This window comes from Stenella coeruleoalba, assembly GCF_951394435.1.
Source record: "Stenella coeruleoalba genome assembly, chromosome: 4".
Classification (NCBI taxonomy): Eukaryota; Metazoa; Chordata; class Mammalia; order Artiodactyla; family Delphinidae; genus Stenella; species Stenella coeruleoalba.
Window position 1 is genome coordinate 13,827,500 of NC_137149.1, and position 288,358 is coordinate 14,115,857.

Below are 288,358 nucleotides of genomic sequence, written 5' to 3' on the forward strand. Positions count from 1 at the left end.
ACAGCTTTTTAACCCATCACATTTCATGTCAACAACCAAGAGGAAGTAGTGCTCTGTAATAGACTTTGAAGGGGAACAGATTTTGCCACCCCAAAATATGCCTCTTTGGCATATTTTAAGCTGGTTATTTTTATAAAACAGCAGACATGAGAGAAGCTCTAAAAACTGAGTAGAAGTTAGCCTTTTGTAAGAAACATTTACATTTATAATGAAAATTTCTATTTCCAGTGGTGTCTCCCTCTCTATAGCTGGAAGAGGAAGATGACCAAATCTTTAGGAACTCATCACTGGCAAGGACTTAAATCTGCATAACTACCTTACCCTTGTTTACTGTACTTTTCCTGATAACCTCTCATAACTGACTCTCCACCCCCAACATTTTATTTTGTCTTTAGCTAAAGACGGTGTTTAAGGTGAGGGTTTCTGACATTTTGACGAGTTACTCAGTTTTCCTGGGTATCCCCCATGGATATGTGTATACATGGAGGTATACATATTATTATATTTTTGTTTGTTTTTCTCTTGTTAATCTGTTTTATATTAATTTATTAGAACATGCAAAGAACCTAGAAGAGAAGGGAAATTTTTTTCTGCCCTTACAACTGCTTTAGTCCATCTATCTCATACAGACAAGTGTGAGGACCCTGTGGGAAAAGTGGAAGCCTGTGGGAGATAAAACTCATAGGCATCTGGGAAAATCGTTTATTCTGTCTCCTGAACCTGAAAGGAAATATACTATTGCTTACTCATTTATGAGATTGTCTTTGGCTGGTGAAATAGCAAGGGCTAGTCACAACAGGCCTTTTTAAAAAGACAAAACAAGTGAAAACAACAAAAGCCCTCCCTTATAAGCAATTGCCAGGACTCTGGCAGCAAGTCGTTCTGGGGCCCTCTTGACAAGACTCACACGCAATCCACAGAAGGTAGGGAGAAATCTCCTCATCTCTGCATGTTAATTAAGAAAGACAGATGGCCCTGTGATTATTCAACCATATGTAGGTCAAGACTAAATGAATTAATAAGCAACTTAATTCTCAGCCGCCTCCAAGAGCTTCTGGGGCATCTATGAGCAAACAGTTACCACAGTATCCTGGGAAACAGCAGATGGGAGCAGGGAGAGAGATTAAATTTCCCTCACTGCACAATAAGTTCCATGGCCTGGGAAGGGACATCTCAGCCCCTTCACCACACATCGTCTTCTATATTGTATTTGGGATGTCAAAATGAGTCGTAAGTTATAAATCTTAGTTTCCCACATGTAAACCATATAATTGTAGTCCATAGGGTCTCTCTCTCTCTCTTTTTTTTTTTTCTTGAAGTTAAGCTTTCCTTAACTGATCACTTTAGGACTGCAAATCACAGGTACTAGAGCCTCGAGCCATAAGGAGAAATGTAACAAGACAGGCAACGTGTGCTGAGGGCCAAAGTGGGGGTCAGAGGACAGGCCTGAATGGGCTCAGTGGAGCGAGGGCTGCTAGAGGCAGAGCTTGATCAGGGTCTGCAAAGGCAAAAGGGTACCAGCAGAGTGGGGAGAGGGGCCAGGGAACCTGCGTGAAAAAGGCGAGAAGCTGTGCCAGGTATGCCAGGGGTGCTGATCAAACCAGTATGAAAGATGATGCAGGGGGATTAGGAGAGATCCGTCGGTACCAGTGATCAGCAGCAAATAGAGCCCCGGATGCCAGCAATGCTGGGTGCTTATAGGAGGAACCCATCTTTCCTCTTCACAGCATCCCTGCCAGATTCCCCAGAACAGAAACTAAAAACCCTCCAGGAGTTTCTACTGGGAACAGTCATTTCCGCCCTCCTCTCAGCTCTCGCTCTTCCCGTGCGAGTGACTGGTGAGACAGGCAAAGGAACTGAGTTGCCCTACTCAGCTCTTTTCTCCCTTCCTCTTACCAGGGTGAACTCTCTGTAGAACTGAGCAGTTTTCCCTCTTCATCTCCTCTTCCTCTTCTAACTGGTGAGCCTCTTGCCTCTGAGGAGAGGCGTGCATTTGTCCAGTTGTCTCTGGATGGGCAAGTTTAATTTTCTGAGCAAAGGGGTGAGCATTAAACCCAGCTGTCAAATCCAGCATTAGTGGTAAGTAATAGATATTTTGCTCCCCTTCTGTCTGACTCCTGGGTATATCTGACTTGGCTTGGAGCACTGAAGGGGAAAAAAGGAGCATAATTTATTATCTCCTGTTTAAAATCCCAAAAGGACATGTTAAGATGAGTCATAGTAACAAATCTTAGTTTCTTAGCCTTGTGAAGCTTAGGAACTTAAAAAAAAAAATTAGCTTTTAAAAAATGTACGTATAACAAACAGCTCATACAACTCAATATTAAAAAAACAAACAACCCAATCAAAAACTGGGCAGAAGACCTAAAAAGACATTTGTCCAAAGAAGACATACAGATGGCCAAAAGGCACAGGAAAAGATGCTCAACATTGCTAATTATTAGAGAAATGAAAATCAAAACTACAGTGAGATATCACCTCACACCAGTCAGACTGGCCATCATCAAAAAGTCTACAAATAGGACTTCCCTGGCGGTCCCATGGTTAAGACTCCACACTCCCAATACAGGGGTCGTGGGTTCGATCCCTGGTTGGGGAACTAAGATCCCACATACCACGTGGTGTGGCCAAAAAAAGAAAACAAGAAAGAAAGAAAGGAAGAAATTAAGTATCTTATTTTTTTTTAAAAGTCTACAAATAATAAATGCTGGAGAGGGTATAGAGAAAAAGGAACCTTCCTACACTGTTGGTGTGAATATAAATTGGTACAGCCACTATGGAGAACAGTATGGAGGTTCCTTAAAAAACTAAAAATAAAGTTACCATATGATCCAGCAATCCCACTCCTGGGCATATATCCAAAGAAAATCTTAATTCAAAAAGATACATGCACCCCAATGTTCATTGCAGCACTACTTACAATAGCCAAGACATGGAAGCAACCTAAATGTCCATCAACAAGTGAATGGATGAAGAAGATGTGGTATATATACAATGGAATAGTACTCAGCCATAAAAAAAGAATGAAATAATGCCATTTAGATGGACCTAGAGATTATCATACTAAATGAAGTCAGACAAGGAAAGACAAATATCATATGATATGGCTTACATGTGGAATCTAAACGAAAAAAAAAATACAAATGAACTTATCTCCAAAACAGAAAGAGACTCACAGACATAGAAAACAAACTTATGGTTAACAAAGAGGAAAGGGGGCTGGGGGAAGAGATAAATTAGGAGGCTGGGATTCACATATGTACACTACTGTGTATAAAATAGATAACCAACAAGGGCCAACTGTATAGTACTGGGAACTATGCTCAATATCATGTGATAACCTATAAGGGAAAAGAATCTGAAAGAAAAAGAAAAAATATATAATATATATATATAAAACTGAATCGCTGTGCTGTACACCTGAAACTTACATGATATTGTAAATCAACTATACCTCAATAAAAAAATATTTTTTAATGTACATATAGCACAACATTCAAAAGAAATAGGGTAAAAAGTCTCCCTCCCACCTAACCCTCCAGTTACCCCATTCACTTCCTCATAGGCAACCATTATTATTACTTTCTTATTTATCCTTCTAGGGCTATTCTATTTGTATACAAGCAGATATGTGAGTGTTTTTTAACCAAAAGGTGGAATTTAACACACAATGCTGTATGCCTTGCTTTTTTCATTTAACATATCTTGGAGATTATTCCTTATCCTATTAATCCTTAAAGAATATCCCATTATTCCCTATCAACTGTTGAGCTCTCATACTTCATGGAATCCCATTATATGGCCACACTGTAACAATGATTCAGTCTCTTACTGATGGATACTCGTGTTGTTTCTAATCTTATGCTATTAAAATAATGCTTTTATGATTATACTAGTATGTACATCTTTGCACATGTGTGCAAAGATTGTATTTGTAGGGTAAATTCCAGGAAGTGGAATTGCTAGGTCAAAGGAGAAATGTGCTTAAAATTTTGAAAGCTATTGTTAAATTTTCAATCATAGAGTTTTTGTACCAATTTATACTCCCACCAACACTGGCTAACATTTTTCGAAATATGGTTCTCTTGTGACTTTCTCTGATCCCTTCCCTAAAGGCAAGAACTCTAGTGGTAAGTCCAAATTTTAATAGAAACGTCAGCTGACACCAGGTGCCACATTTGCCCTGTTACGAGGCATGAACTTTGCAATTCCACAGCCTTCCCCAGCTTCTCTTCCAGCCATGGCCACTAGCATTCATCTGCTGAGTCAATAGCTACACACTGTAATCAGAGGTATTAGGTAAAGAAATTGCCATACTTAATGTCTTGAATTCTCTCAGAGATGTAAAAGATTTATAAAAGAAACAAACACAGGTGGCAGTTGACCTAGTTAACTCTCTGGCATCACTTTGGAGCTACTTAAAATAGAAGTCACGTGGAACACAAGGGAGGAGATTCATAAAGCACATGCTATTTATGGTACATATAAAATAATCACACCAACTTAAAGGCAAGCTTTTGAGTAACTTTAAAATGTAAGAGCTATTTTAATTGCACGGTAGACTAGAACCAACAATGTAAGTTAAAGCAAATGTATGCTTCCTTCTCATTTTTCTCTTACAAACAGCCTTGCCATCTTTCTTAGTACCCTCGCAAATAAGGTCCCTTCCACTGCCATTTTGCCATGTAACAGAGCTTCTTCCCTTGGTTCGTGCTCTAAAATTATCCCTTCTCTCACAAATAAAAATCTTTCCACTCTGTATCTAATTTTTAAATTCACTCTCACATATGAGGGATTTGATAAATTATTTTCACTTGAGTGGCTAATATACATATATATTATATATATATATATATATATTCTTTTTCAGATTATTTTCCATTATAGGTTATTACATGATATTGAATATAGTTGCTTGTGCTATAAAGTAGGTCCTTGTTGTTTACCTATTTTATATATAGTAGTGTGTATATGTTAATCCCAAACTCCTAATTTATCCCAACCTCCCCATTAAGATTCTTAATAGCAGGAGCAGGTTAGTGCCAGATAGTGAGTAATTTACACATATTTTCATTTAAATATTGGAGGAGAATAAGGGAAGATGGGTTAACCTAATTTTTCCAGTGATCCAGCAGAATCAGAATTTGGATGCAGAGCTATTTAACTCCAAAGTCTGCATTTCCCATCAGTCTTAAAACATTTTTCCTTGAAAACGTCCTAAAATAATTTTCATAAACGTATGTATCCCTCACACATTTTAAGTTGACGTCTAAAATTTTTCATTTTAATAGTTGCAAAGGTCATAACTTCCAGCACATTATAAATACTGACATAAAGTTATAAATGTAACTTTTTAAGTGAAGTCAATGAAACCTAAATATAACATTTAAATGCATTTTTTTAAGTATATGAGCAAGCTCTTCTTTAACATTTAGAAAACTTACACCTTTCTCTTTTCTCCTTGAACTTGTATTTCCATTCCAGTTTCTCCAGATTTTTATCCTAATACATTTTAATGCTTGAATGTCTTATTGAACATCAGATACGTATCTACAACAAAAATAAGTACACAATTAAATTTTTTATTTTCTTCTGACCATAAGTGGCTCTAATTGATAAAAAACTTTTTTCTTCTGGATTGGAGTCATTATTACAAATATTAATACATAATGATCGAGACAACATATTGGTAATTATTATACATAGGTAGTAAACTTTTCATTATCAGTTAAGATTAATACTAACTACTGTAACTCCAAGTTCTTGACATCTTAATACAACAAAAGACTATTTCTTGATAATAGAGAGTCTCAAAAGGGACTAGGTGGTGATTCAGGGACACAGGTCCCTCCATGTCAGGGCTCTGCTGTCTTCAACACATGGCTTCCACAGTCAAAAAAGGAAAGAATGAGCATGGAGATGGCACATGGGTAGGTCTAGAAGTGGGGCCCCTTACCTCCCCTGCCTTCCAGTATCCAGAACCAGTTATACTGGCAAGCCTAAAACAGCAGGAGGATGAGGATGCAGTATAGTAATGTGACCAGGGGAAGGAGAAATGGACTGGATAAATAGCTCAGTAATCTTCACCACAAGTTTTATGGTAAATGCTTATTTTGAGAAGAATCATAATCCAACTTTTTAAAGAAATCTAATGCAAGAGAAGGTTTTCGTCTGCTAAAAACAAATCTATCTGGCAGCTATTTTTAAAATACTGTATCTTGGGAATTCCCTGGCAGTCCAGTGGTTAGGACTTGGCGCTTTCACTGCCAGGGCCTGGGTTCAATCCTTGGTCGGGGAACTAAGATGCCATAAGCTGCTCTGCGTGGCCAAAAAAAAAAAAAAAAGTATCATAAATAGGAAATGGAAAATTTTAAACATTTTATCAGGTGAATTAAAATGAGGACTGACAGTAATTGTAGTATATATTTTGTATGGTTTGATAAAAACATGTCCTAACTCTCATTGAATAACACACCAACCAAAAATACACACAAAACCTTACCCTTAACAGAAGTATTTGTAAAGCAGAGAAATTCAATAAGTCTTATGAGTTTATGAGAGCTCAATGAATCATTAAAGGTTTCACCACTGTGTGGCCCCTGATGGCTTTCTCATCTAGGGCAATATTTGGGATGGGTAAGGGCAATGGCTTTCTTTTATAACGTGGGAAAAAACTATTAGGAACACGAGCATATTAATGGATAAATCAGTTTTAGGAAAAAGTACTTATGGAAGTTGAGAATCTGGAAATTGATTCCTTTAAAATTATCTGTGCCTATGTAAACTCCTCTGAAAGGATTTATGTACTCTTGGGCATATCCCCAACTTGAGCACCACTACATTATACCATAGTTCCTTGACAACCCAAAAGAGTTTTCAAAAGTTTGTTTTTAACAGACTTGCAAGATATTTTGATGCCTCCCTTGGTTCTTACACGGTATACTCTGGTTCATGCAAAAGAAAGTAAGTGGCAATGAGTGGCAGTGGGGAAGTCACTGGAGTGGCACTGAGCCTGGGAGAGGCCATGAGTCATGGAAAGGCAGATTCTCATATCCTGCCCAGGGACTGGATATTTATAATGAGGCAAAAGTAATAGATTGTGGCGATGTTTGGAAAACATAATGAGCAAAATTGTTAACTGAATAAAAAAGACGAAATAACTAAAAGTGAGACATTACCATAATCAGATTCATGATCTGGTGACTGCTTCATGGAATTCATACCCTTGTCAGTTGTTCAGAGTCAGCAGAAATAACAGCATCTAAGAACCCTACTTCTTTTCTCGTGGAGGTGAGAAGGGCAGAAAAGTGTTCATAACGTTATTATCCTAGGACAATGAAACAATTACAAGGAATCTGACTTTACTAATTAAAATGTTTTAAGTAGATTAATTTCACATGAAGATTTAAAATTACATTCAAAGCCTATTGGAGAAAATATGTTTACATACCTGAAGATAACTGGTCCAGTTCTTAATCCTAATAATAGCTAATGTTTACTGAGTGCTTACTGCACGTCAGATAACTGTGTTAAATGCGTCACATTTAATCTTTATAACACTATAAGGCAAATGCAATTTTGTAGATGAAGGACTGTAACTTAGTGAGGGGGGCCAGGATTCAATTCATGTTTCTGACAAATAAGCTAAGTTATTTCTAGAGCAGTGGTTATTAAACATATTTGGGATCATAAATCCTGGTAGAAATCTGATAAAAAGCTATGGATTATCTCCGCCAAAGAACTTGTAAGTATGTAAAATTCTACATATTAAATTTTGGGGTCTCACAGACCTTCCCTCTCAAAGCCCTTCTACTGACGCATTAAAGGTCAGTCTCACCTTAGATTATACTTAAGGGTATTCAACTAGAAACCAGAAAATTTTAACATTAAAAACATTACAGTACTATGATTGTGTTCATGTTGTGATGAAGGTCTAACATAGCTTAAAATACCTGAGAGAAAAGTATTCAATTTTGTAGACTTAAGATGCTACCCGGAAGAAACAAAATCAAAACAACAAACAGCACATTCTGCTTTTTTATCTGAAGCAAATATGTGTAATATATTGGTAGAAACCATTCTGTTAACCAAATCATGTCTTTAATTGGACAAGTTAAAAACAGGCTTACTGTAAAGAATTCAGAAAATTGATAAAAAAGTATAAAGCCAGAGGTGCTTCCTGTTAATTAACCCATGTGGCATATTTCCTTCAAGCTTTTTAAAGACTGGAACACCATTATTTCTGAATAGAATAGTATCTAGTATCTTCAGTTGACAATAGTAACTCTAACGTAATGCAAAATTTCTAGTTGTATTCTGAATAAAATGTTTAGTTTTTATTTTACTGTAGCTAATTCTAGGAAAATATTTAAACACGAGTGATATTGTCACTAATCATGATTTCCCCCCGTAAAGAGGATTTACCATATAGCAGTTAATATATTTAAATATTCCACTAGACCACTCGTTACGGCAGAAGATGCCCAAGATAAAACAACTTTACAGTCTTAACCACAAGAATATAATCTTGATTTCATAATCGTTAAGAATCACAGCATTTTGAGTTCTGGAGTCAGTGTTCATACGTTCCAATATTTCAAGCTATTAAAGAACAGTCTGGCTAAGATGACTAGCTTGAGGTCTGGAGCTAGACTATTTGAGTACGAATTCTTGCTCTGCCATTCAACTAACTATGTGATAACGTTTTGTTCTAGTCATAAGAGTACCATCTAGTTTTAAGTTTCTCATATTTCAGGCAGGATTTAACTACACAGGTTAGCTAGACAAACAGACGCATCTTAAAATTTTCTTGCCTTGTTTACAGCTCAAGAGTTAATCACAAATAATGCCAATGAAGTACTTCAAATTTTTAAGTGAAATGACAAAAAAAGAAACCAAAGCAACAGCATTTTTATCTTTAACCATATACAAAACTTAATGCTGCTACTGTATTTATTTACTAATAACTAAGCACAATTTGGCATTGCTGTAACAAGGTAATCACGAATTGTTGAGAACATGTGGCTATTAGGAATGCAAGAGTAATTGATATAATTACATATCACCACAAGATGGAGTGAGAGTTCAACACACACACACACACACACACACACACACACACACACACACACACGCCTCTCAAAAGACTTACTGATCTTATTCCATTCTGCCATCTAGTGGCAATATAATTAGGTATTACTCTCTTGGCTCAGTCTCCTATATAATAAAATAAAAATAAGCAGTTTCATAAGAGTTAAGAAATTAGGTGAAAGATAAGATTAAGCACAGAAAGAGGTAATATCATTCAGTATAATGGCAAGGAGAAGCATGAGAGAATGTCAGAGTGAAGTCCCAAACAGGCAAAACAAGTTTAAAAAATAAAATCTATTTAAAAACTAAAACAATATCTATTTTAAAATATAACTTTCTTCTTTAATTCCTTTTAGTATAAAGAACTCCAAAGATGGCTTCAACTATCCCTTTAAAAGGACAAGTAGTTTAAACATTTTAATATTGTCTTTTTTATTTAATAAAATTGAAAACTATAAAATCACAAGGAAGGAAGTTCTCTAGGAGCTTACACATATTTTGGGTAGGACTATTTAGATTTATAGTCTATAATATTTTTCTTTTCATTGAATAACAATGCTTTTATTTGCTTAAGTTTTGCATTTGGAATTTAAGGGGTATAATTTTAAAATTTTTTACCAAAAAAATGTACATACTATGTCAAACATACATAATCAAAATTAGAAAGCAAAGGGTTAATAGTCTTGATAATTAAAAAAGCTCTATAAATCAGAAAAAGACAATCACTCCAAAAGGAAAACATGAAAGATATGACCAAGCCATCTACAAATAATGTAGTTAATAAACAATAAAAATATCACTCATTAGTAACCTGATTAAAATGATCTTAATAATGACATTAAAATAATATTTTTTGCTTCTCAGTCTATCAAAGAGAAAGATTTATAATAACCAGTTTTGGTGAGGACATAGAAAAGCAGATGCTGTTGGTAAAACTGTAAACTGTGCAACCATTCTAGAGTACGTTGAATGGGAATACATTTTTACTTAGATTTTCAACTTCTAGAAATTTATGCTAGGCAATAACTCCAAGTTTATACACAAAGATTTATCTGTAGGGATATCATTAATTAAATTGTTGTTTGTAACAGCCCAAACCTGGCCATATGTAAAATTTCAACCATAGGCAATTCAGCTAAGTAAACTATGGCACATCCATATGCTAGAATACTACATAACTTGTAAAAGTCATGGTGTAGAAAGATTAATGACATCAGAAAATGCTCACCTCTATGTGAAAAAGCAGGTTATAATGCTATATGTATAGCACGATACCAATTTTTTTTCTTTTTTAAAAAAGTACTTTATTTTCCTCTTTGTGCTTTTCTAAATTTCCTAATTTACATGTATTGTTTTTATAATCAAAATAATATGATAAAATTACTAATTTATTACACATCACAAAACTCTTGATTACTGTATTTTCATATAAAATATAAAATTTTCCAATCAAATTTACATTTGCATATTTAGGTGAGTGGAAGTAATCTTAGGTTAAATACAGGTTTCAGATGTATGTGTTCAACACAAAAAGGATACTGAGAAAGATTCTTAGATAATTTTAGGTAATTTCAAGAGACCACTTAAAGCTAATAAGCATGGTTTGGAAATTCCTCACAGAAAAGCCAGAACTACATCTGCACTTAAGACAACATTTTAAAATTTATTATTCTAAATCTATTAGTTGTTTTGCATTCTCTTTCCAAGATCTAAGTATATTTTCTGAATATTCAAATTTGACTCTTTCTTAAAATGAAAATATCAAAGTGACCTCCCCAATATTAAATATCATAAAATTGCAGATTATCATTTATTCATGGAAATAACCTAATGAAGGTCTCTTATTTACTAAAGAACAGTCCACTTATCCAAAGAAGATATTTATTTCAATACTGTCATTCTATAAGAACAAGATACCAAAAAGAAAATAATAAATTTAGTGTATTAAACTAGCTGCTTCTTGCCAGTACAAGAAAACATATAAGCTAAATAAAAATGGATGTAAGTTTAACACTGAAACTTCATTCACAACATATTGGGTGGGCCAAAAAGTGCATTCGGTTTTTTAAGTAAAAATAAAAGACACATTTTTCATTTTCACCAAGAACTTTATTGAACAACGTGTTCACCTTTTTGTTCCACAACCTTCTGCCATTTTTCAGGCAACTTTGTAATTCCATCTTCCCAAAACTTTTCATCTTTTTGAGCAAAGAACTGTTCCAGATGCCTTTTGCAGTCTTCCAGGGAATTGAAATTTTTTCCATTAAGAGAATTTTATAAAGACTGAAATAAATGGAAATCCGAAGGTGCAATGTCTGGTGAATATGGCGGTTGAATCAGAACTTCCCACCCAAGTTGTAACGATATTTGCCTGGTCATCAAAGAGACATGCAGCCTTGCGTTATCCTGATGGAAGATTATGTATTTCCTGTTGACTAATTCTGGACACTTTTCATCGAGTGCCGCTTTCAGTTGGTCTAATTGGGAGCAGTACTTGTTGGAATTAATCGTTTTGTTTTCCAGAAGGAGCTCATAATAGAGGACTCCCTTCCAATCCCACCATATACACAACATCACCTTCTTTGGATGAAGACCGGCCTTTGGTGTGGTTGGTGGTGGTGCATTTCGCTTGCCCGAAGATCTTTTCCATCCCACATTGTTGTACAGTATCCACTTTTCATCGCCCGTCACAATTTAAAAACGGAACATTTTCATTACGTTTCAGTAGAGACTCACATGAGGAAATATGATCAAGACGGTTTTTTTCACTTAACCTATGTGGAACCCAAACATCAAAGCGATTCACATAACCAAGCTGGTGCAGATGATTTTCAACACTTGATTTGGATATTTTGAGTACGTCAGCTATCTTCCGCGTGGTATAATGTTGATCTCAATTATTTTTTCGGTTTGATCCCTATCAACTTAAACTGGTCTTCCCAACCGTGGAGCATTATCCAGCAAGAAATCTCCAGCACGAAACTTCACAAACCACTTTTGACATGTTTGATCAGTCACAGCTCGTCCTTCACACACTGCACAAATGTTTTTGTGCGTTTCAGTTGCATTTTTACCTTTCTTGAAATAATAAAGCATAATATGCTTAAAATATTGTTTTTTCTTCCATCTTCAATATTTAAATGGCTACACAAAAATTCACCAATTTTGGTAAGTCTTTTTTTAATGCACGTTGATCTGACAGCTGTCACATACAATCTAACAAAATTGTTTCAAATAAAGTTAAAGACAACTAAGTGCTACTAGATCCATCTTATAGAAAAAACTGAACGAAACTTTTGGCCCACCCACTACAGTGGTCTTCTACTAGCAGAATTTGAAAATTACATCTTTTCAGCTGTATTCTAAACAAAAGTAATTAAAAATCAGTTCAAATAATTTAGAATAAGTGCTTTATTTTAATTCCCACAAAAACTGAAACTATCATTTACGTCAGTTGCAACAGCAATAAAAATTAGAAGTTAATTCGTTTCTTGAAAACACTTTTTATAAGCATAAAACAAAAGTAAATGACACAAAAAGGTACTCCTTTTAAACTGAAGATAATCTGATTACTTGTGACATACACACCTGCAGATGTACAAACAGCAAATGCATTCAAAACAGTGCAAGATTTAACTAATTTAGGACAGTATTCCAACCAATCCCAACTCAGTTTTCAATTACTTGTGCAGGCTTATATAGTCACAAAAAGTAAATCTCTTCTAATATGTAACTGGCTGATGCCAATTCAGAACATTCCATACCAACACAACAATAACTATGGAAATCATGAGGTATGACTAACGGGGAAAAAGGCAAAACCCAACATCCAAAGTACATATACTTCAATATAACTGCAATATATTTCTACTTCTGTAAAAAAAAAAAAAAAGTTTTCTTTAAACTATAAATCTAAAAGAAAAGCAAATGTATCATTTCACATTCTTTTTCTGAATTTAAAAAACATATACATAATTGTCCTTTGTTTTTGATAAGTTCAAATATGAATTGACAGTGGGGTTATTGGATTCTTTAAGAAAGCTCTATAGAATAGATGACTATAACATACTATATCTTCTTTAAGAAGTATGAGCTGAAATGTTAGGCATTCCTTGTGTTGTTTTTGTATATATTTAAGGAATGCTGTTCTTATAAACAATGGCTTTGAAAACGAAATATATTATTTCAAATATATATTTGAGACCAAAATATATTACTAGAGGATCTCTATAAAAGGTTACCAAAATTAAACTTATTTGTGAAATCAGGGAAAACGTTTTTAGAATTTATCTTTCTAGAAAATAATGCTGCCATTTTTCTTCCTTTTTCTTTTTTCTGATTATCACAATTAAACATCAGAGGATTTCCCCCAATAAATACTGATGTAAATGTTGATTTCAAGGGCAAACAACTTTCATAAGAGTCTATTTCTCAGGCAGTTCACCATGTGTTGAGACTGAGGCAGCACTGTTCTGGTGTGAATTGTCATTGGACTGCTGTGAAGTATTCCTTCTGGGAGAGTTTGTTGGGACCCGAAGCTGATTGTCAGGTGTAGGTTTAGCAGCACTCGGTGACTTTGTAGAGGAATTAGATGGAAGTCTGTGACGATTACTCGCATCACCAGAAGTAGATGAATGTCTTTTTCTTCCAAATTCCTCACCTATAGGGGGCTGCAAATTATGAAAGACAACATAGTGATGATTTTACTATTTTTTCCTCCCTTCAAAATCTAAGGCCAGACTTTTCTAACAGAGGGAAACTATGCCGGCACTTCAGTAGATTTTATTAGTATAATGAAAACTTAACAGCAATTTAAGGTATTAAACTTAAATTTCCTCCTTATCAGTCTATTCTTTCATTTAACATGTTTATTAAGCTACTCCTATGTTTTAGGGCTTGAACTAAATAGTAGGGCATAAGGATAAGGCTGGGTTCGTTGTCTCTGGGAAAATGTTTCAGAGAGGACATTTTCCTTCTTTATGAAACTTCTGTCAGTTGCAAAGCATTTATAACTCTAACCCCTTTCTTCTCCAAACTTCCACAGTATTTAAAATGCAAATAGTCATACTTAACAGCACTGATACAGGAAAACATGACACAAATTTAAAAGCAGAGGTCTGAATTCTTGGCTTCTGTTCAGATAGGGCAAAAATCACTAGTATTATAAAGCAGGGACATCTTGTGACAGAACTGGCTGGACCACTCTAGAAATATAGCTTTTTTTTTTTTTTTTTTTTTTTAATTTTTGGCCATGCTGCAAGGCATGAGGGATCTTGGTTCCCTGAGCAGGGATCGAATGTGTGCCCCTTGCATTGGAAAGTGTGGAGTCTTAACCACTGGACCACCAGGGAAGTCTGAAACACAGCTCTTTAATTCCAGAGATGGAGGCATTTCTATTAACTCCATCCCTGGGCTATCAAATCTATTTACACAAAACTACAAAAGACAAACTAATTATAATACTAAGCAGAGATGAACCTAGCCTTCCTTTCACCTCTCTCTTTTCTGCTCTTTTTGATTCTTCTTTCCTTATTTCTCTCTTCTCTTCTTTCTCCTTTTCCTTTATCTTATTATGCTCATCCACTTCTTTTCTTAAAATGTTTTCCTTTTCCTCTTGAAATCAAATTGTCTAAACCCTATTCTCCTGTCTCTACACATGCACATAACATTCTTGCCCTAATTTTATTATGTGAGGAACCATAAATCCATGTTACATGAGCACGTGTTATGGAAACTATAGGATACAAGTACATAAAAAGTGAAAAATTTAAAAACTGCTAGTGAGGGGACTTCCCTGGTGGTCCACTGGTAAAGAATCTACCTTAAATGCAGGGGACGTGGGTTCAATTTCTGGTCAGGGAACTAAGATCCCACATGCTGTGGGGCAACTAAGCCCACATGCCACAACTCCTGAGCTCACGTGCCTCAACTAGAGAGCCTGCGTGCTGCAGACTACAGAGCCCACATGCTCTGGAACCTGCACACCACAACTAAAGAAGAGAAAACCCACACGCCACAACTAGAGAGAAGCCCGTGTGCCACAACGAATATCCCGTGTGCCGTGACTAAGACCCGACACAGCCAAAAATAAATAAAATAAAATAAAGAAATAATAAAGAAATCTTTAAAAAAATAAAAATAAATAAAAACTGCTAGTGAGAAATGAGTAACATATCCATATAAAAGTTACTAAATCCATAAAATGTTTATCATGCATATCAAAATTAAAGTGAACTGACCATTGCTCCATGGTCATGTAAGATATTAACATTTAGGGACTCTGGGTAAACAGAATATATGGGAATTCGCTATACTATTTTTGCACCTCTTTTAAAGTTTGATTTCAAAACTGGAAAGTTAAGTTTTCAAAATTAAATTTAAAAAATAAAAATCATACTGGGCTTCCCTGGTGGCGCAGTGGTTGAGAGTCCGCCTGCCGATGCAAGGGACACGGGTTTGTGCCCCGGTCCGGGAAGATCCCACATGCCGCAGAGCGGCTGGGCCCGTGAGCCATGGCCGCTGAGCCTGCGCGTCCGGAGTCTGTGCTCCGCAACGGGAGAGGCCACAGCAGTGAGAGGCCCGCGTACCGCAAATAAATAAATAAATAAATAAATAAATAAATAAATAAATAAATATTATAAAATTAAACTTAAGAAAGTCACTGATAGCTCAAACATAAGAGTAATAAAAATAATACAGGGGAAAGGACTTAAAACTTACGTCAACACGGAAGTCTTCCAACTTCTTAAAGCTACAGAGGTACTCCTGAAGTTTGGGGTCAATAGACTGTGTCTTAGATTGAGAATATTTTAGGTAAGCCCAAAACTTTTCTAATCCATACAGCTGACCTAATAACAAAGAAGAATATACATGATAAAATATATAGAATCTTTAAAAAATGATTCATATTGGATATGATCCTACCAGCATTAAACCATGTCTTCTATGTACACTTTATCTAGATCTTGAAGATAAGACATTGTAATGAATAATGGCAGCTAACATTTACTGAGCATTTGCCATGTAACACGTATTATTTAAGTGGTTTATTGTATATTAAACTAATTTGAACTATATACAACCCTGTAATATAGGTGCTCTTGGGTATACTAGTGATGAGTAAACTGGGCTAACAAGGTTTTGGGGTTTTTTTTGTTTGTTTTTCCTACAAGGTTAAGTAACTTACCCATGGCCACAGAGCTACAAAGTAGGGGAAATGGGATTCAGACTTACGGATCTAGCCCAGAGTCTGCACTGTTACTCACTGTGCTATTCCACCTTTCCAAACACACTTGCTCATGTTGCATAGAATTTTCATGTAATGGAACATCAGTGAGTAGTCATGTGTGTCAAATGAATAAAGACAAAATACAAATAAGGAAACACTTCGGAGTGGCTATTTTCCAACATCTCACAAGTAAGACCTTCGTACTATATGGTGCTCTATCCTTCATCACAAACCATAATAGTGGCCTGAAAGTCTTAAATAGTCTGCCCTAAAAAAAAGTTACAAACTCCCTATTTATTGACAGACTCAGATTTACAATTTCCAAATAGAATAAGTTTATTGTTTTATTTTACCAGATTCGCAGTCTTTTTTGGTTTCTTCTTGGAAATCCTTAAAAATTTCTTGTCTGAATTTTTTTTCCAGTCCATAACTATAAAACCTGAACAGACATTCTAATCCATACCTGTGGGAAGAAAATAAAAAGTTTATAATAAAATTTTTCCTATGACAATGCAAATAGTCATATTTAACAGTATTGATACAGGAAAACATGACACAAATAATCTCAAACAAAAGTGTTCAAATGTATGTAATTTTTAGTACACAGATTTTTAGCTGAAGTGGTAATTAGTAATCTACAGCTGGCTTTGCTATTTTTGTTGACTCAGGCATAGCATCTCATGGAGGTATACTGGGAATATGCAAAATAAGAGGCAGCCCTTGGACAACTACACTATGGCTTCTTTGAACAGACACAGGATCTCTCCCTGGTATTTCTGAAGAACTCCCTGGCATTTTTCCCCGGTATTTCAAAAGATTTAGTGACAAACTGGCAATGTTTTAGATTTTTTCCCAAACCAAGGCTTATAATGGTGTGTTAGTACATGGTATTAAATACTCGAACATAATCTCTAGGAAGATAAAGACCATACTCTTGGGCCACAGACTCTAGGTGTGGTTGACCCATTCAACTATAAAGGGACAAACCTAATTAAATGTCTCCTAAGAGAGCCTTCCTGCTTATAAAGTATATTAAATAAAAGATATTTGCCAAAAGAATTGTATCACTGCATAAATCAGAAAAATTTGTTTCTTCTTACAGCTACCTAAAGAACCTGAGACAAGTTTTGGACAGTGGATCAAGAAACTACATGGGCTCAACCTTCAACTAATGGTGATGAGCAGAACCCATGAGAGTGGACATGGACAAGGTCAATGGGCAGCAGTAAAGGGACCATCCAGCTCATTCAAAGAAAGCATGTCGCAATTTAGAAAATCCCTCATGTAGAATCCTTAAGTCATTCTGGGTGCCTCAGTGGAGGGGAGGCTATATTTCTTCATTCCTGGTATCATAATACTGCTGAACCATTATTCACAGGAAGAAGGGGGTGTGTGTGTGTGTGTGTGTGTGTGTGTGTGTGTGTGTGTGTATCCATGCATATGTCCTTTGTAACCAGCTTATTTACAAGATAGAGAGTGACGGTCTCTCTGGAAGAATAAACAGGTTTCTTGGTAAGATGGCAAGAGGAATGCAGGACTACCAACCATACACTAACCTGAGCCCTTTCCTTTGGTAGCCATAAATGACACTATTCCTTGAGCTTGTATGACTGAGGCTAAGGGGACTGAGTACTAAAGGAACAACAGTTCAGAATGACAAACCTGTCTTAATACTCCTCTTATGGGATCATATTATATTGATACCAGTGGTTCTCAACCTTGACTACCTATGTGAACCATCTAGGAAGCTTTAAAAAAATGCTGACGCCCAGGCTCCACTCCAAACCAATGAAATCATAATCTCTGGGGCTGAAGCCTAGGCTTCTTTCTTTCTTTCTGGAAAGCAGGATTGAGAAATTTTAGGTTTTATCAAGTAAATGACATTTTAGAGGAATGTTAGGATTCTTAGATTTTGGGTAAAGGCCAACTGACTACTACAATATCTGGATTTCTAGTCTTACTTTTTAGGAAACTAATTCCAAAGATCAAAAATATGACACTAATAATACAATCCAAATATGCATCATAAATGCTGGAGTAAAGAGCAGGGGCAAATGACCAGTCTCTCAGTTGTCATTTACTCACTGACCAATCACTGTGAGACAGCTTAGATGAGTAGAAAACAAAAAGGCTGAGAACCGGAAAGAACTACATTTGAATTCTAGGCTTATAATCATCTCTCTAAAAATGGGGATAATAATATCCTACTTTTCAATAATAGATAATATTTGTAAAGCACTTAGACCAGAGCTGGCACATTGCAGATGTGTATGTAATTAATGTTACTTCTCTCCTTTCTTCTTGAAACCATCCTACTGCTAATGTTAGTCAATGGATATATTCAGTACTGATCTTCTTCCTAATAAAAGTAACCATTTATTGAGCACTTACTATGTATCAGGTAGTATGTTAAGCTATTATAAACATACACAGAATACCATAGGAACAAAGAAGAGGAACTCCCAATCTAGACTTGGGTATAAATGGGATCAGAAAAGTTATAGAAAGTCCTGAGGAACAAACAGAAATTATTTGCATAAATAGCAAAATATGCTGAGATTAATTATAACAAATGCTTTCAAACTTTTCTAAGTCCAATAGTAAGAAAAATATTTTACCTTGTGACCAAGTCAACACTCACATATATACGTGTGTACATAAAAACATACGTTTTGTAAATAATTAAATTTGTATTTATGTATGAATTGTAAAACATATTAACCTTACTATGTTCAGTGCAGTCTGATATTTTCTATTTTTTTAAGTAAGTCAGAACCACTAAACTGATTTCACAACCCACTAACGGGTAGCAAAACACAGTTTGAATGAGAAAATCTAGATTAGCCACTATGAAGAACAGTTTGGAGGTTCCTTAGAAAAATAAACATAGAACTACCATATGATCCAGCAATCCCACTCCTGAGCATGTATCTGGAGAAAATTACAATTTGAAAATATACATGCACCCCAACGTTCATAGCAGCACTATTTACACTAACCAAGACATGGAAGCAACCTAAATGTCCATCGACAGATGAATGAATAAAGAAGATGTGGTACATATAGACAATGGAATGCTACTCAACCATAAAAAAAGAATGAAATAATGCCATTTGCAGCAACATGGATGGACCTAGAGATTGTCATACGAAGTCAGACAAAGACAAGTATCATATAGATATCACTTGTATGTGGAATCTAAAAAGATGATACAAATGAACTTATTTACAAAACAGAAACAGGCTCACAGACTTTGAAAACAAACTTATGGTTTGTTTTCCAAAGGGAAACGATGAGGGGAGGGATAAATTAGGAGGTTGGGATTAACACATACACACTATTGTAGATAAAACAGATAATTAACAAGGACCTACTAGCACCGGGAACTCTACTCAACCTCTATGGGAAAAGAATCTGAAAAAGAATGGATTATATGTATATGTATAACTGAGTCACTTTGCTGTACACCTGAAACTAACACAACATTGTAAATCAACTATATCCCAACATAAAATAAAAAATTTTGAAAGAAAGAAATGGCAAATATTGCCTTCAGTGCCAACTCTGATAAACTTGCAGTAGCTATCAAAGCTGTGATAAGAAAGACTACAAATCTGAATTCAAGAATAATATTAAACAATGCTGGGATTGATTTAGAGATGTCAGTAATGAACAGAGAAGAGGGAAAAAGAGGTACACATGCCATTTATTTATCATTCCTGATCAAGATCAAGATTCTAGATGAAAACTAAATGGGCTTTATTTTTACACAAGTCAGTGCAAATGTATATTTTTTTTCAAAGAAATGTATTTGCATATCTTGTATTCCTCTTGATCACAATATTGATTAACAATAGATTCTTATTTGAGCTTTACAAGAGGAATCCATTTTTAGAACCTGAAGAAGGGTAAATTTAGGTAAATATTGAGTGGAAAATTATCTTTTTTCTTCTTCCATCTCATCTTCCTTCCTCCCTTTTCCCAAGAATGAATAGCTTAGCTTGCATGAATCCATTTCATGTTCCTTCTCATCCTCTTGGTCTGTTCTCAATTCAGCCCTATTGGCACAAATTACCCTGAACATTCCTCATGGAAGCAAGATCTAACCTAGACAAAAAGAAGGGTTAGCAAAGCAGAGGGAGGATGAAGAGAAGAATAAGCAGAGGTAAGAATATGTACAGATGTCTAAAGGCTAGAGAGCTCGGTTCATCTGGAGAACACGTAGTTCAGTACCACGGTTGCCTAGAGAACTACAGTTGACCCTTGAACAACATGCACGTTAGGAGCGCCAACCCTCCCACAGTTAAAAATCTGAGTATTAACTTAAAAGTTGGCCCTCTGTATACACGTTTCCTCCATATCCACAGTTCCTCATCCACAGATTCAAGCAACCATGGATTATGTAGTACTGAAGTATTTACTATGGAAAAAATTCTGCATATAAGTGGACCCATTCAGTTCAAACTGGTATTGTTGAACAGTCAACTGTAGTAGGAAAAAATGAGACTGAACAGGTGTGTCAGGATGTATCATGAGAGACCTTATTTTTTCTTGTCTCAAGGAATCTTAACTGGTTTGGCTCTAAGCACGTAACAATTTGGGGATGTATATGCACATCCAAGGGAAATCTGTAATGGTAGGGACAAGAGAGAGAAAAATCTGTCTTTCAAATTACATTTGGCCTTTGTACCAGCCCCTAACATGGTTCCAAACATGATACCCACAAACCTGTGTAGTCCCCTCCTACATTATACCAGGGTTGGTTTGTGTGAACACTATAATATGGCAGAAGTGATGTCACTTTCAAGTGCAGGTTAAGTAAGACACCGAAGCGTTCATCTTGGAAGTTCTCCCCCTTTCTTAGATCATTCACTCTGGGTGAAGTCACATCGTGAAATGCCCTATGGGGAGACCTATGTGCCAAGGTACTGAAGCCTCCTGCCAATATCCAAGTGAATGAGCTTGAAGAAGATCCTCTAGCCTGAGTCAAGTCTTCAGAGACTGCAGCCCTGTCCAATACCTTGACTGCAATCCTATGAGAGAACTGAACCAGAGCCACCCAGCTAAGCTGTTTCTGGAGTCTTGACCCTTAGAAACTATGAACTAATAAATGTTTGTTGTTTTAAGCTTCTGTGTTCTGGGGTAATTTGCTATGCAGCAATAGAAAACTAACACAGTCCTTCTCCCAGTTATCACGTGGTACTTTCACAGTTCAAAATCAGGCTACTTCTGTACTAGTTTTTAGTATTTTTAAAAAATTCCCTCCAAGTGTAAAAATATGAGAAAATATTTGACCTGTAATTTTCTTTTGCATCTTCCCAAGCAAGTTGTCTAAATTCCTCATACATTGTTTTATTGAAGTGATCTCTGAGGAAAAAGGACCAGAAACGAAAGAGGGTATTCATTTCTTGAGACTGGCCAATTCCCAAGTGTTTTCTCTCTGGAAAAAGTCAAAACAGCAGATGTTTTACATAGCGTAAAATAAAGAAAGCTGAAACATATTAATCCCCAATTGGGTTTCTTTTAAACAAAGAACAAATAATCCATTTTCTGACTCACTGCTCAAATTTAAGCATTTGTCAATAGTAACAAGAATATAGTAAGCTTTATTTCCTAATGTGTCTAAGCTACAAAATACATGAATAAAGAATATATACGAACACATTTACTTAAGGCAATTTTAACAAAGGACTATTTTAACCTGATATTAAATGTCACAACTTGAATTTTTTAGAATTATGTTTTAATTTTAAAGATAGCTATATAAAGGAAGGCTCTTACCACTTAGGCATCTTCTACGATACTTGTGGTACACTTGTTGGGTAAAGCCATTTTCCTTCAAAAGTTCGTGAGAAGGATGCTGGAACTTTGGGAATGAATGAGGAGTACATCCATAACTTCCTACTAGTGGTGCACCTCCTGAAGGCGAAGCATTTGAACTGCTGTTTGAGGAGGGGGAAAAAAGCCTTCAAACTGAAATATCAAGAACCAAGTGTTTAAACCAATTTGTACTATTTGTTTACTGAGAATCTGAGCAGTGGAAAAGGCATTAGTCCCTAAAACTCTCCTAAACTAATGATACACGGATCTACATATGAATTGCTATCTATGTTCAACACATGGGTAAATTCAGAAGTTGATAAAGGACATGGTCATAAATTCTCAAACTAAAACAATAAGTAGAAGCAGATAACTGACTAGCTAGCTTACTCTTCTCTTCCAGATACATTATTAATTTAGTTATATTTGTTTTTTTTTCTTATAGTACTGGGGAAATTTTCAATTTTCATGAGTAATTAGGTTAATGATATAAATTGAGTAAGTGGATAAAATCTGGCACAAAGGCAATATTTTCATTATCCTAAGGACATACCTGTAATTCTGTAAATCAATTTCACTTCTGAAATTTCGCCTATATCTATCTTTTCCTTTTCATCTTCACTCTGCTATTCAAATTGAGGCTTTCCTCCTCTTTCACTTGAACTAATTGGTCTCCTTGTTTTTTCAATCTCCCTCCTCTATACTGCCACCAAAATGATCTTCCTAAGACTGCTCTAAATCAGTGGTTCTCAATGTGTGGTCTGTAGATGCTTGGAGGGGTTCCCAAGAACCTTTCAGAAAGTCTGCAAGGTCAAAACTATTTTCACAACAATACTTAGACATTATTTGCTCTCTTCACTGTGTTTACATCTGTACTGATAGTACTAAACAATGGTGTATAAAACTGCTGATGCAAACTGAGTCAGTGGCACCAAACTTTACTTACTAGTGGTTATATTATTCACTGCTATGTACTTGAAAAAAAATGTTTAATGCCAGTTTCACCTTAAGAGTTCCTTGATGAAGCAAAAAAAAAAAAGTAACTTTATGAAATCTCAACACTTGAGTACATCTCATTGTGTGTGACAAAATGGGACAGAAGCTTTAGTTTTGCAAAATGAGAACATTCTGGAGATATTTCACAACAACGTGAATATACTTAACACTACTGAACTGTACTCCTAAAAATGGTTAAGGTGATGAATATTTCATGAGTTTTGAATATGAAATGAGTATTTCATTGTGTTTTTTATAACAATTAGGGGGAGAAAAGCACTTTTGTAGCATATCAAAATATGATGGCTGTTGTTATGAACTAAATGTTTGTTGAATTCCTAACCCCCAATGTGACGGTACTAGGATGTAAAATAAGTCATGACACTAGAGCTCTCATGAGTGGGATAAGTGCCCTTATGAGAGGAGACACAAGAGAGCTTCCTTCTTCTCTCTCTGCTCTCTGCCATGTGAGGATACAACAAGATGGCCATCTGCAAACTAGGAAGCAGGCCCTCACCAGATATGGGATCTGTTGGCACCTTAATCTTGGATCTGTGAGAAATAAATATTTGTTGTTTAAGCTCCCCAGCCTATGGCATATTTGTTACAGCAGTACTAACTACAACAGTTGTCTTAAAGCACTCATGCGATAAAATTATGAGCCAAACTGTTTTTTTCATGGAATACCATTTTTAATTAGAAGAATAGCCAACAAATTATGGTTATTCAGACTTTGTTTTGTGTCAGACATTTCCTTGAAAATGAACAAAATGAGTCTGTAGCGTTCAGGAAAAATTCGAGCTTTCATGCAAAAATAAGAATTTTGGAAACTTTGTATTTGTCACTATGAGCCTAGTAATTCCCACTCATACCTAAACACTTACCTAATGAAATCAATGCTGGGTTATTTTTTAGGAGTTTGTGTGTGTTGTAAAATATATATGATATTTGTAATTTTAGCCATTCTTAAGTGTACTACTCATCAGCATTAAATATTCACAATGTTATATAACTATTACCACTACCTCTACCAAAACCTTCTTTATCATTCCCAACAAAAACTCTATCCATTAAATAATGAATAACCCCTTTCCCTCTCCCTGCAGTCCCCAGTAACCTCTATTTTACTTTGTCTTTGACTATTCCAGGTACCTCATATAAGTGGAAACATACTATATTCATCCTTCTCAGTCTGCCTTATATCACTAAGCATGTTCTCAAGGTCCATCCATGTTAAAGCTGAAATCAAAATTTCATTTTTTATATGGTGGAATCATATTCCATTGTATGTATATACCTACTATGTTTATCTAGTCATCTGCTGATGGACTCTAGTGTTGTTTCCACCTTCTGGCTATTATGAATAATGCTGCTATAAACATGGCATAAAAATATCTGTTCAACTCCCTCTTTTCAATTCTTTTGGATATATACCTAGGAGTCAAATAGCTGGGTCATGTGTTAGTTCTGTGTTTTACCATTTTGAGAAAATGCCAAACTGCTTTCTACAATGGCTGCAGCATTTTATATTTCCAAGAGCAATGCACAGGGTTCTAATTTCTCCACATCCACACAAACATTTGCTTTCAGTTTTTTTGATTATACATATCTGTATTAGTCAGCTCAGCTGCCATAACAAGATACCACAGACTGGATGGCTTACACAATAGAAATTTATGTTCTCACAGTTCTGGAGGCTAGAAGTCCAAGATCATAGTGCCAGCAGTGTTGGTTTCTGGGGAGGCCTCTCTTCCTGGCTTACAGAGAACCACCTTCTCATTGTGTCCTCACATGGCCTTTCCTCTGTCTACATGCAGAAAGAGAGAGATCTCTGGTGTCTCTTCCTCTTCTTATAAGGTCAGATTAGGGCCCCATCGTATGGTTTCATTTAACCTTAATTATCTCCTTAAAGGCCCTATCTCAAATACAGTCAAGCAGGGGGGTTAGGGTTTCAGCATATAATTTCAGAGAGACAATTCAGTCCATAACACCATCCTAATGGGTATGAAGAGATATCTCATTGTGGTTTTTGATTTGCATTTCTCTAATGATTAATGATATTGCACACATTTTCACTGGTTTATTGGCCATTTGCATATCTTCTCTGGAGAAATGTCTATTCAAATCCTTTCCCAATTTTTGAATTGGGTTTTTTGGGAGACTTCTATATATTTGGAATATTAACCCGTTATCAGATACATAATTTGCAAATATTTTCTCCTATTCAGTAGGTTGTCTCTTCACTCTGATAGTTTCCTTTGATACACAAAAGTTCATAATTATGATGAAGTAAAATTTATCAATTTTTCTCTTTTATTGTCTGTGTTTTTGGTGTCATGCTCAAGAAACCACTGTCAAATCTAGGGTCATAAAGATGTTCCCCTACATTTTCTTCTAAGAGTTTTACAGTTTTAGCTGTTAAGTTTACATCTTTGATCCATTTTAATTTTTTGGTATCTGGTATAAAGTATGGATCCCATCCTTTCACACGTTGGATATCCAGTTTTCCCAGCAACATTTGTTAAAAAGATGACCCTCTCCTTCACTGAACAGTCTCAGCACCCTTGTAGAAAATAAACTGACCATATATGACAGATTTTATTTCTAGACTCTCTATTCCATTGGTCTATACATCTGTCCTTATGCCAAGACCATACTGTTTTAATTATTGTAGCCTTGTAGTAACTTTCAAAGTTGGGAAGTGTTGGTCCTCCAATTTTATTTTTCTTTTTAAGGTCATTTGGGCTTTTCAGGGCTCCTTGCAATTCCATATAAATTTGAGGATCAGCTTTTCCATTTTTGTGAAAAAGGGTATTGGAATTTTTGTAGGGATTGTGTTAAATCTATAGATCACTTTCGATTGTAATAATGTCATAACAATGTTAAGTCTTCCTATCCATGAAAATGGATTGTCTTTCCATTTATTTAGGTCTCCTATAATTTTTTCAGCAATGTGTTTTGTAGTTTTCAGTGTATAAGTCTTTCACCTCCTTGGTTAGATTTATTCCTAAGTATTTAATTTTTAGACGCTAATGTAAATAGAATTGCTTTCTTAATTTCCTTTTCAAATCATTCAATGCTGCATATAGAAACACAAGCTGATTTATGTGTATTTTGTACAGTGCAACTTTGCCAAATTTGTTTATTAGCTTCAGTTTCTTTCTTGTTGATTCTTTGTAATTTTCTATTTATGGAATCATATTATTTGTGACTAGAGATAGATTTACCTCTTCCTTTCATATTTGATGTCTTTTCTTTCATTTTCTTCTCTATTAGTTCTGGCTAGGACTTCCAGCACAACAGTGAATACCAATGGCAAAAGCGTGTATCCCTGTCTTGTTCCTGATCTTAGGGGGACAGCTTTCAGTCTTTCACCATTGAGTATAATGCCAGCCATGGGTTTCTCATAAATGCTTTTTTCCTGTGAGGAATTTTCCCCCTAATCCTAGTTTTCTAAGAGGTTTTAATCATAAAAGTTGGATTTTGTCCTTTCCTATGTCAATTGATATGATTATGTAGTTTTTCCCTTAGTTCTATTAATATGATGTATAATGTTGATTTTCTTGTATTGAACCACTCTTGTACTACTGGGATAAATCCTGCTTGCCATGGTGAATAATCATTTTATTATGCTATTGGATTTCATTTGTTAATATTTTGTTGAGGACATATGCATCTATATTCATAGGAATACTGGCATATAATTTTATTTTCTTGTGGTATCTTTATCTAGTTTTGGTATTAGGGTAATGCAGGCCTCAGAGAATACATATTCCCTTCTCTTCAATTTTTTGAAGGAGTCTGAAGAGAGTTAGTGTTAATTCTTCTTCAACTATTTGGTAGAACTTACTAGTGAAGCAATTTGGTCCAGAACTTTCTTTGTTAGGGATTTTTGATTCCTGATTTGATCTCTTTACTTCTTATAGGTGGGTCGAATCTTCTATTTCTTATTGAATCAGTTTAAGTAATTTATATGTTTCAAGGAATTTATGCATTCCTTCTAGGTTACCTAATTTGTTGATGTATAGTAATTTGTTCATAGTATTCTCTTAGGATCCCTTCTATCTCTATAAGGTCAGTAGTAATGTCTCCATTTTCATTTCTGATTTTAGTTACTTATATCTTTTTTTCCCTTGGCAGTCTAGCTAAAGAAAGGCTTGTCAGTTTGTTGATCTTCTTAAAGAACCAACTTTTGATTTCACTGATTTTCTCTACTGTTCTACTCTTCTCTATATTGTTTATTTTTACTCTAATCTTTAATATTTCTTTCCTTCTGCTATCTTTCTATCTTTGTTTTTAGTTTGCTCTTCCTTTTTGAATTCCTTAAGGTAAAATGTTAGGCTACTGACTTGTGATTTCTCTTCTTTTTAAATGTGATTTCTCTTCTTTTCTCTTCTTTTTAGTTATAATTTTCCTGCACCCCATAAGATGTGGTATGCTGTGTTTCCACTTTCATTCATCTCTAAGTACAGTCATCCCTCAGTATTCATGGAGGATTGGTTACAGAACCCTTCATGGATGCGAAACCCATGGATATGGAGGGCCAACTGTAATTTCCATTGCAATTTCTTCTTTGACCCATGGGGTACTTAAGAATGTGTTGTTTAATTTCCACATATTTGTGAATTTTCGTTTTTCTTCTGTTAGGGATTTCTAACATCATCCTACTGTGGTCAGAGAAGATATGTTGTGTGACATTTCTTTTAAAATCTATTGAAACTTCTGTTACAGCCTAACATATGGTCTATTGTGGAGAATGTCCCACATGTACTTATGAATTTGTATTCTTCTATTGCTGGGTGAAATATTCTATAAATGTCTGTTAGGTCTAATTGGCTTATTATGTTGCTCAAGTCCTCTATTTTGTTAATCATCTTATGTTGAGATGATCTATGCATTACTGAAATCAGGGTATTGAAATCTCCAACTATTCTTGTAGAACTATTTATTTCTCCTCTCAATTCTGTCAGTTTTCGCTTCATATAACTCCCGAGGGGCTGTTATTAGTTACATAAATGTTTATAATGAAACTTCTATTAATATATAATATCCTTAGCTCTTATAATCTTTTTGGATTTAAAGTGTATTTTGTTTGATATTAAAATAGCCACCCCAGCTCTCTTAAATTTGCATCTTTTCACTTTCAATCTATTTGTGTCTTTGAATCTAACATGAGTCTCTTGTAGACAGTATATAGTTGGATCATGTTTTTAATCCATTCTGCCAATCTCTGCCTTCTGATTGGAAAATGCAATCTATTCATATTTAAAGTAATTACTGGTAAGGAAGGACCTGCCATTTTGTTATTACTTTTCTATATGCCTTATAGATTTGCTGTCCCTCCTTTCCTCTCTTATTGCCTAACTTTTGTGTTATTTCTTTTCCTTTTGAATAAAATATTTTGATCCCTTCTCATTTCCTTTTATATATATTCTATAGATATTTTCTTTGTGGTTATCATGAGGATTACACTTAACAAAAACTCTGCTCTTATACACTTCTGTTCCCCACTTTCTGTTACTGATGTCATAAATTACATCTTTATACACTATATACCCAACAACATAGATTAGTAATTTTTTAATGCATTTGTCTTTTAAATAACATATAAAGTAAAAAACGGAGTTACAAATTAAATTACAACAAAACTCTTACTAAAGTTCTTTCTTTCTTCAGATGGCTTCATGTTACTGTCTAGTGTCCATTCATTTCAAACTGAGGACTATCTTTAGCATTTCTTGCTGGGCAGATCTAGTGGTAATGAACTCTTTCAGATTTTTTTTTCTTTTTTTTTTTTTTTGGTATAAAGACTTTATCTTTCAGAGGAGTACTAGGGTTACAGCAAATTGCGTGAAAGGTATAGAGAGCTCCCTCATACCACCTGCATGCCTTGCTCCCCACACAATAGCTCCCCCCACTATCAACATCCAGCACAACTCCCAACAGAGTGGTACATTTGTTACAATTGACAAACCCACACTGACACGTCATAATCACCCAAAGTCCATAGCTACATTAGTGTTCTCTCTTGGTGTTGGACAGTCTACGGGTTTGGACAAATGTAAAATGAGATGTAGCCATCATTAGAGTATCATACACAGTATTTTCACCTCCCGAAAAATCCTGTGTTCCGCCTGTTCATCTCTTCCTCCCCCCAACCCCTAGAAACAACAACAGGTCTTTTTATCACCTCCATAGTTTTCCTTTTCCAGAATGTCGAATAGTTGAAATTTGTAGCCTTTTCAGATTGGATCCCTTCACTTAGTAATGTGCATTTAAGGTTCCTCCATGTCTCTTCATGGTTTGATAGCTCATTTCTTTTTTCCACTGAATAATATTCCATTTTCTGAATATACCACATTTTATCCATTTGCCTACTGAAGGATGTTCTGGCTGCTGCCAAGTTTTTGCAATTATGAATAAAGCTGTTCTAAACATCCATGAGCAGGTTTTTGTGTGGACATAAGTTTTCAGCTCCTTTGGGTAAGTACCAAGGAGGGTGACTGCTAGATTGTATGGTAAGAGTATGTTTAGTTTTGTTAGAAACTTCCAAACTGTCTTCCAAGGTGGCTGTACCAATTTGCATTCCTACCATCAATGAATGAGAGCTCCTGTTACTTCACATTCTCACCAGCATTTATTAGTGCTGTCAGTGTTCTGGAATTCGGCCACTCTAATAGGTATGTAGTAGAATCTCACCATTGTCTTACTTTGCAATTCCCTGCTGATAATATGATGTGGACTATCTTCATGTGCTTATTTGCCATTTATACATCTTCTTTGGTGAAGTGTCTGTTTGTCTTTGGCCCATTTTCTAACCAGGTTTGTTGCTGTTGTTGAGTTTTAAAAGTTCTTTGTATATTTTGCATAATAGTCCTTTATCAGATGTGTCTTTTGTAAATACTTTCTGCCAATCTGGGGCTTGTCTTTCCATCCACTTGACAGTGTCGCTCACAGAGCAAAAGTTTTTCATTTTAATGCAGTCCAGCTTATTGATTTCTTCCTTCTCAAATTCTGCTTTTGGTGTTGTATCTAAAAAGTCACCACCCAATCCAAGATCAGGTAGATTTTCTCCTGTTATTTTTATAGATTTATAAAGGAGTTTTATAGTTTTGTGTTTTACGTTTAGGTCTGTGATGCATTTTGAGTTATCTTTTGTGAAGGGTGTAAGATCTATGTCTAGACTTAATTTTTCAATGTGAATGTCCAATTGTGCCAGAACCATTAGTTAAAAAGATTATCTTTGCTCCTTTATCAAAGACCATTTGACTACATTTATGTGGATCTATTTCTATGTGGATTTTTTTATTGAAATTGTATGGAATATGTAGATCAAGTTGGGATGAACAACTGATATCTTGACAGGTTTTTTTTTACATCTTTATTGGAGTATAATTGCTTCACAATGGTGTGCTAGTTTCTGCTTTATAACAAAGTGAATCAGTTATACATATACATATGTTCCCATATCTCTTCCCTCTTGCATCTCCCTCCCTCCTACCCTCCTTATCCCACCCCTCTAGGTGGTCAAAAAGCACCGAGCTGATCTCCCTGTGTTATGGGGCTGCTTCCCACTAGCTATCTATTTTACGTTTGGTAGTGTGTATATGTCCATGCCACTCTCTCACTTTATCACAGCTTACCATTCCCCCTCCCCATATCCTCAAGTCCATTTTCTAGTAGGTCTGTGTCTTTATTCCTGTCTTACCCCTAGGTTCTTCATGACATTTTTTTTCTAGTTAAATTCCATATATATGTGTTAGCATACGGTATTTGTCTTTCTCTTTCTGACTTACTTCACTCTGTATGACAGACTCTAGGTCCATCCACCTCATTACAAATAGCTCAGTTTTGTTTCTTTATATGGCTGAGTAATATTCCATTGTATATATGTGCCACATCTTCTTTATCCATTCATCTGATGATGGACACTTAGGTTGTTTCCAACTCCGGGCTACTGTACATAGAGCTGCAATGAACATTTTTGGTACATGATTCTTTTTGAATTATGGTTTTCTCAGGGTATAAGCCCAGTAGTGGGATTGCTGGGTCATATGGTAGTTCTACTTGTAGTTTTTTAAGGAACATCCATACTGTTCTCCATAGTGGCTGTACCAATTCACATTCCCACCAGCAGTGCAAGAGTGCTCCCTTTTCTCCACACCCTCTCCAGCATTTATTGTTTCTAGATTTTTTGATGATGGCCATTCTGACTGGTGTGAGATGATATCTCATTGTAGTTTTGATTTGCATTTCTCTAATGATTAAAAATGTCAAGAATTCTTTCATGTGTTTGTTGGCAGTCTGTATATCTTTGTTGGAGAAATGTCTGTTTAGGTCTTCCGCCAATTTTTGGATTGGGTTGTTTGTTTTTTTGTTATTGAGCTGCATGAGCTGCTTGTAAATTTTGGAGATTAAACCTTTGTCAGTTGCTTCATTTGCAAATATTTCCTCCCATTGTGAGGGTTGTCCTTTGGTCTTGTTTATGTTTTTCTTTGCTGTGCAAAAGCTTTTAAGTTTTGTTAGGTGCCATTTGTTTATTTTTGTTTTTATTTCCATTTCCTGGGAGGTGGGTGAAAAAGGATCTTGCTGTAATTTATGTCATAGAGTGTTCTGCCTATGTTTTCCTCTAAGAGTTTGATAGTTTCTGGCCTTACATTTAGGTCTTTAATCCATTTTGAGCTTATTTTTGTGCATGGTGTTAGGGAGTGATCCAATCTCATACTTTTACATGTAGCTGTCCAGTTTTCCCAGCACCACTTACTGAAGAGGCTGTCCTTTCTCCACTGTACATTCCTGCCTAATTTATCACAGATAAAGTGGCCATATGTGCGTGGGTTTATCTCTGAGCTTTCTATTCTGTTCTATTGATATATATTTCTGTTTTTGTGCCAGTACCATACTGTCTTGATTACTGTAGCTTTGTAGTATAGTCTGAAGACAGGGAGCCTGATTCCTCCAGCTCCGTTTTTCATTCTCAAGGTTGCTTTGGCTATTCGGGGTCTTTTGGGTTTCCATACAAATTGTGAAATTTTTTGTTCTAGTTCTGTGAAAAATGCCAGTGGTAGTTTGACAGGGATTGCATTGAATCTGTAGATTGCTTTGGGTAGTAGAGTCATTTTCACAATGTTGATTCTTCCAATCCAAGAACATGGTATATCTCTTCATCTATTTGTATCATCCTTAATTTCTTTCATCAGTGTCTTATAATTTTCTGCACATAGGTCTTTTGTCTCCTTAGGTAGGTTTATTCCTAGATATTTTATTCTTTTTGTTGCAATGGTAAATGGGAGTGTTTTCTTGATTTCACTTTCAGATTTTTCATCATTAGTGTATAGGAATGCCAGAGATTTCTGTGCATTAATTTTGTATCCTGCTACTTTACCAAATTCATTGATTAGCTCTAGTAGTTTTCTGGTAGCATCTTTAGGATTCTCTATGTATAGTATCATGTCACCTGCAAACAGTGACAGCTTTCCTTCTTCTTTTCCAATTTGGATTCCTTTTATTTCCTTTTCTTCTCTGATTGCTCCGGCTAAAACTTCCAAAACTATGTTGAATAAGAGTGGTGAGAGTAGGCAACCTTGTCTTGTTCCTGATCTTAGTGGAAATGCTTTCAGTGTTTCACCATTGAGGATGATGTTGGCTGTGGGTTTGTCATACATGGCCTTTTTATGTTGAGGAAAGTTCCCTCTATGCCTGCTTTCTACAGGGTTTTTACCATAAATGGGTGTTGAATTTTGTCAAAAGCTTTCTCTTCATCTATTGAGATGATCATATGGTTTTTCTCCTTCAATTTGTTAATATGGTGTATCACGTTGATTGATTTGCGTATATTGAAGAATCCTTGCATTCCTGGAATAAACCCCACTTGATTATGGTGTATGATCCTTTTAATGTTCTGTTGGATTCTGTTTGCTAGAATTTTGTTGAGGATTTTTGCATCTATGTTCATCAGTGATATTGGCCTGTAGTTTTCTTTCTTTGTGACATCCTTGTCTGGTTTTGGTATCAAGGTGATGGTGGCCTCGTAGAAGGAGTTTGGGAGTGTTCCTCCCTCTGCTATATTTTGGAAGAGTTTGAGAAGCATAGGTGTTAGCTCTTCTCTAAAAGTTTGATAGAATTTGCCTGTGAAGCCATCTGGTCCCAGGCTTTTGTTTGTTGGAAAATTTTTAATCACAGTTTCAATTTCAGTGCTTGTGATTGGTCTGTTCATATTTTCTATTTCTTCCTGATTCAGTCTTGGCAGGTTGTGCTTTTCTAAAAATTTTTCCATTTCTTCCAGGTTGTCCATTTTCTTGGCATAGAGTTGCTTGTAGTAATCTCTCATGATCTTCTGTATTTCTGCAATGTCAGTTTTTACTTCTCCTTTTACATTTCTAATTCTATTGATTTGAGTCTTCACCCTTTTTTTCTTGATGAGTCTGGCTAATGTTTTATCAATTTTGTTTACCTTCTCAAAGAACCAGCTTTTAGTTTTATTGATCTTTGCTATTGTTTCCTTCATTTCTTTTTTACTTACTTCTGGTCTGATCTTTATGATTTCTTTCCTTCTGCTAACTTCGGTGGTTTTTTGTTCTTGTTTCTCTAATTGCTTTAGGTGCAAGGTTAGGTTGTTTATTCGAGATGTATCCTGTTTCTTAAGGTAGGACTGTATTGCTATAAACTTCCCTCTTAGAACTGCTTTTGCTGCATCCCATAGGTTTTGGGTCATCGTGTCTCCATTGTCATTTGATTCTAGGTATTTTTTGATTTCCTCTTTGATTTCTTCAGTGATCACTTCGTTATTAAATAGTGTATAGTTTAGCCTCTATGTGTTTGTATTTTTTACAGATCTTTTCCTGTAATTGATGTCTAGTCTCGTAGCATTGTGGTCGGAAAAAATACTTGATCCAATATCAATTTTCTTAAATTTACCAAGGCTTGATTTGTGACCCAAGATATGATCTATCCTGCAGAATGTTCCATGAGCACTTGAGAAAAATGTGTATTCTGTTGTTTTTGGATGGAATGTCCTGTAAATATCAATTAAGTCCATCTTGTTCAATGTATCACTTAAAGCTTGTATTTCCTTATTTATTTTCTGTCTGGATGATATGTCCATTGGTATAAGTGGGGTGTTAAAGTTCCCCACTATTATTGTTTGTCTGTCGATTTCCCCTTTTATGGCTATTAGCATTTGCCTTATGTATTAAGGTGCTCCTATGTTGGGTGCATAAATATTTACAATTGTTATATCTTATTCTTGGATCGATCCCTTGATCATTAGGTAGTGTCCTTCTTTGTCTCTTCTAATAGTCTTTATTTTAAAGTCTATTTTGTCTGATATGAGAATTGCTACTCTAGCTTTCTTTTGGTTTCCATTTGCATGGAATATCTTTTTTTTTTTTTTTTTTTTTGCTTAGGCCTCTCTCTGCTGTGGCCTCTCCCATTGTGGAGCACAGGCTCCGGACGCGCAGGCTCAGTGACCATGGCTCACGGGCCCAGTCGCTCGGCGGCATGTGGGATCTTCGTGGACCGGGGCACGAACCCGCGTCCCCTGCATCGGCAAGCTGATTCCCAACCACTGCGCCACCAGGGAAGTCCTGCATGGAATATCTTTTTCCACCCCCTCACTTTCAGTCTGTATGTGTCTCTACGTCTGAAGTGGCTCTCTTGTAGACAGCATATATATGCGTCTTGTTTTTGTATCCATTCAGACAGTCTGTGTCTTTTGGTGGGAGCATTTAGTCCATTTACATCTAAGGTAATTATCGATATGTATGTTCCTATTCCCATTTTCTTAATTGTTTTGGGTTTGGTATTGTAGGTCTTTTCCTTCTCTTGTGTTTCTTGCCTAGAGAAGGTCCTTTAGCAGTTGTTGTAAAGCTGGTTTGGTGGTGCTGAACTCTCTCAGCTTTTGCTTGTCTGTAAAGGTTTTAATTTCTCCATCAAATCTGAATGAGATCCTTACTGGGTAGAGTAATCTTGGTTGTAGGTTTTTCTCCTTCATCACTTTAAATATGTCCTGCCAGTCCCTTCTGGCTTGTAGAGTTTCTGCTGAAAGATCAGCTGTTAACCTTATGGGGATTCCCTTGTGTGTTATTTGCTGTTTCTCCCTTGCTGCTTTTAATATGTTTTCTTTGTATTTAATTTTTGACAGTTTGATTAATATGTCTTGGAATGTTTCTCCTTGGATTTATCCTGTGTGGGACTCTCTGTGGTTCCTGGACTTAACTATTTCCTTTCCCATACTAGGGAAGTTTTCAACTATAATCTCTTCAAATATTTTCTCAGTCCCTTTCTTTTTCTCTTCTTATCCTGGAACCCCTATAATTCGAATGTTGGTGTGTTTAATGGTGTCCCAGAGGTCTCTGAGACTGTCCTCAGTTCTTTTCATTCTTTTTTCTTTACTCTGCTCTGCAGTAGTTATTTCCACTATTTTATCTTCCAGGTCACTTATCCGTTTTTCTGCCTCAGTTATTCTGCTATTGATCCCATCTACAGTATTTTTAATTTCATTTATTGTGTTGTTCATCGTTGCTTGTTTCATCTTTAGTTATTCTAGGTCCCTGTTAAATGTTTCTTGCATTTTCTCTATTTCCAAGATTTTGGATCATCTTTACTATCATTATTCTGAATTCTTTTTCAGGTAGACTGCCTATTTCCTCTTCATTTGTTAGGTCTGGTGGGTTTTATCTTGCTCCTTCATCTGCTGTGTGTTTTTCTGCCTTCTCATTTTGCTTATCTTACTGTGTTTGGGGTCTCCTTTTTGCAGGCTGCAGGTTCGTATTTCCCGTTGTTTTTGGTGTTTGTCCCCAGTGGCTAAGGTTGGTTCAGTGGGTTGTGAAGGCTTCCTGGTGGAGGGGACTAGGGCCTGTGTTCTGGTGGATGAGGCTGGATCTTGTCTTTCTGGTGGGCAGGTCCACGTCTGGAGGTGTTTTTGGGGGTGTCTGTGGACTTATTATGATTTTAGGCAGCCTCTCTGCTAATGGGTGGGGTTGTGTTCCTGTCTTGCTAGTTGTTTGGCATAGGGTGTCCAGCACTGTAGCTTGCTGGTCGTTGAGTGAAGCTGGGTGCTGGTGTTAAGATGGAGATCTCTGGAAGATTTTCACTGTTTGATATTATGTGGAGCTGGGAGGTCTCTTGTGGACCAGTGTCCTGAAGTTGGCTCTCCCAACTCAGAGGCACAGCACTGACTCCTGGCTGCAGCAACAAGAGCCTTTCATCCACATGGCTCAGAATAAAAGGGAGAAAAAGTAGAAAGAAAGAAGAAAGAAAGAAAGAAAGAAAGAAAGAAAGAAAGAAAGAAAGAAAGAAAGGAAGGAAGGAAGGAAGGAACGAAGGAAGGAAGAAAGGAGGGAGGGAGGGAGGGAAGGAAGGATGGAAGGAAGGAGGGAGGGAGGGAGGGAAGGAAGAAAGAAAGAAAAGAAAGAAAGAAAGAGGGCAAGATAAAATAAAATAAAGTTATTAAAAGAAAAATTATTAAGAAAAATTTTTTTAAAGAAAAAAAAAAGACAGATAGAACCCTAGGACAAACTGTTGACAGCAAAGTTATACAGACAAAATCTCACACAGAAGCATACACATATACACTCACAAAAAGAGCAAAAGGGGAAAAAATAATAAATCTTGCTCTCAAAGTTCACCTCCTCAATTTGGGATGATTCGTAGTCTATTCATGTATTCCATAGATGTAGGGTACATCAAGTTGATTATGGAGCTTTAATCCGCAGCTTCTGAGACTGCTGGGAATGATTTCCCTTTCTCTTCTTTGTTCGCACAGCTCCCGGGGCTCAGCTTTGGATTTGGCCCCGCCTCTGCGTGTAGGTTGCCGGAGGCTGTCTGTTCTTCGCTCACACAGGACGGGGCTAAAGGAGCAGCTGCTTCGGGGACTCTGGCTCAATCAGGGCGGCGGGAGGGAGGGGTGCAGATGCGGGGTGAGCCTGCGGTGGCAGAGGCCAGCAGGACGTTGCACCAGCCTGAGGCGTGCCGTGCATCCTCCCGGGTAAGTTGTCCCTGGATCCCGGGACCCTGGCAGTGGCGGGCTGCACAGGCTCCCCGGAAGGGAGGTGTGGATAGTGACCTGTGCTCACACACCGGCTTCTTGGTGGCGGCAGCAGCAGCCTTAGCGTCTCATGTCCATCTCTGGGGTCCACGCTGTTAGCTGCGGCTCGCGCCCGATCTTGAGAGTATTGAGACTTCTACCCATAAACATGGAGTTTATCTCCATTTATTTAGTTTTTTTATTCCTTTCATCAGAGTTTTGCAGTTTTCCTCATAAAGATCTTGTACATATTTTGTTAGATTTATACCTGTTTCTTTTGGGGGGGTGATAATGTAAATAGTATTTTGTTCTTTTAAAACATTTTATTTATTTACTTATTTTTGGCTGCATTGGGTCTTCATTGCTGTGTGTGGGCTTTCTCTAGTTGCGGCAAGCAGGTGCTACTCTGTTGCGGTGCGTGGGCTTCTTATTGCAGTGGCTTCTCTTTGTTGCAGAGCATGGCTCTAGGGGCGCAGGCTTCAGTAGTTGTGGCACATGGGCTCAGTAGTTGTGGCATGCAGGCTCAGTAGTTATGGCTCATGGGCTGTAGAGCACAGGCTCAGTAGTTGTGGCACACAGGCTTAGTTGTTCCATGGCATGTGCGATCTTCCCAGACCAGGGCTTGAACCTGTGTCCCCTGCAATGGCAGGCAGATTCTTAACCACTATGCCACCAGGGAAGTCCAACAGTAGTTTGATTAATTAATTTCAAATTCTACTAGTTCATTGTTGTTATATAGGGACGTGATTGACTTTTGTATATTAACCATATATCCTGAAACCTTGATGTAATTGCTTATTAGTTCCAGGAGATTTGTTAATTATTTATGACTTTTTACATATACAATCTTGTCATCTGTGAACAAAGACAGTTTTATTTCTTCTTTCTAGTTCAATATATCTTTTGTTTCCTTTTCTTTTCCCTCAGACTTTATCTCTGAATGTCTCCCTCAATTTTGAAGGGCAGTTTTGTCAGATAAGGAATTCTCAGTGGATGGGGATTTTTCCCCCCAGCACTTTGAATATATCAGTCTACTGGCTTCTGGCCTCTGAGAAACTGCCTGATACATTTACTAAGGACTTCTTGTATGTGATGAGTCTCTTCTCTCCTGCTGCTTTCAGGATTCTCTCTTTGTCTTTGGTTTTCAACAGTTTAATTAGTGTCTTAATGTGAGTCTCTTTGGGTTTATCCTACTTCAAGTTCATTAAGCTTATTAGATTTGTAGATTCATGTATTTCATCAAATTGGGAGCCAGTATTCTTTCAAATATTCTTTCTGCCCCCTTTTTCCTCTTTTCCTTCTGAGATTCCCACAATGTGTGTATTGGGCTAGTTCATGTGTCCTACAGATCCCTTAGACACTACTAGTTTTTTCTTCTTTCTTTCTGTTCCTCAGACTTGATAATTCAAATTGTTCCATCTTTAAGTCTACTGATTCTTTCCTCTTTCTTCCGTTTGATGAAATCTGCTTTTGAACCTTCTGGTGTATTTTTCATTTTAGTTATTGTATTTTCAGCTCCAGAATTCCTTTCTGATTCCTTTGTATAATTTCTATCTCTATTGATAATCTTGTTTTCTTCATACATTGTTTTGCTATCTTTGTCTACATCTTCCTTTATTTAGCTCTTTGAGTATCCTTAAAACAGCTGTTTTAAAGACTTCATTTTGAAAGAATGGAACCCAGGCTTCATCAGGTGCATTTTCTGTCAATTAATTTTGTTCCTTCAAATGGCCCATACTTTCTTATTTCTTTGTAAGCCTTGTGATTTTTTTGTTGAACAATGAAGATTTGAATCTTATAAAGTGGTAACTCTGGAAATCAAATTCTCCCTCTTCCCCAGGGTTTGCTGTTTTTTTCCAGCTATTGTAGGCTGCTTCTGTGATGGGATAAGCCTGAGGTAAAAGCTTAAAGTCCCCTTAGGTTTTTTTCCACATTTTTCCTTGGGCATGGGTGGTAATTTTCTAAATTTCCCTCATTAGTGGTTGTTTTGGGGAAAAAAAAAAAAGACATTCAGACAGTGGGGATGAAACAAAGGCTACCAGACTCTGTGTCTGAACCTTATTGACCAGAGGCAGTTAGCAGTCAACACAGAACTCCAATATTTGGAGGACAAGGTCCTTATTGCCTACATTGGATCCAGCAAGCCACACCAGAGGTGTGGGTTGCCATCTTCCCAAATGCCTGTCACAGGGCTGGGGCAGTGGGAGATGGCCACTACTACACCAAAGGCTGACATCAACGAATATTAACAATTTACCAGACACGCTTTCCCCTGGAAGCTTTAAGTGTTCAGATAGACTGTAGAGTTCCAAAATAGTCAATGCAGACAGTTTCTGCTGATACAGTTGTTGTCCAAGTGGTGAGACAGATTCCTGTTCCTTCCCATTCTGCCATCTTCCTGACATTACTCTCCTTAGTGGTTATTTTTTTAATGTAATTTTTTTATTGTATTCTGACGTGTCATCATTTAAAAGTCCGCATAACTCAGTTAATCAGTTTTTCCAAATGACCAATTCATGTTACAAATGCATGCATAGACAAAAAGAGCCATTCAAATTGGAAGAAGTCCAATGGCTTTTAATGTAACAGAGTATGAAAAATTCACTGAGTAGAAGGTGGTCACTTATATATGGTTTAGATTCTACACTGCAACTAACTTTTAAAAAATTACCACTTGTTCAGCTTTGGTATAATATCAAAGAAGAATACCTAAAATTATCTGAAAAGGCTATTAAAATATTCCTCCCTTTCTTGGATTTTATTCCTCTACAACAACAATAAAATAACAAATTATAAGATTGAATATAGAAACATATGAGAATCCAGTTATCTCATATAAAGCAAAAACATTAAACAAATATGCAAAACTTTAAAACAATGCCACTCTATTCAGGAATTTTTTTGTTTTGAGAAATGTAATTATATTTCATAAAAATATGTCATTTATGTTAATATGTAATATGTTTATTATTATTTTAAATGAATAAATATTTAATTGTTTTCAGTTTTACTTTTAAACTCAATTCAGTTTAATTTTTTATTTTTAAATTATATAACTCCCATGAACAAAAGCTCTATGAGGTCCTCAATAACTAAAAGGATAAAGAGGTCCTTAGACAAAAAAGTTTGAAAATTATTTCACTAAACCGTATCACTTTTGATGCTTAAAATTCATTACAAACAGAATGAGCCGTGGATCTGAATTCATACCTAGATCCATCATAGAATTCTATGCTCATTGAAAATATCTTTCAAAATGAAAAAAAAGAAACCTTTTCCTGAGAAACAAAAGCTAACAGAATTCATTGCCAACAGACCCACGCAAGAAATGAAGAGCATTGTAAATGGTAAAAATGAGAATACATTTAAAATTCCTTTTTTTCATGTTAATTGTTTTAAAAGATAATTGTCTAAAGAAAAATAATAATAAAATATAGCAGAAAGGACAGTAGGAAAAGGAACTTTACTGCAGTACCGTTCTTATCCTATATGTGTAATGATACATTACTTGAAAATAGATTATATTTTAAAACGTATATTATAAACCCTAGAAGACCAGTAAAAAATAAGAGATACAACAAGAAGACAATAGTAGAGATAAAATAGAATCATTACAAAAACTAAGCTGATCCAAAAGAAAGTAGGAGAAAAGAACAAAGAACAGATGAGAGAAACAGACTTTAAGACACTACCAGCACTGACATTAATGTAGATGGTCAAAGATATGACTGCTTACAGTGGGGGAGGCAGGGTATGCAGAGGGTACAGGGAGCTCTGTGTACCTCCCACTCAAGTCTGCTGTGTAGCTGCAACTCCTCTAAAAGACAAGCTGGCGAACAAAATCCACCCCTCATTATTGTAACTACATACTTGCCTGTCATCTCTGAATTAAGCTCCAGAAAGGCAGGGACTGTACCTGCCTTGTTCCCTGCTACATATCAGTGCAACATTTTTCACCATTATCTACTGATCTCTAAATATACTGCTCTGATAAAAATAAATAAATAAAAGAAAAAAACTCTCAAAATGACTTAGAATACAAAATAACTATTCGTATACAATAGGTGTGCAAGAAGAACATATACACAGTTTATCTTTTAAGGAAAATATATCTAATGAGAACAAAATGTAAAAGAAACAAATTAACATCCCTGCAAAGACATACTTGGAGATTTTCAGATCATGATACACTCTCTAGCTTTTCTTTGAATGAAACTAACTAATCCTTACCTTAACCAGTCAAAAAATACTTTTTCCTAAAGTTCATTTTCCAATTAGAAAGCTGATCAGATAATTATTCTGAAAATATTTATACAAACACAAGATAGGTTAGGTTTTCACTGAGGTAAATAATACTCTTTCTTTTTTAAATTAAAAACTAAAAGACAAACCACTTACTGCTAATAACTAGCTAATCTAAATTATTTCCCTCCAAAGGAAAAATTCCAAAATATTAATGTGTTTTATTTCCATATCCTTTATGTAGTTTTGAGTAGATTGTTTAGCACATTAACTCACTAAGAACCTACTATGCTATGAAAAATCTGGAATCTTTCCAAAGATAATAACTTTAATAGATCTGAATTTTTTTTTTTTTTTTTTTTTTGGTGGTACGCGGGCCTGTCACTGTTGTGGCCTCTCCTGTTGCGGAGCACACGCTCCAGATGCACAGGCTCAGCGGCCATGGCTCACGGGCCCAGCCGCTCCGCAGCATGTGGGATCTTCCCGGACCGGGGCACGAACCCGTGTCCCCTGCATCGGCAGGCGGACTCCCAACCACTGCGCCACCAGGGAAGCCCGACCTAAATATTTTTAATCGAAGAGTATACATTTGTGAAAATTACTTTAAAAGTAAAAAAAAAAAGCCTGTCCTACTGAATTATTCCTTAATATACTTATTGTAAAACTGTCCCATTTATTTCCCCTTCTTTGGCTTCTTTTTACTATTTTGTTGTTCTATTAATTTGCTAACATATTAATTCTTAAATGTTCCCAAATATCTAACTAGTAACTGTTTTCAACAAATTTAAAATCAAGAACAAAGCAATATTTGACAAATACGGTACCTGACAGAGGATGTTCTTGGCCCATGATCTCTGGAATCCATTACCCAACCAACATGACACTCTAGAGGGGGATTTGTACTATGTCTTGTTTTTCTCTTTCTTGGACTCTAAGGAAAAAGAAGTCAAACGTTCCAATTACCTTCAGTAGTGTGAACCTCACAAGTAAATTAAAAAAACCCTCTGACTGTAAACCAACTCAAACATTTTCATATGGTGGGTGACACATTATGAAATCATATGAAGTCACAAAACTCAAATATGTCACATACAAGTTACAAAACTTCACAAGACCCTTTGCTAGGTTTCAACACAAGGATTAAAAGAAATACAACTTAGAATGATTCCTCATTACACCTTCTGATTGTCTTTAATTAACACTATCCATTGTAAAGAAGTTATTCCTTAACCTGAGAAGACATTGCTATGGTAAAATACCATTTTTTAATGAATTCTTGCAGTCTAAAATATACATTACTTTTATTGTTACAGAAACTAAACTAAACTATAGAAACTATTTTTATTGTTATAGAAACTAAAAAAGAAACTAAAAAACATCATTTTGTAATGTTGAAGTATACAAACGGCAGGCTTTATATTCCTGGTGTTTTGTGTACCTTTACATCAATGGCTTTGGGTTCTTTAACAACAGGATAAAATCTTGGTGTTTTGTTTGGATCTTGTAATCTAGGTGTTCGAGGTGTTTTGGGTGTCCTTGCAGGATAAATTCTAGGAGATTCTGGAACTACTGTGGGTAATGAACGGGCCATTGTTGCCGAAGACATTTCTGAAACATCAAACAACTTCTGAGCTAATTCATCAGTCAAATCTGCAAAATAAAAAGCTGTTAAAAGGATTTAGGTGCTAGAAAAATATTTTACTTTGGGAACAAGGATAATTCTGAAATTCTCTACTCTCAGAGGATTTTTTTTCATCAGAAAGATTTCAAATATATAAGAAAGAATTTTTTAAAACCACTTGTCTACACATCACCTACCCTATTAAATTTTAATTTTGCTTTATTTCTGACTTTTTTTTTAAAGAAAAATATGCTAAAGACCACTGTGTAACCTTTCCTAATCCCATTTTGCTTTTCCTCCTCAGAGATAACCAGGCTCTTAAATTTGGTATTTTTATCTATTATTGTATATATATAATATTATTATTTTGCATAATTAACTTTATATAAGTGGCATCCCACTATATTATTATTTTGCAGGCTTTTTCAGTCAGTATTTTGTTTGTGACAATTATTCAGGTCTATTCATATGGCTTTGGCTTATTCATTTTCACTGCAGAATATCATACTGTTATACACATATCAAAATTTATTCATTCTCCTGAAGACATCTGTGTTACTTTCAAAGTTTTGGTATAATCAATAATGATGCAGTGAACATTGTTGAACATGTATCTTTATATAGGGGTGAGCATTTCTCTAGGGTTTATAACTGAAATGGAAATGCTGAGTCAAATGGCATGTGCATCTTCTGACTTACTAAATACTGATTGTCAACCTGCTTTCTACAGTGGTTTCACCAATTTATACTTCCAGCAGCAGCTTGTAAATATCCCAACACTTTAACATCCTGCTCAAGGCTGGGTTTTGTGTAAACTTTTAAATATTTTTCCACCTCATGGGATTTAAAAGGTATTTGCATTTCTTTGGTTATTAGAGAAGTTGAGCATATTTTCATATAGTCATCACTCAGTTTTCCCTTTCAGAGCTTGCCATTTATATCCTTTTGACTATTTTTCTATTGGGTTGTTTTACTTAGTTTGTGAAAATCTTAAGATAAAATACTAAGTAAGCAAGCAGATGAATCAAGTAGTACTGTCAAAAATGCAGGCTCTATTTCTATGTGGTTTTTCTTCAGACTTATCAACTTCTTTTGATTCATACAATAACCTTTTGTTCACCTGACAGATATTATTGAGTACCTACTACTATATGCCAAGTACTATTCTAGAGGCAAGTTTGTAAACTCAAAAAGTGAACTTACCACTCTAAGACCTAGTCTCTCTGTCTTGACATTTTCCCTCCTAATCCATTTTCTTTACTGTTGCCAGAATGATTATTCTGAGGAGCAAATTAGGTCATTTCACATTTCTACTTAAAAATTTTCAGCATTTCCCTGTTGCCTATAGGAGAAGTATAGGCTCTTTATCATGGCATATAATACTTTCCTGATTTTGCCTCATCTATTGTCATTCTCCACTTCAATCTTGGTGCCCCAAATAGCAACCTACTTGTTGTTCCTGTTTTCTGGCTTCATATCTTTTCATACGCTTCTTCCTCTATCTAAAAGTCCCTTTCCTTCATCTTTTTACACCCAGTTAGACTCATATCCTTCCTTTAATACCCAGCATGTTACTTTCCCTGGGAATGCATAGCATTCCTTAAACATCTGCCAACAGAATTAATCAGTTCTTCTTTTGTACCACCTCTGCATTTTATCCATTTATTTTTAGATTTATTAAATTAAAATTTATTTTCTTACATATCATTCCATTAAATGCTAACAGTAAGTCTCAGTGCTTCCCTGAAAGCAAGGGCCAAAATCTAACATGTATACCAGGCTGTACAACTGTGACTAGAAAAAAGTATATCCCCACCCAATGACTGATAAACTTAACTGAATTGTGTTAATGCTGTTTTTCTGTATAGCAAAAAGATATACAATCTCGGGAGTTAAAAGTAGGAGCATACAATGAAAATTATGGTAAATCCAGTGCCCTTGTAAAAGAAATATGCAAAGATCTAGGAGCAGTAACAACCCAGTAAGTAAGCTTCCTAGCATCTAGATTATGGTCTCTAAATTCCATTTCCCACTGATCCAGTCTCCTTAAAAAAAACAAAAACAAACAAACAAACAAACAAAAAAAGTCTGAAGCACAAAGTATTATACGAGCCTAGGAAATTTTGAGCCAGAAAGCAATGAAGTTAAAAATGAAAATATAAGCATAGTTCATGAAAACATAGCAGCAAACTTTAGGGGACATCACCAGTGAAAACAATGACTGAACTGGATTAAGCACATCAAATAAATAAACCCCATGAGAGTTCATAATGATACTTTAAAACTTAATCATATCTCTGGGTTGCTAGGGCACCAACTCATTATTCTGAAAATAATAAATTGAATACAAAGAAATAAACAAGAATTTATCCTTCCTTTCTTGTAAAAATTGAATTCCAGAGTAAACAAAGAATTTATAAAAAAAAAATTCTTCCTTATAGAATTCTAGGTTAAGAAATACAGAAGAAATAATAGAATTGGAAGGTGAATATTTTGCAACTCTAATGAAATAGAGGACCAGGGGAATATTCATCAGTAGCTGCTAAAAGCATTTGGTAAAACGTTGAGGAGAGATTTCACGAGCCATGAAAGAAATAACTGATATACTGACTTAATTAAAATGAAAACCTTACGCTTTGCGAACAACACTGTCAAGAGAACGAAAAGACAAGCCACAGAATGGCAGAAAGCATTTGCAAAAGACACATCTGATAAAGGACTATTATCCAAGATATACAAAGAACTTTTAAAACTCATCAATTAAAAAAACAAAACAAAACAAAACCTGATTAGAAAATGGGCCAAAGACCTAACAGACACTTCACCAAAGAAGAAATACAAATGGCAAATAACACATGAAGATACTCCACATTAGATATCATCAGGGAATTGCAATGTAAGACGACAATGAGATTCTACTACACACCTATCAGATTGGCCAAAATCCAGAACACTGACAACACTAATACATGCTGGTGAGAATGTGGAGTAACAGGAACTCTCATGCATTGGTGGTAGGAATGTAAAATGGTACAGCCACCTTGGAAGACAGTTTGGAAGTTTCTTACAAAACTAAACATACTCTTATCATACAATCTAGCAGTTGCCCTCCTTGGTATTTACCCAAAGGAGCTGAAAACTTATGTCCACACAAAAACCTGCTCATGGATGTTTAAAGCAGCTTTATTCATAACTGCCAAAACTTGGAAGCTACCGGGATAGCCTTCAGTAGCTGAATGGATAAATAAACTGTCACATACCCAGATGATGGAACATTATTCAGTGGTAAAAAGAAACGAGCTATCAAACCATGAAAAGACATGAAGGAACCTTAAAAGCCTATTACTAAGTGAAGGGATCCAATCTGAAAAGGCTACACACTGGGTGATTCCAACTATTCAATGTTCTGGAAAAGGAAAACTATGGAGATGATAAAAAGACCAGTTGTTTCTAGGGGTTGAGGGGAGGGAGAGATGAACAGGTGGAACACAGAGGATTTTTAGGGCTGTGAAAATACTATGTTTGATACTATAATGATGGCTACATCTCATTATACATTTATACAAACCTGTAGAATGTACGCCAGGAGTAAACGCTAATGGAACTATGGACTTTTGGTGACTACAATGTGTCAGTGTAGGCTCATCAATTGTAACAAATGTACCACTCTGATGTGGGATGTTGCTATAAAGAGGCAACATCTTTCACCAGAGGGGTGATAGCTATGCAAATTGGGATCAGGGAGTAAATGGGAAATCTCTGTATCTTTTAATTTTGCTATGAGCCTAAAACTGCTCTAGAAAAAAAGCCTTTAAAAAAAAAGGTAAAGGGAAACTTTATGATGAATGGATCAGACTGATAGCATCTAAACCCAATGACCAGTCATAACATCACTAAAAGTGAGCCTGAAAGACATCATATGATGCAATGGGAAGTAAACAACTCCTCCTAAGAAATAGTCTTGCTATCAGAAATATAAAAATCCTGAATATACTAACTGTTCTATATCTAAATACCAGTTCACAGGAAATAGAGGAGATAAAGGGACATATGATGTGAAGATACAATCAGATAAATCTAGCTAATAAGAAATTGCATGACAAAGTAATCACTTTCTTCAACAAATCACTGGCATGGAAAAACAAGAGAAGAGGAATGATTATAGATTAAAAGTGACTTAATGGTCTTATCAATCAAATGCAACGTGTGCATCTTGATTGGTCCTGATTCAAACAACAAATTAGAAAAAGATATATTTCAGACAATCAGGAACAACAAACATAAACTGGGTAGTAGATGATATTAAGGAATTATTTCTAATTTTATGTGAAATAATGGTACCATGAAAATTTATATATATATATAAATTTGCAATATACAATGAAATATTTACAGAATAAATAATATGGTGTTTGAGATTCGATATGCAATACCAGAAACAGATGAGGAACAAGGTACAGATGAAAAAAGAATGTCAAACTATTAACAATTGTTGAAATTAGGTGAGATGGGTACATGGGGGTCCATTAGACAGTTTTCTCTGCTTTTATTTTTATCTGAACATTTCCATATTAAAAAGTTACATTTGGGGCTTCCCTGGTGGCGCAGTGGTTGGGAGTCTGCCTGCCAATGCAGGGGACACGGGTTCGTGCCCCGGTCTGGGAGGATCCCACGTGCCGCGGAGCGGCTGGGCCCGTGAGCCATGGCTGCTGGGCCTGCGCGTCCGGAGCCTGTGCTCCGCGGCGGGAGAGGCCGCGGCGGTGAGAGGCCCGCGTACCGCTAAAAAAAAAAAAAAAAAGTTACATTTTATTCAGTTTTATATTTATTTTATTCCAGGTTTAATTCAGTGTGAATTTTACCCACCAAGAAGAGTCCAGATATACCAATTTTGTGATGATTAAGATCTATAGAGTACTTTTGTTATCTCAAAAGAAACATTTTACAAAATTTGCATAGGTACCATATACCAATTTATATTTTGACAGGGACTTCCCTGGTGGTCCAGTGGGTAAGACTCTGCACTCCCAAAGGAGGGGGCTCTTGTTCAGTTCCTGGTCAGGGAACTAGATCCCGCATGCATGCCACAACTAAGAAGCCTGCCTGCCACAACTAAGACCTGGCACAGCCAAAATAACTAACTAAATAAATAAATATTAAAAAATGATAATATTTTGACAAAAAAATATCAAAAATAGTTAACACAATTTCAAGTACATAAAATATAGTAGATATAAAAATTAAATTACTAGAAAAATAGGTAGTTAGGAAATAAGAATACATTAAAAAAATTTTTTTTTGGTTGCATTGGGTCTTAGTTGCGGCAGGTGGGCTCCTTAGTTGCGGCTCAAGGGCTCCTTAGTTGTGGCATGTGAACACTTAGTTGTGGCATGTGAACTCTTAGTTGCAGCATGAATGTGTGATCTAGTTACCAGATCAGGGATGGAGACTGGGCTCCCTGCATTGGGAGCACAAAGTCTTAACCACTGCGCCACCAGGGAAGTCCCTGAAGTTGTTTTTTATCAAATATAAGCCTGGGATGATACATGAATATCATTTAGATATTATAACTTCTTTTTTATCAAAATCATGGGCCATCTCTTGTACATGAATGTTCAAAATAGCATTTTTCATAATAGCCAAAACCAAAACCAAAAAATCCAAATATCCATCAACTTCCAAATGGATAAACCAAATGAAGTATGTCCATGCTATAGAACACTACCTCACAAAACGGAGTGAAGTACAAATATAAGCAACAACATAGATTAATCTCAAAAATATTATATTAATTGAAAGAAGCCAGACACATTGACTACATATCATATGATCCCATTTACATGAAATTTCTAGGAAGTGCAAAAACATACAGACAGAAAGCAGGTCACTGGTTACCTCAGACTGAAACTGAGTGCTGAAATTGACTGCAAATGATCGTGGGGGAACTTTTATTGTGATGGAATTTAAAAACTGAATTGTGGAACTGGTGTACAACTATACAAATTTACTGAAATTAATCAAACTATACACTTAAAGTGAGTTAATTTTATGTAAATTATACCTCAAAAAAGCTTTAAAACACAAAAGACCAGGCCATCTGCTCTTCAGGGAACCTCAATTGTGATTGACTACCATACAGTTTCTGCTAAAAGTTTATCAGAGAAGACTGATATTTCAGAGGATTAGGCTAAAGCACTGATTTTCAAAGTGTAGTCCCAACCAGTGGTACAGGATAATCAGAATAATCTGGGAACTTGTTAAAAATGCATATTCTCAGGTTTTACCTCAACTTACTAAATCAAGAAACTCTGGGTACAGAGTTCCTTGATTTAACAAGCTTTCCAGGTGAATCTGATACTTGCCAAAGTTTAAGAACCACTGGACTGAGGGAGGTGTGCTAACTATTTTGCTACTTAAGATTTTCCAAATGTTATTCCACCAAATCATTGCACACCTGCATACCTGGACCATATGAACCTTATCCACGGTCCCCATTGTCTTTATAGACAGGAATTGCCTTTATAAAAACAGAACTTGGGCTTCCCTGGTGGTGCAGTGATTGAGAATCTGCCTGCCAATGCAGGGGACACAGGTTCGAGCCCTGGTCTGGGAAGATCCCACATGCCGCAGAGCAACTAGGCCCGTGAGCCACAACTACTGAGCCTGCGCGTCTGGAGCCCGTGCTCCACAGCAAGAGAGGCCGCGATAGTGAGAGGCCCGCGCACCGCGATGAAGAGTGGCCCCCGCTTGCCACAACTGGAGAAAGCCCTCGCACAGAAACGAAGACGCAACACAGCCATAAATAAATAAATAAATAAATAAATAAGAATTTCCTTTTTTAAAAAAAAAACAAAACAGAACTTAATATTATGCTGTTGGTGTTCACTGAAGGCTGATAATAACAAATGCTATACGAGGACTGACATTCTATTTTTTTATGTAAATAAAATGTCACTGAAGCAGGACTCAGCAAATATTTTTCTGTAAATGCCAGATAGTAATTTTTTTTCACTTTTCAGGTCATAAAGTCTCTGTTAAAACTACTCAACCCTGCCATTGTAGTACAGGTATAGACTATATGTAAATGAAAGGTATGGCCAAATTAGACCATGGCAGGCCAGTTTGGGCCTATGGGTTAATAAATTTGCCAACCACTGAAACTGGATTTACACTTTGCCTGCAAAAAGTCATTATAACTATATTTCATGTATTGGATAAGGTAGAGGAAAGTATGAACTCATCAAAAAGAGATACAGACAATAAAAAAAAGAATCCAATCCAACTTCTAGAGAAGAAAAATACAACAGCTGAGATTTTTCAAAAATACACCAGATGGGTTTAAAAATAGATTAGACACTGCAGAATAAAAGACTAATTAACCTGAAAGCATAGGAGTAGAAATTGCCCAAAACACAGAGGAAAAAAAAGACTGAAAAAAGACTGAAAAAAAAGAAGGCATTAGTGAGCTATGTGACTTCAAGTAGATTAATATACATGTAACTGGAATCTTAAAGGAAAGACTTAAAAGTACATTAAAAATTATTAATTTTTAAAAATTTAAACTGTTAATTTAAAATATGGCTAAAAATTTTTCCAAAGTTGATTAAAAATATGTAAACACGTAGATTAAAAAAAAACCTCAATAAGCCTGGAAGAAAATCACATCAAGACAATCACAATTAAACTTCTTCCAACAGGTGATAAGGAGAAGTAGTAAAAGCATCCAGAATCAATAACATTTATCCAATCTGAACGACAGAGCAAAAAAACAATTGGAAAAAAACTAATCAAGCCTCAGGAATCTGTGGAACAACAATACGTCCTTGAGAGGAGAGAAAATGCAGAACCAAAAAAATTTTTGAAGAAATAATAGTTTAAAACTTTCCTAGTTTGGCTAAAGGCATGAACCTACACATTCAAGAAACAGAAGCCCATCAAGGATTAATCCAGAGAAATCCATGGTCAGGCACATCACACTCTAATTGCTAAAAACTTAAGACAAATAAAAATTCTTGAAAGTAGCTAGAGAAAAAGAACTCAATACAAGTAAGGGAACAATCTGAATTACTACAAAATTTTTAAATCAGAAACTATGGAGGACAGAAAGAAGTGGCCTGACAGTTTTAAGTGCTGAAAGAAAAGAACTGTCATTCCAGAATTCTGTATCTAAGGAAACATCCTTTGGGAATGAAGGTGAAATAAACACACCATCATCAGATGAAGGAAAACTAAGGTAAATAAACCATAGTCAGCAGAATTTCTCTCAAAGAATTGCTAAAGAAAGTACCTCAAACAGAAGAAAAGGATATCAGAAAGAAACTTGGAACATCATAAATACAGGAAGAGCAAGAGAATGGTAAAAGTATAATATAGATAATAGACTATTATCCTTTTAAGTTCTTTAAAACATACTTGATAGTTAAAAGTAAAAAATATAACACTGATAGGATTTTCAATTTATTTTCAAGACTATACCACAAAGAAACTTATATGTAAGTAAAATTTCTATGTTCCTATTGAAGTAGTAAAATATTGATTCTAAATAAAATGAAAAGTTAAGTGTATCTAGAGCAACCTAATCCCTAGAGGAACTACTAAAAAAATAATTACACAGAAAAGGCATATATGGCCAAACTCACCCTAGGTAAATTAAAATGTAATTAAAAAAATTACACAGACGGTTTTCCCTTGAACAACATGGGGTTAAATTTTGCAGGTCAGCTTATAAGCAGATTTTTTTTTCAATAAATATAGGACATGTATTTTCATTTTAAAGATCTTTAAATTAACTAAGTGTGGGAAAAGTTTGTGTTCAATTAGAGATCACAGTATGTAGAATCAAAAGAACTAGGGTTTGAGTTCTGATTCTATTCAAACTGTTTCAGCTTCTTATCCTTGGGTGAGTCATTTATCAATTCCTTGTTTTTGAGGGAGAGATAATAGTATTTTTGACTATGTGTGGGGGGGTCAGCACCCATAACCCCCTAGATGTTTAAGGGTCAACTGTAACCTAAACAGGGCAGAGAAAGGGAAACAAAGGAACAAAATCTGAATCCAAACATAGCAATAATTACATTAAATGTAAACAATCTAAACATACCAATTAAAAGACAGATTTTCAGACTGAATTTAACAAAAAGACCAGTCTATATGCTGTCTATAACAAGCTCACTTCAAATATAATGAAATAAGTAGCTTAAAAGTAAAGGGATGAAAAAAGACACACCACATACCATACAAAGAGTAATCAAGAAAAAGCTGGAATGGCTATATCAAAATTAGATAAACGAGATTTCAGAGCAAATAAAATGAACAGGAATAAAGAAGGCAGTATAAACTGATATAAAGGTCAAATCCTAAGAAGACACAATAAACCTAAGGGTGTAGTACACCTAGTAAAAAGAGCTTCAAAATAAATGAAGAAAAAACTGACAGAAATTAAAGGAAAAACAGAAATCTGCAATTACAGTTGGAGACTTAAACACTTTTCTCTCACTAATAGAGCTAGTAGCCAAAAGAAAATTAGCAAGGGAACAGAACTTACAAACACAATCAACTAACTGACCCTAATAAGAATTTGTAGATACTCCACTCAAAAACAGCAGAATAGAGCTTCCCTGGTGGCAAAGTGGTTGAGAGTCCGCCTGCCGATGCAGAGGACACGGGTTCGTGCCCCGGTCCGGGAAGATCCCACATGCCGCAGAGCGGCTGCACCCGTGAGCCATGGCTGCTGGGCCTGCACGTCCGGAGCCTGTGCTCCGCGACGGGAGGGGCCACAGCAGTGAGAGGCCAGCGTACCGCAAAACAAAAAACAATAAAACCACAGCAGAATAAATATTCTTGTCAAAGCACATGGAACATTCACTAAGACAGACAATACTGTGTGTCATAAATTAGACCTTGACAAATTTAAAAGAACTGAATCATGCAAAGTATGTTCTCTGACCATAATGGAATGACACTATATATCAATAAGAACAATAACAAAAATATAATAGGAAAATTTCCAATCACTTGAAAATTAAACAACATGTTCAAAATGTTCATGGATCAAAGAGGAAGTTTCAAGAGGAATTAGAGAATATTTTGAAAAAATGAAAATTAAAACACAACACACCAAAATCTGTGAAATGAAGTTAAAATAGTGCTTAAAGGAAAGCATATAGGATTAAATGCTTATATTAGAAAAGTCTCAAATGACTAATGTAAACTTCCCTCTTAAAAAATAAGATATCAGGGGGACTTCCCTGGTGGTCCAGTGGGTACGACACTGCGCTCCCAGTGCAGGGGGTCCAGGTTCGATCCCTGGCCAGGGAACTATAACCTGCATGCATGCCACAGCTAAACAGTTCGCATGCCAAACTCAGAAATCCACATGCCCCAACTAAGAATTCACATGCCGCAACTAAGAAGCCCACAGGCCACAACGAAGATCCGGAGTGCCACAACTAGGATCCAGTGTACCCTAAATAAATAAATATTTTTTTAAAAAATAACATATCAGGCAAATACCCAAATATTTAGAAATTAAACAAAATGACTTCCAAATAACTGATGGGTCAAAGAAAAATACAAAGAAATTAGAAAATATTTAGAACTGAATAAAAATGAAAAAAACAATACATTGAAATTTGTGAGATGCACCTAAAATAGTGCTTAAAAGGAAATTTGTAGCAATAAATTCTTATAATAGAAAAGAAGAAATTTCTCAAATAAATTATCTAAGCTTCTACCTTATGAAACCAGAAAAGGAGGAGCAAAATAAACCCAAACCAGGAGAACAAAAAAGGAAAAATAAAAATTAGAGCAGAAAATACTACTACTGGGAGAAATAATAAGGTAGATCAATGAAAACAAATCTTCTTTAGAAAATGTATCAGTGAACTTCCCTGGTGGCTCAGTGGTTAAGAATCTGCCTGCCAATGCAGGGGACACGGGTTCGAGCCCTGGTCTGGGACTATCCCACATGCTGTGGAGCAACTAAGCCCATGCACCACAACTACTAAGCCTGCGCTCTAGCGCCCGTGAGCTACAACTATGAAGCCCGTGTGCCTAGACCCCATGCACAGAAGCCACCATAATGAGAAGCCCATGCACCGCAACGAAGAGTAGCCCCTGCTCGCCGCAACTACAGCAAGCCCGCATGCAGCAACGAAGACCCAACACAGCCAAAGATAAAAATAAATAAAATTTTAAAAAGAGAAAATTTATCAAATCGATCAATTGATATAGCTCCAGCCAGACTGATCAGGGAAAAAAAGAAAGGTAGCACAAATTACAAATACCAGGAGTGAAAGAAGAGTTACTGAGATACCTTGTTTTATTGTGCTTTGCTTTATTGCAATTCGAAGACATTGCGTTTTTGTTTTTGTTTTTACAAAGAGAAAGGTGTTTTGTTGTTGTTGTTGTTTTTTGGCCATGTGGCATGTGAGATCTTAGTTCCCTGACCAGGGATCAAAACTGTGCTCCCTGCAATGGAAGCATGGAATCCTAACCACTAGATCGCCAGGGAATTCCCTACAGATTAAGGGTTTATGGCAACTTTACATCCAGCAAATCTACTGGTGCCACTTTCCAACAGCATTTGCTCATTCATGTCTCTGTGTCACATTTTGGTAATTATCACAATATTTCAAACTTCTCCATTATTATATTTGTTACAGTAATCTGTGACCAGTTATCTTTGATGCTACTATTGTAATTATTTGGGGGGTACCATGAACAAAACCCATATAAGACAGTAAACAATTGAAAATGGGTATATTCTGACTGCTCCATCAACCAACTGTTCCCTCATCTCTTTCCCTCTCCCTGGGGCTCCCTATTCCCAGAGACACAAAAATATTGAAATTAGGCCAATTAATAATCCACAAAGGCTTCTAAGTGTTCAAGTGAAAGGAAGAGTCATGTGTCTCTCACTTTAAATCAAAAGCTAGAAATGATTAAGCTTAGTGAGCAAGGCACATATATACAATGGAATATTACTCAGCCATAAAAAGAAACAAAATTGAGCTATTTGTAATGAGGTGGATGGACCTAGAGTCTGTCATACAGAGTGAAGTAAGTCAGAAAGAGAAAGACAAATACCATATGCTAACACATATATATGGAATTTAAGAAAAAAAATGTCATGAAGAACCTAGGGGTAAGACAGGAATAAAGACACAGACCTACTAGAGAATGGACTTGAGGATATAGGGAGGGGGAAGGGTAAGCTGTGATAAAGTGAGAGAGTGGCATGGACATATATACACTACCAAACGTAAAATAGGTAGCTAGTGGGAAGCAGCCGCATAGCACAGGGAGATCAGCTCAGTGCTTTGTGACCACCTAGAGGGGTGGGATAGGGAGGGTAGGAGGGAGGGAGACAGAAGAGGGAAGAGATATGGGAACATATGTATATGTATAACTGATTCACTTTGTTATAAAGCAGAAACTAACACACCATTGTAAAGCAATTATACTCCAATAAAGATATTAGAAAAAAACAAAACCAAAAAAACATGGACATAATAAGGCAAAAAAAAAAAAGGCAAGTAAACTAGAATAGACATTTTTTTAAAAAAGAAAAAAGGTGGAGGACATATACTGATTTTAAGATTATAGTTATCAAGTTGTGTTAGTGGCAAAGGGATAAACATAGAGACAAGATGAACAGAATATAGAGTCCAAAATCTATACACATATAGTTAATTGGTTTTTGTCAAAGATCAAAAGGCAGTTCAATGGAGAAAGAATAAACTTTCCAACAAATGGTGCTGAAATCACTGGATATCCATATCCATACTTATATCATATACCAAAAAGAAAAAAAAGAAAAAAAAAACAATTAACTCAAAATTGAATAGAAACCTGAATTATGTAAAAGCTAAAACTATAAAGCCTCTAACAGAAAATCTTTGTGGCCAATAGCTCCTGTTACATATACGTAAATGCCACATAAGAAGTTAAAACCTACTTGTATAAAATTAGACAACCAGGGGACTTCCCTGGTGATCCAGGGGTTAAGAATCCATTTTGCAATGCAGGGGACCCAGGTTTGATCCCTGGTTGGGCAGCTAAGATCCCACATGCTGTGGGACAACTAAGCCTATGTGCCGCAACTACTGAGCCCACATACCACAACTAGGGAGCCCACGTGCTACAACTACAGAGCCCATATGCTCTGGATCCTGCGCACCACAACTAGAGAGCCAGAGCACTGGAACTAATGAGCGTGTGCACTCTGTAGCCCACGCGCCATAACAAGAGAGAAAGCTGGCACACCGCAACAAGAAGCCCGCGCACTGCAATGAAAGATCCCACGTGCCGCAACTAAGACCCAACACATCTGATAAACAAATAAACAAACAAGCAAACAAATAAATAAAATTAGACAACTGGCTACCTGGCTACAAGTCTCCCTCTAAATGTCAGGTCCAGACTGGTTTTCAGGCTTATGCTCCTGAATTCCTCAGGGAATGAGATCTATTTTATCTATTAAAGTTTGGGCTGTCACTCATCCTACTTCTAATTGGGTCTGTTGCACGAAAATGGAAGACCAGGGGATTGAGATCTTAATCAGACAAGACTCAGATCCAGGACTTGGAATAGCGGAATATTTCCAACTCGGTGTCCATTCCCCAAATCAAGGCAGACTACACCCCATTTCAGGAGGAAGTAGCTAGAGTGGTTGTCACCTCATTCCCTGAAAGATTTGAGGAAGGTTGAAACAGAAGTGGGGATTGAAATCGAGTCCCCTAAAACCAAGTTCCTCTGCCAAGTTTATGATTAAGCTCTCTGTCCAAAATGTTATTCCCTTTCTTGTCCAACACTCTTTCTCAAGATTGAAGAGTAGCAAACAAAAGGGGGGACTGAAATTGGGCAGAACCCTATGGGGCCCTCCCAGGTACAAATTCTTTGTGTCCCCCATTTCTTGCATATAGGAAATAGGCTTCATTCAGCCTCCTAGACCCTCCCACAGTTCCAAAGGGCAGATTCAAGCAGCTGCTAATCAAGTGAGGGAATGCAGAAACAAAGGAGGAGCATCAAGAAACAATAGTGCAGAATGGGGCAAGGTCCTGGTTTCTCCTTAAAGAATATACATAACAATATATCAGGACTTTCCTGGTGGTGCAGTGGTTAAGAATCCGCCTGCTAATGCAGGGGACATGGGTCCAAGCCCTGGTCTGGGAAGATCCCGTGTGCTGCGGAGCAACTAAGCCCCTGAGCCACAACAACTGAGCCTGCACTCTAGAGCCTGCGAGCCACAACTACTGAGCCCACGTGCCTAGAACCCGTGCTCCACAACAGGAGAAGCCACCAAAATGAGAAGCCTGCGCACCGCAAAGAAGAGTAGCCCCCGCTCGCCACAACTAGAGGAAGCCCACATGCAGCAATGAAGACCCAGCACAGCCAAAAATAAAAACTAAATAAATAAATAAAGTGTGTATTTCAGTGTAAGCACACTTTAAAAAACAAAACAATATATTGTTGAGTTCTTCTACAGGAACTAAGGTCCCACCCAGGTGGAAGACGGTAACTTCAGGCTCAGCACAAGAGTCCTAGAACACTGCCCTGTTACCTCACCACCAACCAGTCAGAAGAAAGTCCCAAACCCAGCAGCCCTCACCCCAAATTCTGCCTATAAAAACTTTTCCCTGAAAACCATAAGGAAGTTTGGGCTTTTGAGCACAAGCCACTGTTCTCCTTGCATGGCCCTGCAATAAACCTTTCTCTGCTCAAAAAAAAAAAAAGAAAAAGAAAATCTTTGGATTTTGGATTAAGCAGAGATTTCTTACCTAGACACTAGACACCAAAAGCATAATCCACAAAAAAAATTTTAAATTGCACATCATTAAAAATAAGAAGTTCACATCAGTATCCCACAAGCCGTGCAGCATGGAAAAAAAAAAAAGTTCTACTCTTCAAAAGGCACTCTTTTTTTTATTTTTGGCCATGCCACGTGGCTTGCAGGATCTCAGTTTCCCAACCAGGGACTGAACCCAGGCAATGGCAGTGAAAGCACGGTATCCTAACTACTAGACCACCAGGGAACTCCCAAAAGGTCCTCTTAAGAAAATGAAAAGATAATCTCTAGATTGGGAGAAGATATGTGCAAATTACATATGTAATAAAGACTTGAACCAGAATAAATAGCTCTCAAAGGTCAGTAAGAAAACTCAAAAAAAGTCAAAATATTTGAGCAGTCACCTCACCAAAGATATACTGATGGCAAATAACCACATGAAAAGATGCTCAGCATGTTTAGTCACAATGAGATACTAATACATACCTATTAGAATGGCAAATTTTTTAAAAAACTTACGATACTAAGTGCTCGTGAGGACGTGGAGCTACTGGAATCCTCATACATTGCTGACGGGAATGCAAAATGACACAGCCACTTTGGAAAACCATTAGAAAGTTTCTTATAAAGTTAAACATACACTTACCACATGACCCAGCAATCCCACTAAGTATTTACCCAAGTGAAATGAAGACTTATAGTCTCATCTAAACCTATAAGCAAATATTTATAGCATCTTTATTCATAATCACCAAAACTAAAAACAGCCTACACGTTCTTCAACTAATGCTTACATCCATGTAACAGAATATTACTTACCAGTAAAAAGGAACAAATAACACACAAAAGTATGGATGAATCTCAAATGCATTATACTAAGTGAAAGAAGTCAGACTCAAAGGGCTACACTCTATACAATCCCATTCATATGATATTCTGGTAAAGGCAAAACTATAGGAGTAGAAAATAGAAAAGAGGCTGCCAAAGGCTAGGCATGAGGTTGACTACAAACAAGCATGGGAGAATTTGTGGGGAGTAATGGAACTGTGCTATAATTTGAGTAGGTGGTAGTTACATGAGTGCATCTGTCAAAATTCCCAAAACTGTATATCCAACAAGTGTGAAATTTACTGAATATAAATTATACTTTATTTTTTTTAAAGAAAATAAAGAAAGAAGATAACTCTGGATCCTTGTAAGGTGGAATGAAAGGAAAGAGACAGATTAGGAGTTATTATAATTAACCAGTGGTAAAATGATGGTGGCTTTTGCCAGGGTGATAGAAGTAGAGAAGGTAAGAAGTAGTTAGGTTCTGAATATATTTTAAAGGGCAATTGATATAAAGGAATAAAAAGGAATAAGAAATAGAAGTTGAAAAAGAAAGGGATCAAAGACAACATCAAGATTTTTTTTTACCCATACAACTAGAAAGATGCAGTTAACATTCATAGAGATGTAGAAGTCTGGGAGGAGAAGTCCTTGGAAAGGTGTGGTAATTCAGACTTTGGATTTTGAACATACAAAGTTTGACATGTTTATAAAATATCCAAGTGAAACTGTTGACTACACAGTTGGTTATTTATATGGAATATAGGATGGAGTCTGTACACATAAATTTGACACTCATTGGTATAAGGATTCTATTTAAAACCATGAAATTAAATACTATTACCTGAGGAGTTATTTAGGATCAGAAAGAGAAGAGACTTGAAGACTAGGTGCTAAAGCATCCAAAGCTTGGGGAAATGGGGAAGAACCAGCAAATAAGACTCCCTGAAGTACAATGAGAACTAAGTAAATAGTGTATAGGAAGAATGTGTTTCAAGACAGAGAATGATTGATCCAATGCTGTTGGGGAAGATGATGATTGATATGACCCCTCTTAAACACAGAGATCTCTAGAGGCACTATCAAAAGCTGATTTGGGGTGTGAGGGGCAAAAGCCTGTTTGAATCGGGTATAGGGGATAAACAGGAAGATAGATATTAAAGACAGTGAAAACAAACACTTTTTTTTTTGCTTTAAATTCTATTTTGTAATAGCAATAGCAGTTCTTTTTATTACCATCGCTGTTTTATAGCACTTTGCCTCCTTTTGCCTTTCAATCTTTCTGTATACTTATGACATACCAACAGCACAGAGCGGAATATTCTTTAAATCTAATCTATAATTGTCTTTATAACTGAAAGTTAATCTATTCAACAGTTCTTATCATAGCAATATACTGATTTCTATTCTTAATTTTTGCTTATTCTTTCTGTTCATATTTTTTAAAATTGGAGATTATAGCACATGAAGATTAATAAATGTACACATAGATTTAAAACTACAGTTGATTTAGAAATGAAAATGAGAAAAAGAAATTAAGTATGGAAAAAAATTAAGCTTTCTAAAAACACTGTATTAAAAAAAATCTTTTGGTAAATATCTGAGACTTTACTTAAAGAGCTTAATCACTTATAATCCAGGAAGACAATATTTAAAAGAAACACAGAGTTGGTACTCACAAATCCACCAACTACGCTAATACATAAATTACAGATTCAGGCAAACCCATTTGCAGACTTTCCAAATGGGATTCCTCCCTTTTCTCAGGAATTAAACACTACATTAATTTTTATTTTTCCCTCCCCTTGCTCTTCATGGTTTCTACAGGCTATGCATGTATCCATGAATTTTATAAGATGGCATTAAATTGATACATCCTCTACTTTTATGATTAACCCATTTTGTCACATGTAGCTTTAGTTCTTTCATTTTCCACTGCTGCATATTTTTCCTTTCTATGAATATGCCACATATTATATTCTACTATAAATGGGTATTTTTTTAGTTTTCTTTTTTTTAATATTATGAACAATGTTGCTATAAATGTTCTTTTTGGTAAACATTTGCAACAGTATCTCTTGAAGTGAAACTGCTGGGTTATAATATGTCACCATGGTTTTAACTGGCAAATCGCAGCAAAGTAGAGTATAATATCTTTTCATATTTACCAGCCATACAGTTTTCCTCTATGTGAAGCTCCAGTTTATGTTTTGTCAACTACTTTTTCTACTGATCTCTTTTCATATTGACTTTTTAAAATAGAAGTATAGTTGATTTACAATATTATATTCATTTCAGACATACAACACAATTCAATACTTTTATGGATTATGCTCCATTTAAAGTTATTACAAAACAATGGCTATATTCCCATGTACTATGCAATATATCCTTGTCGCTTATGTATTTTATACATAGTAGTTTGTATCTCTCCCCTCGCCCCTTCCCTCTAATTTTTTAAAATATTTATTTATTTTTGGCTGCATTGGGTCTTCGGTGTTGCGCGAGGGCTTTCTCTAGTTGCGGCGAGTGGGGGATACTCTTCATTGCGGTGTGCAGCCTTCTCGTTGCAGTGGCTTCTCTTGTTGAGGAGCAAGGGCTCTAGGTGCACAGGCTTTAGTAGTTGTGGCTCATGGGCTCTACAGCGCAGGCTCAGTAGTTGTGGAGCACGGGCTTAGTTGCTCTGCAGCATGTGGGATCTTTCTGGACCAGGGATCGAACCCGTGTCCCCTGCATTGGCAGGTAGATTCTTAACTACTGCACCAGCAGGGAAGTCCCTCTTCCCTCTAATTCTCTGTTACTTCTATGCATTGTAAAATTTATCTCTTTGGGACTTAACAACTTGGGAACATGCTCATGGGATGATATTAAGTAAAATGAGTAAAACGAAGAGTGGTAGATATGATGCAATCCGAACTGTGCATACGGGAGAATATTTACTTATTGGCAATGGAAGGTGCTGATGGTTGACCAGATCACTGTCTTTAAGAAGGCTCCATTTTCAAATGAATTATATGTATTTTTGTAGCTGTGAACCATATCCTCCATGCTTCTTTCCTTTTGAAAATGGGATACTATCTTTTTTCCTTTTGCACAGAGCAGTATATCTGCCCAGTTAACAATAAAAATTATTGAGATTATCAGGGGACGAGAGTGTAATCTGTACTTTATTCCAAAACTTTGCATATCTCTTTTTTTTTTTTTGGTACGCGGGCGTCTCACTGTGGTGGCCTCTCCCGTTGCAGAGCACAGGCTCCGGACGCGCAGGCTCCGCGGCCATGGCTCACGGGTCCAGCCGCTCCACGGCATGTGGGATCTTCCCGGATCAGGGCACGAACCCACGTCCCCTGCATCGGCAGGCGGACTCTCAACCACTGCGCCACCAGGGAAGCCCTGCATCTCTCTTTAATAGTTCTCATAGGGTATAGTCCAAGGTGCCAAACTGAACAAAGATGCTAACATGAAATCTTCGTTTATTTAAAATGTGGTCACTTCTTTTATCATGAAAAAACTACACACACTAACTCTGACTTCAATAATAACTTTAAATCACTTTGAGTCACTGAATTTTAAAACTGTATTGTATGGCAGAATTTATTAAAAAGTTAAAAGTAGGGCTTCCCTGGTGGCGCAGTGGTTGAGAGTCTGCCTGCCGATGCAGGGAACACGGGTTCGTGCCCCGGTCCGGGAGGATCCCACATGCCGCGGAGTGGCTAGACTCATGAGCCATGGCTGCTGAGCCTGCGCGTCCGGAGCCTGTGCTCCGCAACGGGAGAGGCCACAACAGTGAGAGGCCCACATACCGCAAAAAAAAAAAAAAAAAAGAAAGAAAGTTAAAAGTAGATCCCGGGAATTTAAGTAAATTAATTAATTAAATAAAATACATCTCTTGGGACTTTAATTCTATGATGTGGTGAGGAGCATAAATTATCAATTTTAATTTACTCAAATTAAACAACACAAAAAATCTTGTAATTAGACTAAACATCCTTAGTGGAATATCCTAAGAATGTTAAAAAAAAAGAAGTTTAAAAGTATAAAGTTTTTAAAATTTCAAAGCTTAAAAATTTAAAGAATTTTTTTAAAAGTAAGCTTCTTTTAGTATTTATAGTAGTATTATTTAATATTATTGTTATTCTGAAGCTACTATATCATAGGATAAACAATTCTGTTACTGTGCTTAGGAATGATATTTTTTTCACATAAGTAAAACGTCGTACAAATATAAAATCTAACAAATTAAAATTAAAATCTGTAATCCTAAATTTGAACAAAAACTATCAATATAAATTTGTAACATAATTTTCCTTAAAAAAATTTCCAAGCTCTTTCAATAGAAAAGGCCTAGAAACAATGACCAACTCAGTAGCAACTAAAGTACTGACAAAGCTCAACCACCTGGCAAACAAGACAGTTAAGAGTCCAACTCCAGGGACTTCCCTGGTGGTCCAGTGGTAAAGCATCTGCTTTCCAATGCAGGGGACTGGAACTGCAGCTTCAATCCCTGGTCTGGGAAGATTCCACATGCCACGGAGCAACTAAGCCCGCACGCCACAACCACTGAGCCTGCTCACCTCGACTAGAGAGCCCATGTGCTGCAAACTACAGAGCCCATGAGCTCTGGAGCCTGCGCGCCACAACTACAGAGCCCATGCACTCTGGAGCCTGTGCGCCACAACTAGAGAGAGAAAACCCACATGGCACAACTAGAGAGAAGCCCGCACACCTCAATGAAGAGCCCATGCGCCGCAACGAAAGATCCCGTGTGCTGCAACTAAGACCCGATGCAGCCAAAAATAATAAACAAATGAAAAAATAGTATTTTAAAAAAAGAGTCCAACTCTATTATCACAGAACAAAGCAATGAAAGGTGGATTTGGAGCTAAAAGTCAATAAACTGATAATTGGCCCAAGTATCAATAAGACAGTAGAGTAAAACCCATCTAATGTATTTATGAGATCAGAGTGATAATTTTCTCTTTTTCCAATTGAAGTATAGTTGATGTACAATAGTATATAAGTTGTAGGTGTACAATATAGTGATTCACAATTTTTAAATGTTATACTCCATTTATAGTTATTGTAAAATATTGGCTATATTCCCCATGTTGTACAATATACCCTTGTAGCTTATTTTACACATAATAGTTTGTACCTCTTAATCCCCTAACCTCATAATCCCTCTCCCACCTTCCCTCCCCCACTGGTAACCACTAGTTTGTTCGTTATATCTGTGAGTCTGTTTCTTTCCTGCTATATTCACTAGTTTGTATTTTTTAGATTCCACATATAAGTGAGATCATAGGGTATCTGTCTTTCTCTGATTTATTTCACTTAGTATAATGTCCTTCAAGTCCATCCATGTTGCTGAAAATGGCAAAATTTTGTTCCTTTTTTATGGCTGAGTAGTATTCCATTGTATATCTATATATACCACATCTTCTTTATCCATTCATCTGTTGATACACACTTAGGTTGTTTCCATACTTTGGCAATTGTAAATAATGCTGCTATGAACATTGGGGTACATGTGTCTTTATTTTAAATTAGTGTTTTGTTTTTTTAGATATATACCCAGGACTGGAATTGCCAGGTCATATGGTGGTTCTACTTTTAGTTTTTTGAGAAACCTCCATACTGCTTTCCACAGTGGCTCCACCAATTTACAGTCCCACCGACAATGTAGGAGGGTTCCCTTTCTCCACACCCTTGCCAACATCTGTTATTTGTGTTCTTTTGGATGACAGCCACCCTGACAGGTGTGAGGTGGTATTTCATTGTGGTTTTTTTTTTTTTTTGGTGGTACACGGGCCTCTCACTGCTGTGGCCTCTTCCATAGCGGAGCACAGGATCCGGACATGCAGGCTCAGCAGCCATGGCTCACGGGCCCAGCCGCTCTGCAGCATGTGGGATCTTCCCGGACCAGGGCACGAACCCGTGTCCCCTGCATCGGCAGGTGGACTCTCTACCACTGAGCCACCAGGGAAGCCCTCATTGTGGTTTTGATTTACATTTCCTTGATTAGCAATGCTGAGCATCTTTTCATGTGCCTGTTGGCCACCTGCATGTCCTCTTAGGAAAAATGTCTATTCAGTTTTTCAGCCCTTTTTTAAATCAGGTTGTTCGCTTTTTTGATGGTCCATTGTATGAGCTGCTTATATATGTTGGATATTAACCCTTTATTGGTCATATCATTTGCAAACAATTTCTCCCATTCAGTAGGTTGTCATTTCCTTTTGTCGATGGTTTCCTTTGCCATGCAAAATCTTTTATGTTTAATTAGGTCCCGTTTGTTTATTTTTGCTTTTATTTCCTTTGCTTTAGGAGAAAGATGCAAAAAAAATTCCTGTGATTTATGTCACAGAGTGTTATGCCCAAGTCTTCCTCTAGGAGTTTTATGGCTTCTGGTCTTACATTTAGGTTTTTAATCCATTTTGAGTTTATTTTGTATATGATGTAGAGAATGTTCTAATTTCATTATTGCACATGTAGCTGTCCAGCTTTCCAAGCACCACTTATTAAAGAGACTGTCTTTTTTCCATTGTACATTCTTGCCTCCTTTGTTGTAGACTAATTGACCAGATGTGCGTGGGTTTATTTCTGGGCTTTCTATCCTGTTCTATTGATCTGTATGTATGCTTTTGTGCCATTACCATACTGCTTTGATTACTGTAGCTTTGTAGTATCATCTTAAGTCTGGGATCCTGACTCCTCCAGCTCTGTTTTTCTTTCTCAAGATTGCTTTGGCTATTCCGGGTCTTTTGTGTTTCCATGCAAATTTTAAAATTATTTGTTCTAGTTCTGTGACAAATGCCATTGATATTCTGATAGATATTGCATTGAATCTGTTGATTGCCTTGGGTAGTATGGTCATTTTAACAATATTAATTCTTCCAATCCAAGAAAATGGTATATATCTCCATCTGTTTGTGTTGTCTTCAATTTCTTTCATCAGTGACTTATAGTTTTCCAAGTACAGGTCTTTCACCTCCTTAGGTAGGTTTATTCCTAGGTATTTTATTCTTTTTGATGGGGTTGTAATTGGGATTGTTTCCTTAATTTCTCTTTCTGATAGTTCATTGCTACTGTATGGAAATGCAACCGATTTCTGTATATTAATTTCATATCCTGCAACTTTACCAAATTTTTTGATGAGCTCTAATAGTTTTGATCATAGTGATAATTTTAAAATAAAACAAAAAACCCCAAAAAACCTCCTCATTGGTCAGCAAAGAAAGATGTAGAGAACCAGCTCATTACTTTGAAAACTAGTAAACAAAGTGAAAGAATAAAGCATTTATTCCCTTTCTATCTCAGGAAAAACAAATAGTCAATTAAGGGAAATCCTCCTTATGGAAGTAATCTACTAAATTAAGAAGGAATTATGAAAATAGAATTATCACTATTTTGAAGCCCCTTGTGAAATAAACCTTCAAGCGATGATTATCACAGAGAGACACCAAAGAGAGACAATCGAGCATTATGTGCCTCCTGGTATAAGTATTCAACACAACATATGACATATTCTTGCACAAATATGAGCCTCAATCTGATCAAGCCTCTGTATCAAAATCACAGTTAAAGAAAATTCAGGACCAGAAAATGGTTGGATGAAACCATGGGATGCAATCAGCAAAGTCCAGAATGTAAGAAATTCTACAAACAATCTAGTTTCTACAACAATAAAGTTCAAGGGAAAAAAAACACAACAGTATGAACCTATACACTAAAAGAGACATATCAACCTACTGCAACGTTTGGAGTTTATATGGATTCTGATTTTTTTTTTAAGTGATGAATGAGAAAATTTGAACACCAATTAGATATTTTATATTAAGGAATTACTGTTAATTTTAGATGTGATAATGGTACTGGCTTATTTATGTGTAAAATAGGTAGTCCTTATCTTATCAAAGATACATACAGAAATATTTAGGAATGAAAAAATATGAATAATATGATTGGGAGTTTGTTTCAAAATAATCCAAGTGGGAGGTAAAGAGAATGAGTGGAGTCAAGATGAAATAAAATCGGCTATGAGATGATAAAGCAGCTAATGGGTAGGTAATGGGTACATGGGGTTTTATTATACAATTTGCTTTATTTTTGCATATGTCTGAAGTTTTCCAAATTAAAAGTTTTTCTTTAACCTGCCTTCAGGAAAAACTATAATAAAATCAGTTACACTTGCCTGAAAATGTCAGATTCAATTTTACAAATCTCCCAAATGTACTTACACTTTCACACAAAGATAAGGCCTTAAAGCAAAAGAATGATGCTAGTGGTATATTTTAAGGAATCAGCAAGTGAGTGAAAATTTTTCCTTATTTTGCAAAGAGAAGCATTCCCAGCAATCTCAAAGTCAAAAGAGACACATAAAGAAACAAACCAATTCACCCTACTTTTAAGTAAGTGTTTGGGTTTGAGCATGAGGTGGTGTTATAATAGACAACTCCTGGATCACCTTTGTGATTATCTGCCTATCCACCAAGAGTAAGGTGGACTTCCAACTATGATCATTTACTACATGGCTGTCTTACCAAATTTACAATCTGTATTTTTAAGTCTCTAAAATGTTTTGAAGTTCATCAAAGAATAAATAAAAGTTGAGTTTTAAAATTCTAGTCTTTTACCAGATATCTAAATGTTTTCCACAAATAAAAAGCAAACTTTAAAAACAATTTAGAACTGTTTGAATATTTTTCAGACACTTACACAAAAGCAGATTTACATACCTTGCCTGGACTGTGAAGGTGCTACAGGAACTTCTTGGTTTGGCTCAAAAGGAAGTTCAGGTGTTAGGTTTTCAAACTGCTCTTTACTAATGAGATTTAGCTTCTTAAAGTTCTCAACTTCTTGCTGAAGTAGAATGGAGGAATCTAATTATTAAACTGGCTAATAGAGTAACCAACAGACAATAATTGATACTAATCTCAAAAAATGAGTTTTAAAAACAGGAATTGATTGCAACCGAATAGAAAAGATGTTCTAATAAAGAATCTAGCATTATACTTAATAATTAATATTCAGAGTTTAAAAGAGGCATCAAGAACCCTAAAATATTATGACTATTTTATAATTAAAATACATTATAAGAACATACATTCTTATCATTAACTATGTGTTGAGCATTTACACACAAGACCAGTAGAGTATTATAGAGGTTACAAAGTAATCCAAATTCATGTTCCCTATGCTTAAGGAATTTACAAGTTAGATGGAAAGAAAGAAATGCACACATAAAAATAATATTAGACAGTGTATGAAAAGTGGATAGTATTTGGTATAAGAATTGAGATCATAAGGGAGGCATCACAGAAGAGATGGGACAAAGCAGCTCCTTAGAATGAGAATTTAGAGAAAGGGAAAAGCATCCTAAATTAGGTACTATGAGCAAAGATGAGAAGCTTGGAATAAGCAATCATTTATTAGAAGATAATTCAGTAAATGACAAAATTTGTTTAGAACCAGTGGTCTGGTAAGGAAGCTGGAGAAAGCTAATAGATCTTTAGCACTAGTCCAAGAAGTTTCTGCCTCTTTTTCTAATAGTGGGAAACATGTGATGAAACATAAACCTAGATGGCTCTGAAGGTTCATTTCCAAACCCCTTTTATAAGCTTAGTAGCAAGGATACTGCGTAGGTCTAAGCTGTTGGCTCAAAGGAAAAATGGGCCCATCCCTGCCCCTAGGGCCCCTTTCTAATTTTTGTTACATAATCACATAGATGTTCCCTGCCCTGACCTACATATATGTAAAACATTACAGAGGTGGAGGCCATTCTCTACTGGAAGGTCATCGGGCCATAATGCATGAAGACTATCGAAGCCTGGCTGAAGCTGTGGGAAAAAAAAAAAAAAGAGTTTGAGGGACTACTTGCATTCTATTACTTCTGGTAAGTTTTCCCCAATAAACTCTGTATCACATCTACACTACTCCTCAGTGCTAATTGGTCCATGACCCTTTACAGAGTTAACATCTAAAAAGAGTGTAAGGAGGTAAAAGACATGACAAAAGTATCTGTCTGATGAGCCAAATTAAACATCATCATTACAAAATAGTTGTGGCATCTTGCTCTTAACAGCTATCCAAACAATCTTTTCCTTCTGTCTTCAAACATGAATGTTACTTGACAGCTCACACCATTTATTAGATCCAGTTAGCCTTTTAAACTAGGATCTATCTTCTTTTCATGAAAATGCCTTAAATGATTACTTCCCCTATACCAAAATTGCTTTCCCAAAAGTCTTCAATAAGCTCTTCAAGCTAATTGAGTCATTACTCTTCACTGTCCCTTATCTTGCTACAGAGCTTGCTATTAGCAACTCCCACTTCAATGAACATTTATTGTATGTTTATCATATACCAAAAATGAATAAACACAGTTCTATTCTGATGGGAACACAAATACGTTTCTGTTTTGTTTTTAACTTTTAAAACTAAGTATGGTATAACACACCGCCGCTTACATATATATGTATACACACACACTAGAGAAGGGCATAAATCATAGGTATATATCTCAATAAGTCCAAAGTGAACAGACCTGTGGAACCACCATTCGAGTAAAGATGATATAACTAGCACACTAGAAGTACCCTTCATGCTCCTTCCTATCACTGCCCTGTCTTTCTTCCTAAAGACAGCCAATACTCAGACTTTAATTCTTTAGATTCATTTTTCATGTTTTTGAATTTTATAAAAAAGTAATCATAATGTATGGTTTCCTTAACACAAAATTATCTTTATGAGATTCATCTATAGTTTGTGGCTCTACAGCAGAGGTCAACAAACTACAGCACCTAAAGGCCAAAGTTTGTCTTTGTAAATAGTTTCATTGGAACACAACCGCATCCATTTGTTTACATATTGCACACGGCTGCTCCAATGCTACAACTGCAGGGTTGAGTAGTTGCCATAGTCAACGTATGACATACAAAGCCTAAAATATTTACTACATAGCTCTTTACAGAAAAAGTTTGTCCATCCCTGCTCTACGGTACTCTATTGTATGATCAAACCACAATTTTAAAAAATCCATTCTAGGGACTTCCCTGGTGGCACAGTGGTTAAGAATCTGCCTGCCAATGCAGGGGACACAGGTTTGAGCCCTGGTCCGGGAAGATCCCACATGCCACGGAGCAACTAAGCCCGTGCACCACAACTACTGAGCCTGCGCTCTAGAGCCCACGAACCACAACTACTGAGCCCACGTGCCACAGCTACTGAAGCCTGCATGCCTAGAGCCCGTGTTCCGCAACAAGAGAAGCCACCGCAATGAGAAGCCTGCACACCACAATGAAGACAACCCCCGCTCACCGCAACTAGAGAAAGCACACGTGCAGCAACGAAGACCCAACGCAGTCAAAAATATTAATTAATTTTTTTAAAAAAAGATAAATACAAAAATCCATTCTACTGTTGATGAGCATCAGGTCCTTTCCAGACTATAGCTGCTATCAATAATGTTGCTATAAATATGTTTTTACAGAACACTTATTTGGTGAACATATGTTTTTTTACCTTTTTGTAAACTGTAGTTGATATACAATATTATATGTCACAGGTATACAATACAGTAATGCACAATTTTTAAAGTTTATACTCCATTTATAGTTACTATAAAATATTGGCTATATTCCCTGGATATGTACAACATATCCTTGTAGCTTATCCTATACCTAATAGTTTGTACTTCTTACTACCCCACCCCTATATTGCCCGTCCCCGCTTCCCTCTCCCTGCTGGTAACCACTAGTTTGTTCTCTATATCTGTGAGTCTGTTTCTTTTTTGTTATATTCACTACTTTGTTGTATTTTTTAGATTCCACATATAAATGAGATCATACAGTATTTTGTCTTTCTCTGACTTACTCACTTAGCATAATGCCCTCCAAGTCCATCCACTTTACTGCAAACGGCAAAATTTTGTTCTTTTTTTATGGCTTAGTGTTCCATTGTGTGTGTGTGTGTGTGTGTGTACCACATCTTCTTTATCCATTCATCTTTTGATGCACACTTAGGTTGCTTCCATATTTTGGCAATTGTACATAATGCTGCTATGAACATTGGGTGCAAGTGTCTTTTTAAATTAGTGTTTTTTGTTTTTTTCAGGTATATATCCAGGACTGGAAATTCCAGGTCACATGGTAGCTCTACTTTTAGTTTTTTGAGAAACCTCCATACTATTTACCACAGTGGCTCCACCAATTTACATTCCCACCAACAGTGTAGGAGGGTTCCCTTTTCTCCAAACCCTTGCCAACATTTGTTATTGTGTTCTTTTAGATGAGAGCCATCCTGACAGGTGTGAGGTGATATTTCATTGTGGTTTTCATTTACATTTCCCTGATGATTAGTGATGCTGAGCATCTTTTCATGTGCCTGTTAACCACCTGCATATCCTCTTAGGAAAAATGCTTATTCAGTTCTTTGGCCCATTTTTTAATCGGGTTTCTTTCTTTCTTTTTTTTTTTTTGATGTTAAGTTGTATGAGTTGCTTATATATGTTGGATATTAACCCCTTATTGGTCATACCATTTGCAAATAATTTCTCCCATTCAGTAGGTTGTCATCTCCTTTTGTCGATGGTTTCCTTTGCCATGAAAAATCTTTTAAGTTTAATTAGGTCCCACTTATTTATTCTTGTTTTTATTTCCCTTACTTTAGGAGATGAATCCCAAAAATATTCCTGTGATTTATGACAACATATATTTTTATTGAGTATTTACTGAGTGGAATTGCTGAATCAGGTGGTGCACTTCAACTTTAGTAGAAAATGCAAATATGTTTTCATAGTAGTTGTACCTATTTACATTCCCATTAGCAGTATATCAAAGTTCCTATTGCTCTACATCCTCATCAACACTTGGTATTGTCAGTTTTTAAAAATTTAGTCTTTCTGAAAAGGACCAAACTATGGATATAAACTACATTTTGGATGGACCTCAAGGGCATTATGATTTTAAAAAAATATTAATCTCAAACGGTAACATGCTGTATGATTCCATTTATATAACATTCTCAAAATGACAACATTATAGAGATGGAGAACAGATTAATGGCTACCAGGGATTAGGAATAGCAGAGGGGAGGGAGATGGGTGTAAGTTTAATAGCACAAGGGAGATCTTTGTGGTGATAAAATAATTCAGTGCCTTGACTTTTATAGTAGTTATGTGAATCTACATGTGATAAAATGATAGAGAAGTATACACACACATTTGTGATAATAAACATCAATTTCCTGGTTTTAATATTGTGGTTTAATTATCTAAGCTATCAGATTTAATTAGATTTAATTATCTAAGATAACCTTTCAAGGTTATCTGGGTGAAGCATACACTGGACCTCTCTGCACTATTTTTCCAGCTTCCTATGAATCTATAATTATCTCAAAAATTTGAAAAATTTAAATATGTAGCCACTCTGGTAGATGTGTTATCTCATTGTGGTTTTAATTTGTATTTCTCTGATTATTAATAATGATGAAAACCTTTAGTATATTTTATTTGGATAATTTTTTTGTGTGATATGACTACCCAATTCTATTGCTCATTTTCCTATACAGTTGTCTTTCTCATTGATTTGTGTATGAGTTCTTTACAAAATGTTGTAAATGTCTTTTTTCTACTCTGTACCTTACCTTTTCACTCTTTTATGGTATCTTCTGTTGAAAAGTTCTTTTTAATGTAGTACATTTTATCAATCATTTGCTTCATTGTGTTATTTCCTGTTTAGTAAATCTTTCTGTACTAAAAGATCATGGAAATAGTATATTAATCTTTTTATGAGTTTTATTATTTTGACTTTCACATTTAAAACTACAATATATCTAGAATTGATTTTTCTGTGTATGGTATAAGGGTTAATGTGCACTTGAAAAGAATGTGAATTCTGCAGATGTCAGGTGCAGTATTTCACTTCTGTCAATTAAGCTAAGTTTCTTAACTGTGTTGTTCACATTTCCCACATGCTTACTGATTTTTTCATCTGCTTGCTATACCTTGCATCTTTCTTGATAAGGTGTATTAAAATCTTCCACTATGATTATAAATTTGTCTATGTACACCTATCAATTTTTCTCTTACATATTTTGAGGCTGCTATTACATGCATACAAGTTTAGAACTAATATATTTTCTGGTGCAACTAAACCTTTTATGATTATGAAATGTCCCATTTAATCCTGAATAATTCTTTTTGCCTTAAAAATCCACTTTACCCATAGAGTTATACCAACTTTGTTGTGGTTAGTGTCAATATTTATTTAAATCTACACATGTATTTACCATTTCCATTGCTCTTTATTCCTTTCTGTACCTTCACCTTCTTCCTGGAATCATTTTCCTTTGCCTAAAATACTTCTTTGTACTTTCTTTAAAGCGTAGCTGCTGAAAATAAATTTTCTCAGTTTTCATATGTCTGTTGGTTATTTCACCTTCATTTTAAACAGCTGCATTGAGATACAATTTACATACCATAAAATTCACCTATATTAAGTGTACCCTTCAACTATTTGTCTACCTTTATTTCTGAACACTAGTTCCCTTCCAGTACTGTGATTACACCACCCCATTGTCTCCCGACTTCCATTATTTCTGCTGAAAAGTTAGCTGTAAGTCTTACTATTGATGCTTTTAAAGAAGTTTGTCCTTTTTCTCTGGCTTTTGTTATTTATTTTCAGCAGTTTTAAATTATAACCTTGATGTGGTTTTCTTTATATTTATATTCTTTGGAGTTCATAGGACCTCTTGAATTTATCTCTTGTTATATCTTTCATCGGTTTTGGTAAAACGTCAGCCATAATTTCTTCAAATAATATTTCTGCCTTATCCTCTCACTCCTCTCTTCTGAGAATCCAATCAAATGTATGTTTGAGCTTGGGACTGTATCTCCTATGTCTCTGACAACAGTTTCTTTATTTTCCACTTTTTTTGCTCCATGCTTCACTCTTGATTTTTTCTTAACCCATCTTAGTAATTCTGTATTCAGCGTGTACTTATCTACTGTTAAGCCAGTTCATTGCACTCATTTTATATTTTTCATTTCCAGAATTTCAATTAGATTCCTTTTTAAAATTTCTACTTCTCTGATTAAATTCTCCATTTTACCTTTTTAAAAATCATGTTAATAATAACTAAAGTCTGATAACTCTATTACCTGGATCTCTATGGATCTGTCTCTATTTTCTGTTGTTCCTTTTGTTTTTTCTATAATATCATCTTGTCTTCTTGTATGCCTGATTATTTTTTGGGGGGGGGGCAGACATTATTTTTGAAAACTTGAGGCTTAGGATGATATTTTACTCCAGAAAGGATTTGTGTTTTCCTTCAACTAAGTGGCTACAGGCATCAGCATGCTGATCCAATGAGGGATTAAAATGAACAGATGCTAACTCTACCGAGAGCATATCTTTTTAAGTTACCCTGATTTTCTAGGATGTAGGCCTTTAGAGTTCCCAAAGCCTAGAAGGCTTACTAGAGGTCCCCAACTGGTTTCTGAACACCAATTTTTATTACCCTAGTTCCATGAGTTTTTCAAAAAATCTCTTTTCAGCTTTTCAGTTGCTTCTTCTCTAACTAGCTGATGCCTCTGAGGGAAATGCAGACTGTTATGCCAGTCTTCTTCAGATTTCCTTCTTCCAGATTTTAGCCACACAATTCTTTATTGTATTGTTAGCTCTACTGTGTTTTCATGCAGATTTTTTTACCTACTTTTCCAGTTGTTCTCGGCAGGAGGGCTGATATGAATTACACAGTCTACCCCAATTGAATCTATAGTCAGTCTAATTTTTGTTTTTTAAATAAACTTAGACTTTGCCTTGGTCAAAAGGGGACCAAAAAGACTTAATAATCAGTGGATAAGACTTGTAAACAAATTAATTACATTTCACTATAAGAGTTAAAAATTGGCACATATCGGAGCGGCTGGGCCCGTGAGCCATGGCCGCTGAGCCTGCGCGTCCGGAGCCTGTGCTCCGCAATGGGAGAGGCCACAACAGTGAGAGGCCTGTGTACCGCAAAAAAAAAAAAAAAAAAAAAAAAAAAAAAAAATTGGCACATATGAGGTAAAAAGCTAGAATTAACACGTGATTTTTCTGGGGTGGATGACAATAAAAACTATCAAAGAGGTATTTCCTGGGAAGAGTAAAATCTGAACTGGGTTTTGCAGTCTAAAGGATGAAAAGGAGTTTGGCAAGTAAACAATGTAAAAAAATAGTGCAGACAGAAGAAATAACACATGCATCTTGATATTTATTATGAATTTTAAAACTGAAAGCAGTGGCACAATGAAGACAGAGAGATATGTAAGAGCCAAATCATGAATTCTTGTTTTCCAAGCAATTTGAAGTTTATGTTGAGGGAGGTAAAAAAGCACTGAAGAGCATTAAGAAAAATAGGAAAATAGTAGGATTAATATTTTAGAAATTTGAAGGATTTGCATTCTTTTCCTTGGGATCACTTATTTTGAAAATTAAGTAAGCCTGAAACTATTTGCAGCCATCTTTGCCATCTGACAGAGAAAGCCTGACTGAAAATGAAGCTAACACAGAGGAAAGAAGACCAAAGATAGGAGTAGAGAAATGTGAAATCATTCTTTGAAGTCCTAGACAAAGACTTGTCTGGAAGCAAGTACTACTCCTTGGACTTCTGGTAGTAAATTCCCTTACTTGCTAGGAAAAAAAGGAGGAAAGGAGAAAGGAAGGAGGAAGACTACTCTCTGACAAGAGGAAAGCTAGAAAGAGAATGAACTAGAGCCAAGAACCTAGTATACAAACCCCATAGAGAGATGGTGCAGACCAGAACTGTTGCATGGCAGTAGTGATGGTTAGGGAAGGATGGATAGGACCTAGTGACACACTGCATGTTGGAAGTTAGAAGTTGATGAGGATTCCTAAGGCATCCAACCAAAATTTAGAAAAACATAGAAAAGAGGTTTAGGGTAGGTTTCCTTTAATTTTTTAAATGGAGACAGAATATAAATGAGATACCTATGGAACACGAGACACACAGCTGGAAAATCTAATAGCTACTGGTTACAGTTCTAGAGGCCCACAAAGACACTAGGATGTCATTAGCATACAGTTAATGATTAAAAACCTGGGAATAAATTCTCTCATTTATGGACAAGATAACAAAGTTCTAAGAGAAGCAGGTCAAGGGTAGGACCAGGGAAGACCACATTTAAAAAGCAGGCGGAAATTGTACACTCAAAAATGGTTAAAACTGTAAATTTTCTGTATACATATTTTACCATAAAAAAAAGACACCCCCCAGTAAAGGCAAGCATGCCATTTTGTCATGTCATAAGGTATGAAAAGTGCTAAGCAATGGGGACCTAACATTGGTATACATTAGCCATCTTGAGAAAGTTCTAACCTGACCAAATGTGAAACATTTGAACATCAAAATGAATAACTGGAATGGAATGGTATCCATTCAAGAGTCCATACTGACATTAAAAAGAGAGAGAGACAGAAACACACAGAGAGAAGAGAAAGTTAAAATACAAAATAAAAAACGAATGGAAAGTTCTCTTTTACAGAAGAATGCTAACTGACATAGAGGGAGTAACAAATAAAAAATTACCATCTTATAATCACCATAGTAAAACTGATTCAAGCAAAAGTCATCAATGGAAGCTAAAACACTAAGTGAAGACTGCTGGGGAACATGGCTTTAAAATATTACTCCAGAGATCACTTATTAATTACAAAGGGAAGCAGGTACCTTCTTCATCTGTTTGCAGAAGACATATGAAGGAAAGTGACAACATGAAAACCAAATGACATCATTATGTCTCCTGAGGTGATATACTAAAGACGGCGCATAACCTATGTAATATTCCTGCCAAAAATATTTAACCTAAAGCTAGTCATATGGAAATACCAGGCAAACCTAAACTGAGGGATATTTTCCAAAACTATTGACCTGGATTCTTCAAAAATGTCAATGTCTGCACCCCTATGTTCATAGTAGCACTATTTACAATAGCCAAGACACAGAAACAACTTACATGTCCATCAACAGATGAATGGATAAGAAGGTGTGGTGTGTATGTATGTGTGTGTATATATATATATATACAAAATAAAATATTACTCATCCATAACAAAGAATGAAATAATGCCATTTGCAGCAACTTGGATGGACCTAGAGATTATCATACTAAGTGAAGTTAAGTCAGAAAGACAAATACCTACCACATGATATCACTTACACATGGAATCTAAAATATGACACAAATGAACTTATCTACAAAACAGAAACAGACTCAGACATAGAGAACAGACTTGTGGTTGCCAAGGGGAAGCGGGGACAGGGGAGGACTGGATTGGGCATTTGGGACTAGCAGATGCAAACAATTACACATAAAATGGATAAACAACAAGATCTTATTGTATAGCACAGTGAACTATGTTCAGTATCCTGTAATAAACCATAATGGAAAAGACAAAGAAAAAAAAAGCCAATGGCATGAAAAGCAAAAAAAAAAAAGGCTGAGGAATTATTCTAAATTAAAGAAAATTAAAATTATGTAATTCTAAATGCAATGTGTGATTCTTGGAGTTGGTATCAAAAAATAAATAAAAAGTTATAAAGGACAGTATTAAGACAATTAGAGAAATCTAAATATAGGCTATATATTAGATATAACATTCTATCAAGACTAAACTTTCTACGTTTGACAGCTATTGTTATGTAGGAGAATGTACTGGTTTTTAAGAGATACAGGCTTTATATTTATGGATAAAGTGGCATAGTGCCTATAACTAACTCACAGGTGGTTCAAAAAATTCACATACATATTATACATATCCCTTTGGTTCAGCATTTCATTTCACCCCTGGATTATTATAAATAAGTTTTAACTCAACTTCTGCCCTCCCCTACTCTGACCTAGGCTAATGCCTCTGTTAGATTAAACCTTACTAAACCATATTTTGATCATACCACTTTTCTTTGTAAGAACTGCAATCGCTCCTTTTCTAAATTCCTACATAGACTTCAAGACACTTCACAACCTGCTCCCATCCCACCTACCCAAACAATCTTCAATTTTAGTACATCACAATAGTAGTAACATTTTTAAAGAAATTTGATTATACTTGTTCAGCAATTACAGTAACTTTTTAAGTTATTTTTTAATGCAACTGCCATTCTACTCAATGAACATATGCAGTGAAGTAATTAAGCCCTAAAATGTTAATTCACATAAAGAAAAACCCAACAAAAGGATGCATACATTTTAATAATGTCCTGACCATTAAAAGGTAAAGTATCTAGGGAATTTCCTGGCAGTCCAGTGGTTAGGACTCCGCACTTCCACTGCCGGGGGCCTGGGTTTGATCCCTGGTCGGGGAAATCCTGCAAGCCATGCAGTGCGGACAAAAAAGAAAAAAGAAAAAAAAAAAGAGAGAGATTAAAATGTAAAGTATCTAAACAAGTATAGTTTCACCATATCCTCAAGGACCTAATTTTATAATTAAAGCCTTTCATGAATTAAAAAAGTTGAGAAACACTGACTAAATTTGAATTATTTTAAAAATCAGCCTCTTAGGAAAAAGATGACCATGAACAGGAAGAGCCAACAAGTTAGAATCTTCATAAATTTGCTCAAGTGCTTCAAACAGTGAAACACTCGAATATTTTATAAATACGATCCTGCTACATTACTATATATATGATAAATTTACATATGCATATTATGATGTGGGGCTATGTTTAAAACCACATACGTATTTTACAAGTCGTTTAAAGGACTTTTGAGAGTATTTTGGCCATACTCAGTTTTCAACTTAAAAGGACTCTAGAACCAATTCCCAAATAATATTTAATTCCAGTGCATTAGAGAAGACACATAAGTTAGGTCTTAGACCTATCAGTGTTGAGCAACTTTTCTTTACTCAAGAAACAGTAATTTAAAAATTGCAAACTGTATTTTTCATAAATTATCTTTATCAGGATATTAAAAAATACATCTGTGTTACACATCACTGCAATTCCATCAAAGAAGGAACAGGCCAGATTTTATAAACTACATAATTTATATTGTAATAGCTAACTTAAACACTATCTTTGAAGGAGATACTTTAGAGTCTGATTTTTCATTTACTGACATACATTGTTGTAGTATTGAATTCTTAGTCACTCTTCAATCCACTTTCTTTGAGACACAACATTTTCATCATCACTGTTCTTCGCAACAAGCACAAGGCTTTAACATTTATTTAAGAGACAGTCCACCTACTTACAGCACCAGAGGCTACTTTCTGTCCTCAGCTCTCTTTTCTCCATTTTCCCCCTTCAAATCAAGCCAACTGGTTACCTTCACTAGCTGGACTATCTATTCTGTTTTGATTTTGTACATTTCCAGATAGTGCCTAAAAACCAAGGAAAAGCTCTTGCGTGCATCAAGGGATGGAAATTCTGATAAAAGTTATAAGGGGGCAAATTTTACAACCACTGTTTTAGCAGTGGGAAAAAAATTTTCTCTGCCACAGAAACCTGAAAAATAAATCAAGCAGAGTTCCAGGAAAAGGCAAGAAATGAGCCAGTTGTTTAGGGCTGACTAGTCTACACCTTAAATCAAACATACAAAGGAGGTTCCTAGTCTAAGCTCAACAAACAGGGGAAACATAAAGGACCTTGGGCCTGTAAACTCCATGACATCAGGGACTTGCTGTTTATTTTCCTCAACACTGTACACAAGTGCCTATCACTAAGCTTGACACCTCACAGGTACTCCGATATCTGTAATGAATGAACAAAAAATGGATGACTGAATGAAAAACAAGAGAGAAACTGAAGTCAAGAAGAATGCGTTCCAAAGGAAGATATTTTCTTGTGGGTTTTTTTTTTTTTTTTTGGTCAGGAGTATTGAACAAAACAGTGGGTCCTAGATTAAGTGTTTTGTTAATTATAATATAGAATATTCATTACTAGGGCCAAGTCTAAGCCTAATCCTTCTCTATAATGCCTCCCTTGATTATGCCAACCCAAAACTCTCAAAATTCTTTCATCCAGGTCTTTTAAAATAATTCTGCCTTAGTGTAAACTATATGTGTACAGTATAAAAATTAATAGCTGTGAATACCACCTGTTACCACCATCTAGGTTAACAGAACACTGACAATACCTTAAAGCTCCTTGTTTGCTTCTGCCCAATCACATTCTCTTCCTTTTCTCCAGAGGTACTGCTATATGGATTTTAGTGAAGGTCATTTCCTAACTGTTCTTTTATTAACCACCTTTGAAAGTTCCCCTAAGCAATATATTTCACTTCCCCTGTGTTTGAACTTTATGTAAATAAAATCATATTTTAATATGATAATATACTGCATATATTCCATGAATAACACTCACCAAATCTTTTTTAGTTTAATTTTTATTTGGGAATTTCTCTAACATATGCAAAAATAGAACAGTATACTGAAGCCTTATATATCCATTACCTAGTTTCAATTATCATCCTTTTACCATTCTCTTATTTGATGTACACCAGCATTACTTTAAAAATCATCCCCCTTTCTTTGTTTCTAAGCGGCTCCAGTCATGGTGCTGGTGTTACCCTTGCCTGGTTGTAGGTGGCTGTCTCTCCTGTCTGTAGAATTCTGGCCTGAAAATACCAGCTGGTACACCAAACTAAGCAGCTTCAACAGGGACATTATTTCCTCCTAATATCAGTTCAGTAACTAGATTTGGTTTTTTACTATTGTACACTTCTGGCAAAGATGGAAAATAATAGTTCCTCGGTCTTCCTTTGTTTTTGCATTAGATTTTGATATTTCAGACTGTAAAGGGCTCTGGGGGATGATATTGATATTACCTGTGATCGCAGTAATTTTACTGAAGCAACTGCATTGAAATTCACTTGGGTTTTCTCTCATTATCAGATTCTATTCCAAACAAGTATTCTGTAAATCCAAATGGATTACCAGTGTGCTATAGATTTATTATACAACAACATTCTATGTTTGGTCTACATTGAAAATAGTTTAAGTTAGTCTTATCATCTAAAATATTTTAAAATGTTCTTTACATGAAATTTTATTTTATATTTTTAAAACTTTAGGGACTTTATTTTTCTAAGTCAGTTAACTACTTTAAAAAAATATTTTGTATCTACTTTTGTAACTTCACCAGAATAAAACATATTGAAAGGAAAAAAATCATCCCCATTTCTGTATCTATGATTAATTTATTTCACTGCTAAATACCAAACCATTATACACAAAGACACAATTCATCTATCCATTATACTATTTTGGACATGATATGAAATTGATGCTTATTAGATATCTGTGTGTATACATATACATTTAGAAATGGAATAGATGTTTCCTAGGATGCATAAATAGTCAACTTTAGTAAGTAATATTAAACTGTTTACAAAGGTGGCTGTAACATGCAACAACATAGACGGGCCTAGTGTGTATTATGCCTAGTGAAATAAGTCAAAGAAGATAGATACTGTATGTTATTACTTACAAGTGGACTCTAAAAAATAAAATAAATGAATGAATATAACAAAACAGAAACAGACTCACAGATATAGAGAACAACTAATGGTGACCAGTCAGGGGAGGGAGTGAGAAGGGGCAAGACAGGAGTAGGGGATTAAGAGGTACAAACTACTATGTATAAAATAAATAAACTTCAAGTATATATTGTATAGCACAGGGAATATAGCCAATATTTTATAATAACTTTAAATGGAAGATAATCTATAAAAATTCTGAAACACCAGGATGTACACCTGAAATTAATATAATATTGTAAATCAACAATACTTCAACTTTTTTAAAAAGATGGTTCTAACAATTTAATCTAGCACCAACTGTGGTATGTGAGTTCCTATTGTGCCATTCTTTACAAAGACTTAACACTGTCAGACTTTAATTTTATGATATAAGAGTTATGATCTTCTGCCTCTGCATATGATAGAGTAACTGATACAAGCCTACTTCTGCCAACGAAAATAACCATAAACTGATATAAAGTAACTATTTTGGCACTGGATAACTAGCAATGCAAGATCCTGATCTCTGAAAGAAGAGAAATTCACAAGGTGGACTCCACAATCACCCCAACTCTCTTTTCGCAGTACAATTGCCCAACCACAGCACAGCAAGCTTCAGCCCAAGCAAAGCATGGCTGTCCTGCTGAGCTGAGAAGGTAGTGATTAGCATTCAGGGAAGCAGAAGCAATGTAATCTATAGAGCAGAGCACTGAGGAAGAGGGAGATAATTAGTGTTGGAGGGGGCAATACCCCTTGTGAGTAGGGGGTCAGACCCCTGTGAGTCCTTGGCTGAAGGCTGAGCTACATACATAGAGGATAAGACTCCCTGACACATATCCAAAAACAGCTGCAATGGGACTGAGCTGAACAGTTACATTAAAGGTCCAATAGCATTGGGAGATAATGACATATAGACCCAGTTGAGAATGGAGACCCCTTGTTAACCACTCATCAACACCCAGGGCATCCAGGTAAGATGCACTTTAAAAATTAGGCCAGGCTACAGAGTAAGGCCCACCTCCTACAGTAAGACCTACTCTAGATTCCCTAGCAAAGCCTAACACAAAACCTGATAAGATGTTGAGGAAACATAGGGTTTAGAGGCTAAGCTCTACCAAGTTAGAGAGGTTTTCCACAGATCTAACCTAACAAAGAATAAAACCAAGCCCACAAAATTCCAAGCTGTCAGGCCAAAAAAACAAAAAAATCAACATTCCTCAGAGGAAGATGACATAATCTATAATCTCTACAGTATAATACCTAAAATGTCTAGTAAAAACACATTTCACATTTAGTATCTAAAATGTGAAAAGAAACAGGAAGATGTAACACACAGTCAAGAAAACAACAACAGTCAACAGAAACTGTCTTCCTGATGTCTCAAATGTTAGATTTTACAATAGGGACTTTAAAGCAACTATTACAGAGTTAAGTTTGATGAACTAAAGGAAAAGATGGTCTGAATGAGTGAACAGATAGGAAATCCCAGCCAAAAACGTAGACTACAAAAAAAATAAGTTATAGAACTGAAAACTTTGTACTTGGATGAGCTTAAGAATAGAATGGAGATGGCAGACAAAAGCTAGTGAAAATAAAGAGAGATTTGTAGACACAATTTAATGTACAAAACAGAGGGAAAATAGCCTGCGAGCCACAACTACTGAGCCCACGTCACAACTACTGAAGCCTATGTGCCCTAGAGCCCGTGTGCCGCAACTGCTGAGCCACATGCTGCAACTAATGAAGCCCACACACCTACAGCCCGTGCTACTCAACAAGAGAAGCCACCGTGATGAGAAGCCTGTGCACCACAACAAACAGTAGCCCCTGCTCGCCGCAACTAGAGAAAGCTCACGCACAGCAACAAAGACCCAATGCAGCAAAAATATAAAATTTAATAAATAAATAAATAAAAGACTATGTTTTTCTTTTCACAATTTCCTTAAAAGACAACTGTTAGTTTAAAGCAAAATAATAACATTTTAAGATGGGCTTAGAATACATGTAAAAGAATACGACAACACTAGCACAAAGGTAGTGGAACTATATTTTTCTAATTATAAATTATATTTGTAAGCCAAGAAATATTAACTGTCAGATGAGAAAACTGTGAAATGATATAATAATCTATAAAGATTTAGAAAAGTTAAGGAGGCATATTATTAGCACTAGAGTAATCACTAAAAAATAAAGTTTAAAGAAGCATAACTAAGAAGCCAAAAGGGAAACTAAAATGTAATATTATAAAACGTTTGATTAACTTAGAGGTCACAAAAGAAATTAAAAAGGAAATAAAAATATTATAACTAGTAAGACCCAATTATATGATGTCTACAAGAAACCCTCCTATAAAATAAAGGCACTAACTGGGGAATTCCCTGGCAGTCCAGTGGCTAGGACTTGGAGTTTTCACTGCCAGGGCCTTGGTTTGATCCCTGATCGGGCAACTAAGATCCTGCCAGCCACACAGCACAGCAAATAAATAAATAAAAATAAAAATAAAATAAGTAAATATAAATAAAATAAAGGCACTAATAGGCTGAAAGTAAAAAGATTAAAGAAAGGTGGCAACTTTGGCTTCAACATCAGACATGGCATTACAAGAAATAATGATGAGGGACTTCCTTGGGGGTGCAGTGGTTAAGAATCCGCCAGTCAATGCAGGGGACACGGGTTCGATCCCTGGTCCAGAAAGATCCCACATGCCACAGAGCACCTAAGCCTGGGCGCCACAACTACTGAGCCTGCGCTCTAGAGCCCATGAGCCACAACTACTGAAGCCCAGGTGCCTAGAGCCCGTGCTCCACAACAGGAGAAGCCATTGCAATGAAAAGCCCACCCACTGCAACGAAGAATAGCCCCCGCTTGCCACAACTAAAGAAAGCCTGCATGCAACGAAGACCCAACGCAGCCAAAATTTAAAAAAAGAAAAAATTAAAATAAATAATGATGAGTCAATATGGATCACTGTGCATATTTCACAATGATGAATCAATTCATCAAGAATACATAACTACATATGTATACTGCATCTCATAACAGATGCATATATATGCATCACATATACATGCATTTAACAATAGAGCTACAAAATTTATATAGCAAAAACTGACAGCTCTAAAGGAAGAAATAAACGAATTTCAACCACAGTTGAAGATTTTAACAGCCCTCTCTCAGTAATTTATATGAGGAAAAAAAAGTCTAAGGATATATAAGATTTGAACAATGCTATCAGGTAACAGTCTGGCCTAATTGACATTTACAGAATATTGCGCCTAAAACCTACAGATTATAAATTATTTCCAAGTATACATAAAATCCTCCACCAAGACAGTGGAACTATCTTGCTTGCTTAGTCATTTTTTTCTCTGAGCACCAACCCCATTCTAAACTTACTTCCCTTAGAAAATACTTATGGGAATATTTTGAGGCTTAGAATGACATCAGTCTACCATCAGTGGGCCAAATCTGGCCCGTGGTCTGTTCTATTGTACAGCCCTCTAGCTAAAAACAGCTTTTACAATAAAGGGCTACATTAAAATAAAATAAAAAATACAAAAAACAACCACCATAAAACCAACCATGAAACAAAGAACATGCTACAGAGACCCTAAGCAGCCTGCAAAGCAGAAAATATTTACTATCCAGTCCTGTACAGAAGAGTTTGCCAAACTCTGAAATAAGTTCCTCCAAAGAGGATATACATTTGCATATGCCAGGCGCCTGTGATTTTAATAGTCCAGAACTACTTTATATTCTTAGTTCTAGCTTTTTTCAGACTGAAGTATATTATGAATTTGAGCTGCAAATCCATAAATGTTTGACCATTGAGTGGTTACTTCCCACCTGCCTCCATTCAGAACCAAGACCAAGAAATGTCCTCTGAGTAAATGTCCGCTTCTGAGCTCAGTTTCTTTTCTCTGGGATTGCATATTCAGTCAATCTATGGTACAAGCATAACTTTTTTTTTTGTAATTTTTTCAATAATTTAATCTAGAATTTTTAGTTATTTTCCATAGGAGGGTTATCTGGGAACCTAGCCATTCATATACTCACAGAGAGAACACTTGAATCAAGCTCCTTCACTAGTATTCTGCTACTACAGAGGTTTACGTAACTGTGGAGAGAGCAGGAAATGTAGAACATGAAAGGATGCTCAAAGAAGATGATGTCTAACCAAGTTTGAATCATGAATAGGAGTTTGTGTAGCAAAGATGATGGGGCAAGGGGCTTCCCTGGTGGCGCAGTGGTTGAGAGTCCGCCTGCCGATGCAGGAGACAAAGGTTTGTGCCCCGGTCCGGGAAGATCCCACATGCCGCGGAGCGGCTAGGCCCATGAGCCATGGCCGCTGAGCCTGCGTGTCCGGAGCCTGTGTTCTGCAACGGGAGAGGCCACAACAGTGAGAGGCCCGCATACCACAAAAAAAAAAAAAAAAAAAAAAAAGATGATGGGGCAAGAGGATTTCAAGGCTTTGGTGGAACATGCACAAAAGCTTAAAGATGAGAAGAGTATCTTTGGGAAACTCCAAGTACTTCAGTGTACAGAGAAAAAGAGCAGTGACATGAGGCTGGAAAAGTAGAAACATGGAGATATAGAAGAATTCATGAAATATGAGAGTAACACAAACAAGACTTACTGACTAACTTGAGGCAAGAGGGATATACCCATGCCAATGTTCAGGGATCACAGACGCAATCACCAAGATAGGAATCATAAACCAACTGGGGAGTTCTGTTTACTGTGAGGAGGAAAAGGAGCTAAAGAAGGGGGTTTTGAATGGAGAAATAATAAATTCAGTTTGGGGTATGTTGATTTTTAAAGAACTCTAGGACAAATATGATGAAATGTCCCAGGAGGCAGCTAGACACACTGCATCTGAAATTCAGGGTCAAAATCTAGTCTAGATATAAAAGAGTTGGGATTAAAACAACATACAGTGGTGAATAAAGTCCTGAGTAGAAAGAGTGCTTAGAGAGAGCAGTTAGAGTAAGAATATAGAGTCTTAAGTCATAAGCCTAGGAATCTCTGACAATTAAGGAACAAACAGACGATAAACGTAAATCTAACTGAAAAAGAATGGGTACAGAAGTAGAAGGGGGATGCCCCTGGTGGTCCAGTGGCTAAGACTCTGTGCTCCCATTGCAGGGGGCCCTGGTTCTATCCCTGGTTACAGAACTAAATCCCACATGCTGCAACTAAAAAGATCACACGTGCTGCAAGTAAAAGATCCCACATGCCGCAACTAAGACCCATTGAAGCCAAATAAATAAATACTAAAAAAAAAAAAAAAGAAGACAAAGTAGAAGGAAAAGTGAGAGAATGTGGTGTAATGGAAAAGCCAAAAAGTTTCAATAAGTTAACAGCTTTAAATACTCATGACCTAGTAAGATCTAGATAGGATCTTTTCCATCATTCCATATTTAGAAATAAATCAAGAATAATCTTGGTACTGTCCTCCATTTTCCTGCCTAATCTCTTTGGTCTAAAGCCTCCCTAGTAAAATTTCTACAGAAGAAATAGCCTGTAGTCTCCCACTGCTCACCAGGAATCTCTGATTTTTCTAAGAACCATTTTCTTCCATTCTACAAAAATGACTTAACTTTGTCACTCTCGACCCTTTCACCAGCCCCATAACCCTGACTCATTTCACTGAGAAAGGTAAAATCATGAGGAGGAAATTACTCCTATTTCTACCACGAAATCTACAAACTCATCTAAACTCATGTTCTATTTCTTCCCTCCAGGTAAAGAACCAAAGCCTCTCTTTGAAAGGCCAATACCTCTCTCTGTATCAACTGCTCTCAACTAGGGGTGATTTTGCCCACATAACTCTCTTCAAGGTATATTTTTTAAAATTGTCATGGGGGTGGGGTGCTTCTGACATCTAGTGGATAGAGGCCAGGGATGATGCTAACCATCCTTTGTTGCACAAGACAGCTTCCACGAAAAGAATTAGTATCTGGTTCAAGATGTCAATAGGGCCAAGGCTGACAAACCCTGATCCACAATACTCTGAATCCTATCCAGTCTCACAGTCTCAAGAATTTAGCTCCATTTTCTACTCCCTTCTATATCTTCAACTTTCCCATAACCATGTAAAATGTTCCAGTACTTTCTAATCTTTAAAAATATATTAATAAACAAATACACACACACACACACAAACTTTGACTCATATCCTTTCAGGTACTGCCACTTCTCCAATATATTATACCAAGCTTCAATATTCATATTATATTATTCAACATAATATTCAATATTCATATATATTTGAATGCATTACATTCATATTTCCACTTGTCATTTCTTCAAACTTTTACCCCAACTTCCTCTGTGATAACTCAGCAAGTTTATTCTTTCCTATTTATGAAGCAGCTCATAACTAAATTCAATGGTCAATTATGGTAGTTATCTATTTATCTAGATTTTTTGGATTAATTATCTCCATCCACACACCCTACTCTCATCAACATCACCATTATGAATTACTTGGAGATTGCATTTTCAATAGTCAGTCATGTCCACTACCACATTCCCAGCTCCCAGCACAGTGTGGCACAGGCCAGGCACTCAAGCAGATGTTAATGGATGAATTCCTGGGAAAGAGTTAACTTACTATAAAGCTACCATAATTGAAGTATGTGTACTAAAATAAGGAACTGACTTGTACAAGGAGCTTTGGCTAGAATTTAAATAGTGAGGCAAAACCTGAAATTAGGTCTCCTAATTCACTTGTCTCTTCAGGAGGGAGAAGTCAAATCAAAATCATATCTAAAGGGAGAATGATGGTGCCTCATGCTGCCTGTGAGAGGAAAGCAATCTGAGGAAGTCTTTCAGAGTAAGGTATTAGGAGGAAGAATTAAAAGAGTTTTGCATTTTAAAATACACAACACAAAAGGACTAATTATGAAAATATCTGACACTGTGGCACCTGGGGAAGAAATCCACAGACTGTACTTTGATGTCACAATTTCTATGCAAAGCCTGAAGCTTCTGCATTGTCTTTAAATTCCTGGTCTCACCTCTATCTGCATCATTATTCCTGATCCCACATAACCATACGGCCTTTGTTCCTTCTCACACATGCCCAGTCTTTTACAGTTTTCAAAGGTCTTTAAAACTCAGTGAGGTAGAGAAGACAAGAATGATCCCCATCTGAGGTTTAGAGAAGTTAGTTTTTGGTCCAGAATTGCACTCAGTGGAACTTGCACACAAGTTGACTCCTGGTCAGGAACAGTCCCCAGCTTTGCCAGAGAGGTTCTCAAGTTGGTGTTCTTCTCTGTGAGAAGAGGAACAGCTCAAGTGGTGGTGGTGACTCTCAGCTTGCCAAGTCAGTATGGTGTCATGTCTCTGTCTGCCAGGTGAGGATGTGGCATCTCCTGGTGAATTTGTACACCATTTCCAGCTACATACCAAAGACTTCACCACAACTGAAGTTCCTCTCACCATCTGCAACAAACACAAAGGCCTGCCTGCATTTGTAAGGGAAATGCAGCAGGAGACATCAAAGAAGTCAGCAAAGTCAGAGTGAATAACAGCCATCAGGTCTCCCAAGGCTTGAGGACTCCACAAATTCAGAATAGGTCAAGGCAGAAGAGAGCCCACCTCCAGTCTACCCTCTCAACAATGAGCCTGCTGATGGTCTCAATCATCCAGCAGCTGGGTATGTTCTGTCATACAATATAAAGCCAGAAAAGCCAAGGAGAACTCAGGGAATCGACATTTAGACCACCAGTGATAACTTCACATAATACTCTAAGAAGTACTAGACAAAGCTGATATACTGCAAAATAGCAAATGCGACGAGCCTAAAGATGAGATTAACTGACTGACCAGTGTGATTCAAAAGCTTCCAATTTGAAGGTTCTTCCTGAAATGCTAGAAACAAAGGCATGAGTATATTTAGGTTTCCACACAATCAACTCGGACAGAGGGTACAATGAGTGAAGAACTGGTTGTGATGTTTTTACTCCTTTGTTCTGCAGGTTCAAACTAAAGATTTCTCATTAGGGAGAGGCATCATGACAGACAGTAGACTGGACAATTCTTGAGCCTCACAAGCCCAGAAGCGAGCCAGCAATGAGTGACAAGATGCTGAGGCCCAGCAGCACATCTCTTGGATGGAAGTCCTATCTGTATGTCCCCTGTTAATAAAGCCTTCAACAATGTACAGCTTTGCAACACCACCCCAAGCAGACCACTGGACAAGAAGACAAATAGCTGTATACAAAAAACAAAAACAGGTTCAACCTTACACCTGAAAATAACACAATACTGTGAATCAACTATACTTCAATAAAAAAACATTTTTAAGTATTTAAAAAAAAAAAAAAGTTCACCCTAACCTTTATTTTAGCCCAAAAACAGCCCTGCTGCTCCAAGAAGTAACTCATCTTTGGCTTACCTCTTCTTGTCTCACACATTCCCATTCATGCTAGCCTGTTCTTAGTACTGTCATGAAATATGCCACATAGGAAAACGTATTAAACATACCTGTGCAACTTGTTTAGAAAACTAATATGTAAAATAAATTTAAATGAAAATTTAAAAAAAAGAAAATATGTAAAAACTACTAGAAAAACAACACTGTTAGTATATTGAAACCCTGTGTATTCTACTCCCTTCCCACAAAAACAATCCAAATCCTGACTTACGTGATAATTATTCCTGCCTTTTTCTTTACAGTATTACCTTCTATGTATGTTTGTACACATTTCAAAAATACATAGATCCTTTCATGGTTGTTTTATACTATTAGAAAATGAAATCTCATTCATATTTTCATGAATTTCTCATTCATGTTCTCTTCAGGTATTAGTATCAAGGTTATGCTCTTCTCATAAAATGAGTCAAGTATTCCCTTTTTTACCTCAGTCAATTCAACAAATATTTGAATACTTATTAGCTCTATTCACTGCAAACTTTTTCATGGCTGGAATTATTCCAATTTTAGAAGAACTTGCTAATAAAATTAAGTTAAATCTTGGAGTCTGAAGATTATTTAAAATGATCTATAGCAACTTACTTTCTTTTCCAGTCAGTTTTGGTAACATATTTTTCTAGAAATTTTTCCTTATCTAAATGTTCAAATCATTGGTCTGAAATACCTATTAAAAGTTCTCCATAATCAGTAATTACATCCTTATATTCACTGCAGCTAAAATATTTAGATTTCCCTCTATTTTGTCTTCCTAAGTATAATCTTGGCCTTTTCAAAGAATTAAGTGCTGGTATGATTAATCCTCTGTTAGATCTAATTAATTAAATTATTTCTTTCCATATACTTTTTTTTTTTTTTTTTTTTTTTTGGCGGTACGCGGGCCTCTCACTGTTGTGGCCACTCCCGTTGCGGAGAACAGGCTCTGGACGCGCAGGCTCAGCAGCCATGGCTCACGGGCCCAGCTGCTCTGCAGCATGTGGGATCTTCCCGGACCGGGGCACGAACCCGTGTCCCCTGCATCAGCAGGCGGACTCTCAACCACTGCGCCACCAGGGAGCCCTCTTTCCATATACTTTTATGAAAATTTATTTTGCTAATTCTTCTTCTAACTTCTTGAGAACTTTCTAACTTCTAGCTTCATAAAAGCTACAGTAGATTCTATTATTGCTCAGAGCCCAGATTTCCTAAATTAAAGGATTACATACATCTACCCATTGTAATTACCTTTCATCTCCTTGGAGCATAAACAACTCTGGCCCATATACAACACTTACCCATGTGATTTGCTTTAGCCAATGGAATGTGAGCAAATATACATGAAACACACCTAAGCAGCAATTTTGAAAACAGTTATACACTTTAGCTCATCCTCTTGTTCACCCCATATGCTATATGAATGAATAAGCAAGTACTGTACACAGGCTGCTTTTTCAGTATGAATACCGACCAAACAGAACCAAACACACACACACACACACACACACACACACACACACAGTTGAAGCAGCCAACCCAATCACTGCCAAGCAGTGTGAGAAATTTTTTACTTTAAGCCTTTGAGACTGGGGGCGGGGGGAGGATTTTTATACAGCAAAGATAATAGTGGTGATTGGTTTATTAATTTCAAGAATTTTACCTACTATTTGCATTTAAGCCTATCTCTCTAGGTGCACCTTTAAAATTCAACTAACATTCCACTTAGATTTTCTAATTTCCACTATGATTTTTTCTTTGGTGAGTTATTTAAAATATATCTTTGTTCCAAAACACACAGGGTATTATTTCCATTGTTAAACACTAAATTAATTCCACTATTAGTGTGTTTTATGTATTATCAATGCTTAAAAATTTGCTTTATAAAATAGGTCAAAGTAGTATACATATCTTCAAAAAGAACATGTACTCTGCAGTTGCTAGGTACAGAGTTGTTTCTCAAATTATTCTCATTTTTTAAATTATTTGATCACTCCTTATTTAGTTGGGGGTAAATTACATCACTATGACTGGATTTGTTCTATCAACTTTTACTTCACATATTCGAATATTTTGTATTAAATACATCAAATATTAAATTATACTTTCTGATGAATTTCTTCACTTTTAATCATTACAAAAGGACACTCTTTAGCACTAGTAATGCTTTTTGTCTTCAAGTCTACTTTGTAAGCCTATTCTGTCTGATATAAATATATGTACTACAGCTTTTTTCCTTTACTTTTTACTTATTTGGTAAATGGCTGGGTTTCTTTTATAATTTTTACTTTTAATTGGGATAAAAAAGCAAATAACAAATCACCATCTTAACCATCTTTAAGTGTATAGTTCTGTAGTGTTAAGTATACTCACATTGTTGTGCAACAGATACCCAAGTTTTTTTATTAAACAAAACTGAAACTCTATCCAATTAAAACAACTCCCCATTTCCCCCCACCCCATAAACACCACTCTGTTTCCATGAATTTTAAAACTTTCGTACTTCATATAAATGGAATCATACACTGTGTCTTTGGGACTTATTTCATTTAGTATGTCCTGAAAGACTATCATTGATGTATGTAGCATGTGACAGATTCCCATTCTTCTGAAAGCTGAATAATATTCCATCGCCCATAAACACCACCATTTTGTTTATCCATTCATCTGATAATGGACATTTGTGTTGTTTTCACTTTTTAGCTATTGTGAATACTGCTGCTATAAACATGCAAATATCTCTTTAGTTTTCTAACTGCCATACTGTTTCCCATAGCAGCTATACTATTTTATGTTTCCAACACCAATGTAAGGTTTCAATTTCTCCACATCCTCTCCAACAAATGTTATTTTCTGTGTTTTGCTTTTTATTTTGAAAGTAGCCCTCCTAATGAGTTGATAACTCATTTGATTTTGATTTGCATTTCTCCAATGACTAATGATGTTGAGCATAATTTCATGTGCTTATTGGCCATTGTATATCATCTTTGGAAAAATGTCTATTCGAGTCCTTTGTCCATTTTCTAAATTGAGTTATTTTGTTGAGTTGTTGGGTTTCTTTATATATTCAAGAATATTAACACCTTATCAGTTATGATAAGCAAATATTTTGTCCTATTTTGCAGGCTGTCTGTTCACCCTGTTTTGTGTCTGTTAATACACGTAAGCTTTTGATTTTCATGAATTCCAACTTGTCTATTTTTTTTAACACGTGCTTTTGGTGTTATATCCAAGAAATCACTGCCGAATCAAATGTCATGAGGCTTCACTTCTATGTTTTCTTCTAAGGGTTTTGGGTTTTAGGTTGAAGTCTTTAATCTGTTGTTAAAATTTTTATGCATACGGTGTTAAAGTAAGGGTCCATCTCCATTTTTTCGCATGTGAATACGCAGTTTCCCCAACACCATTTGTTGAAGAAGTTGTCCTTTCCCCACTGAGTGGTCTTGGCATTCAAGTTCTGGGCTCTATAGTTCCATTTGTCTATGTCTGTCTTTATGCCAGCAACACAGTTTTAATTACAGTAGTTTTGCAATATGTTTTGAAATCAGCAGCGTGAGATTTCCAAATTTATTTCTTCTTTTTAAAGATTGTTTTTGGTTCTTCAGGGTCCCATGAGATTCCATATAAATTTCATTATCCGTTATCCTATTTCTGCAAAAAATGCCATTGGGACTTTGATAGGGATTGCACTGAATCTGTAGATCACTTTGGGTAGTACTGACTTCCAATCCATGTACACAGGATGTCTTTCCTTTTACTTGTTTAAAAATCATTTTATTAAGATATAATTCACTTGTGGTACAATCTACCCCAGTGTACAATTATTTTTAGTTTACACATGCAATCATCATCACAATCAATATTACAACATTTTCATCACTCCAAAAAGAAGCCCAGTACCCACTAGCAGTCACTATTCTCTCCACCTATCCCAAACCCCACCTTAGATAGCCACCAATCTAATTTCTCTCTGTTCTGGACATTTCAGATAAACAGAATCGTATAATATGTGGTACTTTGTGACTGGCTTCTTTTACTTAGCATGATGTTTTCATATAGCATGTATCAGTAAATTCACTTTTTTCTATTGCCAAATAATATTCCATTGTATGGCTATACCACCTTTTATTTATCCATTCACCAACTGACAAACATTTTAGTTCTTTCCACTTTCATAATGCTGCAAGGAAGACTTGTGTACAAGTTTTTGCGTGGACATATGTTGTCATTTCTCTCATGTATATAACTAGCAGTGGCATTCCTGGGTCATATAATAACTCTGTTTAACATTTTGAGAACTGCCAAATTGCTTACCAGTAGTCCATGAGGATTCATATTTCCCCCATCATCACCAGCAATTGTGAGTATATGTATTTTATTGTGGTCATCCTAGTAGGTATGGGTGGCATCTCATTGTGATCATGATTTTTCACTTCACTTCCCTGATGGCTAATGATGTCAACCAAGTTTCCATGGGCTTATTGGCCATTTGTATATCTTCTTTGGAGAAATATCTATTCATTTTCTTTGCTCATTTTATAACTGGGTTATTTGTCCTTTTTATTATTGAGCTGTAAGAGTTTTTTTACATATTAAAAATGCAACTCCTTTATTAAATATGATTTGCAAATATTTTCTCCTAACCTGTTTTTTTCAGTACACTATGTTTTAGAACAGTTTTACCTTCACAGCAAAATTACATGGAACTAGAGTTCTCATATACCCTATAACCTCCCCCCAACACAGCCTGCCCACTATCAACAACCTGTACCAAGCGTTACATTTGTTACAATCAGTGAACCTACAATGACACATCACCAAAAGTCCATAATTTACATAGGTTTCACTCAGTGTTGTACTTCCCATGGGTTTTGATGTATGGATGGATATAAATGATGGATAATGACATATCCATCATTATAATATTATCATACCAAAAAAATCTCACTGCCCTAAAAATCGTCTGTTCTGCCTATTCATCCCTCCCTCCCCCCAACCCCTAGAAACCACTAGTTTTATAATCTCCATCATTTTCCTTTTCCAGAACACTGACTAGTTGGAATCACCCAGTATGTAGCCTTTTCAGATTGGACCTTTTCACTTAGTAACATGCATTTAAGGTTCCTGCATGTCTTTTCATGGTCTGATAACTCGTTTCTTTTTACCACTAAATAATATTTCATTGTCAGGATATACCACAGTTTATTTATCCATCTGCCTACTGGAGGATGTCCTGGTTGCTTCCAAGTTTTGGCAATTATGAATAAAGCTGCTTTAAACATCCACGTGCAGGTTTTTGTGTGGACAAAAGATTGTCCACACAATCTAGATTGTATGGTAAGAGTATGTTTAGTTTTGTAAGAAACTTCCAAACTGTCTTCCAAAGTAGCTGTACCATTTTGCATTCCTACCTCCAATGAATGAGGGTTACTCCACATTCTCAGAAGCATTTATTAGTGTTGTCAGTGTTCTAGATGTTGGCCATTCTAATAGGTGTGTAGTAGAATCTCACTGTTGTCTTACTCTGCAATTCCCTGATGATATATGGACGTGGAGTATCTTTTCGTATTCTTATTTGCCATTTGTATATCTTCTTTGGTGAGATGTCTGTTCAGATCTTTGGTCCATTTTTTATTCAGGTTGTTTTCATATTGTTGATTTTAAGAGTTCTTTGTATATCCTGGATTATAGTCCTTTATCAGATGTGTGTTTTACTAATATTTTCTACCATTCCATAGCTTGGCTTCTCATTCTTGACAGTGCCATTCACATAGCAAAAGTTTTTCATTTTAATGAAATCCAACTTATTAAAAGTCATTGCTCAACCCAAGATCATCTAGATTTTATTTTATATTACTTTCTAGGAGTTTTATAGTTTTGTGTTTCACATTTCAGCCTGTGATCCATTTTGAGTTAATTTTTGTGAAGGGAGTAAGGTCTGTGCCTAGATTCATTTTTTTCATGTGGATGTCCAGTTGTTCCATCACAATTTGTTGAAAAGACTATATGTTCTCCATTTTATTGCCTTTGCTCCTCTGCCAAAGATCAGTTTATTTTTAGAGGTCATTTCTGGGTTCTCTATTCTGTTCCATTGATCTATTTGTCTGTTATTTCACCAATATCACACTGTCTTGATCATCATAGCATTATAGTAACTCTTGATGTTGGATATTATTAGTCCTCTGACTTATCTTCTCCTTCAATATTGTATGGGCTATTCTGGGTCTTTTTTTTTGTTTTTGGTACGCAGGCCTCTCACCGCTGCGGCCTCTCCCGTTGTGGGGCATAGGCTCCGGACACGCAGGCCCAGCGGCCATGGCTCACGGGCCCAGCCGCTCCGCGGCACGTGGGATCCTCCCAGACCAGGGCACAAACCCGCGCCCCCTGCATCGGCAGGCAGCTTCCCAACCACTGCACCACCAGGGAAGCCCCTATTCTGGGTCTTTTGCCTCTCCATAAAATTTTAGAATCAGTTGGTCAATATCCACAAAATAAATTCCTAGAATCTTGATTGGGATTGCACTGGATCAATTTAGGAAAACTGACAATATTGAGTCTCTCTTCCTGTGTATGAATACAGAATCTCTCTCATTTATTTAGTTCTTTGATTTCTTTCATCAAAGTTATGGTATTCCTCACATAGACCTTGTACATATTTTCTTAGATTTATACTTCAGTTATTTCATTTTGGGGGATGCTAATGTAAGTGGTTTTTTGGGGGGGAGGTCCATCTTCTGGTGTCCTTTGAAGTACAAAATTTTAAATTTTTTGATAATATCAAAATTTTTTTTTCCTCCTGTTGCTTGTGCTATTGGTGTCATATAAGAAACCACTCTCAAATACAAAGTAAAAGATTTTCTTCTATGTTTTCCTCCAAGAGTTTTGCAGTTTTTGCTCTTATATTCATGTGTTTATTTTGAATTAATTTTTGTGCACAGTGAGTTAGGGTGGTGTCTAATTTATTCTTCTGTATGTGGATATCTACTTGTCCCAAGACCATTTGTTGAAAAGACTATTCTTTCCCTATTGAATGGCTTTTTAGGCACCTTTGCTGGAAGCTGGTTGACCACAGACACATAGGTGTATTTCCCAACTCTCAATTATCTTCCATTGATCTGTATGTCTATCCTTATACTAGTATCAACATTGCCTTAACGTAAGGACTGTGTATGAATCCTTCAACTTTGTTCTCTTTCAAGATTGTTTTGACTATTCTGGGTCCCTTGAATTTACATATGAATTTCAGATCAGCTTGTCAATTTCTGCAAAGAAGCCAGTTAGGATACTGATAGGGACTACACTTTGTAGATTGATTTTGGATTATTACTATTTTACGTTATGTATTTTTTCAGTCTTTTAATTTCAATCTTTTGGCTTTCTTATCTTTTTGATGTGTCACATGTAAATAACATAACTGGTTGTATTTGCATACATTCTGATAATATTCATTTTTGCTACTTAAATATTTGGGTTTCAATTTACTACCTCATTTTTGTGCTGGAAGATTCCTTCCCCTTTATTCTTGTCTTAGTCCACATTTTCCCTTTCTCCTAGTTTCAAGATTATTCCTTCTAATCTTATTTTTATTTATTTTTATTTTTTATTTTATTTTTTTTGCATACGCGGGCCTCTCACTGTTGTGGCCTCTCCCATTGTGAAGCACAGGCTCAGCGGCCATGGCTAATGGGCCCAGCCCCTCCACGGCATGTGGGATCTTCCTGGACCGGGGCACGCACCCGTGTCCCTTGCATCGGCAGGCGGACTCTCAACCACTGTGCCACCAGGGAAGCCCCTAATCTTATTTTTAAATGGGTGTCGTTCAAACGGCAAAATGAAAACTTTTAAAACTAATCAATTATCTTCTTTCCAAACACAAAAGTACCTTTAAATACGATTCATTCATTGCTCTCTCCCAGTCTGTGTTAATGTTATATTAGATCTGTGAGACACAGTTATTGTTTTATACAGTTAATATTTATTCAGATTTATTCACATATTTATCACTTGCTTTGCTCTATACTCCTTTCTGTAGTTCTGGCACCTGGAATCACTTTTATTCCAATTTTGGAAATTCCTTTGACGAACTGCAATTCCTCTCATTATATGTCACTCTCTTACGTGAAAGGTACTTTTTGCAAGGCACACAATTATAGGTTGGTAGTTATTTTCCTGTGTTATATTAACACCATTGTTCCATTGTCTGTTGCATTCAAATGTTACTGGTGAGATGTCAGCTATCAGCTGTCCAGTCACTCTTCTTTCTTTGAAAGTAACCGCCTTTCTTCCCTGGCTGCTCTACTCTGGTACCTCTCTGCAGTTCAGAAAAAGTCCTAGGTATTACCTATTAAAATACTGACTCTGTCCCATTTTCTCTCTTTTCCTTCTGGAACTCTGAATAAATATATATCTTAGACCATGTTTATCACTCTATATTCCACTTGCTTTTTACTTCTCTCAAAAATAAAAAGATTTATAATAAAATCCACTAGATGTTAAATTATACAACTTGATTTGAAATACACCAAAAAATATCAAAGACTGTCTACAATACCATTCTATACCTTCTTTCATATATTCTATCTCTTTATCTCTCTATGCTGATTTTTGAATAGCTTCTTGTAAACTGTCTTCCAATTCACTGATTCTTTAATTGTATCTAATCTGCTGTTAATCCCTTCAATTAACTGAGTTCTTAATTTCAGCCTTAACTGTTTTTATTCCAGAAGTTCTAGAAAGGTTATTCTTTAGAATTTATTTTTCCCTGCAGATATTTTTCTTTAAACACAGTAAGCAAAGTTACTCTACACTATGTTTAATAATCCTATGTAAAATTTTTCAGGGTATGGTCTTACTGTCTGTTACTTTTGCTCATTCTCACATACAGTACCTTATTTCCTTGTTTGCTTATTAACTTTGTGAGCTGCTCACTTTTTTTTTTAATTAATTAATTTATTTATTTACTTTTGGCTGCATTGGGTCTTTGTTGCTGTGCTTGTGCTTTCTCTAGCTGCAGCGAGCAGGGGCTACTCTTCGTTGCAGTGTGTGGGCTTCTTATTGTGGTGGCTTCTCTTGTTGTGGAGCACAGGCTCTAGGCACACAGGCGTCAGTAGTTGTGGCACATGGGCTCAGTTGCTGTGGCTCGCAGGCTCTAGAGCGCAGGCTCAGTAGTTGTGGTTCACGGGCTTAGTTGCTCCGTGGCATGTGGGATCTTCCCGGACCAGGGCTCAAACCCGTGTCCCCTGCACTGGCAGGCGGTTTCTTAACCAGGGAAGCCCAAGCTGCTCACTTTCATTACAAAATAATTTGAGTAAATTCTTTGAGGTCTAGGATAAAGGTGAATGTCGTCACAAAAAAGTCAGATTTGCTTCTGCTAATTTCTGGGAAATAAACAGGCCACAATCACCTTAAATTTATGACTAGTAGTTACTCTAGTCACCCATATAGTGTGAATTTGGGTTGCATGATTATAACTTCTAAGCCAATTTTTTTCTCCTTATTCTGCTTAGCACAACTAAGGAAATACGCTTTGTGGTCCCATAGAGGCGAAGATGAGAAAGCAGTTAAGTTCTCTTTCCCTAGGGTATTCTCCCTAGGTACCAATTCAATGGGAAAAGGACTCCTGTTGGAATCCCTGACTTTGACTGGGCCATGGGTTTGTCTTTTACCCCTATATTTTGAGTGGCTTTTGCAAAGCTGAACTTCTCAAACTACCCAAATTCCAAAATCGTCTCCCAGGCAAAACTGGTTTCAACACTCTACTTCTCTATGGTTTTATTCTGATAATAACTTACCTTGTAGTTCTTCAAGGATTTTAAGTAGATATTTTCTCATTTATTAAAAGGCCATTTTAGTTGTCTTCAGTAATAAGGACATGTCAGAAACAGAAGGCCTACACCTACTCTTTGGTACAGTTCAACACAGCTTCTGGATTCAGCAAAACTTCCTTTACAAAGTCAGAAATGATCAACAAACAACCCTACCAATTTGGCATTCTTTTCATTTATACCTACACTCAATCTGTCCGGCTTCTGACACATCTGATTATTCTTTCCTCTTGAAGACAGTGTTTGGCTTCCACACCAGTTTCCTACACAACTCCTAAATGATCACTCCTCAGGGCTCAGACCTGGGTCTTATAAATTCTACATTTCCTCTGCTACCAATTTATCTTAAATTACCAACATACATCTCCTGGACTACTTTAATAGCCTCCTAACTGGATTTCTTCTGCCACTCTTGTCCCCATCTAATACGTTCTCTGCCATAGTAACTAGTGATATTTTAAAAATAAAAATTAGATCACATCCTGTTGGCCTGTATAAAATTCTTCAAGGTACTGCTTCTGAACTTTAGGTAAGTTCCAAACTATTTAACATGGCCCACATGTTACCTTCTAAGATCAGATGCATGTCTATATATCTATAACTGTTCTCTTACATAAATACTATCAACAGACCTTTTTTCAGTTCCTCAAATATACCAAATTCTTTCCCATCTCAGATCCTTACACCTGCTAGTCCCTTTTCCTAAAATATGGTTTATCTGTTATTTGCATGGTTCATTCTTACTCATAGTTCCTATCTCACTATAACTGTGACTTTCTCACAGGCATTCCCTTATAGCCTAATCCAATAGCATCTTGTTCTTTTCACACTTATCATAATTTGTGATCAAGTACTTATTGCAGCTTATTTTAATGTCTATCACCCCAATTATTTGTAAGTACCAGGCATGTAGAGATCCTACTGTTATCTTCCCCTTCCACGCCCAGGACCTAACACAGTGTCACACACACAGTAGGAGTTTAATATATATTAAATAATTGATTCCTCTCCCTCTAAACAGACTCTCAGAAAAAGTACAATTCTAATGAGAAATTATATGTTGAGCACAGAATTAGAAAGGAAATAAGTAACAGGAGTGTACATAGGGATCAGATAAGACATAATTACGAGCAGACCCATAATGCTTAAGACCCATATAGCCAAGATTATTTTCCCCGGACTAATATTTAATGGCCAAGGCAATAGATGAATGAATTAAATTTAATTATTGTTGTCTATACTTTAAAGCAAATAATCATCTATCAACAGGATATGTTTCTCAAGGTGACCTGAAAGTTCGTTATTTGGCACTCTGAAAATATTTTGCCACAGAAACAATATTATACACAGAGGTTAGGTACCCCTGGTTAGTTCATAATGTTTAATCTGTAATTCATTTATCCATTTTAACAAATATGATTGAGCACTACTTTGTGCCAGGAACTGTTGTAGCTGGAGATACAGCAGTGTACAAAGTAAGACAAAAATCCCTATCCTCATAGATCTTACATTCATGAGATGGAAACAGAAAAGAAGTAAGTGCAATATACAGAATGGTAGATGGTGAAGAACAAAGCAGGGCAGAGGGATAGGGAATGGAGGTAGTACAATTTTAACCTATTATTAGTTTATTTTCTATCTCTTTTTGTTCCCGAAAGGATTTAAGTTAGATGTTACTTATAGAACTTAAGTATCACAAATAAAGTAACAACCCTTACACAAGGAAAGACTTTCAAGCAAGAAACTTTATAAAAACACACTTCCTTTCCCATAGCAGTAGGACAGACAGAACTGCTCAGGCTCTAAGTCACTGACAAGCTACCATATCCTGAGGCAGGATCTCCAGAAAGGCAGGGGCTAGAGAGGAGGGCAAAAGCAGTGATGGAGAAATTCCAGGAAGAAAAGAACTGAAGACTCAAGAAGGAAAGCACACACTTATTGATGCTATGGAGCTCCACAGACAGCCAGCCCCTTCTTTCCAACCACGAGTTGGCTGGCTTTCCTTTCTAGAACTGTATTTCTGACCAAGATCTCTTTCCTATTTGGCATATTATACTTATATAACTCTTCCCTCATTATTCTATCCCTAAAACAAATATTTAATTTGGGGGGGGGGGTTCTGATCAATTTAATGGCAGAAAAAGATCCTTTTTAATTCCTATCTATACCATTAAAAGTCATATAAAAGGAATGCAGATAGCCAGTAGACTACTCTGGCACTCTCTTACTGTACCTTAATAACTGGGATAGGTACCAGGAGGTGGGGTGAAACGCAAGAAGATAAAAAATTGGAACAAGGTTTCAAACACCACTCCCAGCAACAAAGTTATGATTGGACAAGGAGAGACAATCAGCCAGTTTAATCTTCTATACTTGTCAACAACCAGTTCTACAACCACAGAACATGCACTACAGACTAAGGTGAGAAGGACACAAGGGGCAAGAAAAGTAACTCCTTTGTGAAGCCCTGCTCACATAGCTAGGGTGATTAGCCAGGAAAGGAAAAAGCATATAAACTAAGCCTGACCATAACTTTAGATTTTATTCCTTCTTATGAGAAAAGGCCTTCTTATTATTTTCACCTGAAAAAAGGGTTTTTAATCAGTGAGTGTTAATATTTATTTTTGTAATTAAAGTACTTATCTCACTGTCATTTTAATAAAATAATTTTTCAGGTTGTGAATATCAGATATATTTCCAGGAATTTTTCAAATTAAATATAATTTATTTATATTCAAAATTTCATAAAATAAACCCTCAAGTTTAGGAAAACATAAGCAGCAATGTGCCATCAAAACATAGTATCAATAGAAAGATGTTGATCAGAAACAATTACCTTTACGGCTGTGTGTTTGTTTTCATCTTCTTCCATCCACAAATCCTGCTCATAATAATATAAGCCATCATTGATAACTTTAGCAAGTTCAGATGTAATTTTTGCCCGAGATATGTGGTTGCCTGTTCGATCTCCTCCAGGATGTTTTCTCATGTAAGGTGGTGTCTGAGTTACAATCAAAATCTTGTTTAAATCCTGGTCATCAATTTCATAATCTGAATCATTATCAGACCAATCAGTAAATGTGTTTTTTCGCCCTTCTATTTGTTCCATCTCTTCATCAAATAAAAAATCAAGTTCTTCTTGTTCTTGTTCATCTGGAAGATATGGTTGATTTGATGCCTCTTCAGGTAGAGGCGGTGATTCCTGAAGGAAGAAATTGGTATTTTAAAAATAAAAACATTGTTATCACTTTTACAATAAATGTCACATAACAACGTTAATGTAAGTAATATCAAAACTGTATGCTCGGGCTTCCCTGGTGGCGCAGTGGTTGAGAGTCTGCCTGCCAATGCAGGGGACACGGGTTTGTGTCCCGGTTCAGGAAGATCCCACATGCCGCGGAGCGGCTGGGCCCGTGAGCCATGGCCGCTGAGCCTGCGTGTCCGGAGCCTGTGCTCCACAATGGGAGAGGCCACAACAGTGAGACGCCCGCGTACCGCAAAAAAAAAAAAAAAAAAAAAAAAAAAAAATCTGTATGCTCAATAACTAGATTAGCAGTCAAACTGTAAAAGAAAATCATACCAGTATTATTCCAGGCCAATAAATATAAAGTAACTGCTAAACAATCAGTTTAAGATTAAAAAAACCCACAAAGCTGAAAAAAGAAGGATTATATTAAAGACTCCTTTAGAGTTAGAATGGTCCTTAGTACCAACTTGTTTTACAGATGAGGGAAAAAAAAAGGCCTAGAGATGTGACACTGTTTGTCCACAATTGCAGAATTAGTCCGGACTAGAACAACCAAGGACTTTTTTTTTTTTTTTGGCCGTGCTGCATGTCATGCGGGATCCTACTTCCCCAACCAGGGATTGAACCCACACCCCTTGCAGTGGAAGTACAGAGCCCTAACCACTGGGAATTCCCAGAACAACCAGGGTCTTCTGACTTCCAGATTCAATGATCCTCCCTAGTCTCAAAGCTTTTTACCTCACAATTATATTAATACCATAATTTGCCAATAAGAAAACAAGTATAACTATCAGAAGATCAGAAATTTTTATAATTTTCTGGAAAACAGAAATCAAATGGAATTATATTAATAATAAACATGACTAGAGGAAATAGAAATCTAAAACCCGTATCAAGGAAGGCTGGGACTTCCCTGGTGGTCCAGTGGGTAAGACTCTGCACTCTCAACGCAGGGGGCCCAGGTTTGATCCCTGGTCGGGGAACTAGATCCCACACGCATGCCACAACTAAGAGTTCACATGCCGCAACTAAAAAGTGCGCATGCTGCAATTAAAAAGATCCCACATGCTGCAACGAAGATCCCGTGTGCCGCAACTAAGACCCGGCACAGCCTAAATAAATAAATATTATTTAAAAAAAAAAAAAAAGGAAGGCTACAGGGAAGGCAGACACCATTGATCCCTCTGGGGTCCTAAAAAGTTTTAAGATGGTAGGTACAAAGAGCAGGAAAGGACTATGTGACAGCAATCAAAATACGGGGGCTTCCCTGGTGGCGCAGTGGTTGAGAGTCCGCCTGCCGATGCAGGGGACATGGGTTCGTGCCCCAGTCCGGGAAGATCCCTACATGCCGTGGAACGGCTGGGCCCGTGAGCCATGGCCGCTGAGCCTGCGCGTCCGGAGCCTGTGCTCCGCAGCAGGAGAGGCCACAACAGTGAGAGGTCCGCATACCAAAAAAACACAAAAAAATAAAAAAACAAAACTGAAATATTATTCAAATATAAACTAATTTCAAGTAAAAAAGGTTAAAGCGAAATATTCTTAAATCATATTGAGAAATAAGATAAATTTTAAAAAATGATACAATATTATTTATTTTCAATTACTTAGTAACCCATAAGCTTTACTGAAGGGCAATGGTTCCAATTTTTACCATTTTTCTTAAAACTTTTCCAAATTTATATATGTACCTCAAAAACGGTGGCCTTACACTCCACTCAGAATTCATCACACTTCGGACTTCCCTGCTGGCGCAGTGGTTAAGAATCCGCCTGCCAATGCAGGGGACACGGGTTTGAGCCCTGGTCTGGGAAGATCCCACATGCCGCAGAGCAACTAAGCCCATGCACCACAATGACTGAGCCTGTGCTCTAGAGCCTGCAAGCCGCAACTACTGAGCCCACTCACCAGCCCACGCGCTAGCCCACACGCCTAGCCCTAGCCCGAGCTCCGCAACAAGAGAAGTCACTACATTGAGAAGCCGGTGCACTGCAACAAAGAGCAGCCTCCACTCAACGCAACTAGAGAAAGCCCACACACAGCAACGAAGACCCAACACAGCCAAAAATAAATAAATAATATATATTTTTTTAATTTCTAAATAAGATATATCACACTTCACTTGGGTCATAACAACTTACCTTCAATTTCACTGGGGATGGACAATGTCTCTTTTTTACTTCTATCCAAGGTTCTGAGTCCAAGTCGGGCAAACTGGCAGACAAACCTCTAGACACTGCTTGAAGATTACTTGTTTCAGTGTTTTTCTTTGGGCTCAGTGGACTTCCAATTCTTGGAGAATTTGGGGCAGACTCTAAAATTTTAAGTTAGTTCTATAGTTAAAATAATGGTTTTCTTACTTATAACAAACATTTTTTCTTTAATTGGGCATTTTCTTTCTTCACAAAAACATGATAAATCAATCTCAATTATAATCTTTCAATGATTTTCAAACCCAAAGGGGTTTGTAAGATGTATTCGAGTGAAGCCAGTGAATAATAACAGGAATGTTATCAATCCTTATGCAGACACATTCATTCAAACTTCTCAAGAATATCAATGCAAGTCACTTACTAATTATGACAATACATCTATTTGGGAGTCAATTCTCTGTGAAACCTTAGATTCATTAATTGTAATGAAACTAGGGAATCTTAAATGCTACTAAGCAAATAAAATTCGTATTTTATTCAAGGCAAAATCAATCCTTCATTGTTCTGCTAGGATCTACACTAAGGCGGCCAATACTCATACTTTTCTCATCTCCTTTGCCTAACAAGGTTTACCTAAATGCAGTTTGGCCCTTGGCTCGCAGTGAATACTGTGAAGACTAGAATGTCACGTCATTAAAGTGCAATGTCCTGGTAATAACAAAACATTTTACAACTCTGCTGGAATTAAAAATGCCTTTCTCCACACTTTTAATCAAAGTAATTATATGCTCTATAAAATACAAATCAATTCCTTTATAAATTTTTTTTCAGAAGTCGAAGAATATTTAAGTTATAATGCAATATGAACTTGCTTTGGACAAAAAGTGTTTTAAAAACAAATTTATACTGTAAACTTCTAAACATTATTTACTCCTCAAAGCTGATTCCCTGAAAATATTGCAAAGTTGAATACTACAGAGAGAAAGTTGAAATAAATGAACACCAACAATCCTAACTTACTAAATGAAAATGCAAAGGCACATTCCAGGAGTGAGTTTGAGAGAGTAGTCCAAGATTTTACTTTCATCTACTACATACGAGAATCAGATGGATTTATTATCTTCTCCATGGACACACAGATCCAGGCTTCAACAACCAGATTACTATATTGCTTTAAAAAGAAGTATAATGATTCATAACAGAAAACGCTCTAAAACCGCACTGTTCAATAAAATAGCCACTAGCTTTGTGGAGCTACAAAGCACTTGAAATGTGGCTAGTGCTGAAATGTATTCAGGATAAGTGTAAAATACACAGCAGATTTCAAACACTTGGTACAAAAATAACATTGGTCCATAATTTTTATATTAATGTCATAATATTTGGGTATATTAAAAGTAATTTCATTTGTTTTACAGCTTTTAATGCTATTAAAAATTATTAGGATTACATGTGTGGCAAACGTAATATTTCTATTGGACACTGCTGCTCTACAACTTAATGGTACATGTCATCAATTGATCCAAAAAATTAGTACGAGTGAAAAGGTTTGGGCTGTCAGTATTAATACTGAAGTTATAGGAATGAAAAAAACATTAACTCTAGAGAACCCTATTCCTAATACTATGAATCATCTCTGTTCATGCAGTAAATAAAGCTTTAAAAGTAGACTAGGAACCACCACTAGTAACTGGGAGAATTAACTAAATTAGTATGTATAGTTCATGTATACACGATTAGAACAGTATCTGGCACAAGGTAGAGAAATTAGTATCTACTATTTTTAACACAGAAATTGAATTTTTAAATACCTACTTAAGTTTATGATATAATCATCTCTAATTGCTCTTTAAGCTTGAATAATGTTTCTACCGTGAAGTTGTATGTTTCACAATATTCACAATGCATGTGCTTATATTGGGTTGGCCAAAAAGTTCGTTCAGGCAATATGTATGTGCATGTAAATGAGTATATATTTTTTTAAAAAACACAAAAATGTACAAACATTGTGATTTTATTCTTGTAATTTTATTAATAATGCATAAATGGTTAATGGACAGGCATCACCAACTTGACTGACCTATCTTAGCTACCCTGTGGAAAAAGTATTTTCTATTTAACAACTGACCGAATGCCTCTTCATAAGACAGTTAAAAATGTCATCTTGGACCCCAAGTTTACACAATAACTTAATCTAACTTACCATCAGACATTGTATTCTTTTTTAAAAAAAACCTAAAAAATGTCACTTGAAGTTCTTCAACTTTTAAAACACCTGCCCAAGTTGCTTGCTAGGTGTAGAGGCACAGAGGGCTGACAATCAAAGAAACACTAAATAAAAATATCTGTGAGACTGTCCATCAGTGCTTTATTGATGGGAGGTCTCTACACTGGTATATCAAAAATACATTCTGAAGAGTAAAAAAAAAAATACTCTTATTCGTTTCTTAAGTTTCTTATCCCTTAGTGTCCACATTAATAAATCTTATAGTCCATGCGAAACACTACGACAACATGTGAATTATACAATGTACACTATACTGTGAAGAGCAAATCAAATAGCAAAGGACCTAACAATCTGAGAAATTCCACTCAAGCCTCTCTATTTCTGCTTTATTGATCTGGACACAAGTACATAAGTCTGGAAGGAAAAGACAGAATCTTGCAATATTTCCAGAATGATAATTAACTTTCCCACCGTGAACAAAAGTAGCACATGCAGCCCAGGCTAATTACAAACAAATGGGCAGCTCCTATAAAAACAACAGCAGTCTTCTGGTCTGTCTTTCATCATCATCACAAAGGTGTTTATCTCCACTGTAGTGTTGGCCCAACCTCCTCCACAGGAGTTGGGAGTAGACATTCTTGCACAGAAGTCTGGTCGCTTTCATTTCTGCAGACGATTTGTTCCAATGTTTATAATGATATTTCAGTGAGTCACCTATTCCTCTGCATATTCCGATCAAATGACATCCAAGAGCATCAGTAGATCATCACCCTGACTGAAAAAAGTTTAAGCACACATATTTTTTCCCAAGAGGGAATGTCTTAAAAATGATCCAGGAAAAAATTCTTAACATTAAAGCAATTTTTGGAAATTCTAAATACCACTAATTCCTTAATATATAATTACAATAACTTCATAAGACATCCCCAATTCTGATTTAGAATATAGGTCATCTTGTCATTTCAAGACAAAGTTGAAGCACATAAGAAAAAAATTAAAGGAAGGCTACCCCCACTCTTAAGACTTTTAGACTATTCCAATCTTACAAGGGGAAAACTGGCAGAATACATCTATAATCATTTAGTAAAATTAAGAAGATAGGTAGAAACTCCACATGTGACAAAGTAGACAAATAAAAATAAATAGAGCAGAGCTCCTCCCATAATTCTTAAATCCCTATTTAATTTATAACTTTCTCCGGGAGGCAATATGAATAGAATTTAAAGCATCATAAGTCACTGGGTTATCTTTAATTTTCTATTGAATCTATATAAACTTTAAAAAGGAAAGGTAAATTGGACTAAATAGCCCACTGTTATGCTGTTTGCTCTGGAAGAAAAGGTGTTACCTGTATGTGAACCAAAGGCTTGGCCTGGTACAAACTCTGGGCAATCAATCAGTTGAGAGAAGTCTGTTTGTGGCACACTACTACGTGGAGGAGGGCCCGGAATTGGCCATTTTTCTGGTTCTATCTTTTTTCTCATTTTCTCGTCCACAATTTCCACTTCTGTGCTATCTTTCAGTGCCTATAAATAGGAATTTTGAGTTATTAAAGAACATTCAATCAAAAAATTTAATTGTACCTCCTATACTTCTAATAACCTAAACATTTTTTAAGTCTGAAATCAGCACAGGGTATTACAGTTAATGTAATATATTTCTCAGAATATCCATGAACAGAACAGATATTAAAATAATTTGCCCCTGTAAAGTAACAAATATCCTGATTTAACATGTAGCAAATTATTCTAATTGTGAAAAACAAATTTTCAATTAAGGAGTATTGCATCAACTTGAAGCAAACTACTATAATTTTTTATTGACAATTTTTTCCGCTCCTATTTCCTTTAGTTTTCCCTTAATATCACCAAATAAAATTTAGGCATTATATTTAATTATTGTAATAAATACCACCATTACTGAATAATAAACACACACATGCAGAGATTCCTCATAATACCTTGTAAGTGTAAAGTAGGTTTCACAGATGAGGAAATTGAGGCTCAAAGAAATAAAGTAACTTGATAAAGGTTATGGACTTAGTATGAGGCAATAGTATGAGGCAATACCAGGACTCAAACCATTTATTATCTGTCCAACACGAGAACCCTCAGCCACTAGGATATGGTGGCTCTCAAAAATAGCTTGCTGGGGCTTCCCTGGTGGCGCAGTGGTTGAGAGTCCGCCTGCCGATGCAGGGAACACAGGCTCGTACCCCGGTCTGGGAGGATCCCACATGCCACAGAGCGGCTGGGCCCGTGAGCCATGGCCGCTGAGCCTCCGCGTCCGGAGCCTGTGCTCCGCAGCGGGAGAGGCCACAACAGTGAGAGGCCCGCGTCAGCTTGCTGTAATTTAAGGATAAAATAAAACTAGAACAAAATTTCTTCCAAATAAAAATTACAGCCTTACTGAGCTGAATCTTCCCTGAAATTCAAGGATACTCACACCTTGAGAAACTAGAAAAAATACAAATATAAAAACTCAACATACAAACTGTTAACTTATAAAGATTAAAACTCGCTATATTTTAGTTGGAGAACACATTATATGTATTACTTTAAGTATCTTACATTTATTTGTATGCCCTTAATATTAGTATCATACTTCTCAAGTTAAGTATATTTTCTGTAACTGGACAGTACTTTAAAATTAGTTTTAAAATTATTTAAAAACAAACTCTTTTGATGGGAATCAGGATACTCACTGAAAGAGAAGAGAGTCTGAAATATAGAATGAAGGAAATAAGGAAGAATCTTACAGTAAACGGTCTGAGTTGCTGATATGTGTATTTTTTTAATGTATTTTCCTAGTTTTGTCCACTGAATGTTCTAGAAGCAATGACACCCCAGTAGCAAAGCAGTATACCTAGCATCCAGATCTTGCAACAACATGGATGAATTTCAAAAACTACAAATGAAAGAGCCAGGAGACAGAAGAACTCTATTTACACAAATGTAAAGAAAAGACAAAATAAATCTCTGGTAACAGAATCAGAAAAATGCTTTGGTTTGGCTGGGCAAAGGGTGAGGGGATGGGGGACTGACTGCAAAGGGCCACTAAGGAAGTTTTTAGAGTAATTAACTATATCTTGTTTGGAGCAGGCTTATACAATTTTCAAAACTCGAAATGAACACCTAGTAGCACTGCATTTTACATCCTGTTATTTACACCTGAATTTTAAAAAGAAAAAGAAAAATCACCTTAAAACTTTGCTATGGGCTTAAGTTTTTCAAAATGTTTTGGAAAAAGACCACCAACAGTGTTCGCTGGTATGCGAAGCAAGTCAAACTCTGAACAGCAGTAGTTTTAATTGGTTCAATATCTTGGAAAAACGTTTAGCAGTATTTACAAAGGTAAGCTCGTATATATATATATATATATATATATATATATATATATGTTTGTATACACACAAACACACACACGCACATAACCTGTTACCCATCAATTTCACAGAAAAATAAGTGCATATGTCCATCCAAAAATATGTACCATAATAATGTTCACAACAGTCACATATTCAAGCTGTAAAGAACCCAGATGTCTATTAAAAGGAACCTGAAAAGAGTTATATTCATACAATTGAATACTACTGCAAAATGAAAAATAAACAACTGCCACACACAACAACAACATGGATAAGCCTTACAGAAATAACAAGCAAAAGTCAGATATAAAAGATTTCAAATAACTTTGATTATGTAATGTTTAAAAAACAAGATGAAGGACCTCTCTGAAAAGCAACTACTTTGAGGAGAACAGTGATTCAGACTAGGAGGGAGTACAAGGGAGCTCCCTGGGATGTTGAAAATGTTCTATCTTAATCCAGGTAGCAGTAACACAAGTATGTACATAGGGGAAAGTCATTCTTAATCTTATAATTTCTAATATACAATGTATAAGTTATGTCTCAATTTAAAGAAAAATTTTCAGGAAAAAATTCAAAGTTCTTTATATATAGCTATTGAATGATCTTCCAATATATGCTGTTTTTATAAAAGGAAGGGGTATAACAGTATATGTAGTAAAACATGAACTATCTCAGGAAGAATACACAAAAAAGAAGTAACACTACTTGCCATACCAAGGAAGGTTTAACTAGTTCACTGTTGGTGAAAGATGAGAAGGAAATTTTTCACTATATACCCTTTGAATCTTGAATCACAGGGAATTAATTCCCTACTGAAAAGAAAAGAACAAAAAAAAAAACTCAAGAAGAAAATAAAGAAAACAGAAAGGGGGAAAGTTGTGACTCAGGCCTTAAAAGACTCATATAAAAACTTAAAAGGCTCACAGCATACACAAATTAAGGAAAAGATCTAGACAGAGTTAGACATATTTTTACTAAAACCAAATCTTGGTTATCTTGAACTCCTAAACAATGAGCTACAGTATACAGTCAACATTTCTGGGTGTCTGAGGAGTTTTTTCCTATTATTTTCTATTATTTCTATTATATTGTACTATAACTATGTTAAGTGATAACACTGCAATAGCCATCATATTACAATATACATATGTATCAAAGTAAAAAAAAAAAAAGAAAGAAAAAGAGTGCAGTAAGGTGAAAAACAAATGGGAGAGGAGGAAACAGATTCAGTAAGTTTAGCTGTATAGACACACTCAACCAGAGCAGATATGGGTGTTAGCTAAAATATATTTTGCTTCTTTTGATAGTTTTTTCAAGACAGTTAAGACACTGTCACTGCCAGACACTGCCATTACACTGCCAGACACTGCCAGACACTGCCATTACACATTTCATACTCATAACAACCCTATGAAGTATGTATTGTTGCAACAATTTCCACTTTACAGAAGTCTCAGGACACTGCCTGAAGTCACAGAGCTAGGAGGATATGTATGCAGGTTCTAAAGCCCATGCTCTAGATCAGTATGTTTATACTGCAAAGCCTAATGAAGTCTTACCTTCTTAAGGGAAAAAAAGACATCTTTCCCACTGTAATAAGTGGTAGGTACATAAATGAATGTTAAGTGAATTCAGACCTATGCTATTCTAAATCACTATGCTTATGTGTTTCTATGTTTCACAGTACTAGTATTTCTTACTGTAAATCAGTCACTGTGGTGACTTCGCTGGTGGCGCAGTGGTTAAGAGTCAACCTGCCAGCGCAGGGGACACGGGTTCGAGCCCTGGTCTGGGAAGATCCCGCGTGCCGTGGAGCAACTAAGCCTGTGCACCACAATTACTAAGTCTGCACTCTAGAGTCTGTGTGTCACAGCTACCAAAGCCCCCGTACCTAGAGCCCATTCTCCTCAACAAGAGAAGCCACCGCAATGAGAAGCCCACGCACCACAAGAAAGGGTAGCTCCTGCTCACCGCAACTAGAGGAAGCCCATGCAGAGCAGCAAAGACCCAACGCAGCCAAAAATAAATAAATAAACTCTACAAAAAAATCAGTCACTATGTATTAATAATGCTAACCATAATTGTAACGCAAAAATTTTTTGTTTTTTTTTTTCAAATATCCTTTCCCGGGCTTCCCTGGTGGCACAGTGGTTAAGAATCCACCTGCCGATGCAGGGGACATGGGTTCAAGCCCTGGTCCGGGAAGATCCCACATGCCGCAGAGCAACTAAGCCCATGCGCCACAACTACTGAGCCTGTGCTCTAGAGCCTGTGAGCCACAACTACTGAGCCCGCGTGCTACAACTACTGAAGCCCGCACGCCTAGAGCCTGTGCTCCACAACAAGAGAAGCCACTACAATGGGAAGCCCACGTACCGCAACGAAGAGTAGCCCCCACTCGCCGCAACTAGAGAAAGCCCGCGCACAGTAACAAAGACCCAGTGCAGCCAAAACTAAATAAATAAAATAAATTTATTAAAAACAAAAAAAAAAGAACACAACTAGAAAGCCTATTTTAAATTAACCTTCTTTATACAGGAAAAATTCTCAAAATTTAAATTTAATTTAAATTTTAATTTAATAATTTAATACATGCTATTTTATAGCAACCTGAAGACTAAAAGGACCAAGAACACCCAAGAGTGTTCTAGTTTGTGTTGGGGTTCAACCCATCTAAGAAGGATCAGGTTAAAAATAGGTGGAAACATCATTAAGTAATCCTTTGAGGGGTCAGACATTTATTTGGGTTTTATAAAATGGCAAAAAAGCCTTGAGATATAGTCTAAGCCCTAGGTAACTACAGATTGTTTTTGCTTTTTCCTTAAAATTGTTTAATAGACTTTATTTTTTAGAGCAGTTTTAGGTTCACAGCATGACTAAAGTACAGACTGTTTTTGTGTATGAAAAATTACCTCTAAAATGAGATTAAGGTTTGTAGTGAGGGCCTGAACACGGTGGAAACCAGCAATCAGGGAAATAGGCAAGAAACCTTGCTCATCCATCTTTCTCCTAAGAAAGAAGTCCCGTTCCAAGTTTTCTATACTGAAGTAATATTCACTGAAAAAAGAAAGAAAGAAGTAAATATAAATTTCATCAATTTATTCAACAGAATATTAAAATGTCTATGGCTTATAATATCAATTGTTATAAAACTATTTTGATTTATTAATAACATTATATACATTTAACACAACATACATAGGGTAAATATAATAACAACAAAACCCTACTGTTAGTAATTTCTCTTACACAGGTAGAAAGAAATTTAGAATACTATCTTCCCAAAAACGTACTTCTTTGTTAGATCAGCTTTACCCAGGTATAAACAATTAACCATACTTTAGAACAGTTCAATAATTAACTTTTTAATGAGTCAATTAAGTGAAAAATTTCATTTCAAAGCTACTTGAACTTGCTTCATTTAAATAACTAAGTTAAACACATCAACAGACTACCTTCCAACTTTTTCTCATCACTGAAAATAATGGTATATTGGAAGTATTCTTTGTCAAGTTTACAGAGTAGTTTGTTTTCTAAATTGGCAGGGTACTGACATTGTTTAATACTTCTGAACCCTAGCATTCAGCACAATGCTTAGTAAAAACTGAGTGAATATGTGGGCACAGATGCACACAATTTTATATTTGAATGGTTCACTATCGCCCCCCTTCAAGAGGCAAAACTATAAAAGACGTTAAAAGTGAACGGAAGGGCTTCCCTGGTGTCGCAGTGGTTGGGAGTCCACCTGCTGATGCAGGGGATGCGGGTTCATGCCCCGGTCCGGGAGGATCCCACATGCCGCGGAGGGGCTGGGCCCATGAGCCATGGCCGCTGGGCCTGCGCGTCCGGAGCCTGTGCTCCGCAACGGGAGAGGCCACAACAGTGAGCGGCCCGCGTACCGCAAAAAAAAAAGTGAACGGAATACAGTTAAACAAAGAATATCTGCAACACCATGAGGTATATATATGGGCAAAAAAAAATACAGAAGCAACTTATACACCTTAATCTTCTCTCTAGGAAAGTATAGAGAGACGTGTAAATGAACAAACTGTATCATCAACGACTACAAGTTCCAAGATATAAAGATAATATGAAGAATACATATAATAATGGCATTTGAGAAACACATATTTAAATTACAGCCTGCATATAAAAAAACATGAGAACAAGATTCTAGAAAAGCAGAAGAGGATAAATAGGGGGAAATGTAGAAAAGAATAATACAAAAGAAATACATGACATCAAATGATATGGCTTACAGTTTAAAAATCCTATACTGTTTCCAAATCACAGAGCAAGTTTTCAAAGAAGGGTGGCAGCTCATATTTGGGAGTAAGGTTGGGTAACTCAAGATACCCTTGAATTATTTAGGTCAAATTCTAACTTTGAAGAAATAATCACCTACAACTGAAAACTGGTTTTGAGCTACCTTTCACTGGGTGGGAAAAATGTCTTATTTTAGAAATGTAAATACCCAAGTTGCTTCTTTATACTCTGATATTTATCCAACTATCAAAGTGCAAAGCTCCCTGAGATCAGTGAAATTCAACTGACATCGTAGTAACACTAATAAATCATTTACTCTTCTTAAACGCTAAAGAAAATAATTGAAGTCTTGAAGAAATTAACATTTTGATTTTTGTTATGCCTCAAAAGCCCTTTTCACAGTGCCTGGCATGTGGTGGGCACAGAATACATCTGTTCTGCTTTCTGTTACACTTCAAAAGCCCTTTCACGAAAGTGGCTAAAATGCAGTAGGCACATAATACATACGCATAAATTCGAAATTTTCAGATATTAAGACATGTGATTTAAACACAAAAGTGTTCTTAGACAAAAACTTCTCTGAATAATTAGTAAGATGCCTTTTTAATCTAGTACTCTGTGAGAAACACAGTATCTAAATAAATTCATAAATCACTATTACCTATAGTATACACTTTTTAAAACTTCTAACGGGCTGCAAACATACTTATGTCTAAATCTGAATGCCAAGAGACTGCCCCAGATAAAAATAATCAAGACCTTCCATTTTTAATATCCTGATATCAAAAATGTCAAATTATTAACATACATTTTCAGTTAAAATGATTTTAAGAACTCAACCATCCATAATACAGTTAAGCCTCCTACTTCAAATTATTTAGCATAATATTCCTGAAGTACAAGAAGTTTTTCAGTAACTTCTCAAAGAGGAAAATCCAAACCCTAATGAATAAGCCTATGTATGTTTGAGAAACCTTAAAGACACAAAGTCAAAAGCATGACTCCTCAAATCCAGATGTCCACTAATCAGAGAACAGTAACAGTGAAGAGCCATTCTAAACCTGGTGCTCTAGTATCTGCCAAAAACTCTGCTGCTAAATAATAACAAAAAAAGGAGTCATGCCCAATGCCATGTCTGATACTTTGTTCAGTATCCTAGGGGACATTATCATGTCCTACCTTAGAAGCTCTGGATTCTACACTGCATGATCAGAAATTTTGTCAACACTGAAGTAGCTATGCTCCTCCCTCACTTGTATGAGCACATTGGAGGCCGATTATCCTGACATGAAGTTGCATGTCCACTGTCAGGTCTCAGAAGGGACCTGCCAGCAAGAGTTACAAAGGAAGACAGGAATAGTGTTTTGAAGTTGATAGCCACATGCCAGGCACTTTCTGCCCATAAAAAGGCCCTTTCTTCAGTGTTTGCATGAACTGTAACAAAAGAAGCAAGAATAAAATAAACAAGTTGCTTCATATTGTAAGCCAATCAAATCCACCATGAAGGCATCCCAGGAAGATGCCTGGTTAATGCTGATGAAGATATTATTTTCTATTAATGGACTAGGGTCCATTTTCTTTTTAAAATAAAGGTGGATGTTTTAAAAATGATTATGGGGCTTCCCTGGTGGTGCAGTGGTTAAGAATCTGCCTGCCAATGCAGGGGACACAGGTTCGAGCCCTGGTCCAGGAAGATCCCACATGCTGCAGAGAACTAAGCCCGTGCGCCACAACTATGAAGCCTGTGCTCTAGAGCCCGCGAGCCACAACTACTGAGCCCGCGTGCCACAACTACTGAAGCCCACGCACCTAGAGCCTGTGCTCCGCAACAAGAGAAGCCACTGCAATGAGAAGCCCACGCACCGCAACAAAGAGTAGCCCCCGCTCACCACAACAAGAGAAAGCTTGGGCGCAGCAACGAAGACCCAACAAAGCCAAAAAACTAATAAATAAATAAAACTAAAAATGCTTATGCCTTTTCAAAAATAGCCTTTTTCCTTCCCTTTATAAGGATAAAAAAAGGTTCAAATTTCAGTAAATTAGTTAGGCACATCACTTGGAAACACTTTTCTCACCACTATATAAACACACTATTTAATATGCAAAACATCCTACACAATACTAACAGGCAGAGGGGTTATTTTTTGCTTAAAGATAATACAACAAACTAATATTCTCCTAAACTTCAAGTTCAATATTCAGAAAGCAACTATTACAAGAACTAAAATAAAAAGTCTAAAACTAAAAAAGATTAGGTAGTCTCCTTTGAATACGTGTCACAAAGAAAGAGAAATTAAAAGTTAAAAAACAAACTTATGATTCTGAAACCAACTGTTATAAAAGTCAGAAGATGTCACCATTTTTTGCCATTTATGTTCATTTGCAAATTTTAATATAAACATTTATTTGCAAATAAGCTAAATTTCACTTGTTCAATTTCAAACATATGAAGTAGTTTTATATTCTTATATTTAATCATTCATATTATGCCATGACATTTTAACTAATATCCTTTAAACAGAGAAGTACCTCAAGAGAGAAAGGAGTCTTATATAAATAACAACATGAACCAAAAATAAATTTTTTAAAATACTTTATACATGCTCTACTAACATTTCCTAGAAACAAAATATAAAATACTATTAACATGTTCTAATTTTACTAATAAACAGCTTAGAAAATGTGTTATATTATCAGTGTTGCTAAAGTTTGATATTGCAATGGATTTTCCTGCCCCATCTCTTTATGTCTGATTGACTTACATTTGGCGTTTAATATACTCTTTAAGCAATGCTTCTTCCACAGGATACACCTGTACGCCTGTACCATCATCATAGTAATACATCATACTGGTATTAAGTTCTGTTTGAAATGGTTGACCAGTCCTTTCACCATGTTCTTGATAACCATATGAATAATCAAAGTTCACTTGATGTAATAAAGAAAAAGAAAAATGATCACAGATTGAAAAACAAAAAAAAAGAAATAGTTACTATAAAGAAAAATCCAAAGTGAAGTATCTCAAGGGGTAACAAACAAATACAAAACCATCTTTATTATCAGACACGTAAAATCAGTTAAAACAGTATATGGGATAGTGGGAAAAACAGACGACTTGCACACTTTTTGCAGTGTTCATTTAATTTAACAAAACAAAAAATCAAGTCTCACATCGAGGATTTCCTCTGCCTCGTCCTCTTCCCCGTCCTCGGCCTCTTCCTCGGCCTCTAAAGGTACCTTGGATATTACCACCCTCACTTCTCACACTGGAAACTTCATCTTGATCATCTCTCTTTTCTCTTTCACGCCTCCAACCTTTTTTAAAATAAAAATATTTTTATACATTCCAATTTGCAACTATGAAAACATGATTATCTTTATGAAAACGTGGTAACCACCCCTCCCCACTTTGTAACTAGTTATTAGTAACCAGTCATTCTTCAGAAAGATACAAACTTAAGAGATTCCATAGGAATTTGTCAAAATGTCTCTGGCATAAAAGACATCTTATGTATTGACATATAAAGAAGATATTCTGATAAGTAACATACTAAAAAGATAATGAGATCGTTTGCTAAAACTGTACTGTTAAAAATTTAACAAGTTCCAAGACAACTGAGTTTTGTACTATATAAAACTCCTAAAAACAAAAACTTATTTTCACAATAATACTTATTTTCACAAATAGGAATTTTTTTAAGGAAAGGGTGTTTCTATTTAAGTAAAAGACATTTCTTTTAAAGAAAAAAGGAAATGAAAACTGGGAGAAGATATCTGCAGCACAATATAGCAATTATATCCAGAATACATATAGAATTCATACAAATGTCTCTTATGCCCTCGTGCATCCTCTCTCTCTCTCTCTCTCTCTCTCTCAGTCACACACACACACACACACACACACACACACACACACACACCCCGCAACCAAATAGGAAAAAATCATTAAAAGACTGGCAGGGCAAACAAGGAAATGCAAATAGACAATAAAAAAACGGTGCTCAGCCTCAGTGGCCTTGAGAAATGCAAATTAAGACAATGAAAGAGTATTTTTTTATCTCTGTCCCAGTCTGAAAAACATTTTAAGGTCCCATAATATCAATATTTTTTTGTTTTATTTTTCTGTTTTGTTTTTTCCTTTTTGGCTGTACATTGTAGCATGAAGGACCCTAGTTCCCCGACCAAGGATCGAGATCAAACCTGTACCCTCTGCAGTCCTGCAGTGGAAGCACAGAGTCCCAACCACTGGACCGCCAGGGAATTCCCAATAGCAAATGTTGACCAAGACAGAACTTTTGTATAATGCTGGAATAAAAACAAGTACATTTCAATTTTGAAAAACAATTGGAAACAATCAAATAAGTAAAGGTATGTATACCCCAGAGACCAGGGTTTTTCAATCATGGCATAACTGACATTTTGAGCCAGATAACTCTTCAGTGTGGAGGCTGTCCTGGGTACTGTAGGATGTTTAGCATTATCCTTGGTCTCTACTCACTAGATACCAGTAGCAAGTTTTAGAATTTTAAAGTCATATTTTGTGGACAATTGAGTAAATATAACCATTGACTAGATTTTAGATGATATAATGAATTAGTGTTGATTTTCTTAGATGCTCCATTTTCTTGGGACATCAGTGCTGAAGTGTCACGATATCTGCAAGGTACTTTCAAATGATTCAGCAGATGGATGAATTAAAGATAGCAGAGTGACTAAATCTGGATGGTGATTAGACAGGGACTCACTGTACGATGCTTTCACAGGACAATATGCCTTAAAAATTATCAGACTTAAAAGATTTCAGTAGAAAACTATAAAAGCAAATGCTCAGGGAATTCCCTGGCGGTCCAGTGGTTAGGAATCAACACTTTCACTCTTGAGGGCACGGGTTCAATCCCTGCTCGGGGAACTAAGATCCCACAAGCTGCATGGGGTGGCCAAAAAAAACCAAACAAACAAAAAACACAAATGCTCAGCCAACTGCTTCCACATATCCTCCTGTCCTCTTCTTTCTGAAACTTGAACAAACCCTGCTGAAATAATGTATCTGGGGAATGATTTTTTTTTAATTAATTAATTTTATTTACTTATTTTTGGCTGTGTTGGGTCTTTGTTGCTGTGCATGGGCTTTCTCTAGTTGTGGCGAGCAGGGGCTACTCTTCGTTGCAGTGCGCAGGCTTCTCATTGTGGTGGCTTCTCTTGTTGCAGAGCACGGGCTCTAGGCATGCGGGCTTCAGTTGCGGCACGCGGGCTTCAGTTGCGGCACGTGGGCTCAGTAGTTATGGCTCACGGGCTCTAGAGCACAGGCTCAGTAGTTGTGGCACACAGGCTTAGCTGCTCCACGGCATGTGGGATCTTCCCGGACCAGGGCTCGAACCCGTGTCCCCTGCATTGGCAGGCAGATTCTTAACCACTGAGCCACCAGGGAAGTCCCTGATGGGACACTTTATGATGGATAGATAAGGCTAACAACACCTGAACCAACTCAACCGCAACACAATCTGAAAGTAAGACACCCAGACATTTTATTCCTACTGCTGTGACACAAACACACTATGAAATATTCCTACCAAAAGAAAAACAAAAATAAACTGGATCTTAACCAAACCTCTAGCTATTATTGCCAGTTACACTTAGAAAAGACAAAGGAACATGTTAAGGAGTATCACAATAAAGCATTTAGCCAAATCCAAAATATGGGAAATTCCACAAGACATATGACCTAACATATAGCAAAGGAAAGAAACATTGGTGGGACTTCCCTGGTGGCACAGTGGTTAAGAATCTGTCTGCCAATGCAGGGGACACAGGTTTGAGCCCTGGTCCGGGAAGATCCCACATGCCACAGAGCAACTACGCCCTTGTGCCACCACTACTGAGTCTGCGCTATACAGCCCGCAAGCCACAACTACTGAGTCCACATACCACAACTACTGAAGCTGGCATGCCTAGAGCCCGTGCTCCACAACAAAGCAAAGCCACCGCCACGAGAAGCCTGCGGACCAAAACAAAGAGTAGCCCCATATCCACAACTAAAGAAAGCCTGCGCGCAGCAACGAAGACCCAACACAGCCAAAAATAAAATAAATAAATAAATTTAAAAAAAAAAGAAACATTTGGCAATTTCTTATTACGTTAAATATACATTTACCGGGGACTTCCTTGGCAGTCCAGTGGTTACGACTCCACACTTTCACTGCAGGGGGCATGGGTTCAATCCTTAGTCGGGGAACTAAGATCCCGCATGCTGCATGGCACAGCAAAAAAATATACACACACACGTTTACCATACCACCTAGCAATCCACTCCTAGATGTTTACCCGAGAATCTAAGACATATGCCCACACAAAGGTCTGTACACAAATGTTCATGGCGGCATTACTCATAACAGGCAAAAACTGGTAACAAGCCAAATATTCACCAACATGAATGGATAAAGGAGAATATCCATTCAATAGAAAACTATTATGCAATAAAGAGGTAGAAACTACTGATATATGGAACAACACTGATAAATGTGAAAATCATTATGCTGAGCGAAAGAACACAAGAGGATATAATTTATATTACACAGTTGAATTTATATGAAATTCTGAAAAGATAAATCTGACAGAAAGTAGACTCGTGGTTAGGGGACTTGACAGTAATTTCAGTGTACTTTAATATATATAATTATTAACTCAGTAAAGTTGACTTTTTAAAGAATGATCCAGAAACCACCCAGAAGAGGCTTCCACTAGCCAACTCTGGGACAATTTGAGCATCAAATTAAACAATCATGATAACAATTTCAACCACTGAAAACATAAGAAGCCTTTAGTCCACACTGATAATAGGAAGTTGTTCTTTACAGTGGAATGCCAGCTAATAAATATAGAAAGAATGATGCAGTAAGACAAATACTAGTATAGTGAAATTCTGAAGATTACCTATTCAGCATTTGCAACCATCATGGTAATAATCAGGCAAGAATAAAAATCACCAATGGAAACTGAAGCTCATATGAAAAGTCTGATGAAAAAATGGGTATTCCCACAGTCTCAAAGTCTCTCTCCACAAATTACATGTTAATTACCAAGGGAAAAAGGGTATCTTTAAAATAAAGAAACCTGGAGTACCTCATCTTAACCAAGTGCTCAAAGTTAATATCACCAATAATAAGATAAACCAATACCACATGTGTTTTCAAGTTATACACTACAAAGAAAACCATTTAACTTTTGCAGTATTCCTGCCAAAAATTTATAACCCAAATCCAATCATCAGAAAACCCAAAGGTATAAGTATAGCTACCACATTACTGTCTTAAAGCCTTCAGAAAAAAATCAACGTCATGGAAGACAAAAGCAGAAGAATTATTCCAGACTAACAGAGACAACTAAAAGCAATGTGTGATCACAGATTAGATCCCAGAAAAGAGGAGAAAAAAACTGTAAAGGGCATTATTGAGAAATTCTGCCTGTGGATAGTCACAGTGTATTACTGATCTTACGATACATACCCTGAAGGTATTTAGGGTTAAAGGGGCACAATGTCTGCAACTTACTCTCAAATAGTTTATACTATACATGGTTATTAAAATGGTAAGATTAAGACTAGATGAGTCATTTTTCTCTTAGAATGTTACTTACTTCGTGTGTCATTTCTCCTATTGTTATGTGATTTATTTGCTTCAGGTTGACATCTTGAGCTATTCCGGGACCCTGGTCTTTCTTGACTGTCTGGTCTTACATCATCTAGGTGGAGTGGTACCCACTTGTGCTTATTAGCTTGAAGAAAACAAAATAAAATCATTTAATGACAATGCACAATTTTCATTAAAGCTTTGCAATTGTGAAAGGACTCTAAATTTTAATTAAATAAATGAAAGACTTAATTTGTCCTTAAAGGGATTACTTGTAGAGTACCAAAATGATTTTCTTCTGCTCCCCCAGCTCTTTAATAAACTTATTTGGGCAAATAATAAGTTTCTAAAACTCAAGTGAAAAGCCAGTGATAGAGTATCATTGGAATTCTTTTGCTTTTAAGTGAAATGCACACTCTTCTGTTTAATTCTGACAAATAAGCCATAAAAAATATTAAGTGTACACACTACTTCCATCTAATACTTGATACTTAGGCTTTAGAACAGGGTATACCTGATAACTGTTTGACCAGTGATTCAAAACACTTTTAGTTTCAAATCACTGCCTCAAATATTAATTCATCCAGCATCACTACTAATGAAAGAACTTTTTCAAAATAAAGTTTAAGTATAAAATCTGTCTAACTGCATTTGATAAACCTTTGTATAGCTACTACACTTTTTCCTAACTTCTTAAGAGATACAAGCAATTTAAAGCTTCTTGTTGACTAAATGATAGTGTAATTAATTGTTATATTTAGTATAGTGAAATTCTGAAGGTTACCTATTCATGAATTCCATAGTTAAAGTTTCAAAATATTCAGTCTTCTGCCCACTATATATTTCAACTAAAACAAAAAGACTCATGGGCAAAGGAAAAACTATCAAAGTAATTAAGGGAATATTAGTGTACTAATTTCCTACTAATACGGCAAACTACAGACAGATAAGGAAAAGAGAATATGAAAGAATCTAAAAACTCCTTAAAGTCTATACTGTAAATTCTATCCATGAGATACTTTGGGCATAAATAAGCACTTAAAGATAAACATGTGTGCTCTAAGGAGAGTCAATTCATGACCCGATTATATAACATTACTTTAACTACAAACACCCGGCATTTTAGTGTTGGCTAATCAGTTTTAATTGAAACAAATAACAAGGAAGACAAATTTTAGAGCAGGATAGGTCTTGTTACCTGTATGACTTCTAGACAGTCAAAAAGACTACTTATGTATCAAAGGAGCATGAAAAAGGTAAGTGATTAAGCATTCAAGAAATGGGGAAATTTTTTGTAACAACCACATGGTTGTCCTACTGCCACCACTTCTGAGCAATTACCCTTGGCATACTATATAGAGTGAGCCTCATGATTACCCTGCAGCTAAGGGTTATAATAGTCATCAAAAAAGAAAAAATTCAAGTAAGTGCTCAGTACACGGCAGACTGTTAGTTCCATTATTAAAGAAGTTGGCTGGCAACTACTTCATCATGAAATGTCCCCTCCCATGCCCCATCACCTCCAAGAATTAAAATGCTTCAATGGCTTCCCACAGTACTTAAAATACCAATTCCAAGTTACCAAAGCCCTGAATAACATGGACCTTTCCTACCTCTCCAATAGCACCCCTTGCCCTCTCCCCAGAGTTCACTTTGCCTCAGCTACTGACCTTCTGACAGTTTAAAGAACTTTTCTGCCTAAAAACCCCTGAAGACACTTTTACTGAGACTCAGAACACTGAATGAGAATATGCTTTTACCAATTAAATCATAATCTGTCCCTAGACACATGAGAAGTTCCTAAAAGAATATGGAAAAGGATGTAAAGACAATATTTTTTTCCTTCAAAGAGTAATGGGGGAATGCAATGAGGAAAAAGAGTTGACCAAGATTGTTCTCAATTTTGTCTCAGAAAAATATTTTCTCAAAATTTCCTGAAAAAAAGGGAGCTGTTCCAATGCAGATTTAAAAAACAATAGTTATCATACAACTTTCCAAGAATATATCTACACCCACCTCTATAGGTGGAATTTAAATCCATTCTTACATAAAATACAAGTCAAACATAGAGAGGAAAGTCTCATAGTTCAGAAATGCTACAAAAGAAAATCAGTTACCATTGTAGATGGTATCCTGAAGAAATCCAAACTACTAACTACCAGGAATCAACTGTGACTACCAGTGACTACCAGGAATCAACTGATTAAATACAATTCTTCATTACTACAACTCTCTTCAAAAACTTAAAAATCAAAATGAAGATGTAAACAAACTAACCTTTCTTTCGTTGATTACTTGACTGAGCCTCATCCTCACTGACATTTTCACCAGGACCATCTAATTTTGTTTCCCGGCTTTCTTTGCTTTCACTGTTACTTCTCTTTTCAACCTTGTCTTCTCTTTCTTTTCTGTTTTGTGGCTTCTTATTTCCTAGGCTGATGACACTCTGACACTGCAAAAAGGTTTTCTGAATGAAATAATTTTCATGAACATTTTCACTAACATATCCAAAAATCTGTGGTAACACCTTACCTAAATATCGCAAAAAGAATGACAACTTTTAACAAAACTAAAAAACTACTTTACAAAAGACACTGTTAAAAGTCATTTGAAAAACTGGAAGAAAATATTTGCTAAGTATTTGATAAAAGGACTTGTATCTAAAATATATAATGAACTCTATAATGCAGTAACAAGAAAACAATTGAAATGTGGGCTAGAGTTGAACAGACACTTCATCAAAAAGATATAGTGATGACAAATGTACATGAAAATGTGCTTGACATCATTAGAAAAATGCAAATTAAAAACTATAGTGTGATACCACTATACACCTACTAGACTGACTAAAATTAAAAGGCTGACCACATAGAGTATTAGTGAGGCTACAGAATAACTAGAATTCTCATACACTGCTGATGGAATAAAAAGTTTAGTAGTTTTAAAAGTTAAATAAATAGCTACCATAAAATCCAACCATTCTACGCCCAAGAAAAACAAAAGCATTATTCCATGCAAAATTTTGTACATAAATGTTTATACAGCAGCTTTATTTTTTTTTATAAATTTATTTTTGACTGCGTTGTATCTTCGTTGCTGCACGCGGGCTTTCTCTAGTTGTGGCGAGCGGAGGCTACTCTTCGTTGTGGTGCGCGGGCTTCTCATTGTGGTGGCTTCTCTTGCTGTGGAGCACGGGCTCTAGGTGCACGGGCTCCAGTAGCTGTGGCACGCGGACTCTAGAGCGCAGGCTCAGTAGTTGTGGCGCACGGGCTTAGTTGCTCCGCGGCATGTGGGATCTTCCCGGACCAGGGCTCGAACCCGTGTCCCCTGCATTGGCAGGTGGCTTCTTAACCACTGCACCACCAGGGAAGTCCTGATATAGCAGCTTTATTCTTAATAGCCCAAAACTGGAATCAACACAAATGTCCACCAATAGGTGAATGGACAGCGTTATATCCATACAATGGAGTACTACCCAGAAAATAAGAAGGAATGAACTACTAATACGTATAACATAAATAAATCTCAAAATAATTAAGCTAAATGAAAGCCAGAAAAAAAAAAGGATGCATCCTGTATGACTCCACTTACATAAAATTGTAGAAAATGCATTGTAAATCAACTATACTCCAATAAAAAAAAAAAACTGTAGAAAATGCAAATTAACTAAGTGACAGAAAGCTTATCAGTGGTTGTCTGGGATGATGGGGTGAGGGGGTGGAATGTGACAGGAAGAATTACAAATTAAGTTCATTATCTTGTTTGTGGCAAAGGTTTCATAGGTCAAAGCGTATCAAACTGTACACTTTATATATGTGCAGTTTATTATGTCATTTATACAACTAAGTTGCTTTATAGTTATAGTTAACTAGTTTTAGTTTATAGTTTTTAAACTACACACCAATAATTCTGCACAAATTACAAATAGCAAGATGTACAGTGTCAAATGAAACCACGTAACCAGATACCATATATACTACTTCTCTAAAAAGACTTTTGATAGAATATCCCAGAACATCTTTTAGAACTTCTTTCATAGATAAATTAAAAATCCATTTACTGAACATCTCTTGATATGATATATATGCATATATATGCATGTGTATATAGACAGTTAGGACTTCAACACATTGAAAAGACTGTAACTCAAAGACAACATATATAGAATACATTCTGAAACACAAAATGGGCTTCACTTAGACACATTAAAAAGTAATCTATTTGTAGGCATTACGTGAAGCTGACAGCATGGTACCCCATCCTTTCCAAATGTGTGGTCCTGAGAATACAACCAGATGAAGGCAATGTGATGAATGAAATCAAGGTATCTGAAAAATGGGTATTTTATTAATGCAATTCTCTAAATTTGAAGTAAAATAAATTCAGCATGTTAAAATGAGAATACCTTCCCTTTATTTAAAAAAAAAAAAAAGAAGTCTTAAAACAATACTCACTTCAGTGTTCACTAATTCACTAGGTGTTGGCCAGTTCGACATATCGCTGAAATCACTAGCCTAAGAGGTAAATAAGTGTTATTTAAGTAGAAAAAATATTTTCTAAAAGTGAAAGCAATTTTTAAAATCACCCTCATTCAATTATATGCAGGCATTTGCAAAAGTAACGCAAAACCTTCTCCAAACAACAGAACACAGCAAGAGGAATGTCTTACGATCCAACTTGTGGCATGAATAATGACCTTGACTAAACTGATAGAGACAGGATAACAGAGGCATATGGGGATTTGGATAAAGGTTACAATTTTCTAGTATATTAACTTTAAACTAACATCAATGATAGAACAGAAAAATACACAATAATCTAAGAGGAGTTCCTTTCAAAATAGTTAAAAACTATTTCTTGTCATGACATACCTTGTTGGATTTCTTTGTCTTGAGTTTTCCTGCTTTTATAATCTGGGGAGAACTGAGCTCTAAAACAAAACAAAACAAAACAAAAAAACATGGAATTGTTTTTACAACCACATCATGCAAAATATTTAACAAAATAACAAACCAATTTCAGTTAAGTCAGTGGAATAATTATTCTCAACAAAATCCAAAGTTCTGAGACTCAAATTCCTAACAAGAAATCAACTACATTTCAAACGTAGATTCAAAGTGGTCTTCAGTGTTCAAATCAAGATGTAGAAAATACTAAGTTTACTTACACTGAACTGATAGACCAATCCGTTCACTAATAGAATGTAACACGGAAAAATTAGCAATATAACATGTTTTAATACAGTAAAGTTAGTGAATCAACTCCCAACGGAATACATTTTTCTATATATATTATATATACATATAAATACATTCACATGCATCAAGGAGCATGCAGAAAATAAATCAGAACACTTCAAACTATTTGTCGTCAGAAAACAAAGTTTGGCAACCGTAATAGGCTGTATCTAGATCCAAGCCATAAAAAATAGAAGCGATCTCTGTAAAAGTTTGTACAAGACTATCATGGTATCATCACTTGTCCCTCTTGAATAAGAAAACAAAGATTGACAAATATAGTCTTCATTGTAATGAAGCTTTACAGTGTCTTGCATCCTGATTCATTATCTACCATGATGATCATCTAGCTAAACATGACCTAAATATTAAAAAGCAGAATAAACATGGGATCTGCAGCTACAGAAAACATAGTAATTCAGCAAAACATGAATCCCAAAAATCGTGGCAATGACCAATTCATAGACTAAAATAAAGTAATCTTTGAGTTAAAACCCAGAAACATTCAAATAAGATTTCATGAAAGGAAGACTGATGAAGGATGAAGACATCACCAGGGATGGGCACACAGGGATCTTGAATATTGTAGTAATTTTATTTCTAAAGCAGAATAGTGAGTACATGGGTATTTGCTTTATACTTGTTTATACTTTAGGGACACATAATAAGTGTATACATATGTGTCAATGTGCATAAGGATAAATACTTCACTAACAAAAATAAGATACAGAAAAAAAATTTGGACAGATAGAAAAAAAAGGGAAGCAGGAAAAAACCTAATTTAACAAAAACAATATTTGAACATTAGAATTTGACTGAGGTATATTTTGTAAATATAACGTATATTGTATGGAAGTTATACAGTATAGAACATTTGAAAGACCTTTCCCTCAACAAAGTAGAAAACATGTCCCAAAACATTGCTAAGTCAAGTAAATTAAGTGCCTGGTGGTTACAAAATACAGCCTTATACAAACTACCTGATGTACTGAAAAGTATTTAGGGATAGGCCACACAAGCGAGTTTTATTACAAATCAATTAGACATTAATAATCACAAAATTAAGGTCAGAAATTTAAAAAATTATTCTGACCACATAAAAATAAAACTTTTTAACTTCAATATTAAATGTTATTTACAAACCAAAAAATATTTGAGCATGAGTTAATAATCTTTCTATTGCTTTAAAATCGACTTCCCTTGTGGTCCAGTGATTAAGAATCCACCCTCTAATGCAGGGGTCACGGGTTCGATCCCTGGTCAGGGAGCTAAGATCCCACATGCCTCCTGGCCAAAAAACCAAAACATATAACTGAAGCAATATTGTAACAAATTCAATAAAGACTTTAAAAATGGTCCATATCAAAAGAAATCCTTAAAAAACAAATATTAAATTAAAAAAATAAAAGGGAGAGAGATTTTGATTTCAATAAATTCTTTTGAACTCAAAAATTTTGGATTTTTGTTTAAATTTTACTCTCTCAACTTTAACACCTCCTCAGGAAATACAATGGGAAAAAAGTGCACATTTAACTCTGTGGCCTCTATAATTCTGACATTTTATCGATCAAGTATCATTAAGTACACAATCAATACTGTAATTTATTCTCATTAAAAGTTATTTGACAAATTATGCTGGCCAATGTAGTTGGATACGCTGGGATAGGAAAGTGATTTCTTTTTTTTAATAACTTTTTTTAAAATGTTTGTTTGTTTGTTTGCTTATTTATTTATTTATTTATTCTTGGCTGCATTGGGTCTTCGTTGCTGCACGCGGGCTTCCTCTAGTTGTGGCAAGCAGGTGTTACTCTTTGTTGTGGTGCGTGGGCTTCACATTGCAGTGGTTTCTCTTGTTGTGGAGCACGGGCTCTAGGCGAGCAGGCTCAGTAATTGTGGTGCACGGGCTTAGTTGCTCCGTGGCATGTGGGATCTTCCCGGACCAGGGATTGAACCCGTGTCCCCTGCATTGGCAGGCGGATTCTTAACCACTGTGCCACCAGGGAAACCCCTAATTTACTTTTTTAAAAGGAAGACTTTCCTGGAATATTCCTGTTCCCAAGTCCGAATTCCTCCCACAGAAACAGTAAGTTTCCTGATTAATGAGTTTAGGAAAAGAACTGACTTGCAAAACCAACACCTTTCCGCCCTTTTCTTTGGGAGCTAGCTGTCCACAAAAAGCAAGCATTCTGGTCTGCTCCTTCATGCTGTCAACTTCACAGGGCAGACTCCCTAAGACAGGGAGAAGGGGAACATGCAGATGTGCAATGCCAACTGTGAACACATTTGTCTAATTCCAAGTTCCACATAAGGAAGTCCTTTGTGCTACTCTTAGACCACCTCATCAACCCACTCTTTTTCTGTTAAAAGAATGACACTGAGCTTTTAAAAAAAATAAATAAATCTGAGTAAAAAATAAAGAGATGATTCAAACGAAATACCAGTGGCCAAATATGAAATGCTAACTCAACTGTACTAAGAAATGTAAAGTAAAACAGAACAGTTTTCACCTATCATTCTGACAAAACAGAGAATACCAAGCACTGATCAGCTTATATAAATGGACATTTCTCTCATGCTGTTGGAATGAGTATTAAGCAGTAGAATCTTTTAAGGGTAATCTGTCATTTAAAACGTATATACTTTTTGGGGAATTTCTTGGCAGTCCAGTGGTTAGGCCTTCACGTTCTCACTGCCAAGGGCCCAGGTTCATTACCTGGTCAAGGAAACTAAAATCCCTCAAGCCACATGGCCAAAATAATAATAATAACAATAAAATATATATGCTTTTTTATAAGATAGATAACCAATAAGGACGTACTGTATAGTACAGGGAACTCTACTCAATCTTCTGTGATAACCTATATGAGAAAAGAATCTGAAAAAGAATGAATATATGTGTATATATATAACTGAATCACTCTGCTGTACACCTGAAACTAACACACATTGTAAATCAACTATAATCCAATAAAATTTTTAAAAATTTAAAAATTTAAATTTTTAAATTTAAAAATTTTTAAAAAGTAAAATAAAATGTATATACTTTTTAATGAAACAATTGCATTTCTGCGAAATTATCTGGTAATCAACACAAGGTACAATGATGTCAGTATGAGATGTTCACTGCAGGGACTTTCCTGGAGGCCCAGTGGTTACAACCCCATGCTTCCACTGCAGTCGGCACAGGTGCAATCCCTGGTTGGGGAGCTAAGATACTGCAGGCTGAGCAGCACGGTCCCCCCACCAAAAAAAAGAAAAATGTTCACTGTAGGTTTACGGATAACTGTATTTAAATAAATGACCTCAGGACTTCCCTGGTAGTGCAGTAGTTAAGAATCCGCCTGCCAATGCAGGGGACATGGGTTCGAGCCCTAGTCCGGGAATATCCCACACCTGGCAGAGCAAATAAGCCCATGCACTGCAACTACTGAGGCTGGGCTCTAGAGTCTGCTAGCCACAACTACTGAAACCCACAGGCCTAACAGCCCGTGCTCCACAACAAGAGAAGCTACCACAATAAGAAGCCTGCGCACCAAAACGAAGAGTAGCCCCCGCTCGCTCCAACTAGATAAAGCCCGTGCACAGCAATAAAGACCCAACACAGCCAAAAATAAAATAAATAAATTTATTCTAAAAAAAGAAAACAATATTTTCATTTTCCCATGTTCCAGCAAAAATGGAGGAAACCGCCCTCCTAGCATATCATTAGAAAAAACCTAAGACTGAAAAACAAAGCCAACCTAAAAATTAAAATATAAAGAAATTTTAATTAAAAAAAGTTTTTTCAGGCAGATGAAACCTAAGAAATATAAGCTACCAGTGGCTCCAAGTATATATAACCATACATGAACAAGTGTGTGATTTTCACATATCCATTTTTCAAACATCACTAGTAAGCCACTATACAACTTCTTTGAACATTATTCTAATATCTTAATCTATAAGGAAACAATTCCTAATAGACGAGGAATTCATTTTAAGAGCTTGGATAGTGAAAACAAAAACTGCAGTATGATGGGCAATTTTACTCATGACCATAATCTTTAGCAAAGCTTTAATTAAGAAAACGCACTGACAGTCATGAATCACATGTTTTATTACATTTAAGGGGAAAATGTCATAAAATGGCATTTTGCTACAGTAAATGAGTGCCTTAAAAAAGTGTAAAAAAAAGCGAGATAACCTCATCCACCAGAGGGCAGACAGCAGAGGCAAGAAGAACTACAATTCTTCAGCCTGTGGAAGGAAAACCATTCACAGAAAGATAGACAAAATGAAAAGGCAGAGGACTTTGTACCAGATGAAGGAACAAGATAAAACCCCAGAAAAACAACTAAATGAAGTGGCGATACGTAACCTTCCAGAAAAAAAATTCAGAATGATGATAGTGAAGATGATCCAAGACCTCAGAAAAAGAATGGAGGCAAAGATCGAGAAGATGCAAGAAATGTTTAACAAACACCTAGAAGAATTAAAGAACAAACACGTAGAAGAATTAAAGAACAAACCAACAGAGATGAACAATACAATAACTGAAATGAAAAATACACTAGAAGGAATCAATAGCAGAATAACTGAGGCAGAAGAATGGATAAGTGACCTGGAAGACAGAATGGTGGAATTCATTGCCACGGAAGAGAATAAACAAAAATGAATGAAAAGAAATGAAGACAGCCTGAGACCTTTGGGACAATATTAAACGCAACAACATTCACATTACAGGGCTCCCAGAAGGAAAAGAGAGAGAGAGAGGACCTGAGAAAATATTTGAAGAGATTATAGTCGAAAACTTCCCTAACATGGGAAAGGAAATAGTCACCCAAGTCCAGGAAGAGCAGAGTCCCAGACAGGATAAACCCAAGGAAAAACACACCGAGACACATAGTAATCAAACTGACAAAAATTAAAAACAAAGAAAAATTATTGAAAGCAACAAGGGAAAAACGACAAATAACATACAAGGGAACTCCCATTAGGTTAACAGCTGATTTCTCAGCAGAAACTCTACAAACCAGAAGGGAGTGGCACGATATATTTAAAGTGATGAAAGGGAAGAACCTACAACCAAGATTACTCTACCTGGCAAGGATCTCATTCCCATTTGATGGAGAAATCAAAAGCTTTACAGACAAGCAAAAGCTAAGAGAATTCAGCACCACCACACCAGCTCTACAACAAATGCAAAAGGCACTTCTCTAAGTGGGAAACATAAGAGAAGAAAAGGACCTACAAAAACAAACCCATAACAATTAAGAAAACGGTAATAGGAACATACATATCGATAATTACCTTAAACATGAATGGATTAAATGTTCCACCAGAAAGACACGGGCTTGCTGAATGGATACAAAAACAAGACCCATATATATTCTGTCTACAAGAGACCTACTTCAGACCTAGGGACACAGACAGACTGAAAGTGAGGAAATGGAAAAAGATATTCCATGTAAATGAAAATCAAAAGAAAGCGGGAGTAGCAATACTCATATCAGATAAAATAGACTTTAAAATAAAGAATGTTACAAGAGACAAGGAAGGACACTATATAATGATCAAGGGATCAATCCAAGAAGAAGATATAAGAATTATAAATATATATACACCCAACATAGGAGCACCACAATACATAAGGTAAATGCTAACAGCCATAAAAGAGGAAATCAACAGTAAGACAATAATAGTAGGGGACTTTAACACCTCACTTACAGCAATGGATCATCCAGACAGAAAATTAATAAGGAAACGCAAGCTTTAAATGACACAACAGACCAGATAGATTTAATTGATATTTATAGGACATTCCATCCAAAAAACAGCATATTACACTTTCTCCTCTAGTGCACATGGAACATTCTCCAGGATAGGACAAATCTTGGGTCACAAATCAAGCCTCCGTAAATTTAAGAAAACTGAAATCATATCAAGCATCTTATCCGACTACAGCGCTAGAAGATTAGAAATCAATTACAAGGAAAAAAACATAAAAAACACAAAAACATGGAGGCTAAACAGTATGTTAGTAAATAACCAAGAGATCACTGAAGAAACCAAAAAGAAAATCAAAAAATACCTAGAGGGCTTCCCTGGTGGCGCAGTGGTTGAGAGTCCACCTACCAATGCAGGGGACACGGGTTTGTGCCCCGGTCCAGGAGGATCCCACGTGCCGCGGAGCGGCTGGGCCCGTGAGCCATGGCCGCTGAGGCTGCGCATCCAGAGCCTGTGCTCCGCGACAGGAGAGGCCACAGTGAGAGGCCCGCGTACCGTAGGGAGAAAAAAAAAAAAAGAAAAGAAAAAATACCTAGAGACAAATGACAACGAAAACACAACGATCCAAAACCTATGGGATGCAGCAAAAGCAGTTCTAAGAGGGAAGTTTATAGATATACAAGCCTACCTCAAGAAACAAGAAAAGTCTCAAATAAACAATCTAACCTTACACCTAAAGGAACTACAGAAAGAAGAACAAACAAAACCCAAAGGTAGTAGAAGGAAAGAAATCATAAAGATCAGAGCAGAAATAAATGAAATAGAAACAAAGAAAACAATAGCAAAGATCAATAAAACTAAAAGCTGGTTCTTTGAGAAGATAAACAAAATTGATAAACCTTTAACCAGACTCATCAAGAAAGAGAGGACTCAAATCAATAAAATTAGAAATGAAAAATGAGAAGTTACAACAGACACTGCCAAAATACAAAGCATCCTAAGAGACTACTACAAGTAACTCTATGCCAATAAAATGGACAACCTGGAAGAAATGGACAAATTCTTAGAAAGGTATAACCTTCCAAGACTGAACCAGGAAGAAATAGAAAATATGAACAGACCAATCACAAGTAATGAAATTGAAACTGTGATTAAAAATCTTCCAACAAACAAAAGTCCAGGACCAGATGGCTTCACATGTGAATTCTATCAAACATTTAGAGAAGAGCTAACACCCATCTTTCTCAAACTCTTCCAAAAAACTGCAGAGGAAGGAACACTCCCAAACTCATTCTACGTGGCCAACATCACCCTGATAAGAAACCAGGCAAAGATACTACAAAAAAAAGAAAATTACAAACCAGTATCACTGATGAATATAGATGCAAAAATCCTCAACAAAATACTAGCAAACAGAATCCAACAACACATTAAAAGGATCATACACCATGAGCAAGTGGGATTTATCCCAGGGATGCAGGGATTCTTCAGTATACGCCAATCAATCAATGTGATACACCATATTAACAACTTGAAGAAGAAAAACCACATGATCATCTCAATAGATGCAGAAAAAGCTTTTGACAAAATTCAACACCCATTTATGAAAAAAACTCTCCAGAAAGTGGGCATAAAGGGAAACTACCTCAACATAATAAAGCCCATATACGACAGAACAACAGCAAACATCATTCTCAAAGGTGAAAAACTGAAAGCATTTCCTCTAAGATCAGGAACAAGACAAGGATGTCCACTCTCGCCACTACTATTCAACATAGTTTTGGAAGTCCTAGTCACGGCAATCAGAGGAGAAAAAGAAATAAAAACAATACAAATTGGAAAAGAAGAAGTAAAACTGTCACTGTTTGCAGATGACATGATACTATACAATGAGAATCTTAAAGATGCCACCAGAAAACTACTAGAGCTAATCAGTGAATTTGGTAAAGTTGCAGGATACAAAATTAATGCACAGAAATCTCTTGCATCCCTATACACTAACAACGAAAGATCAGAAAGATAAATTAAGGAAACAATCCCAGTCACCACTGCAACAAAAAGAATAAAATACCTAGGAATAAACCTACCTAAGGAGGTAAAAGACCTGTACTCAGAAAACTGTAAGACACTGATGAAAGAAACCAAAGATGACACAAACAAATGGAAAAATATACCGTGTCCTTGGATTGGAAGAATTAATATCGTGAAGATGACTATATTACCCAAAGCAATCTACAGATTCAATGCAATCCCTATCAAATTACCAGTGGCATTTTTTACAGAACTAGAACAAAAAAACCTTAAAATTTGTATGGAGACACAAAAGACCCCGAATAGCCAAAGCAATCTTGAGGGAAAAAAACAGAGCTGGAGGAATCAGACTCCCTGACTTCAGACTGTACTACAAAGCTACAGTAATCAAGACAATATGGTACTGGCACAAAAACAGAAATATAGATCAATGGAACAGGATAGAAAGCCCAGAGATAAACCCACACACCTATGGTCAACTAATCTATGACAAAGGAGGCAAGCATATACAATGGAGAAAAGACAGTCTTTTCAATAAGTGGTGCTGGGAAAACTGTACAGCTACATGTAAAAGAATGAAATTAGAACACTCCTTAACACCATCAACAAAAATAAACTCAAAAGGATTAGACACCTAAATGTAAGACCAGACACTATAAAACTCTTAGAGGAAAACATAAGAAGAACACACTTTGACATAAATCACAGCAAGATCTTTTTTGATCCACCTCCTAGAGTAATGGAAATAAAAACAAAAATAAAGAAATGGGACCTAATGAAACTTAAAAGCTTTTGCAAAGCAAAGGAAACTACAAGCAAGACGAAAAGACAACCCTCAGAATGGGAGAAAATATTTGCAAACGAATCAACAAACAGACAAAGGATTAATCTCCAAAATATATAAACAGCTCATGCGGCTCAATATTAAAAAAACAAACAACCCAATCCAAAAATGGGCAGAAGACCTAAATAGACATTTCTCCACAGAAGACATACAGATGGCCAAGAAGCACATGAAAAGGTGCTCAACATCACTAATTATTAGAGAAATGCAAATCAAAACTACCATGAGGTATCACCTCACCCCAGTTAGAATGGGCATCATCAGAAAATCTACAAACAACAAATGCTGGAGAGGGTATGGAGAAAAGCTAACACTCTTGCACTGTTGGTGGGAATGTAAATTGATACAGCCACAATGGAGAACAGTATGGAGGTTCCTCAAAAAACTAAAAATAGAGCTACCGTATGACCCAGCAATCCCTCAACTGGGCACATACCCAGAGGAAACCATAATTCAACAACACACATGCACCCCAATGTTCAATGCAGCACTATTTACAATAGCCAGGTCATGGAAGCAACCTAAACACCCATCGACAGACAAATGGATAAAGAAGATGTGGTACATATATACAAAGGATTATTACTCAGCCATGAAAAGGAACGAAATTGGGTCATTTGTAGAGACGTGAATGGATCTAGAGACTGTCATACAGAGTGAAATAAGTCAGAAAAACAAATATCGTATATTAACGCATATATGTGGAACCCAGAGGAATGGTACAGACAAACCGGTTTGCAGGGCAGAAATAGAGACACAGATGTAGAGAACAAACGTATGGACACCAAGGGGGGAAAGTGGCAGGGGGTTGGGGGGGTGGTGGTGTGATGAATTGGGAGATCGGGATTGACATATACACACTAATATGTGTAAAACAGATAACTAATAAAAACCTGCTGTATAAAGAATAAATAAAACAAAATTTTTGAAAAACATGTAAAAAAAACCTACTTACTTCTCGTACTCTGAAAGTGGGAGTATCAATTAGTAGTCATTTTCAAGAGCAACTTGTCAACAAATGCACTGTGACCTAACAATTCCACTTTTCTCTCCTCGAGAAAATCAGATATGTATTTTCTCTAGGATAAAAGGCATGCATAAAAATGTTTGTAACAACCAAGATGTTGATCAATACATAAATGGCTAAATTAACTACATCAGTTATATTTATGGACCACTTCTCAGCAATTTTTTAAAGTTTAGATTAAAAAGGATCAACTTCATCACAAGAAAAAAAATTATTTTATAACTAAGTATGTAGGTGGTAGTTAACTAAACTTATGGTGATCATTTCGCAATATGTATACACAGATCTCAAATCATTATGTTGCACACCTGAAACTAATGTTAATTATACCTAATTTAAAGAATAAAAAACTCACTAGTTGTAAAGAAGAAAAATAAAAGATCTACCAAAACTTTAAAAATATTCTAAACACATATACAAAATACTATATTTGGAAGTAATTTCACAGAAAGGACTGAAAGGATATTCAGTAAACTGGTAACATGACTATCTTTTTTCTGAAGGGAACATCAAAAGTTTCTTTTTTACAAGAACATATTTATGTATCATTTACATAACAATTAAAATGTTATTAGAGTTACAGTAAGCTTATTTGATGCTTCTGGAAAGCACACTTCGAGAAAAGAAGGTTGATGGGGTCAAGAAGACTAAGGATGAAAAAGATGAAAAAAAATCATTTTATTTTTATTTTTTGTATTTTGGCTGCAACTCGCAGCATGCGGGATGGTTCCCCGACCAGGGATCGAACCTGGGCCTCTGCAGTGAAAGCACCGAATCCTAACCACTAAGCCTCCAGGGAACTCCCCAAATCAATGTTTTTATACATCGTTTTTGTGTGTAAAAGAATTAAAATTGTATTAGAAACTGATTTTTAATATGCAAAATGTAACCATGGGTACAGGTAAGTGATTCATAAATCCCGTACTGTGATTTTAATAAAGGTCTCCAAAATAAATACAACTACTTTAAACAAGGGTTGGGGGACAATTCTTTCCAGTCTCCTGACAGGAATTTAAAACTGCAGTGACACTATTCTAGGCCTCTCCTGTGGGCCAGGCTTTGGTTGAAAAGAGGACCTTATCTGGATTACCAGAAACAGCAATACACAAGCCAAAATCATCCCAAAAGTGGAGGAAAGTGTGTCACAAGGTCTGAAGAATGCCTCACCTGCAGTTCAGTCAGAACTGCAGGTTCTAACAGAAAATTCATGATTACAAGTCCTTAAATACTTCCCTACATTTCCTATGTTTCTATCTCTGGTAATAAACTTTCTGGTGAAATTTTATGGATGGAATTCCTGTACCTCATTGAGTGAGTGACAGTAAATCCAGGTTTGGTTAGGAAAAACATAGTTTAATTCTGTTATTACAGCATAATTAATATCCTCTTTCCCTCTCATGAACATCCTGGTTTATAGGATAAATCACATAGGCCTCCTACTAATAAGATTATTGTACTAATTTAACACTCCCCTAGTTTGCACCTACTCTGGTCTCTGGACCCTAAAGGTCCTCTGCTCCCATTTCATTATTCTTGAGGTTGCAAATTTGCTTAGGAAAATAGGAAGCCGGCAGACCCAGGTTATAGAAGGCAATCTGGTATTAAGAAATGAAAGAAAATATACCCACTTCATTCATTTACAAGGCCTAGAAATCTTCACAAAAGTCAACTCGCTAGGTAGTAACACTATCTGGACTAGAACCTAAGTTGTGAATTTCTACACAACAATCTCTTATGAAAGTTACCTAAGTTATTCAATTACTAATAGAAGTTGTGTAGAAGTATAGAGTCAGTACTGCAGAGAGGCTGTAAAGTTCCTCTAGCACTCCACATATGAAGAACCGTATTCCTGAGGGCACAGAATAGATTCCAAGAACAGAAATGTTGCCTACAGAGAAACATCAGCAAAATTAAAAACCCCATGAACCACACCATACATCAAGAATCACCTGGTTCTTAATCTCCAACAAAGATTAAGGACCCCAGTGGTCCCCTGCATCGGCAGGTGGACTCTCAACCACTGCGCCACCAGGGAAGCCCTCTTTGCTAAATTTTATAGAGATTTTCCTTTAAGATTTTTGTTCTCTTCAGTTATTAATACTAGTAAACAAATAGATCTTTGCAGCTAGGAGAGACTGGTGGCAGTATTAAATTCAGAGCAAAATTTTAAGCAGCTTTTTCTGCAACTGTTAAGATTTATCAAGAATGATGATTTAAAAACCATTTATCAGACCTCAGCTGTAAAATAACTTTTGTTTAAATAAAGTTATACTGTACCACAGCATTATAAAAAATGATTTGAGTATTACTGTGCAAACCAATTACCACTTATCTCACTCTGTTGGAGTTCCTTGGAAGAAATGTTACTATACCTCTATACCTGCAATACGTGTGTCTATAACAATCACCTTATATTTAACCATTTCCTTTATCTCTTTTGAGCCTCACAACCCTGTAAACATGCTTGAATTTTCCCTGTTCCACTGTTAACCTTTAATTTTTAAGAAGAGTGAAGACTTGTACGTAAACAGCTGTAATTTCTATATGAAAAGTTCAATTAATTTACTACAATTTAATTAGAAAGCAAAACTAGGAGATACTGGTTTCTGTCTTCGGTTTATTTAGTATTTCCACTTAAACTAAAAAAAAAAAAAAAAACTGCAGTTGCTATAACCAAAATAAAGCACCAAGGGCCATACTGCATTGGTCAGCATTCAAATGCAGTGGCATAATCTTACCTCCCCTAGAGAGGTGAGCTAACTGAATGTCAGAAGACTACCGTTCACCTAATGTGCAATTCACTCTCTCGTCAACTATCCTATTTCATTTCAACCAGTTTCCACCACAGTCGTAAACTCAAAGCTTTTGAGTAGCAACTACAGTATAGCATCTCATTTTTAATATGACTACTTAGCACGGTTTTGAAAACACTGAAATTTTCAGCTTACCAATTATTTCACAATAAAAAATTCACAATTGCTCTTCCACTTAACATATAAACCCCCTTGCTCCGACTGGCTTCACCTCTTTTTAAAAAGTCTACAGAAACTTTTCTATAGGATGAACTGCAACACCTACCTAAAGTCAGCTGTCCCATGTCACTAACACGTGGGGTAAGACATAACTGAGGCTGTGCCCGCCGAGCGGCTCAGCTCCGTGACCCCCGCCGTGCCCCACCAGCCAAGGAGAACCCGAGGTCCCACCTCTTCCTGCTGCTCCCTTCCCAGATGTCCATTTATGTAAACAGGCAGAGTGAATGACACCTTGGAACGAAACACCTCCGACTGACAGGGAACGGAGGCCTGCCCCTCCCCCAGCCCCCCGCCAGCATCGCCGCCACGCGAGTCGCCCCGGCACACACCCTCCCGGTGCCCACCGCAGAGGAACCACAGACCTGCCTCCAGGGTTTCCAGTAGGGGCAGCGGCGGCGGCCCCGTCCCGGCGGGGGACAGGTGCTGGGGAGGCTTTTTGGTCCAGGGATTCTCCTTCCGCGGCAGCGGCGGCGGCGACGGCGGCAGCTTTTCCTCAGAGCCTGCCGCCTCCGCCTCCTCCTCCCGGGCGTCCTCGGCCGGCGGGTCCCGAGGCAGCGGTGGCGGCGGCTCCCAGCCGAAGGGCCCCCCCGGCCCGCGCGCCTTGTGCGCCAGGTGCAGCGCCAGGGGCTTCACGGACACGGCCGCCTGAGGCACGCTGTGTCCCAGCACGGGCGCCGGCAAAGGCTCTCCCCGCGCCCCCGTGCGGGTGGCGAGCGCGTTCCTCTCCTCCCTCGCCGCCTCCTTGCCCTCCCGTTCGGGCGGGGGCAGCTTCCCGGCTTGCCGGCTCGCCGCGGCCGACAGCGACTCCCTCTCAGCTGGTACCGCGGGCCGCTCCTCCGGAGGGTGAGCGGCGGGCACCCGGGCGCGAGCAGACATCGTCCCCCTGCCCCAGCCGCCCCAGCCGGGGGCGGCCCGGGGCCAGGGAGCCCGGCTGCCCGTTTCTCCGCCGGGACACTGACTGGCTCCGGCCTGGGGAAGAGAACCCGAGAGCCCGGCCGCCCGCGTCGGCTCAGGCCGCGGAGCTCCCGGCGTCGAACGGGGCGCTAACCGCCCGCCGGCCCAACCCGCGTCAGCGGCGCGAGCCTCGAGCCTGCCAACACGCGCCGGGCGCCGAAGCCCGGGAGCCCTCACTTGGCGCGGGCTGCGGCACAAACGCCGCAACGCGAAGCTGTAGTACCTCTAGCAGAGTCAGGTAGGCTCGCGCTCCCAGAGCCAGTAACTGCTCGTGGGGTCAGAGGCGGAGGCGGGGGCGTGGAGGGGGCGGTCCGAAAGGATGGAGCAGGGGCGGGGCCTCCCGGAGCAGCGTGACGTGGCCGCTCACCGGCTCCGGCCCTCGCCGGGCCGCCGCCCTCGGTGGTTGACTGACGACCCCGCCAAGGTGCCGCCCTGCTTGAGGGCTGGCCCCGCCCCAGCGGCCAGCCGAGAGGGAAGGAGAGCGAACTGGGCGATTCCCCGGCTCGCGGGCTACGGCGGCCCCCTCTGCGGGCGCAGGGGCGGGGCGCGCACCGAGCGACGGGCTCGCGCCTCGCTCCGCCGGCTGCGAGCGAGGGGCGGGGCGTGCTGCGCACGTGGCTCGGGGCGGGCGGTGGGGTCGCTTTGCCCCAGGCCCTGAAGTGCAGTTGACTCCTGGCGAGGTGGGTAATCTTGGCCACCGACGCTGGGCGGCTCCCGAATGGGCCTGGGTACCACCACCGAGCCACCTTGTCCCCTGCGTCTGTCGCGTCTCCCCGTGAAAACGTTTCCCCCGGCGCTTTGGGGCACTGCGGTCATCCTGTAATATTGAGCCGCGTCCAAAATAAAAACAGTGTAATCTGTAGGTAAAGTTATGAAACCTTTGCCCCGGCACTAGGATTAGTGCACTTCCCCGCCCCATTCCCAACCACGATCTGAAGTATTTCTAAAGTCGTATGGAGTAAAACAGATTGTTAATACTTCGCCGGCTTTTTAAACAATTTTATGAGGTTTTTTGTGTGTCTTTTTTTTATAATGTGATTCAGTTATACATATATATATATATATTCTTTTTCAGATTCTTTCCCATTATAGGTTATTACAAGATACTGAATATACTTCCCTGTGCTATACAGTAGGTCCTTGTTGTTTACTTTATACACATGTTTTTGAATTTGTAGAGAACACTTGTTTACAAATTAACCATGCTCCAAATACTTTTTCCTGGAATGGATATATGTTAAAAAGGTACAAATATATTTTGATTTTTAAAATGCAATGAGAGCTTTCTACTTGGCAGTCAGATGAGTGATATTGGTTTCATATGAGTGTATTTATGAGTTAATAATGTTTCTGTTCCCATGCTAGGTCGCCGAAAATGGGTTCACCTAGGTGAAAAAAGTTTTCCCTGAGGGACCGTCCCCCCCAACCCCCTGAAAATATCTGTACCTGACATTTGTATGGACTTGGCAATGGGTCCCTCCTGGCTTCCTTTAAGGACTGCCAAATGTGTACAGGACTCCCCTCCCATGAGTCTTGCTTCAATCACATTAAACGCGAGACACTTTCTTTTTTTGTTTACTCAAAAGTTGTACTAGGCATAAATTCCTTATTTTCCTAGGGCTAATAAACTATTCGCACATTACAACTAAAAACAATAAAGCCTTTCTTGTTTTCCACTGTGCTTCCACCTCTAAGTGTATTCCCAGAGAGGCGCCATTTTTTCTAGCTCTCTTATTGGTGAAGCCCTGTGTTTTTAACTACCAACTAAGTGCTCTTCCTGCTAGAATCAGCCTTTTGGAGTCTCGCCAGGTAATGCCTGACTCTTTTACAAAAGCCTGGCAACAAATTCAGACTCCACATGACTCAGAGAACACTTTCTATTTTACCATCTATTTAAATACACGTGGATTAAAGACGTGGATTCAGTTGAGAAAAAGGGTATTTGGAATGGTTCCTGAAGTTAGAGTCATATGGGCTACCTAATTATGGTTGGTGGTTTTGTTTGTTGCTGTTTTGGTTTTTTTTTTTTAAGTGAAAAATCATAAAGATGCTTTATTGACCAAACACAGGACTTTCTTGGCAATAGGTTGTGCTTCCAAGGAGAGAAGAACTGGAGGGTAAATGTGTACTCAAAAGGTCTGCAAAGAACTGGACAGTAGGTGTTTGGGTATCTTCACTGTAGTGCAGCGCCACTAATGTCAGTGAAGGGAGTTGGCTATTTGTTCTCCCTTTTTAAAACACATATTACTAACTCCTGCTTCCACGTAACTGCCTCTTGGAAACAACTTCACCTATCTTCTGTTTGCCCCTCCGTGTCTGTTCTCCACCCCTTCCCTGCTCTGTGTCAGGGAGGGCTGACCCACCCAGATTACACCTACGATAATCCCTTGTTCTGCTTGGTATCTCAATGGATTCAGGTAGTGGGAAGTATCGGCAGGAGATTCAAGGCCAGAAGATAGTGGGGTCATAGTCCTTATTCCCCAGGATGGGTCACCAAGGGTTGACTGCAGAACCTTCTCTGTACAGTTTATCTCTAATCCTTCCCTTTGCCTCTTCAGGCCTAAGTGTAATAACTGCTAGTCCTTGGGGTACTGCATTATCCCTTGTTGGTTTCCCCGACTCTTACCTGCACCTCTGTAAATAATTTAATAATTCTCTTCAAATTATTCAGTTTGAGCTTTCCATCTGGTATCTGATGGGAACCTGACTGACCTAATTTGCCATTGCTGAAGCCCCGTTAGTTTGTCATCTGGCCTCTACTCTGCAAGAGTCTTCCTTTGCTTCTTAGTTCAAAATCATCGAAGAAAGACTTTATTTTTTGTAGCCCGATCACACAAATCATTATCCATCCTATGGATTATTTGCCCTTGGGTAGGATCCCCATCTGGCCTGGAGAAACAAGTTATTGGTTCAAAATACTGCCATCAAGGCAATGGGGATGAGAAAGCCAATTATCAGTAGGGATGTGAGAGAGGTACATCCTTTAACCAGGTTTTTTTTTTTTAATAAATTTATTTATTTTTTGTCTGTGTTGGGTCTTCGTTGCTGTGCGTGGGCTTTCTCTAGTCGTGCAAGTGGGGGCTACTCTTCGTTGCGGTGCGCAGGCTTCTCATTGCAGTGGCTTCTCTTTGTTGTGGAGCGCAGGCTCTAGGCACGTGGGCTGCAGTAGTTGTGGCACGCGGGATCAATAGTTGTGGCTCGCAGGCTTAGTTGCTTCCCAGCATGTGGGATCTTCCCGGACCAGGGCTTGAACCCGTGTCCCCTGCATTGGCAGGCGCATTCTTAACCACTGCACCACTAGGGAAGTCCCCTTTAACCAGGTTTTCTTCCCTTTTCCCAATCCTAGTGAGTGGACCACCATATAACCTAGAAGTCCATATAACCCTCACCCTCCATAATCCATTCATTTACAGATATCTCAAGCATCTGCCAAGCAGTGTTCTAGACACTCACCAAGACTGATTGTACCTCCTAAGTGTCTGTCACAAAGTCCTGCTTTCTCCACTGCCACCACCCTACTCCAAACTGCCTTTATGCTTCTGTAATACTGTTACAACCTCTTAACTGGCCAGCCTCTCTGCCTCCACTGAGACCTATTTGATACAATTATTGTGAGGATTGCATGAGATAATATGTGTAAAATGCTTACCAAGACTTTAGCTCAATAATACTGCCTATTTTTATTGCTTTTAAATCCATAGACTTAACCAGGATATGTGGATTTAATTTTACTGAATTACTGAGGTTAGAAGCCTGATCTTTTTTTTAAAAAAAAATGAAAAACTGGAATCTAGAACAGAGATATAGGGTTATCTTTTCAAAAAAGAGAAAATGGTTCTCTAGGCCTCAGAAGTTATGAAACACATAAAGAAATTATACAAACTTGATGATCACATGTTCAAATGAGCCTCTAAAAAGGTGAATCTTGTTTTTCCTGTTTAGAGTATGCTAATATGTCTTCAGGTGATTGAACCCATTTCTCCTCCCCCTCCCCCTGGTGTCTCAGGAAATCGAAGTCCCAAGAGAACAATCAAGATCTTTGTTTTTATTACCAGTGCAATTGAGGTTCGGGCTGGTAAAAATCCAATGTGCAGATAGCTGTACTGCATACTAGAAAGGTTTCAAAGAATGCATTAGATATAATCTATTTCAAAGTCCTACAGTTCAAGGAGAAGATAAAACTAAACCCAGAGATTTTTTTTAACTTCCTATAAAATAAACTTTTTTTAATATAAATTTATTTATTTTTTTGGCTGCGTTGGGTCTTCGTTGCTGCCCGCGGGCTTTCTCTAGTTGCGGCCAGCAGGGGCTACTCTTCGTTGCGGTGCGTGGGCTTCTCATTGCGGTGGCTTCTCTTGTTGCGGAGCACGGGCTCTACAGGCGGATTCTCAACCACTGCGCCACCTGGGAAGTCCTAAAATAACTCTTAAAAAGACTAGATTTTTAAACTAGATACACTGAAACATCATTTCCTCCAGTTGCAGAGCCTTGGGCCCTGCTTATCATAATAACTGCTTTAATTATGAGATAATTCTCAGAGAAGTACTAAATACTTCCAATTATCTCTAACCTTCAAGGTAGGATCAGTGCTGTGTGTTTGAAAGGCTTTGCTCCTTCCCTTCGATTAATACAACTGATGTCTTCAATCTTAAAGTGAGAATAAAAGCACCTCTGGAAAATTTTGCTCTTTTTTTACTTATCTGTATCATACAAATAGGTAAAAACACTGTGCTTGTCATGTAAACATAGCTCCAAAACAAATCTAGGCTACCTTTCAACCAGATTGCCATTCCTAAGTCGTAGATTTCTCTACTTTTAGGTAGGTTTTAACACACCAGTTCAACAGAATAGGAACTCTCTCAAAAGTTTGGGTCTTGTCTAAAAACTCTCAGCCAGTAATAGCTAGGATTGATACTGAACACTGTCTGCCTTTCCTGCCACATTATTTAGTCTTTTTCTTCTACAATAACTTGAAATAACACAAATAATGAAGTAATAGTTAATCTTTTAAAAAGTAACTCTAAAAGCATAAGCTCAAGGAATTCTCTTCCAGTTTTCAAAGAACAGGGATTTTCAAACAATAGGGTATACAAAGGATTAATAACCTTTCTGAATTCTTCACACTATCCAGTTATATTTAATATTAGTATAGCTTTATGAATACTGGCACAACACAAATGAGATCTTTAAATTCAAGTTCAAATGAACTTCAGTGGTTGACATTAGAAAAAATAAAGTTTCTCTGACAGAAAAATTAGCGAAAAGTTTTTGTCACCTTCTTAAAACTTATTATAGCTAATTTTAATCAATTAATAAGTATTCACTGAGTGCTTACTGTGGTCCCATGACTGAGCTAGACCCTGGGGATATACTGGTGAACTGGTCAGTTCACGAACTTACGCAGAAAGGCAGAATGCATAGTGCAGCAGCTTTCACACCTCATGACTTGATGCATATAATTGAACCAAAAGCTTCACAAACCAGTACATATCCTTACAAATGAGTACATTCTCATGTGATCTATTCCATTTTACTTTTCTAAAAAAGCACTAAATTAATTTCCTGACACAGGTACATACAGATTGTAACATACAGTTTTTAAAAAAATGACAGTGGCACAGTGGTTAAACTGAAACTAGATTATCTGGGTTCAAATGTCAGCTCTGCCACTTCCTAACAGTAAAACTGAGGGCAAATTATTTAACCTCTCTGTGATTTAGTTTCCTTATCTGTAAAGTGTGAAGAATAATTGTACCTAGTTGTATGGTTGCTGTGAGGATTAAAAGGGTAAGTTTATTTAAAACTCATAGGGTGGGGACTTCCCTGGTGGTCCAGTGGCTAAGACTTCACGCTCCCAATGCAGGGGCCCTGGGTTCTATCCCTGATCGGGGAACTGGATCCCAACTGGATCCCACATGCCCCAACTAAGAGTTTGCATGCTGCAACTAAAGATCCCTCATGCCGCAACTAAAGATCCTGCATGCCACAACAAAGACCCAGCACAGCCAAATAAATAAAAAATTTTTTTTAAATAAAACTCATAGAGTGGTACCTGGCAGATAGTAAGGGTCAATAACTAAAATCTGCCATCATTACCACTACAACTATTATTATTATTACTATTACTATTATTAGAGGAAACTGACAAAAACCAAACTCAATAATTACAGATTGTTGATAAGTATTATGAAGAAAACAAATCAAGGAGGTAAAATTTAAACTGAGAATTAAAGGATGAGAAGGAACAGGTTGGGACAAGTATTCTGTTAAAATGAAAGGAGCTTGGTGTAAGCTCCTTGGTGGAAGAAGTGGGAGTGTATTTACCAAGGCCTGCTAAGAGGACTGTAGCTAGGACACAATAAACAAAGCATGGGTAGGGATGAGATTGGAGAGATGGTCTAAGGCAGACCTGCAGGGGCTTCTAGATGTGGCAGGGTTTGAATTTTATTCTCAGAGCACTAGGAAGACACCAAAAAGTTTTAGCAATTAATTAACACCCCTGTTGCTGCAGTATGGAAAATGAAGGGAGATGGGCAGTGGCAAAATCTAAACTGTGAAAAAGAAGTGGTTGTGGTAGTCCAGGAATGAGTTGATGGTCTGGATTCAAGTTGTGGCAGCACATATGGCAATAGAGTGACTTAAGATTCATTTTGGAAATAGGACTTGCTGATCTAATAGTTGTGAGAAGTAAGATAAAGAAGGAAATCAAGTTCTAAATTTCTCCCTAGAGTAACTAATAGGGGTTGAGGTAGGAGTGTGGGATTAGGCACTTTGCCTCATTTTCTTAGTATTCTTAGCATGTAATTAAGTAGGAGAAATTATTGAAAATTAACTGTAGGTGGTACACCCTGAGTGTAACATCTGAGAGAATCAAAATATAGGGAATAAACATATGAAAATCATGTTCAACCTTATTAGAAATCAGGGAGGGGCTTCCCTGGTGGCACAGTGGTTGAGAGTCCACCTGCCGATGCAGGGGGCACAAGTTCGTGCCCCGGTCTGGGAAGATCCCACATGCCGCGGAGCGGCTAGGCCCGTGAGCCATGGCCGCTGAGCCTGCACATCCGGAGCCTGTGCTCCGCAAATGGTCCACATTAAAAAAAAAAAAAAAAAGAAATCAGGAAAATGCAAATTAAAACCACAATGAGAAAACACTATAACCCACCAGAGTGATTAAAAAAAGGGTCTGACACTAGCAAAATTGTTGATGGGGATGGGGATAAATGAGAACTCTTATACATTCATAATATAAATTAGCACAACCATTTTGGAAGTCTGTTGGGCAGTATTTACTATAGTTGAACAGGAACATATCTCTGACCTGGCCATTTTAGTCCTACCCAACAGTAATTTGTGCACCAAATGACATGAACCAAATGTTCATAGCAGCATTCTTTATAATAGCCCTTAACTGGAAATAACCTAACTGTTCATCAACAGTAGAATATATTAGTGGCATAGTTATATAATGAAATACCATACAGCTTTGAAAAATGAACAAACTATAGCTATAAGAAACAATGGGATTATCATAGACATAATGTTAAACTGTTAAACAAAAAAAAGATGGAGGACACAAACCAATACACTGCGATTTATACAAAATTAAGTTTACATAAAGTTCAAAAAGAGCAAAATTCAATCTATTAAAAGTCAGGGGGGATTTCCCTGGTTGTGCAGTGGTTAAGAATCTGCCTCCCAATGCAGGGGACACGGCTTTGAGCCATGGTCCAGGAAGAGCCCACATGCCGCAGAGCAACTAAGCCCGTACACCACAACTACTGAGCCTGCGCTCTAGAGCCCACAAGCCACAACTACTGAAGCCCGCGCGCCTAGAGCCCGTGCTCCTCAACAAGAGAAGCCACCGCAATGAGAAGCCCACGCACCACAATGAAGAGTAGCCCCCGCTCAAACAAAGACCCAATGCAGCCAAAAATTAATTAATTAATTAATTAAATTTATTAAAAAAAAAAAGATTACATTGGGCCCATCTGTATAATCCAGGATAATCTCCCCATCTCAAGATCCTTAATGTAATCACATCTGCAAAAGCCCTTTTGCCAGATAAGGTAACCTGTTCACAGGTTCCAAGGATTAGAACATCTGTACAGGATCATTATTCTGCCTGCTACAACTTACACACACACACACACACACACACACACACACACACACACACACACAGTCGTTTTCTCCTGCAGTATTTTAAAATAAATCTGAGACAATTTTGCCTATAGACACTTCAGTATGTATCTCTATTTCTTTTCTGCTTCATCTTCAGTCCAGTTTCTGACTCCACACTCAATCATATCATTAAAATCACCAATGACCTACATGTTAATAAGTCCACTGACTAATTTTCAGCCTTCATCTTTCATTTATTAGAATTAAATACTCAATGATAGCTAATAATTAACACACATATACTTAACACTATTCTAAGTGCTTTGCATGTGTTAATCCTCAAAACAACCATATAAAATAGAAATGATTATTGCCTCCATTTTCAGACAAGGAAACCAAGTGGATAAATGGCTTGCCCAGGATCATACAGTTAAGAAAGTGCCAAGGCAAAGATTTGAGCCCAAGCCATCTGGCCCCAATTTTCTCCATAATTCATACGCTTAACAATATACTACACTATATTGCCTTTCTTTTTCCTTAAGCTTGTTCAGAAATATTAAAAAAAATATCTTGCGGTGATTTATTTTGTTTCTTAAATCCAATTACTCTATCATGTGGTAAAACCAAATGGTACAATATTGTTTATAGTGTTTATAATGGGAAAAAATATTCTACCTCACTGAGTCCTAGTCCCCAAAGTCACCATCTCTCAAATTTTGACTTGCCGCTATAAAACATGAGGATTGAGCACACTTACATTAGCCCATCCTCCCTTTCCTCCCTATTTTTGATATTTATCGTTTATCTGTTTACTTTAAGGAACATATTTGAATGTTTACTTACTACTCCATCAATTTTATTTTTTTAATTTTTTAAATAAATTTATTATTTTTTTAAATTTATTTTATTTTTGGCTGTGTTGGGTCTTCGTTGCTGCAGGCCGGCTTCCCTCTAGTTGCGGCAAGCAGGGGCTACTCTTCGTTGCAGTGTGCGGGCTTCTCATTCCAGTGGCTTCTCTTGTTGCAGAGCACAGGCTGTAGACGTGCGGCCTTCAGTAGTTGTGGCTCGCGGGCTCTAGAGCGCAGGCTCAGTAGTTGTGGCGCACGGGCTTAGTTGCTCCACGGCATGTGGGATTTTCCCGGACCAGGGCTCGAACTTGTGTCCCCTGCATTGGCAGGTGGATTCTTAACCACCGCGCCACCAGGGAAGCCCTTTTAAAAAGTTTAAAAAAAACTTTTCATTAGTGGTTGAGAGTCCGCCTGCCGATGCTGGGGACACAAGTTCGAGCCCTGGTCCGGGAAGATCCCACGTGCCGCGGAGTGGCTGCGCCCGTGGGCCGTGGCCACTGGGCCTGCGCGTCCGGAGCCTGGGCTCCGCAGCGGGAGAGGCCACAGCGGTGAGAGGCCCGCGTACCGCACAAAAAAAAAAACCAAAAAAAACACTTTTCATTATATTTATTTACTTGGCCATGCCTCACGGCTTATGGGATCTTTGATCCCCGACCAGGGATTGAACCTGGGACTTCCTCAGTGAAAATACGGAGTCTTAACCACTGGGCTGCCAGGAAATTCCCTCCATCAATTTTAGACAGAATCTCTTATATCCTCACTCTGTAAAATGAGAATATATCACCCTACCCCATGTTCTTTCAATTTTTGTTTGTTTTTATTTTTAACATTTTAACCTTCTTTATTGTGAAATATAGCATACACAGAAAAGTGCCTCCCCAAAATCAAAACCAACAAATATACAAATGAATGGATAAAGTGAACAGCTAACCAGGTCAAGAATTAGAACCTGCGTGTATCCTTTCCCATTCACAGCACTTTCTCCCCCTTAAGAGGTAATCATTTCCTTGTTTTTCTTTGTGGCCTATCACTGAAGTATGTATCCCATAGGTTTGCCTATTTTTTTTAATTAATTAATTAATTAATTTATTTATTTATTTTTGGCTGCGTTGGGTCTTCGTTGCTGAGCGGGGCTTTCTCTCGTTGCGGCGAGCAGGGGCTACTCTTTGTTGCGGTGCGTGGGCTTCTCATTGTGGTGGCTTCTCTTTGTTTCAGAGCACGGGCTCTAGGCGCACGGGCTTCAGTATTTGCGGCATGCGGTCCCAATAGTTGTGGCTTGTGGGCTCTAGAGCGCAAGCTCAGTAGTTGTGGCTCACGGGCTTCAGTATTTGCGGCATGCGGTCCCAATAGTTGTGGCTTGTGGGCTCTACAGCGCAAGCTCAGTAGTTGTAGTGCCCGGGCTTAGTTGCTCCGCAGCATGTGGGATCTTCCTGGACTAGGGATCGAACCTGTGTCCCCTGCATTGGCAGGCGGATTCTTAACCACTGTGCCACCAGGGAAGTCCCTGTGTCATCTTTCATTCAATATTGTTTTTAAGATTCATACACGTTGTTTAAAGCAGCTGTAAGTCATTCATTTTGTTATAGTTTGTATATTCCATTGTATGACTCTACCACAGTTTTTTATTTATTCTATTGTTCATGGACATTTGGATTGTTTTCAGTTTGGGGCTATTATTATAAATATTGCTATGGTAAAATTTTTCTTTTCTGGTGTGCATGTGCCAATTTCTCTGGGGTATAATTTTAAGAATAGAATTTCTGAGTCATAGGGTATGCATATCTCATCTGTTGTGGATATTGCCAAACCATTTTCCATACTCTGGTATCAATTTATACTCCCACTGTCACTGTTTGAGAATTTGCCACATCCTGGACAACATTTCTTCCTTTCATTTACATTGTCAAGCTTAATTGTTTATATTCTATTGTGTAGCCATAATGCACTTCTTTATGCTTTATTCATAGATTGGTTCTAAAATTTAAGAATCCATAAACAGATTTATATTTTCTTATGAGTATGTAGAGATTCCTCACTGCAGAACAATGTAGTGTGCCAAGATTGCATTTCCTTCTCTGTGTTGTCAATGTCAGGATCCCCTAGAAACAAGATCAAATGGATTCATATCTTATATTCCATCAGTATAAGATAATCAACAAATTTTTACTACATTTCATTTTTTTAAAATAAATTTATTTATTTATTTAATTTATTTATTTGGCTGCGCTGGGTCTTCGTTGCTATGTGTGGGCTTCCTCTAGTTGCGGCGAGCAAGGGCTACTCTTCCTTGCGGTGCGTGGGCTTCTCATTGCAGTGGCTTCTCTTGTAGCGGAGCACGGGCTCTAGGCATGCAGGCTCTGTAGTTGTGGAGCACAGGCTTAGTTGCTCCATGGCATGTGGGATCTTCCCAGACCAGGGCTCAAAACCATTTCCCCTGCAATGGCAGGCGGATTCTTAACCACTGCACCACCAGGGAAGCCCTTTACTACATCTTAGTTAAAGTCATATATATATGGTTATTGATTTTTCTGGTACAGTTTTTGTTTTTCCATGAGTTCCTGATTGTTCCTCTTTTCCCTACTTCCACGATACCACTTTCTCACTGTTTTCCTTCTGTCTTTCTAGCTTCCTCTCAGTCTACTGTTTTAATCTTTCTTTGCCTAAACGTTAATTGTTGGTATAGGTGTCCAAGGCTATGTCCTAGGATAGCAGATCTTCAAAATGTGCTCCCCAAAACCCTAGGCCTTGGGCACACTTTCAGGGAGTCTATGAGGTCAAAACTATTTTCATAACAATATTAAGACATTATTTGCCTTTTTCCCTGTGTTGACACTTGCACTGATGGCACAAAAGCAATGGTAGGTAAATCTATGCCTACTTAGCATATGAATCGAGGCAGTGGCACCAAACTGTACTAGCTGTCATTGTGTTCTTCACTGTCACACATTCACAGTTTGTTTGTTTTTTTAATTGTAAGCTTCCCCTTAGAATGTCCTTGATGGAGCAGTAAAAATTATTAATTTGATTAAAACTTAACTGTGCATGTGTTTTTAATATTCCATGTGATGAAATACGAAGTATATAAAAATCATTTCTGCTGTATATCAAAGTATGGTGATTGTCTTGAGGATAAGTGCTGAGATTGGTTGAGTTTTAAGTGGACTAGCTATGTTTCTCATGGAATTCATTTCTACTGGAAAGAACACCTGACAACAAACTAGGTTTGTTCATATTTAGGTAATTTGGCAGACATTTTCTCAAAAATCAAGTGAGCCTTTCATGTCAATGGAAACAACTGACGATATTTGTTGCCAGTGATAAAATTCAGGCTATCAAGAGAAAATTAGAAGTTTGAAAAACTTGTAACTACCACCATGAGTTCAATAGCTTCCCAATGCTTAAAGATTATTTCTGATGAGATCAGTAGTGATTTTAATGTAATTTTTTTTGCCATTATAAACACTTTATTTTTTAATGCTTAATTTTGAAATAATTTCAGACTTACAAAATGTTGCAAGAATAGTACAACGAATTTTCGTATCCTCTTCACCCAGATTTCTCAAATGTTAACATTTCACATAGCCACAGTAAAAATATAGAAGACAGAACATTGACATTGATGCCATACTGTTGTGTAATCTAGAGACCGTATTCACATTAATGAATGTAATTTTTTAAATGTTGTGTAATCAAGTGTGTCAACGTTTGGAAGGTCTGCATAACTCAGTAAGCCAGTATTTTTCAAATGACTAAAAATGTTACAAAATCATACATTGGTAAGACAAAACGTAAGACCATTGGCTTTCTTTTTCTGACTTAAAATGTTGTTATTATTATTACATGTTCCTTAAATAAGAACAACATATTTATTACTCCAAAACTTCTTGTTTCCAAGGCAATCATAGCATTAGTGAAAATATATTACTTAGAAAATTGGGACTTCCCTGGTGGTCCAGTGGTTAAGAATCCGCCCTCCAATGCAGGGGACGCAGGTTCGATCCCCAGTTGGCGAGCTAATATCACACATGCTGACGGGCAGCTAAGCTCCAGTGCTGCAACTACAGAGCCCACACACTCTGCAGCCCACGCACAACTAGAGAGCCCACAAACTGCAACTACAGAGCCTGCACGCTCTGGAGCCCAGTGCCGCAAGAAAAGATCCCACATGCCACTAAGACCTGACGCAACCAAAAACAGATAAATAAATAAATATTTTTTAAAAAGGGACCCCACCTTCCATTAAAAAAAAGAAAATGATTCAGGGTTATATGGATTATCTGGATCAGGACTTGGCAAACTATAGCGCATCAGTCAAATCCTGTCCACCACTTACTTTATACAGGTGCAAGCTAAGAATATTTTTTAAATTTAATTTAATTTTTATTTTATATTGGAGTATAGTTGTTTAACAATGTGATGTTAGTTTCAGGTGAACACCAAAGCTATTCAGTTATATTTATACATATATATATAGCTCCATTCTTTTTCAGATTCTTTTCCCATATAGGTTATTACGGAATATTCAGTGGTTTTTACACTTTTTAGCTTTTTTATTTATTTTTGGGTATTTTATAAACATAAAAATTTCACATATTTAAGGTGTACAAGATGACGGTTTGCTATACATAGCAAAATGACACTGTAGTCAAGCTAATTAACATATCTTTTCTTCACATAGTTACCATATATTTTTTGTGATGACAGCACTTGATATCTACCCTCTTAGTGAATTTGCAGTATTTGATACAGTGTTATTAACTATTGTCATCATGCTGTATATTAGATCCCTAGACTTATAAACCTACCTTTTTTTTTTTTTTGCGGTACGGGAGCCTCTCACTGTTGTGGCCTCTCCCGTTGCGGAGCACAGGCTCCAGACGCGCAGGCTCAGCGGCCATGGCTCACGGGCCCGGCTGCTCCGCGGCATGTGGGATCTTCCCGGACCGGGGCAGGAACCCGTGTCCCCTGCATCGGCAGGCGGACTCTCAACCACTGTGCCACCAGGGAAGCCCCAAGCCTAACTTTTAAAACACTTTTTAACATTCACTTTTTCTTTTTTTAATATTTATTTGGCTGCATCAAGTCTTAGTTGCGGCATGCAGGATCTTTTTTAGTTGCAGCATGCATATGATAATGGCTGAAGTCAATAGCTATTAGCTTAAAATTTGACCTCCATCAACTTGATAATAGCATATTGCACAAAAATTTAGAAGTCTAGAATATATTTGATACAAGCTTTAAAAATGGTGGACCCTAGACATCTTTTCAGGTTTCCCCTCCAAGAAAACCAAAGCCATAAAGCCAATTGTATAATTGAGCGGCTTTTCAGAATAAAAGTACAATTCCCTCTGGCCTATACATCTTTTCTAACCAGATCTTCCAGCCCAAAGGCCTGAATCTTAGTTAATTTTCCTCTTAACTTGGTTATTACATCTTTTAATGGTTAAAAGGAAAAGGAACAAGAATATTTTGTGATACATGAAAACTATATGAAATTTAAATTCCAGTTCCATAAATAAATTTTATTGGAACACAGCATACTCTTTCATTTATGTATTTTCTGTGGCCATTTTCGCACTACAATGGCAGAATTGAGTAGTTGTGACAGAGACCATATGTGGTGTTGTCATCACTTTGTACAGATAAAAGCCAGATAGATAATAAGAGAGAAGAATCTAATAAAATGCTATAACTGCCTTGCAAAGGATGGTAAATATGTTGAATTAAAAGCATTTGCTTTAAATTGATATTAGTTATTTGGCAGTACCTATCTACATGAAAAGTCGTTTTTGAAGTTGAAATATGTAAAATTTCATTACAGATCAGCATTTATAGGTGAATATTTGGAACAGATTTTGATGATAGATCTGGAGTGTTTTCTGATACCAGCCACCAATTCTCCAGTTTTCTGATTCTCCTACACCACCTGGGTGTCCAACAAGTCAATTCAATTCTTCTTTTTCTTTTTTTTAACATGTATTTATTTACTTATTTGGTTGCGCCGGGTCTTAGTTGTGGCATGTGGGATCTAGTTCCCTGACCAGGGATCAAACCCAGGACCCCTGCATTGGGAGCGCCGAGTCTTAACCACTGGACCATCAGGGAAGTCCCTCAATTCAATTCTGACACTAACTACCTCACAAGTTAAAATACCCAGTCCCACAAGTCTGCCCTCATTTTTTTTTTTTTTGGTAGGGGGCATGGCTGTGCTGGTCCCTCGTTGTGGCGTGCAGGCTTCTCCAGTTGTGGTGCACGGACTTAGTTGCCCTGTGGCATGTGGGATCTTAGTTCCCCAACCAGGGATCAAACCCATGTCCCCTGCATTGGAAGTTGGATTCTTAACCACTGGACCACCAGGGAAGTCCCTGCCCTCACATTAGACAGCAGCAACAAACATGATACTCAGGCCACCCACACTTTTGCCCAGCCAATTACAAATCAGAGGTTCCCACAACCCCCTCTTTAGGTTTGATAATTTGAACGAATGGCTCATAGAACTCAGGGAAGCACATTATTAACATTTACTACTTGGTTTTAAAGGATACAACTCAGGAACAGCCAGATGAAGATGCACAGGGCAAGGTAAGGGGGAGGAGGAACTCAGAGCTTCCAGGCTCTCTCCCAGCATGTCACCCCCCCTTCCCAGCACCTTGATGTGTTCACCAACCCAGAAGCTCTCCGAATCCCACTGCTTATGGATTTTTCTGGAAGTTTCATCACTTAAGCATGATTGATTAAATCATTGGCCATTGGTGATTAATTCAACCTCCAGCCCCTCTCCCCCATTATACTGACTATACAATAAAAGCCAAAACAATGTAGATGCTGCCAAGGTAACCTGCAGGACCACCATGTATACCAGCCACAGGGGGGTCCGTGATGACTCTGCAGAGCTGTTCTTGACCTGTTCACCTATTTCAGAGAGAGAAAGGCAGATGTAGGGTGTACGTATATGTGCATGAGTACGTGTAAAAACAACCATTTATGTCAACTAACATGGGATAACAGAGAGAGGCTCTTTGGGTGTTTTGACCCTAGAGGTCAGAAAAGGATTCAAGCCGGGGAGCAAGGGGCCAGGCCTAACAGAAAAGGCAGCTGCAGCAAAGCTTCCCCCCTTTTCCTGAAGGATCTCTCAGGGTAACAAGCAAGAGTATGACCAGGCCACCAGTGTGGCCCCAGGTCATCTGTGGAAAGGAAAAATGTGCACCCAAGCAGGGGCCACACTGCCACCTGGAGCCTTGTTTGTCCCTGCTGGCTTTGCCACTGAACCGACTCTGTCACAGGAGCTGGAAATGCGTGAGCTTTCTAGCCAGGAACCTGGAGGTCCATCCCAAACCAACAGCACTCCTGCAGCCAGAGCTCAGCCTTCACAGGAAGAGTCTCAGTTGCTGCATTAGAAGCCTGCCTCTGAGATGATTTCTTTCCTATCTTCCATTGTAGACCAGTGACAAAACCGAGTTGCGTGGGATATAGATTACAGGGGACATGAACTTCAGTGGCCCCGCTTACCCAGAGGAATTGGAACTGTGGCGTGGCTGGCGAAGGGCGTCACTGGCACACAGAGACCTGAGCCTCGGGGCGGGGGGGGCATGACCTGCGCCACTGGGGAACCAGTAGCAGCTTTCTCCCGGGAGGGCTAGTTCACCTGGGGGGCTGCCTAGGCCGGGGGCCAGCACACCGGTGGCGTTGGTCCCCTGGTCATCAATGTATCCTCTGTCCATGTGCTTCAGGGCCTTCTCACCTCGAAATGAATTCTCAAACTCTACTATGTTTGGCCTTCAAATAGATCAGGGTGCTTCCCTTCTACAGGTGTGTCAATCATCTTAATTTTCCCACAGGTGGAGAGTATCTCCATGCCATGATCCTTTGTCACAGTTTTGGTGAGCTTTCCCATGCTTGGCACCCTTTGGGGTGGGGACAGGGGGAACGTCTCCTCCCTTTCTTTCCTCTTCCATCTCTCTTGGGTGGTTTGACTGGGAGGAGGAGCACCGCCTCTTGTCATATCTGTGTGGAGAAGGACTTGACCAGCAGAGGAGCTGCTGGAGCCGGAGGTGCCTGACGTGCTGGAACTTACCGAGCGCCCGAGCCGGGGCTGCTGCCGAGGTGAGCGTAGAGCTGCACGAAGACCAGCGCTGCTGCTATCCTTGGAAGCGCGGTGCCTATTCTGAATTTTACCCCTGTCACGGTGCTTCTCACTTTACTCCCTGGGGACTACTTTATCTTTAGAGTGATCCTTGGACGTCTCACTTCTAACTGGAACCTGCAAAAGTATCCCTAGCAGATTGCAGTTTACCCCGAAGAACAGGATCTTCCACCAAGGCGACCGCCTCCTGCTTTCCTCAGCTGCTGAATCTAAATAATATACAGTCATCCTTGAACAACAGGGGTTTGAACTGCTTGAGTCCAACTACACCCGGATTTTTTTTTTTAAAGAAGATGTTGGGGGTAGGAGTTTATTAATTAATTTATTTATTCTTAGCTGTGTTGGGTCTTCGTTTCTGTGTGAGGGCTTTCTCCAGTTGCGGCAAGCGGGGGCCACTCTTCATCGCTGTGCGCGGGCCTCTCACTATCGCGGCCTCTCTTGTTGCGGAGCACAGGATCCAGACGCACTGGCTCAGTAGTTGTGGCTCACGGGCCTAGTTGCTCCACGGCATGTGGGACCTTCCCAGACCAGGGCTCGAACCCGTGTCCCCTGCATTAGCAGGCAGATTCTCAACCACTGCGCCACCAGGGAAGCCCCACCCGGATTTTTTAAAATAATAAATACTACAGCAGTACAGGATCAAGCAGGGTTGGTTGAATATGGGGATGCAGAACAGACGATATGGAGGAACCAAGTATACGCAGTGCCGGGCTGACTATAAATTACAGGAGGAATTCTACTGCGCAGAGGGTCAGCGTTCCTAACCTAACCCCTGATTTTCAAGGGTCAACTGTAGTTTAAAACTATAACCTGGTATAGTGGAAAGAGCACTGCCCTTGGAATCATTCTGCAAACTTTAATGGACCATCTGGTAGTCCTTGAACTATGCATGCATAAAATGAATCAGACCTGCTTCTTTCACAGACTGGGTTTGGAAAGGGTGGGGCACAGATAGTTGACTATTTAAGTATAATGAGGGACTTCCCTGGTGGTCCAGTGGTTAAGACTTCGCCTTCCAATGCAGGGGGTGCGGGTTCGATCCCTGGTCGGGGAGCTAAGATCCCACATGCCTTGGGGCCAGGAAACCAACACATAAAACAGAAGCAATATTTTAATAAATTAAATAAAGACTTAAAAAAATGGTCCACATAAAAAATAAATAAATATAATGAGATGAGGGCTACGATAAAAGTTACAGAAATAAAAGATTAGAGTCCTTAGCCCAGGCTAAGGGGACTCTCTCTGGAAGACTGAGACAGAAGGAGAGGAAGGGGAAGAGTTCTGGCTCTACCATTCAACAGTGAGAATCTTATCAAGTATCTGAACTTCTTTCACTGTTTTTTCTTTTATAAAAGGGCCATAGTAATTCCAGCCATTACTGCCAACCCGTTTGTTATGATAAAGCAAGATAAGAGGTGAAAATATTTTTTTAATTGCAAAACATTAATAAACATGTTAATATGAGCATCCATTAAAAAACTTTTTAATGCAAAACAATCTGAAATTTATAGAAGAGTTGCAAAGACAGTAGCAAGATTTCCCATATGACCTTCACTGAGCTACCCCTAAAATCTTACATAACTGTGGTAAATTTGTCAAAACTAAGAAATTAACATTGGTGCAACACTATTAACTAAACTACAGACTTTGTTCAGATTGCACCACTTTTTCTACTAATATCCTCTTTCTGTTCCAGGATACAGAACAATGGTTTTTAATGAATCAAAGAATGAGAAGTTAATATGGTTTGAGATACCACACTGCAACGTTTAAGAAACTATCACTTGTAGTATTTGGGTGTTGTATCAAGGAAGAATATCCTCAATTTTCTGAAAAGGAAAACACTTTTCCTCTTTCCAGCCAGATCTTCTTCGTATACTTTAATCTTTCAGAACAGATTAAATGCGGGGAAGCAGATATGGCAGTCCAGCTGTCTTCCATGAAGTTAGATATTTAAAAGTTTTACAAAACTGAAGTAATGCTACACTACTCACTAAAAAAATTGGGGGGGTGTATTGGAAAACAAAGTTATTTTTATTAAAAACGTTATAAACGTTAGCATTTGTGGGTTGAATTGTGTCTGCCAAAAGATACACTCAAGTCTTAACCACCAGTACCAGTGAATGTGATCTTTGGAAATAGGTCTTTGCAGATGTAATCAAGTTAAAATTAGGCCATACTGGATTAGAGTGGGCCCTAATCCAGTGACTGGTGTCCTTATAAGAAGAGAGTAATTTGATCACAGGAATGAGAATGCCGTGTGAGGAAGGAGGCAGAGATTGGAATCATGCATCTATAAGCCAAAGCATGACAAAGATTGCCTTCAACCACCAGGAGCTAGGAGAGGGGCATGGAACACATCTTTCACTGGAACGCCTTCAGAAGGAGCATGGTCCTGTGGACACCTTGATTTTGGCCTTCTAACCTCCAGAACTGCAAGAGAATTTCTCTTGTTTAAGGCCACTCAGTCTGTGTTACTTTTTCACAGCAACCCTAGAAATCTAATACAACATGTAATGAGTTTATTATTGTTATTTTAACATTAATCAATATTTTAAAAGATTTCTTGGTCTTCCCTGGTGGTGCCGTGGTTAGGAATCTGCTTGCCAATGCAGGGGACACAAGATCGAGCCCTGATCCAGGACGATCCCACATGCCACGGAGCAACTAAGCCCGTGCGCCACAACTACTGAGCCTGCACTCTAGAGCCCGCGAGCCACAACTACTGAAGCCCGCGCACCTAGAGCCCGTGCTCTGAAACAAGAGAAACCACTGCAATGAGAAGCCCGCATGCCACAATGAAGAGTAGCCCCCGCTCGCGGCAACTAGAGAAAAGCCTGAGCACAGAAACGAAGACCCAATGCAGCCAAAAATAAAATAAATAATATAAATAAAATAAATAAATTTATAATATATGTATATTTTTTAGTTTTAATTTGTAATGTAGTAATATTGATAAATGTAATCTACATAAACAAAAGCTCCTTAGGGTCTCCAAGTTTTAAGAGTATAAATGATTCCTGAGGCCAAGAAGTTTGAGAACCGTTGTTCTCTTTCTTCCCTAGGCTCCTCAAAATCTTCACTGTACCTATAATATCAGTTACCCTATAAGCACCAGTGATTGCAAGTTTTTTTTCTTTTACCCAAACCTCTTCTCTGAGCCTTAGATTCATATATGCTACTGTCTCTTTTTAGACATCAAAAATCTGTACATGCCAGACTAGACTCTAGATGCATTCCCTCACACTGGTCTTCTTCCAGGGTTGTCTATTTCTTTGAAAAGGCACCACTCGCTTATCTTCTATTCCAACTCATCACCAATCCATCACCTGAAATCCATCTCTGGAATCCATCCAACTCTCTCTGTATCCACTGCCATCATAATTTTAGCTATCATCATCCCTCACCTGGACCACTCTGATAGCCTGCCAGTTGATCTCTTTGCATAGACTGCTGGCCCCCTACAACTAGTTCTTTTCACTGCAGCCAGAGTGAATGAGCTGTTTAAAATGCATTAAATCATATTCAATCTCCCACAACTCCACATCTCCCCACACCATCCCCACCTGCGCCACCTGAAAAAAACCCTTAATGCCTTCCTGTAGTTTTGCATAAACACCAAAATCCTTAACCTAACCTTCAGGACAATGCATGCCCTAGTCATAACACTTATAAAATATTTTCAGGAGCAAATTCCACTAAACAAAATTGACTCTTTGATCAATTTTTCTATAGAGCAGTTAAGCTAGTTTCATTTTTATGCTAATTTTTAACTAAAATAATGTGAGGCCAATTCTTGTCCCTCTTAATTTTATATTGTGAATGTTCTTTGAAGACTTTTTTTTTCCTTTCTTTCTCTTTCATTTTCTTTCTGGCTGTGCCAAGTGCTTGCGGGATCTCAGTTTCCCAACCAGGGATTGAACCCAGGCCATGCCAGTGAAAGCCTGAAATCCTAACCACTAGGCTGCCAGGGAACTCTCTGAAGACCTTTGTTTTGACTGAGTTTCCTAGGTCAAATTTGCAGTTCTAAATTTTGTCAAGAAATTTTGATACATTCATAAACTTTTTTCACTTTAGCTGTGTTTGACTTTAGAGTGATTAGTTATTTCTGTATAATCTGATATTTCCTTGGTTAATTTGCACTAAAAGTATTATCAAGAAAATATGATTCTTCATCTATATTTGACCTGTATGACTGTACCTATCCTTAGTTTTGTTTTCTGTTGTTTATTTCTATAAGTAATTTATTTACAGATGATTAGTATTTATTCTTTAACTAATGAGCTGTCCCCTTTATGTAGCTCAGGATTGTCCTATTATCAAACTCCTTTACCACTCTCAAAATTCTTTCAATTCCTTGAGGGTATAAGAACATTCTCAGCGTCATAACATTTTGCTTTGTAAATATATATTCTTTTCTAAGATTTTTCTTAATATTATATAATACTATAAAACCATATCTGCAACTTGCTTATTTTTTTAATCTTAAATTATAGATTGGTTTGTCATGGCTTTAAGGAAGCTTTTTAAAATGGGTACATCAGTTTATTTCTCTATTTAATGCATTTTCTAATACATCTGAGTTTCACCTGCTATAAGAAGGTAGGTGACTGAAAACAGGGCAGATCAACTATATTGTGAAAAAGGGCTCCGCCACTTTTTTATAGGAAGAATGTTTATCAGAATTCCAGACTATGTGCTGAAATAATAAACACTTTAAGATGTGCTGTATCTGCAACATTTGAAGCATTTTTTCCAATTTGGCACAAGATTTGCACCATAGAAATTCTTAGGTATTTCAGCCTAATTATTCCACTGCTAGAAATTTATCATAAGCCATTAATCTCAAAGAAAATTAAAAAAATGACTGTGTCTGTTTATGTTTGAAATCATACATGCAATGGTAAAATTTTTAAACAACAATGTCATTAATTGAAAAGTTTAAGTTTTCCCTTCTATTCACTCCTCAGAAATAGTCATAGTTCCCTGTATATTATATCCTTCCAATTTTTTCTATGCATGTTTATATATCCTTTTTCTTTGCATACTGTATATTATTTCAATAACTCTTGGATATCTTTACATATCAGTGTAAAGATAAAACTACTAATAAAAAACTAAAGATTTCTAGACCCTACTAAGTGGTTTTGAATCTGAGATCCTCCCTCATTTTTTGTGAGGTGAATTCATATGTATCCAGATGGAAGTACCAAAACACATTCCCAGTAAGAATAATTTGTTCTATTAGTGCCATTGCTCAACTTTATTATTGTTGACCTAATATAACATCTGTGATCAAAGGAGTATGTAGATCACGCTATGGTTCCTTTTTTTTCTTTCTTTTTTTTTTTTGGCTGCACCTGGTCTTAGTTGCAGCACTCAGTATCTTCATTGCAGCATGCAGACTTCTTAGTTGTGGCATGCATGTGGGATCTAGTTCCCCGACCAGGGATTGAACCTGAGCCCCCTGCATTGGGATCGTGGAGTCTTACCCACTGGACCACCAGGGAAGTCTCCATGCTATGGTTCTTCTGTAGCAGTTGGATCATTTAGAAATTGACAAACATCATCCATTTACAATGCTTGGTGTCAGTTTATTTATCTCTTGTAAAAATAAAATACAGTGTGTGTGTGAAAAAAAAAAAGGGCTAAAGATTTGATAAGCTATTTCTCCAAAGAAGGTACGCAAATGATCAATAAGCACATGAAAAGATGCTCAACATCATTACTCATCAGGGAAATGCAAATTAAAGCCACACCCACTAAATTGGCTAAAATCAAAAAGACAGACCAAACCAAGTATCATCAGAATGTAGGGCAAATGGTGGGAATGTAAAATGGTGCAGCCTCTTTGGAAAGCAGTTTGGCAGTTTCTTAACAAGCACTTCCCATATGACCCAGCCATTCTATACCTAGGTGTTTACTCAAAAGAAATGAAAACTTGTGTCCATGCAAAGACTTGTATACAAATGTTCACAACAGCTTTATTAGTAATAGTCAAAAACTGGAAACAATCCAAATGTCCATCAATAGGTAAATGGATAAACAAACTATGGTATATCTGTACAATGTAATACTATTTAGCAATAAAAAGGAATGAACTACTAAAAAAAAAACAACAAAAAAAGAAATTGACAAATGGGTACTGTTCATAAGTCAATAAAAATTGTAAAAATTTTGTTCATTTAAAAATAGTAAATAAAAATACTTCTTTTGGTGACTCACAAAACCATTACAAAATTTTTATAATGTAATTAACGTCAATCTATTATTTGCCTTGTAGTACCTGGAGTTTAATGAGAATGAATGATATTCATAGGAGTAAATATATAGGTCTCCAGACATTTTCCATTATCTCCTGTTTCTTGGTTATTTACTTACTGATATAATCTCTACCTCCTCACTTGAAATTTTCAGGTTCAATCTTTTCTCAAAAATCTTAGGAAATCTTGAGGGAAATTTTTCTTAGCTATTTTTGTTGAATAATAGTGTGAAAACTCATTTTTAAAAATTTCCTTTTGTTTCAAACAATTTAGATATAAAGTTTTAAGATTTCAACCGTTTGTCAGTTAAATCTAAGTAAGAAATATGGGAAGATCAGATAAAAGTCCTTAGTCATTTTGAGAAATAAATAGGAAGTGAAATCATACTCACTATATTTTAGAGTATCTCTTTAAGTATATATGATTAGATAATGTAGTTAATTTGAGAACTTTGTCCAAGTTAATTTTAAAACCTGGGTGACAGTATAAGGATTTACTATAACATATGACATTACTGTACTATAACTGGACACTTGGAAAAATATGTACTTCATAGAAGGCTATGTGTTATGTTGACATCTATGTCTTAAGAAGATAAACTGCCTAGAACATTTAATGCCTAATTTTAAAAATATAATTCCAAGATGGATAATTCAACAACAAAATAATCAAAATATTCCTGTTTTCTTGTTTAATAGTGTTCGAACAACATGCAGTTATCAATCAGACAAATTAAAGACAGTCAGTTATGGAAACTTTTGGTTTTACAATATGATTTGAAATTCTTTCTTATTCAAGGAATTGGTTTACTCATTACCCCTTTCTTGAATCAACAACAGTCTCTTCTCTCCTGGATCATTTTCATCAACATATAGACAAACTTTAGTGTTCACTATCAAACAAACAAAATCTAATTTGAAATCATTTCCCCCTCCAGTCACTGCTGGTCTTTCTAGCATACCTTTCCAAAGAGAAGCTTATAGTTGCTATCTTCACATCCTAGCCCCTCCCCCATTCACTCTTCTTTTTTTTTTAACACCTTTATTGGAGTATAATTGCTCTACAATGGTGTTTTAGTTTCTGCTTTATAACAAAGTGAATCAGTTATACATATACATATATCTTTTCCCTCTTGCATCTCCCTCCCTTCCCCTATTCACTCTTGTTTTAAAAATTGTGATGAAATTTACCATTTTAACTATTTTTATTTATACATATTTTTGGCCTCGCTGTGCAGCACCCTCAGCAGTGAAAGCATAGAGTCCTAACCTCTGGACCACCAGGGAAATTACCCTTTAACTATTTTTAAATGTATTGTTTAGGGGCATTAATATATTCACAATGTGCCACCATCATCACCATCCATTTCTAGAAATTTTTAATCTTCTCAAACTGAAATTCTATACTCATCAATCAATAGTATCCCATTCCCCCCTCCTCCCAGCCCCTGGTAACCAACATTCTACTTTCTGTCTCTGAATCTGACTGCTCAAGGTAGCTCCTGTAAATGGAGTAATACATTATTTGTCCTTTTGTGTCTGGCTTATTTCACTTAGCTTAATTTTTTCCAAGGTGCATCCGTGTTGTAGCATATGTCAACATTTCATTCCTTTTTAGGGCTGAAAAATACAACATTTTGTTTATCCATCTGTTGATGGTCATTTGGGTTGTTTCCATCTTTTACCTATCGTGAATAATGCTGCTATGAACATTGATGTATAAATATCAGTTTGAGTTCCTGCTTTCAATTATTTTGAATAGATATTTAAAAGTGGAATTGTTGCAGGAAAGAGAGTGGGGCACAAGAGGATGGTCACGTCCCAAGTCACATCCCTGGGACAGCCTCTGAGTGTGGGTTCTTGGCTTCCCACTAGAAAGAATTCAAGAGCAAGCCATAGTAAAAAGAAAGAAGTCTTATTCAGGGAGAAACACACTCCATTGACAGAGTGTGGGCCATCTCAGAAGGTGAGAAGGGCATCAGTGTATGAGGTTGTCAGTTTTTAAAGGAGTGGGTAATTTCATAGGCTAATGAGTGGGAGGAATATTCTGGCTATTTTGGGGAAGGGGTGGGGATTTCCAGGAATTGGGCCACCCCCCCACTTTTGACCTTTATGGTCGGCCTTGGAACTGTCATGGCACCTGTGGTTGTGTCATTTACCTTGCTGATGTGTTACAAAGAGTGTATACTGAGGCTCAAGGTCTAGTGGAAGTCGACTCATCCTCCATCTTGGACCTAGTTGGTGCTAATCAGTTTATGTCGTATCCTTAGGCTATGTCATTCTTTTAAAGGTTGTGCCCTGCCCTCTTCCTGTCTCAGAATGGCCAGATTGTATGGTAATTCTGTGTTTACTTTTTGAGGAACTACCATACTGCTTTTCACAGTGGCTGCACTATTTTACATCTATACCATCAATGCACAAATGTTCCAATTTCTCAATGTCCTTGCCAACAGTTGTTACTTTCCATTTTTGGTTAATAGCCATCCTAAGGGCTGTAAAGTAGAATCTCACTGTAGTTTTGATTTGCATTTCCCTACTGATCTTTTCATGTACTTTTTTTTTTTTTTTTTTTTTTTTTTTTTGCGGTACGCGGGCGTCTCACTGCTGTGGCCTCTCCCGTTGCGGAGCACAGGCTCTGGACGCGCAGGCTCAGCGCCCATGACTCACGGGCCCAGCCGCTCTGTGGCATGTGGGATCCTCCCAGGCTGGGGCACGAACCCGTGTCCCCTGCATCGGCAGGCGGACTCCCAACCACTGTGCCACCAGGGAAGCCCGCATTATGTCTTTTAAAAGAGTACATAAAGTAAAAAATATTTTATTGCTAAAAAATGCTAACCATCATCTGAGCCTTCAGTGAGTCATAATCTTTCTGCTGTTGGAAGTCTTGCCTTAATATTGATGGTTGTTGACTGATCAGGGTGGTGGATGCTAAAGGCTGGGGTGGGCGTGGCCATTTCTTAAAATAAGACAACCATGAAGTTGCCGCATTAACTGACTGCTTCCTTTCACAAACAATTTCTCTATAGCATGCAATGCTGTTTGATCGCATTTTACCCCAGTAGAACTTTTTTCAAAATTGGAATCAATCCTCTTGTTAAACCCTACCGCTGCTTTACCAACTAAGTTTGTGTAATATTCTAAATCCTTTATTGTTATTTCAACAATCTTCATGGCGTCTTCACTAGGAGTAGATTCCATCTCATGAAACCACTTTCTTTGCTTATCCATAAGAAGCAATTCCTGGACTTCCCTGGTGGTCCAGTGGTTATGACTCTGCACTCCCAATGCAGGGGGCACGGGTTCAATCCCATGTCGGTGAAGATCCCCGCATGCCTCGTGGTGCGGCTGGAAAAAAAAAAAAAGTAACTCCGTATCCATTCAGGTTTTATCATGAGATTGAAGCAATTCAGTCACATCTTCAGGCTCCACTTCTAATTCCAGTTCTCTTGCTATTCTACCATATCTGCAGTTCCTTCCTCCACTGAAGTCTTGAACACTTAAAAGACATCCATGAGGGTTGGAATCAACTTCTTCCAAATTCCTGTTAATGTTGATATTTTGACCTCTTTCCATCAATCACAAATTATCTTAATGGCATCTAGAATGGCGAATCCTTTCCAGAAGGTTTTCAATTGACTTCGCCTAGATCCATCAGATAAATCACTATCTATGGCAGCTATAGCCTTACAAAAGCTATTTCTTAAATAATAAGACTAAAAGTTGAAATGACTCCTTGATTCTCGGACTTCAGAATGGATGTTGTATTAGCAGGCATGAAAACAACAATCTCATTGTACATCCTCATCAGATCTCTTGGGTGACCAGGTACATTGTTGGTGAGAATAATATTTTGAAGAGAATCTTTTTTTCTGAGCAGTAGGTCTCAACAGTGGGTTTAAAATATTCAGTAAACCATGTTATAAAGAGATGTGCTGTCACCCAGGCTTTGTTTTTTCCATTTATAACACACAGGCAGAGTAGATTTAGCATTATTCTTAAGGGCCCTAGGACTTTTTGGAATGGTAAATGAGCATTGGCTTCAACTTAAAGTCACCAGCTGCGTTAGCCCCTAACAAGAGAGCCAGCCTGTCCTTTGAAGCTTTTCAGGCAGGCATTGACTTCTTCTCTCTAGCTATAAAAGTCCTAGATGGCATCTTATTCCAATGGAAGAATGTTTCATTTACATTGAAAATCTGATGTTATTTAATGAAGCCACCTGCATTAATTATCTTAGCTAGGTCATCTGGATAAATTGCTGCAGTTTCTGCATGAGCACTCACTGCTTCCCCTTGCACTTTTATGTTTTGAAGATAGCTTCTTTCCTTAAATCTTAGGAACCAATTTCTGCTAGTTTCAACCTTTTCTTTTGCAGCTTCCTCACCTCTCTGTCTCATAGAATTGAAGAGTCAGGGGCTTGCTCTGAATTAGGCTTTGGCTTAAGGGAATATTGTAGTTGGTTTGGTCCTCTATCCAGACCACCAAGACTTTCTCCATATCAGCAATAAGACTGTTTCAATTTCTTATCACTTGTGTGTTCACTGGAGTTGCACTTTTAGTTTCTTTCAAGAACTTTTCCTTTGAATTCACAAGTTGGCTCACTGCTGCAAGAGGCTTAGCTCTATTCTCTGGAGGAATTTGTTCCCAGAAGTGTCATGATTACTTTCTGATATAAAAAAACCCTGAAGACCTGGCAGGTATCAGGACACAGAGCACATTACCAGACCAGCTGCATAGAATCTTCATCCATTTTGGAGATACCAAAGAGTGAATTAAAGATATGACCCTAAAGTAGAAATAAGAGCAAACCCCAGATAGTCCTGTCGGTACAGTTCTGCAAGTGACAGCAAACCTATCTCCTCTCAAGTAGATTTTATTACTCAGAAGGTCTTCCCAATGCATCTCTCAGATTACCAATTTATTTTCTCCCACTTTACAGCCTAAGACATATAAATGACATCTAGAAGGAAGACAATGAAATAATAAATGTACAAGCATATTTATATTTCCAAGTAGAAAATATCTTTAGTTCCATGTTATCATTGTGTATCAACTAGCCAATTGGTGTTCTGTAGAGGAGTTGCAGGTTGGGGAATTAGTTCAGGACTGAATGCTTAGCAGGCGATGCTGTTGGTATAGGATTACAGTTGAGCTTGAGTAAAAACGCAGACCAGGATCAGTGATTGCCTTTTGCCTGAGTGTAAGGACTTAAAGTCAGTTGTTATCTACAGGGCAAGGGAAGTGGATCAAAGGTCTATGAGTTCGTGACAAGTGTCTCTAAAACATACAATAGCAAAGGCATCTATTTTGGTGACTGATATGGATGGAAAAATCTTGAGGAGTAACTGCTCTAGAAGTGAAAGCAAAAATTTTCTAAAGAAATGCTTTAACTTTTCAAAGAGCCAATATATCTACCTTTTTTTTTTTTTTTTTTTTTTTTTTGGTGGTACACGGGCATCCGCCGCGGCCTCTCCTGCCGCGGAGCACAGGCTCCGGACGCGCAGGCCCAGCGGCCACGGCTCACGGGCCCAGCCGCTCCGCGGCACGTGGGACCCTCCCGGGCCGGGCACGAACCCGCGCCCGCTGCATCGGCAGGCGGACTCCCAACCACTGCGCCACCAGGATAACCCATATTTGCATTTTAAAAAGCAATTTCATGTGGTTAAGAAGGGAATATGTGGAACTTCCCTGGTGGTCCAGTGGTAAAAAATCCGCCTTCCAATGTAGGGGACGTGGGTTCGATCCCTGGTCAGGGAACTAGGATTCCACATGCTTCAGGGCAGCTAAGCCCACGCGCCTCAACTAGAGAGTCCGCGTGCAGCAACGAAGACCCGACGCAGTCAAAAATAAATTAAATGAATAAATAATAAATTTTTTTTAAAAAAGAAGGGAAGATGTAATCTTTATGGTTGAAGAAAATAAAGCAAAAGGGGTAGCATTTCTTCCTTGCTCATACTTGTCTCTGCTTTATGTTTAAGGTTTACAGAAGCTTTGCTGCACGTAAGTGCATAAATGCACCCTCAGCTCACTGTTCTAATACACATCTACCCTTAACAATATAGAAGCAAAAGGGACACAGGCCCTCTTGGCTATTTTAATATCTCTTGGGTGCTGATAACACCCAGAAATTGGGAATTCTTTTCCAAAATCTATGTTGATTTAATGACTTTATATCCTTTCCTTCAGCAGCTATTCCTCTTCCCTTGAGTCCTTGAAAGCACATTGTTCTTTTTTAACATCTTTATTGGAGTATAATTGCTTTACAATGGTGTGTTAGTTTCTGCTTTATAACAAAGTGAATCAGCCATACATAAACATATATCCCCATATCTCCTCCCTCTTGTGTCTCCCTCCCATCTTCCCTATCCCACCCCTCTAGGTGGTCACAAAGCACCGAGCTGATCTCCCTGTGTTATGCGGCTGCTTCCCACTAGCTATCTATTTTACATTTGGTAGTGTATATCTGTCCATGCCACTCTCTCACTTCGTCCCAGCTTACCCTTCCCTCTCCCCTCAAGTCCATTCTCTACATCTGCATCTTTATTCCTGTCCTGCCGCTAGGTTCTTCAGAACCTTTTTTTTTTTTTAAGATTCCATATATATGTGTTAGCATACAGTATTTGTTTTTCTCTTTCTGACATACTTCATTCTGTATGACAGACTCCAAGTCCATCCACCTCACTACAAATAGCTCAATTTCATTTCTTTTTATGGCTGAGTAATATTCCATTGTATATATGTGCCACATCTTCTTTATCCATTCATCTGTCGATGGACACTTAGGTTGCTTCCATGTCCTGGCTATGGTAAATAGAGCTGCAATGAACATTGTGGTACATGACTCTTTTTGAATTATGGTTTTCTCAGGGTATATGCCCAGTAGTGGAGTTGCTGGGTGGTATGGTAGTTCTATTTTTAGATTTTTAAGGAACCTCCCTACTGTTCTCCATAGTGGCTATATCAATTTTAACAGTGCAAGAGGGTTCCCTTTTTTCCACACCATCTCCAGCATTTATTGTTTGTAGATTTTTTGATGATGGCCATTCTGACTGGTGTGAGGTGATATCTAATTGTAGTTTTGATTTGCATTTCTCTAATGATTAGTGATGTTGAGCATCTTTTCATGTGTTTGTTGGCAATCTGTATATCTTCCTTGGAGAAATGTCTATTTAGGTCTTCAGCCCATTTTTGGATTGGGTTTTTTTGTTTGTTTGTTTGTTTTTTTGTTTTTTTTATGGTACACGGGCCTCTCACTGCTGTGGCCTCTCCCGTTGTGGAGCAACAGGCTCCGGACGCGCAGGCTCAGCGGCCATGGCTCATGGGCCTAGCCGCTCCGTGGCATGTAGGATCTTCCCGGACCGCGGCACGAACCCGTGTACCCTGCATCGGCAGGCGGACTCTCAACCACTGCGCCACCAGGGAAGCCTGGGTTGTTTGTTTTCTTTGATATTGAGCTGCATGAACTGCTTGTATATTTTGGAGATTAATCCTTCGTCAGTTGCTTCGTTTGCAAATATTTTCTCCCATTCTGAGGTTTGACTTTTCGTCTTGTTTATGTTTTCCTTTGCTGAAGCACATGGTTCTTAAGCCTGGCTGCACATTAGAATTGCCCAGGGAGCTTGGGTACCTCAAGGCGACTAAATCTGAATCTTTGGGGTGAGGTCTGAGCATTCTTACCTATGTTTTTAAAACTCCCCCACGTGACTTATTTTTATTTATTTATATTATTTTGGCTGTGCCAGGTCTTAGTCGCAGCATGTGATATCTTCGTTTGCGGCATGTTTTTAGTGGTAGCATGTGGACTTACTTGTGGCATGCATGTGGGATCTAGTTCCCTGACCAGGGATCCAACCCGGGCCCTCTGCATTGGGAGCTCAGAGTCTTACCCACTGGACCACCAGGGAACTCCCCACCAGGTGATTCTAATGTGCAGCCAAGGCCTGAGATCCAATTAGAGCCATGGCTCTTAGGTTCTTCAAGTGTAACCCCTTAGATAACAGCATCAGTGTCCTAGGAAACTTGTTAGAATTACAAATTCCCCAGCCCTGCCCCAGACTCACTGAATCAGAAACTCTGGGCACTGGGGCCCAGAAATCTTTTTAACAGGTCTCCAGGTGATTCCTATGCAGGCAAAAATTTGAGAACCACTGACCTTAGAAGGGTGTTTTTCAAAACGTAATGTGTATTTGAACCATCTGGAGATCTTATTCAAATGCAGATTCTGACTCAGGAAGTTTGGGATGGCACCTGAGATTCTAAGTGTCTAACAAACTCCCAGAGGATGCTGCAAATCTACTGACCACACTTAGAGCAGTAAAGTGGTACGTACTTTAGGTAGGTACTTTATCCAGGTACTGTATATGGGAAAACTTTTATCCCAGCTAGTTTATACACAGATTAAACTTTTTACAGTTGTTTATACAGTTTTTCTTAATTAACACAATCTGGTGACTCTGCCTATTAGCTCTTTTAGTCCTGAGGAAAATCCTTGGATTTTTGGTCCAACATTTTCTAGTTAAAACTGTTTTCAAAGTCCTTCACACAGTCATTGGTTTCTTAGGATTCTGCCTATAACAGTATTCCTAGAATTAGGTTACTCTGCTCCTGCAAAATGGTCAAAATGTACCTCTTTTCCCTTTGTCTAATCTGCCATAACCTTTCTTTTATTTCCAAACCGAGTTTCTACAGCAGCCTCTGCTCAGGACCCCTATTCCCAGTCCTATAGTTCTTATCTCTAGATTTTAATTGTTTGCAGTACATTTACTAGTGTAAATGTAATAATATCTAATAGTGAGTTACACAACATTTAGATTGGTCTGTCAGAATGCTGGTTTCCCTGACATCACACATTTTGGGGGGAAATTTGGCTCTTGTTGTAGATACTGAATACTGTTTTGCTAGAGACTCCTTTGCTTATATTTGCCTTACGTTGTTTGGGTCATAATATTACTAAGAAGGAACATACACTTATTTCAAGTTTGGCTATATTAATCAAATGTGACATGGGTTTTCTGCGTTTAGAATAATACGTCTTGAACATAACAAGTAATTTTTAAGACTTTTATTGTGAAGTAAAATATATTTGGAAATTATTTTTAAAATTTCAGTTAGAGTCAATAATTCAATGATCTTTATAAAAGAAAGCACCACCTTAAAATTTACATTCATAAGAAACAATCTAAAATGCATATGCTAAAATGATTTAATAGTACTTACAACATTATCAAATCATGAAATTCAGAAATGTTTTTTAACCACAGATCTAAGTCGGGGTGTCAGGCTCAGATGTCTTCAGGGCTAAGTGGGAAACACAAAGTAGTGAAGTAGTCTAATACAAGAGCTTGGAGTCTGGTGGATTATGGCAAACTGGGGAATGCATACACAGTCTAAAGACTTCTCGAATTCAAAAATTTTGCTGGAGGTATTATGCACACTGAATAAAACAACTGTGGGACAAGCTGTCCTGTACTGATTGCCAGTTTGCAACTCTGGGCTAAATGAATTTCTAGCAATTTATGTACCCAATCTTCAAAATGGCAGACAGCACTTCTTTAGGTAGTTGTGTGCATATATTCTTAGAACATCTGGATAAGAGAAGAAATTTTAAAAACACCTCTTTCACATTTATTTGGGAGAAATTAGTTATGCCTAAGAATTAATTAAACTGAAATGAAATTTCATTCTTTTACCAATAGAAAGTTACATACCATAGTACATTATTGCTTAGTAGGAAATATTTATGTGAAAAATAAAGTACTGGTTTCACTAAAGCCATTGCTCAGAAAGCAATCACCTCACTATATACATAAGAAAATACTTGTAATTCAGTTAACAACAAGGTTTACTTTATCTTTAAAGGGTATTTTGTTGGAGAACTTTAGTAGATTTCATACTTTTAGTGAAAAGTAAAGGTTCTAATCTGAACATGTAAAATTGCTATAGCTCAAATGGCTGTAACTATGTTTGTTTGTTATGTCAAAGTAGTTTTACAGAATTTACAACACTGTATGCCATCAGTGACTTCACATTAATCATTTAAAAATAGTTTTTAAAAATTAAGGTGATGGAGGCATTAGAGGGCCAAATAAAATCTCCTTTAAAAAGCTACAAAGGCATCTTATAATTCAAATATCCTTACTAGACTAGGAATACATATTTTAAAATAACCCACAGACAACACATATTTCAAAAAATTAAAACTCAAATATATTTTTTCTAAACCCCAAATATTTTCTACTTTTAAAAACATTTTAGTTCTTGGCTTGAGAAGTTTAACATAAAAAGAAAGCACCAGGAATTCCCTGGCGGTCCAGTGGTTAGGACTCTGCACTCTCGCTGAGGGCCCAGGTTCAATCCCTGGTTGGGGAACTAAGATCCCACAGGCCGTGCGGTGCAGCCAAAAAAGTTTAAAAGTAAAATAAAATAAAAAGAAAGCACCAAGTGTAGCCATATAATATTTTTAAAAAGTACTAGTTATTATATCTTTTCCGTAAAATAAAGTTTATACGGACAGATCAATTTCATATGTGGCCATTAATTTCTGAAATTAAAAAACCAAAGCTGTTAAGTACTTGGCCTAAAGTTAGATGTTTAGCAAATTCAGAGTATGTATACAAGAAAATGTTAAGAAACAGTTATTAATTAACGCAATAGGTCTTTCATTATTTCAGTGTTCATGAATTGAATCTTTTCAAGTAGGGGAAAAATGTTTGGCACTTTTTTCTAACCTAATATTTGGCAAAGTTTTAAAGTTTAGCCAAGTCTTATGCATCTTATCTGCATTCTCACATTCAATTTAATTATTAAAAGTACTTAAGTAGAAAGCAAAAAGGATTTTTTAGTATTCAAAGTTAAAACTGATTTTACACATGGTAAGTATCCATGGCAGAAAATTAAAGTTGAAAATAAGATTATAAATTCACTGTAGATCCGTAAAAGAAATAAACATGCTTCTCGAATCAAATCAAAATAGAAATGTCATGTAAGGTCATATATACAATATAGGGTGACATATTACAAACTAAGTTTGACTTAGCAGTTCTTTAAAAACCAATAGGGTTTCTATGAATAAATTTGTTTTAAATTAATAAATTATTCATAATTTAAAATGTAAAGTTTACATAAATAGTAACAACAGACTAGATATTGATTTTATGGGATTCCCACAAATAGTACAAAATAGTTCAGCATTATTTCATCCAAATATTGGTTTACAATTATTCAGATGTATTTAAAGATTATAGTTGACTGATCTGTAACACTGAATTCCAGACTAAATTGACAGCAATTAGATATATAGTGCTGTCTGCTTGTTCTTCACATCATCAAAGGATCAAACTCCTTCCATAAGAAACATGATGGCTGCACTGGTTACATACGTGATCCCATTAGTTAGCGTATTTACGGAGGAAGCGTTCAAATGCATCATAGATGGCGCGCCTAAAATTAAATATGAAAGAAAAACTACAAGTAATTCGCAAAAAACGGGGGACAGACAGTGTTTTTACTATAAGTTATTTGCAAATAACCGGTGTCTTGCAAGCTGACCTCCTCTCCAAATATCAATAGCTGTGGAAGAGGCAGGTACGTGAGGCTGAGTGTTTGGATCCATGTAACTTCACCAGCACTGGAAAACTTCAAATGTACTTCCAACCGATGGTTCATAAATGCCAACTTTTCCCATGAAGCACTTTTTTGTGCCTTTAAATTTATATATGTATACATTTATGTATAAAATATGAAATGATAAAATGAAAAGGAACTGGTTTCTTTTTATTCTGTTACTTGTTGAAAATTAACTGGCTATAGAACTTTTCAAATGTAATATTCAATCTACTGCATAGATTATGATATAGCAACTGAACTTAAAAGCCTTAGTTTCCGGGGCTTCCCTGGTGACGCAATGGTTGAAAGTCCGCCTGCCGATGCAGGGAACACGGGGTCGTGCCCCGGTCCGGGAGGATCCCACATGCCGCGAAGCGGCTGGGCCCATGAGCTATGGCCGCTGAGCCTGCGCGTCCAGAGCCTGTGCTCCGCAACGGAAGAGGCCACAACAGTGAGCCACTAGGCATTGTAGTATTTTAATTGGAAAGGAAGAGTCAAACTGATCTGGCCCAGGTTCATAAGATATTATTTTTAAGGCTTATTTTTTTTTCTATTGTCAAATACATTTTCATTGTAGAAAATTCAGAAAAAGGGAAAAAAGTCATAATCCCATCACTCTAAGATATCTACATTTAATCTTCTCCTACAAGCTTTTTTTAAAAAATGCTTATGTCTGTATTTTCACCCAGTATAAATGATAACTGAGATCATATTAATCCTGTGTTATACTTGTTTGACTAAGCATTTCCCCACATCCTTAAAAAGATATTAAGATTAACTTTAAAACTAGCACCTGCTACAGACTGTGATTTCCAATTTGTTGGAAAGACAAAGCTTTGTATAATGTTTGTGTGTATTTGGCTCAAAAATCTATAAAATGAGGTCTAAGGTTGCAATCTGGGCTTGTGTACATGGTATGAGGAGAGTTAGTAAAGATATACATATGCATTTTAAATCATTTGAATAGTCTCTTATTCATTTGTATTATCAATCAGTTCTAAATAACTTAACCCAAATTATTAGAGCACATAAAGGATTGGCTTGTTTTATTTTTAAATCTGGGGAATGAAAAGCCTGAATTTGTAAAATTCTACTACTCCAATGTCATTTTTTTTTTTTTTTGCGGTACGCGGACCTCTCACTGTTGTGGCCTCTCCCGTTGCGGAGCACAGGCTCTGGACACGCAGGCTCAGCGGCCATGTCACAGGCCCAGCCGCTCTGTAGCACGTGGGATCTTCCCGGACTGGGGCACGAACCCGTGTCCCCTGCATCGGCAGGCAGACTCTCAACCACTGCGCCACCAGGGAAGCCCTAAACTTTGTTAGGTTTTGAAGTGACTAGTGGGGAGTAGGAGAAGCCAAATGGCTTAGCAGTTACTCCACCAGAGCATGTTATTTAATCTTTTTTGTTTCCTGTGTTTCTGTGTAAAGGTGATATTAAAAATAACATATGAAGCAATTGCTCTAGTACCTAGCACATGTTGATAGCTAACATTTATCTCTTTCTCAAATGAAGCCTTCAGATTAGCACTTATGAGTTTCTACTGCTGACTTCTATTCTTCCTAATGCCTCTCAGCCACACTCCCACATAGATACATAAAAGAGTAAAAGAAATTTGACAACGATTTACTAAAACAAGCATGTGCGTTCCCTGCATTCACATGTATAACAGAACTTTAGACTCTTGAGCAACCCTAGCAACACTAAGTACTCACAATTTTCGTTTGTTTTTGTCTTAGTTTTGCTGTGCCAGAGGGTCACTTGAGTACTGGATAAGTAGTCTGCTCACTCACCAACTAACAGGGACTCAAATGCTTGATACATGAGTATTTTTTAAAAGATCATACTATAAAAAGAAAGGGTTACTATATTCTTGAGGACATTACAGACTTGGAGAATTAGACTGTACCTCAAAAAGGTGATATCTATAAACTGAACTACATAAGCAACAACATACAAAGAATTATTCCTTAGGTTAAAAAGAACTAAAACTGTCAAACATACAGCACACGCATTCTTCTATTATCCCACTATCCAGCTGGCAGTTTTGGAACACTGCACAGGGCACTGGTCTAAGCACTTTATGTGAACTAATTTAACCATTAATGATAAATATTCCAATGATACCTGTTAACAATCAAATCTGAATAGAAGTAGAAATAAAACAGCATTATCAAAAAACTAGAATAATAGCAAAAAGTCTTTATAAATTTTATCAAATACCAGAGTCGTACAAGGTTATTACAATAAAACCAGTATTTCACTTCTCTTTTAGGGTTCAATATTCACCTGCTACTGAAACACATTGCTACATTATTCCACAGATACTCAGGTCATTCTGAGAGAAGAACATCAGAGTGGAGTGAAAACTTCATGATGAGCTAAAGCGAGTTTTGCAAACGCTAATGTTCCTCCCTACACCCTAAAACACCTGGCTATTAATACCTGAAGAAGGTATAACCACACAACAAAGCATGCCTATCATATGCTATTTCCTAGTTCTCTAGAAGGAAAAGAAAATAAAAAGACAAGATAGGAAAGAGTATCACAGTGTGAGAATTGAGAGAGGCACGAAGGAAATAAGAAGGCTAAAATGTATAATAAAAATACCCAATCTTTATATTTGTTGAGCCAAAAAAGTCCCCAAAACAAACAACAAATAAATAGACACCTGTTAGACCAATCATCTTACCTGAAGAGTCCTTGTTTAAAAAGATAAGCACTAATATGACCCCCTTCTAGATATCGGATTTCACAACCAGGCCAAATTTCTTGTAGACTTCGAACTCCTGTTCGTGGAATATAGGCATCTTCTTTGGCTTGAACCACTATGATGAGGCTTGGGTCAACTGGAACTAGGTACAGGATTTTTTAAAGATGCAACATATATACTTTTAAGAAGCTCGAAGAATTTTATATAAATACTAGTAATCATATTGGAAAATAAAATACACCATACAATGCAGTAAGTAAAACATTTGCCGAACTAAAACTTTTGATTATTAAACTTCTGATTATTATTATCTAATACAAAATTGAGATGAATATTCTAAAGAAGATACAAAACCCAATGTTTTTAAAGAACTAATAAAACGGTCTTAGATTTTCATGGATAAAATTTAAATATGATACATTTACATAACCAACTTATCTTAGAAAAAACAATGTAGAGCCAACAATAAATATATTCTTGAAAATATGAAATTATCTTGTAAAGCATCCTTAAAAATATTTCACATGTTTTACATATCATCAGCATGATTATCACATATCATCAGCAAATATTCTCAATTTCATATAAAAATTAATACCTGAGAAATTTGCTACATGAGTACATTCATCCATAACTCCTTTCATAAATATTAAAGGTTCTTTCTGAAGAGTGTTTCTTCTTTGTTCTTTACTGAGTAGGTGGTATGACTGAGGATTACAGCGCGTATAACTACTTTTGTTGGTTGAAAGTGTTTGATTGAAGCACCCCATCCTAGAGGTATCTTGCAACAAGAGTCCTTCTGATGTGGCACTGATAGATGTTTTACTAGATTTATGGCACTCAGCAGCTTTTTGGGACACAACTTGGTCCGCCATATCTAAATTTAAAGTTCTAGAAACCAGGTTAAGGTTAGTTAGCTTGTCTGCACTGCTAGGGAAGTGTTTCAGGAACTCTTGTCCCATTTTGAAAGAATCTGTCTGATTATATGAAAGAAAAGAAAATGTCATTTAATATAAAATAGGATTTTATTTAACAACCTTGTTAAAACAGAGAAAACACAAACGTCCATCAATGGATAAACAAAATGTAGTATATACATACAATAGATTATTATTCAGTCTTAAAAGGGAATGAAATTCTGACACATGCTACAACATGGATGAACTTTGAAGACATTATGCAAAATGAATAAGCCAGACACAAAAGGACAATATTGTATGATTCCATTTTTATGCGGTACCTAGAGTACTCAAATTCATTCAGATAGAAAGTAGAATGGTAGTTGCCAGGGGATGGGAAGCGGGGTGAATAGAGTTTTGTTTAATGGGTACAGTTTCAGTTTAGGAAGATGAAAAAGTTCTGGAGATGGATGGTGGTGATGGTTGCACAACAATGTAAATGTACTTAATACTACTGAACTGTACACTTAAAAATGGTTAAAATGGTAAATTTTATATTGTGTATATTTTACCATAATAAAAACAAAAAGAGAAAAGAGATGTCAAAATTTAACTGAGAATGAAGATAAATGATACTTTATTGCTGAATGTTTCTTACTAAATAGTAAAGACTACCATTTAGCCTGTGACGTGTGTTTTGTTTTGTTTTGGCTGCACCTTGCGGCTTGCAGGATCTCAATTCCCTAACCAGGGATTGAACCTGGGTCCCCAGCAGTGGAAGCATGGAGTCCTAACCACTGGACCTCCAGGGAATTCCCGCCTGTGTCATGTTTTTTATTGCCAAAGTTTTGAAATCCATGATTTGCTTTAACCTTAGAACTTCTAAAATTCTTATGAGTGCATCCTGGCAGTAATACACCAGCCACCCCAAATCCCTTTCTCAGGCTGAACTAAGAAAAATTAAAAATTATCAAGGTTGGACATCCCTGGTGGTGCAGTGGTTAAGAATCCACCTGCCAATGCAGGGGATACGGGTTCGAGCCCTGGTCCGGGAGGACTCCACATGCCACAGAGCAACTAAGCCCGTGCGCCACCACAACTACTGAGCCTGCGCTCTAGAGACCAAGAGCCACAACTACTGAGCCCGTGTGCTACAACTACTGAAGCCCGTGCGCCTAGAGCCCAAGATCCCCAAAAGAGAAGCCACTGCAATGAGAAGCCCATCCGTGCACCACAGCAAACAGTAGCCCCCACTCGCCGCAACTAGAGAAAGCCCGCGCACAGCAACGAAGACCCAATGCAGCCATAAATAAATTAATTAATTAATTAAAAACAAAAAACTTATAAACATGTTCAATTTCACTTATCCTTAAGTAAATTTTTTTTTTGCTGAGGGATGCAGGATCTTAGTTCCATGACCAGGGATTGAACCCATGCCCCTTGCAGTAGAAGCGTGGAGTCCTAACTACTGGACGGCACCGCCAGGGAAGTCCCTACTTAAGTAAATTAAATAAAAACTATACCAAATTTCCCTGTCTGGTTGACCAAAAAGCCATGTAAGTCTGATAACACACTGAATTTGTGAACTTATGGGGAAACAGACACACATGTTCCTGCTGGTAGTGTAAATTCACACAACTAGAATTAGACAAAATCTAAGATTACAACTGCTTATACCCTTCTACTCAGCAACAACATTTCTAGGAATTTGCACTTGTGAACTGATGTATGTACAATGTTACTTATTGCAGAACTGTTTGTTAATAGTGAAGGATGAGAAGCAACATAAATGCCCATCAACAGGATACTGGTTAATAAATCATGGTACATCCGTCCATATAATAGGCTGTTATGCAGCAGTGAAAAAGAAAAAGGAAACATTTGTGTATTGTCCATAAGAAAAGGGACGAGAGAAAAGCTGAGATTTCTTTCAGTTTGAAAAATTCCTTGAAATACTAAATAATATAGTGGGTTATTTGTTGACAGAGATAGGACCTAGGCAAACTGGGAACAAGGGTAGGAATCGTTTTACTATATTTCTTTTTATGCTTTTTGATACTTGAACTATATGACCATACAACCTATTTAAAAAATAAAAGAAAGAAAAATGGGTTGAAGGCAAGGGAAAACAAACAAACCACAACAACCTGGTTAGCAGAACAAATCACTAAAGCTATCCAGGTCACAGAAATATAAAAAGGAAGGAAAGGAGGTTTAGTAACATCAGGAAATGGAAGATCAAAGCATCCTAGAATTATTCAGAGCAGTACATCAACAAATTTAATTTCTTTTGATTGGGAAAACACAGTTTTTAAAATAAAAAAAAAGGAAGCTGGCTTGATATTTCTTGAATATTCATAACTGTGAACTAGTTCTAACTAAGACAAAAGGACTCTTGTATACAATCACCAAGAGTCACAGAGAGAAAGGGCTGGTGAAGAATACACTGTCATTTCAGACAGGCAAAATTTATGAACCTCCCTTAAAAAATGCATGTTAGGTTTTCTCATAAGCTCTCAAATATAAGTATCTTTCTGATTATATGTATAGTGGGACACAGGAACTAGCTAACAGGGAGAGCTATTTTGTAATAAAGTTCTTAGGCAAGTAATTAACTGCCCTTTGAGGCTCCGCAAAATAGACCTATTTTACAAGAGTGAGCCCCCCTCCCCCCCGCCTCCCTCCCCCTCCCCCTCCCCCTCCCCCTCCCCCGCCTCCCTTCCCCCCTCCCCTCCCCCCCCACCGCCGCCTCCCTCTCCCCCTTCCCCGACCAAGCTGCACTGCAGGCTGGATCTTCTTCCAGACCAGGGGTCAAACCCGTGCGCCTGCAGTGGGCGTGCAGAGTCCTAACCGCTGGACTGCCAGAGAAGTCCCCTACAAAAGTGAGTTTTATTTTGATGGAATTACAAATAAAAAGTCCTCGTTGATAGTAGAAAGAGTCTTTTTCCCTGAGGTTTCTTGAGGTTCTCTGTAACTTTTAAACTGAATGTGCAAAATTTTAAAATTCATGAAAAGAAAAAAACATTTCTGAAAAGAATTGGTCACCTTAGGAGAATAATAGAGAACCAACTCATTTCCCTGATACTTGGTAAATTAAGGTATATGTAATGAACTCTGAGGTAACCAAATAATTGATAAGGGAAGTGGCTTTTTTTAAAATCAAAGTATTCCAATTAATAAATGAAAAAAGAGGATAGAATTAGAGTATCAGCATTTTGCAACACTCAATATAATAGACACAGACATTAAGCATCAACGGCTGCTTACACCACAAAATGAGCAGCCAGACATTATCTGCTTCCTATACTCTTACTAAAGAATGATAAACTGAGTTTAATCAAGCCTCTAGACCTAGTTGCCAATTTGCAGGCAATAGAGAGCATGGAGGAATATGCTAACGTGTACCATGAGAATGCAAACAAAAATCTAGACTGTGAGAAACTCTACAGGTAAACAGCCCAAGTTCTTCAATAGATAAATTATAAGGAAAAGAAAAGAATGAAAGGGAACTTATAAATTAAAAGACACTTAAAAGACCCATAAAATAAAAGAACTGAAGTGTCCAGGGATGCATATTTGACAGAAGGAAGTAATCACTATAAAAATCAGGATAATGATAACTAAATAGTAGGAGGAGAAAGGTCTTCTGATTAGGACACATGAAAGTGGTTTGTGGGTTGGGTGCTAAGTTCTGAGCTGGGTGGTCAAGTTCTATTCAAATGTGTTAGCCATTTAATAAATGTAGTAAGCTATGCACTTGCTTTGCATGATTTTCTATATTTTATTTTTAAATGAAGAATTTTATTAAGTAAAAAATAGTACTGCTTTTTAAAAATCTGCAATTCAGGGAATTCCCTGGCAGTCCAGTGGTTAGGACTCCGTGCTCTCATTGCTGAGGGCTGGGTTCAATCCCTGGCTGGGGAACTAAAATCTCACAAGTCACGTGGAGCGGTCACACACAAAAAAGTTATATATGTTAAAAAAACAAAACAAAACTGCAATTCTTTTAAAAAATCTGAATCATTAAACATGATCAACATTTCTCCCACAATGTTCTGCAGAAGTTAAAAATACTTACTCCACAATATTCAAGCATGTGAATAATTTCTTCTTCATAAACTGTCTGTGTATAATACTGCTTTTCTAGCTCCCTCCAATTAATCGATTTACTTAGCACGCCCTGAAATAACAAACTAAATTAAGATCAAATCACACGTATAAAGCACGTTGTCCAATAGTTTTTATTATTATTACTGTGCAGAAAAAAATTAACAAAGCAGACTTGAGATTTCCTATCTTTAAACAAGCCTGCTTGTGAGGTTGGCCCTTGCCTAGAGTCTGGTAACTTGACAGTGAACAGTTCTTTACCCTGATATAAAACTTCCAACATGATAAAGTGGGTCACTGTGCCTAAACTGCTTATACAAACAATGTAGTTTCTACTGAACACCTGATTTCCTTCTGGAATTTAGTACATGCTAGGCAGAGGGTGCCTAAGCGACTGACCCCTGATATAAACCCTGGACTCCTAGGTTCAAATGAGCTTCACTGATGGACAACACTTTGCACATATTGTCATAACTCATTGCTGAGGGAATTAAACACAACATGAGAGACTCCACTGGAAGGTTACGCCTGGTTTCCTCTGGACCTTGCCTTGTGTGCCTTTTCCCTTGATTGATTTTGTAGTGTATCATTTTGCTGCAGTAAGTTTTAGTTGTGAGTACGGCTATATACTGAGTCCTGCGATTCCTTCCAGTGAATCACCAAGCCTGGGGGTGATTTTGGAACCCTGCAAACAATTACCGTTAATTATATATAATTATCTAAACATTAATTGCAATTAAATTACCGTAGTGAAGACCCCAGATGCTGTGGACCAAGACAGACATGGAATCAGTGGCATGGGCTTAGGCCAGCTGGATACTGCTAAGGAAGCCATCTGTAACATGATAACAGAGAGATTCAGTTTAAAGTTTACATTCACCAAAATGAAAAATATTTAATATTAAGAAGTACTTTGTATAGTAGCTGATGAGATAAGACATGAACACAAAGTCTCTTAAACACTCATTAGAATGTCTAGCAAACTCTCCAAATTCCCCAAACCATAAAACTCAACAATGACATATAACTGCCCTCTAAAAAAGCAATAAAATGTATTAGGAAATTTTAAGTACCTTAAGACCCATCACAGAAAGCTACTTTCTACTGATAAATATAGAGCAAACATGCTAGGATGTAGATGCTGGGCAGTAGGCTAAGCACACTCATTATGTAAGTGACCTGCTCAGAAAGAGCAAAATCTCAACCATAAAATCTCAGGCTTTCGAGGTTGACTGAAAGATGTCAAGAATTTGGTAACTACAAAGCAGATTATAACTGATATAAACTGATATAAAATGATGTAATATGTTTAGAGAAGGGAAATGTTATTTTTGGCTAGAGGAATCAGAGAAGGCTTCATGAAATGGTTGAGTCTTTTAGGTGAAATGAAAGATGGGGTGTGGTCTTCCATATAAAGGAGACAGTATAATCAAAGGCAAGATGGTGAGAAACACAGGGTCTGGTAGGGAAACAGCCAATATATTTCAGTTACGCTGGTCAGTAGGGCACATGTGACCAATGGGGTAGGGGAGATAGGTAGGGCTAGAAAGATCGATCAGGATCAGATTAGAGGTCGCTTTGTTCTGTAGATAATGGGGAATTAATAAAGAGACCTGAGCAAAGGAGTGTTATTGTCAAGTGATTCAATGAAGCTAAATAGTATTTTATAACATTGATTAGAGAGGGTGAGATTTGAGGTAGGGAAACCAGTTTATATGTAGTAGTCCAGCTGACTGTTATAACACCCCGACCTGGGTCATAACAATGGAAACACTACTAGTTAGGAAAAGAAATCCTTTCCCACTCTTCAGTTTCACTGTCTTTAGTTGTTTTGAATTTGAGTTTTTGAAGCTAATTTTATCAGTTTCACTCTTTGGTAGTTGTTTTGAATTTGAGTAAGGTTTTACACTTAATTTTATAATTCAAATGACTTACACAATATATATATATATTTTAATGTACTGTATGACTAATATGTCCAGAAAATGAACCAGAGCATGTTCCTGGCCCTCACTGAATCAATTGCTTTATAGAGAAAACAGACTGCTAGACAAGTAATCACAGTATAATGAAATAAGTACGTGTTATTGAGAAACGAAGTATAGTCTAGGATAAGGCTGGGAATCCGGAAGAGTTTCTCACAGGAAGTAAGCTCTACTCTGGAAGCGAAAGGACAAGCTCTTATTCGGCCAGGTGAAAGGGAATGAGGGGGCACTAGATGGGTACCAGCACCTGGCATTGCTAGTGCCCAGTTCAATAGCAAAACCTGTGGAAGGTTTTAAGCAGGAGAGAGCAGAGGTCAGATTTAGGAAGACCACTCTAGTTAACAGTGTGGAGAAAAAGCCTTAAGAATAAGGTTAAGGAGTGAAAAGACTAGACAGAGAAACCAATTAGGAGGCCGTTTTAGTACACTCTAGAAAGCAAAGGTAAAACAGGTTGATGGAGAGAAGAGATAAAGGAAAAGTGTTTTCCAAATTAGCTATCTTCACCAATTTAACAGCAAAATAAGGCATTTATAGTTGACACTTGAAGTTAAGTTTATAATCAACTTTTAATAAAATATTAAATCTAACACCTGAGATATAGCTGTGGAGTAAGTAGTATAATCAGTGTCTACATGAATCATACAAAAAATATCATTACTTCATAATTGGAATGAAAATTTAGAATCTGTTTCTGCTTTCACCAAAACTAAAATTAATTCTATACCTAAAGTGAATTTTTAAATAAATAGATTCCCTAGATCTTCCCCCCACCTCCCACACTATACAACCCCTTTCAGTGCTCACAGCCCACAGGCAAGGAGACTGGGCAATCGTTCAAGGCTGCAATTTTCTCCGGCATGCGTACAGTATGAGACTCCCACAGAGGAGGATGTGTCATAAATCCATTACCTTGCTTGATTCCCTAGATTTTATAAACATAACCACAATTAAATATCAGTTAAAATGAAAATGCTTACGTGTCCTCCCATGGATATTCCGGTCATTCCTAGAGGTCCATAACCCTCCCTCTCTAGCCAGTGCAAGAGAGCTGCAGATTCTAAAACAAGAGCTCCTCCCATCACAAAAAGATCAGACACGTTTTTTAAGCTGGACCTTCTAGCCTCACAAAACAAAAGAGAAAATTATTTATTTTATGTATTTACATGATAATATATGCAAATTGAAAACAGGCAGCCAGAATACATGTTTTTCCTTTAAAGGACCAGATAGCTAAGTAAAACAATGGAATAAATGGATGGAATTGGAATGCTGCTAACATTGTTCTGCATATTAATCACCTAAAACTTATTTTTTAAAAAAGCTGTATCTAGGGACTTCTCTGGTGGTACAGTGGTTAAGAATCTGCCTGCCAATGCAGGGGACATGGGTTCGAGCCCTGGTCCAGGAAGATCCCACATGCTGCGGAGCAACTAAGCCCGTGCGCCACAACTACTGAGCCTGCGCTCTAGAGCCTGTGAGCCACAACTACTGAAGCCTGCGTGCCTAGAGCCTGTGCTCCACAACAAGAGAAGCCACCGCAATGAGAAGCCCACACACCACAACGAAGAGTAGCCCCCGCTTGCTGCAACTAGAGAAAGCCTGCGCACATCAAGGAAGACCCAACGCAGCCAAAAATAAATTTTAAAAAAAAAAAAGCTGTATCTGCTCTACAACATATAATTTTCATTGAGTTTCAACTACCAAACTATTTTGAAGTCCAGAAAAGAATGTCTTATTTACTTGATATAACTTAAAACTGTTAAAATATGTATGAGAAAATAATATTTCTATACTGTCAATTTTTCATTAAATTACCACGATTGATATAAGGAAAAACAAATTTATAGTTGTCCCTTCTAAGAAAAAAATAATTACAATAGAACATAAAGCACATTTTTTTTAAAGCAGTGTAAAATAATTCACCTAATTCTAGGCATTTTTCACAGAACTAGAGCAAAATTTTTTTTATCTTATATGGAAACACAAAAGACCCCGAATAGCTAAAGCAATCTTGAGAAAGAAAAATGGAGCTGGAGGAAGCAGACTCCAGCTGATTCCTGTAGTATACTGTAGCTATACTACAAAGCTACAGTAATCAAAACAGTATGGTACTGGCACAAAACCAGAAATATAGATCAATGGAATAGGATAGAAAGCCCAGAAATAAACTCATGCACCTATGGTCATTTAATCTATGACAAGGGAGGCAAGAATATACAATGGAGAAAAGACAGTCTCTTCAATAAGTGGTGCTGGAAAAACTGGACAGCTACATGTAAAAGAATGAAATTAGAACATTCTCTAACACCATACACAAAAATAAACTCAAAATGGATTAAAGACCTAAATGTAAGACCAGGTACTATAAAACTCTTGGAGGAAAACATAGGCAGAACATTCTGACATAAATCACAGCAATATCTTTTTCTATCACCTCCTAGAGTAATGGAAATAAAAACAAAAATAAACAAATGGGATCTAATTAAACTCAAAAGCTTTTCCACAGCAAAGGAAACCATAAACAAAACAAAAAGACAACCCACAGAATGGGAGATAATATTTGCAAACAAAGCAACCGACAAGGGATTAATCTCCAGAATACAGAAACAGCTCTTACAGCTCTGTGTCAAAAAAAACAAACAAACAACCCAATCAAAAAATGGGCAAAAGATCTAAATAGTCATTCCTCCAAAGAAGACATACAGATGGCCAAAAAGCACATGATAAGATGCTCAACATCACTAATAATTAGAAAAATGCAAATCAAACCTGCAGTGAGGTATCACCTCGCACCAGTCAGAATGGCCATCAGCAAAAAGTCTACGAACAATAAATGCTGGAGAGGGTGTGGAGAAAAGGGAACCCACCTACACTGTTGGTGGGAATGTAAATTGGTACAACCTCTATGGAGAACAGTATGGAGCTTCCTTAAAAAACTTAAAATAGAACTACCATATGATCCAGCAATCCCACTCCTGGGCATATCCAGAGAAAACCATAATCTGAAAGGATACATGCACCCCAATGTTCATTGCAGCACTATTTACAATAGCTAAGACATGGAAGCAACCTAAATGTCCATCAACAGAGGAGTGGATAAAGAAGATGTGGTATATCTATCTATCTATCTATCTATACAATGGAATATTACTCAGCCATAAAAATGAAATAATGCCATTTGCAGCAACATGGATGGACCTCAAGATTATCATACTAAGTGAAGTAAGTCATACTGAGAAAGACAAATAGCATATGATATCAATCATATGTGGAATCTAATTTTAAAAAAGATACAAATAAACTTATTTACAAAACAGAAACAGACTTACAGATATCAAAAACACACTTAGAGTTACCAAAGGGGAAATGTGGCGGGGGAGGGATATATCAGGAGCTTGGGATGAACATACACATACTATTATATATAAGATAGATAACCGGGACTTCCCTGATGGTGCAGTGGTTAAAAATCAGCCTGCCAGGGCTTCCCTGGTGGTGTAGAGGTTAAGAATCCACCTGCCAATGCAGGGGACACGGGTTTGAGCCCTGGTCTGGGAAGATCCCACATGCCATGGAGCAACTAGGCCCATGTGCCACAACTACTGAGCCTGCACTCTAGAGCCCGCGAGCCTAGAGCCCGTGCTCCGCAACAAGAGAAGCCACCGCAATGAGAAGCCCTTGTACTGCAACGAAGAGCAGCCCCCTCTTGCCACAACTAGAGGAAGCCCGTGTGCAGCAACGAAGACCCAACGCAGCCAAAAATAAAAAAATAAATAAATTTAAATTAAGAAAAAAAGATAGATAACCAACAAGGACTTACTGTATAGCACAGCAAACTCTACTCAATATTCTGTGATAACCTATGTGAGAAGAGAATCTAAAAAATAGTGAATAGATGTATTTGTATAACTGACTCACTTTGCTGTACAGCAGAAACTAAAACAACGTTGTAAATAATTATACTCAAATAAAATTAAAATCTTAAAAAAAGGAACAAGGCAACAACAACAAAAAATAAAATAAATAGCAATGTAAAAGAATTCAAATAATACTAGGCTCATGTATTACCAAAATCTTAAATGTTGCTTATTTTCACAAAATACGTAATTTATGAATATAATGTTAGAACATTTTTATAATACATGTTTTGATTAATTTAAATACACACCAATTCAATTGAAACTTTCTGTTTTAGAAACTGATTTTATATAAGTACATTTCTTTATAAGAAGCACTTAAATATATATTTTTAGAATCCGGAACTATTCTTATATAATTATAAAAAATATGATTTTATTACTAAAGTGACCAAGTTACAATCTATTTTTTTAAGTCTTTATTGAATTTGTTACAATATTGCTTCTGTTTTATGTTTTGTTTTGGTTTTTTTTGGCTGCGAGGCATGTGGGATCTTAGCTCCTTGACCAGGGATCGAACCCACACCCCCTGCATTGGAAGGCAAAGTCTTAACCACTGAACTGCCAGGGAAGTCCCTATAATCTATTTTTTTAAATTTAATTCATATAAAGACATACATAATTAGCTCCTATATGAAACCTTGCCAAAATGTACAAAAATTCATTTTGTCAATGGTTATTTATTATACAACCATGTAGAATAATTATATGCAAAGATCCAGGTACCACAAGAATGCAAGGGGCCCAGAATTCTGTTTTTCAGAAAAAATGGTTAGGCTATCAAAAATTTTAAGATGGCTGAAAATTCAGTATAAAGACTGGAAAATGAAGATAACACATACTTACATTTGGTCCTTGGGTTTCCTGCAGCCATTTAAGAATGTGGGTCAAAGAGAAAGTTTTTAAATAATTAAACACACTCTGTGTCTCAAAACACATTAACTTAAGCAAAATAGTTAAACTTGAAGACAATTTAATGCTGAAATAACTATTTTCCAAATAGGCTGTTAAGGAGTTCTCAGGTTTTTCAACTTAATTATTTTTCTTTTTTTAAAAAGCTTCATTGAGACATAATCACATACCATACAATTCACCCATCTAAAGTGTACAATTCAATATTTTAGTAATTCAGCAGGGTTGTGTAATCCCCAACTTAATATTAAAATGAAGTTTATTGGTCTCTTTTTTCACTTATAAAAAAATCTAGAAAATTCAGAAAATCATGTTAGAAGAAAAACTATTTTATCTACAGACAACCATATTAATATTTTTTTGTATTTCTTTCCAAAATTTTCCCTTAGGCACAGTTTCTAAATAGAAAATAATGGATTTTCTATTTTAGGTTTTTTGCATACCTATGCCATACCATAGAGTTTTATATTCTCTTTTTGCATTATAAATACTTTTCATTCATTACTGTAAACTTTTTAAATAATAACTAACTGTTAAAATTTACTGCATCCTTATTATTTACCAGTATTAACTATTCTAATACTCTGAATAACCTAAGAGATTATTCCCATTTACCAAGGAAAAGTTGAGGTACTAAAAGGTTAACTAACAGGTTCAAGGTCATACAGGTAGTAAAGTAATAAACATAACACAACCAACTGTACAACATTCCAATGCTATGAACCACAATTTACTTAACCATTTTTCTACTGTTAGACATTTAAGCTATTTCTAATGTTTTACTATTATAAGTTATAAGCTATTAAATATCTTTCCTCTTTTCTATCATTTTCTCTTTTCTTAATATTTTATCCTTAGAATAAACTTCCCAGAATCAAAATGTCAAGGGATGTGAGATTTTTAAAGGTTTCTGATGCATATAGTAAAAATGCTTTCCCAAAGGGTTGAACCGCTTTTCACAGTCATCAGTAATAAGAGTGCCCATTTCACAATAGCCTTATGACTACTGTGTTTTATTTTTTAAATCTTTTGTAACTGCTCTTTTAACTTTACATTTCTCTTATTACCAGCAACGCTGAACATTTCTTTATATCTGCGCATCAGTTTCATTTCTTCTTCTGGGAATAGTCTGACATAATCTTGAAAATTAAGTTAAGAACTGTTCTAAACCTCAACTGATACTTAAATGTAAATGTATTTAAAACATGAGGGTTTCCTTAATAAGTCAAACACTTGACTTATTAATATTAAAATCCAGTATAAATCTCAAAAGAAACAGAAGAGCGGTTTATCTTCATTATACAACAGAAGCAAAATCCTTAAATTGCCTTTTAAAAAGGCATGAAACAATTTTTCACTTCTTTTCATTCTTGCTCCTTAATTCTTAAGCATTTTCTGAACTGACTAAATTTAACTGGTTTAGAAAAGCTGGTTACTATCATTCCTTTTGATGACTAAATCTATAAATAAATAAATAAGAGAAAAGATTTCTAGGTATCACAAAAGGATATAATAAGGGTTTTCTAACAGCAAAGAAGCCATTCGGGCTTCTTTAATCATAGGACGAGCCATTAGTGTTCGTCGTCTCCAGTAATGCTGAGGAAAGAAAAGATGATGTACTTAAAGAATATAATAAATAAACTAGGAGTGTGGGATTAACATATACACACTACTATATATAAAATAGGTAAACAACAAGGACCTGCTGTATAGCATCGGGAATTCTACTCAATATTCTGTAATAACCTATATGGGAAAAGAATCTACAAAAGAATGGATATATGTACAAGTATAACTGAATCACTTTGCTGTACACCTGAAACTAACACAATATTGTAAATCAACTGTAGTCTAATATAAAATTAAAATTAAATTAAAAAATATAATAACCACATCTGTTAAGGAGAGTAGCTTAACAAGTTAGGGATTAAGATGTTATAATAAAGTCTTACATGATCTCCTGTTCCAGCAAGATGAATGCATACGGGTCTATATTTGCTGTTCCATTCTTTAGGCACAATAAATTGGAACCTATTTAAAATAAAACACATCAGTGAAACTAAAAGCCTTTTAATACAAACTTTGAACTATTAAAAGTTTCATAATTAAATTATCTGGGACAAAAGGTCATTCAGAATTTTGACATTCAAACTGTAATTGACTTGCTGTTTTCCATGTCCTGTTGGATGAAAGTACAGGTGCTTTATGGCATGATTATTCATCTATAAATTCTATTTCAATAGATATTAGCAATGTAGAATTGTGTATTTAAAATATCATGATCATTTAGTAGTTTAAAAAAATCTGAGTTTTCAGGCACTGATGAATTTTCATTATCATTTATTAAAATGCATTAAAATTCTGTTATAATGGTTATGGGAATGTAATAAACATAAACATATGTTTTGGTAGGAAAAAAAACCTGTAATTGACTGACTAAACTAATGTTTGCCCAACTGGCAACAAAGATACTGTAAATTTGCTTGGTGTTACGGTATTAAAAATTCAATTACAATATAAGCACAGAATTTATTGCAATCATTTTTACCTTATTCAATACCACAACTTTATATATGCATAATGAAATTTTCTTATTTTTAAAGACATCAATATATATGATTAAGTCCTAGAAAAACAATTCTTTAGATAGCTCCACTTCTTTTCCTTGCAGGAATAATGCTTGGCTGTACAAGCTGTTGATATCAATAACATAGTTCATGTTATCTTTTTTTCAACTTGCAGTATATAACAGGATTTGATTTATTAAAACTTTTATGTTTGCAGGTAAAAGCAAACCACACCAGAAAAAACACAGTCTTCTCTATTTGTCGTCTTCTTATCATAGTATCTTGGTCCTCTCATTTAATGTTTTTTCCTATATGACTTCTTCTTTTTTTTATCATTGTAGTAAAATGTATATAACATAAAATTTACCATTTTTACCATTTTTAAGTGTACAGTTCAGTGACATTAAGTACACTTACATTGTTATGCAATCACTACCACCATCCATCTTCAGAACTTTTTTATCTTCCCAAACTGATTTACTTCTCCTTTCAATTTCCTTAGCAGTTGACATTTTGGAATTATTATCACAGTAGAACACTGCACTCTGTCAGCTCAAGGTTTGACCTTAGGCGGTTGTGTTCTCAGGCAACATAAACCTGAATTCTGAGCTTACTTTGCCTGGGCAAGGGAAAATATCACTACTTATCTATTGTCAATAAATTGTTGAATAGAACATAGACAAGAAAATTTAGGATGGTTTAATGATTATATCTGTTTTGTGCTCATGAAAACTAACTCTTAATTTTCAGTCTCATAATCAAAACTACCAACGTTAACAACTCTGCTTCATTTAGCATTCCCAGCACTGTGCTGCTTCTTGAAATTTTGAAGATTAAGCTGATAACTTAAGTTCAAATGTATACTAAAACTCTGTATTTTTACTCCGTCCCACCCCACATTTAATGGAAAAATGCTAAATAATTATTGCAATTAATAATAAGTAATTTGAAATATTATGGCATTGATATTATTGTAATTGTATAAGTGAACGTAAACAACCTACTACTTTAACTTTCTGAATAAAAATACTTACCTTGCAATAACAGATTCAACTGGCATGATATCAGGCACATAGTGGGCCATGGGGGAAACAAAGTGTCCATCTAGGATCTTACAGTCTGACTGCTCTTCAATCTAAAAAAAAGCAAAACGAAGATGCATACACAAGGACAGTGGTATCTAGGTCTATCATAGATGTTTTCTGTTAAAAAGTTCTATTCAATTGTAACTTTTTTTTTAGTGCCTACTAAGTATCCTTTTGCCCCATTCTGCTTTCTAAAGGCTCCTACACACATTTCATTTCCTTCTATGTTCTCTACTTGAGCCTACTTGGGAAAACAAACTATAAGTAAACCTTATTTGTACAATGATATACAATAACAAAATAAAATATTTGTTACAAGAATTCAACAATATAAAAACAATTTACAAACAAATTATAATTTACCACAATCAAATAAGGGTTGACATTATATATGTTAGAATGGCTTGTTTTCAGGTAACCTATTGATGAAATGAGTCACGTCAACACATTAAATAAGGAGAAATGTGACAGTTACATATGTAGCAAAGGCATTTACTAATATTCAACACCTAAGTTTTTTCTTCCACCTCAAATAGTTATTTTTTTTAAATAAAAAAATCTTTATCAGGCCAATAGTCAAAATTAAATTAGCAGTAAAGCATCACATATTTTCATTAAAACCAGAAACAAAAAACTGTATTTTTAGAAGCTAAATATATCAACCTCTTTAAAAAACACAAATACTAACCAGTTGTTTCAGCATCATTTATTAAATAATCCACACTTTCTTTGCAAATGACTTAAAATACTACTTTATCATGAAGTAACTTTCCATAAATTTTTTTGTAAAATTATTTTTTGGAAAATAATTTTACAAATTATTTTCAATCATTTATCAGGTCTCATTAGCATATCATTTATTTCTAAACCAGTGTCAGGCTGTGCTGATCATACTGTGCCTTACAATACCCATTGATATATGACTGACATAGTTTTTACTTACCACTCTTCCTTTTCAAGTATTCCTGATCTGGCTGTACTTCCCAAATATATATTTGAGTTCTTCCCAAAATAATTTTAGGATCCTTTTATGGATCTTAGCACTAAACTGAATATTTTAATTGGGATTGCATTGCATTTTAATGGTAAGGAGACCTAACGTGTATAATACGAAATTTTTAATCCAGGAAGTGTTTACATTTTAGACATCTTTGTGCCTCCTACAGTTTTTTTTTTTTTTTTTTTTGCGGTATGCGGGCCTCTCACTGTTGTGGCCTCTCCTGTTGCAGAGAACAGGCTCTGGACGTGCAGGCTCAGCGGCCATGGCTCACGGGCCCAGCCGCTCTGCGGCATGTGGGATCTTCCCAGACCGGGGCACGAACCTGCGTCCCCTGCATCGGTAGGCGGACTCTCAACCACTGCGCCACCAGGGAAGCCCCCTCCTACAGTTTTAAAGTTTTCTTTTATCTATTTTAGAAGAATTATTTGACAAAGCAGGCAGCACAAACTAATGTGAAAGGGAATAATAATTCAACAAATAGTGTTGGGATAAATGGCAATTTGGTAAGAAAAAAACACTTTCAGAGCCATATATAAGACAGATTTAAAAATTAATCAAGCTACAACTCAACACTAAAAAGAGGAATAACCCAATTAAAAATGGGCAAGGTTTCACAGATATTTCTCAAAAGAAGATATACAAATGGCCAATAAGTACATGAAAGGATGCTCAACATCACAGTCATTAGGGAAAGACATATCAAAATCACAATAAAATTATACTTCACACCCACTAGGAAGGCTAGGGCAAGTAGAAATATTAGTAAGAACGTGGAGAAATTGAAAGCATTATACACCGCTTGTGGAAAAGTAAAATGGTGCACTTTGGAAAACAGTTGACAGTTTGTTAAAAATTTAAGCATACAGTTACCATGTGACTGAGCAATTCCACTCCTAGATATATACCCAAGGGAACTGAAAAAAATATATCCACAAGAACACTAGTACATGAATATTCATAGCATTATTATTCATAACAGTTAAAAAGTAGAAACAACTCAGGACTTCCCTAGTGGTCCAGTGGTAAAGAATCCGCCTTGCAATGCAGGGGATGCAGATTTGATCCCTGGTCAGGGAACTAAGATCCCGCATGCCGCGGGGCAACTAAACTTGCGCACCACAACTACTAAGCTTGCACACCTCAACTAGAGAGAAGCCCGGGTGCCGCAAACTACAGAGTCCACACACTCTGGAGCCACAACTACAGAGCCCATGCACCCTGGAGCCTGCGTGTCACAACTAGAGAAGGGAAAACCCGTACGCCACAACTAGAGAGAAGCCCTCGTGCCACAACAAAAGATCCCACATGCCTCAACGAAGATCCCATGTGCCGCAACTAAGACCTGATGGAGCCAAAAAAAAAAGTAGAAACTCAAATGCCCATCAACTGAATAGTGGATAAACAAAATGTTGTACATATACACAATGGGATATTATTTAGCCATAAAAAAGAATGAAGCAGTGGTACATGGTACAACATGGATGAACCTTAAAAATTTGCTAACTGAAATAAGCCAGAAACAAAAGGCCACATGTTGGATGATTCCATTTATATGAAATTTCCAGAATGGGTGAATCCACAGAGACAACAGATGAGTGATTATCAGCAGGTGGGAGGCTGGGGAAGTGGGAGGTAACAGCTAATGGGTACAGGGTTTCTTTTGGGGGCAATAAAAATGTTCTGGAATTAGATAGTGATAGTTGCACATCTTGGAAATGTAATAATAAAAAACAACAACACTGAATTGTACATTTTAAAAGGTTAATTTTTCTGTATTTGAATTATATCTCAATCTTTAAAAACCGAGAGTGAGAGAGCAAGAGAGAGAAGGTGGGGAGAGGAAGGATATCTGTAAGAAAGCATTCTAAAATCCTAACAGTAATTCCTCCTTGGGAGGAAAATGGAATTAGGAGGTGGAAAGTGGCATAAATTACAGTTTTGATCTTTACTTGGTATGTTTTAAATTTGTTCAAGCCTATGATTTTTTAATAGGAAAAAAACAGAGAAAATGGAAATATTTAGCAAAATTTGAGGGAGAAATGTTCTAAATCCAGAAGATACAAAAGGAACAGCTATGTGGTATAGAGGAGGGATTTCCAATTTATAAGATCCTGTTTTTAGCAGTGAAAGTCTTTTGAAAAATAAAATCTGCTAAAGACATCCAATATATAAATGCAACAAAAGTAGAGTTACTGTGGTTGAAGGCCATGAGGGATGTGAAGCCTACCCAGCTGCAGGCCCTCCCCTACAGCGCTTCAAGTATCCAATTACATAAGCCTAGAAGTGTTTTACAGGAAAACATGGCTGCTTAAAAACAAAATTATTTCAAATATATTTTCTCATATTCTCTAATTTTATAGCATTTTCTTTCTACCCTTCTCTCAGCAATTAACTATATCCCATAACATTTCCCTGATGTTATTTAACAGTTGTTTTGCTAGTAACTTCTCATGTGCTGATTCTCTCAGTAGAGTACTTCCCTGTATTACTTGTAATTCTTCTGAATGTTGAATAATTTAACTCTCTTGAGCCTAAAGATAAAAGATGAGGCTCAAAAAGATCCATCCCTAAATATTTTCTTGTATTTAGTTAAGTATTAAACATATGCTCCCATATAAACATGCATATAGTTACTATAAGCATTCAGTTAGGGTACATAATAGCATTTAAAAAATATTAAATGAAAAATCTATATTGTACTCATGTTTTAGAGTTTATTATTATACTCCAACATTCAGCCCACTCTTGCCACACAGTTATATAAAACCTGAATTTCTATAATTGCATTTCTTTCATCTGAATACCTTATCGATGTATATTGGATAATCACTTGAAACCAGATTCTGACATCTTTCTCGATTTCCAATAATCTTTCTGAATTCAAAGAGTCTATTATGGGAAGGGGGGGAAAAAAAGAAAAAACTTCAGTATTCCCATTATATTGAGACTGATGAAAAGTAATTAAAAATTAGCAAGTCCAGTTCATAAACTATGTTAAAATTTAATTTTAATAATTAAAGAAAAAATTAGGCTTTGATTTTTTTCAAGCTTGACATTTTGTCTCAGAAAAAACATGAGAAATATCATTGCTCCAAAAGTAATTAACATATTCAAGACTCAAAATTAAAGGCACAAATCCCTAAAATTATTTTTCACAAGTTCAAATACTTCCATGAGCTACACTATATCACAGTTTCACAGTCGTTACAAATTCAAGTTACCCAAGAAAGTTTAGTCCCTGAAATCTGTAATGGATAAAAAATTACCAAAGTTAAAAATCTGTGTCTGAGAACTCTTTATTTTTAAGTCTGAATTACTTTTAAAATAGTTCAATTTATGATTATATGGGTTAAAACTTAAGAGCAATAATTAGATAAAAGAGAAAAGGAAATAATTTCTTTCTTATATAGTAGTTAATGCTTAATTTACCAATCACTTTATATTTATAGTAAAGGACTTTGTAACTGAAATGAAGTTTCAAATGTTTACTAAAACAACAAATTTAGAAGAGGCATTCAGAAAAAAGGCTTACCTTTTGAGATCCTCTGGCCTTCCCCATCCTCTGATAAAAAGTTTTGTAAGGAGAAGTCTCCGATATAGAATATCTAACTTGCTCACACCCATTAGTAGCAAACAAACATCTATAAAACAAAAATTTAAATGACTTTAAAACATTTTATTTTACTCGGCAGGTCAACTTTCTAACCACCTCTACAAATATCAGGTAAAAATTAAACGTTGATCTACTCTCTTGGCAACTTTTAAATACACAACACAGTATTGTTAACTATAATTACCATGCTGTACATTATATCCCCACGACTTATTTATCTTAGAGATCTTAAAAGTACTCATTACAAGAAAAAAAACTGTAACTATGAGAGGTGATGGATGTTAACTAAACTCATTGTGGTAAACACATCACAGTATACACATATATCAGGTCATTATGTGATATACTTTAAAATAATACAACATTATCAATTATATCTCAAAAAAACTGGGGGAAAATTTAAAAATGAGATTAAACTAGAACTTTGAATGTATTCTCTTGGAAATAAGATACAAGATACAGGAAAAAGAACTCGGATGAAAGTAGAGAAGAATTAGAGCCCTGAGCTACAGTAAACTCTGAATTCCTCTAGGGCAGGACCTTCCCATCCTCAGTACAGTGACTGACAGTAAATATTCAATATTTGTTGAATAGGAGTGGCTAATACCTATGTAGTACTATTTTATCTGCCAGACACCATTTAAAAACTACACACACACATACACACACACACACACACACACGTACGTTCTTGCTTAAACATCCCAACAATCTTATGAAGATATAGTACCCCAAGACAAGGAAACTGAGGCACAGAGAGGATATGATTTACTTAAGGTCACACAACAAGTGGGGGGCAGACCTAAGACTGAATCTCAGGCACATGGCTGAAGATCTGCTATACTACACTGCCTGTCTTCTACTCTACAGTGCATGAAAATTAATCAGTAATTTTAGTAGTAATTAATCAGTGCTACTACTACTTACGTACCACTTATCTACCTTTCCCAAACATTTCTAAAGTTTTAAAGAAAATCTGCCTCCGTCTTTTCAAACTGAATGGTGTAGTTTTGATTTCCAGGCAAAACCTGATTCAGGTTCAGGGTTTATTCTACTTAGAAAAATGGAAAATGGAAATTTGCAGCTCCATCAGTGAGCTTTAATAAGGGCTTATCTATTACTTTGAATGCTTTTTGGGGAACCACCATTTATGTCATATTTTTACTCTTTGATTTGTAACAAACTACAACTTTAACTTAATGCTCTTCTTTGTTTGCATAAGTGTACGATCTAATCCACCATCAATCGGACTGGCACTTTATTATTTTTATGACTGGACCAGCAAAACCAAATCATTCATACTGCCTCTTACGATTCTCAGGACCAAGAATAAACATTTACTAGCTAATATACTTGTCAGGCCAGCGGTCCCCAACCTTTTTGGCACCAGCGACCGGGTTCGTGGAAGAGTTTCTCCACGCACGGACAGCGGGAGAAAGGGTTCAGGCGGTACTGTGAGCCATGGGGAGCGGCAGATGAAGCTTTGCTTGCTGGCCCGCCGCTCACCTCCTGCTGTGCGGCCTGGTTCCTAACAGGCTTCAGACCAGTACCGGTTCGCAGCCCAGGCGTTGGGGACCCCTGTGTTAGGCAATACAATCAATAGCCAGAGTATAGTATCTAGTATTTTTTGAAACTGCCCACCTCTCTTTTTCCCCAATTTCCACGTGTTATTCATTTTTTATTCTTGATTAAATTTGCTTTTTGCATAATAATGCTAGGAAAAAACCCATAATGCATATCCATCTCTGTTTATTACACTATTCATATCTACTACTATAAGTAAACAAACTGGTATTCTGATTACTAGATTCCTATGAATTATCATTAATCAGTTCACCATAGCTCAGCCATTATTGGATGGCCTAAATGTAAGTTTCTGAATTTTTAAGAATGAGTATTACTTTTTTCATTCATGCAACAGTATTTATTAAGTGCTTACTATATGCCAAGAATTATTTTAGGTCCTGTGCTACAAGATGATCAAGGCACGTTCTTCCTCTCATGGATCTTATACTTCAGGGAAAGAAAACAAATTATTTTTAGGAAAAAAAGTAAGCAAGACTAGATGATGACAACATTATTATCATAATATAACAAGACAACATGATAAAGACCAGAGGGCTCCTTTGATGGTCAAAAAAAGCCTCACTTAACCAAAGAGGTAACATTTAAACCAAGACCTACATGACGAAAAAGAGCTGCCAAATCTTTAAACTGCAAATCTCATTAAAATCATATAAGTTCTGAAGTCTATTCATGTACTATGTTCCAATGAAATTTGTTAAAAACTATCTAGTTAGTGAATAAGGCACAGGAACAGATAATTTATACAAGAAGAAAGGCAAGTGACAGTGATCACATATTCTCTTCTTCATTTTCTAGTTGAAAAATATTCACTGTATGGGCTTCCCTGGTGGCGCAGTGGTTGAGAGTCCGCCTGCCGATGCAGGGGACACAGGTTCATGCCCCGGTCCGGGAAGATCCCACATGCCACGGAGCGGCTGGGCCCGTGAGTCTTGGCCGCTGAGTCTGAGCGTCCGGAGCCTGTGCTCCGCAACGGGAGAGGCCACAACAGTGAGAGGCCCGCGTACCACAGGGGAAAAAAAAAAAATACAGAGTAAAGTTAAGAAGTGTCTCTTCATTTCTGCTAAGCTTCCTCTCCTTCCAAAAGGTAACTGCTATTAATGCTGTACTCTTGTGACCACTTGTTCTATCCATTTATATACATACACATATTTTAGGGATTTTGGTGTGTGTGTGTGGTTTTTCTTTAGTGATTTTATTTTTAAAAAGATTTATTTATTATTTATTTAATTTATTTTTGGCTGTGTTGGGTCTTATTTGCAGCACGCGGGATCTTTGTTGAAGCGTGCAGGGTCTTCATTGTGGTGTGCGGGTTTCTCTCTCGTTGCAGCATGCGGGTTTGGGGTTTTCTCTTCTCTAGTTGTGGCACACAGGTTCCAGGGCACGTGGGTTCTGTAGTTTGCAGCATGCAAGCAGTAGTTGAGGCGTGCGAGCTCAGTAGTTGTGGCACCTGGGCTTAGTTGCCCCGAGGCACGTGGGATCTTAGTTCCCTGACCAGGGATCGAACCCACGCCCCCTGCATTGCAAGATGGATTCTTTACCACTGGACCCCCAGGGAAGGCCTGGTGTGTTTCTTTAAACACAGAATAGATCAACTACAGTATTTGTATTTTTTGACATTTCTTCCTCACCCTGATTATTTATAAATATCTGCAAAGCCCTTTCAATTTCAGGATATACAGGCCTACCTCATTTTTTCTATTAATGGGTGAGTTTAACCTATTTATATATTTTTATTATGATGATAATTTTTCTATTTTTTTGTTTTATTGACTTCAGTATTTTTTAATTATTCATATTTGTTTTACATTTGAGTGTATGTACATTTGAAAGTGATACATTTAAGATGCAATATATCATAACAGCTAAAAGCATATACTCTAGAGGCAAACTCCCTTGGTTGAATCCTTTACTATGTGACTTTGAGCAAGTCACTTATCCTTTCTGTAACCCATCTGTAAAACAGGGATAATGACAGTACTTACCTCAGATTGGTGTGAGAAATAAATGAGTTACTATACTTGAAGCACTTAAACAGCACTTTGCAAATTTAAGTGCTATACTTACTAATAATAGCAACATTATTATTGATTATCCTTATAACTATTTAATACTCAAACCTGTATTTCCATGTTCTATATAATATTTATTAACTCCTGATGATAACTAATGAAAGATATATTTGATCCCTTCTCCCCACCACCCAATTTTAGTTGATATTTTTTTACTGCTTATCTTTATAACTTTAAGTATACTAATATCTCTAATCCTTAAATGATAGCTCTATAACTGATTGTGAAAGCTGAGGAAATCTGTATACTTTTTTTTTTAAGAAGAAAAATTTTATTTCAAACAGGTTCAGTGGTATGTGTGCTACAGCAAAGGCTGATTGTAGCAGTTTCCTTTCAAACCTGCACTGATGTATAAATTAGACATTATTTGGGAATGATTAATTTCTGGTAAAATGTAGATTTAATCCAACATTACACCAATTTTTACATTTATTGTAGACCCTATTTTAGTACTAGAGGTTAAATTTTCATCACCAAAAAATGAGAATATCCTTACAGCTACTTCTAAGGTAATGAGCTGTGAAATTAATTCCTCACTATTGCTTTGAAAATATACCCCTAGGTTGTTAAGAGAAATTCCGACTTCATCCAAATCTGTTATTTAATTCTTCAGTCATCATCTACTGTTGGCTTGATTGTCACTCCTCTTCTTAGACAGCTTTTGCACTTTTGCTGCTTTCTTGTCTCCTTCAGTGAGTACACCTAGAAGCCGTCTAAGCAGGAAATAGGAAATTTCCAATTCTGTGAAGACCTCAGGTAAAGCTCCAACTGCACCAAGTACCTGCCCCACCATTCCGTCAGCCTGGCACAAAGCGTGATCAATATATATATATATATTTTTTTGCGGTACGCGGGCCCCTCACTGATGTGGCCTCTCCCGCCGCGGAGCACAGGCTCCGGACGCGCTGGGCTCACGGGCCCAGCCGCTCTGCGGCATGTGGGATCCTCCCGGACCAGGGCACGAACCCGTGTCCGCTGCATTGGCAGGCGGACTCTCAACCACTGCGCCACCAGGGAAGCCCTACTTAGTTCTTCTGAGTTGTTCTAGCAAATTATTGATCCAAGGGGGTTACAGGAAGCCCCAAATCTGTAGCCAAGTCAGTCAAAAGTCTGGCTGGCATCAGAAGCAATGGCATCTGGAGAACTGAACCTTTAACTGGTGGGATCTGCACTGACTCCTGTAGTGTTAATCTATGGGTGATTAATATCACCCATAGATTAACTCAATAGAGTTCAAGTGAGTATACCCAGCTGTGGTAGAAATGGAACAGTTTATTCTTTACCCAAATAGCAAAATTCTTAATTAGTGTTCTGTATTTCAAATAAGAGACCAACTCTTTTTATATATTAAGATATGCAACTCTATTCAGGGGGCTTCTAGAGCATAAGGAAAAAATTCCGAGTGATGAATGATGATTTTAATTTTTTACTCTTTGTGAAACTGTGCAACTCAGATTGGGACTTGAACCCATGGGCCAGGGCTTGAACCCAGCCAAAACCCAGACTGGGACTCGAACCCACAGTCTTTTAACTGAGATCACACACCTGGTCTCAGGACTTAATGAAGCTCAGGTTCTTGATGTCTCATTGCAGAAAGAATTCAGGGAGAGACAAAGTGAAAGGTAAAAAGTGGATTTATTTAGAGAGAAACACAATCCACAGAGTGTGGGCCATCTCAGAAGGTGAGAAAGGCACCAGGGTACCGGCTTGTCAGTTTTTATAAGGGTAGGTAATTCCATAGGCTAGTGAGTGGGAGGAGTATTCCAGCTATTTTGGGGAAGGGGTGGGAATTTCCAGAAAGTGGGCCACTACCTACTTTTTGACCTTTATGGTCGGCCTTGGAACTGTCATGGTGCCTGTGGGTGTGTCATTTAGCTTGCTGATGTGTTAAAATGAGCGTATCCTGAGGTTTAAGGTCTAGCGGAAGTCGACTAGTCTGCCATCTTGGACCTATTTGGTTCTAATCAGTTTATGTCCTGTCCTCAGGCTCTGTCATTCTTTTAAAGGTTGTGCCCTGCCCCCTTCCCTCCTGTTTCACTTGGGTCTTTCTGGAATTGTTCAAAAAATAGCACTGATACATTTTCATGTACATTTATTAAACTGCAGGAGAACAACGGCATGTCATTACAAGACAGGACTTCATTATCTTTTGCAAGTATTATAGACTACTTATTTTCTCTACAGTGGTAGGAAAAGAATGAGGGGCCAATATCTTCCCTTGTAACATCCACAGCTTCAAAAGCAATATGCATATTCCATGTTAGTGTAAAAAACAACAAAATTCTAACACTCATGTTTTACAGTAAGAAGAAAAGTACTAAACTATTCATGAGACAACCCATTTTTCTACACAGTATTCTTCTGGGGTGGTAATAGATAAACAAGCTAAGACAAACATGCAAAAGTACAAAGTTGCCAGAGAATAGGAAAAGACCTGAGAAAAATGAACTCTTCAAGTATTTTGTAAAGTTCTATATTTATTAGGTGCCTAAATTGTTTAGGCATTTCTAATTTTCAACCCTATACTAGGAAAGATGCTGAATCACTTTAATTTCATGTAACATAGGCCATAAGAGTCAGCACTCCAAATCTAGAGCCAGCATTTTCCTTGCTACATTTACCTGACAGTAAACAACTGACCAATCATGAACAGAAAGCAAATCAAACACACACATGGCTTATGATAATCTTCGTTCTGGGAGTCTGGGGTTACACAGATCTTCTTAAATCCCATTTCAGCCCCAAGAATGATATAAAATACCAGGTTTTCTGGGATGCTCTAAACATGTAGGTCTTTCTAGGCAGGGCTAACTGCTATCCAGTGCCACCATGAACAGATAATAATCCAAGCCCAGGGTAAAGATAACTCCAATATACCAAGAGGAGGCCCCATCTGGAGCCACATCAGATACTTTTTAAAGTCCCCACATTAAGCTGAACTGACACCAGTGAGCTTGTGCAGAAACAGGACCCACTTTTGCAGTGTGTATCAAGCCAAACTGACACAATTGTCATCTATACTTTTATATAGACAATGCAAAAAAGAAAAACAAAGTGAAACAAATATAGAAGTTCTAGTATAGTGCCAAGGAATGAAAAGTCTTTCTTGGAAATGAGCTCTATTGCTAAAATGACACTCAATGTCTATTTACGCCATCTAGTACTTTTACCGCCTATCACTCAAGTACTTAAGCATTTAAGTGCAACACTAATTGTTTCTGGACTTTTATCCTCATATAGTTGATACATATCTCAAAGGCATATATGAAATAAAAAAAAATACCACCATGTACAAGAACTTTACTCCACAAAAATGCAGACCTAATTTTTATCTTATAACTTCACTTTAAAATCACTTATTTTCAATGCAAGTTTAAGTAGCAACTTACAGTAGGGTTTAGATACACCAATATCCACTATTAAAATCTATTACGCTACCTCGACAAATTTAATTCCTTTCCATCTTAATTTGGAGAAGAATAAGAAAACAGGAACTTTGTTTATTTGTTTGGAGAGGTATCTATTCTAGCTGTCTATTCTATTCTAAGCAGTCACCTAAGGAAATACAACAGGTGGACTGTATCATATGCTTATGTGAAACATTTAGCAAATAATCGAATCTCTTTTCAAATTTAGTTCCTCTTTTCCATGGGCTTTGAAAGAAATAATTAGGTTTTTAAACAAATTTTTTTAATGTTTACTGTGGATGTTGTATGTTTCTAAGAAATGATTTGTTCCTTTTTTTTTTTTTTATCGGTACAATACACAGAGCTTATTTAGATTTCACCAGTTGTACATGCATTCATCCCATGTACTTCTGCCATCTGAAGTCATCACTTGGAGGCAACAATGGAAAATAGCAGTGTCAGAAGACCTGGGTTCTTCACTAGCAGTGTGAAGGTGGCTTGAATAAGCCACCTTAAACTATAAAGAGGGAATAATAGCTGGCCTAATACATAATAGCAAATTATTTCATTTATATAAAAATTGATTACTTGTTTTGAAATATTTTAAGAGATATGGGAAAAGAATCTTGACCTTCTTTTCATAGGAAGGCTGGTGGTGAAAAGCACAGGTTTTACAGTCAGGAGTCCTGTGTTTCTTGGATTCTAGCTCTGTTGCTAATTGGAGGTGTGACCCTAGGCAAATTACTTAATCTCCATACTTTCAATTTCCTTGTATGCTTGAGACAATCCCACCTCAGAGGATTGTTGTAGGGATGAAATGAGGTAATTCAATAAGTGTTCATTCAACATATATTTATTTAGTAACCATTCTGCTTGGTGCAATACTGGTTAAAAGTTCCTTTATCAAATATACATATATATATATATATATATGCCATACTCTGTGCTAGGCTCCAGAGATTTAAAAGAAGCTGAAGATATAGTAAAGCAACATTATGACAAAAAAATACTAATTTTACCCATGTACCTTCTTGGAAACAATCACAGGAATCTGATATGCTTTTGTGAGCTGTTACAAACAAATTTGCAAGACTGAATCCAAGTATACAATGTCAGGTCTGGATTCAGAAGATAATTCTGAACTAGTAGAAAACACATTTCAAGTTTAGCTGTTCACCAGTGGAATGTGTCAAACAGGATACACACAAGGTCACAAACAAGACAAAGATCAGAGTGATGTCATATACCATACAACACATAACCAGTATAGTGCCTGGCATAGGATAAGTGCTCCTAAATATTGATCGAAAACAACTGAATTTGAGTCTCAACTCTGATACTTTCACACTGAGTGATTCTGGGTAAGTTATTAACTTTTCTAAGCCTTAGTTCTCTGTAAAATAGAAACGTGTCTGCTTTACCTGTCATAGAACAGTTGTGATCAAATGAAATCACATAAGAATGTATCTAGTGCTAATAAAACAGTAATTGTGACACACATGACTACTGCTACCAATTAGCTTACAAGCCTGCTTGTAGGGGTAAGACGTTAATATGTAAGCACCAGGAAAGGAGCAGCACCAAGATCTACTGAAAACAAACAAAAACAACCCAGAACATATTTTCTAAAAATGTCATTTTCCTTGTGATGAAAAGATCTGGTCATTGTCAAACTGGTGCTGTGGCTTTTCTAACCCCCAGATTACAGCAGCAGGCTCTGCTGAGTGGCATCTTGCACGGCGGAAGCTCTCAGTCCACGCAGGCGGCGGTGGGTTCGAATTTGAGGATCATCTTCATCCCAGGTCCTAATAAGGCACTACGGGTAAGGTGCCTTTGTAGTTAGCCGAGCAAGAAAACCACAGCGCGTAACCACCTCCACCTTCCACAGGGAGAAGGGACAGCCCGCCTGCCCACCTCACTCGGCCCGGGACCCCCGCATCTCCCGCCAAGCCTTGCGCTCTCAGTCCTGCCTACTGGCACGTAGGCAAGCGCGGCAAGAGGCTTGGGAAGCGCGGCTGGGACCGTCTACTTACTCAATGGCCGCTTGGTGGGCGCCTGCTGTCCAGCTGGCCGAGACTCCGAACACCGCGGCTCTCTAGCCTCTCGGGACTCGCCTCCTTTCTGAGGCCCAACCGCAGCTACAGCAACCTCTCCTGGAACTGAGAAGCGACGAGGAGCTGACAGGGAAGCTGGGGAGGAGGACGAACCCTGGGCGGGGTGGCTGTTTGGACACGCCCCCGAACACTCCCCGGCTCTTCCGCGTCTTGTTCCTGGAGGCGGAGAGGCCCGTACCCTGGAGGAGGATAAGGACTTAGGGCCCCGCCCTTAACACTCGTCATCCTCTCGGCACCGCCCCTCCTCCCGGGGGCCCCCGCCTCTGACCTGGGGTGCTCCGCCCACTCTGGTCTCTGGGCGTGCACGCGCACTTGCTGGCCTGTTTTGACAGCTTCAGGCCGCCTGGAATGGGAGGGAGCAGGAGGTATCGCGAGAGTTGGCCCCAAGCCTTGTGGGAACAGTAATTATGGCGAGCTTGGGGGTAGAGGCTGAGCAGGAGCCGCTTTTAGGCCACAGCATACCCGGAAGCAGGTGAGCGGATGTTGGGGGAAGGCCTTCTGACCCTCCTGCGCTATTGGGACTGGTCCCTTTCCCTGCATCAGGCTTTGTGGGCCGAAGGAGGGGTGTCAGGGTGGCGGGAGCCGGCGGCAGGTTGCGCGAGACTTGGAGATGCGCTTTCACTTCCGCGGGGCGCCTTGAGCCGGCGGGTTCTGTTGAAGGTGTTGAAGAAACGCAAACTGCCTCTTGTACCTTTACACCAACGCTGATGCAGCAACCAAGCCTCTGCATTTGGCCCTTTACAGAACTGATTATACGTTTCACACAGTTTTATTCGAGACTTGAAGATACCGGTCTCAGTATTCACTTAACTAATTGCCTGATAACTTCTTGATACTTTTTTGCAAGTAAACCTAAGATGACCTCCCCTTTCTCCTATGTCAAATGTATAAAGACTAATTTTTAAGCATTTAAGGGATGAAGTGTATTTTGACCCTTATTATTCTGGTTATTTTGACCCTGGAGTTGTTAGAGTTTGTTTCTTACTCTGCAGTTATGTATTTAAACCTTTAGGAAAACGAAGTTAAGTATTATTTTAAACATATATAATTATTACAGTAAAGTAACTAAATTCACAGGTAAACTTCAGCTGTCTATATGTGGAGATATGTCAGTCCCAACATCCCAATTCATCCCACTGCCCCCCCAACCATAAGTTTGTTCTCTACATCTGAGACTCTATTTCTGCTTTGCAAATAAGTTCATCTCTACCATTTTTCTAGATTCCACATATAAGTGATATCATGATATTTGTTTTTCTTTTTCTGACTTACTTCACTCTGTATGACAATCTCTAGATCTGTCCACGTCTCTGCAAGTGGTACTGTTTCCTTCTTTTTATGGCTGAGTAATATTCCATTGTATATATGTTCCACATCTTCTTTATCCATTTCTCTGTCGATGGACATTGAGGTTGCTTCCATGTCCTGGCTGTTGTAAATAGTGCTGCAGTGAACATTGGAGTGCATGCATCATTTCGAATTATGGTTTTCTCTGGATGTATGCCTAGGAGTGGGATTGCTGGATCATGTAGTAGCTCTATTTTTAGTTTTTTAAGGAACCTCCATACTGTTCTCCATAATGGCTGTACCAATTTACATTCCCACCAACCGTGTAGGAGGGTTCTCTTTTCTCCACGCTCTCTCCAGCATTTATCGTTTGTAGAATTTTTGTTGATGGCCATTCTGACCAGTGTGAGGTGATAGCTCATTGTAGTTTCTCTAATAATTAATGATGTTGACCATCTTTTCATGTATTTGTTGGCCATCTGTATGTTTTCTTTGGAGAAATGTCTGTTTAGGTCTTCTGCCCAGGTTTTGATTGGGTTGTTTGTGGGTTTTTTGATATTGAGCTGCATGTGCAGTTGGTATATTTTGGAGATTATTCCCTTGTCAGATGCTTCGTTTGCAAATATTTTCTCCCATTCTGAGGGCTGTCTTTTCATTTTGTTTATGGTTTCTTCTGTTGTGCAAAAGTTTTTAAGTTAATTAGGTCTCATTTGTTTATTTTTGTTTTTATTTTCATTACTCTAGGAGATGGTAGAAAAAGATCTTGCTGTGATTTATGTCAGAGAGTATTCTGCCTATATTTTCCTCTAAGAGTTTTATACAATAGTATCCAACCTTACATTTAGGTCCTTAATCCTTTGAGTTTATTTCTGTGTATGAGCACCAAACCTTTTTTAAAAATCACTTTGTTTGAAACCCTTTGGAAAATGTATTTGTCAGGTCCCTGATTTACTAAATGGAATATATGGAATGTAATTTTGTTTACATTTTATCTTGAGATCATTAAAATGAATGTCAGTGCTGAAATATATTGTGATAGAGTGACATCCTCCGGGCCTAATAAGGCATTTGGGACTATGTGCTGCTATACTGATTTGTTCTACAGTGCTATACTTTTCACATCTATTTTTCATTTTTCAGCCTATTCTGTTTCTGGCAGACTATTCCTCATCATGTTTTTGTTATCTGTTGGCAACCTCTGTTTTTGTTGCTGTCTGCAAACTTCTCCCAACTTTTCTTTGGGACTTCTAGTTTGCTGTGGCTTTGAAAATCATGTATCTAAGCTTAATAGAATTGTAGGGAGTTAGAACATGGAAGCTCTGACTGAAAGCTAAAGGTCTCTCGTATTAATCAAGTGCATGAGCTTGAGTACATGGACTTTGTGATTTCTGGATTTTTCAGCATTGTTTTTGCTTCCTCCTAATTCTTGGTTGTTTTCCAGATAGATTTCAGGATCCTTGAGTTATGGTTAGATGTATTCTTATGGTACATTCTGTCACTTTGTCCAAATAAACCTACTTTAAAAGGGGATTTTTTTTTCTTTCTCTTTTGTTCAAGTAATTGATGCTCATTAGGGTCCATTTAAATTCAGATGTTCTGCCTATCTGAATTTAATTTCTAGATTTAGCATTTTTAAAATAAAAAGGGAGTATTTTGAGAATAATTCAATAAGTGTACTGTCTTTAAAAACGTAGATTCCCTAGTAAAGGGAACATATGTAAAACTAACTGGCAAGCCCTGTTCACTTTGAGTAAATTGCAAAAAGATGAGCCTAGTTCACCACCAACCTCAGCCTTTTATCAAGTCCTCAGGAATCCCCACTGACCTTATCCATAGAATTTAAGAGACCAGGGTTGGCAGACTTTTCCTGTAAAGGCCCATATGGTAAATATTTTAGGCTTTGCAGGCCAGGAGGCAAAATCAAAGTTATTATATAGGTACTTAGATAACAAGAAAGAAAATAAATTTCCACAAAATTTTGTAGTAATGAAATTTAAAATGTAATAATAAATGAGTACAATTTTTTGTAATACAAGTCTAATAATGAATGTTATTGTTCATTGTCAATGTTATTGTCAAAGTTAATGTTTTCTGTCATGAAATTGATCACAAATATTCAACTGTAAAAACCATTCTTAGCTCATGGGCTACACAAAAACATGTGGTAGACCAGATTTGGCCTATTAGACTGTAGTTTGCTGATCCCTCTCTTAGAATATCCTAAAGTATTATAGGTGCTTAAAATTTTTCTTTGCAACGTTAGCCTAGTCTCTGTAAAACAAATATTACTAGAACTTATGGTTGTATACAAGATACTTTTATAGAACATTCTCAATTTATTTCTTTTAATTTCTATAACTTTTATACCATTGCACTATTTTGTCAGTGACCACACACTGCTTTCTTTTTCCTCTTTCAATATGGGTTCTTTTTTGCTGTTCAGTAGTTCACAGATGCTCTCTCTGGTAAAAGTACAATTTTATTTTTCCCCTCAGTAAATCCATGTGTATTCCTCATAGTTTTTGAGTCGCAACTTTGATAAACATGCTATCATTTTTTTTTTAATTATTATTTATTTATTTATTTTATTTTTGGCTGTGTTGGGTCTTCGTTTCTGTGCGAGGGCTTTCTCTAGTTGTGGCAAGTGGGGGCCACTCTTCATCGCGGTGCGCGGGCCTCTCACTATCGCGGCCTCTCTTGTTGCGGAGCACAGGCTCCAGACGCGCAGGCTCAGTAGTTGTGGCTTACGGGCCTAGTTGCTCTGCGGCATGTGGGATCTTCCCAGACCAGGGCTTGAACCCGTGTCCCCTGCATTAGCAGGCAGATTCTCAACCACTGCGCCACCAGGGAAGCCCCATGCTATCATTTGAGGTATAGTTTGTAATGAAAATTTTGGATAGGACAAAACCCTTTAGCATTGCAACTTTACTTGAAGGAGAATCTCAAATGGAGAACTAATACCAGAATACAGCAATGATAATAGAAAGGAATCAAAATGTTAAACAAATCACGTTGGAATGTAATAAAAATGGTAACTTGATTGAAGGACAGTTATATTCTCCTATGTTCCTACTATCTCCAACAAGGAAGAAAGATACATTTCTTCACCAAAGTTATACTTTTTTTTTTTAATTTTTATTTTTTTTTGGCTGCGTTGGATCTTCATTGCTGTGCATGGGCTTTCTCTAGTTGTGGAGAGCGTGGGCTACTCTTCATTGCAGTGTGCAGGCTTCTTATTGCAGTGGCTTCTCTTGTTGCAGAGCATGGGCTCTAGGCACGCGGGCTTCAGTAGTTGCAGCATGCAGGCTCAGTAGTTGTGGCGTACGGGCTTGGTTGCTCCACGGCATGTGGGATCTTCCCGGGCCAGGGATCGAACCTGTGTCCCCTTCATTGGCAGGTGGATTCTTAACCACTGCACCACCAGGGAAGCCTCCACAGGTTCGATCCCTGGCCTGGGAAGATCCCACATGCCGTGGAGCAACTAAGCCTGTGTGCCACAACTACTGAGCCTGAGCTCTAGAGCCTGCAAGCCAAAACTACTGAGCCCATGTGCCACAACTACTGAAGCCTGCATGCCTAGAGCCCGTGCTCCGCAACAAGAGAAGCCACGACAATGAGAAGCCCGTGCACTGCAACAAAGAGTAACCCCCCCTCACTGCAACTAGAGAAAGCCCGCACACAGCAACAAAGACCCAACACAGCCAAAAATAAATAAATACATGAATAGATAAATAAATTTATTTTAAAAAATAAGGAAAAGTAAAATTTTTATTTTGAAACATTTTAAATCCGTAGAAAAATTGAAAAAACAGTGCAATAAATACCTGATTACCCTGTCATTGTTAGCCTTTTCCACACTGCTCAAATCTTTCTACACACACACACACATACACACACACAACCACCCCTCTTTTGCCAGACTACCCAAAAGTAGGTTGCAGACACTATGGCACTTTATCCTAAACATTTTAGTCTGCAGCCTCCATCTCCCCAAAACATAGACATTCTTTTACACAGCTATGTCACTGTTACCAGAGCTAGAAATACACTACTAATTCAAAATATCATGTACTATACAGACTATACTCATATTTTTCCAGTTGTTCCAAAAATGTACTCTACAGCTATTCTTTTTTAAACAGGATCTGATTAATGTTCAAGCATTGATCCTTATGTATTTTTAGACTCCTCCAACCTAAAACTATCCCCTGACCTTCTCTTTTGTTCTTACTAACATTGAATCCTCTGGTAAGTCTAGATTAGTTTTCTGTTTTCTTTGGAACATCTCACGTTCTGAATTTGTGAACCATTTCTGGGTAGATCCTGGTCAAACATTTCTGGCAAGAAAATCCCATGGCTTATGTTGAGAACATCCCAGTGTATTCTGTCAGGAAGCATTGGATGCCAGGCCATCCCACTGTCGGGGATGCCACGCTTGACTACTTGGTTAAGAGGGTGACTGTTACATCTCTCAATTATAAAGGCTCATTTTCCATTTTCTGATTAGTGGATAGACAAAAGAGTGATACTTTGAGGACTTTTGACCTTCCAACCAGTTATTTTAGGATTCACTGATGATCTTTGCTTTCATCCATTATTACATGGAGAGTAAATGGTGATTTTCTATCATCCCTTCAATATTTAATAGCTGTCATTAAAAGAAGAAAGATTTTTGACTGACCTTCAAGTCAAAGTCACTCAAACAAACAATTTTATTACATTTTTTTTTCAGAATCAGATTATTTACTTCTCTTAGTTCCATAACTTAGATAAGATATGAGCAAATTGGTTATTTGAAAATGTTCAGGCTTATTTTAGGGATAGTTCTTATTCATGATTATCAGTTAGATTTCTGATCTCCAGAAAATAATAATGAGTTCATTAAAACTATAATAGTAACCCAGTACTTTAAACTGATACAAGAATTCAGTGCTGTGGGATTGAATGGTGTATACCTTTTGCTGATATGTAATAATAGCAAGTCCCCTACATACGAACAAGTTCCATTCTGAGAGCGCATTCGTAAGTCCCTAGGTACCCAATAACACAATCGGCTATGTAGTACTGTACTGTAATAGGTTTATAATACTTTTCACACAAGTAACACATAAAAAACAAACAAACACAAAAAAATACAACATTTTTAATCTTACAGTACAGTACCTTGAAAAGTACAGTAGTACAGTACAACAGCTGGCATACAGGGAATGGCATCGAGTGAACAGGCCAGAAGAGTTAATGACTGGAGGAGGGAGAGGAGGTGGGAGATGGCAGAGCTGAAGGATCGACAGCAATAGGAGACAGAGGGCAAGCTGCAGTTTCACTCATGCGTGACATTGGTGGCACAGGTTCTGGTTCCTTGCTGGATTCAATTCTATCTACCCCCTTGAAAAAAACGATCCAATGATGTTCGGATAGTAGCTCTTTTTTTCTCGTCATGGATGACACGGTAGCACTGGATTGCATTCTGAATGGCTGCTGCAACCTTCATGTAATGTTCTACGTTCAGGCCCTGTGCCTCACAAGCTAACAGTGCCGCCTCAAATAAAGAGAATCCCCTTGCCATTTCCTGCTACGTGAATCTCTTCGGTTCTTCAGTTACTTCTCCTTCCTCTTGTCTCTCTTTGTCCTTTCTCTGGGTCTCCAGTTTCATCAGGTCTTCATTAGTTAGCTCCTCGTGTTGCACAGCAAGGAGTTCGATGAAGTCGTCCTCTTGCAGATCTAGCTCCGGCTTCTCGCTGAGGGTCACTAAGTTGCTGAAGACCTCTTTGGACTCCTCATCCACGTTCTCAAATCCATGAAAATCGTGAACAAACTGCAGGCAAAGTTTCTTCCAAACCCCATTGATGGTGGTGGCCATAACCTCACGCCAAGCAGTCAGTGTTTTTTGTGGCCTTGTAGATGTTCTAGTCCTTCCAAAACTGTTGCAAGGTTGTTCCTGCTTCATCAGTCACCTTTACTGCCTGACTAAAAGTGTAACGTGAATAATATTTCTTGAAAGTGGCTGTAACTCCCTGGTCCATAAGTTGGGTGAGGAACATAGTACTTGGTGGCAGATGCGCTACTTTGATGTTGGGATGAAAGTCGTTCATGAATGGGGGGTGGTCTGGAGCATTATCGAGCAGCAAAAGAATGTTCCAAGCAATAGTTCTCTACCTCCGGGATAAAGCGGTGGAAAAACCAATCCTGGAAAATGGCCTGTGTAACCCAGGCTTTGGGGTTACTCTTCCACACAACAGGAAGAGAGCCCTTGGCTATGTTTTTAAGGGCTCTTGGGTTCTCTGAATGATAAACTAAGAGAGGCTTCAGCTTCATATCGCCGGAAGCATTGCCACCAGACAACAGAGTTAGCTTATCCTTTGCTGCTCTATAACCTGCCATTGACTTTTCCTCCTTACTGATGTAACTTTGGTCTGGCATCCTCTTCCAGTACAGTCCTGTCTCATCCACATTAAAAACCTGCTTGGGTGAGTACGTGCCTTCATCAATAATTTCTCAAAGCATTTCAGGAAATTCCCAGGCAGCTACCGTATCTGCACTCGCTGCCTCGCCGCTTACTTTTACGTTGTCAAGGTTGGCTGTAGCATTGAACTGATGAAACCAGCCATGACTGGCATTAAAAGATGCGCCCTTTGATTCTTCACCGTATTTCTTCTTCAAGTCTTCATAAAGTCTTTTGGCTTCCACTTGAATCAGCATTAATCTGAGTGGGACTCAACACTGATACTGGTCCTGCATCTACACCCTGAGAACTTTCTCCATCTCCGTCATTTTCCCACACTTCTTTGATATTATTGTCGACATCATTGGCACATCAGACTTCATGTATTCCATGATCTCGTCCATGTTCTTAGAATCGTGCTGATGGTTGAACGATTCATGTTATAAGAATGAGCGACGTCAACCATCTTTTTGCCTCGCTCCACTCTCTCAATTATATTCACTTCTGTTTCTGTCGTTATCACTTGGCACTTCTTAGCGGTACCAGACACATCACCGCTGCTTTTACGCTTGCTTCTGGACATCCTGGGCTTGAAATAAAGATACTGTTCTACTGTACTCTATACAGTACTGTACAGTAAAGTACACAAAAGCACAACCACTTTTAGAGGATGCACACATGTGACAATGTTTGCCAGACACGTGAACTAACTTATGTGATTGGACATGCGAACGCGTATTTGCATCTTTGAAAGTTTGCAACTTGAAGGTTCGTGTGTAGGGGACTTCCTGTATCTGCATTATGTATTCCAAATTTCAATATATTGATTTGCAAATACGAGCATCTGGGGTCCTGCTATTTTTCAGGTATGCGACATTACAGTATTTTTGTGGAACAGCATATACAGTGTTAAGCACTTCATATATATTATATCAGGAACTGATATATCTGGCACATAATAGATCTAATAAATGTTATTTCTCTTCTTCATTCCCTCTCTAACATTCCCAGTCATGTCACATTTAAAAAAACATACTTTCTTTTTTGAAGACTAACAGTACTAAGTCTATTTTAGAAAATAATGTTGGAACATAAGGTGGCATTTTTTCTGTTGTGCTTGTTTTAATTATTTGAAAACATATAATGCTTATATTAGGGTAAATTTGTTAACTCTTTTTGTGTGCATATGTGAAAATGTAATGGGTACACATGCTAACGTTATCACCTGACAGGTAGGCTACATGGTTAACATACTTGCCCTTAATCCAGGTCAAGGGTGATAATGAAAGGTCAACCCAGTCTGGAGGGGCCTTGGTCTCTCTTTGGTCCACTAACAGAGCTTGTCTGGTAACCTGTGTTGGAGCAAAGGCAAATGTTTCAGGAGGTTCCAGGGCTACGAATGTCTTAGGTCATATCAAACCTTCCTGGTGTCACTTTTATATTAATTTTGCTGAAAGTACACAACTAAAATAGCTTCCTACAGCAAAGTTAATTTGCTGTCATCAAGTAGAGCATGTCATAATGATGACAGTTATTATCGTTTAATAGTTACTAGTTGTATATCCCACCTGTAGGAGATCTAATGGTTGTAGCTAGTTTATTTTGTTTATTTTGATATACTTTATTCATTTTGTCAGTTTAGCAAATTTAAACATGCTTGATTCATAAGTTTATAGCATGCCAACAATAGCAAAATAATTGGATCACAAAATGTTTTGCCTTTTTAAGCTGCCTCATGTCTCCCAACTTCCTATGCACAGTGATCCATAAATATAATCCATGGAAATTAAAAGATATAATACTTATTTATAGATGAATTAGTATAGTAAAAACCAATATTAGTAAACTATACCTCTATCATATCATTTTCATGACTTTAGGAGAGAGAAAATAAAATTATGCCACAGAAAGATTTGCATGTACTGAGATAACTTTATACTACATTTTTCTTCTTTATACCTAGAGAATGGGATATTATAGAAACTGAGGAGCATTATAAGAGCCGATGGAGATCAATTAGGATTCTGTATCTTACTATGTTTCTTAGCAGTGTAGGTAAGTATTTGAAATTATACATAATTTAAAAAATTTAGATAAAATATCATATTTTAATGTCATTTAATTAAAAATTATTTTTTTATTATGGTAAAAACCACATAACATAAAATGTACCATCTTAACCATTTCTAAGATCAGAGTTGTTAAATATCCCTACATGGTTGTATAACCAATCTCCAGAACTTTTTTATCTTGCAAAATTGAAACTCTATAGCCATTAAACAACAACTCATTTCCCCTTCCCTCAACCACCATTAACCATCATTTTGCTTTCTGTTTCTATGAACCTGGCTACTCTAGATAGTTCATATAAATGAAATCATACAGTATTTTTAATTTTGTGATTAATTCATTTCATTTAGCGTAATGTCCTCAAGGTTCATCCATGTTGTAGCATGTGTCAGAATTTGCTTCCTTTTTAAGGTTGAGTAATAGTCTGTTGTATAAATTGTAGGAGAGGGAAAACTTTTTCTTTACTTTCTTAGATTTTATAGCTAAGAAAGTAAAGGAAAGGTTTTTAATTTGGGGCCTGCAAATTAAACTGACAAAAGGCAGATCAACAGGAGAAAAGCATAAAAATTTATTTGATGTTAATATTTTTATGTGAGATACGGGGCTTCATAGAAAAGTGAAAACCCCAAAGAAAGGGTTAGACTCAGGGACTTATATACTATTTTAACAAGGGTCTCTAATTGTGGAGAGGTGACTAGACAAAGAAAAGGGGTTAGCTTTCTAGGGATGGTAAATTGTGGGAAAGTGACTAGGAAATACATGGGGGAAACTAATGGAGGATGAGGGTTATTTGAGTAAGGTTTGTTTGTGCAGACTCATCTCAGCATTGATGCTCCATCTGCAGTGATAAGAATATTTTCTTCTTCCTGGTACTGGAAGAGCACATTTCTCAGGGGAAATTTATGCCCAGTTTTTAGGCAGAAAGGGGGAAGACAGAAAGCCCTTCTGTGTCTGCTGTTTGTTAGTTGCCTTCAGCTCAAAATAATCAATATGCCAAAGCAGCATATTTTGGGGTAGAATGTTCTGATCCCCTTCAGTATATACCACATTTTGTTTATCCATTTATTGGTTGATGAACATTTGGGTTGATTCCATATCTTGTTTCTTACAAATAGCTGCTGTGAACATGGGTGTGCAAATATCTCTTTAACATCCTGCTTTCAGTTCTTTTGGGTATATATCCAGAAGTGGAATTGCTATATCATATGATAATTCTATTTTTAACTTTTTGAGGAACTGCTATACTTTTTTCCGTAGCTGCTGCTGCATTTTACATTCTAATCAACAGTCAGGGTTCAGATTTTTCCACATCCTCACCAACTCTTATTTTATGTTTATTTGACATTAGTCATTCTAATCGGGTAGTAGCTTATTGTGACTTTGGTTTGTATCTCCTTACTCACTTACTTACTCTCCTTACTCACGTTAGGCATCTTTTCACATGCATATTGACCATTTGTATATTTTCTTTGAAGAAATGTCTGTTCAAGTCCTTTGCCCATTTTTTAAATAAGGTTGTTTTTTGTTGTTGAGTTGTAGGAGTTCTTTATATATTCTGAATATTAATCCCTGATCAGATATATGATTTGCAAATATTTTCAACCATTCCGTGACTCTTATTCACTCTGCTGATTGTGCCCTTTTATTCACAGAAGTTTTAAATTTTGATGTAGTTTAATGTATTTGCTTTTTACTTTTGTTGCCTGTGAACCTCATTTAACTTTTATATTGACACATACCAATAGTAAAGTCCAAGAATATTAATCTGTATAGCTTGATTATTTTAACCTATTAACATTATTTCTGAAAATATATTTACTGAAAAAGTTAACCTTTATGAGGAAAAAAATTTTTAATATTAAGAACTGTAATTATATTAAAAATGGTAAGGAATGAAAATATATAGGAATTCTCAATACTGTGATAGTTTATAAAGGAATGTTTTAGGGAATCAATTTTTTTTCCAATCGTGGACTCTAAGTCCATAGGCAATAATTTTACAAACGGTTTCTTTCCTGAGATGGATTTAGTGAAGGTCATTTGACTAAGTTGTTTTCCATATCCTTTCCATTTATCCCAGGTCACCCTCTTGTTCTCTCTCTTGCCAGTCTTCTTTATGATTCAACATTGAGCAAAAATAGACTTTAAATAAAGCTAAAACTAAAGAAAAGTACAAAATAAAGGATATTTTCAACAGTTTTTTGGATTGTATATCCATTATTATGCTTTCCACAAATATCAGGAAAAAATGTTGATTCAAATTGGCTTGAACAGTAATTTGTATTTTCTTATAAGATATCCATAGTGGGACAACTCCAGGTGAAGTTCACTGGCTCTGCTTCTGAATAAGTTTTTTGGTTTTGCTCTCTTCTGCATATTGCCTTCATTCTTAGGCTATAGGAGGGATGCAGCAGCAGTTCCACGTGTCACATCCTTCCACAGTAATTTTTATTGATTGAAAGGGACTTATTTTTTAAACCTCCAAAGAGACAAGGAGTCCTTTCTTGGAGGTCCCAAAGTAGACCTCCCCTTATTTCTCACTGGTTAGAATTGGGTTACCTGTTAATTTCTAAACCCATCATCAGCTGGGATAGTGAGATCTAATCAGGATCTACCCTCTGCAATTTGGAGTGGACACAGTGTCCTCTAAAGCCTGTGGCTTTGTGGAGGAGTGATGCATACCTCAATACAACCAGGATTCTATCGGAGAGGAGGAAGGGGGCAAATGAATGTTGTGTAGGTAACAATCTCTGCAACAGATTGTTTTTTTATTTAAAGCATTTCTAATTTTTATACTCATTTATCTAAAATATAAGTAATAATTTCAAATTTAACAGCAAAAAATTTTTTAACTTTAGATTTTAATTGGCATGTGAAACATTTTACCTGTTTACAAGTTTCTTGATTGTGAGATAGTAGTCTTATTTTCAAACATTAGTTGATTCTTTTCATCAAGTCAATGTGTTAATTCAAAATACACTAAGATGAAACTAATAATTAAATTATTTTTTAAAACAGACTTTTAAAAAGGAATGTAGTACTGATACTGCAACAACATAGATGAACCTTGAAAGCATTATGCAAAGAAAGAAGCCAGACACAAAAGACCACGTATTGTGTGGTTCTATTCATATGAAAGTCCAGAATAGGAAAATCTATAGAGACAGAAAGTAGATTAGTGGTTGCTTAGGGCTGTTGGGGAAATGATAGAGGATAGAAGAGTATAGCTAAAGGGTCCAGGGTTTCTTTTTGAGGTGACTAAAATATTCTAAAATTGACTGTAGTCATGGTTGCACATATCTGGCACGCTAAGAACCATTGAATTGTACACTTTAAATGGGTGAATTCATTGTGAATTATATCTTAATAGAGCTGTTTTTTTTAAAAATAGCCTTGATAGAATTGTGATTGGATGTGCCTAATATTTAAAATCGACAAATAACATTGGAGTTTATCATTACAGTTCTCAAGCAATAAAAGCTAGCAGAGATAATTTTCTTTTAAGGTATGCCCATCTTGAGAAATTCTGGTTCTTTATAGCCACTGCCCCCTTTAAAGATAATTTTCCTTCTTCTTAGTCCTCCCTACAGTGAATTATCTCTCCCAAACAACACAGATTAGAAGTCTAGCAATTCCTCTATAACAAAGTAGCCTTACCTCCATTCATTTCTGCTATAAAAACTTAACAAAACTCTCAGTAATTTTCTTTTCTTTTTTTTAAAAAATAAATTTATTTATTTTTGGCTGCGTTGGTTCTTCGTTTCTGTGCATGGGTTTTCTCTAGTTGCGGTGAGCAGGGGCTACTCTTTGTTGCAGTGCGCGGGCTTCTCATTGCGGTGACTTCTCTTGCTGCAGAGCATGGGCTCTAGGTGCACAGGTTTCAGTAGTTGTGGCTCGTGGGCTCTAGAGCGCAGGCTCAGTAGTTGTGGCGCACGGGCTTAGTTGCTCCACAGCATGTGGGATCCTTCCAGACCAGGACGCAAACCCGTGTCCCCTGCATTGGCAGGCAGATTCTTAAACACTCTGCCACCAGGGAAGTTCCAGTAATTTTCATTTACAGTAAAGACACGTGAATGAGGAGAAATAGGTCCTCTGCTTTTATTATGTTAATTGTGGTGAGGGGCTATAATTATATATATGTTTTCCAGCCTTTAATATTTATTTTCCTTCTGATAAATAAAACTCCATTGCTTAATAAATTAGACATTGTGGTTATAAATTTGTAAATTCATAATGATGTTTTAAAATCCATGCTGTAGTTCAAAAATTTGTATCTATAGTGATGAAATTATTATAAGTATAAATAACAGAATTTGCCTCTTCACAGGATTTTCTATTGTGTTAATGTCAATATGGCCATATCTCCAAAAGGTTTGTGCACTTTATTCATCTCTTATGTAGCTGTAGTAGTAATAACTCTTATGTAGTTAAGAGTTTTCTAGAGAATCTCTTTGGTATTCAGAGTTAATCTTTTCTAAAATAACTTGAGATAATAATTCTTCAAAAGAGGCTTATAAGTAAGGTGACTGTATGCTTGATTGTGCAAACCAGAGCACTCTTGAAGTGAAAAGAGTGCTTTAGCAGGAAAATAGGATTATATCCAGACAATCGCAGGCAAATGTAGATGTATGGTCACCTACTTATTAGCCACTTTCCCATCCCATCCGTACCCCTTCCCTAATAAAAAGGAAACTAAGCTAGACATAGTCTGAATTCCTATAATGTATAAATGATATTGCTATGGAATAACTTGATGCTTTCTGATAGAATAATTTGGGTTGTCAGGTGACATTGTGAAAAGAATAGACAATACATGTGTTTTGATGCTGTGGTTACTACATGGGAAGGAGGGAGTGACAAGAAGATGCAAGTTTGGTGGGTACTCTAACATCAGTTGATCATCAGTTAATGATCAAGTCCTGTCAATTCTACCTTTTTAAAAAATATATTTGACATATAACTGTCAGTTCTGTCTTAAAATTCCAGTAATGAATTTATTAAAAATCAGTATTTAAGGTAGAGACATAATTAATCTATAATAATATTTCAGTTAAGGTTCTTGAAGGAGTTCCTCTGTGCTTCCTAACTCCTCTTCACTCCTTAACCTGCTACAATCTGATTAACTCCTCTGCTACCCTGCAACTGCTCTTGATGAGGTCTCCAAGGACTTAATCGCTCACCAAATAGTAGATACTTTTCAGTCCTTACTTTAGGTGACATTTGGGTAGTGTTTGACATTGTTGTCCTCTCTTTGCTTCTTGAAACTCTCTCTTAGCTTCCATGACATTACTCTTAACTCTTTATTCTTAAATTATTTTGTGTATTTTTCTTTATCAACTTGCCCCTTATATTTTGGTTTTCTCCAGAGGAGAGAGAGAAAGAGACAGAGAGAAAGAGAGAGAGAGAGAGAGTGAGAGAGAGAGAGAGTGTGTGTGTGTGTGTGTGTGTGTGTGTGTGTTTCAGCCTAGATCCTGAGCCTTGGCCAATATTAGATCTATAGCCAGTAATTTATTATATCATGTACTTGGATGAACCTAAGGTCCTCAGATCTTTACACTTTTTCCTCCTTTTTTTTCTGGAGTGCTTTCCTTCCCTCCATCTCTCCTTTCCTCTGCCATTCCCTTCCTCCCCTTCTTCTCCACTATTTTTTATTAATTCTTCAAGGCTTTGATCCAATGTCACCTCCTCTGAAAAGCCTTTTCTTACTGTCCCTTACCCCAGTTTGCATTAGAAGGTTTTCCTATGTGCTTCCATATCCCTTTATCATTAATACTTATCATTGAGTGTTGTAACAGCGTTTAAAAATTATACCTATTATGTAAGAAATTTATTGATATCTTATACTTCATTATAGATTTTTTAGTTTTTATAATTTTTTTTCTTTTTTTTTTTTTTTTGCGGTACGCGGGCCTGTCACCGTTGTGGCCTCTCCCGTTGCGGAGCACAGGCTCCGGATGCACAGGCTCAGTGGCCATGGCTCATGGGCCCAGCTGCTCCGCGGCATGTGGGATCTTCCCGGACCGGGGCACGAACTCGTGTCCCCCGCATCGGCAGGCAGACTCTCAACCACTGCGCCGCCAGGGAAGCCCAGTTTTTATAATTTTTAACTTAAAAATCCTATTTTCTTATGCTATCTTTTAAAAGAAATATAGGAAAAAAATACACACTTTACTTTTTAGTGCCACATTTTCACTGCCATTTTGAAAATTAATTTAAAGTAATTAAAAATTTATTTTACATGAAGTCATTACTCATGACACTAAAAATTCTTTCCATACTGGCAGAATTATTAGAATTGGAACAGAATATTTAACAATTCTGGAGCAATATCTTCTGTGCTAAAATATGTATTTCCATGTATAAAAACACTTGATTTCTATGGTCCCTATATCTAGTTTGTTTAACCTCAAAATTCTCAAAAGAAAGGTATTTACAAAATTAGGTCTACTCAGCATAATAAGTTGAATTTTGAAAAGGTACACTCCTTTCTCCAGATATTTGTAATCTCTTCAAAGGTAAATTTATTGAGAGCACATGAACATATCAGTAGTTCTTTGGCAATACAAGCATAACATTTTCACCAAAAACCTTGTGAGTTAATTTTCTCAAGTTATTTCATAATAATATTATAGCTCATTGTGTGCCAGGCACAATACTAAATCTTTCATCTAAATCATCTTTTAATCTTCATAACAACTCTGTGAGGTGGTCATTATCACTCCTGTTTAACAGATAAAGAAACTCAGACTAGAGAAGTTAGGTAACTTGCCCAAGATCACACAGCTAGAAAATGGTAGAATCAAGCCTATCCGAAACCAAAATCTGACTCTACAGTGCTATGTTACCTACTGTCTTAAGATTTTTCATTCTTTTTTTAAAATGTTATTTGTTTATTTATTTTATTGAAGTATAGTTGATTTACAATGTTTCAGGTGTATAGCAAAGTGATTCAATTATGCGCACACACACACACACACACACACACACACACACACACACATTCTTTTTCTGATTCGTTTCCATTATAGGTTTTTACAAGCTACTGAATATAGTTCCCTGTGCTATACAGTAGGTCATTGCTGTTTATCAAAATTTTCATTTTTAATTGAAGGCTACTATCTCTTTTACGATAATGTGTTACCAAATATTACTTAGCTTAAAAGTCATCTGTGAGAAAGATAAAAAGCTAGGCCCAACCACCCCTCTAAAACCCCCAAACAGTAAGTTATCTGTCCGAAAGGAATTTGGCACTGCTGTGAATCGCTGACTTGTGCTTCTGACCCTGGCTGATAGACAGCTATCAGCCCAGTGATTCCGTAGCCTGTGTTGCCCAGAGTTGTGATTGATTTCCAGGAAAACTCATATTCTTAAACCCAGATTTTGAATTGGAATGATAGGTTATCTGTAGGCCCAGGGACATAGTGGGACTACTCATGCATGTTACAATAAAATATAATAATAAAACTGACATATCAGTAAAAACAAAATACCAAGAAATATTAATTTTTTATGTATAGGTAACATTCATTTAGTGCATACTATAGGCAGACATGACCCTAGGCACTATACATGTCTTGGCTTAAATAATTCTCATAACAACTCTGTGAAGTTACCCCCATTTGACAGATAAAGAATTAAAGCATGCTGGTTTTTTTCCTCAGCTACTCAAAAATGTAGGATTTTTCAGAATCAGTTAAGTAGAACCTGGTTTGGAAACTCCTTGATGGCAAGAACTGTGTTTATTCAATTTGTATTCATATAGCCTCGCACAGGTTTTGTCACAGAGAAGGCCTTAGTGACTGTTAATTGGATGAATAAGCAATAATCTGTAAGTAAATAGTTGAGGAGGCTTGGAACACATCTCAGCTCCCGTAGCGAAGCATTACGAGTTCTAGAACTTTGACTTTGTCAATATTATTAACATGTTTAGAGAAGAATGTTTTGAAATTCAGTACTACGCACTGTGGGCTTTTTTTTAAGAGAAGAGATGCATCTAACTTTCACTGAAGTGTGCAAAACCAAGCAAGTTTACAGATAATTACCATACAATATGAGTGGGTAAAAGTCTTAAGAGCTTGATGTGTGAGTGTGTGTGCGTGTTCACAGGGGAGAGGGAGCTAGAGGGAGAGGGAGAGAGGCAGAGAGGCAGAGAGAGACAGAAGGAGTGGGGGCTGGGGGAGAGAGGGACATACACACAGACTGACACAGACAGACAGACATGGGGGTTAGGGAGATGTTGCTGATCCAGACTAAAGAGATCCTGGAAGATTTCCCAAAAGCAGTTATATCTGAGCTGAGTTTGGAAGGCCTACAGAAACTGGTCACCAGAAGGGGCAGTCTGGGCCACGGAGTAAGAGATGGCCAGAGGATTGGAAACAACATGCTGTTATTACTATAAGGGAGAGAGAAACACACAGGAGCACAGATAACAGTTCAATTACTGAACTGATACCTTCTGTTGTAGTATAGAACCTGTATCTTCCAAACCATTTTACTTTCCTGTTACAATTCTAGCAGAATTCTAGCAGATTCCAGTTTTCCAGTCATTGTAAAGAATAGTATCCAATAAAAATAGCAAATGTTGTTAAAATTGTTAGAGCCATCTTCAAGAGTCAGCTCACTTCTGTCCATGAAATGGACACTTGACTATTATGATCAATTGATATCCTGAGAAGACACTTTTATCCTTTTGCTTTTAAACCACTAGACATTTAATATTAAAATTGTTTTCATTGCTTTTTTGAAAATTAATTTTTAAATTTATATGACATGAAGTCATTATACTTATTCACTCTTATTTCTCATGCCACACAAACAGAAATGTACCTAAATAACTTCATTTTAAGCTTTTTAAAAATATCTTTGGAAGAGAAAAGGCCATGGTTTTCCTTATTAAGTTGTTCTACCACTTAACCTATATATGTTTAAACTTATGTCCTAAAATTTAATGGCTCTTATTTTTCCAAATTATTATATAACCTACCATATTTTTAAAAACCCCATCTGTTGATTTATTCCATAGTCCCTTTTGTAAGCTAAAATTTTCTGTTTTCTGAAAGTATTTTCTGAGTTGTAATCATTTGGTTTTAACCTCAGTATTAATGATATATAAATCCTCTTTGGTAGAATCCTGGATTGTCTATGCTGAAAGGAAGAATTAGTAGTAGGTTTAATGAGAGAAATTTTATTATTGTCTTTAAGCATTTGATTATTGTGCCCAGTTAAAAAAAATAGATTCACAGTGCTAATGGTTGTTTAGTTTATAGAGTAGCATAAGGTAAATAATTGTATTTACTTTACAAGAATTAAAGAATGGCATATTATTTTTATGATGTTATTGTTAGGTATATAATGTGATTTTTTTAACAAGATTTTTATGACAGAATTTCTATAATTGTTCTAAAAGATGAAGTTTCCTAAACATTTTTCCTTGTGTATAGTGAATTGTTAACACATTTAATTGTAATGTCAGAAGTTTGAATTCCTTACTGTAAGTAATGGTGTTATAAAACTTATGTGTTAGAATTATTGTTTTTATTTTTTTAATAAGAAATGTTACATGGTCAGAAAAAATGTATTTGGATTTTTAACTTTACTTTTCTTGGATAACAATTCTTAAAGCATTGTACTTTTTTCTGCAGATTGATCAGACTGCCGATGCAAGTTTTTTGGGCTGGGTTATTGCTTCTTTTAGCCTTGGCCAAATGGTAGCTTCACCTATATTTGGTTTGTGGTCTAACTATCGACCAAGAAAAGAGCCTCTTACTGTTTCCATTTTCATTTCGGTGGCAGCCAACTGCCTCTATGCATATGTCCAGGTTCCAGCTTCTCATAATAAATACTACATGTTGGTTGCTCGTGGATTGGTGGGATTTGGAGCAGGTAATATGCATGCATGTATATTTTTGGTTGTGTTGGACTCACATTCATCCTGACATTTATGGCCTTCTCTCATCTAGGGTCACCTCTTCTCAATCTCCTATACGACATTCAACATACAGATGTCTCATTGCAAATATCTTTCCTATCATTTTGCCTTTGCTCATGATGTTCCCATTACCTATAGTTTCTCTCTTCTGTTCCCATGATTCTTCATCCTTCAAGATTCAGTTCAAGTTCCACCTCTTCCATGAAGCTTTCTTAGGCTACACTACTGCTTCTCCAACATGTCTCTGGCATTTGCTTATATACTGTTTTGCACTGTTTTCATCCCTTATCACCAACTAGCTAGTAAAGTTAGTGTAATTAGAGACAATCTATGACTTTTGAAAATATTCTCTAGCCCCTAGCAGAGTCTCTTCAACATAAATGCTCAGCAAATTTTTTTGACTCAAATTTTTAGGATTTTTTTTTATAAACATGCAGAGTGTGTAGCATATTTCTTTTAAAACAATGTAGCAATTAGTAGGACTCCATTCACTCAATGCTTTCTTGGTATTTAATGATGAAAAAAGTTTAAGTTTCCTGTATGCCATTTTTTCACTCATTCATTCACATCTTTAACTGTGTTTTCACAATACTAAAAGTAATATTTTCATTAATTGATACATTTGTTCACTATACATGCCTTGTATAATCATAAAGAGGAAGCAGTAACTATGTTGTAGGTTAATATTTCTTCTTCTGTATAGAGCCAAATGAAGTCGAATTTTTATAAACTGGAGAATATTTTCTTTTACTTTGTATTATTGTGTCTTTTCTTAGGAAATGTAGCTGTTATTAGATCATATATTGCTGGTGCTACCTCTCTTCAGGAAAGAACAAGTTCCATGGCAAACACAAGTGCATGTCAAGCATTAGGTTTTATTCTAGGTCCAGGTAGGTGTTCTTCACTTATCATTACTTGGATTTGAATTGGGAAAACTTTTGAGGTTCAAATGTTAGATGCAATTCAAGTATAAAACCTCATAGCTGAAGGCAAAGGGAGGGAAACTGATATTTTTTGATCTAGCAGTGAGGCTAGGCTCTTTATATGTGTTAACTCATGTTCCCTAAATTAAATGTTATTAGTCCCACTGTACAGATTAGGACACCAAGGCATAGAGAATCTAAGTAACTTATCCAGGGTCACCCTGATATTAAATGGGAAATATGAGATTCAAACCTCACTGTCTGATTCCAAAGTATACATTCTGTCAGATAATCATTTAGCTTGACATCTCAGCAAGAGTTTGCTTTTTTTTTCCTGTTTATGAGAAACAGAATTCTTTTAATTGAAGGATTTGAGGAAAGTTATAGGAGTTTTTTTCCCCTTTTTGCCCATACCTTTAAGACTTTTCTAAGGTTGAAGAAAATGAAAGAGTTCAAAAAAGATTTACTAGTCTCTTCTTCTTTCCAAGCTTTCATAGTTTAATGAATATAAAAATATATTAATGAGATTTAATATTTCCCTAAGCCCAATTAATTTTCTGCTAAATGAGTAGAGAAATTAATTTTTTATGCCTAGCATAACTTTGAAAAGCCATATAATTGGCCCATGCTTTTAATATTGCAGTTATAAATAGAATCAATTTGAATCCAGCTCAGTATACTTCATCATTAACACCCCAACCTCCAGTTTCCATTACTTTGCTTCAACAGAAGAAAGCCTAATTCATCATTCACCAGAATCTGGTATTTTAGTTCAGTGTTCCGGAATAAAATATAAGCAGAAATCTAGAACAATTGAACCTATTGCCTTACTATATGCATGAGGGCATAGTCTGGGTCTTTTTAAGCTTACCACTCTACCCTCAGTTTCTAGCACAGTACCTGGTATAGGCTTAGGTTCTCAGTAAATATTTTGGCCATCTATTTTAAAGATTATTCACGGGGCTTCCCTGGTGGTGCAGTGGTTAAGAATCTGCCTGCCAATGCAGGGGACACGGGTTTGAGCCCTGGTCTGGGAAGATCCCACATGCTGCAGAGCAACTAAGCCCGTGTGCTACAACTACTGAAGCCTGCGCCCCTGGAGCCCGTGCTCCTCAACAAGAGAAGCCACCGCAATGAGAAGCCCACACTCGCCTCAATTAGAGAAAGCCCGCTGGCAGCAATGAAGACCCAACGCAGCCAAAAATAAATAAATAAGTAAATAAAATTTTTAAAAAAAGATTATCACTAAAACATTTTATATTAAAGATGAGTAAATGTAGGCCTGAAAAGATTAGATGACTTTTCCAATAATAACCACATCAATAAGCACAAACATTGAGTGCTAACCATATGCTAGATGCTGTTCTAAGTGCTTTAGGTGCAGTATTTTACTTAATCCTCACTCTAAGGTTACATGTAAAGTCCTGGCAGAACGAGATATAGAATCTAAATCAGGAGAGCAAACCAATACTTACCCAATCTGATTTTTGCCACAGATCCAAATTGAAAGTGGTATTAAATATATATAATTTAAGTACCATATACACAGTAATATTTTAAAATATTGAGTTAAAATGTGACAGTTTCGGGCTTCCCTGATGGCGCAGTGGTTGAGAGTCCGCCTGCCAATGCAGGGGACACGGGTTCGTGCCCCGGTCTGAGAAGATCCCACATGCCGTGGAGCGGCTGGGCCCGTGAGCCATGGTTGCTGAGCCTGCGTGTCTGGAGCCTGTGCTCCGCAACGGGAGAGGCCACAACAGTAAGAGGCCCGCGTACCGCAAAAAAAAAAAAAAAAAAGTGACAGTTTCTTATAATGAAATTGATTAAACTTTAATAATTTACTTATGGAAGAAATTGTATAACTTAAATTTCATACAGAGATGTATTTTAAAAAAAGAAAATACTGACAAGTTATGTTAGGTATAATCCCTTGTGAATGCCTGTACATCAGTGCTTCTCACCCATTTTTTATGTTATTGTCTCCCTAAGGAGGCTTTTTAGACATTTCTTTCCTAATCACTCCATCCCATGAAATTTTAATACCACAGACCTATATTGTATGTGTTTTATGTACTGTATGCATATCTGTGCTTTATACAGAAAAAGTAAATGTTTTGCCTCTCCCCACCAAGAACCAATTTTCTTGCCCCTGCTGAGATGTCTGATGCAGATGGATGATTCCATATATTACTTCCAATTCTATGGTAAATATTTCTCACATTTATTTTAGCCTGTGCCTCCCATATAATAATTAATCTGTATACATTTTATTTTAATAAGTTTTTCAGACTTGTTTCGCACTCATTGGAGAAAAGGGCGTGACATGGGATACCATTAAGCTGCAGATAAACATGTACACAGCACCAGTTTTACTTGGCGCCTTCCTGGGAATTTTAAATATTATTCTGATTCTTACTGTATTAAGGTAATTAGATAGAAATGATAAAACTACTCTTGTAGATTGTGAAATTAAATTAGCATTATCATTGTTGGAGAATTATTATTTCTATGATGTCTTTATTTGGTTTTTGATGTTTAGTTGTGTTCATATTTTCTTATCAGCTAACGCATGTGGTACTGACAACTAAAATAATAGATGATGAATAAGAACAGATTATAAGGTCTTTAAAGATTCAAGGTTTGGTCTTGGTCTACTAATGATAGATTCTAAGTAGGGGAAATGGCATGAAAGCAACATTTTAAGTAGATTAATGATTAGGTTCAACCTTAGATACAAAAGTTACTCATAATGTGTATCTCTTATCTTTTATATATTAGAAAAAATTTTATAAAACTGCAGAAGTTTTGTTACTTTATATTTCTTTGGAGTGTTTTATCCAAGAGTCCAAAATGTTTATAACTCATGTTAAAAATCATTGGAAAACTTCAAATACTGATTAAGGCAGCTCATGTGTGCTTTTGGATGAATTGAGGGTTTTTTCATTTTATATGATAATATAATAATAATTGTAACTTGTATTTTAAAAATTTTATCAGTTATATATCATAATAATTTCATTACTCAGAAGACAGTAAAAGAAACTATACCAGAATGTGAAAAAATAGAAAGCTAGTAATAAATTTAAATTATTATCTATTATACTAAGCCTTTCATGGATACAATATTTATGTTTTTCTTTTAAGAGAACATCGTGTGGATGACTCAGGACGACAGTGTAAAAATATTAATTTTGAAGAAGGTACTATTGACCTGTTTGACTAAATTACTATAATATTACAAAGTGTTCCTAATGATTCTGTCTCTTTGATATTCACTTGAATTTTGTCTCTGAGGACAGTACAATGGGTAATTGGGGAAGATCTTCGAAGTTGGAAGTTAGCTAAGTTGATTTTTTTTAAAGGCATGCCTATGTCAGTGACTTGGTGTGCACAATTGGTAAGGTTAAGACCATTGCTAAAAATCACTTCATCTTGTTTTCAAAAAGCCAATATCCTAAAATCCTTGAGATCTTTGGAATGATTTCAGTATTATTGCTACCAAATGTATCTTTCTGTTTCAAGTATTTCTTTATTCACTTAATCATGGGAATAAGTATGGTTTCTCTTTTGTATTTTTATTCTTTTGGTATACTCTACAAATACCCATTTTCATCCTTCATATCTTTCTCTGACTTATAAATAGGTACCCAGTCTGATAAGTAGGTATATTTTACTAAATAAACCATTATTTAAGTACTCCTAGTTATGTCCTCCTTGAGGATTGTCCCCCCCATGCAAAAGAATGCAATTTAGTCCTTGTCCTCAAGGAGTTTATAAAGTTTTGGAAAAGACCCTGTTAATTTTACCAAGTTCTTTGATAGACATTTTATTTAATTTTTACAACAAAACTGGTGGAAGATAAAGTTAAAAGTAGTCGGGTGGAGAGCAGAGTGGTGAGGAGCTATAGCAAATTTTGAACAAAGGAGAAGTATGACAATAGATTGCAAGTGAGGCTAATCCAGATATGTAAAGGCCTGAACTACAGCAGTAACTGAGAATGGAGAAGGGATGAGATATGAGCTTTTGAAGAAAAAAAAAAAGATTCTGACAGGTTGGATAGGGAATATTAAGGAATGGAGGGGGTTGTTGAAGATGTCTGCTGGGTTTTGATTCTAGATAATTGAAAGAATGAGAGAAGGAGAATTTAAGAAGGGACACTGACTGAAAAGATAAGGTGATTTCAATTTGATTCAAACCAAATATAATGCTACCCTAGAACAACTAAAAAATTCCAGAGGCATCTGTAATTCTGGCAGTAGAGATCAAAGCTAGAGATAGAAATTTGGGAATCATCTAGTGAAAAACACTACAGCAACAAAGAGAGAGTGAGAGAAAGGAGGAAAGGAAGGGGTAGATGAATCAAGTGTGGCAAAATATTGTTGAATCGAGGACATAGATGGATAAGGATGTGTTTGAAAGTTTTCAAAATAAAAAGAAAGAAAAAAAGAAACAATGAGTGGTGAGGAAGTGCCGGCAGTGGGTTTAAGCTACTGTTTTGAAAAGGTGTAAGATAGGATGCTAACTTAAAGGACCTATCTCTCTACCTCTTTAAAGGTAAAGAGAATGAGCAAGTTAAAGAGGTTGAGGTTGAGGGGCTGAGAAAGGGAAGATGCACAAGAAATCTTTCATAAGTTGAAGGGGATAACCATATAGATCCTTGCTTTATTGACTTTAATATGCTTAGAAAACACCTGGGAACCTTGTTAAAATGCAGAGTCTGTTTCAGTAGGCCTGGAGAGGAAGAATCTACATTTATAACAAGCTCCTATGGGAACTGATGCTGCTGGTCTATGAACCACACTTTGAGTAGCAAAGACATACAGGTACATTGTCAGATGTGGTAGCCACTAGTCATATTTGGCTGTTTAAACTTAATTACATTTAAGGAATTCCTCATTCTCACTATCTCACTAGCTACATTTTTTTTTTTTTTTTTTTTTTTTTTGGCTCTGTGGCATGGCTTGCAGGATCTTAGTTCCCTAACCAGGGATTGAACCCGGGCCACATCAGTGAAAGCGCCGAGTCCTAGCCACTGGACCTCCAGGGAACTCCCACACTAGCTACATGTCAAGTGCTTAGTTAATGGGTATATGTGACTAACAGCCAGCTGTACTGGACAGTAGAGAGAAAGAACATTTCCATCACGTCAGAGTTCTATTGGACAACACAGCTCTAAAGCACAAATCGGAGTTTAAAAAGGAGAGATCTATTTTCTTTCATAAGATTTCTAGGTCCTTCAAAATAATTTTTATAAAACAAAGATCGTTTTTAAATTTCAATAAATGTTTAGATAAAACATCAAGTTGTTCCTATTATTAAAGATGTTATCATGGGATAGGATTTAACTTCCAATTACAGTTTTTTAATCAATATGCAGTGTTTTCTTAAAATTCTTATAATTAGGATACCTAGTCAGTTCCCACAGTTTAGGATGCAACATTTCTGAGTCTCCCCACTAAAGCTAGCACTGGTTGGAGGCTGCAGAAAAGTAAACTCCAGTCTAACTTGGGGCAATGTTGATATTTGATTCAAAGGAGTAAAGACTGGCTTCTAGATGGTGATTGAGAATCAGGGAGGTCTATCCAAAATAATTTGAGGCCCACAGGGACCAGAGTCTACCCCAGAAAAGGAACTGGACAAAGGTGTGACTGCTTTTCTTTGTGTGAAAGGGAGGTCATAACCCTATGTCAAGTGTCCAAGGTGCTTAATTGCCCCCAAGTATAGCAGACTATTTTCAAATCTCACTTATTATTGGAGGAAGAACTCCTCCTCAGGAATCCTGAGATATAAAGTCAGGCACTATTATGAAAAAATTATAGAAATTTATGTGTCTTAGGAAAATCACCCCCTGCCCCCACTTCTGCCACACATACACTTAAAGATAACATAAATACATTCTTGTATTACTTACCTGGTTTACTCTGAATAAGTGGGTAAATTATAAAGTAGCATGATGGATGTGTATACATACATGTATCAATATATATGGCTTCACATTTCTCAATTACATCAGATATAGCTTATATTGAGTGTGTTACTTAACTATATAGTTCAAGATAAGTGAACATCTTAACTCATTTGCCTTCCTAATTTATAAAACCACCATCAAATCTTGGTAGTTCTTTGCAAAACATATAAATGATAACGTAAGAACTTAAAAAAAATTGTGGTTAAAAAATAAGGATATTTACTAATAGTAATTCTACGTACTGTTGAAATTCAAAATATATATCTATTGAGGTGAATCATAGAACTGAGAACTTATTTAATAAACTATTTGAGGTCTTCATGAAATCTGTGTAACTTTAAAATTTAGGTAAGGTAGAAAAAAATCTGCAACTGAAATTTAAAGCAAATTTAGTATTTAGTATGAGATCATTTTATAGAATTCTATGGACATTCATTTCTGTTTTTGATTGAGAGACGCCGAATAGAAAATCTGAGTATTTCCTGTAGGTAACAGAATTGAAGTGTATGTCCTGGGAAGAAAATTCACTTTAATTTTAAATGTCATTTAAAAGTTATTTCTGTTATGTAAATTGTTAATTTTTAAATTGCTTTGAAAGCCTAAAAAAATGATTTTAAATGTTTAGTCATTGAATTTGCTACGTATAATTTTACACTGTTTTAGTGTCATAAGAAAAATTAGTTGTGTAGGTAATATAATTTTTCTTCTGTTTACTACAGCAAGTACAGATGAAGTTCAGGTTCCCCAAGGAAATATTGATCAAGTTGCTGTTGTGGCCACCAATGTTCTGTTTTTTGTGATTCTGTTTATCTTTGCCCTTTTTGAAACGTAAGTTATTTTCTGTTTTCATCTAAATCTGATTGTGTAAATAACCTGTATTTCTTAATGCAATATTAATCAGGAATATAGATGTTCTCAAAATCCTTATGTAAGGCATATTTTTCTTATCATGATGTAAAAAGCATATACAAAGTTTTTGCCTTTAACTTGAATGTAGTTAATTCTCTGCCTGTAATCTTACTGCCTTATCTTCCTTCCTTATAAGGGAGTCTGTTTCACTAGTCTTTCTCCCTTTCTTCTGAGTTTTATAATAAATATGCTTATAAAACTCTGTGTATTAATTTAATTTACTTTAAGCTATATAGCTCCCTACATATGTATGTTGGGTTCAGTCTAGAAATTTTAACTCTGTTTAAGCCCTGATCCTGAAAAAACTTAGTATATTGCAGAATCTCTGCCTTGTGTAGGCTTTGTTGACCATTAGTTATCATATGGCTTTTTTTGTTTTTTAATTGGAGTATAGTTGCTTTACAGTATTGTGTTAGTTTTTGCTGTATAACGAAGTGAATCAGCTGTATGTATGCATACATCCCCTCCCTCTGGGGCGTCCCTCCCACTTCCCCCATGATCCCACCCACCTAGATCATCACAGAGCATTGAGCTGAGCTCCCTGTGCTATATACAGCAGGTTCCACTAACTATCTGTTTTACACACGGTAGCATATATATGTCAATCCTAATCTCCCAATTCATCCCACCCTCCCCTTCCCCACCGTGTCCACATATCCGTTCTCTACATCTGCGTCTCAATTCCTGCCCTGAAGATACGTTCATCTGTACCATTTTTCTAGATTCCACATATATGCGTTAATATACTCTATTTGTTTTTACCTTTCTGACTTACTTTACTCTGTATGACATACTCTGGGTCCAACCACATCTCTACAAATGACCCAATTTTTTATGGCTGAGTAATATTCCATTGTATATATGTACCACATCTTCTTTATCCTTTCATCTGTTGATGGACATTTAGGTTGTTTCCATGTCCTGGCTATTGTAAATAGTGCTGCAGTGAACACTGGGGTACATGTGTCTCTTTGAATTATGGTTTTCTCCAGATATATGCCCAGGAGTGGGACTGCAGTGTCATATGGTAGCTCTATTTTTAGTTTTTTAATGAACGTCCATACTGTTCTCCATAGTGGCTGTATCAATTTACATTCCCACCAACAGTGCAAGAGGGTTCCCTTTTCTCCACACCCTCTCCAGCATTTATTGTTTGTAGATTTTTTGATGATGGCCATTCTGACCAGTGTGAGGTGATACCTCATTGTAGTTTTGATATACATTTCTCTAATGATTAGTGATGTTGAGCATCTTTTCAAGTGCCTCTTGGCCATCTGTATGTCTTCTTTGGAGAAATGTCTATTTAGATCTTCTTCCCATTTTTGGATTGGGTTTTTTTTTTTTTTGATATTGAGCTGCATGAGCTGTTTGTATATTTTGGAGACTAATCCCTTGTTGGTCATCACTTCGTTTGCAAATATTTTCTCCCATTCCGTGGGTTGTCTTTTCATTTTGTTTATGGTTTCCTTTGCTGTGCAAAACCTTTTAAATTTAATTAGGTCTCATTTGTTTATTTTTGTTTTTATTTTCATTACCCTAGGAGGTGGATCCAAAAAGATATTGCTGTGATTTATGTCAGAGAGTGTTCTATGTTTTCCTCTAACAATTTTATAGTGTCTGGTCTTATATTTAGGTTTTTAATCCATTTTGAGTTTATTTTTGTGTATAGTGTCAGAGAATGTTCTAATTTTGTTCTTTTACTTGTAGAGATCCCATTTACCCAGCACCACTTATTGAAGAGACTGTCTTTTCACCCTTGTATATTCTTGCCTCATTTGTCATAGATTAGGTGACCATAGGTGTGTGGGTTTATCTCTGGGCTTTCTATCCTGTTCCATTGATCTATTTTTCTGTTTTTGTGCCAGTACCATACTGTCTTGATTACTGTCGCTTTGTAGTATAGTCTGAAGTCAGGGAGCCTGATTCCTCCAGCTCCATTTTTCTTTCTCAAGATTGCTTTGGCTATTCGGGGTCTTTTATGTTTCCATATAAATTGTAAAATTTTTTGTTCTAATTCTTTGAAAAATGCCATTGGTAATTTGATAGGGAATGTGTTGAATCTGTAGATTGCTTTGGGTAGTATAGTCATTTTTACAGGGTTGATTCTTCACATCCAAGAACATGGTATATCTCTCCATCTGTTGTGTCATCTTTGATTTCTTTCATCAGTGTTTTATAGTTTTCTGAGTACAGGTCTTTTGCCTCCTTAGGTAGGTTGATTCCTCGGTATCTTATTCTTTTTTGTTGCAACGGTAAATGAGATTGTTTACTTAATTTCTCTTTCTGATTTTTCGTTCTTAGTGTATAGGAATGTAAGAGATTTCTCTGCTTTAATTTTTATCCTGCAACTTTACCAAATTCATTGATTAGCTCTAGTAGTTTTCTGGTGGAATCTTTAGGATTACCTATGTATAGTATCATGTCATCTGCAAACGGTGACAGTTCTACTTCTTTTCCAATCTGTATTGCTTTTATTTCTTTTTGTTCTCTGATTGCCGTGGCTAGGACTTCCAAAACTATGATGAATATTAGTGGTGAGAGTGGACATCCTTGTCTTGTTCCTGATCTTAGAGGAAATGCTTTGTTTTTCACCATTGAGAATGATGTTTGCTGTGGGTTTGTCATATATGGCCTTTATTATGTTGAGGTAGGTTCCCTCTATGCCCACTTTCTGGAGAGTTTTTATCATAAATCGGTGTTGAATTTCGTCAGAAGCTTTTTCTGCATCTATTGAGATATGATCATATGGTTTTTATTCTTTAATTTGTTAATATGGTGTATCACATTGATTGATTTCATATATTGAAGAATCCCTGCATCCCTGGGATAAATCCCACTTGATCATGGTGTGTGATCCTTTTAATGTGTTGTTGGTTTCTGTTTGCTAGAATTTTGTTTAGGATTTTTGCGTCTATGTTCATCAGTGATATTGGTCTGTAATTTCCTTTTTTGGTGTTATCTTTGTCTGGTTTCAGTATCAGGGTGATTGTGGCCTTGTAGAACGAGTTTGGGAGTGTTCCTTCCTCTGCAATTTTTTGGAAGAGTTTGAGAAGGATAGGTGTTAGCTCTTCTCTAAATGTTTGATAGAATTTGCCTGTGAAGATTCCTGGTTCTGGACTTTTATTTGCTGCAAGCTTTATAATTACAGTTTGAATTTCATTATTTGTGATTCATCTGTTTATATTTTTTAATTCTTCTTGAATCAGTCTTGGAATGTTGTACCTTTCTATGAATTTGTCCATTTCTTCCAGGTTGTCCATTTTATTGGCATATAGTTGCTTGAAGTAGTCTCTTCTGAGCCGTTGTATTTCTGCGGTGTCAGTTGTAATTTCTCCTTTTTCATTTCTAATGTTACTGATTTGAATACTCTCCCTTTTTTCTTGCTGAGTCCGGCTAAAGGTTTATCAATTTTGTTTCTGTTCTCAAAGAACCAACTTTTAGTTTTATTGATCTTTGCTATTGTTTTCTTCATTTCTATTTCATTTATTTCTATTCCGATCTTTATGATTTCTTTCTTTCTACTAACTTTGGTGTTTTTTGTTCTTCTTTCTCTAGTTGCTTTAGGTGTAAGTTTAGATTGTGTATTTGAGATATTTCTTGTTTCCTGAGGTGAGATTGAATTACTATAAACTTCCCTCTTAGAACTGCATTTGCTGCATCCCATGAGGTTTGGGTTGTCATGTTTTCATTGTCATTTGTTTCTATGTATTTTTTAAAATTTCCTCTTTGATTTATTCAGTGATCTCTTGGTCATTTAGTAGTGTATTGTTTACCCTCCATGTGTTTGTGTTTTTTACAGTTTTTTTTCCTGTAATTGATTTCTAATCACATAGCGTTGTGGTTGGAAAAGATGCTTGATATGATTTCAGTTTTCTTAAATTTTCCGAGGCTTGATTTGTGATCCAAGATGTGATCTATCCTGGAGAATGTTCCATGTGCACTTGAGAAGAAAGTGTATTCTCCCACTTTCGGGTGGACTGTCCTATAAATATCAATTAAATCTATCTGGTCTGTTGTGTCATTTAAAGCTTGTATTTCCTTATTTATTTTCTGTCTGGATGATCTGTCTATTGGTGTAAGTGGGGTGTTAAAGTCCCCCACTATTATTGTGTTACTGTCGATTTCCCCTTTTATGGCTGTTAGCATTTGCCTTATGTATTGAGGTGCTCCTATGCTGGGTGCATAAATATTTTTAATTGTTATATCCACTTCTTGGATTGATCCATTGATCATTATGTAGTGTCCTTCCTTATCTCTTTAACAGTCTTTATTTTAAAGTCTATTTTATCTGATATGAGTATTGCTACTCCAGCTTTCTTTTGATTTCCATTTGCATGGCACATCTTTTTCTATCTCCTCACTTTCAGTCTGTATGTGTCCCTAGGTCTGAAGTGGGTCTCCTCTTTTTTATTATTTTAATTAATTAATTTATTTTTGGCTGTGTTGGGTCTTTGTTGCTGCGCGTGGGCTTTCTCTAGTTGTGGCGAGTGAGGGCTATTCTTCATTGTGGTGTGTGGGCTTCTCATTGCAGTGGCTTCTCTTGTTGTGGAGCACGGGCTCTAGGCACACGGGCCTCAGTAGTTGTGGCATGCGGGCTCAGTAGTTGTGGCTTGCGGGCTTTAGAGTGCAGGCTCAGTAGTTGTGGGTCACGGGCTTAGTTGCTTAGCAATATGTGGGATCTTCCCAGACCAGGGATCGAACCCCTGTCCCCTGTGTTGGCAGGCAGATTCTTAACCATTGTGCCACCAGGAAAATACCTGAAGTGGGCCTCTTGTAGACAGCTTATATATGGGTCTTGTTTTTGTATCCATTCAGCCAGTCTTTGTCTTTTGGTTGGAGCATTTAATCCATTTACATTCAAGGTAATTATCGATATGTATGCTCCTATTACCATTTTCTTAATTGTTTTGGGTTTGTTTTTGTGGGTCTTTTTCTCCTTTTGTGTTTCCCTCCTAGAGAAGTTTCTTTAGAATTTGTTGTAGAGCTGGTTTGGTGGTGTTGAATTCTCTTAGCTTTTGCTTGTCTGTAAAGCTTTTGATTTCTCTGTTGAATCTGAATGAGATCCTTGCTGGGTAGAGTAATCTTGGTTGTAAGTTTTTCCCTTTCATCACTTTAAATATATCCTGCCACTCCCTTCTGTCCTGCAGCACCCTACTTATATATGTTGGGTTCAGTCTAGAAATTTTAACTGTTTAAGCTCTGATCCTGAAGAAAGCTAGTATATTACAAAATCTCTGCCTCATGTAGGCTTTGTTGACTGTTAGTTACCATATGGCTTTTAAAAAAATATATTTATTTTAAATATTTATTTATTTATTTATTTTGGTCATACTGGGTCTTAGTTGCAGCATGTGGGATCTTTTTAGATGCAGCATGCGGACTTCTTAGTTGCGACATGTGCACTCTTAGTTGCAGCATGCGAACTCTTAAAAGTTGCAGCATGCATGTGGGATCTAGTTCCCTAACCAGGGATTGAACCCGGGCCCCCTGCGTTGGGTATGCAGAGTTCTACCCACTGGACCACCAGGGACGTCCCTTGTCATATGGCTTTTTAAGTTTTAAAATACCTTTCCATTATTAAAATAGTATATTCTTGTAAATATTCCAAACACTACAACTGTATTTCCACATCCACTTCTTTCCCTGGAGGTAACCACTGCTAATACTTCAGTGTGTGTTGTTTTGAAACATTTTTTTCTATACAACTGTAAGTATTAAGGGGGGTGTGTGTGTGTGTATGTGTCTTTAAACCAACAAGAATATGTGATATTATCATTTGACAACTTGTTTTTTTCACTTTTTGATATATTGTAACATTTTTATGCCAGTACATTTTATGCCAGATATACTTGATTTTTTTTTTTTTTAATTATTGAGATACATGGAATTTTTAGCTCATCTGATTTTGGGGGTATTTATTTTATTATGGTAAATATACATAACATAAACTTACTATTTTAACTTCTTTTTTCAATTTAAAGGATATAATTTATTCTCTTGTATATTTATTTCCCATTTTTGAACCATGTTATTGGACATGTATTAAACTTGTAGTCTGCTATGATTCTTAGAGCTTTTCTGCCATATTTTCTTTTGTTTTTATTGAGGCCAGATTTGTATATAATAATGTATTTGTTTCAGGTGTACCATTTTAATTACTTTTAATTGCACAATTCAGTGGCATTAAATACATTCACAGTGTTGTGCAACCATTACCACCACCCGTTTCCAGAACCTTTTTATCATCCCAAACAGAAGTGCTACACCCATTTATCACTAAGTCCCATTCCCCCTCACCCAGACCCTGGTTTCCTCTATTCGCCTTTCTTTCTTTATGAATTTGCCTATTTTAGGTACTTCATATGAGTGGAATCATGCATCTTTTGTCATTTTTTGTCTTGTATGTTTCACTTGGCATGATGTTTTCAAGGTTCATCCATGTTGTAGCATGTGTCAGAATTTTATACCTTTTTATGGCTGAATAATATTCCACTGTTATTTATATACCAATTTTGTTTATCCATTCATCCGTCAGTGGAAATGTGGGTTATTTCCATCTTTTGGCTATTGTAAATAATGCTACTATGAACATTAGTGTACAAGTATCTGAGTCCCTGCTTTCAGTTCTTTTGGGTATATACCAGGAAGTGGATCATATGATAATTCTGTGTTTCACTTATTGAGAAATGAGTGAACTATCTTCCAAAGCAGCTCATCTGATTTTTAAAATTAAAGATGGTGATTTTTTTTAAAAGAATGAATATTTTGAATATTTTTAAGTTCCTTTTTTAGCCAGTTAACAGAAGGAGACAGAAAGTAGGAAAGGAAGCTTGGCAAGGAAGGAGACAGATAGTCATATAAAGGAAGAGCAGCATTCGGAGGTAGGGAGAAAAATATGTACATTCAAAGATAGGTATGAAAGAGACAGAGGAAGAGAAAAAAAATCCCAGAAGTTTCTAATAACTTAATCATAGTAAGTTAATAACTTAATCATAGTAACATTATTTCATTGAAAAGAGACCAGTTTAAATCAAAACACAACCATGATTTTTTAATTATATTAGAATGGTAGGAATTATGGTTGGTTTGTTTCCTTTTCCTGTTTTTCAAACTTTTTGCAGTGTTGGACATGTTACTTATATAATTACAGTAAATATTAAAAAATAAAAATGCAAACAGCCAAACTTAGTAGCTTGTGCATGTTACAACAAAATGTACTTAAAATGTCTTAAAATTTCTGTTTCTGTAGATCTGGTGTCATTGTTAAAAGGGATGCAGATTCTTGAATGTGTTGGTATCATTATTAAATCTTACTATTTCAACTTTAAATAACAATGCCTATGATTGAAATAAAAGAAGAATAATTTCTTTTTTATTTTTCTTAGCATTGTTACTCCATTAACAATGGATATGTATGCCTGGACCAGAGAACAAGCTGTGTTATATGATGGCATAATACTTGCTGCTCTTGGAGTTGAGGCAGTTATTATTTTCATGGGGATAAAATTACTTTCCAAAAAGTAGGTTATTTGTCTTTGGTTTTATTTCAAGTCTTTTTTTTTTTAAAGTGAAACATGAAACAGAGCTAATGATGTAAATGAATATATTAGTAAAATAATATAAAGCTTTTCTGTCATTATGCATGAGTTTTAGTCCTTGAATGTTTGCAAACAGATTTAAAATTTATTAAGGGAGCATATTTCTGTACCATGTAGTATATTCTTTGGTAAAGCAAGATATTTTACAAAGTGAATAATTATCTTTTAATGTATCTTTTGTATATTATGTTTTATTTAAAGTATTTCTATAAGCATATTTCATAAAACATTGTTCTGCTGTGAAAGATTAATGGTTAAGTGTGGAAAATTCTGGTTAAAATCACCAAACTTCTTTACTCTAAAACTTCTAAATCTTCAGTATATATACTATATCACCTTCATGACAAGAGTACGTAGCATTTCGCAAAGTTTTTTGTAACTTTGATCACAGAACACTTTTTTAAAGAAGCATTTTGTAAAAGTATAACTGTAAAGAGCACACTAAAAAAAATACTTGTATAAAATTAAGTTCATTCATATAGTCTGGAGTGGAACATTAGTTGATAAATTTAGACAGTTCTAATGATTTAATTATTCCTAAAATATTTTAACAATACTTTAGAACTTTAATAAAGTTCTACAATCAATTAACAAATATTGAGTCAGTGCGTAGGGTTAGGTGTTATGGGGAATACTACGAAGATTCCTATCCTTATAGAGCCAAGTAGAGGGGCCAAGATATAGACATAGACATAGATTCATATTCAAAGTTAAATAATAGTACATGCATTACATCTTGCTACAGAAGTAGTGGTCCTGCTGATAGGCATTCTTACAGATGATCCAATTTCATGTCCTTCAAAGAGCTTGTATTCTACTGGGGGGAAAGCTAATAAACACAAATGTGAAATCAGGTCATGGGAAGTACTATGAAGAATAGAGCAGAGGAAGAGAATAAAAAGTGGCAAGGCAGGGTTGGGAGAGAGGGGAAGTGTTGTTTTGATTGACTGCTCATGGAGGGCAGCTCAAACGGAAGTTACATCCAAGCAGAGACCTCAGTGAAGTCAGAGAACAGCCATGCAGAGGCCTGGAACTCTCTTGCCCCAGAAGACTGTGCTTCGTACGTTTAAGGAACAAGCAGAAAGGCTGTTTTGGCCAGAGAAGAATGAGAGAAATGGCAAATGGGAGAAGATCAGGTTGGAAAGATGTGAAGCCTTGTAGGTATTCTGAGGGTAATGGGAGGTGTTGGGTTTGTTTGTTTTGTTTTAGGAATCTTTGATCTTGTTTGCATATTTTATTTTAAAAATTAATTTATTAATTAATCCATTCATTCTTGGCTGCGTTGGGTCCTCATCACTGCATGCAGGCTCTCTCCAGTTGCAGCGAGTGGGGGCCACTCCTTGCCATGGTGTGTAGTCCTCTCATTGCAGTGGCCTTTCCCGTTGCGGAGCAAGGGCTCCAGGCGCATGGGCTTCAGTAGTTGTGGCACGCAGGCTTAGCAGTTGTGGCTCGCGGGTTCAGCTGCTCCACATCATGTGGGATCCTCCTGGACCAGGGATTGAACCTGCGTCCCCTGCATTGGCAGGCGGATTCCCAACCACTGCGCCACCAGGGAAGTCCCTGTATATTTCATTGTTTGTTATGGAAAATTTCAAACATATACAAAGGTACAGAGAGAATCATGTACTGAATGTTTAGTATCTATTGCCTAGCTTCAACAATTATAACCTTGGACAATCTTGATTCATCTATACCGCCGCCTACTCCACACTGCCTATCCCCTACATCTGGATTATTTTGAAGCTGATGTTAGACATCATTTCATGTCTTCCATAAATATTTCAGTATGTATCTCTAAAAGTTAATGATGACAGCATTTATCACATCTAAAAAAATTAACAGTGATTTCTAAATATCATCAGATATCCAGGGAGTATTCAAATTTTCTCCACTGTCTCAAACTTTTAAAAAAATTTGTTTTGTTTTGTATTGTTTTATTTCACAGCTTACTCACTTGACTCAGGCTCTTACGTTTCTTAAGTCTCTTTTAATCTATAAGTTTCTTTACCATCTCTTCCATCTCTCTCTTTTTCTCCCTTACAAATTGAAGCAACCAAGATGTTTGCCCTATAGTTTCCCACATTTTGGATCTTGTTGAATAAATCCCTGTGGTGTCTTTGTTTGTTTTTTAATATTTTCCTGTGTTTACTATATTTCTTGAAAATTGGTACTTAGATCTAGAAGCTTGATGAGACTTGAGTTCAGTTTTTTGGCAAGAATGTTTTATAGGTGGTGGTATGTGCTTACATCAGGAGAAATGTAAAGTTTTGTTTATCTCTTTTTACGATGTAAGTGGCCATTGACCATTCCTTAGATCCATTAATTTATTAATAGATCAGTGCAAAACGCTGGTATTTTAATTCTATCATTCCTTTATTTATTTGCTGGAACACTTTCTATAAAGAGAACTTTTCCATCACTACCTATTTGGTTATCCTGAGGTACAGTTTTTGTAGGAGAGACAGGGTGATCCTTTTCTTTTATTAACTGATTTTTAAAATACTGAGTGGGTTCCCTAACATCCTCTAAAAATGACCAAGAGTATTTTATTTTAGTATAGTATGAATTTATAAATAACATTTTGATGTGTTTCAAGCCATTGTCATTACTGTTCTTTTTGGTGTTCACGTTGTCATATTCTTAGCCAGCTTCCTCAAATTGGCTCTGAGGCCTTTTTTTTGGTGGGGGGCCAGGCCGTGAGGTCTGCAGGATCTTAGTTCCCCGACCAGGGATTGAACCCGTGCCCCCTACAGTAGAAGCTCACAGCCCTAACCACTGGACCTCCAGGGAATTCCCTCTGAGTCCTTGTAATCATAACCTAGTAGTCACTGGTAATTTCTGTTCTTCCTGTTATGATAAGGTGTCCAGGCTCATCTTATATATTTTCTGTCCCAGACCTGATATCAGCCAGTTTTCAGAGGAGTCCTGGTTCCTTTTAGTGGGAAATTATATTTTGCACTCGTTTTAATTAGTATATCACTAAAAGTATCAAGATATTATTTTATTTATAGTCTTAAAAATTCTAAAAGTAAGGAAGCTATGTTATAATACAATGTTTCATTTTTTAATTACAGTTTCTCTCCTTTAACAGGGTTGGCGAGCGTGCTATTCTGCTGGGAGGACTCATTGTTATATGGGTTGGCTTCTTTATCTTGTTACCCTGGGGACATCAGTTTCCCAAAATACAGTGGGAAGGTATAGCTATACATAATTCTATAATGTTAGCCCCTGTTATTCATTTAAATTAACAAGTAATACACTGTACTGATTTTGTTCTTACAGATTTACATAATAATTCAATCCCTAATACCACATTTGGAGAAATAATTATTACTCTTTGGAAGATTCCAAGAGAAGATCACAATGAAGGACCAACTGGTTGCCCAGTTGAACAAGCCTGGTGCCTCTACACCCCCATGATCCATCTGGCCCAGTTCCTCACATCAGCTGTGCTAATTGGAATAGGCTATCCATCCTGCAATGTTATGTCATATACATTATATTCAAAAATTCTGGGGCCAAAACCTCAGGTGAGTCAGCTAGCATGACACTGCAATTGCGTGAGGTATACTTGTAAGCACTCACATTTTTTGTGACCATTCTGTATTTGTTTTGTTTTTGGCTGTGTTGGGTCTTTGTTGCATGGGCTTTCTCTGGTTGCTGAGAGTGGGGGCTACTCTTGGTTGTGGTGTGCAGGCTTCTCACTGGGTGGCTTCTCCTGTTGTGGAGCACGGGATCTAGGCACGTGGGCTCAGTAGTTGTGGCTCACAGGCTTTAGAGCGCAGGCTCAGTAGTTGCAGCGCATGGGCTTAGTTGCTCCGCGGCACGTGGTATCTTCCGGGACCAGGGCTCGAACCCGTGTCCCCTGCATTGGGAGGCAGATTCTTAACCACTGTGCTACCAGGGAAGTCCCTGTAATCTGCTTTTTTAAAGAAATATAACAATACGCTGTAAATATTCTCCCATGACATTTAATTTTCTTTTAGGGAATTATTTTTAATGGAGACATATTCCATCTTATGTATGTATCATCATTTATTTAGTCATTTTCCTATTATTATATATTTAGCTTATTTCCAGGTTTTACTTCTGACTTTTCTTTTTAGTAGCAGTTATTTAAATGACAACAAAATGAAAATAGTATCTTGTTCTTTATAAAAATTAAATTGATAGTTTTACATTTTCAAGGTAGAAATTAATGTTTATTGAAATAAAGCAAAGAAAAAATTTTAACGTCAGTGTATTAAAGCTATAATAATAGGTAAAACATTTTGGTAATTTCTGGGTTTTTTAATCTATAAAGTTATATTTTCACATTTTCAAAATCAAAAATAAAAGCATATTAATTACAAAAACAATACATGATGGTTGTAACAAAATTCAAGTAATTTGAAATGTATATAGCAGAAAAGGAAGGCTCTCCTTACCTCCATCACACTAAAGTCAACCACTGTTTACTTCATTTGTACACGTCATGATATTTTTTATGCCTTTTCAAACATATCCACCCTCATGCCTTTTTAAAAAAAGATAAAATGAATTATATCTCATGTATATAAACCTTTTTTACATCTTGGATTTTTTTTCCCCTTAATATACCGTGGCCTTCTTTCCATGTCAATGTGTATAGAGATGTTATTCTTGTTATAAGATTTTATTCTGTATAAGACCATATTCTTTTAAGCACCTGTTTAGCATTCCATTTATTAAATGTACCATAGTTTATTTACTTAATCCACGCTTGACAGGTTATTTACAATTGGAGGATATTAAAAGTAATGCTGCATTGCACGTTCTTGGGTATATTGTATGGGCTATAGTTTTGGATACAGTAGTTGGAGCAGTGACATTGTGGTATAGTGGAAATTAATACAGTGGAATCAGCCAAACAGGGCTTCATATCTCTTGGATAAGTTACTTGAATTTTCTGAGCTTTAGCTTCCACATTTGTTAAGTGGGGATAATACCAATCATAGAAATTTGTGAACGTTGGAAACAATATATGTAGAGCACCTGACACAGTGTCTGGAAAATAGCAAGTACAGAATAAATGGTAGCCTTAAAAAGTAAATTTATAAATCATTTCAGCAGACAATGTTCGTTCTTTTACACTTTTATTTTCCTAAACAGTATATCAAATAAGTTTATTGCTCATTATTTGCTGTATTTATAGAGAGGTACTTTAATTTAAAAATAACGGAGGAACTGATTCTCGTGTTTGTCATAGTTTGGTAATATTAGCATCATCCTTGCTTTTAAAATAACTACACCTGAGTATCAGTTTGCTTCTCCCCCAACAGGGTATGTACATGGGCTGGTTAACAGCGTCTGGAAGTGCAGCACGGATTCTTGGACCTGTCTTCATCAGTCAAGTGTACGCTGCCTGGGGTCCACGATGGGCTTTCAGCCTTGTGTGTGGAATCGTGGTGCTCACTATCACACTCCTGGGTGTGGTTTACAGAAGACTCATTGCTTTTTCTGTAAGGCATGGAAGGATTCAAGAATAATCTAGCTAAGACTGTGGTGGAAAGTACTTGCTGTGTGGAACTTTCTCTTTTAAGGCTCTGCTAGATGATTGCTAAGAGTCAGTTTCCTAAAGTCAGGTTGTAGATATTGCATATGTTGAATAACAAGAACATATATTGAATAAAATAGGGAATTCTGTGTGTAATTATGAATAGCAAGATAATATAAAAATTCTGGATCATAGTTTCCTTATCTCAAAAAAGAAATAGTCTTCATATGACATTTTTTGGGGGGTGGCATAAAGTCATGAGTGAATAGACAGTGGTCTGTAAATGTGAAGTTATACGCTTAAGTCAAACTGCAGAGGCGTCATTAAAATAACAAGAGAATATGCAGTGAAATCATAAGGAGAGTTCTGTATGAATTACCTGTAATAGAATGAAATTATAGAAATCTTTTACCTAATAGAGGTACTTTTATTCACAGCTATCTCCTTTTTATTTATTAAAAAATGCATTTTCTGTTATTATAAAGTTTTCCTTATGAAGTAAAATCATGACTTAAATTTTATACTTACCATGCCTGCCATCCTCCCTTAGCTTCTATAAGTCATGATTTTTAATACTACACTTTCCGTCTTATTTTAGTTCAGGATCTTACTAATTAACCCCTAAGTTAATGGATGTGTATGAATAATGCTCATATTTGAGCAATAAAGAGGATTAAGAGATTAAGATGGATTTTGCTACCTGTAGTACAGATAACTACTTTTTTTTCCAAGTCCTAATAAATAATTCACTTTAGAAACATAAGCCAGATATGTGTTATTGTATACATATACTGAACAGCAAACTGTTAAAATTATTGGCATTTTCTAATTCCCTTAAATTCTAGAGAAAAACTATTACCTTATTTATTTTTTCTCTCTCAGTAGTGGTAGGGAAGACCCAACGGTTTTCAATCTGTGTCTGCATAGCTACTCAGAACTGCAGAATTTTAAATTTGGATAAGCCCGACAGCCCCAATATAGGCAGGCTAATAAATCTGAGGTAAAATAGCTGTAATCTAACAGTTTACCGAGTTTACTAGAAATTGGCTAAATCACATCATGTACACTTTACTACCTCACATAAGTTGAATGCTGCTAAAAGGGACTAGTACAGAACTATCTATATGGATAATCAGTATTATCCAAAAATGCAAAAATATTTCTAAATACTTTTCCAAATGTTTCCTACTCTAAGTTATAAATATTTCAAATCTAAGAGTAAACACTATAATTTGCACTTTATGTTGTTTGTTGTACCTTTTTTTGGGGGGGTGGCTTGAATAACAAAAATTTATTTTTCATAGTTCTGGAAGCTAGAAGGCTTGAGATCAAGTTGTCAGCAGGGTTGGTTTTTTTCTGAGGCCTCTTCTTGGTTTGTAGATGGTTATCTTTTCCCTTTGTCATTTGTTTTTTTCCAGCTTTATCGACATATAATTGACATATGACATTGTATACGTTTAAGGTGTACAACATATTGATTTGATACTTACGTATTGCAAAATGATTACCACCATAGCATTAGGTAACACCTCCATCATATCACATAATTACTGTTTCTTTTTTCGTGGTGCAAACATTTAAGATCTATCTACTCTCTTAGCAACTTTTAAGTATATAATACAGTGTTATTAACTATAATCACCATGCTGTACAATAGATCCCTAGAACTTATTCATCTTATAACAGGAAGTTTATACTCTTTGACCAACATCTCCCCATTTCCTTCACGGCCTAGCCACTGGCAACTGTCATTCCACTCTCTGCCTCTAATAGTTTGTCTCTTTTAGATTCCACATACAAGTCATATCATATAGTATTTGTCCCTTTCTTTCTGACTTACTTCACTTAGCATAATGCCCTCAGGGTCCATCCATCTTGTCACAAATGGCAGGGTCTCCTTTCTTATGGCTGAATAATATTCATACACACACACTTACTTACATTTTCCTTATCCATTCATCTGTTGATGGACATCTAGGTTGTGCATCGTATCTTGGCTGTTGTGAATAATGCTGCAATGAACATGAGAGTGCAGATATCTCTTTGAGATCCTGCCTTCATCTTCTTTGGATATATACCCAGAAGTGGAATTCCTGGATCACATGGTAGTTCTTAATTTTTTGAGGACCCTCTATACTGTTTTCCATGGTGGCTACACCAATTTACATTCCTATCAACAGGACATGAGGGTTCCCTTTCTCTACATACTTGCAAACAGTTGTTATTTGTATCTTTTTGATAGCCATTTTAACAAGCGTGAGGTGATATATTTCATCGTGTACCTCTGTTTGACTTTATTTTTAGGCATTCTCCATTTTGTGGCTTGTCTTGCCAAAAGGACCCAGGAATCAAATAAAGGGACTTATACTAGCCAAAAATGGGACAATTAAAGCATTGAGAAGAATAATATCTGCAGCCAATTTAAACACATCAAATGTGTGAAAATCTGTGAGTTCATAATGATACTAAAAGTAAGAAACACACTGGTCACCTTTGGAGGTTGCTAGGGCTTTAACTCTTTACTCTAAAAACCAGGAAATAAAGACTTAAGCTTCTCTTCTGCCTTTCCTGTATCTAAACTTCAGGGTAATAAAATATTGATGAGGGAAAGTTATCTCCTATAGAATAATCCAAGCTAATAAATACAAGGGACTAATAGAATTAGAAAAACCCCCATCTAGCATCCTTTAGTGAAATAATATTATAGATATGGGCACCATTCATCAGTGAATGATAAAACTAGTGAGGTGGAAGATTATTGAGGAACTCTCCAAAGGCTGGATGAAGCCAACACCTGAACGCACTGATCACTCTTAACATCATTAAAAGTGGGTAAGCGTTACGTGCCTCCTGATTTGATGCAGCAAGTACTCAGCACCACCTATGTAAGTGTTCCTGCCAAAAAACACTGAGTCAGAATCTAATCAAGCCTGTAGATGTAAACTACCAGTTTATAGGAAATACGAAAGATACAACTAAAAGCCACCTCTAGGAAGTAATCATCTAAGCCCAGAAGATGATAGATTCTATAGACAAATGGTCCAGTTTCTTAAAATTAAAAAAAAAAATGCCGTGGAAAAAATAAAAGTTGAGAGATCAGCAGTCATAGATGAAAAGAAACTTCAGATATATAAGTCAAATACATTATATAGATCTTATTTTGGATCTTGTTTTAAGTCAAATGTAAAAGTATTTTTGAGGTAACTGGAGAAATTGAAACTGGACTCACCATTAAATATTAAGGAATTACTGTAAATTCTGAGATGTGTGTTATTGGTTATGCTTTTAAAAGCTCCTTATCTGTTAAAGGTACTAAAGAGTTTATGATAGAAATTATATGATTTCTGGGATTTGCCTCAAAATACTCCAGTGGGGGAAGGATATCAGTAAGAGAGATGTAACAGGATTGGCAAAATATTTGTTGAAGTTGGGTGGGAGACACATGGAGGTTCCTTATCCTGGTATATCTGTACTTCTGTTTTTAAATTTCCACAATTAATTTAACGTAAGTTAATAACATAATCAGCTGTGTATTTTAGAATGAGCTGGCTGCAGTGTGAAGTATGAATTGGAATGGATGTGGAGGACATTTATCATGTATGTGACCACTCTTCACTTCCTGCAGACCCTTCTACATTTGGAGAATTTCTCACATTGAGCCTCTCCTTTTAGATAGAAGCCAAAATGCATTCGTTCTCTCTACCTTTGCAGCCAGGCCATGAGCTTGTGTTTCTGGCTCTGCCAGTACACTCCTCCAATGTGAAACTTCGTTAAGGAACTGAGCAAAAAGAGGAAGTGAGCAACGTAAGCAAAACTTACTTTAGTGAGGGAGCAAGGTCAGTGGCTAAATTCTCGAGAAAGCCGTCAGAGCTCCCAGAACCTAGTCCCCTAGCTTCATCAGCATGGCTGTGGGATCTGTGCTGAGCAGCGTTGTTAGGATGTCTTCTTCTGGGGAAGCTCCTACATTATGATTCAGCCATTGTTTTTAGCTGCAAAGCCTGAATCTCTTTCCCTCCTCGAGGGTCTGTGAGCTGATATCCTTTAATAAATATATTCTCTGTGTAAACTAACTAGGTTAGATTTTGATGTTTGCAAGTAAAAACCCTGACTCGTATAGGAGGCAAGAGTAGATGTTTAGGGACGAGCAGCAGGCTATTGCAGTAGTTCAGATGAGTGATGCTGGTGACTTGAATTAGGGAACTGACAGTGGAATTGGGAATTTAAAGCATGTAAAATATATTTTAGAGGTAGACTTGGATTAACTGGTGATTAGATGAGGTAAAAGAAGGTGTTAAGAATGAGTTCCAGGATTCTGACATGAACAGCTAGTGATGCAGATGCCATTTACTGGAATAAATACTGAGGAGAAACAGGAAAAGTGCAGTTGAACTAATGTTGTCATAGACAACAAAGGCATGCCAGACAGATATGCCCATAAAACAGATAAAAACAGAATGTATTATAAAATGAGATGAAAGAAATTACGAAGTAATGGAAAGATTAAAAAATAACATCGTAATTTGAAAAACTGAGAAATGGGAAAATTTCCCAATGAACTAGAGAAGATAATAGGAAGGTATGAAAATATTGCTGGCCGAGCTCAGGAAAGAATACAAAACTTAAAAAATAATTTCAGACATGAAGAACAGATTAGAAGGAACACAAGAGTAAATAAGATGCCATAGATAACTTCTTAAGGGAAATTAAAGATGGAGGAAAATTAACAAATAAAGAAAAAAATGATGTGGAGAAAGTGATGGATATAAAAATTAGGCACAGGTGATTTAACATACATATAGCAGAAGTCCTTGAAGAAGAAAACCAAAAGCAATGAAACAGAACAAATTCTAAAAACTTTAATTCAGGAAAAATCTGCTGAAAGAAAATTTAAATATGCATATGAAAAGGAAATTCAACGTGAAAGAAGGGAGGAAAGGAAAATAAAAGCAAAGAAGTATGGTTAGTAGAAAACACAGAATAAGATGGGAAGTAAATGCAATAGAACTGTAATGACAAACAGTGAAAATAAATCAGAAATGATAATAAATGTAAACAAAGTAGACTACAGAGCTTATTACATTGGATTGAAAAAATTCAGCTGTATATTATATATAAGAGAAATACCTGAAACATAGACACATTAAGACTTATTAAGGAGATGATAAAAAAAATACACCTAAATTCTGTCAAAGCAAAATGTATTTGAGTCTTTAGCTTTCAAAATTAAGCTAGGACTTTAATTATTTCCATTTTTAAGAGGAAATTCTTTCTTCTAATCATATTTTTATCCCTAAGAGAAGGGTTTACATAATTTTCCTCCCCAAAGTTGGATTACCTATGTATTAAAATAATTCTAATAGATATTACCAAATTGCTTTATCATTTACACCGTAATCAACACCACCTGAGAAAGCCCTGCTCATTGTACCACTATTATTTTTTTTTACGAATCTTTCATAAAGGGAAATGATTTTTGTTTTAATCTTGTATTTCTCCAACTACAGATGTGGTTGAGTATATTATATGGATTTTGATTCATTATATGGATTTTCTCCTTTGTGAATTATCTGTTCATATCTTTTGCCTATTTTTTTATTGGGTTGTCTTTTCCTTATTAACTGTGCAACTTATGTTACAAATTATTATTTTTCTTCTCATTGCCATAGGTAACAACCTCCAAAACAATGCTGAATAATTGTGACATTGGGTATTCCTGACTATTTAATGGAATTGGCTCCAATATTTCTCTGATTATAAAAATCAGCAGGAAGCATTAACAGTCTTTATATTTAAGTAGTTTCATTCTATTCCTATTTTACCTTGAGTATTTCATTAAGAATTGCTGTCCCACTATCAAATATTCTTTTTCCTCATGTTAGTTAATTGCATTGTTGAGGTCTTCAGTGTTAAAATGTTTATCATTAAAATATACAGATATTTTCAGATAAAGGTAGAGAAACAATGTACTTACCATTTGAAAAATTAATTTAAAAAATTTAATTGGGTCTTAAACAGGCAAAAAAACTAAAAATGAGTTTACTATGTAAATTATTTTAAATTATATATTTTTCTTTTTTAAAAAAAACTTTTGGCTGTGTTGGGTCTTCATTGCTGCACGCGGGCTTTCTCTAGTTGCAGCAAGCGGGGGCTACTACTCGTTGCGGTGTGCGGGCTTCTCATTGTGGTGGCTTCTCTCGTTGCAGAGCACGGGCTCTAGGCGTGCAGGCTTCAGCAGTTGCAGCATGTGGGCTCAGTAGTTGTGGCTTGTGGGCTCTAGAGCGCAGGCTCAGTAGTTGTGGTGAACGGGCTTAGTTGCTCTGCAGCATGTGGGATCTTCACGGACCAGGGATTGAACCCCATGTCCCCTGCATTGGCAGGTGGGTTCTTAACCACTGCACCACCAGGGAAGTCCCTAAATTAAGTATTTAATTAAATAAATCAAAAGATAAAGTAACACTGTATTTATTATTTTTTAATAAAATGCATTTTCAGAAATGTTTCATCACAAACTAGTGCTACAAAAATAAATATAAAACAAATATACATGTTTACATATGTTACTTGTAACATAAATACACATTATTTACATGTTCAAAATTCTGAAACTCCAGCATGTTTTGTCCATGATTCTTAACATGTCTAAGAAGTAGGGAAAAAAATAAAAGCACAAATATACCACACACCATTTATATTTTTGCTTTAAAAGATTGTTCAATACAAATATGTGAACACAGTAATTTTAGGAGTATATGTTCTAAGAGCAAAGTTAGGTGTCCTATTTTAGTCTACGACCACATTTTGTAAGTGACTCAAGTTTCATTCTGCTTTGTTCTCTCATTAGAATACATCTGTTATGGTATAGATTAAAATTCTCTTTTATAGAAGGGCTTTCTGAAGAAGTTTTTTAAAATGAAAAAAGTCACTTTACTTGAAAGCCAACAAAAACGTTATTTATTGAACATATATATATCTAAAAGGAGCTTTAATCAATGAAGACTAGGCGTTGAATTAGAAAACATCAAAAGGATGGAAGAAAGACACTGTAATTTCTGTCTGATGTATTCTGGTAATTTTTCATTTTCTCCATACCTAAGTGAAGCAAAAGAGAAAAAGATAAAATTATAACTTAGTCACCTGGTTTGTAAGAGTACCAAAAGTCACATTATATTTTTCAGTAATTCTTCAATGGCAAAGGCACTTCAGAGAGATCATACAAAATTATTAGATACTTAAATTAAGCATACTCAATTTGTTTCCTTTACTTATTTTTTAAAGATTTTTTTGATGTGGACCATTTTTTTTAAAGTCTTTATTGAATTTGCTACAACACTGCTTCTGTTTTATGTTTTTATTCTTTGGCTGCGAGGTATGTGAGATCCCAGCTCCCCGACCAGGGATTGAACCTACAGCCCCCTGCATTGGAAGGTGAAGTCTTAACCACTGGACCGCCAGGGAAGTCCCTGTTTCCTTTTAAAATAGACCAATTTCTAAATGTATTTAAATAATAAAAAGAAAATTAGGTCAAAAAACTTGAACAGACTTTATAATTTCGAAAGCAAGCTGAAAATCTGGATTCTTCATTCAATTGAAGACCCTAATTTAAAGAAAATACTAAGCTAAACACATTATAAATACATTTCTATTAAATATTAAAAATTTCCAAATGACCATATCAAGTAAAATCTGAACTTTTATCTTCTGAACATGGGTTCTACCCATTTTATATCTGTATCTTTCCACTTTCTGGATCATTTGAAAGAGTTGATTTAACAAAACCTCTCACTTTATGAGTTCTTTAAATGATGGTACTGCATATATACACACAAAAGCAGTTGGTAGATATCCACAAGTTATATTTGTACCAAGTATTTTCTCTACAATATGCACTTTTCATAAAGTAGCATGTTTGTACTGGTACTGTCGGCACCCTACCTGTTTTCAGTAGGTTATGGTTTGAAATGTGGAGACCAAACTACTGCTTATTGTTACTATTCCCAGATCCTCCTTGTTAGCATACTTATTAGCCTGGCATACATCCTCATTTAGAATGAATATATACATTCAAAAAAGTCTTTTAACATTAATCACTTTACATTAGATCAGGGGATACAGCCTTTCATTTGGGAAAAATAATCTGGTTACCTTTTAAAAGAAAGCTTCCTTGTTTCTATGTTCTTTTATGTAAATTTTCTAAGTATATTTGAACTTAGAAGTCCATTACTTATGAAAAGGGCCAACCTAGTTAGACTGAAGGAATAAGAAGGCTAAAGGAGTCTAACCACTTGGAGTGGATAATCCATACCAATTACCCTGCATTCCTGTAAACACTCATAAAATATGCATTAGACTATATGAGCTGCTATGAATATTTAACAGCTTAAATAATAATATGAACTTTGTCAACATAAAAATAGTAACTTTATTAAGTCATTTATTTCATCATATAGATAAAACAAAATTAGAGCAAAGAGCTGAATCTCAACCAGTATTTTAAGAACTTACCTAGTTGTTTGACCATCTGGAGATGTATAACTAATAGAAGACACTCCTGCTTGCACGACCAACTGGGACCCATCATTAAACTGAACCCACACAGCTCCACTAGTTAACTAGAAAAGTAATAAGCAAGCAAAATTACTACAGAGGATATGAAGTTCTTAAAAGGTACTCATGTTTAAAAGGATTTTCATATAGTTTAAAAAGAAAACAAAACAACCCTTCAGGTAACTACAAATTTGGGGCTGTGATGGTAGTAACATTTGAGAATATTCATATCTTTTTCAGATTATTCCTTTAATGGATAGGGCATCATAAATTAAAATTATTCTACATAAATCCTGTTTCCCATTCATTTCCACTAGGCTATCTAAGCAACCTTTTTTTTTTCCTTTCCCATAGTATTTCTAACCAAGAAGAGATTTAGGAAATAACCAAGCAACACTTTCTTAAATTAGAATTTCCCTCTATTCTTTGTTCTTAGGCCAAAAGAATTTCTATTCTGCTTGAGAATGTTACATCTTTGCTTTTGAAATTGGTTTCTTTAGTCACTGATGTTTACAATGTGCCACTCCAAACAGAGTACAGAGAAGACATGGACACTGGAATCAAATAGACCTGGGTTTACATCCAGATTCTGCAAACTAGTAGGAATGTGCAAGTCAACCATACATTATGAGCCATAATTTTACTATCTATGAAAGGCGATAACATCAACTTTACTAGGTTTTATTTTGGGAAATGAGACAATGTATGTGGAAAACATGGTACCACATAGCATGTACTCAACAAATGCTGAGTTCCCTTCCCGATATTTCCTACCCCCCATAAAGGACTAGGCTATATTTTACTTCACTGGTAAGTAAAAATTACATGTGCTGTGCTCAAACATCTCCAAAGTTCAAGCTTTCAGAAAATATACAAATCTAAGTTTACACCTACATAAAATTCTTTAAGTTTGAAACTCAATGTAGACCTAATTTTTAAATGCAAAAATTCTTTTCTGCCAAATAAAAATTACTCTATTAATATAGATTACAAATACTTTCTAAAACTTACGATGCCCTGGGCATTCTCAAATCCTAATGTTTAGCCATCATCATGACCTCTACTTTAAAAACAAATGGCAAGGGCTTCCCTGGTGGCGCAGTGGTTGAGAATCTGCCTGCCAATGCTGGGGACACGGGTTCGAGCCCTGGTCTGGGAACATCCCACATGCCGCGGAGCAACTAGGCCCGTGAGCCACAACTACTGAGCCTGTGCGTCTGGAGTCTGTGCTCCGCAACAAGAGAGGCCGCGATGGTGAGAGGCCCACGCATCGCGATGGAAAGTGGCCCCCGCTTGCCGCAACCAGAGAAAGCCCTCACACAGAAATGAAGACCCAACACAGCCAAAAATAAATAAATTAATTTAAAAAAAAAATGGCAAGAATAGGTCACCTAGGCCCTAGCAGGCAATTTGTTATCAACAATATCTAGAGCTTTCCATCTGTATACAAATAAAAAAATGTGAAAATTATTAATGATATAATCAATGCAAAAAGTGTAAAAACTGTCTTGCAAAGAGAAATCTAACTTCTCACCTGTGTAGCCCAACCGACATTTTTCACAAAAACAGACTTGAAAAGTTGTGCTGATTTAGGGAGACAATCTTTTAGACTACTAGGAGAGCTGTTAGTTCCAGAAGCTGCACCTGCAAGGCCAAGTCCTTCATTTGTAACCATCTACAAATAATAAAAGAAAGAAAGATATTATTCCTTAGCATTCTAATAAGCCAACTTCAGCAAAAGTAGATGATGACCAGATTTTCATTATCTTAAATTAATTTTTAAAGGACAAAATTAAAAAAAATACAATCACATTACAGAAAATTGGAAAAGTATAAAATAGGAAAAAAAATCACAGAACTACTGTTTTGATTTTGGTAGATTTCTTTTGTCTTTTTTTCCCAAGGTATAATTTTTCATAGCTTCAATTATAGTATGTATGTTTATGTGTGTGAATACACACATACCCATATACACAAACAGAGATCTATTTCTTTAATCTTGCATTTTACTACATTGCTATATAGTTTTTATTAGCATGATAGTTCATTGAATAAAAATATAAGTTTGTTTAACCATGATTCTATCATGGATATTAAGGCAGTTAATGATATTTTACTAGCAAAAATAAAACAATATATATGTTAATATATTTAGCTTTTTCCCAGAGGAGTCAGGTTAGGCCTTGCTGAGGTAATATTTAAACTGAGTCCTGAAAGATGAGAAAGAATTAGCCATTAAGAGGTTCAGGGAAAGAGTTCCAGGTCAAGTGAAGAGCATGTGAAAAGGCCCTGAGAGTTTGGCTTAATCAAAGAACTAGGCACAGAGAGTGTGGGGTAGCTCAGGATGAGACTGGAAAAGTAGGTAGGTGATAGTAAGGCCACAGTAGCGTGTTTTAGTTTGATATCAAGGACATTAGGCAATCATTGAAGAGTTTAAAGTACAGAAGTGACATATATTTACTTACAGAAGGATTAAGTATTGGTGCCTGTTTTGGAGAAGCTGCACTATTTATGATCATTCTATTCAGAGATGGTGTCTCTCTCATTGGGTAGTTTGGATCCACAGAAGGAGGAGGTGTTAAGGCCTTAGGTGAACTAGTACTACTAGGTTTTCTGAAGGAGAAAGATATGTCAAATACATTCTTTTAAAGCTTTCAATTTATAGAAAACAAAAGAATGTTCATAATGTAAACATTAAACTGTTTTTTCTAAAAAAACATTTCTACACATTTTAGCCATATTTAATAAATTTTCAAACATTTACCTTCCTACAATTATTGGGAAAAAGGGAGCACTTCCACTTTTCTTTTCCTCTTCTGAAATTATGGATTCCAGTGCTAAACAAATACGGTGGCCCTATTTCAAAAGAGTGCTTTCTGTCATTACTTCATCTATGTCATTTGTATTATTATTAATTGGTAAGAAAAAACCTACTAAAAGTCAGTACATACCTCATTAGCATGGTTCATATACATTTTTATTTCCTCTTTCAAGCTATTAACTTCACTTTCACCTTTTAAGGTGTAAGATTTGCCAGTCTTTTCGATCACCTGAATTAAATCTTCTGTTTTGTGTATCTTTGCTCCTTAAAAATTAAGCAGAAAACCCTTTATTATTTCTTTAAATATTACTAGATTTATATTCATTATCATACCCCAGTACATAATGACTCCCAGATCAAGGTAACATTTATATTCACTTATTGGCCATTAATAAAATGAGGCTCTCAAAGTAGTATTCAAAAAATAAAGGCCATTTTTCTTTTCCGCATATAACTGGCTTAAGTTTGATACTTTTATATTTTTAAAAAACCACTACTCTCATACAAAAACATAAGTGAAGGACAGCTATAATTATGTGTACTGTGTGAGTGCATGTACTATGTGTCCCTTAAAGGAGGAAACTTTACAAATTAAAAAGTAAACATCTTTATAGATTTAGAAAATAAAATTCTCTGGTTCAACCTTATCCTTTATTTATTATCCTAAAAATTTGGTATGTGTCCGTTTAAATTTCTAGTAAGAAACAGGATATTGTTTATTTCATGTTATTTTTTTATAATATCAATCAGAATGTTGTTAAACTGGAGCCAAAAGGGGAAAGAGAATTAATATACACATTAGAAAATAAATTGTTTACAAGCAAGTATATATAAATTTTGATTAACATTTGACATATAGTATACTGTGCTGTGTAATTTTTATGTATGGATACACACACACACACACACACCTCGCTGTGTTGGGGAGTTCCCTGGTGGTCTAGTGGTTAGGATTCAGAGCTTTCACTGCTGTGGCCTGGGTTCAATCCCTGGTCGGGGAACTGAGACCCCACAAGCCATGCAGCGCAGCCATAAATAAAATAAATAAATAAATCTCATTGTGTTGAATTTACAACAAACAAAAAACCAAAAAACCCCACAACTACTAAGTTACAAACTAAAGGGAAAAAAATTACCATTTCTAAATGGCACTTACCATCATAAAACCAAACCTCAAAATCAGCACCAGGGGAATTCTCCATCAAAACACATTTAGCATATCTTGTAAAATAAGTGATTTTGGGAGATTTAGATCTTACAAGCTGCACAAATCTGGAAGCATATTGATATTTTCGCCAGTACTTTTCTAGGGAGAGAAAACAAAAAAGTTACCTAACATTAGGGAATAAAGTGTTGACATAAATTCCGTAACAGTCTAACATTTATTTCTACTCTTCCTCAAAAATTCAAGTCGTAAGTTAATACTCCCATTACTCAAAGTTAACAGTTCCATTACCCAAATAAAAATATTTTAGAGATGTAAGTCTACTATTTTAATGAAAACTAAAGACAGTATAATAAAATTCCTAAGAAGTATATAACAAAATCTGATGATTAGTATCATGATTATTTATTAAAGATTTTTTTGATGTGGACCATTTTTAAAGTCTTTATTGAATTCGTTGCAACATTGCTTCTGTTCTGTTTTGGTTTTTTGGCCATGAGGCATGTGAGATCTTAGCTCCTCGACCAGGGGATAGAACCCGCACCCCCTGCGTTGGAAGGTGAAGTCTTAACCACTGGACCACCAGGGAAGTCCCAGTCTCATGATTATTTTAAAAATCTCTTACTTTGAATCACTGACTCCTTGTTAAAAGTAAGATAATGACTCCAGGAAAGTTTTAATAAATGAAATGAAAAGAGTTCTACCTGAGATATCAGAACCAAATGACTTTAGGAAAAGAAATGTAGCACTTTTTATATTAGTAAAACATAGAGTAGTAAATTTTAGCAGTTCCCTGTAACTGGTCATTTATAATATTTGATAGTCTTGCTATGTGTCTTAATTTCTAACAGAGTTAGATTAGATAGGTTCTCTTATTTGCTTCTAAGTTACCTTAGGGAAGTCTTACTACTCAGTAGTTAATTTCTCAATTCATAATATCCAGAAGCTAAGCTAATTTAGTTAACCACAATTACAAGTGATCATTATGTAGCACAGTAATGATTTCAAAAGTCAAAAACCAGATACTTCATGTTGAATTTTTAACATGATTCTAGACAAATTGTAACTATACAAGTGTACAAATTATATTTGTGTGACACATGACTAATATTCTAGAGTTAGTTTTTACTTAAGTAAACAATAAAATACCATTATAACACAGAATATGACTAAATATTGGATTAGTAAGGTATAGACATCTCACCAGATATAAAGTTATAAGAACATAACCTGCATCCCAACTGAAGCCAAAATATTTACAATTTATGATACCCACAGTATAGAGTTTATGTATATATAAATCCATTATCTAAATTTATTCCCTGGTAAATTTACATACCTGGTAAATTGTCAAAACTGTACCTACTGATGTTGTCAGTAGGTGAGGGCGGTCTATCTGCAAGAGGAAAACCTCTTCCGTCATTTGGATAATAAATAGTGATCTGGCAAAAAATTTTTAAGAATTCTGATTATATGCCATTAAGTTAGAGCACTATATTTTGTTACTAAAATTATAAAAAGAGCTCACATGTATATTATTTTTATTGAAAATGCTAAATATTCTCTAAAAGTAATTTTTTTGCTTTTTAAACTTAAGCCTAAAGTTTAGATTTTGTTCCTGGTTATAATTATTTTTTACACCACACTAATTTATTTAAAGGTATGTAGTATACTATTTTAGTTTTTGAATTCCAGAGATACTATCATATCAGGAAAAGCGACTAAAAGTTGTTTTTTAAATATCATTATAGAATGAATGGAATGATAAATGCTTAAGTGATAAAGCTGCAAGATAATAAAGGAAATCCACATTACCATATTTCCATCACTAGATATATGAAGAACTTCTTTCACATATTCTTGAGATGCATACTCCTTTAGAAGCTCCACACATACCTCCTCTGAATCAAGTATGCTCACCTAAAAAAAAAAAAACTAAAATCAGTAACAATTCTCTTATTTACCAGAACAGTTCTGACATACATATTAGTTAAGAGAAAAGTACTTAACCATGGCAGAAACAAAAATTAAAGTAAAAATCAAATAGCCGCTTCACTGCAATTGTCTAGACCACAGGTGTATTTCAGCACAACTGTGAAACATAAGGAGCAAAGGAAAGAAGGTATAATGAATGAAGTGTGAAATGATAACCAGTGAACAGAAAGAAAGCAGAAGGTAGGGTGGAGAATTTAAGGGCTTGAAAAGACAATAGCACGCCAAATAAAGGCAAGACTGAGTGAAAGGGAAAACAGGGACAAACAGGATGAAGACAGAATTAAAAAATCAAAATCACCATTCCCAGTGCACACATGACATTAAAAAAAAATGCTGTACTTAATTTTGTGTATACTCCTTTTCTTTAAATAGTTTCAGATGTTAAAAAAAGTGATATTTTCTAGTTTATCTTTTTGAGACTAGATTAAATGTAGAAACAATGAAAACAAAAGCAAAAGATAGTATTAAATATTAACTTAGTTATTAGGATTGTGGATAATATTTAACACAGTATTTAGCCAGTATTACTTTTAAATGTTTTTCATTATCAATAATTTAAAATTCAAAAATTACTATCAATTCACCATTCTTAAAGTACCCAGAAGGAAACAATAGCTATTTTCCCATAAATACCCAGTCTCTTTTAAGTGAGTTTATCAAGTACGTATCAAAAATACAGGGACATTATAGGGAACTGAAAAGATATTATTATGTTTGATACCAGAAACCATATACTCAAGGAAAATATCATCCAGTGATTTAGAAAAATAATAGACATACCACAGCCTTCTTCGTTTTCTGTCTGATTGGTTTTAACCTGTAAGCAGTCAAAGGAGATGTAATGCTTCGTAATGTATGTTTCTGATACCCCAATGGTGGCTCCACACCCCTCGTCTTGCTTTGTTCGGAAGAAGGATCTAAGCCAAAAATAGATTCTTGTTGAATTATCTCAGGTTTACTGTGAAATGCAGTCATGTATTTCATGTTATTCAACTGTTTTGCAGAATGCGCATTATCAGAAGCATCAGGGCTCTTTTTGGCTCTTATATCAGTCCAGGCATTTCTTGTTGTGTCCTGCAAATCTGGATGGCCCTGGAAATCTCTGTTTGGGCTAATGCTGTTGCACTCAGTAGTTTCTCTTAAATGAGCTATAATATACATAGAATAAAGCAATTTAGTGAATAATTAAAAAGTCAAGTCTACACAAAACAATGTCATGCTGGTTACAATAGCATTCTTTTTTCCTGAGGAACAAAAGAAATCTAGTTTTAAAAAAAAGCTTGTAATTTTTCAGTTTAAGATACGGCATAAGGGAATTCCCTGGTGGTCTAGTGGTTAGGATTTGGCGCTTTCACTGCCAAGGGCCCAGGTTCAATCCCTGGTTGGGGAAATAAGATACCACAAGCTGCACGGCTCGGCCAAAAAAAAAAAAACCAACAAAAAGATATGGCATAATAAAAGTGACTTTAAAAGGACAGTTTAAGCCAGACTGCAAAGGAATACCTTTAGTCTAAGACTAAGAAAGAAAAGATATTAATATGAAATTAATGTTTCAATCAAAGCAAAAACTAGTCACCTAGGGTCACTTACTAATACTAAAGCAACTGCCAATGCTGCAACAAATAATAGATTTGAGAGGAGTTCCCAGGTAATCATTCTACATAACATGTAAATTCACTCTCTTTAAGCTAAGGACTATTTCATCTTTACTTACAAAATATGCAACTAAAACCAAAACACTCTAAAATATATGAAATAGGTTTATTATTAATACTTAATATTATAAATGTATTTGTACCCACATTTCTAAAACAGTTCTTGAACTTTATCCATTTAAATTTTATATAGTTTTAGAGGTCACATGGGAACATTATTTTTTTTAAAGCCCTTAAAATGATTAGACTATATAAAACTTTGTAAGGCAATTTTTCTAATGCTAAACTATAAAAATCTATATCTCAGCTTTCCCCTTAAATGACTTTTAAGTGCCTCCCTCCATAATTCCCATTATGACAGAAAATATCCTACATCAAATAATATACTTTAAAATTGTAGCAGCACTACTAGAGTATTATAAACAAAGTTACTTCAGACATGTCCATGTTTACCAAATAAAAGTATCTATAAACACAATAGAAGGTTAAGTGCAAGATTAAGCACATGGCAGTTCTGTAGTTTTAAAAAACATAAACTTGAATTATCATCTTTAACAAGTACACATGAGAAGATTAATTCTCTTTTGGGCCCTTGAAAATAATATACATGAAAAAAATAGACTCTTGAGGTGACATAACTCTATGCTTAAATTACAGCCATATTACGCACTTGTCTGAGGTAACATGATACTTAGTAAAAAATTCTCTCCTCCTCTCCATGTTTCTTTTTTATTCTCTTTCTTCCATCATTATTTTCCAACCCACCTTCTGTGAATGTCATGTTCAATAATGAGAAATGTTTAACTTTCAAACTCTGTATCTATAAATAAAATAATGACTTGGATGAAAGCTGTTTAAAAATGTTTAGGTTTTAGTAGCTGTGTATTTTAGTGTATGTGAGGTCCCATTGGTACACTATGATGATCCACATCACCTTCTACTTAAAAATAAAGTCAACCATCTTTTGATTATTTTATAGGCACTGATAGTAGGTACTTATTACAGAGAGGCTGCAAGAGCGGAGGGGTTAAGAGTAAAGTCTCTGAGCCAGACTGCTTGGGTTAGACTCCTCTCTCTTGTATTTATGGACAGTGCAGCTTGGCAAATTAACCTTTGCGTACTACTATTTCCTCATTTGTAAGACAGGGCTAATAACAGTATCTTCCTCATATGGTTTTTGTGAGAATTATTAATAAGTTAATAATATATGTTAAGCATTAAGGACAGTGGCTGATACAGTAAATACTCAAACTGTGTTAACAGTAATTATTACTATTATTGTAACAGTTTATTGAAAATGTACTATTTTCTTAAGAAAACCCAAATAGAAAACTGCAATGCTTGGTAAGTGGCCAAGTCATTAACTTTTTATTAAATAGTCCATTAAAAACTCACCATTTATTTGCAGATTCCCAAACCACTGTTGCACCATTTCAGTCTGAGCTGTCTGGTCTGGAAATGGAAAAGGAGTTTTTCCATTTTTTGGACAAAGATGATTGGAGCTAAACAAAGAAAAAAAATTTCCCATAAACTAATAAAAAATTAAAAGGTAGTAACCTTTTAACATAAAAAAACACTAAAAAAGGGAGCTCTCTTCTGATATGAATACCTAAAAATTTTTACATTAACTGTAGAACCCAACATTTGCATAACTAAATTGTGTCTATGAAGCTAAATTCCCATGCCAAAATGCCCATGGCACTGTGACATTTCTATATGGCTACTGTCCTCTTTTAATTTAAACATAAAAATCAAAGATCAGAAGAAGAAAAACACTAGTCACTAAAAACTTGCCTTCATGTGAGAAGCAGTCAATATGATTACTCATCACTTAGGGTCAACTTCTCTTTCTCTATTTGTGTGTGTGTGTGTGTGTACAGTTACTGTTAAGAGTACTTTAGGAATCAGACATGTTTAATATATGATACATCGCACTGGAGACCTGCTTCATATAAAATTTAAAATGACACTAGAAATTCCCAAGTATTAAACACATACTACAAATACATTCATGAGCACATATACTCATTTTAAGAGATTCTTAACCACAATTCAAAATCATCATTCTGATTCTCTTCCTATTAAAAAACAGAAGTCATAGTTAAAAGTGCCCCAGGAATATCTGACAAGGTAACCCTTAGTTAGATGCAGCTTCATGTTTGTGCTAATACAATGTTTATTGAAAAGTAAAATGCTTTTTGATAGAATTATTCTTACAGTGCTTGATTGTTATCAGGTCTTTCAAAAGATCCAGAACCATTGGATGTCTTTTCTTTAAAGAAGTGAAGAATATTAGCATTGCTGTTTGTGGATGAGTATCTTTCTTCATTTTCATCTACTCCTGATCTTTTGGATTTTGAAAGCATTTCTGCTGAGTAACATCGTTCCATTGGATACGTTTTCGCTCGCGACTGACTATTAGAGATGCCAGATCTATCAGAGGAATGGGCTCTACGAAGGTATCGAGAATGTGGCCTTTCTTCTGCCTCTTGGATTGCTCTTCCCCTTCCACTATTACTGGTTTCTTGTTCTTGATTTCCCCACTGAGTATAAAGGCTGCTTCCATCTCCTGAAGAAGAAAAATCACTTGAATTTTTATTCTTTGGAAATATAGTCATTTTATTTGGGAGTGGCTGGTCAATCAAAAGTCGTCTTCTGTCAAATAAACTACCACTCATACTGGTACTGGAAGAAGCCGTAATTGCAGTAGAAATTGTGGCATGTCCACTATCAATAGAGTCTTCTACAGTTCCTAAATCTTTACTTTTTGTTGAAGAATTTCGGGACATAAAAGGATGGTCTAATACTGAAGACAGACTTAAACGATCTGCTGGATTTCTACGAAGTAACTGGTGAATAAGGTCCTTGGCTTCTCTTGACAAAAAAGTTGGCATTTCATAATCTGCCAATACAACTTTATTTAACGTGTTCTTGATGGTGTCAGTGTCAAAAGGTGGTCTTCCAATAAGTAACGTATAAAACATACAGCCCAAGGACCAAATATCAGATTCAAGTCCATGTGCACTTCGAGTTGCAATTTCTGGGGAAATGTAATTAGGAGTTCCACATAAAGTATAGTGCTTTTCGTGTGGCATTTTCAATTGAGTGGCCAGCCCAAAATCAGCGATCTTGATGTTCATATTACGCGTAAGTAAGAGGTTAGAAAGTGTGAGGTCCCGGTGTAATATACCATGAGAATGGAGATACAGCATTCCTGTGATGATCTGGTGCATGAAGTGTCGAGCTATTAGAATGCAAAAATTAAAACTACAATTTAGAAAATCTGAAGATTCAGTATTTAGAATACATCATGAAACCCAAGTACATATGCCAGTATGACAATTAGTAAACTGGTTTGTAGCTTAGTTTTACCAGCCAGAATACCACTCTGATAATTTCATAATATTCTTTAATAATTCCTATTAAGACAACTAGGCACTCCTTTTAAACTCTGTCCTTTCCAACTAATGAGTTTTCTAAATACAGTTAAGGGAGGCTTAATTTTAATAGGAACTGGGAGTGACCAGAGTTAACTAGGGTAACCAAAAGTCCATAGAAAGAGAAAATATTTATAATTAAACAATTCATAAATAATTCAAATTGTAAAAAAGAGAAAAAAAGAAAAGCAAGCTGTATTTCCTTTGATGTCCTCCCAAACCCTCCTAAAAAGTAGTCACTATTAACAGTTTATATATATTCTTTTAAACTTTTCTTCCATGTGCTTATGTACACTTAAATCTATAGAAATACACTGTAATAAATGTTTTTAAAATATAAAAATGGTATAAAAATATAGTTTATTACTTTTTTTTTGCCACTTCACAATATTTCTTGGAGATCTTTCTATGTCAGTACACATAGATCTCCATCTTGTTAAATTGCTGTTGATTAATATTTGGGTCATTTCAAGATTATAAAAAAATACAACAATAAACATTCTTGTACATGCTTGTTTTCTTGTGCATATAAATGGGGTGCTTCATTATGGTAAATTCAAGAAGTAGAATCACTGGGTTCAAAGATAAAATTTAGTATTTTAATACCTTGCCAATCGCCCTTCAAAAGGCTGTTATTTTCAAGCATATCCTTGTTGAAATTAGGTAGTCTCAATCCAATGGGTAAAAAAATGGTACTCGTTATTTTAGTTGGCATTCTTATGATTACTACTGATTTTGAGCATCTTTTCGTATGTTTATTGGCCAATTATACTACTTCTTCTGTGAATAGTCTGCTTACATCCCCTGTCCATTTTCCTATACAATTATCTTTTCTTTTAAGGCATGCCTTATATTTGAAAATTAATTGGACAGCCATTTGTTATACAAATATTTTCTTCCTATCTTTAACTTTTAAATTTGTTGACAGTATCCTTTGTCATACACATTCTTAATTTTAATTAGTCAAATTGGTAATTCATTTCCTTCCTATCTTTTGCAAGTTGTCTTATTTAAGAAGGCCTTACTATTGTATTATGAAAAATGCAGTACTCATCATCAATATGTATATGAATTTATTTTCTTATTATGTATTATGTTCTTATTTTCAGTCTAAGGATATGAACATTTCCTTAACTCTTAACACATATGACCAAATTGTTTTCCAAATGGGTTAAATATAGATCAAATGGACAAAAAGCCTATCAGCAACCACCTTTCTTAGCTTTCAATCTTAGCCTGCAATGTCAGTTAGCAGGGTAAGATAATTTGAAAACAATCATTTGTGTGATGATATACGGACCTTACTTGATCCTGATCTGAACTGTAAAAAAAGTTACTTATAAGAAACTGGGGAAGCTGAAACTGACAATGTGTTTGACAGTAAGGAATTATTAGGTGTGATAGTGACTTTGTGCTTACGTTTTTTGTTTTTTTTTTAAAGTCTGCATTGTTTAAAGATAAAAAGATGTCTATGATTTGCTTCAATATACTCTGAGGAATTGGGGGAATAAGAAGGGTACAGATGAAACAATGAGTTGATAGTTTTGGAAGCTCAGTGGTAAGTTCATAGGGGCTCATTATATTACTGTCTCAACTTAAGTGTTTGACATTTTCTATAATAAATGGTTTCAACAGGTACTGTGTTTGACTTAGAAACTACTTTATAGTCATCAACAGCATCCTAAAAAGCTTTTTCTAAATTTGAAAAGATACACATTCAACTGTGACCAATGACTTAATTTAAAATGTTGTTTTGGCAAAAGATGGATAGCAAATTTCTTCTTCTACTTTATTTCTGTAATGCCTGAATTACTTACATGAATTAACAACTTTCTTAATTTGGGGGGGAAAAATCTCTTTTTATAGCCCAAAGTAATAATTGAAACAGTTTTACTAAATATTATAAAAAGTACATTCTTCAAAACTACAAAGAGTAAAATTTGTATTTTCCAAAACCAATTTTTTTTTAAGAAAAATGAAAGAAAGAAAAGAAGCACAGCCTACCTTCATTTTCTGAGAATGGTTTTCTTCTGTTTTTTATATACCTGTTCATCTCTCCATTATGGCACATTTCTAATACTAGGTACACATAATTGTTATCTTCAAAATAGTTATACAGCTGAAATGTAAAAGGGCATAATAAATTATAATACAGAAAAATTCAATGCCCTTGGCCACTTTTATAAAATTTGTATCTTACCTCCAAGATAGAAGGATGTTTCAATTGGCAATGTATTTTCACCTCATTTTGGACTCTCTGTACCATTCCAGCTTTGTACATGGCTTTCTTATCTATCTAAAAATAACATGAGAGGTTTAAATGTTAATGATAAACTTTCAAATGTGAAGTTGTCATGTTAACTTTGAAAAGAGAAAGTATACTATAAAATATTCTGAAGTCCTTTTATCTTCTTTTTGAGATCAATTTATTTCGTTGTCTATTTTCCCCATGCACCTAGCAAAGTGCTTGACAGGGTGGACATTCAATAAACTTGCCCAATGCATTCTAATACACTCTACCAACTTAAAGAATTTAATAGCTCAAACATCATATCTATGATAATAACAACAAATAAAATTTAGCAAAGCTTTAAAACAAATCTTCCCTTTTCCTACTGGTTTAGGTGTTTCTTAATTTCCTTATGTTACTCCTATTAGACTGACTTCTAACAATCAAGAATAGTATTTTAGCTTTTTACAGTGTAATACAGAACTATGCACAGTGTATTCTTATTATAAACAAATTATTATTTGTTCTTTGACTGCTGCCAATTACTCTTAAGTACATATAATTAGAACAGATACCAAATCTAATGAACATGAGTAAAGATAGAACACTTATTTAAGCATGGTTAAGGATCTCCTAAGAGATCCTTAAGTTTAACTGTTGGAACTACTGTCTTCTGCCTAAGCAATGGGTTTTTTACAGCATAAAGAAAAGGCTGGCAGGTAAGGAGTTTCTAACATCTCAAGTAGCAAACCTCTCTAGTTACTTGCAAAGCAGAAGTGAGAAACTGATTAACATATTCTTACCATTTTGATTGCAACTTCCAAACCAGTGTGAATGGACTCAGCTCTATAGACACCAGCAAATGATCCTTTACCAAGCAGATTTCCAACTTTAAAATCCTTAAAAGTTAAAATTAAAGAATATGTGTAATGATTTGCGACGCAGAAAGGAAGAAAAAATAGGAAGGGGCTGGAAAAAAGAGGCTAAAATGGATCGGGAGGAGAATTTGCATTCAAAATTCAAGCAGGTATCACACCTCGATACAGCAGGTGTCTGGGGTGGACAGCATGTTGACGCCTTGCGGGTCTCTGAGCTTCCAGGCTGGTCTCTGGATAGAGCACCCTAATGGTCTGGTTCCTCAGCCTCAGCGTAGCCTCAGCATCCTCGTCCCACCCCCAGCCTGCCCCCGAGAGCTAAGGCCCTGAACGGAATCCCGCCGCAACTCCCGCCGGAGGTAACCGCCATCCCCTTGGAGAAGGGGAAGACAGCCTTGCCCTGCTCTAGCGCGGCAGCTCCGGCGGGATCCCTGACAGGAAGCCGCGGTGTCTAGGGACAGAAGGGCGGGGTCGCGAGCAACACACCTGTCCCACCGCCCCCGCGTCTCAGAGGGGCGGGCCGCTCCGCCCTCAAACAGCCGGGCCCCCGGCGGTTGGGACCCTCCCAAAGCACTCCGGCGTCCAACCTGCAGCCGTTAGCTGCGCTCTATCCCCTTCCTGCCAGGGTCTCGACGAGTCCCGGCACTCCGACTCCCACCCGCCCTACTGGGGACTGCCGAGTCTTTTCACCTCGATCTTCTCCCCGATGCAGGTCGCCATATTTCCAGGCCGCGGTCCGTGCTCCCTGGATTAACTCCCTTTACGCAGTCCTTTCGAGGCAGCGCTCCAAGTAGGCAGCGTGTCTTGGCGTCCATCAGGCTCGGCTCTTTAGGCCGCCGCTCCCGGCGACGACACCACAGCCACCGAAAGGTCTCCCGGGCACCTTCCGAGGCCTGGGCGGCGCCTCCGCGCTCCCATTTTGAAAAACTCCCGCCGGTTGCCGTTCTAGCGAGGTTGGAGGGGACGTAAGGAGGCGGGGCGTTCCGCAGAAGCTGCGCCTGGGCGCGCATGCGTGGCAGGCTCCTTATCCGCTCGCCTCCGGGCCGAGGACCGGAAGTGCTTCGGCGGCCTAGAACTTGGTTGGGAGCGTTGGCAGTTCGGCTCTTGGAAGACCCGCGCAAGACGGATAAAAAAGGTAGCCTAAGATATGAGATATTCACAACTAGTCAGTTACTTCACGGTCTGAAAAGCTACTTCTTCCAATTCTGTAAAGGGTTTAAAACAATTTTTGAATTCCAAATGCTTAAACTTGACGGAGCAGCGTAGGGGAAAAAAGTCAGTACCTGACTTAACCACCCGTTTACACCTCTGTACTTACTCCAGTTTTTCATATCTGTAATGAATGGATACGGTGCTTTAAGAAAATTGACTCCATTATTTATTTTGGTAAATTTCTATTAATTATAATGCCATCTGTAGAATAACACATTTGAGAGTTCTCACACACGTGCGATAATGTATTGATCAAAAAAGACCTCCGACGGGCTTCCCTAGTGGCGCAGTGGTTGGGAGTCTGCCTGCCGATGCAGGGGACGCGGGTACGGGCCCCGGTCCGGGAAGATCCCTCATGCCGCGGAGCGGCTGGGCCCGTGAGCCATGGCCGCTGAGCCTGCGCGTCCGGAGCCTGTGCTCCGCAACGGGAGAGGCCACAGCAGTGAGAGGCCCGCATACCACACACACACACACAAAAGACCTCCGAGGGCTTCCCTGGTGGCGCAGTGGTTGAGAGTCCGCCTGCTGATGCAGGGGACACAGGTTCGTGTCCCGGTCCGGGAAAATCCCACATGCCGTGGAGCGGCTGGGCCCGTGAGCCATGGCCGCTGAGCCTGCGCGTCCGGAGCCTGTGCTCCGCAACGGGAGAGGCCACAACAGTGAGAGGCCCGCGTACTGCAAAAAAAAAAAAAAAAAAAAGACCTGAAATTTTTAGACGTTTATAAAAATCTTATATGTTCTTGTATAATGTTATGTCATAATTCTTGTTATTACTTTAAAATGTATATCTCAGAAATAACTAAAAAAAAAAGACCTCTGAGGTTGGTATGATACACTTTATGCAGATGAGAAGATATGGTGATATTCAGCAAGGACATGTAACAAACTGAGAACTACTCCACAAACTTAGGTCAGTTTCTAAATGGAAAGCTCTTTTCTTCTACATTAATGGATATATCAGGTTTATGTAAGTTTGTCTACCTGCAAGCTGTATAAAAGCTGTTCAGAGAAAAGTCCACTTTTCCCTTCGTTGCTGGAAATCCTTCCTTTAGGGTTATATATTACAACGCTTGAGCGGTTGGTTCCAGAGTCCAGTCTTCCAATTAGACTTGCTTTTGCTGTTAAACTTTCAGAAGTTCCTGTAATTTGCTGTCACTGTGGGGTTTTTTTTTGGGGGGGGGTGTGGAGGTTGTGGTGTTTATCCTTTATTCTGTTAGTATCAGGGATTATATCGACTTAAAAAGAAAAGAATGTTTTAGAGCGGTTATAGGTTCACAGGAAAACTTAGTGGAAGGTACTGAGAGTTCCCATATACTCCCTCCTCTCAAACATGCATAGCTTCCCCCATTATCAACATCACTCACCAGAAAGGTACATTTTTAGTAAGGATGAACCTACTTGACTCATCATAATCATGCAAAGTCCATAGTTCACCTTAGGATTCACTCGTGATGTTGTATATTCTATGGGTTTGGACAAATGTATAATGACATATATCCATCATTATAGTATTTTCACTGCCCTAAAAATCCTCTGTGCTCCTCCTGTTCACCACCCTCACCCCACCCCAGCAACCACTGATCTTTTTACTTTCTTAATCGTTTTGACTTTTCCAGAATGTTGAATAGTTGGAATCATATAGAATGTAGCCTTTAAAGATTAGCTTCTTTCACTTAGTAATATGCATTTAAGTTTCCTCCATGCCTTTTCATGGCTTGATAGCTCACTTCTTTTAGCGCTGAATAATGTTCCGTGGTCTGGATATATTACAGTTTATTTATCCATTTACCTATTGAAGGACATCTGAGTTGCTTCCAAGTTTTGGCAATTATGAGTAAAACTGCTATAAATGTCCACTTGCAGGATTTTCTGTGGACATGTTTTCAGCTCCTTTCAGTAAATACCAAGGAAAGCAATTGCTGGATCTTATGGTAAGGGTATATTTTAGTTTTGTAAGAAACTTCTAAACTGTCTTCCAAAGTGGCTGTACCACTTTTCATTCCTACTAGCAATGAATTAGTATTCCTGTTCCACATCCTCACCAGCATTTGATGTTATCATTGTTCTGGATTTTAGCCTAGAAATTCTAATAGCTGTGTAGTTGCATCTTGTTTTAATTTGCATTTCCCTGATGAGACACGATGTAGGACATCTTTTCATATGTTTATTTGCCATCTGTATGTCTGTCTCCTTTGGTGAGATATGGATTAAACTCTTTGCCTTGGTTTTTTAATCGTGTTGTTTGTTTTCTTATGGTTGAGTTTTAAGAGTTCTTTGTATTTTAGATAACAGTCTTTTATCATTGTTTCTTTTGCAACATCCTCCCAGTCTGTGGCTTGTCTCTCATTATCTTGAGATGTCTTTCGGAAGGGCAAAAGTTTTTCATTTTAAAGAAGTCCAGCTTATCAATTATTTGTTTCATGGATTGTGTCTTGGTGTTGTATCTAAAAAGCCATTGTCATACCCAAGGTAATCTTAGTTTTCTCCTGTGTTATCTTCTAGGAGTTTTATAGTTTTATTTTTAGGTTTGTGATCCATTTTGAGTTAATTTTTGTGAAGGCTGTAAAGGCTGTGTATAGAGTCATTTTTTTGCATGTGGTTAACCAGTTTTTTTATCACCATTTGTTGAAAAAACTATCTTTGCTTCATTCTATTGCCTTTGCTCCTTTGTCAATGATTAATTGACTGTATTTCTGTGCATCTATTTCTGGGCTCTCTGTTCTTTCCCATTGATCTATTTGTCTGTTCTTTCACCAATACCACACTGTCTTGATTACAGTAGATTTATATGACCCAATACCCTTAGTAGTATCGGTCCTCCAACTTTGTTCTCCTTCAATACTGCACTGGCTATTCTGGGTCTTTTGCCTCTCAGTATACACTTTAGAATCAGCTTGTTGATAGCTATAAAATAACTTGCTGGATTTCAGTTGGGATTGCATTGAATCTGTAGATCAAAGTTAGGAAAAACTGACATCTTGACAATATTGAGCCTTCCTATCCATGATCACAGAATATCTCTCCATTTATCTAGTTCTTCTTTGATTTCTTTCATCATAGATTTGTTGTATTCCTCGTATAGATCTTGTACATATTTCGTTAGATTTACACCTAAGTATTTCATTTTGGGGATGCTACTGTAAATTGCATTGTATTTTAAATTTCAAATTGCATTTGTTCAGTGCTGGTATATAGGAAAGCAATTGACTTTTGTATATAAACCATATATCCTGCAACCTTGCTATAATCACTTATTAGTTCCAGGAAGGTTTTTTGTTGTTGTTGTTTGGTTTCCTACATAGGTGATAGAATAATCTGTGACCAAAGACAGTTATGTCTTCCTTCCAAACCTGTACATGTGTTCTTTCCTTTTCTTGTTTTATTGCAGTAGCTAGTACTTCCAGTATGATGTTGAAAAGGCATTATGGGAGGGGGCATACTTGCCTTGTTTCTGATATTAGTGGAAATGCTTCTAGTTTCTCACCATTAAGTATGATGTTAGCTGTAGGTTTTTTTCTTAAAATTTTTTTTCTTTTTTGGCCATGCCATGCAGCATGTGGGATCTTAGTTCCCTAACCAGGGATTGAACCCCGCCCCCCCCTTGCATTGGGAGTGCGGAGTCTTAACCACTGGACCACCAGGGAAGTCCCTGTAGGTTTTTTATAGATATTCTTTATCAAGTTAAGGAAGATCTCCTCTACTGCTAGTTTATTGAGCGTTTTTATCATCAGTGGGTGTTGGATTTTGTCAAATACTTTCTCTGCATCTATTGATATGATCATGTGATTTTCTCTTTATCCTGTTGATGTGATGAATTACATTAATTAAATTTTGAGTGTTGAATCTCACTTGGTCATGGTGTATAATTCTTTTTAATTCAATTCGCTAATATTTTGTTGAGGATTTTTACATCTGTGTTAATGAGAGATATTCGTCTGTAGTTTCTTTCCTTGTAATGTTGTCAACTGGGTTTGGTGTTATGGTAATGCTGACCTAAGAGAATGAGTTAGGAAGTATTCCCTCTGCTTCTGTCTTCTGAAGGAGATTGTAGAGAATTGGTATAATTTCTTCCTTAAAAGTTTGATAGAATTCAGCAGTGAACGCATCTGGGCCTGGTGCTTTCTGTTTTGGAAGGTTATCCATCATTGATTCAATTTCTTTAATATAGATATAGGCCTAAACATTGTCTGTTTCTTTTTGTGTGAGTTTTGGCAGATTACGTGTTACAGAAATTGGTCCATTTCTTCTAGGTTATGAAATTTGTGGGCGTAGAGTTGTTCAAAGTATTCCTTTATTATCCTTTTCATGTCCATGGGATCTGTAGTGATGTCCTCTCTATCATTTCTGATATTAGTAATTTGTAACTTCTCTCTTTTTTTCTTAGTTAGCCTGGCTAGAGTCATGAATTTTTTGATCTTTTCAAAGAATTAGCTTTTGGTTTTGTTGATTTTTCTCTATTGATTTACTGTTTTCAATTTCATTGATTTCTCTAATTCTTTTTTTTTAATATCTTTATTGGAGTATAATTGCTTTACAGTGTTGTGTTAGTTTCTGCTCTATAACAAAGTGAATCAGCTATATACATATGTATATCCCCATATCCCCTCCCTCTTACGTCTCCCTCCCACCCTCCTTATTCCACCCCTCTAGGTGGTTGCAAAGCACCGAGCTGATCTCCCTGTGCCATGCAGCTGCTTCCCACTAGCTATCTATTTTACATTTGGTAGTGTATATATGTCAGTGCTACTCTCTTACTTTGTCCCAGCTTACCCTTTCCCCTCCCGTGTCCTCAAGTCCATTCTCTACGTCTGTGTCTTTATTCCTGTCCTGCCCCTAGGTTCATCAGAACCATTTTTTTTTCTAGATTCCATATATATGTATTAGCATACGGTATTTGTTTTTCTCTTTCTTACTTGCTTCACTCTGTATGACCGACTCTAGGTCTATTCACCTCACTACAAATAACTCAATTTCGTTTCTTTTTATGGCTGGGTAATATTCCATTGTATATATGCGCCACATCTTCTTTATCCATTCATCTGTCTATGGACACTTAGGTTGCTTCCATGTCCTGGCTATTGTAAATAGTGCTGCAATGAATATTGGATTTCGCTGATTCTTATTGTTTCTTTTTTTTTGCTTACTTTTGATTTAACTTGCTTTTTTATTTTTCTAGTTTTCTGAGGGGGAGGTTTAGATGATTTTATTTACTTAATTATTTTATTTTTTTCTTTTCCATTATGGTTTATTACAGGATATTGAATATAGTTCCCAGTGCTGTACAATAGACCTGTTGTTTATCCATTCTGTATATAATGGTTTGCATCTGCTAGTCCCAAACCCCCAATCCATCCCTCCCCTACTCACCCTCCTCCTGGGCAACCCCAAGTCTGTTCTCTATGTCTGTGAGTCTGTTTCTGTTTCATAGGTAAGTTCATTTGTGTCATATTTTAGATTCCATTTATGTGATATCATATGCTATTATCTTTCTTTTTCTGACTTATTTCACTTGGTATGATAATCTCTAGGTCCATCCATGTAGCTGCAAATGGCATTATTTCATTCTTTTTTATGGCTGAGTAATTTTCCATTGTATATATACCACATCTTCTTTATCCATTCATCTGTTGATGGACACTTAGGTTGTTCACATCTCTTGGCTTTTGTAAGTAGTGCTGCTATGAACATTGGGGTGCATGTATTTTTTTGAATTAGAGCTTTGTCTGGATATATGCCACAGAATGGGATTTCTGGATCACATAGCAACTCTATTTTTAGTTTTTTGGGGAGCCTCCATGGTGGCTGCAGCAATTTACATTCGCACCAACAGTGTAGGAGGGTTCCCTTTTCTGCACACTCTCTGCAGCATTTATTATTTGTAGACTAGACTTTTTACTGATGGACATTCTGACCAGTATTAGGTGATACCTCATTGTTGTTTTGATTTGCATTTCTCTAATAATTAGCTATGTTGAACATTTTTTCATGTACCTATTGGCCATCTGTATGTCTTCTTTGAAGAAATGTCTAGTTAGGTCTTCTGCCCATTTTTTAAATGGATTTTGTTGTTGTTATTGAGTTGAATGAGCTGTTTGTATATTTTGGAGATTAACCCCTTGTTGTTTGCATCACTTGCAAATATTTTCTCCCAGTCTATAGGTTGTCTTTTCATTTTGTTTACTGTTTCCTTTGCTGTGCAAAAGCTTATGTTTTATTAGGTCCCGTTTGTTTATTTTTGCTTTTATTTCTATTGCCTTGGTAGACTGATCTAAGAAAACATTGGTATGGTTTATGTCAGAGAATGTTTTGCTGTGTTCTCCTGTAGGAATTTTATGGTGTTACGACTTATATTTAAGTCTTCAAACCATTTTGAGTTTATTTTTATATATGGTGTGAGGGAGTGTTCTAATTTCATTGATTTACATGAGGCTGTCCAGCTTTCCCAACACCAGTTGCTGAAGAGACTGTCTTTTCTCCATTGTATATTCTTGCCTCCTTTGTTAATTGGCAAGATTAATTGACCGTAGGTGTGTGGGTTTATTTCTGGGCTCTCTATTCTGTTTCATTGATCCATATGTCTTTTTTTCTGACAATACCATGCTGTTTTGATTACTGTAGCTAATTGTAGTATTGTCTGAAGTCTGGGAAAGGTATGCCTCTTGCTTTGTTCTTTTTCCTTAGGATTGCTTTGTCAATTCTGGTTCTTTTATGGTTCCATATAAATTTTAGGATTATTTGTTCTAGTTCTGTGAAAAATGTCATGGGTAATTTGATAGGGATGACGTTAAATTTGTATATTGCTTTGGGTAGTATGGCCATTTTAACAATATTAATTCTTCCAAGAGCATGGGATGGCTTTCCATTTGCTTAAATCATCTTCAGTTTCCTTCATCAATGTTTTATAGTTCTCAGCATATAGTTCTTTCACCTCCTTGATCAGGCTTATTCCAAAGTATTTTATTTTATTTTATTATTATTTTTTTTTGTGGTACGCGGGCCTCTCACTGTTGTGGCCTCTCCCGTTGCAGAGCACAGGCTCCAGACGCACAGGCTCAGCAGCCATGGCTCACAGGCCCAGCCGTTCTGCGGCATGTGGGATCTTCCTGGACCGGGGCCTGAACCCGTGTCCCCTGCATCGGCAGGCGACTCTCAACCACTGCGCCACCAGGGAAGCCCAGTATTTTATTTTTTGATACCATTTAAAAAGGGATTTTTTTTTTTACTTCCTCTTTCTGATATTTCATTGTTAGTGTAAAGAAATGCAACCAATTTTTGTATGTTAATCTTGTGTCCTGCTACCTCGCTGAATTCGTTTATCAGTTCTAGTAGTTTTTGTGTGGAGTCTTTAGGATTTTCTATATATTAGTATCATATCATTTGCACATAATGATAATGTTACCTCTTCTCTTCCAATTTGGATACCTTTTATTTCTTTTTCTTGTCTGATTGTTGTGGCTAGGACTTCCAATACTATGTTGAATAGAAGTGGGAAGGCCTTCAGCTTTTCACCATTGAGTGTTAGGTTGGCTGTGGGCTTTTCATAAATAGTTTTTACTATGTTGAGATATGTTCCCACTGTACCCACTTTGGTAAGAGTTTTTATCATGAATGGATGCTGAATTTTGTTAAATGCTTTTTCTGCCTCTGTTGAGATGACCATGTGGTTTTTGTCTTTTCTTTTGTTTATGTGGTGTATCATACTGATTGATTTGCATATGTTGAACCATCCTTGTGACCCTAGGATGAATCTAACTTGGTCATGATGTGTGATCTTTTTTATGTGTTGTTGGATTCAGTTTGCTAATATTTTGTTGAGGATTTTTGCATGTATATTCATCAAAGATATTGGCCTGTTATCTTCCTTTTTGGTAATGTCTTTTTCTGGTTTTGGTATTAGGGTAATGGTGGCTTCATAGAATGACTTAGTGTTCCCTCATATTCAGTCTTTTGGAAGAGTTTGAGAAGGATTGGTATAAGTTCTTCTTCGTATGTTTGGTAGAATTCCCCAGTGAAGCCATCTGGTCCTGGACTTTTGTTTGCAGGGATATATATATATTTAAATTACAATTAAGTTCAGGTTTATCCTTACTGATTTCTTCCTGCTGTATATGTTCATTTCTAAGAGAGTGTTTGAAGTCTCCAACTATGATAGTGGTTTCATCTATTTCTCCTTGCTGTTCTATCAGTTTTTGTCTCACCCAGTTTATGCTCTGTTGTTAGGTGTATACACATTAAAAATTGTTATGTCTTTTTGGAGTATTGACCCTTTTATCATTATGTAATACCTTTCTTTATCCCTGTTAACTTCTCTTACTTTGAAGTCTGCTTTGTTGCAAATTAATATAACTTCTCCTGCTTTCTTTTGACTAGTGTTAGCATGATATATTTTTCTCCATCCACTTACTTTCAATCTATGTGAGTCTTTATATTAAAGTGGGTTTCTTGTAGGTAAGTTTAGATAGTTGGGTTTTCACTCTGACAATCACTTGTCTTTGAATTGGTGCATTTAACTATTGAGCCGCAAAGTAATTATTGATATATTTGGATTAATATTTACCATATTTGTTGCTGTTTTCTATTTGTTGCCTTTGTTCTTTGTTCCTATTTTTGTCTTCTACTCTTTTTCTGCCTTTTAGTTTTAATTGATCATTTTATTTGATTTCATTTTCTCTCCTTTCTTAGCATATCAGTTATACTTTTTTTTTTAACATTTTTTAGTGTTTTCCCCAGAGTTTGCAGTGTACGTTGACAACTAATCTTAGTCCATTTTCAAATAACACTACACCATTTTGCTGTAGATTTAATATTTGTGTCCCTCCAAATTCATATGTTGAAACCTTATGGTATTTGGAGATGGCACTTTTGTGTGGTGATAATGCCATGAAGGTGGAGACCTCATGAATGGGACTAGTTCCCTTATAAAAGAGAACCCAGAGAGCTCCCTTGCCTCTTTCACCATGTGGAAGTGAGAAGACAGCCGGCTCTGAACCAGGAAGCAGTTTCTCGTCAGCCACCAAATCTTCTAAAGAACTTCTTTTAACATTTTTGCAAGGCATTTTTGTTTTCAAACTTTTTATTTTCAAATAATTTCAAACTTAGAGAAAATTTACAAACATAATAGAGAAATTTCTCTATCAGTGACTTCACTGTGTAGCCCCAGGTGTGCTGTGTACTCTGTAGGACCTGTGAGTAATAAACCTTGTTGTTTTTTTCAAAGTTTCCTGATGTTTATTGCTGAAGGCATCTTGCAATCATAATAAGAACCACAAGGGCTGATCCAGCCACAGCAGTGGTTCTGAAAGGGGAAATGTCTGTGTGTGGGACTCACTGTGGGCCTGGGTGAATGCCTCGAGGCATTTCTAGCCCATAGCATCACTATTGATATGCTGATACTGGTGCAAAACAAACATATGTTTTATATCACAGGTTACTAACAAACAACAAAGAAGCATCCAAAAACAGCCGTTTCTGCTCCTCAGGTGCAACCATCTTCAATTCATTTAACACCTTAGTTTTGTATATTTTACCTTATTACTAAATAGCATGCTTATGTTCTTTGTTGATTTTTTAGTTTTAGATTTAAATCTATTTTCTATTGTAGATGAGGAATTATGTATTTAGTTGTTTTTACTTTCATCCTTCTCTGTCCTCCCTTCATCTAATCTCATCCTCCAAATGTAGTTACCTCATAATTTTTGTTTATCACAATATTCAGTTTATATTATAATTAAGTAAATATCACTAACTTCCAGCTGAGACATAAAATCCTTTTTCCTTTATTTATGTAACTTTTGGTTTTCCCTACAGTTAAAAAGAATGAGAAACAATGCTAGTACCCTGAACAATGCAAAGAATAGTGATGTATAGCTCTGAAGAAGCTATTTTAAGAACATCTCTGCTTTAAACTTATTCAGTGATGTATGTCAATTATTTCTCAGTAAAACTGGGGAAAAATATCTAATTTCTTAGGACAATTAGTTTCCCTCTGAAGTAGCCCAAGAGATAAGAGTACTTTATTACGACAGTCTGTTGGCTATATATAGAATTTACAAATAAATGTGAGGATCGTAGGGAAGCTTCATTTTCTACCTTCTGTAGCCTATAATTTTTAAAATATTTATGTTGAACAAAATTCCCTCTCTCACTCTCTCTGTCTCTTTCTTTAACCAAGGGCTGGGTTCTCAGGGTAAATGCTCCTAGTTGAAATACATGTCCTCAAGTGGCTTACCTATGTGTCTCTGTCCATGGGTGACTTTGAAGTGTGCATGCTTTTTCAAGCAGGATCATGCTGTATTTTATGAGACTAACTTTTTTCTTTGTGGTCTGTGGCTTAGTAACTGCTCTTATTCTATAGCAAATGACGAATGAGGACAGGCAAAAATGAGTTTTCATGGCTGCTTGTCTCAGGATGTGAACAGACTGTCTCCAGCAGCTGAAAACATTTGTGTCCACACAACAGGCCACCAGGCCTGGGTACCGAATCTCCCTTACATGGCATCATTTCCCTCTAATCAGGATACATTTTACTCTTGTGGAGTGTTTGGTATAGAAAACTGGTATGGGTAAACTGACTTTCTCCACTGCTTATAATAAAATATTCCAGTTGACTTTATGAGGTGAAAACAGTTTTCATTTGGTGAGCTAATCAGTTAACAGCTACACCGAGTGTCTTTTTTGCAAAGGATATAGACACAAACAGATTCATTGGAAAAAAATGCTGTCGTTGATTAGTTATATATGCCTAGGTATATGTAGAATGTAGCATATGTGCTAACTCTTATATACCACCCTTATACAGCTCTTATTCTATTCTAAGTGCCTTACATACATTAACTAATCTTATCCTCTCAATAACTATATGCAATAGTTATTATTTTATAGATGAGGAAACTAAGGCATAGAGATGTCAAGCAACTTCACCAGGGTCACATAGCTAGTAAGTGGCCAATGCATGATTTGAATCCAGGGAGTCTAGTTTCAGAGTTTGGGTTCTGAGCCACTATGTTTCTTTGTATTTATTATCCCATTTTGTATTTATTATCCCATTTTGATCAAGACAGACTACCTGGGTCGGCCTGGTTCAGTAAAGGCCTCACATTTTTTCCTGGCCTAGAATGCAAGAAGCAGTCTTCTCCACTGTGATGCTTACTAAACATGAGCTTCATAGGTCTCTATCACCCTTCTTTCCCTCCAGGCTGATAAGAATTTAGGTTCCTTACCTCACAAAATGAGGTGACTTTTTCAAACAGAAAAGTAGCACCCAGAATGAATAGGTGCTCAGAGTGCACGATGGTGACAGTTCACCCCAGGTCATTGAAATGCATTATGTCTGAAAGTGACAGGCAAAGTTGAAGACAATGCTATAGTGTAAAATGTTTCAAGCCCGTTATTCACCCCAAGTTAGGTGACCCTTTTGTCTTTTAAGTGACCATTTATTAAGTGCTAAGTGCTTAACTGCATTATTTCATCTTATCCTCTCAACAGCCCTTGTAGGTTGTGGTTTATCTGCATTACACAGATGAAGAAACTAAGACTCAGGGAGATTAAGTAAATTTTCTTTGACTCCAAAGTCCCTTTCAATTGTATCAGAAATTTTCAACTTCTTTTGTTTTTGTTGCTGCTGAATCCTAAGTTTAATGAAAATCCCAATTGCAAAACAGACAGTGGCAGTGGGGTCCCAGAAGTTCACCTGTTAGCCTCATAACTCCCCTTTCCCAGACTCTCTAGTCCTTCACAGACCACATTTGGGAAACCACTGAATGTCCCCTGCAGTTTAACAGCTGAAAATCACATCCTGACTTGGTGTGGTTGACTGTGGTTGATGTCTCGTCTTGTAGGAAGATTTTCCAACCTGGGACACTTTGGGGACATTCCGCAGCCACTTAAATGTAGACTCCCCTTTAGACTAAACAGGAAGATACAGAAGGAAGTACACCTTCCTTGTCTACAAGGTTTTCAGACTTCTCCAGCACCAGGTGTTTTTTTCAAATTTCATTTTAATTTGTATGTAATATACTATTATTTTGAAAATATTTGTTAAACTATTACTCTCTCTTAGGTAATCAATGTTAACTTTGAAATGGTTCCTTCCATACCTTGCTATTTTTGTACAAATATATACATATTTCCTGTTACTTAAAGAAATGGGATCATTATATGTACTGCAATTTATATTTTTAAACTCCCAGTGTATCAAATTAATTACCCAAGATCACCACATATAAATTGAACTTATAATTTCCCATAGTATGGACATACCAAAAGCCTGATATTTTCATATAAGAACTTGTCACATTGGCTACTGGAAGTCTAAGGCCTTGTATTTTTGGTACCCCCTCCTTTTTATTCCTGAGAGAATTCTGAGTGGGGCTTCTGAATATTCTTGGGGCTAAGCTGCTTACAACATAAAGCTGGTGACCCCAGGAATGGGGGACTGACCTACCTTCCATGGTCTAAAGTGCAGGATACCTTCCTTTCAGGCACTTTCCAGTATCCCCTACATTGGAGGGACCCATTGTCCCCTCCATACCTATTCTTTTTTTCTTTTTTAAATTTTTGTTTAACCTATTTAAACTAAAAAAGAAAAAAAAAAAGCACCAACCCCCCCCCCCCCAGTTCATCTATTTCTCCTACCCCCACCACCTGCCTCTTGGAACCACCAGTCTGTGTTCTGTATCTATGAACTTGTTTTGTTCATTTGTTCATTTTTTGTTTAGATTCCACATATAAGAGAAATCATGTGGTATCTCTCTTTCTCTCTCTGACTTACTGACTTGTTTTACTTAGCATAATGTCCTTTTAGTCCATCATGTTATCAATTTGTGCAAGATTTTTTCTTTTTTATGGTCAAATAATATTATAGTATATATGTAAAATACCATATCTTCTTCTTCTTTTTTTTTTTTTTTTTTGCGGTACGGGAGCCTCTCACTGTTGTGGCCTCTCCCGTTGCGGAGCACAGGCTCCGGAAGCGCAGGCTCAGCGGCCATGGCTCACGGGCCCAGCTGCTCCGCGGCATGTGGGATCTTCTCGGACCGGGGCATGAACCCGTGTCCCCTGCATCGGCAGGCAGACTCTCAACCACTGCACCACCAGGGAAGCCCACCATACCTTCTTTATCTAATTATTTATCAGTGGACACTTAGGTTGTTTCCATATCTTGACTATTGTAAGTAGTACTGCAATGAAACATAGGGGTGCATGTGCATGTGTAGTTTTGACTTAGTGTTTTTTTTTATTTGGATAAATACCCAGAAATGGAACTGGTAGTTCTATTTTTAATCTTTTAAGGAAACACCATACTGTTTTCCATGGTGGTTGCACCAATTTATATTCCTGCCGTCAGTGCACATGGGTTCCCTTTTCTCTACATCCTTGCCAACACTGGCTATTTGTTGACTTTTTGATGACAGCCATTCTGACAGGTGTAAAGTGGTATCACATTGTGGTTTTGATTTGCATTTTCCTGATTAGTCATGAGGAGCATCTTTTCATGTGCCTGTTGGCCATCTGTATGTCTTCTTTGGAAAACTCTATTCAGATCTTCTACCCATTTTTCAATTGGGTTGTTTGTGTTTTTGCTGTTGAGTTGTGTGAGTTCTTTCTATATTTTGGATATTAACCCCTTACCAGATATATGATTTGAAATTATTTTATCTCATTCAGTAGGTTGCCTTTTTGTTGATGGTTTCCTTTGCTGGGCAGAAGCTTTTTAGTTTGATGTTTTGCCATGTGTTTTTCTTTTCTTGGCTTTTGCTTTTGGTGTCAGATTTAGAAAGTCATTGCTAAAACCTATGTCAAGGAGCTTACCACCTATGTTTTCTAATAGGAATTTTATGGTTTCAAGCCTCGTGTTCAAGTCTTTAATCCATTTTGAGTTAATTTTTGTGTATGATGTAAGATAGTGGTATAGTCTCATTCTTTTGCATGTGATTGCCCAGTTTTTCCACCACCATTTATTGACAGCTTGTCCTTTCCTCACTATATTTTCTTGACTACTTTATCATGAATCAGTAGATTGTATAAGTGTGGGTTTATTTCTGGGTTCTTGAGTCTGTCCCATTGATCTATGTGTCTTTTTTTTTTTTTTTTCCCCTGCACTGTGGGATCTTAGTTCCTTGACTAGGGATTGAAACCAGGCCATGGCAGTGAAAGTGCCAACTCCTAACCATCGGCCCTCCAGGGAGCTACCTATGTGTCTTTTTTAATCCCGGTGCCATACTGTTTTAATTACTATAGCTTTGCAACATAGTTTGAAATTAGGAATCATGATGCCTCCAATTTTCTTATTCTTTCTCAAGATTGCTTTGGCTATGTGGGTTCCTTTGTGGTTCCATACAAATTTTAGGATTGTTCTGTTTTTGTGAAAAATACCATTGGAATTTTGATGTTTTAACAATATTAATTCTTCCAATCCATGAGCACGGCATCTCTTTCCATTTATTAGTGTCTTCAGTTTCTTTCATTAATATCTTGTAGTTTTCAATATATAGATGTTAAATTTTGGGGTCAAATTTATTTCTAAGCATTTTATTCTTTTTGATGCAGTTGTAAGTGGGATTGTTTTCTTAATTTCTTTTTCTGATAGTTTGTTATTAGTGTATAGAAGTGCAACTGATTTTTGTGTATTGATTTTATATTCTGCAACTTTACTGAGTTCATTTATTAGTTCTAACAGTTTTTTGAGGGAACCTCTACTCTCTTCTATATATAGTATTATGTCATCTGCAGATACTGACAGTTTTATTTCTTCCTTTACAATTTGGGTGCCTTTTATTTATTTTTTTTGATTAATTGCTCTGGCTAGGACTTCATGTACTATGTTGAATAAAAGTGGCAAGACCGGGCATCCTTGTCTTGTTTGTGATCTTAGATGAAATGCTTTTAGCTTTTCACCTTTGCATATGATGTTAGCTGTGGGCCTATCATATATGGCCTTTATTATGTTGGGATATGTTCCCACTGTACCTGCTTTGTTGAGAATTTTGTCATAAATGGATGTTGAATTTTGTCAAATGTTTTTTCTGCATCAGTTGAGATGGTCATATGATAATCCTTCATTTTCTTAAAAAAGTTATGTGTATCACATTGACTCATTTGTGGATGTTGAAACATCCTTGCATCCCTGGAATAAATCCCACTTGATGGTGTATGATCCTTTTAATGTATTTTTGGATTCAGTTTGCTAATACTTTATTGTGGATTTTTGCATCTCTTTTCATCAGGGATACTGGCCTGCAATTTTCTTTTCCTTTGGCATCCTTGTCTGGTTTTGGTATCAGGGTTATGCTGACCTGTGAAATGTGTTTATAAGAGTATCCCCCTCTTTTATTTTTTAGAAGATTTAATTCTCCTTTTAATGTAAAAATTTATCAGATACTAAAAATTTTCAGATATCATAGAATGATAATGATTTCCAGTAGTCAACAAAAATTTTTAAATGTGTGGTGGAGTGAGTTTTTCTTTTTTATGGAGAAAAAAATAGCTCAAAAATTCCCAAAGTTTTTGAAAGACATTATTAAGTATACATATTCAAGAAACTCTTTAGATCCCAAGCAGGAAAAATACCATGAAAACCACACCTAGGCACATTGTGATCAAACCTATGAAAACTAGAGAAAATGAGAAAACTTTGAGTGCAGCTAGAGAAAGGCAATATATTGCTGCAGGGAAACAATGATGTAAGTGACGCTGACTTCTCATGAGAGATAATGGACCAAGAAG

General features: G+C 36.7%; 4 protein-coding genes across 18 annotated transcripts; 1 reads left to right on the forward strand and 3 right to left on the reverse strand.

Moving 5' to 3' along the window:
* Positions 1-12,526: 12,526 nt before the first annotated feature.
* LARP1B (La ribonucleoprotein 1B) lies at positions 12,527-141,564 on the reverse strand. Of its 6 annotated transcripts, none has more exons than XM_079919351.1 (19): positions 140,201-140,212; positions 127,149-127,207; positions 126,732-126,791; positions 124,555-124,729; positions 122,285-122,422; positions 117,824-117,967; positions 117,415-117,580; positions 113,299-113,443; positions 108,365-108,542; positions 104,778-104,950; positions 102,229-102,594; positions 67,372-67,495; positions 42,841-43,052; positions 42,227-42,333; positions 22,100-22,260; positions 21,614-21,758; positions 16,672-16,781; positions 15,811-15,938; positions 12,527-13,760 (listed from the first exon to the last, which is right to left on the reverse strand). In XM_079919351.1, exons 3-19 carry the CDS (start codon positions 126,771-126,773, stop codon positions 13,515-13,517), a joined length of 2,760 nt encoding a protein of 919 aa, XP_079775477.1. In that variant the 5' UTR covers positions 126,774-126,791; positions 127,149-127,207; positions 140,201-140,212; the 3' UTR covers positions 12,527-13,514. The 6 variants fall into 6 exon arrangements, with proteins under 6 accessions (XP_079775477.1, XP_079775476.1, XP_079775475.1 ...); XM_079919350.1 differs by lacking the exon at positions 140,201-140,212 and adding an exon at positions 140,517-141,564 and having other exon boundaries at positions 12,528-13,760; positions 42,841-43,010; XM_079919349.1 differs by lacking the exon at positions 140,201-140,212 and adding an exon at positions 140,517-141,564 and having other exon boundaries at positions 12,528-13,760.
* A 31,897-nt stretch (positions 141,565-173,461) lies between these two features.
* On the reverse strand, positions 173,462-208,256 carry ABHD18 (abhydrolase domain containing 18). Of its 2 annotated transcripts, XM_079919340.1 has the most exons (13): positions 207,981-208,256; positions 198,804-198,912; positions 198,076-198,160; positions 194,221-194,321; positions 192,572-192,650; positions 192,129-192,215; positions 190,554-190,579; positions 186,768-186,906; positions 184,551-184,640; positions 183,777-183,878; positions 179,398-179,776; positions 178,779-178,941; positions 173,462-175,921 (listed from the first exon to the last, which is right to left on the reverse strand). In XM_079919340.1, exons 2-13 carry the CDS (start codon positions 198,893-198,895, stop codon positions 175,870-175,872), a joined length of 1,395 nt encoding a protein of 464 aa, XP_079775466.1. In that variant the 5' UTR covers positions 198,896-198,912; positions 207,981-208,256; the 3' UTR covers positions 173,462-175,869. The 2 variants fall into 2 exon arrangements, with proteins under 2 accessions (XP_079775466.1, XP_079775465.1); XM_079919339.1 differs by lacking the exon at positions 183,777-183,878 and having other exon boundaries at positions 207,981-208,094.
* MFSD8 (major facilitator superfamily domain containing 8) lies at positions 208,181-250,123 on the forward strand. Of its 8 annotated transcripts, XM_079919338.1 has the most exons (13): positions 208,181-208,533; positions 217,754-217,845; positions 222,188-222,231; positions 227,502-227,742; positions 228,565-228,678; positions 230,844-230,915; positions 230,992-231,136; positions 231,856-231,911; positions 235,399-235,507; positions 242,974-243,108; positions 246,278-246,381; positions 246,469-246,716; positions 248,487-250,123. In XM_079919338.1, the coding sequence occupies exons 1-13, from the start codon at positions 208,469-208,471 to the stop codon at positions 248,691-248,693; spliced, it is 1,632 nt and encodes a 543-aa protein (XP_079775464.1). In that variant the 5' UTR covers positions 208,181-208,468; the 3' UTR covers positions 248,694-250,123. The 8 variants fall into 8 exon arrangements, with proteins under 8 accessions (XP_079775464.1, XP_079775457.1, XP_079775458.1 ...); XM_079919331.1 differs by lacking the exon at positions 230,844-230,915; XM_079919332.1 differs by lacking the exons at positions 230,844-230,915; positions 248,487-250,123 and adding an exon at positions 244,177-244,343 and having other exon boundaries at positions 246,469-246,647.
* A 4,995-nt stretch (positions 250,124-255,118) lies between these two features.
* PLK4 (polo like kinase 4) lies at positions 255,119-272,360 on the reverse strand. Of its 2 annotated transcripts, none has more exons than XM_079920413.1 (16): positions 272,114-272,360; positions 271,352-271,447; positions 270,519-270,614; positions 270,323-270,437; positions 267,099-268,125; positions 266,277-266,383; positions 264,007-264,143; positions 263,047-263,151; positions 262,571-262,673; positions 261,223-261,372; positions 260,197-260,330; positions 260,010-260,101; positions 259,711-259,858; positions 258,780-258,920; positions 257,204-257,310; positions 255,119-255,790 (listed from the first exon to the last, which is right to left on the reverse strand). In XM_079920413.1, the coding sequence occupies exons 1-16, from the start codon at positions 272,141-272,143 to the stop codon at positions 255,688-255,690; spliced, it is 2,691 nt and encodes an 896-aa protein (XP_079776539.1). In that variant the 5' UTR covers positions 272,144-272,360; the 3' UTR covers positions 255,119-255,687. The 2 variants fall into 2 exon arrangements, with proteins under 2 accessions (XP_079776539.1, XP_079776538.1); XM_079920412.1 differs by having other exon boundaries at positions 264,007-264,374.
* Positions 272,361-288,358: the final 15,998 nt, after the last annotated feature.

Excerpts from the sequence above, each read along its gene's own strand:
- PLK4 (XM_079920412.1), bottom strand. The coding sequence starts at position 272,143 with ATGGCGACCTGCATCGGGGAGAAGATCGAG. Across the intron at positions 264,375-266,276 it reads TGGGAATCTGCAAATAAATG|CTCATTTAAGAGAAACTACT; the intron begins GTGAGTTTTTAA and ends TGTATATTATAG. Across the intron at positions 257,311-258,779 it reads ATGTCGGTTGGGCTACACAG|TTAACTAGTGGAGCTGTGTG; the intron begins GTGAGAAGTTAG and ends TTACTTTTCTAG.
- MFSD8 (XM_079919338.1), top strand. The coding sequence starts at position 208,469 with ATGGCGAGCTTGGGGGTAGAGGCTGAGCAGGAGCCGCTTTTAGGCCAC. Across the intron at positions 246,382-246,468 it reads TCCCAAAATACAGTGGGAAG|ATTTACATAATAATTCAATC; the intron begins GTATAGCTATAC and ends TTGTTCTTACAG. Across the intron at positions 246,717-248,486 it reads TTCTGGGGCCAAAACCTCAG|GGTATGTACATGGGCTGGTT; the intron begins GTGAGTCAGCTA and ends CTCCCCCAACAG.
- LARP1B (XM_079919349.1), bottom strand. The coding sequence starts at position 141,030 with ATGTCTGCTCGCGCCCGGGTGCCCGCCGCTCACCCTCCGGAGGAGCGG. Across the intron at positions 108,543-113,298 it reads ACCTTAATCTCATTTTAGAG|GCACTGAAAGATAGCACAGA; the intron begins GTAATTTTTCAT and ends TCCTATTTATAG. Across the intron at positions 22,261-42,226 it reads CCAAGAACATCCTCTGTCAG|CAGTTCAAATGCTTCGCCTT; the intron begins GTACCGTATTTG and ends CTCCTCAAACAG.
- ABHD18 (XM_079919340.1), bottom strand. The coding sequence starts at position 198,895 with ATGGGTGTGAGCAAGTTAGATATTCTATATCGGAGACTTCTCCTTACA. Across the intron at positions 183,879-184,550 it reads CATCTGGGGTCTTCACTACG|GGCGTGCTAAGTAAATCGAT; the intron begins GTAATTTAATTG and ends TTGTTATTTCAG. Across the intron at positions 178,942-179,397 it reads TCATGTAGCAAATTTCTCAG|TTCCAGTTGACCCAAGCCTC; the intron begins GTATTAATTTTT and ends TCCTGTACCTAG.